General features: G+C 42.0%; 1 protein-coding gene across 15 annotated transcripts; it reads right to left on the reverse strand.

Moving 5' to 3' along the window:
* Nucleotides 1–23,897: 23,897 nt before the first annotated feature.
* Nucleotides 23,898–243,546, reverse strand: MAP7D2 (MAP7 domain containing 2). 15 transcript variants are annotated; one of them, XM_089683917.1, is made up of 18 exons: nucleotides 243,282–243,546; nucleotides 105,806–105,883; nucleotides 104,892–105,055; nucleotides 72,069–72,180; nucleotides 71,334–71,432; nucleotides 65,042–65,152; nucleotides 58,745–58,870; nucleotides 55,961–56,109; nucleotides 51,326–51,453; nucleotides 49,995–50,224; nucleotides 49,197–49,329; nucleotides 45,398–45,602; nucleotides 41,340–41,444; nucleotides 40,329–40,382; nucleotides 39,656–39,725; nucleotides 38,471–38,660; nucleotides 35,396–35,523; nucleotides 23,898–29,044 (listed from the first exon to the last, which is right to left on the reverse strand). In XM_089683917.1, the coding sequence occupies exons 1-18, from the start codon at nucleotides 243,340–243,342 to the stop codon at nucleotides 28,980–28,982; spliced, it is 2,208 nt and encodes a 735-aa protein (XP_089540043.1). In that variant the 5' UTR covers nucleotides 243,343–243,546; the 3' UTR covers nucleotides 23,898–28,979. The 15 variants fall into 15 exon arrangements, with proteins under 15 accessions (XP_089540043.1, XP_089540046.1, XP_089540042.1 ...); XM_089683920.1 differs by having other exon boundaries at nucleotides 23,898–29,048; nucleotides 243,282–243,545; XM_089683916.1 differs by having other exon boundaries at nucleotides 23,898–29,048; nucleotides 35,363–35,523; nucleotides 243,282–243,545.
* Nucleotides 243,547–274,496: the final 30,950 nt, after the last annotated feature.

Here is a 274,496-nt window from a genome sequence, read left to right on the forward strand (position 1 = left end):
AGGAATACCTTTCAGCATTGCTCCAGGATCTCTTCTGCACTTACCTTGTCTTGCGCTCCCGCGATGTCCCCCCTGCAGTGTCCCTGGCAATGTCCTCCGGTAGATGCCGGCATCTGTCTTCCGGGTTCCTATCCTGCGATGTCGGGACGGAACTGACGGGAAATTTGAAAATTGTAAAAGTGACATTCACTAAAATCACATAGTAAAACATTACTGTATCAAACCATTTCACATACATTTTGTCCCTACTGCTTTGTCCTGTGCCCTGCCTGCATTTTTACTGTTCTTTCTGCCTTGAAACTGAGAAGTGTCCATGGCGTCCAAAAAGTGTCCCTTTAGGTCAAAAGCGGTTTTAGACCAGCTAGTGAACAGCGATTAGTAAATTAGAACCACTTGCAGAATTGAGTGATGATTCGTGGGGAAATTCATCATCAGACACTGAAAACGATTTTGCAACTAAGCTCACTGATGTGCGAACTTGCGCTCTATTTCAAATTTCAGTGTTTTTGGTTTGATTATATTATTGAATTAAATTTATTATTATATTATTTGATTATTTATTAAATTATAATTTATAATTTCGTGTTTCAAATTTTAACATACCTGGGATGTTTACTAGACTCTTGTTTGGACAGATTTCAGTGAGTTATTCCTAAAAAATTACAGGCCTACAATAAAAAAATACATATTTCCATGCAAAAAAAGTACTGCTTTGAGCACAGAAATAGAGACATAATCACACCGCTAGGGCGGTTAAAATGCCTTCTATTTTAACACCACTCATCCCCAGTGAATTATGTCCAGTCCACAATTTGTGGCAATATCACCACAGTATAATAATTCTTAATATTGGGCAAATTTATCTTCCTTTTTCTTCTTACACAGAAGTTCATACCTAATTCTTGATTTCTTATTAGCCCATATATATTTAAGTATTAATTTTTTTATTATCGCAAAAAAGGATCTTGGGATATGGACTGGAAGCATATGGAATTTATATAAGATTTTTGGGACTATCACCTTCTTAACCAAATTTATACGCCCAATCCAAGAGACCCTTCCCCTTGAGTCTTCTCAGCTCTTCCTTTTATTTCATTTATTAATGGAATATAGTTTACCCAGTATCTATTTTTTATAGAAGGGGTCAACTTTACTCCTAGGTAACCTAATTCCTTCTGACTCCATGAGAATGAAAAGTCTTTTTGTTGAGTCTGCGTTTGTCTTTGAAATAATAATATTCAAGATCTCTGATTTTATTTTCAAGTTGGAAATCTCTCCATACTCTTTTAGTAATCCCATTAGGTTCGGAAACGTTAACTCAGGGTTCACAATATAAAACAGCATATCATCAGCATATGCCGCTACCTTATGTTCTGTCTCGCCTATCTTGATTCCTCTAATATCTACATTCTCTTACCATCGCCAACAAAGGTTCCAGGGATATAACAAATAATAACGGGGATAATGGACATCCCTGTCTTGTACCATTGTACATCTTAAAAAACCCTGAGAGAAACCCATTTACCTTAACCGCCGCTGTCGGGCCATTGTAGAGCTCCTTTATCCAACTCATCAGCTTAGTCCCTATTCCTAAGACCTCTAGGGTGAAAAAGCTTTTTCAGCGTCGATCGACAATACAATTGTTGATATCTTTTCTATCTTTGCCTTCTGTAAAAGAAGCAATGTTCTTAAACCGTTATCCATTCCTTCCCTTCCTGGGACAAAGCCCACTTGATCTAAATGTATCCATTCAGGCATCATCTCTTTTAACCTCGCACATTGTGAGCTATCCTTTCCTTCTTTTAGAATGATCGTTATACACTTACAGCAATTCTACTCATATTCCCATTCCCTCTCCTAAGGCATTCATATAAAAATTTAGGAACCAATAGTCCTTAAATTTCTTATAATACCCCACCGTATACCCATCGGGTCCTGGGCTCTTCCCTCCTGCTGTATTCTTAAGGGCCTTATTCATTTTTTCCTGAGAGATCGCTTGTTCTAAAGACACTTAATTTTTCTTTTGATATTTTTGGCAGGTCTGCTGTCTTTAGGTATGCCAGCCATTTCCCTCTCTTTTCTTCCTCTATAACTTTCGGGTTCTTAGATTTTAAGTCATACAGCTTACTATAGAATTTTTGGAACATTTCAGCAATATCAATGGTGGAGTAGACCAGTTCTCCTTTTTCATCAATTTTTTTCAATATAGTTTTTTTATTTCTTTTCCTTAAGTCTTTTCATCAGATATTTTCTTGGCTTATTCCCCCACTGATATCTTTCCTTTGAAACCCTATTGATAATACTTCTTGATTCCTGTTTCAGTAGGTCTTTTAAGTATGATCTTCAAATAAACCTCTGTGTCCTGTGCCTGTTCTAATGTATACAGTTCCTCCGTCGCCTCCTTTTTCTCTCACGAGCCTTCTTTTTTTGGCTCCTGCGGCTATCAGAATTTCCCTCACATACCCCTTATGTGTTTCCCAAATGGTGGCCACAGAGACTTCCTCAGTTTTGTTTAGCAGAAAAAATTGCTCTGTTTCCTCCATTAGCCTCCTCTATTTCAGGGTCTTGCTGTGCTTCTAATGTGTCCCTGCACCTTTAACAAGAAATCGGCTTCCTTCAGGCATACCTGCCTTTTAATTTGTCCATTGCTATTTATGCTCCAATATGGAGACTTTCAAATACAATGCCTGATACACACACTAAGTTTTTTCTTTGTTCTGAACAAAAAAAAAAAGAGCTGCCAAGGAGATCTCTGTACTAACTATGTGATGTTAATACAGTGATCTCCCCACTGAACTTGTGTTCTGACCGAGGGACTGCCCTCCCTGCCCTGCCACAACACATCGGCCAGCTCTCGCAGCCAATGGCTGAGAATGCGGATCGGCTGCTGGTTTTCCAGCATGGTCGCTTGACAGAAGCTGAGGGTGAGATAAACTTCTGTAGGGCAAGGACCTGTACACATGGGCCGAACGTCAGGTGCTTTGTTCTCGATAGTCGCCTGTGTGTATGGGGCGTACACGTTAAGAGGACTACACTTTACATAAAAGCCTTGACAAGGCAGTGCGCTTTCCACATCCACTATATTGCCTGAGGTATTAAGACACTCCTCCAAATGATTGGATTCAGGTGTTCCAATAACCTCCATGGCTACAGATGTATTACATCAAGCACCTAGGCATGCAGGCTGCCTCTACAAACATTTGTGAAATAATTAGTTGCTCTCAGGAGGAGTAGGAGTGTTTTTCAGGGGTTGGGCTTGGCCCCTTTTTAGTTGCAGTGAAGGGAACTCTTAAGGTGGCAGCATACCAAGACATTTTGGACAATTTCATACTCCCAACTTTGTGGAAACAGTTTGGGGATGGCCCATTCCTGTTTCAACATGACTGTGCACAAAGCAAGGTCTATGAAGACATGGATGAGCGAATTTGGGGAGGAGGAACTTGACTGGCCTGCAGAGTCCTGACCACAACCTGATAGAACACCTTTGGGATGAATTAGAGCAGAGAATGCAAGCCAGGCCTTCTTGCCTGACATCAGTGCGTGAACTCACTAATTTGTTTCTGGAACAATGGTCAAACATTCCCAGAAACGTACTCCTATACCTTGTAGACAGCCTTCCCAAAAGAGTTGAAGCTGTTATAGCTGCAAAGGGTGGACCAACTCAATATTGAACCCTACCGATTAAGACTGGAGTGCCATTAAAGTTCATGTGCGTGAAAAAGGCAGGCATCCCAATAAGTTTGGCAGTATAGTGTACATTTTCAAATGTGTGCATGAAGAACCTTTGCTTTTAGCACAAATTGTTAGACCGTGCTACTTTGTGTTACTGCATACGGGCTAGGTGTGCCTCTTTTGTTTGTGAGGAGCAGATTCCTCTATGGTGACCTGGGATATGGTCTCCAGGTGTTCAGTTGGACTGTTGGAGACCTGATCTGGAATCATGGAAAATATGCAGGGTCCCGCAAAGTAAACACTCTTGACCAGTTATGGGTCATTGCTATATACATGGGCAGGGATGGTGTACAAACCACCATAAACAAGAGGCAGATAGTATCATCTGCATGGGCTATGTCAGTGGTGGTCATCCTGAAATTGATAGAAGGCCTCAAGTGCAGCCCCTGACACCTCCAGAGGGAAGCATAATAGCAGCTCACTTTTATTCTTCAGAAAAAAATGTAGACTTCTGCATTTTTTTGAATTGTATAGTAATGCACACTGTTGGGAGTACAATAACCCCCGCCACTGAAATCCGTGACAATAGTCTGTGGACCGCATTGGTGAAGTGTTGGGCACCGGAGAACTACTGTATGTGCTGAGAAGTTGGGGCCTGTGATAGCCAGGTGTTGCAGCAGACCACCTAGAATACTGTATTTAGTACATGCATTCTTAATGTATCAGTATAACATTTTAAGGTATTTTTTGTCCCCCTTTCACAATACCTTCACTGTTTTGTTAACATAATGATGGCGCTTTCTTTTTTCAGGCATCAACGGTCAGTATCTACTTCCTGAACTGAGATGACAGAGCTGTCAATCAAAATTCTGGTGCCTGTGCACTTCTTGTCTGTTCTCATAAATATCTGGTGAATAAATTTTTTTTTTTTTTCAACCAAAACCGTATTTAATTAAGGGCCCATGTACACTGCAGCTGCGAAACTCACGTTTAGGAGCTGTTCAGCGTGTTTTTTTTTTTTTCAGCAGCCGCTGAACTCTCCCTAATGTTTTCCTATGTGTCCATGTTCACATCTTTGTTTACAGGCAGTTGAGTTTACAGTCATTTTTTAAAATGCAACAAACTTCAAATGACGATTTTATCAGCTTTGTAAACACGGCTAAATACGGCAAATCATGTTTATAAGTGTTTGAAATTTTTTTTTAACTCTTCCAGTTGTTCAATGCTGTCCAGTGCCTTTTTTTTCATCATGAAAAATGCATGCAAAGAGTTTTCAAGCTCCTCAGATGGACAAAACACTTAACACAGGATGTTCTTACCAAGCTTGTCACACATTGTAATGACCAATTCACACCACAGAGCTCTCCCACCCTTGGAAACAAAAGATATGTTAACCATTTCAATACTGGGCAATTTTACACCTTCCTGCCCAGGCCATTTTCCTGGTTTCAGCGCTCTCACACTTTGAATGACAATTGCGCGGTCATACAACATTGTACCCAAACTAAAACTTTATCATTTCCTTCACACAACTAGAGATTTCTTTTGGTGGTATTTAATCACTGCCGAGGATTTTATTTTTTGCTAAATTATCAAAAAAAGACCAAAAATTTTGAAAAAACACACGTTTTTCTTTGTTTCTGTTCTAAAAGTTTGCAAATAAATAATTGTTCTTCATAAATTTAGGCCGAGATGTATTCTGCTACATGTCTTTGGTGAAAATAACCCAAATTAGGAAGTATTTTTTAGTTTGTAGGAAAGTTATAGAGTTCACAAACTATGGGATAGATCTGAATATTGATCAATCCTGAAGTACTGACAGCCAATCTAATTTCTTGAGGTCCAAGAATGTCAGAACAGTACAGATATCCCCCAAATGACCCCTTTTTGCAGAGTAGACAGTCTGACGTACTTCATAAGAGGTATGGTGAGTTTTTTGAAGTTGTATTTTTTTGTCATAATTTTTCGGAAAATGAAAAAATGCAAAAAATTATTTTCACTATTTTTTTTTCTACATACTGTCATCAGTGCAGTACAGCGTCTTCATATAACTGGCATGGCGGTGATCAAGGACACTGACTGGTGACAGTATGAAATAAAAAAAATATCTATTTTTTTTATTATTTTTAATTGTTTATTACGGTTTTGGTTTTTTTTAAGATTTTTTTTTTCATATTTTACTATGACCATAGTAACATTGTACTACTTTGGGGAAGTGATCAGTATTTTTTTTTTTTTTAACACAATTTGCTTATAGCAAAGAATTACTTTGCTATAAGCAAGCATTTACCTGAATGACATCGATTCATTCAGTTTTTTTTTTTTTGTGCTTGGCTGTGATTTGGCCACAGTTAATCACATGACATGTGCATGTGATTAGCTGTGACCATTCACATCTAGGCAGTAGTATACAATGGATGGCATGAATGAAGCCATCCATTGTATTCAACTGTCATGTGACCTACTGTGATTGGTCACAGCAGGTCACATGGTACTGGTAACAGGGCCGATACTCAGATCTGTCATTGGCTGTGTCTGAGGTAGACGGCCGGTGACAGATCGCGCCGCTGCGTGGCTCTGCAAGCGCAAAAAGTGCGCATGTGCGGGAGGACGCCATTTGGCGTCCACCCGGAAATCCAATACATTTTTCTGGCCACCTTTTGGCTATTGGCCAGGCGTGTATTGGTTAATGACCATTCACACCTCAAATTCCTCATGAAGACCCCCTGCCAGGTGACCTTAATGACTCACTCCACCAGCCACCTTCCCACCCTTGGAAACAAAAGAAATGTTAATGAGCAACTCACGCCTATTATCTCAACACATACTGCTGTCTCTGCTTCTACTCTCTGTATTTCTCTAAAACACTCTGAAATAGTTAATAATTTACCACTTTTCAGTGCATTCTGGGCATTTGGGAAGTTCTCCTGTGCTTATCTCTAATAAACGCTTCTAAATGCAAACGCACATAAAGATGTTATGCAAATGCAACTAAAGACTTTTTTTTAACCTACATTTTCCAGCAGTCAGTTTTCATTGTTCAGAAACATCCCCTGTACTTGGCTCCTTGCAGTTGAAAAGAGCAACATGGGATGAAACCAACACAGTCAGGGCCAATTCACACTGATTTGCACTAAGTCCTCATGTGGCGGAACTGTTCCACCTGGGCTTGATCGTGCGGAGCGATGCATCTCAGCCAATGGTCCCCTTGTCCTGCAAGTCTTCCAGTGCTCGGCCAAGGCAGGTATTAGAGCTCAAAACCAATCCTTCCTAGCTATCCCAAACCACGAGTCGGAACTTCTTGTAGGGTGAAATTAATCAATATACAGCTTCACCCCCACCAGACAGCCTTGCACCGGGTTTTCCCAACCACATACATGGCCAGTCATGCTGTCCTTTTTTTATTATTTTTTTGTTTTAGGTTGGTTCTTTTTGTATTGTCCCATTGTGTAGTGATGACTAACTGTGGTCTTTACCTAAGTATGTGCAATGTTTGCAATAAAGCATAATTTTTGATGACTTCCTGGGTATCGCTTTCTGTCTGTAATGTAACCGCGTTCTTCTTGTGAATTCTTTTTTCACAGTTTTTTTGCTGTCTGGTTTTGGTTACTGCTGCGCAGATAACCACTTGCCGCCCTGCCACTATAGAAATACGGCGGCAGGGCGGCACTGGCAGGCAAAACCATGTTTTAAAATGCATATTTTGTCAACAGGGGGCGCGCGCGAGGCGCGCCGCCGCCCTATCTGTCCCACCGATCACCGCCGCAGATGTCAGTCGCTGGGTCACAGCCGGTCTTTACCGGCTGTTTCCCGGCGATCGGCAGCAAACAGTGACAGACAGCACAGCTGCAGTAGCTGTGCTGTCTGTCACTTCCCTGACAGCTCGAGGACGAGCTGATCGAGAAAGAAGAGTTTCTCTCTCTCGATCAGCCTTGTCCCGTCCAGCACACACCCCCGCCCCCTAGTAAAACACTCCCCTCACTCAGATAACCCTTCCCTGCAAAATAAAGTTAACCCCTTCCTCCCCAGTGCCATTAGTACAGTGTCAGTGTTTTTTTTTTTTTGCACTGATCACTGTATTGGTGTTTTTGGGGATGTCAGTGACCCCAAGTCAGTACCCCACAATGTCAGAATGTCCGCCACAGTCCTGCCATAAGTCACTGATCCCCGCCATTATTAGTATAAAAAAAAAACCTAAAAATCCCAGTATCTTTCCCGCCATTTGTAAACGCTATAACTTTCACGTAAACCAATAAATTTACACGTATTGGATTTTTTTTTTTAGCAAAGACATGTCGCAGAATGCATTTTGGCAGAAATTTATGACTAAATTTGATTTTTGCATTTTTTTTTACTGGACATGTTTTATAGCAAAAAGTCCAAAATATTGTTTTTTTTTCCTCAAAATAGTCAGCCTTTTTTTTTTATAGCGCGAAAAATAAAAACTGCACAGGCAATCAAATACCACCAAAAGAAAGCTCAATTTGTGGGGAATAAAAGGATGTAAATTTCATTTATGTACCATATTGCATGACCACGCAATTGTCCGTTAAACTAGCGCAGTGCTGTATAGCAGAAAAATGGCGTAAATTGCAGTATTTATACCATAGTTTGTAGACGCTATAACTTCCACACAAAGCAATCAATATACACACATTGGGATTTTTTTTACCAAAAACATGTAACAGAATACATTTTGGCCTAAATTTATAACCAACTTTGAGTTTACTATATATTTTTTATAGCTGAAAGTAAAAAATATTGTATTTCTTCAAAATTTTTGGCCTTTTTTTGTTTATAGCGTGAAAAATAAAAAGCGCACAGATGATCAAATACCACCAAAAGAAAGCTCTATTTGTGTGAAAAAAGGACATAAATTTCGTTTGGGTGCAGCATTGCATGACCGCGCAATTATCAGTTGAATTAGTGCAGTGCCGGGTAGCAAAAAGAGGCCTGGTCATTAAGGGGGGTAAATCCTCTGGAGTTCAAGTGGTTAAAGCATGTTTGACCTCAAAAGCAAAAATGTAATGTATTGCAGCATATTGGTCAATCCCTAGATGTAGTGGCTACATTGGTTTTCTTTTTTTAGTCTTTCTCCCCTTTATTTTCACCTTATAATGCTGTGAATAATCATGCATCATACACAATTCAAACTGCAGTGACCTCACAGAAGCTGGAAAGAATAAGGAGCACAGTAAGGGTAATGATCTACATATGAGTTTAAAGTACAACACAAAACATGGATATGTAAAAACGGTAATGAATCATTGGCATTGGTTGACAATAGCCTCTTGTGAAATCCATCTCTGCAGCACTGCCTTTGCCAGAAGTATTTTTAGAAGAGCCAAGCCAGTTAAAAATATTCCGACTCCTAGCCATCTGCCAAAGTCAAGCATTAGATTTAAAGCATGAATATGTAGTCATCCTAAATGCTTGCCTTGCAATACATAGAACATGCTCTAATTTTTTTTTTCTGCTTATTTTAGATGAATGATTTTATCACCTAATATAAACATTTTATAAACTTCCCCAAGTATCAATATTCTATCTTCAGTGCCAATATGTCGGTTGAACACTGAAACCAAGTGTCAGATTTAGCTGATGTTACAGCAATAAATGAAAAAACTCCAAGATCATAGAATGGCTGCACATTTTCTTTTTAACACTTTTACTGATACTGTATATTGTAAGCATAAACCATCAGTAAAATTGAAGAGGGTCTTCTCCTGCATCTACACTTTGTTTATAAAGCCAAAATAGGGCCCAGTAGTGTAACTCAATTCCAGATTCAATTGCCCTGTCCACATTTCTTTGTCATCAGTGGCTGGATTTTTCTTCCTGCTTCTCAAAGCTGGCCCACCAATGATGTCTGTGCAAAATCTTGCCCACGCACCTTGGAGGTAGCAGGAATCGGCTATTCAGGCACAACATTTTGTGAGATTTTAGCACCTGCGGCCTTCTGCGATATGTGTAACGGGTATCCTAAGTGTGTGAGGGAGAAAAAGGGACAATGTCAACCTTCCCTAGGCAAAAAATTAGGAGGTAAGAACATTCCCTTACTAAAAACAGGTTACAGGTCATAAAACAAAAGGACATTAATTACCTTCAGTGAATTGTGGTCTCCTTTCACTAAAATCTTCCTACTTTGATTACCAACCCTTGCCATCACCATAATCTTCCAGTGTATAGAACTAAAGGGCTCTGACAGACACTCTTTAATGAAACACAATCTATGAGTAGAGGAGGCAGACCTTTCAATCATCTGCCTATCCTCCATTCATAGATCCTGTTTTATTAAAGGAAGCTATGGTAACAGCTTATATACCGTGTTTCCCCGAAAATAAGACACTGTCTTATATTTTTTTTGGCTCAAAAAAACACACTAGGTCTTATTTTTTTAATATACAGGTGTGGAGAGGGGGTGCAGAGGTGAGCTGCAGGCAGTTGTGGATGAGGGTTACTATAGAGAGGGCCAGCTGATGACAGATGACAGTTGTGAGCTGCAGTCAGGTGTTGCAGAGGTGAAATGACAGGTGAGTTTCAGACAGGGTGCAGAGATGAGCCACAGGCAGGGTGCAGGGGTGAGTTGCAGACAGGGATGCAGAAGTGAGCTTCGGGTCCTATCTTCTCACATAGTGCACCAAGCGCATTCACCACTCCGCCTCTTCCTTATTGGCCAGTGATCACCCCTGGGGCATTGGCTTCCATGCATTAGGCTGCAGGATGAGATGCACTGCCCCACTCCTAAACACACTGCACCCTCAGATATCTGTTCCTTCCCTGTCCCACCGTAAGTACAGAGGTAGGGAGGTTCTGTGGGAGTGGATGGTGCTGCTACTTACAAGAGGGATTGTCAACTGGAAACACAAAAGCCGCGCTTCTGTGTTTATAGGAGACAGTAGATATTGGTGTGCAGGGGGCCAGTGCCAGAGGTGGTGGAACATCTGATCACAACTAGGTCTTATTTTCAGGGTAGGTCTTATACGTCAGAAATTCCCAAAAATAGTACTAGGTCTTATTTTTGGGGTAGGTCTTATTTTGGGGGAAACAGGGTAAATATAGCAGCTGGTTGGAAAGGTAGGGCATAGTTATACATGCTAGTGCTTGTCACAGCTCCTTAGAATCTGATCTGGCATGTATTCGTATGCATTGCACTATTATGCAAGGTTCACAGATAACCAGTTGTTGGCAATAGTCTAATGCACGCCTCACAATGCAAAGGATAGAAATGCTTTGCTGATTTTGGGGGACAATGAGGTATATCAGGGCATCAGCTAAATTGATGGGAATTTTTTTCACTTACCAAGGTAACTGAAGAGTAAAGATATAAGCTCAGAAAAAAATAAATGTACTTTATTACATCCAATCCAACCTGTGGTTCAGAGCTTTTGTTTGCACATCTTGTCATTCCTATGCAAGCCGCTGGGAATACAAAAGCAATTCAAGGCAGCTTGGTGCAGCTCAAGCCCATCTACACAATACTAAAAGGTTCCAAACAGGTGCAGCTCTTGGCCCTGGGTCTGAAACAAGAAGTTCTCAACCCACTACTGGACACAAGGCTGTATATAGAGGAGGCTGCACCTGTTAGAGTAAAAATAGTTTGTTTGGGACAATTAAAAAAGGACAGTAAACCTGGAATTCAACTTTAAATATCAACTGGGGCAAGTTATTTCTTGATAGCTGGAGAGGAGTTTGTGAGCCAACACATGGCTATAGTTTTACAAATATGAATGGTATTTCTGAGATTTCTGCAACAATTGGTCCTATACAATATTTAGGCTTTGTTCACACCATACATGCAAAAAAATTTATGGAAATTGACATGCAGATTTCACTTGCAGAGACATCAGTTTTCATGAGTTTTATACATGGTGCATATTCCTGCGCAGAAAAAAATCTGCACGTGATACTAGCGTTGTGGTGTGAACAAGGTACATAAAGAACAATTGATTTTCTTGTGCCCTTGCAGGATGTGTGCACAAAACCTGCTGTCTCTGTATCATGGAACGGGCCCTTACTGTAGTGTAAATTACAAGCTTTAATCACTGATGATTTAAATTCAATTATAGACTGGGCTGCACAGTTAGGGAGTTCAGGGTTTAACCACTGCATTTGCTTCTAGGGACATTTGGTTTATATAAATATAATGTTCCAAAAAACAGTCACTTATTTTTGGCATTCATAAATTATGAAAAAGAAAATAGACATATATATATATAAAAATATAATATATATTTCAAAGTTTAATAATTTACAGCCACCAATCTACTGTGAGGAGCATTATTTTCTAACATGGTTAATGCACCTCGCATGATGCCACGCTATTTCAGGACCAAGAACCAAGGCACATGCAATATTATCTTTCATCACCGATATTGTGGTGGTCTACTTCATTGGTATGGAGGCCACCTTACACAAAACAAACCACGCTTTCTGCATGGGAGTAAAAACACTTTTTGCAGTGTCTGCTTTTAGACTTAATAATTACGCTTCGTTTTTAGGATACTTGACCAGACAGATTGATTTGTTGTACTGTAGAGGTTAACCTTCTTCCTCATGTACTTCCTTTTGACTTTGTCTACTTGTATTGCTTTGCTTTAAAACCTAATAAAGTTTATTAAAAGAAAAAATAAAAGACATGAGTTTGGACTGATGAAAGGGGATCTACCCCAGAGACAGGTCTCTCTGTATCAGCATCTCCAACATATGATGTCACTCAAGAGGTATGTATCTGCACCGTCAGCGACCAGTCTCTCTTCACCCAGCACGGAGCCAGTGTTTGTTCCAGTGAGCTGCAACATTCCATCAAACCTGGCCAGGCTTCTCCTAACACCTTGATGTGGATCAAGAAACTGCTCCCGTTAAAAGATAAGATCACCTGGGTAGAACATGTGGTATATTCAGCTTCTGCCTCCTCTCCCCCCCCATCTCTGACAGCGGGTGAGGAATCCTCTACCCGCACCGTCACAATTTGAAAACAGTGCGGCTGTGTGGGGCTCTGCCCACACAGCAGCGTCATTTATTCAGAGTTCTGTGTATGAACTACGTTTGCTGGCGAGTACTCTTGTAGTTCATTGAATCTTCCTGCAATTCCAGAACCATGTGCCTGTACGGGAGGTATGGGCAGAGAGCTGAAAGAGTCTGCAGGATCCTGGCATTGCACCTGTGATATACTGATCAAATTGTTTTATCTGATCTACAATTATTATTTATTTTAATAAAAAGTCAACTTTGCCAAAAACCGTCTCCTCGGCCTCATGCGCTTCTCCCACACTGAAGACAGGACTGGCTGTTAAATTTTCAGAAGTAAAACCTGTCTACCTCACCGGTGTTCTTTTTTTCTGGGTTACAATATCAACACCACACAGCAATAGATTTTTCTTTCAGACAAAAATGCAGTGAGCCATGCAGCTAGTTCAGTGCAGTCATGTGCTGTCGATAAGGTCAGTCTTTTCAGCTCTGTCTCATTTGACTTCGTGAATGCCCAGAGTACAGTGGACAAAATTAAATCTGCCATCTCTAGCACTTTATACTTCAAATTTAGAATATGTCTATAAAGCTCCACAACCAGGCAAAAAGAGCCCCTTTGTAGTCAAATCAAAACAACCTGATAAAGGAGTTGCTATGGGCCTTTTCAGTTGACGCACAGTTCTGGGACTGGGGTGCATACCTGGACAGGAGGATAGTACAGGAAACCTGGTCAAGGAAAGATCCTCCAAACTAGACGGAAATGATGACGACAGTTCTACCTCTAATATCCGTTCATCAGGAGATTCAAGGTCTTCAAGTCCAGGTCTTTTTGGACAACATCTCAGTGGTTCCATACCAAAACAAAAAATCAAAATAGTTCTCTTGTTTTTAACAGAAGAAATTCTGAGGTAGTCAGAAGCAAAACCGGAATCCTGTTTAACAAATATTCAGTGGTGCTCCTAATTTCACACAAAAATAAACTTATTGGAGGATAATTAATAAAATCTTTGTTAATAATGTTACAACTAAAAAAAAAGTCTAGATGAAAAGGTCATGAACAGTTAAGCATTGTGCAGCTCATTATACAGGATCCAGCGGCCACAGCACACAAAGATGCTTTAATAAAATGTGCAGTATCTTTATTGTAAGAAAAAATTAAAGTGTTTACCTACATGTGACGTTTCACCATAAACTAGTGGGACCTTGGTACAGCCATCTACAGTCTGGAAAGGTCTGGGCAGAAGAAGTCTTCATGGGAGACTTGCATCTAAAAAGCCGTATCTCAACTCTGGACAATTTACCTTGCCAAAGCATGAAAAGATGAGAACTAATGTGCAGAAAAATGGCAGCATGTGCTCTGAACTAAGTCCAAATCTAATATTTAGCTGTAACAGAAGGCAGTGTGTTTGCTAAAGATCTGGACAGTACAGTACAAAAATGAGGTGCTGCAGGAAAGGGTGGTGGTTCGTGAGTGGCACTCTGGGTGTGAATGTACATGCAGAGCAGAGGATCAGAAGCAAGCCTGCTTGGGTACCCCCATAGCAGGCAGCTTGCTGTAAAGGCACTCGGCCGGAGGGAGGCACCAAGAGCGCCAGCAGTGGACCAGGGAAGAGGAGGATTGGGGCTGCTCTAAGCAAAACCACTGCACAGAGCTGGTAAGTATGAGATCTATCTTTCTTTTTTTTTTATTGCCTTTAATTTCACTTTAAATAACTATTTAACAGAAAGAAAAACAAAAGGAGTCCTGGAAGAGATGGTATGACGATCACAAAGTCCTGCTCTCAACATCAAGTCTGTTTGGAATTACACAAAAAGACAGAAGCAACTGAGTCAACCTAAATTTACATATCTATGGCTAGTTCTTCTAAATGTTTGAAACGGCCTACCTGCAAAGTTTTATATAATAAAGGTCTTCAAGTGTACATATGAAGAATTAATGCTGTTTTGACCGCTCTCCATCCATAGGACAGTCCTAAATAGCCTGGGATGGGAAGGATGAAATCTTGGTTACTGCAGCTTTGTAGGGCTGGTGATTCTGGGTCTTGTAAAAGTAATGAGTGGCTAAGAAGGCACTGGATTACTTTTACAGGCAATGGGAGGGAAGGGGGAGGGGGGGTGTTAGGTCAAGTATTGTACAGACACAAGGGGTCACTGTGCACCTGCTGGAGTGCAGTGCCCAGTATTCAGGACCTGGTGATATGTTCCCTATGCAATCACATGATCACAATGTCAACAAAGCTGTTATGAATCAATAAGCTTCATAACAGTTTTGCTTCCTTTACTAGTGAACTGTGATTGGCCCACAGCTATCACATGGTACCTGGGCCAATCACAACACCCTGTACCACGTGATTAGCTGTAGCCAATCACTGACCACTAGAATTCAAAGCTGTCATGAACTTAACCCATTCCCGACAGTTTAAAGCATTGCTGGTACAATGAAAATGTGAAAAAATTAAAACCCTGATCACCCTCCCAGAGTAGTAAAATGTTACTATGGTAACACTAAAATACTCTCATTAGTAAAAAAAAAAAAAAAAAAAAAAAAAAAAAAAAGTAAAATATTTTATATATTTTTGTTTTAAACATGTTGTCACCAGTCCTTGATCACTGCCACAGCAGTCATATCATGACGCTGTACTGCAGTGGTGATGGTTGTCACAATCATACACACGGAGAGGCGCGGTTCTCCATTTTGCTTCAAACTTCTGCATTTTGGCATTTCTCTTACATTCCAAATCAGTCTCCCTCCTCCGATTTTCCCCCTCCCTCAAGAATGCGTTCAGTCTACCTTGATAGTTCCCTGCCTTTATACAATCTTTTTACCAAATATGGCAATTGGCTTAGTGTTGTAAGAAGATACCAGTTGATTTTGTGTAGAAAAGAGTCTGTTATGTTTGGTGTATAGTCAGAGAAGTGAGGACCTTCTGCGTTTTAACATCTAGCAGACAAAGTGCAAAGGAGAATCTCGCTGTAACAACGCAACTGAGTACGAGACCAGAAATCCCTTTTTAGCTCAACAGACTTGAAATTGCTTAACCCCAGGCATCTATTTGGCAAGTACTTATTTTCTTCTATAAACTTCTGTTATCTGTGTGCTGTGCTGTTGTGCTCTGTATATTTATATATATTGGTTACATCTTGTTTCTGTAAATATTTCTACTGCACCCTTTTGACTTTTTAGTGATAAATCTTACTTTCTGAAAGTGTTGAACTGTTTCTATAGCTCTTGAATGTGACTTACGAATCCCTGCCGCTGAAGAGCGCTACTATGAGTGTTTAACCCTCTGTATAACCTGTCTCTGGAGATAGCGGTATACCGATGATTAATCAATCATCCTAGTGTATTGTTGAGTTTCCTCTTTCTCTGTACAAAAAGGAGGTGGTGGCAGTGTGAAGGGTTAATTGCGTAACTAACCTGACCCAGTAACAATCGCTTAGATTGTGGTCCAATTAGTTGGAAAATCGTTGTGCAGGGTGCAGCTGGGTGTGGCATTGTTACGCACGTGACATCGCGGTTTTAGATTGGTTACTCCTTCGGTCACGCGTTTGGTGAGAAGGGCTGGGGTCTGACACCGCGTCCATCACATATTGGTTGGCAGCGTACGTGGGATAGTTGCATTAGGAGCTTCAGTGCAGTGTTAGGAATTAGCTCTACACTGAAGGATTGTAACCTTTGTGGACACAGTCCTTAGACACAAGCGGTGCATATTTGAGTGAGATAGATAGATATATATATATATATATATATCTATCTATCTAACAAAGAGAGACATATAGTAACAGCTCCTTTTTCTACTTTCTATTCTATCTTTGCTTGCAATTATGCCTGGTGAAGCAGAATACGAGAAAATGAGCAAAGGTGATTTGAGGGCGGAATGTACCTCATGAGGAATGGACGTCGGTTGCAAAAATCATGAAGCTTTGATTTGGGACCTACTGGAGTATGATATCCGAGCAGATCAGAACTCGGGGGAACTTGACCATGACGGGGTTCCCGCTACATCCGATCACAGTGGCTCAGGCTGGCCTCTCAGGATGGGCATACAGAGACTGACACTGGAGCATCATCAAATGTTATCTTCACACCAGCGCCTGAGCAGGCCAGCACCGGAGTGCCTGTAACCAGCAGAGACTCTCCTCAGATGCAGGAAGCCCTGAAACGCATCAAGGAGACAGATCCTGAAGCATACCTGCAGTTCAGGGAACGCCAAGCAGCGGCTGACAGAGAAGCTGTGGAACGCCAGGCTGACAGAGAGGTGGGGGAATGCCAAGCAGCGGCTGACAGAGAAGCTGCAGAACGCCAGGCTGACAGAGAAGCTGTGGAACACTGGGCTGAGAGAGAGGCGGTGCAGAGGGAAGCTGATCGTCGGCACGAGCTGGAGATGGCTTGGCTCCAGCCACAGCAACAGGTGCAGAACCCCGGGTCCCTAGAGCACAGGGACGCCACTCTGGCCGTGGGGGCAGCCGCCAAGTTTCCAGTGATGGACAAAGATAGTGACATTGACACGTATTTACTGTCATTTGAAAAAACGTGCCGTCAGTACCATGTGCCCCCAACTCAATGGGCTCGGTACCTGACACCAGGGCTACAAGGCAAGCCCCTGGACATGTTTGTTGAATTGCCATAGGGGCAGGACGACGATTATGAAGCTTTAAAAGATGCTATCATCCGGAAGTACCAGATGACCCCGGACGTGTACCGCAAGCGGTTCAGGTCCATGCAAAAGGGACCTGGGGACTCTTACACGGATGTGGCGAGTCGCTTACGCACCACATTCCGACAGTGGACTAAAGGACTGAAAGCTGACTCCTACGAGTCTTTAGAAGATCTCATGATACGAGATCAACTCCTGCATATCTGCCCGTCAGACAGTTTGTCTTAAAAAGTGAACCAGCCTCTGCTAAAGCTGCAGCTGATTGGGCAGATACCTTTGTCCACACGTGGGTGTCTGACCCTCGCAAGTCTCCTCCAAATGGCTGGAAAGGAGGGAAATCGCCCATGGCAACCCCTCCTACGTTGATGAGTCAAGATCCCCCTCAACCAACACCTGCAGCACCTGGGGCCAAGCCATTCCTGACTGACAACCGCAAATGTTTCACCTGTGGGAAAGCTGGACATCTCAGGACACAGTGTCCTGAGCAGAAGCAGATGACATCACCTGGCCAGCAACTCTTCTTCCATGCTGTTTGTCTGCAGGAAAATGCGGGCAACCCCCGCCAACTTGCAGCCAGTCACTGTGGGCAACCGGTCTGTGACTGGTTTCCGGGACACCGGAGCAGAAGTCACCTTGATCCGGCCAGAGGTGATTAAGACAAGGAACCTCATCCCAGGAAAGTTCCTTACCCTCACAGGAGTTGGGGGGACACGTTCATGCATACCCTGTGCAAAGGTATTCATCGATTGGGGTGTGGGAAGGGGGATGAGGGAGGTGGGGGTCTCGGATGAAATTACCACACCTGTTTTGTTGGGTGCCGATTTGGGTACTCATTTGTCCTATTACTCCCCTGCCGAGAATACCCGGATGGCCCCCCTGGAACTCTGGACATGCCAAGGTACTGTGTGCAGATGCTGGGGTAATGTCTGGGCAACCTGTAGATGGACAGAGGGAGGGGGCTGGGAATAGAGTGGGGTGGCAAGATTCTGCACTAGCTGGAGAACGAGAAGAAATCCCCTTGCATGGGGAGATATCGAACTCATGTGTCATTCATATTATAAACGTAACTGTTGATAATGATGATGATAATGATGATGATAATGATGACGATGTTGCTGATATTGGTAATATCAATAACGATGAGGATAATGACGACGATGATGCGGATATTGATAACGTTGATGATGTTGATCATGATGATAAAAATGATGCAGTTTCATTGTTGGGGGTCACCCACAGTGCTGTGAAGGGGGCAGAGGTACAATCTCTGGGGGCTGAGCAAAAGGATGGTCTGGATAGGCCTGTTCCTTGCCCAGGCCCCGAGGTTTCTCCCTTGATAAGCGCTCAGCCATTGTCCGGGCATGGTACTGGACTGCCAGCTGGGACTTGTAGTTCCACGTGTAAGGCAGCACTGGAAAGCAATTCACACATGGACCTCAGCAGCCAGATAGCTTCCCAGCTGAGAAGGGTAAACAAAGGCCTGACAGAGAGACTGAAAGCATGTCATATGATCTGACTTGTGCTGGTGTGTCGCCAGGCAGAAAAACATGTGTCCTAGGCAGTGACAGTACACCTGGATTGGAAGTGCGAGGGGCCTCATTGGAGTTGATCAGCGGATCTCCGAGAGGGGGCTGCGGCCTTTAGCTCAAATCACCTCTCCTTTCCATTCAGGTACAGAAGCTGCTGGCAAGGCCTATGAGAGATGGCGTCAGAGTTCAGGAAAACCGAGGGAGAGCTCACCGTGCTGTTCATGAGTTGGACGGCAGGGTGTATTTTTCCCCTATGCCTTCAGCCAACCTCATCTCACAGGAGGTGCAGACTGAACGGGCCAAAGAGACAGAGGGAATGGCGCCGTCAGAAATTTGGGTCAGCTAGAGTCTGGGCATCCCCGCTAGTCTCGGTCCCCAAACAGGATCAGATGACCAAACTTCGTGAGGACCTTGGAAAACTGAGCGCCAGCCCTATGGTTGTGGCCTACCCCATGCCCAGGAGCCATGAGGTAATGAAGCATCCGGAAGGGGCCCGCTGTCTAACCATCATGGACCTGAGCAGGTCTGGGCCACCATCTCTAACCCAGGAGGCTCAGGATGAGTCAGCCTTCACCACCCCATGTGGCTTGCCTGAATTCCTGGGAAAGCTAATTGGGGTTGAGAATGCCCCAACCACCTCCCCAGGGGTCAGGAATGGCCTACAATGTGGAATGGGACTGGGTGCAGTTGCCCACTTTAGGGGCCTTGCGGTGTTTCGCCCTTTCTGGGAAGAGCAACTCAGGCCCCTGTCACTAGTCCAGGACAAGCTGCCCGTGCCTAGTCTGACAGTCGAGAATGGTAACTGTCAGAGGGGCATGTCAGTGGTTCAGTTTTGGGAACCACCGGTAGGAGGAGACCCCCAAAGGTCTGGGAATGGGGAGACTGAGGCAGTTATGGCCTGGCCGACTCCCCGGGCCAAGAAGCAGGTTTTGTCATGGGTGCAGCCGGCTACGGTAAGGCGCATTGGTGCAACTATCATGGCTCAGCTGGACCCGTGACTGACCTAGCAGACAGGAAACTGACGGAACTGGTGTCCTGGATGCTAGCAGGTAAAGAGGACTGTTCATCTTGGACGAAGGTACCTGTGGACCCATCCGGGCAGCGAGTTCCAGAATTCGCCTGTCCGGTTCTGGTGCACACAGGTGCCACTACCTTTGGGTCAGATGTAGTCCTAGGCATGAGGAAGAAGATGGGAGAGGGAAATCGCCTTCTCTACCTCGACAAGAAGCTACATCTCAATATGTTAGCAGATGACACCCGAGCCGAAGTGTTTTGTGAACAGGGGGGCAACCCGGTAGTCGCCACAATATCTGGATAGTCACAGCCGACAGGTGCTCCCCCATGACCACTCACTTGGTCGGCACAACAGAAGGAACCTGGTTCTCCCGCAGTGCAATGGCACCCTGTCAACCCAAGGTGAACCTCTGGGCAAAGGTCGGTTGCGTCAGGAGGGAAACTAGTTCCCTCACATGCAGCTACCTGAGGGGGGGAGGTGTCACACTCATGCACACAGGGAGAGGCGCGGTTCACCATTTTGCTCCAAACTTCTGTATTTTGGTATTTCTCTTACATTCCAAATCAGTCTCCCTCCTCCGATTTCCCCCCTCCCTCAGGAATGTGTTCAGTCTACCTTGCTAGTTCCCTGCCTTTATACAATCCTTTTACCAAATAAGGCAATTGGCTTACTGTTGTAAGAAGATACCAGTTTATTTTGTGTAGAAAAGAGGCTGTTATGTTTGGTGTGTAGACAGAGAAGTGAGGACCTTCTGTGTTTTAACATCTAGCAGACAAAGAGCAAAGGAGAATCTGGCTGTAACAACGAAACTGAGTGCGAGACCAGAAATCCCTATTTAGCTCATCAGACTTGAAACTGCTTAACCCCAGGCATCTATTTGGCAAGTACTTATTTACCTAAACTTCTTTCGGTTATCTGTTTGCTGTGCTCTGTTTGCTGTGTGGTTGTGTGTGTGTATTACATCTTGTTTCTGTAAATATTTCTACTGCACCTTTTTGTACTAAATCTTACTTTCTGAAAGTGTTGAACTGTTTCTATAGCTCTTGAATGTGACTTATGAATCTCTGCCGCTGAAGAGCGCTACTATGAGTGTTTAACCCTCTGTATAACCTGTCTGTGGAGATAGCAGTATACCGACAATTAATCAATCATCCTAGTGTATTGCTGAGTTTCCTCTCTTTCGCTGTACAAACCTGACCCAGTAACAATCGCTCAGGCTGCCGGTACATAGATTGTGGTCCAATTAGTTGGAAAATCGTTGTGCAGGGTGCAGCTGGGTGTGGCATTGTTACGCACATGACATTGCGGTTTTAGATTGGCTACTCCTTCGGTCACGAGTTTGGTGAGAAGGGCTGGGGTCTGACGCCGGGTCCGTCACAATGGTATGTAAATAGAAAATTGCTTTTTTTTGTCATTTTTTTTGGCAAATGAAAAAATGTAAAAACTTACAAAAACTCACCATGCCGTTTAACACATCAGACTGTCTACTTTCCAAAAAGGGGTAATTTGGGGGGTATTTGTACTGTCTTGCCATTTTAAGAGCCTCAAGAAATGAGATCAGCCGTCAGGATTGATCAATTTTCAAATATACACTCACTGGCCACTTTATTAGGTACACCTGTTGTTGGTGCCAGATTGGCTGGTCTGAGTATTTACAACAACTGCTCATCTACTGGGATTTTCAAGCACAACCAGCTCTAGGATTTACAGAGAATGGTCCGAAAAAGAGAAAATATCCAGTGAGTGGTACTTGTGTGGACAAAAATGCCTTGTTGATGTTGGAGGAGAATGGGCAGACTGGTTTGAGATGATAGAAAGGCAACAGTAACTCAAATAACCACTCATTACAACCAAGGTATGCAGAATATCATCTCTGAATGCACAACATGTCAAAACCTTGAAGCAGGTGGGCTATGGCAGCAGAAAACCACATCCGGGTGCCACTCCTGGCAGCCAAGAACAGGAAACTGAGGCTACAATTCGCACGGGCTCACTAAAATTGGACAACAGAAGATTGGAAAAACATTGTCTGGTCTGAGGAGTCTCACTTTCAGCTGCCACATTCAGATGGTAGGGTCAGAATTTGTCGTAAACATAAAAGCATGGTTCAGGCTGCTGCTGGTGGTGTAATGGTGTGGGGGATATTTTCTTGGCATGCCGAGTCCCTTAGTACCAACTAAGCATTGTTTAAACTCCACAGCCTACCCAAGTATTGTTGCTGACCATATCCATCCCTTCATGACTATACTGTACACATCTTCTGATGACTACTTCCAGCGGGATAATGCACCAAGTCACAAAGCTCAAATCATCTCAAACTGGTTTCCTGAACATGAAAATATGTTCACTGTACTCCAATGGCCTCCACAGTCACCAGATCTCAATCTAAGAGAGCACCTTTGGGATGTGGTAGAATGGGAGATTCGCATCATGGATGTGCAGTTGAAAAATCAGCAGCAACTGCGTGATGCAATCATGTCAATATAGACCAAAATCGCTGAGGAATGTTTCCAACACCTTGTTGAATCTATGCCACGAAGAATTCAGGCAGTTCTGAAGGGGGTCCAACCCAGTACTAGCAAAGTGTACCTAATAAAATGGTCAGTGAGTGTATATCCCATAGTGTGTGGATGGTATAACTTTGCAACAGACTAATATGCATTTATTTTGATTTTTTTTAGGAAAGACGTGTAGCAGAATACATTTTGGCTTATATTTGTGAAGAAATTAGTTTTTGATTTTTTTTTATTGGATATGTTTTTTTCCCCAGTTTTTTCATTTATATAATAAAAAATCACCACTGATCAAATACCACCAAAAGAAAGCTCTATTTGTGTGTAAATTTAATTTGTATACAGTGTTGCATGACTGCACCTATTGCCCATTAAAGTAGCGCAGTGCCAAATGGCAAAAAATGGCCTGGTCATGAAGGGGGTAAAAATCTTCCAGAGTTAAAATAATAAGTGTTTGGGGGTTCAAAGTAGTTTTCTAGCATGTTGGAGAGGAATGTCAGAACTGGCCCAGCCTGGAAGTGGTTAAACAGAGTGAACATACCAAATATTGGATTTAGTTTTTTTTTCCCGTTTTTATGTACCTAGCAGGACAAATGCGAAAAACTGTTTATGGCATTATGTTTAAAAAGCATCTTCACTGTTCTGCATTTCTTCACTAGTGCCTAAAACTTTTGCACTGCACTGTACTCGCATACTGTATCTACTCACAAGTACACATATGTAGGACAGTGAAGGGGCACAGAAAGGTCCTCCTGATAAACAATTCATGCATATTGTCTGAGTGTAGGGCCCGCTTTACACCACATTTAAAAGAAACTGCAGGCAGATAAAACACAAATAATTGCAGCCTCAAAATCATTAACACGGTTCAAATGTTTTTTTTTTTTTTTTTAAGCAAACAGTGCACCTACCTGAATTTGACATGACATCAGCCTCTTGCAGTTTCTATACAGCATTACTCAACTGGGGGAGCTAGTCAGTGAGCTGCAGCGCAAATGCCATGCTGACAGGAGGAGAGAGAGCAGAGTTACAGAGATGAGGTCATCAGTCTGCTGCTTCTCCTTTCACTGTCCCATCGCAGGGTGGCAAGGAGACTTGTAAGTAATACTAAAAATAGCAGCAGTAGAAAACCAGGCCCCCAGGATAGTGCTATGTTTGCAGAGCAGTGTAGCTATCAAGTCTAGATAAACATAAAACCTTTTACAGGTAAAACAGATCTCATATGTATTTCATTTGTGTTTTTCCTTGGAATGCATCTCTAATTCTCTTTTATTCAAATTTAGAAACAAACCTTGATTTTAGAGAGGCTCATTTATGCGACAACCTATACAACTTCTTGCCATTGGCAAGTTTAAATGAAATACTAGCCAAAAAGAATAAAACCCCAAACTCTACATATATACTGATTAAAAAAACAAACCAAAACACCTGAATTCCACACTTCCCTATACATGACTTATATACCATGGCAATTGTATTCAACAATGTATAATAAAGCAGCACACATCTGACAATTTGTAAAGTACAGTATAAACACAAATAAACATTGAGTGTTTTATTTTCAATATCAACTTACAGGAACATGCTTAAGCTTTACTGCACATTCAGCAAGATTGTTACCAACAGCATGAGTATATCAGGATGCTGGCTGTTTTACATAGAGATGTGGTACTCAGACAGAGCCATTGCTTACATTTGAATTTGCAGTTTCGCAATATTTACACTGCAGTAATTTACCATGACACAGTTTCAACTTCACTTATTAATATTATTACAGTTATTGTTGGTTTTTTAACAGTTGCCTTGTTTAACAGAGTGGTGACCGCCAAGGGCAAAAAAAAAAACACAAAAAGAAAAATATTCAAAGAAAAACTGATCTGACTGATTTTGATGGGTTACACTCCATTACTCATTAGATGGGATCATTATAATGCAGAATATAGTGCATTGCAATTTTTGCTTCCTTGTTTTTGTTTACCCTGGAAATCTTAATGCATGGCACCAATTTTAAGGGCTTATAGTAAGCCTATCAGGAAGAAAAAGAAAAAAAACAAAACAAACTGGATTTCAAGACATGCTACATGCTTACTCTTTTCTGGCACACACTACAAGTGGAACATCTAAAATTTCTGTTGTTCTGCCCTACTGCTGCCTCTTATAATTTCCACAATTCCCTGCTTCCATTCCATTGAGGTTGTCAACAATGGGGTATTCGCAGCCATATGCAGCATTTGCCCATTTTGCATTATGGAGCAGCACAAAGTTGGGAATAAGTTGTAAATCCTTCAAATCCACCAAGATTCATGATTTGTATACAATGCATAATAGAAGCTTCTGGTGTGTTCGCACACACAGTATTTCAGAGAACCAAAGGTGTGTATATCTATCTATATGTGACTCTGGGTGGCGAGTATCACAGTTCATAGTAAAACGACATTATGACAACTTGTTACAGGTTCAGCTAGTGGTAATTAGCCAAATTCAACTGGACTTGTTGTGTAATGTTGAAGTTCATTCATAGTTTATACACACACATGGTTAGTTCCAATGAGAGTTGGCAATATACCCAAGAATTCTTATCCACACAGGTATCAGACACCTTAATCCAATCATCATGAGAAGATAGAAGTTATTATCAAACGAGATGGTAAATGTAAAAGCTGTCAAGACGATTTTTACCTTCAGCCATGTTAATCAAAGATTTAAAGTCTTTGCAGACTTCGTGATGGGATTATGTAACAAGAACAGGGTGGTGCCACAACCAGGGCCGTGTATTAGGGGGTAACATCAGTCCTCCTGTATGGCAGCTCGGTGAATCAGATGTGGGCAGGGAGGGTGAGCGACACGGCGGGGGTGGGGTGGGGTGGAGAGTGGGTGCAATTACTGGAACTAGATGGCTCTCTGCAGCAGCTGAAAGCTGGCTTCTTCTGCTCTCCCTCCCACTGGATTTCAGCTGCTGCAGAGAACCATACAGGGGGTTCAGATCTGCACCCATCACCTTCCCTGTGCACCATATGTTTTCCCCAAAGGTCTACCTATGTGCCCCCACCCACGCAGGGCTGCCGGCTTCCCTACTCTCCTTCTTACCGGCAGCTGCACAGGCTACAAGAATATAATAGGATCCTCCAGGATGGAGAGTGGGGGAATATTCTAGTAAATATGCCATATTTATCAGCCCCTTCCTGAACGAACACAATGATTGGTACCATTCACTCACTGTGTTCATTCATAACTGAAGCATAATAAACAATTTTTTGTTTTTTGTCGGGGCCATGTCAGGTTGCCTGTATGGCGCCCATGGGTTCTAACAGCAGCTCTGTGCACAACCTTCACACCTCCCTTTCTGTTCTTGGACAATCAACATCTGTTTATCAATGATGACTGGATTAAGGAGTCAGTGCTACCTGTATTTTCAATGCTGGGGTATTTTCTTAAAACTCACCAGAACTGAAGAAGTGGCCTGGACAGGGTACAAAAAGTCTTCAACATTACAGAACAAATCCAGATGACTATGACTAAATTCTACTGGACATATGACCTGGATAAATGAGAACCTTCACAGACATTATTATAGGTTTATGTTCATGTTCATTAGAATGTAGCCCACTAAATTGTTATGGCCCAGGAACATTATGTGCCTTGGTGATGTCACTGCTTTTTTATGTGCTACATTTTACTGAACATTGATTACATCAATACAGTAGGTATATATGTACATTGTGTTTTTATTAAACACTCAAGAGGTTAAAACTAAAATCCATCACATGCTGGAGACCTGTTCTCCAATTACAGCCCTGTATGCAATGGCAAAGCCTTAGTCATATTGCTGTTTGCGATAAATGGCAACACAAAGCTCAACCTTTGCAATCATGGTCAGGTCTAAAACAGTGGTCCTGCTGCAATTAAAAAAACAAAACAAAAAGGGCAGTTAGTGGATACAGTGACCCTTTGTATTATTACATGGCCTGTTCTCTAGGTGCTGTGAATTTACCCTGTAAAGCCCATTTATGCTGCTTCTAAAAATTTGCACCATCTATCTAGAACAAGACTATCTTCATTGAGGTAAATATGCTGTGGCTTCGTCAAATGATATAAACAAATAATAATATAATATGTACAGCTTAATGAAGTAACCAACTTACAGAAACAAAATTACATTTACATCTTATGGCACTTCATCTTTATACAGTTTACATTCTTAATATATTGGAGCTACACATTAATGTAATAGGCAGTGACATCATTTACCGTCATGTGCTGCTGGTTAAACCCTTTTCCCAGGTGTACTTTTTCTGAAGTATTCATTTAAAATGTCATTGGAAAACTAGGATTGTCTATTTGCCAATGAATCATTTTTGAGATTTATTGTACTACAGTAGATTAGATCAATTTTTTTAATAGGAAGGATAGACTTGCACTTTAATATAAAACCTCAAGGAAAATGTTTTTGGTCTTTTGAAGTAGAGCAGTTTTTGTGGCATTACTTGCTAAAGTAAAACCTTTATTGTTTTAATTTTTAAATGCTTACTGGAAACATTACATCTTTCAGATTGCATGGAGAAAGATCTGCCTGATTTTTATTGTTGTGTCCCCAAGAGAGAGGTTTCACCTCACTTCCTGACCTGGTGGGAGTATTCGTGGGAGAAGAAGCAAAAGGAGATCTCCAACGAAATCACAAAATAGCAGTGAACATGTGACAGTGGTTCAAATCCTTTCCCACTATCCAAAAACTAAAAAGACTTTGGCTGGAGTTATAGGCCTTAAAGAGTACTTCAAAACAACATTTCTGATTTTGGTAGATTATGGAGGGTCAAATCAGCAAAGACTTAAAATGTATGTAAAACCATATATACCAGTATGTTTGATATCATGCACCACAGTATACATTTTTTAAGCAAATATATTTAGTGACACTATTGCAGAGTTTCTTAACTGGCGATCCTGCCAGTAACAGCACTCCCTGCTGCAGGCTGACAACGCTAAGACACTGCCTTGAAATTATCAGCATATTTAGCCTGCAGTATGTGCTTTTTGTTGACCATTGGGCTATCAAATAGCCAGCAACCCTAAAGCAGCTTGCACAGCAGGCCGACAACGCTGATGTAAACTTCGAGGCAGTGTCTTGGTACTGTCTGCTTGCACCAGAAGTGCTGTTACTGGCAGGATATCCAGTTGAGAAACTGGCAGGATATCCAGTTGAGAAACTGGCAGGATATCCAGTTGAGAAACAATGAAACATTTACGTAAAATGATTTTCTTAAAAGCAACTTCATACTGTTAGGCATGAAAGCATATTGAAAAAAGATTTGGGTTTACATACACCTAGTCTGTGAGGGAAATCTCTGTCTCACAATACCCAAGTGCCTCCCATCCAATGAAACTAGATGGTGTCACTTTTCTTTTTTACATCATCAAGAATGCATCAGGAGGACGAGACTCCATGGCAGTAAAAACCAATGCATAAACTCTAGGAGAATCCCAGTTGAGACTCACCAGCATATACCTATGACTGCCATAGCTGTATTTGACAGAATGTCCCTGTAAATGATTCCTGTGGAATCCCAATTTAGGAGCAGAACCTATAGTTACTGTTTAAAATATGACATTTGACTATTCTGTTACAATTAACATATATGCTTTAAAGCCTTATCTTGCATTTTGTCCATCCATCGCTATCATGGTTTTATTTTTTAAAAACCCGAACTGATTTAAATTAAAAATCGTGCCTGGGCTGCTCAGGAAAGCATTTTAATTAGCTTTTATTCTATATAATGACATATTTGGTTTGTGACCTGCCATCAAATATCCTATGGTGTTCTCAACTGTGCTACCATAAACCACTGCGACTGTGCCATCATAAACCCCTGCTACTGTCCTGCAGCAACTGAAACAAAGGTAAAAGTCTTATCAACCAGTGTGAAAACTTGCACTGATCTACATTTATAGCAAATGTCACAGTAGGATAGTAGCAGCATCCCCAATGTAGCACTCTCTAAAATATTAGACTGGAACTCTCAACAGAGCCATTAATATAAAAACATATTACTATCAGTAAGGTGTTATTAACTTTCGCACCACTTAAGGATCTGAACTGCACCAAAACACACAAATGAAAAGACTTCAAAACAGTCCATATTCTAAAAAGAACAATGCCATAGAACATAAAATGTATAGTAGACCTTCCACTTAAAAAAATCAACATTGGCCTTTCAGGGATTGTTGGACTGCAATGTATCCATCTTCTACTGGCTGGGTTATAGGGTAAAGAAACAAGCTTCTTTTGATTCAGTCCTGTTCAACCATAATGCTTACATTGGTTTCAAATATCATATGAATCTATATTTTCAATTTCTTTACGGAAGTCAGCAGTCTGCCCTGTATTAAAATTAATACACATGACTTTTCATCCACGGAACAAGTCAACCAAAAGTCCAATACAGGAGAAAATAGGTCTGGTGAAAGGTTATCCTCTAACATGATGAGCTGTGTTCACAATCCAATATCAACTGTAATACTCCAGATAACTGGTCAGCTTGGTCCTACACCGATGCAAACATTTGTTATGGTATAGATAAAGATTTGCAGGTTATAGTTGGCTCTGGAGTAAAATCCAGTTTCAGCTCTAGCTTGGTGTTTTACTGCCAGCAGCGTTTGTTGCCTCAAAGCTTGTTTGCTGAATTATTCTGCCTATCTGTCAAAGAGAGACAAAGAGGTTAAATTAATTTATATATCTCCCAGTTTGCCAGGATAAGTTTAATATACTAAAGCAAAGTGAAAGCTAAAGAACTCCAGTGTATTTAAAACCTAAAATGGGGAGATTTACTAAAAAACTGGAGCACTCAGAATCTGGTGTAGCTGTGCATGGTAGCCAATCAGCTTCTAACTTCAGCATGTTCAATTAAGCTTTGACAATAAAACCTGGAAGCTGACTGGTTTTTATGCTGCACTAGAATTTGCACTGCAGTCTTAGTAAATCTCCCCCAAAATGTCATTTTTGACAGCTTTTCATCCATTTGACACACGGTAGAGGCATGATCTAGAATACCTTTTTTTTTGTTGCCAAAAAGGCTTTAAAAAGTAGAATTCCAGGCTAAAAAAAAAACAAAAAAAAAACAAAAAAAAAAACTTAGGTCTTAAAAATGTTCCCCCCTTCCTCCTAACACCTAAGTTGACTTGCCTGTGTAAGAAAGATCTGTATTCTTACCCATTTTCAGCTCGCTCTGGTCTGTTTCTGTGATCCCCTTTCTCAGCCAGCAGCAGCTGCAGGGAAGAGGAGAGAGCACTCAACAATGGCTGGTAAAGCCTGGAGTGGAGAGTCCCTTAGACTCTCATCGCCCATCCATTTTCAGCAGTCCTTCCTCTCACCTGCAGCAGCTATTGACTGACACAGGAGAACTAGATCACGTGACCGGACCACAGCGGGCTGAAAATAGTTAATAGACTTCTTTCTTAAAGAGGTTATTCAATATAGGTGGTTGGGACAGGAGGGGGCATTTTTAAGAATGTTAGGTTTAGCCTGGGATTCTACTTTAAAAACTCCAAGCAAACGGCTAAACACACAGTTGAACTATATTTATGTTTATTTTTACATTTCTATTCTCTTTCAAAAACACCTTAATGGTTTAGTGTTTTGTACACAAGTACCAATATACCCCCTAAATTACATTTTCAAAATCCTCATTATACCTTTCAGAAAATACCTTGGGAGTGTTTGCTTTCCAAAATGAGGTATTTTGTGGGTGTTTCCACCATTTTGGTGCTCCAGGGCCTTCAAAAATCTGAAAAGTAGTCAGGAAATTAGCACATCCAAAGTGCACCTTGGATTTGGGCCCTTCTATGCATCTAGGCTGTGAAAAAGTCTCACACGTGAGTAAATCCACACATTTTCTTTAATTTCTTCATTTTCCAAAAAAAAAAGACAAAAAAAAAAAAAAACTCACCATGCCTCATACTAAATACCTTGGACTGTCTACTTTCCAAAAAGGAGTAATTTGGGGGGGGGGGGGGGTATTTGTACTGCCCTGCCCCTTTTAGGGCCTCAAGAAATGAGTTAAGCAGTCAGTACATCAGAACTGATAAATTTTCAAATCACACACACAAAAACACACACTTTGCAATCCATACCTTTCACAGACTAAATAATGAACACTGATTTGTGTTATTTTTTTACCAAAGAAATGTAGCAGAATATATTTTGGCCTAAATTTATGAAGAAAGATTACTTATTTGCAAAATTTTATACAAGAATTCTGTGATTCTTAAAAATAAGTTTCAATACTTTATATGGGAAAAATATTAAAAAACAAACAAAAAAAGGTGATTAAATGCTACCAAAAGAAAGCTCTATCTGCCTAAACAAAAAAAAAGGATTAACTCATATGGGTACATTGTTGCATAACTGAGTTATTGTCGTTCAAACTGTTCCTGGGCAGAAATGGGGTGAAAGTGGCCAGTACTGATGTGGTGCAGTAGTGTATGCACTACGTTTGTTGCAGTTCAGTGTGATTCAGCTCATTCAAAATGCACTGCACATTCCCATGTGATTTCTGTTGTTAAACAGCCCTTAGATAATATTTGTTGAGTAGGAATTGAGTTTTAAAGTGATATTAAAAATGGCAAATTTTTTTTTAAACAACAAGCATGTCATACTTGCCTGCTCTGTGCAGTTTTGCACAGAGCAGCCCCAATCCTCCTTTTCTTGGGTCCCCTACCAGCGCTCCTGGCCCCTTCCTACTGCAGCTTGCTATGGGGACATCCGAGCAGGCTCACTCCAGAGCCATTACCCTGTATGTCCATTCACACACACAGCTGTATCTTGGCCCCACCCCCTCTTTTTCGTCATTGGCTTACTGGCTGTGATTGATAGCAATCGGAGCCAATGTCTCCCACTGCTGTCTCAGCCAATGAGGGGGGAGAGTCCCCGGAGAGCCTAGGCTCTATTGTGTATTGCTGGATCGCGATGGGGCTCAAGTAAGTATTGGGGGGACTGGGAGCTGCACAGGGAAGGTTTTCTTTACCTTCATGCATAGAATGCATGAAAGTAAAAAACCTTGAGACTTTTTGTAGAGAACCAGTGTTAGAGACATTCGTAGAAGAGATGCCTTAAAATGGACACCAGAGTTGGCTCTGAAACTAGTCACTCCTTAAAGAGGATTTTCAGTCCCTCCCAAAAATGTTAAACCCTTCACGCCGAGCATACGCAAATATGCAGCCTCTCGGCGGCTTGGCCTTGACGCCGAGTGGCTGCATATTTGCGTACCATTTGTAAATAAACGTGCTGAGAGCGCGCATCCTGCACACTCCCAGCACATGTATCGGTCTCCCAAGGAAAGGTCCCGACCTTTTCCGATCATGTGACACCCATGACAGCCAATCACGGCAGTCACATGACCCTACACCCCACCTGGCTTCTCGGTGTCAAAAACCCTTTAAAAGGGTGCTGACTTTTACTAAAAGGACACTAACCTGTCCAGGAATCCAGCGCTGTTCTCAACCAAGCCTGTTTTTCACCATTCTTTGTGAATGGTCCCACAGCCTTATGGGACCTGTGGCAAGTTCCAGAAGGCTGTGAACAAAGAGGGGTGCCCAAACGTAGTAGAGGAAGGGGAAAAGGAGGTGTAAAAGTGGAATTTCTCATTTTAGGTGAAGTTCAGCTTTAAGGAAATCTGACATTTTTACAACAACTTGTGATAAACCAACTGATAGATAACAAGCTGCTTAAGGAAGACCTCATCGGCATTAATGCAAATATTTTTTCCTTATTCAGGTTCAGTTTTAATGACAGTTTATTTAAACTTTGTTTGCATTGGTCTATTCTATCATAAACGGAGGATCAGATGTGCCTACACAGAAACAACTCCAGCCCAAACTTTTATTTTGTTTTGCATTGTCCAGGGAATCCTTTCCTTTTTGTTGCTGTCCATGCCTTCCTGTTTCAGTTACAACCTTACCCCTGATTTATGTACAGGTGTAACAGACAGGAAGTAAGTGAAATCTCAGAAGAAAAAAAAATACCTGCCAAATATGTTCTCTTTCCCACTTTATCCAAAACTAAAATAAAAAATGGTCAGCTTTTACCAATCATAACATAAACCTTTAACTATGGCACATTGTTAGATTTGCATTCATTATTACCATGGATTTTGTCTTCAATTATCACATTGTCGAAGTTTTTTTCATTATAAATCAAGTATGGCATTACCAGGGATACTAAAAGGACAGTAACTGGGAAAAAAATGAGCCATGTTAGAGGAGGGATGCAAACTGACTGCTGCTGGCAAAAACAATCAGAAAAGAAAAAAGAAAAAAAAGGCTGATAGAAGGGACCTAGCCTTCAATCTCTTTAAAGTGGAAAGTAATTGAGAGTGAAGATTTGCTATGCTATAGGTAAAATTTTAGGAATGTTAGCCATGCCTAAGCAGCACTATGAAAAAAAAAAATAAAGTCATCTTTTTGTCTAGAATTGCCCCAAAAAAGAACAGTGTGCACTCCTGTGCCTACAACCTCATAGCTGTATATCTACAGAGTGAGATATAAGGCACTGCTGTTTTGACTGCTAGTCTCAGAAGATTAGGAGTGAGATTTAGGGATGCCACTGCTGTACTACGAAGTCCTCATACACACTGGATGTTTTTACAGCTGCTGTTTTTGGCTTTTGATGTTTTTTTCCACAGCTAGTAAACCCCTCAGCATGTTATCCTTTAGATTGTAAGCTCCACGAGCAGGGCCCTCATATTCCTTCTGTACTGAAATGTATTGTAATTGTATGGTCTCCCTTATATTGTAAAGCTCTGCGCAAACTGTTGGCACTATATAAATCCTGTATAATAATAATGTGTCCATGCACACATAGACTGTAATCAACGTTTTTTGCCTGGGATGGTTTTTTTTTTTTTTTTTTCTTCCCAAGCCAAAAAACACACAGGACTAGTGGGTTTCTAGGAGAGGTTTTTAGCTGTACAAACATGGCAAAACGCCACAAACCGGTGTTTTTGGACTTTTTTGGATAAAAAAAAACCCAAAGATAATTTTTTTTGTTAAAAAAAAAAAAAAAAAAAAAAAGCTAAAAAAAAAAAAGGCACAAGCATGGAAAAACATTAGCTAAATGCTAATGCAAAAAACGCTTAAAAAAAACCTGAAAAACTCAAGTTAACGTGACTTTACACAGCTAATGCTACCAGCTTTATCAAAACACCCCGTGTCCATGGAGCCTTAAAAGGCTCAGAGAAGGCAAAAACCCTGCCTCTACCAAGATGGCCACTGGTAAACACCGTGCAGAAAAAAAGCAAGGTAAGTCAGCAATGGGGAAAGAACAGCGGCAGGGAAGCCACAGGTAATGCTGGTGACAAGTCATTTGTCCTTTGTATGACTTTTTTTTTGGCCACGGCTTTCAGAGTTCAGTTCTCTGTAAAGCAGATATAAACCGAAGAACAAAAATGTAATACAACCAATTCCAAACCAGTTGGGATGCTGTGTAAAATCTACATAAAAACAGAATGCAATGATTTGCAAATCTCATTGACCATATTTTATTCACTACAGAAAACATATCAAATGTGTAAAGCACAACTCCAGGCAAAAACATTTTTACATGCTCTTATTGATGATTTCCAACCTTCACTTAATAGGGCATCCATCCTCTGGTTCACTTGGTCGTTGCCTTGAAATAGCCTATATTTTAATCTACTGGTAATTCCCAGTGGTTTCCTGTTTGTAAGACTGGTGGCTGCTCTGCCTTGTATTCCCGCAGTCTGGACTGCCCATGGAGGTGGTGTCCTAAGAATAATTGCATCCTTTCACTATGAATGACAGCAAAGCCGATATGCTGTCATTCACAGCTGTAGTAGTTGCTAGGGCTACAGATAAGTCCCCTTCTGCCACAACAGAAGATAAACTGATTGACTTTTTGTATCATTACCTAACTATAACACACATGCCCATGATTGTGCACTGTAGTTTGCTGTAATCAAATATTATATTTACTCATCCTCCAGCTTTGAGATTTTTAAATCAGCCAGTGCTTGTATAGTCCATTTGATGACATCCCTAGCCGCAACACAACAGAAACGAAGCACCCGGGACAACTGGATTACATTGCGAACTCTCGGCAATGTAATCTAGTTTACTTTTATTTTGAACTGGTGATCATGCCAACAACACTTCCTGTCAAAGGTTGACAATTCTCGCTCACCATACTGTACCTATGGAGAAGCAGCATTGTCACCATAGGACAGGATTACAAACACCTTCACTTCTACAGTGTTTCATAACACAGCGAAGATATTCAGCATCAGAAGTAGCTGGGATCAATGTAACTGATAACACTGCAGCAGAGGTGGTTATTAGTTGACAAGATTTCTAGCAGAATTAGCAATTTTTTTTGCAATCAAAAAGATGCAACTAAAAACTTTCAACTATATAGTTAACCTACCAAAAGGAACCAAAAGGGAAGTTCACTGCTAGGGTTCACATACCCTTTATAAAAGTATAATCCTGGTGCCATTTTGCATTTGTGTCTTTCCTGGACTTCTAGCTTCCATATGAACTATGCAAGCAGCTGCAACTACATCTAATAAGGCAGGCAGTGCTGTTCTAGTCAATGTATAAAGATTTTCCTTCCTCTTTTTTTATTTAAATATCATTTGTGATCATTTTAGGTCAGTTTTGCAATCCAGTTCTAACATGATGAACATCTTTCTTTGTTGCTAGTTTAGCATTACTAGTGATGCCATAGAGGTTATAGAAAATGTTAAAAATAACATTAAAAAAAGTAAGCAGTGAACAATAAATGTAACATTATGCCATACTTAGAAGACAACGGTCACACAATGAACTTGTGTTCCTAAGTGGATTTGGTCTTTTCTCTACATGCATAAATACACTAAATGAACATTACCCATGTTACAGTGTGCTGTGTAAATCAGCAGATTGTGTTAAGTTTGGGTTCTTGTCCTGGACTGTTAAATCCATCTATAAGGTTTCTATTACAGTCATCAATGTGTATACTTTCGCTGGAGATCTTGGAATAGGTGGCCTGACCAGTGAAATCCAGAAGATCTTCCAAGGCTCTGGAATTATTAGTCCCATTCTCCAAAGAAACACTTGGATTGAGGTCATTCAGCGGTGAAAATTCTGGGATGGATATGAGCTCTTCTTTAGATGCTGGACTGCGAGAAAATATTGACAATTACTTACAGAGATACCCAATGTGCAAACTAAAAGCCCATGTTATATACAAAAGGAAAAAGGAAGGCAAGGTAGGCAACTGCATTTATTAAAGTGGTTCTAAAGGCAGAGGGTTTTTTTTTACTTTAATGCATTCTATGCATTAAGGTAAAAAGCCTTCTGCGTACGGCTCTCCCCTCAGCCCCATCTCGATCCAGCGATGTGCATGAGCTGCGGCTCTTCTGGGTCTCTCTCTCATTGACTCATGCAGCAGTGGGAGTCTTTGGCTCCTGCTGCTGTCAATCACAGCCAGTGAGCCAATGAGGAGAGGTCAGTGGTGTGGCCAAGCCACGCTGTGTGTGTGTGAATGGATAATGTCTATTCACAAGAGCGTGGCTCAGGAGTGAGCATGCTCAAGTGCCCCCATAGCAAGAGGCTTGCTATTGTGGGCACTCAGCAGGGCTAAAGAGCCAGGACAGCAGGCGGGGAACCCAAAAAGAAGAGTTTTGCACAGAGCAGGCAAGTATAACATGTTTGTGTGTGTTTTTTTTTTTTTAATTACAACTTTTAGAATCCCTTTAATTACTGTATATAGGGGTTTTATGACATACTGGAAGGAAATTAAACCCTACACCCCATACATAAACCTGGCATTAAATAAATGAACAAAACTTCCATTTTCAGATGCTGCTTACCTGCTGGTTGTGCGGAGCCTTTAGCTTTAATGCTCCTTGAGTCACTGACGTGTACTAGGCATGCAGATAATCTATACCTGCATGCTTGTTCCAGGTCTGTAAATTCACTGGAGGGATGACAGGATCACGGGTATTTTTTTTTTTTTTTAATGTGTAGTGCAATTTTGTGGTTATATGTATGAATTTCCTGGGAATACATGGCATGTTTTTCTATTAGAGTATAGTTGTACCCACAAGTATGTACAGATTCTACAGTTTATGGAATAGTTGTACTTAAAACCCTACAGTATGTATATGGCTACTATATGGAGATTGTTGTAATTTAAAATAAAAATTATATACAGCAACTGCTGTAACCACTAAAGCTTACAAACAGCCTGCAGAAAGGGCTATATCAGACATTTCCAATAAGTTCTCTCAGCATGGGGTCTTTGAAAAGATGGGGACAGTTGATTTCAGGCAAGGTATATAATATTACTAAACATTTAGTAGAATTTTAAGGTAGATGAACAGTAACCACTTGTTTGAACCAACTGGAGCTGTCCTGGTCTCTTGGTCAAACATTTTCAGACACATTTTCATAACAAAATTACCTCTGTCTGATTCCACCCCATCCTAATGAAGTAAAGAAGTCTTAAGATTCTCAAGGGCATTTCCACAGGACTTTAAAACCATGCACATATACAATACATTCCCAACCTTTAATTCTGATCTCATGTGTAAATTCAATTAAAGTTACACAGAGAACTTCCACAAACCCTACTAGTTCCAAACTTGCAATGGAAAGAAAACATTTGAAAACTGTTTGAATGTTATAAGAAACAAAAATGTATTTCATGCTTTTTCCATACATGGCCTATTTTCAGGATTCTGCACTCACTTTCACCAACACAAAATAATTCACATTACATCATGAGATAAAAGAATTTCTCCATCCAGCCAATAATCATTTTAGGGCTTACTTTTAAAAAGCCAGTTACATTGGTCCAGCTTCGTGACTATATGGAGCCAGCTTGGACCAATGTAGACAAATATGTGCCATACTTGGCCAATCTCCATGGAGGCTGGAAATCACTGTAGTAGACACCACTATTATAGTGATCACTGATAACCTCTGGGTCTCATGCCAAGCACTGCCCTGCTGCTTAGTGAACACGGGTGGCTGCTTGCATGGCCCAAGCACCATTCACAGAACACTCTGCGTGTGTCCTCTGAATGGACAAGGCAAAGATCATGATAACAGTGCCTCAACTCTCCACCTCCACTCTTTACATTCATTGAGAAAATGCAAGCTCTCAAAATGTGTTCTTTGAATGGGGCATGTGCCCATGCAAAAGATGTCCTGTGTTCACAAAGCAGCAGGGCAGCCACTTGGCACAGGAACCAGAAGCTAGAGACGATCACTATAGTAGTGGTTCCTACTACAGTAGTTTAAAATTTCCAGCTTCCATTGGAGATCAGCTAGGTATGCCACATACATACTTATGGTAAAAAAATAAGGTGTAGGGAAGTTGCCAAAAACAAAATTATACATAAGGAAGATTAAGATTCCCCATGTTAAAAACCAGAAAAATACAATGTAAAATGCACATTTCCACATGTGAAAATAATCCAGTTATAAATGTATTATGTAAACTATGTTAACAAAGACATTACATTTATTTCACTTAGAACTTACACCACCCACAACAAAATCTAGTGTAATCCACCATTTTCCTTGGTGAGAGGCTGAAGTTGGAACTTTCTGTAGAGTAATGTCAATTTTGCTCCCCCCCCCCCCCCCCATCAATTACACCACAGTTCTCAAGTTTTCTGTTCTGTTTTTTTTGCCAATTTCTAATTTTGATCTTTATAAAGAGATTCCCTTCTATCTAGATATACTAGATATAGACTTTCACAAGGAACAGGGATCAAACAAAAGCCTCTGTTTTCCACCCTTACAGCATAATTCAACAAACTTTCTATGGGTCAAACCTTATTCTTCAGAACTCCATTCTTTTCTCTCCACCATACTGTACCTATCTTGACCTCTTTGCCTTCTAACCTAACCAATCTTTATTGTAAAACTCCCACTACCTTCTGTCACTACCATTTCCCATACCCAATTGGTCTATAGTGCTTCCCCTCTGCATCATCACTTTGATTATAAGCTTGTATAGGAAGGGCCCTCATCCATCATTGCTTGCAATCTAAATGAATGACACATGGTTGACATGCAGTATATGTTGCTGCTTTTTTTAAACTAATTAAGTACCTCACATCCATTGACTGAACTTCATCCGTGGAATCATCCAGACTGTTACATTTCACTTCAAATGCATCAAGTTGAATAAGGCTAACATTTGTTTTCAGGCCACTGGAGAACAATTCTTTAGGCTGTGTTTCAATGATTGCAACAGAAGGTTTCTTATTTTCTGTATGAGAGGATAACCCATTGACTTGCACTAAAATACCAGCATTCGGGAAAAAATAAAAGAGCAATCAGCACCCATATAAAAGTGTAGAATTGTATTTATTTACAACAGACCATGCTACTGAAGGTAATATCCCGTAAGTTATATTTGTATAGGTTATTGATGGTCAGTAGGGAGCATATGTGGACTTTCGATGAGACCGTACATAGGAGAATATTTATCATTACGCTGGAAGGTGTCTGTGTGACTGTTACTGGAAGCATAGTGAAGTACTTCAATAGGAATATAACTGTCTACCTTCACACAGCTCCAAGGCACAGACCTCCAATGTATTTGGGGAAACAGGTTGCAATATAACTCTACCCCTTGTAATTTGATATTAGAAGAAAGATCGTAAAATAATACAGTTTGCAAACGGCATTTTTTGCTTCTTGGTGGCTGTTAAGAGTTTGAAAATACTTGTCTTCTTGCCACATGGGTCTGTCCAGAGGCTCCTACATAGTTGTGGAATTCTATTTGTCTACAAATTCCCCTTAGGCACTTGGAGAAATCGTAAATGATTGTTGACCCAAAAATGAAATTCAATTGTACTCGAAATATGTGAGGCTGTATCCCCCATTTCTGGGGCAGTTCTCTGCCATCTTTACGTTTAGGGTGCTCCCAGTCATCCTAAAGCATTCTTCATATTATATAATAAATGGATAAAAATTTCAACAAGATGAGTGGGGCAACTACTTGTAACAGCAACAGTAAGTGTGAATCTCATGGACAGAGATCCTGCCACCCGAGTCACTAGCAGGTATAGGAAACCAATATCCAACGCAAATATAAATTGTTGGGTGGAATTTCCCACTGAACAAAAAGGAAAATCACAAAAGCCAATGAAAAAGTAAAAGGTAAATTACTGGCACTGCAGTAGCCTGTGTCCTCCCAAAACAGTTTTGTGTCACACATTTAATTTCTATTGGTACAATATACTAACCTAAAGTTAGACTTTTTTTTTTTTTTAAATCTGAATTACCCACCTGTTTTATTATCCCTTGTTATCCTTTCAGAAGTTAAAGATGACTGAACCTCAAGTTTTGATTCCTCTTTCTGGAAAAAAAAACAAAAAAACACACTATAACAAGGTTTTCATTTTTAAAATCCAATCATATGCAGAAATGGAACTGGAAAAACAAAGCTTGAACCATATGTAGTATACTGGTTATTTGTATTGTTATCTCAGGCAGTTACATATAATCCATCTCAGGTGAAAACAAAATGTACTTCCTGTACTTATTCAGCCATTCACATCCATCCCAGCCTAGCTTACAAATGAAAGCAATGACAACCTTACAAGTGCCTACACAATCTTTTTAGATCCAACTGGCTGATTTTAAAACTGAGCTAGCAAAAGTTTGCCTGCTTGGGCATAGGAAGGAGTGTGATGATTGCACTCTAGGGTTTGGAAAGTCACATCACGCAGCCTGCAATGGGAAGGGGGGTGGGGAATCAATGGCAGATCAGTTTAAATGTTTTACTTTAGTATTATTACTATTATTATACAGGATTTATATAGCGCCAATGGTTTGCATTATAGTGGGAGACAATACAGTAACAATACAGTTCAATACAAGAGGGAATTGAGGGCCCTGCTCCTTTATATACCAGTTCAATGTTCTAAAGAAAACACAGAAGCCATCGCAAGGAACATACCTTTGTTTCTTGAACTTCACTCCTCCTTGTCCTTTTCATGATCTCATCAATCCTCTATATAAAGTAAAAAAAGAACATCAGAAAATGGAGAGGTAGGTGGACGATGTCACAATCTCCATCTCACTCAGAGAAAACGCTGTACTCATAAAAATACAAAGCTCCCCATGAATGGCTAAGCAGCTGGCAGCCTTACTAGATATTGTACCGGGCGATGGGAAGTCGCTGTTATCACTGCCGAAAACACAGAGCTGTATACTATGTCGCTCATGTGACATACAGTTTATACAGTGCTAACAGCCACTGCATTGATTAGTAAAGAAAAAAATGTTTGGGACAGCTTGGTCCAAACAAAATATCTAAAGTCATAGCATACCTGGAATCAATCTGAAAAAGCAGTGAACAGTACTAAAATGCGGGTTCTATGTGGTCCAAGTATTTATGCTGGTCTTAAGGGATGAGCTAAATGAAGTTTTAATTTCTTCACTTTGGGTAAAATGTAGTCATTTTTGTGAAATACCATTTTTGCAAAATGTACTGAAGTCAATTTGAAAGGCGAAGGATCGCTTTAAAAATGTAATAGGCATTAAATGTCTCCTCTGGAGAATTTGAAAGTGATGGCATACAATTAAAGATCGAATACATATAACAAAAAAAAAAAAAGTGAAGAAAAAACAACAGTGAAAAAAACCCAGAAAAACACAAATACACTAAAATGAAATAAGCTAAACTAACTTGCATACACCTAAAAACCCCAACCCCTCTAAACAAAAGTTGAAAATCAAATTTTACCCAAGCAGCTCAATGAGCTAATGTGTGCTTCCACTTTGGTGAAATTTCACCAATGCTAAAGTCTGTAAATTTGCCAAATTTTCTCTATTCATCCCCATTAGTCATCACATTGATCACATGAACAGATAATCCTACACAGTAATCCTACACTGTGACAGAACATGATATGCTGATGCAAGCAATTTCTGCCAACACATATTCAGTAAACACCAGAAGGCTTACCTTCTTTCTTTCCAGTCGTTCTTGTTCAATCTGCTGTATGATCTGTTCTCGCTCTACTCTCATGGCTTCTGCTGCTTCTCGGGCCCTTATTTCAGCCTCTTCTTTCTAGAAGTATTGGTACAAATGTAGGTCTCAAATATAGCACTAGCATAAACAAGACCCAGGATGGTTATGTGATTTATGAAGACAACTATGTCATATTAAATTGAGGATGGCATTTAGGTAGAATAAGGAACAGAAGCTTCCAGAACACATGCCATCTCTGTTAAAGGTTTCAGGTTCATTTTATAGATTTCTTTTTTTAATGTTCATCACATAAAACATACATAAATACTCTGATTCACACACACAATTTGAAAATAAAAAACAACGAAAAGGCAATAAGCACAGAACATATGCTAGATTTTCATATGGTGTACTAAGCTTTCATGTGACATTAAAAGTGATTCTATGGGCTTAATAAAAAACAAAAAAAAAACAAAAAAAAACAACAAAAAAAAAACACAACACAGGTTGATACTTACCTGCTCTGTGCAGTGGTTTTGCATAGAGCAGCCCAGACCCTCCTCTTCTAGGGTCCCCCGATGGCGTTCCTGGCCCCTCCCTCCTGTCGGGTGCCCCCACAGAAAGCAGCTTGCTATGGTGGCACCTGAGCATGTGCACTCCTCAGCCAATGCTCCGAGTGTCCATTCACACACAGAGCCATGGCTCAGCCTGCCCCCTGTCTCTTCATTGGCTCACTGGCTGTGATTGACAGCGAGCGCCAATGACACCTGCTGCTGTCTCAGTCAATGAGGATAAAGAGTCTGGGGATAGCTGAGACTCCAGTGCACAATCACTGGATCGAGAGGGGGCTTAAGTGAGTATTTGGGGGAGGGGGGTGGGCTGTGGGAGAGGCTGCACAAAGAAAATGTTTTTACCTTGAGCCTTTACAGCCACTTTAAAGTTATCAGGTAATGAAAAGAATGCTTACAGAAAATGCTAATAGCCTGGCTATAATGCTGACCCATTATCTTGAAAAGCAAGATTTCCGAATATGGGAAAGAAATACTTTTTTTCTGGATTTATAATGGGAGCAAGACTAGGAGACACATTCAGTTTTTTGAAAAGTTCTGTGTGCTTTGCAATGGTTTAGTGGAGGTCTTTATGGCTGAATTTTTATTCTGTAATCAGAGACAAAACAGAAATATTTTATGACATGCACTGAATACATTATATTAAAATACTACCATATTGATCCTAAGCAGGTTTGATAACATTTTCAATAATTTAGGAAATGCATATAAACTAATCTTTGTTAGAAAAAAGAAAAAAAGAAAAAAAAAAAGAAAGAAAAGCAGGAAATGGCCACAAACTGACTGCTCTAAGATTTGGATTACAAACACAAAGGGAACTTTACTTACCTGGTCCGGCACACTGCTAGACTGGTTCCTGCAGCCTCTTCCCCCTTGCACAATGGTGGTCAAATACTTCTGACATAATAAAGACTGATGCAGGGACTAAAGCCCTGCATGGGGCGTGAGGACACTGAGGAACAATACACTGAATGAGCGCAGGGAAGCAATTTTTGCTGGGGAAGCGGAGGTAAGAAAGTCCTTTATCACCCCCTATACATAAATGAGCAGTGAACCCTTGGGCTTTAAACACAATGGGTAGCATAACATTATTTGCTGTTGATGCCATACCAGCATTCACTGGATTGGGACTGTTGTTGGAACTACCCAGCTACCCACTCTCCTTCCCCAGTAGTGAATAAAACAAACATTGCCCTACCTCTGCCTCCCCCAAATATTTGAGCAATTAACACTCGCAGAAGTCACTCACTGAAGGTTCTGCAGGTAGGAATGAGATGTCCATGCACTGGTACCGGCTTGCGGCAGGTTGGTATTATTGAGGAGGGGAGAGGGACCAAACTACAGAAGCAAGCCTGGTATGGAAGAAGGTGCAATGATCTCTGATGAGAAGAGACTGGTTAAAACTACTTTCCTCTTTAGGGCATGTGACTTAAGTGTTTGCTTCAGATTAGTTTGGCGCTAGAAGATTAGAAAAGAACTCTGCACAGTACTGGAACTTGCTGCAGTCATGGGTGGAGCATCATACTTAGCGTGCATTGCTGGGCTCATTCTTGCAGGGACTTCAAATACGACTATAGGCAAAACTTTGCCAATTTTTTTCCAATTTGGATAGAATAAGGGTGTTTTTTTTGCCATCCGTTTCCCATTGGGATGATTTACCTTCACTTCCTGTCCTATAGCCAAAACAGGGAGTGGCAGGAAATCCGTGCAAATTAAGGGAATCCCTTGGGGTCCCCCCAAGTCATAGAGAGGGTGTACCTCCCCAACAGAAACACAAACCGAAATTAAAACCTAATAGGTGTTCTAATCCAGCGTTTTTCAACCACTGTGCCGCGGCACACTAGTGTGCCATGAGATATTGTCTGGTGTGCCGTGGGAAAAATTGCCTCGGCTCACAAATAGACGGGCAAACTACGGCCCGCGGGCCGTATACGGCCCGGCGGACCTTTTAATCCGGCCCACGGAGCGTGATACTGTCAGGATGATCTGTCCCCCTCGACGTATCTGCGCATGTGCCGGAGATTGCCGATCGGCTGCTAATGCCTGAAACTGGCACATGCGCAGATACGTCGAGGGGGACAGATCCTCATAGGAGACCTACACCGGAACGGCGAGAGGAACGCGCGGCGCAAAGGTAAGTGAATTGACACAGGGGGGGCTTGGGGACTTAATATGGGGGATGAATTAATATGGGGAATGAATTACTATATGGGGGATGCATTACTATGGGGGATGAATTACTATGGGGGATGAATTACTATATGGGGGATGAATTACTATATGGGGGGTGAATTACTATATGGGGGGTGAATTACTATATGGGGGGTGAATTACTATGGGGGATGAATTACTATATGGGGGATGAATTACTATGGGGGATGAATTGCTATAGGGGGGATGAATTGCTATAGGGGGGATGAATTACTATGGGGGATGAATTACTATGGGGGATGAATTACTATATGGGGGATGAATTACTATATGGGGGGTGAATTACTATATGGGGGGTGAATTACTATATGGGGGATGAATTACTATGGGGGATGAATTACTATGGGGGATGAATTACTATATGGGGGATGTATTACTATGGGGGATGAATTACTATATGGGGGATGAATTACTATATGGGGGGATTAATTACTATGGGGGATGAATTACTATATGGGGGAGATGAATTACTATGGGGGATGAATTACTATGGGGGATGAATTACTATATGGGGGATGAATTACTATGGGGGATGAATTACTATGGGGGATGAATTACTATATGGGGGATGAATTACTATATGGGGGCTGAATTACTATATGGGGGCTGAATTACTATATGGGGGCTGAATTACTATATGGGGGATGAATTACTATGGGGGATGAATTACTATGGGGGATGAATTACTATGGTGGATGAATTACTATATGGGGGATTAATTACTATGCTTACTATGGGGGAATATTACTATACTTACTATGGATGACACATACACATCATTCATCTACTCTTGGTCCGGCCCCCGGGTCCAATTATAAAATACTTTATTATTTCATAATAAAGTAATTATAAAATAATTTCTTTGTGTTTGATTCCTATTCAAGAGAATTACTTTATATATAGTCAATATAGGCACAGAGGTAAATTTTTTTAACATTTTCTAATGGTGGTGTGCCTCGTGATTTTTTTCATGAAAAAAGTGTGCCTTTGCACAAAAAAGGTTGAAAAACACTGTTCTAATCTATCTCCACTTTGGCCAAACCTTAAAAAAGAAAAAAAAGAAAATGTTAGAAATGCCTTGCCTATCAGATGCAACTATGGGGGAAACATATCAGTGCTTGCTTTCAAGCCTCTCATGAAAATAATGGCATTATCTGAAGTGTTGTCTCTTTTTCAATGCCTACAAATGTGAATATTTTGTGTTTGCACACACAGTCACTTTTCCAGCAATAATCAAACTGTTACTAATGAAGATACCATTATGTCATTTACCTGCTTTTCCAGATAGGCCTGCAGTTCCTTTTCTTGTTTTTCCTTCAGAAGTCTTTCTTCCTCTGCTTTTCGGTTTGCTTCTTCTTCTGCTTTCCTTTTGGCTTCCTCCTCTTCTTGCTTTTTCTTCTCTGCCAGCAAAGCTGCTTCTGCTTGTAAACGTTGCCTCTCCTCCTCCGCCCTTCTCCTCTCCTCTTCCTTCTTCAGCCTGGAAGCACACAATACAGTAAGATTAGATTATTTTACAGGAGAGAAATGGGATGAAATTTCTTGTGAAACATCTGTAAAAATGAATTGGTTACCCTGTCACTAATATTACTGGATCGGCTCATTTCTAAACTACAAACTCGTCTCCTTAAGCTGGCCATAGACACAATGTGGAGCTTAAAGAAAACTTGTATGAGAAAAAAAAGAGCTGATTTTGCTTCTGTAAATGCTTGGCAATATGCTGATACTTTGTCTTAAATACTCTGAAGTCACTGATCTGGAACAAGTATTAAGGTATAGAGATCTATCTTATTTGACACATGCATGTTCCAGGTCAATGGCACAGAAGTATTGATAGCAAGACAGTAGAAGGAAATGGAATCTCAGTTCCCTCCCAACAGGAATAAAAAGTAAAAGACTAAAAATTGAGAGGATCAACACAACACATTAGTCCATAGACATATACTGTACGTGGCAATCTATATATTTTTGTAAGCAAGAAACTCCATTACTAGAATAGCCATAGTTTTTGAGTCAAATGTTTTATTCCAAGAGTTTTGAGACCCATATCAATTACAACCGTACAGTAAACATAACACTTGTAAAATGGTTATTGCATCTCTCTAAGCTGAACAAAAAAAGAAGCAGAGAGCCAAGGAGTAAGAATAGATATTAAGAACAAAATTGGACAGCTAAGAGGCTGTGCTCTATGAAATAACAGCTGAAAACCACGGTAAAGCTGGAGGAGAAAAGGGAAGGGGAGATCAGGAACAGAAAGAACAAAAAACTAAAAAGAGTAATAAAAGTAGTCAGCGTAATCCACCCTGTCACTGATAAATATTCAGGACAAATAGCAAGATGTCCAGGATCTGGAAACCTTAAAAAAAAAAATAAAAAATCAGAAAGGAAAATGTGCAAGAAACATGGTGCCCATTTACTGTGAGATTAAGGTATGGAATTTGTCTGAAGACTAGCCATAGTTTTTAACACTTGCTAATATTTAAACTACAGTTTTCGGTGTGGTAGAAAACATCTATGGCTCAAATAATATCATCAATAGCTCCCCATCCAAACTATTTATTGATATATGTAGCCTTATTCAATAAAGGATTAATGCTATAACCTATAAAAAAAAAAAAAAAAAAAAACTTTGGAAAAGGCTGGTTGTCCTTAAACATTGAATGTTTTAAAAATATAATCATATTCTTATCTTTTTAAATGCATTATGTACAGTACAGATATGGCAATATGATAAAATTAAACTTTAATTTATATAGAGCCATTAACGTTAGCTTCTCAAAGTGTTTTACAAATGCAAGAGAAACAAAAACCCAAGAAATCCACAAGATTAAACAAAAGAAAAAAAAAGGGATAATTAAGTGAAAGCTCATGTAAAGAAAAAGGTTTTTAGATTTGATTTGAATGAATTTCAGGAAGAGGACTCTGATATTCTTTGGAAGTGAATTCCAGAGTTTTGGGGCATAGCAGGAGAAGGCTCTGTCTCCCATCGCGTGCGTGCCACGCCACGAATGGGGTGCCAACCACAAAGTTCCTTATACTGTAGGTGAGCAGGAGAATTTTAAAATCTATGTGAAACCTTACGGGTAGCCAGTGCAAGGACTTCAGGATAGGGGTAATATGGTCATTTGTACCAGACCAAGTGACTATTATGGCTGCAGAATTTGTACATATTGTAGTCAATAGTGGATTTAGGCATACCAGCAAGTAGAGCACTGCAGTAGTTAAGTCAGGAAAACACAAATGTATGGATCAATTTTTCAGCTACAGTGCATGATAGCATAGGACGCAGGTGAGCTCAAGTGGGGAAAAAAAGATGCTCTAACAACATTTTGTACATGTAGCTCAAAGGTTAAACTAGCATCAAATATCACCCCTAGATTTTTCAGTTTAGACTGAAACTCAAGTAAAGTGTCATCGATAGACAGATTACCAAGACTGGCCTTACTAATTGATGGGGGATCCCAATATGCATGACTTCAGTCTTGTCACAGTTTAATTGAAGCAAATCGTGGGCCATCCAAGTTTTTATATCACAAATACAGTTAGATTGGAGAGAAGCCAAAGTAGAATCCGGTTTAGTGTGGATGTATATCTTAGTGTCATCAGAATAGAAGTGATAATTGAGCCCATGTGATCCAAGTAGTTGGCCAAGTGGAAACATGTAAATATTAAAAAGTAAGGGACCCAAGATTGAGCCCTGATGAACACCGAACTTGACTGCAACAAGTACAGATTGGAATCCACCAAGAGAAATAAAGTGATAGCAATCAGTGAGATATGACTTAAACCATTTTAAAACTAATTCTGAGACTTTAAATATGGTTTCAAAGTGAGAGAGTAAAAGATTATAATCTGCAGTATCAAAGGCAGAACGAAGATCCAGTAGGATAAGAATAGTTAGTGAGCCGTAATCGGAAGCGAACAGAAGGTCATTAGTGATTTTGACCAAGGCGATCAAATAGGTTATTTAAAGTCAGGTGGTTATGTAATTGAGGTGTCACAGCCTGCTTGAGGATCTTGGCAAGGAAGGGTAAAGTTAGGTATGGGGTGAAAGTTGTTTAAATTGTCCAGACCAATGGTTTTTTTTGGTACTGAGGTGATGGCTACAGTTTTAAAGATCATTGGTGCAAAACCAGTGCTAAGGGAGTCATTTATGATATTGAGAATAATGCATAGGGAACTAAAACAGGATATAAATAAATAAGATCAAGTATGCAGGTGGAAGATTTCATATTAGAGACCAATTTAATCAGAGATGCAGAGTCAAATAGAGAGAAGTGGGAAAGAGGAGAACCAGTAAAACTGGGTGGGTCAGGAAGTGATGTGGAAAAACGTGCTGTGTTAAGAATTTGATATCTTACTATGAGGCCTGTAATGTAAAGGGGCAAGGTTTTAATAATCTATCAATGATGCAGAAGAGTTGTCTAGGGTTTCTAAGACTTTTTTCAATGGCATGGGAAAAATAGATTGACCTAGCAGTCTCAATTTAACCCATATAGTCACACAAATAATCCTTCCAAATCTGATAATGAACAGTTAGGCCAGAACAGTGCCACCTACGCTCAAGGCTCCACAAGACTGCCTTCATTGATTGTAGGTGGTAATTATACCAGGGAGCTGGATGGAAAAATTAGATGGTTCTAAGAGTTTTAAATGGGGCAAAGGTGTCAAGGGAATTGGTATGAGGAGTGGCAGCCAAACGCTCCAGCTCTCCCTCCACAACCAGAAGAGCCATAATAAGTCATAGGTATGTTTGGTTACTCTAGGCAAGCTGTTCTGATACACATTGTAAAACTACTTAAGCTCAACTGTAAATAAAAATACACCAGGTCTGCATAAAAATATTGTAAATTTGTGTTTACACCTATTAATTTTAACTGTGCTGGGTGGGCTAGTGTAATAATACCTATGATGTAGACACAGTATTAGGAAGGTGGGTACTTCAACAACAGCAATCAGTCTGTGCCTATGCCCCCTACTGTTATCTAAATTATTACAATACAAAATACTCATCTGTATGTTTATATTATACTTCTTTATATACATTTTCCTTTTGATCATCAACCTGACCCACCTCTCAGCCTCCTCGCGCTCACGTCTTTCTTGCTCTTCTTGTTCCTTCTGGAATCGTGCCTGACGCCTCTTCTCTGCCAGTATCTTTGCAGCCTCATCAGCATCAGTTGTCCCTGCTGTGATTTTTCCAGAGCCTTGAACAGGAAAGGCATAATAAATTGCAGACAATGTATAAAGTCCCTTCAAACCCCTGTTGATTGGTGAAAGTACAGCAGCAGTTTTTGTAAGGCTGGCGCTGTCCATAGTGCTGAACCCCTTTCTTTTAAATTTTACAAAAAAATACTGTATGTAGTCACACAGGCAACTTGCCTATTAATGTTTACAGGTATGCAAATAGTAAAAAAATATTAAATTTTCTTAATTTAGCTTGAATATATCTGGCAATGTACAGAATATCTAGTGCTGGATCTCCCTCATCCATTAACCACCAGGAACCTTAACTGGAGAGCAAAGGCTCCCCTTGCACAAATCGCTGAGCACAATACCCAGTATGAAGAGTGATGTAACTATTACATGAAGTGAGTACATGTACTCACTTTACTGTGATATAACAAATAAGATGTTAATAGAGTATTGTTATCACAGGGAACTCCAGAGTCCCCTGCTTTCCTACCGTTACTTGGTAGCAATTTACCTCGCTTCTCTACTGGTGTCTGAGGTGTAGAAAAGGAAGCCTGTTTTCTACCAGCGATTTTGATAGGGAACACATTGTGTGCATCTTTATGTGTCTTGTGAAGAGATCCTAGAAGTGTGCTGCAACTCCACAGAGCATTATAATTCGTGAAATGATATTACTCACTTTCATTAGCATCTTTCTTCTCACTAGTAGAGAGACTTTTCTCTAGTTTGGAGGATTCTGTTTTCTGTTCCACGGGATGTTCCTCGGTTTCGGGACTCGTTTTGGATTTCTCTGGTCTCTTTTTAGGTGCATCTTGGCTGGTATTTGAGCTGGATCGAGTTTTCATAGGAGATGCTGGGAACTGCTTGTTGTTTTTCACTGGAGACTGTGCATATGACTTTGAGAGTGATCTGCAAATAAAAATATACATACAGGTATTGAGTTCTGCTAGGATCCAAACAACAAACATTCTAAAACTAGTGTAAAATAAATCTAAAAATGTGAGTTTACAGTGATGACCTAGAAATTTAACATGTCTTATATTAACCAACTTAGCTTTTCTTTCTTTTAGCATAAGTTAGAAACATAAAGCATATTTTTAAATTGTTGCAGGCTCTACCTACACCCTGGGCACAATTTACTTTAGTCAAAATCCAGTTTTAAGCATGATGCAGCCATCTTTTTCATGTCATGCACCTTTTACAGTCTCCAGCAGCAATTCTGGTAAAATTATTATTATACAGGATTTATATAGCGCCAACAGTTTGCTCAGCGCTTTACAATTATTAAATGTCTAGCACTATTTTCAGCTGTCATGTTAGGACATCCATTTTCCAATGTGAAAGAATAAGCCCCCTTTTCACTTTAGTCTGCTGCTTTTAATAATGAAGATTTCACTAAACTCCAAAGCAAAACTCATAACCACAATCTGTATTTTGCAACCCATTGATAAAACACAGGCAGCAGTATTGAACAGATGGTATCCTACAGAGTTTCCTCTGCTTTACCCTGCAGATAGAACTCTGATTGGAGGGAACAAAATTAGAGAAGAGCACAGTAACCATTTCTACTCCAAACTCCATTTTAATAGCACTTCGCCAGCTTGTCCTAAAGCTAGCAGAGCGATAAGCTCCTTTGTAAAGTACAATTGTGCCTTGTAAATGTGCATTTTATATTTTAATCAAATCAGCAGTATGGCCACATTGAGGCCACAACACAGCTTCATACATGTCCTCCATTAGATCTGTTTTTAACTGAAACAGGAAGTAAGGGCTCTCTCCAATGAAAACACAAATAGTAATGTTTATAGAGTTAGAAACTCTGACACCTTTTGTTTTATTGGTGAGAAAAATTAATGAAAGTACAAACTGGCCTATGTTCGAACGTCTCTGTTCAAATTGCCTAGAGTTGGCCTCGCAGTAGCATTTTTTCTGTTTATGACTCTAGAAAAGTTTATAGAAGGTTTAGAAGAAGAACATAACACATCCATAGTGCTCTATCCGAAATCATACTTTGGTGTTGCTGGAGAAGATGATCTTTTGGACAGGGTTGCAGGGGATTCAGATCTTCTGAGAGGAGAACCCAGGGTACTGGCTTGTACAGGAGTTGTAGCTCGTTTTTCTTTCTTTAGCTTTTCAGGCTATAAAATTAGAAAATCAAACTAAACCTGGAGTACTTGGGAAAAGAACAGTTAAAGTGTTACTAAACTTTTATTTATTTATTTTTAATTAAAATAAAACAGGTTATATTCACCTGCTCTGTGCAGTGGTATTACACAGAGCGGCCCCAATCCTCCTCTTCTCAGGCCCCCCCCTCTTTTATTTATGTCCCCATAGCAAGCCATTTGCTATGGGGGCATATGGTGTCTGCTTGCTTCTGAGCTGTGTCTATGGAGCAGTGCTCCATAAACACACACACACACACAACAGGACTTGGCCCCACCCCCACTTCCTCCTCACTGCATTTGACAGACAGTAGCAGGAACCATTTGGCTCCTGCTGCTGTTCAAGTCCCTGTGTGAAGAGGAAGAAAGGGGAGAAGAGATGAAGGGGATCTATTCTCCCCTCTCTTGCCCTTCACACAGGGAAGGTGGAGGACAGAGAAAAATAGAAAATTTTTTTACCTTAATGCAACGTATGCATTAAGGTAAAAAAATTTTTAGCTTTCGTATCAATTTAATATAAAACCACAAATCCTTTAAGAACTGGTCTAGGTTACAGCTGAAAACTAATCATGCAATAAATGTAAAATTACATTTTAGCACAATCACAAAGATCAAACACATTTTCACAATGCGTATAAGGTGATCCCTCACCCAGATATGAAGTAAAAATCCACAGGTGCAGCCTGATCTTTCCTGGATCAGGTGACAATTAACATGTTTGCTCAGATAAAAATCCATATGATCTTATAGGACATGGAGGAAGTCAAAGTGAACTAAAATATATAACTGTCTAAATTCCAATAAGGAAAGTATGGTAAAAAGGGCAAAAACAGACAGTGTCTTCTAATGAACGATTATTATGAAGTTAATCTACTTATATATTCTTTATTCTATGATAAGATAATCAGAAAGCCTTCAAGCGTTCCTAAACCCACAACAGTAAAAATCAGTCTGTATATGCAGTAAAGCATGCTGGTTATACTCACTGTGAAACCTAAGGGGTTAATCCTCTGCATTGTGTAAAGAGGCTGTTTGATCCGGTCTTCTCTGATCCTACCCTTCTTCCACTGTCCCCAATCCATCCGCTGATAGTACAAAGCCATAGGAGGCACTCTGCACATGCTCAGTTTGTTGTGTATTGCTAAAGATTTTTTTTTTTTTGGGGGGGGGGGGTGCATGTGATCGGCACAGGGCCAATCAGCACTGTTCAGATAGAGGGTCAGGGATCATGCAGCCTCATAGGACAGTCAGAGGAGAATGAAGACTCCTCCTACAAGCTTTGACCAGTGCTCGGCCCGACACTAATAGAAGTCACCAGACTGCTATATACTGCTGATGTGAAAAGGTATTTAGCAGTTTATATTTACTAAAATAATTGCATTTCCATATTCTGTGGGAGACCAGATATAGTGAATGCAGGGTCCTGGGTTTAGTTGGTAACACTTTAATGATTTACTTAATTAGCTAAAACATGTTCAAATCGAATAGAAGGTTCTGTTCTAATTGCCGAGGTATGAGAGACTATGAAAGATTTTTTCTGAAGTAGTAACCCATACTAAAGAATCAGAACTCACTCTTCTGAGAGGCGGAATCAGAAAAGATTAATTTTACTTACCGGTAGTTGCTGTAAGCTACTACACTGCATAATAAGTACTCCTGAAAGACTAGAAATGCTCATCCTAAAAAATCTATAACACTAGACGTGTCTAGAGTTGTTGGGGTCCTTGTCAAGTTGCTGGTCGGGCTCAGCTGTGCACAAGCTGCAAGGTGCAACAGTCTTCCTAGTCTGTATCAGCTGTGCAGTGTACAACAGCAAGGTGGTTCTCGAAAAATCCAGTATCACCCGACTTCCCAAAAGCTCCACTGAAGGAACCCCCAAAAGCTCCTCTGTCATCTGTTTTTCGCTTTTTACGTCACCAGCGACCACTACTGAGTCGGAAGTACTCAAGACAAAGCCTATGTCATCCAGTATCCAGAGGAGGGAGCCCTGTATGCAGGTTGAGCACCCATCCACCCTTAAGGGGACCTCTGGACCCAGCAATATCCCATACCTAACCCAGGCTGACTGACCAGATCTCAGAAGGATACCCACCACCTGCTGACTACAGATTACCATCTAGGATTAATATTCCTACATGCGCATTATCCATGCGCTTCTGGTGAGTGCGCACTTCTGTTATTTTAGTCACAAGTCCATTGGGATAACTGCTTCATAGGAAACTACAGCTGGTGCCTACTGTTGAACTCTATTGATAGACTTACCTCACAGGAGCCTTCTACCTCATCATCTATTGAGCGCTGCACTTTATTTACTTTATGAATTAACTGATTAACCACATTTTTTTTAGAACACCAAGTTAAATTTCACTTTTCACTTGCCACACCCAGACCTGATTACTGCCAAACCTGTTGAATCAAGAAATCACTTAAATAAAAGCTGTCCGACAAAGTAACGCACACTAAGAGACCTCAAAATGCAACACACCATGCCAAACAACTAAACAAATTCAAGAACAGATGAGAAAACGTAAATGAACATTCATCAGTCTAGAAAGAGTCACAAAGCCATTGCTAAGGCTTTGGGACTTCAGCAAACCACAGTGAGAGCAATTATCCACAAATGGAGAAAACGTGAAGCAGTGGTGAACCTTCCCAGGAGTAGCCAGCCTACCAAAATTACTCCAGGAGCACAACGACTCATCCAGGAGGTCATAAAAGAACCCAGAACATCTAAAGAACTGCAGGCCTCACTTGCCCCAGTTAAGCTCAGTGTTCATGATTCAACAATAAGAAAGACTGGGCAATCCATGGGAGAGTTCCAAGGCAAAAGCCACTGCTGTGGCTCGTCTCACATTTGCCAAAAAACATCTTCATTATCCCCAAATTTATGGTCAAATATTCTGTGGTCTGAGGAGACAAAAGTTGAACATTCTGTAAGGTGTGTGTCCCCTTACATCTGGTGTAAAACTAACACAGCATTTCACAATCAAACATGGTGGTGGTAGTGTGGTCTGGGGCTGCTTTGCAGCTTCAGGACCTGGATGACTTGCTATAAATCAATGGAACCATGAATTCTATGTGCCATCAGTTTGTGATCTCAAGCTCAAGTGCACTTGGGTTATGTATGAGAACAATGATCCGAAACACACCAGCTAGTCCACCTCTGAATGGCTAATAAAAACAAAATTAAGGTTCTGGAGTGGCCTAGTCAAAGTCCAGACTTAAATCCGATTGAGATGCTGTGGCATGACTTTAAACAGGCTGTTCACGTTTGAATGTGGCTGAATTAAAACAATTTTGTAAATAAAAAATGCACCAAAATTCCTCCACAGTGATGTGAAAGACTCAATTTCAGTTATCGCAAATGCCTGATAGCTGGTTGTGCCACCCTTGGTGCCAACAACTGCAATTAGATTTAGGGGGAAATTACTTTTTCACATAGGCCCAAGAAGGCTTGGACTGCTTTTTTTTCCCCTTAATAAATGAAATCATTTAAAAACTACATTTTGCATTTACTTGGGTTATCCTTGTGTAATAATAAAATCAGTTTGTATATTTGTCACACCTAAATGAATCAGATCAAACAAATTAAAAACCAGGAAGGGGCAAATATTTTTTCACGGCACTGTATATCCTGCCAAATTGTGATCAATTGATATAGCAAACAAAAATGTAAACCTAGGTAACTCAATATTACTCCAAATCCAACAACCTATAATTTTAAAACGTTATAAAACACAAGTATAGACGCAAAGCCACACTTTTAAAATGGACCCCATTTATGACCCCATTTATAAACCCAAAATAAAGCAAATAGTTACTTTTAGTTATGGGTTCTTGCTTTGTTTATATTTTATTAAAAGACAAGATGTGAGGAGAAAAGTCAGATGAGCTGAAAAAACTAATTAATTCTATACACGAGCTGATTAGGTGGGTCACAGTTCAACACATGGTCTTGACTGGTTGTCCACTCACTATGAAGGTTAGATGGTGGATACAGTGATAAACCTTGTGGTCATGCTCATGAAAACAAAAATAAGCATGTCTAACCACATAGCATAGACATCACTAAAGAACTATAGAAGACATCACACTGGCCACTTCAACTGTTCTGCCCAACTGAACATTTTACGGATATTGGCAGACAATTACAACTGGGCTTGAACTCAAGAAGTCATCTTTCGATTCCATATATATTAAACATTTAAGATGGGACCATGCCTGTTAATTTTCAATGGATAAAAATATTTCAAATCATTTCAAGTGTAATAGTTTTCTCTAGGTACTATTATGCCATAAAGCTTTAGGTGATGCATTTATTTTCACCAATGTGGAAAGCAGCTGGGATGTTCACGAGTATACGAAGCACTTCAGCTATGGCCCAAACAAGGCTAGTAGGTAATGTTTTAACTTGCAGTGTTCTAACATATATAAGTTAGATGTTTCATGGTAAAATGAAAGTAGTAAAGAATAAATTGTTCACCTGTGACTCTGGGGTAGTTGGTGTCTTTGCTCCATCAGATCCATTAGGGGATGGCAGGGTCTTCTTCCGCTCAGTACTCCGTGACGGGGAAGATTTGTAGGGAGATTTAAGAGGACTAGCAGGGGCTACACGAGGACACACATGATAGACTAAAGAGTTATAGTGCAAAGGCGAGGAACACAAGATGGTAAAGTAGGAAAATTACAGCAGAAGGAGGGGGAAATACAACAATACGTTAGATTAATATACCGTATAACATATGGTCAACATCCACCAGAAGAATGTCCTACAGACAAATCAATTATGGAGATATAACATGCATATTGCACATTTCATTAGTAAACCTGTGCTTACATTATATTGATTTTGGATGCAAATCAAGTGACCAAGCAGCTTTCACTAAATGCCAGAAGACAGAAAAAGGAAATAATGTACAGCGACTACAGACAATGTTAAAGTGTTTCTAAAGTCTCAAGGTTTTTTACCTTCATTCATTCTATGTATAAAGGTAAAAAACCTTCTGTGTGCAGCGGCACCATCAAACACTTAACTAAGCCTCCTCTTGATCCAACGATGTCCAGGAGAGTCTTGGTTCTCCGGGGACTAGCTTTGCTGTCAATCACAGCCAGTGAGTCCATCAGGAGAGGGAGGGGGTTGGGCCAAGCTGTGGCTCTGCGTGTGAATGGACATGCAGAGCAGCGGCTCTGGAGCACACATGCTTGGGTGCCACCATAGCAAGCTGTTTGCTATGGGGGCACCCGACAGGAGGGAAGTTCCAGGAGTGCCAACGGGAGACCCAAGAAGAGGAGGATCTGAGCTGCACTGTGCAAAACCACTGCACAGAGCAGGTAAGTAGAACAGGTTTGTTATTTTTAAGAAAAAAAAAAAAAAAAGACAAGACTTTAGTGTCACTAAGTATTTTTTTTTTTTAATTCATAAAATGCCCTTACCACCACATACTAATACAAATAAAAGTGAAAATAATATTACTCAAGTTGCTTTTTCCTGGACACTTAAAATTCCATTCATTTACATATCCTAAAGGGCCATTTCCAAGTACTTCTAAGTGCAATTTATTTTTGCATGGATTGCTTAATTATAGACACGGATTAGCTGAAGGGACAGTAAACCCAGCTTTCAGCGTGTTTAATAAAAAGATATCTGCCAACACCACAATAAATTTCTGCCATTCACCCCCTTTTGAGCCATACTTGGTAGGAAAGGGTGACCACGAGGCAATCAGAAAAAAATCTGCTAACTTGAGCGTATTAATTAAACTTTAACCAAAAAAAAGTAAGCTTACTGGCTTCTATGCAAAGTTGCACTAGATTTTGCACTCTTCGTTTTTAGTAAGTCAGCCTGTGATTGGTTGTTATGCAGTACTGCACTTCTTCCTTGACTAAACAAACCTGAATGTTCAACATCTTTCTGGTAAATTGGTATGTTTACAGACGGGCTACTTTATATTTTATGAAATTAAATTTTTATGCTAGGAAAGAAATGATTAGGTCTACTGGCCCTTTTAGAAAATGTTAAATAACAAAAAATATGATTAAATTACAACAAATAATGAAAATGATGGATTGAAAAATGAAATGAAAGCACTAAATAAAAAAAAGGGAATAAATCAACTGTACAGTATATGTAGCTAACTATTCACCTTAAAGTGGATCTGAGCTCAAAAAACAAAGATTTGCTATGTTATAGGGACCATTTGGAAACGTAATCGTGGATACAAAAGTCTGATGTACAAATATGGCACTCCCTTATGTTATGCTATCAAAATAAACACAAGCCCTTCTCCTTTCCCACTGATTTTCAGCTTCCTCGGACTGTGATAACAGGTAAACCTATGGAATCTATGGGAATTCTCTGTCACCCAGACAGGGAATCTAGAAGACAAGGTGGAGAAGCATGCTGTGTAAGGACTTGGGCACTGGAATACAGAAGGTGATTCATATTTACAAATCATCCTACCAATAAAAATGTCACTAAAATTATCAAACAAATGAATGTCAAGTTTAGTCTTAATAGACTTTATGTATATTATTCAGTTGTACATTGTAACCTAAAATAGGTCATACAAAACAGTATCTGACTTTGTGAAGGAATGCAGCTATGATTTATGAAACTTTGCAACTTTTCATATTACTGATATGTGCCTGCTGTACCACGTATTTGTGTGAAAGAATCCTGTTCTCTTTGTATTGCTTCCTTTGTGTGATATCCCTGGTGTTCCTGCCAATTCCCCTTGCTTTCTTAGTTAAAAAAAAAAACAAAAAAACTGACCACATTAGGCATGGGAGAACAGTGTGGTTTCTAGCTGTGTTGTGAGCTAATCCAACGATCAGGTTTGTGCTGATATGCCTGCTCCCTGTAAAACCCTTCACTGGGAAGATCAGTGTGCTGCTGTTCTCCCTGAGCTCCTTATCCAGAGAACAGAGGTTATATGATCACTTATAAAGAAGGGAAAAAAAGTATTTATGTTTTTTTTACAGGTTTACACAAATGTTTTGCCTTTCATTTCTATTTTAAGCTGAATGGGTTGTTATACAAGGTGAGGGTTTACATAATCTTTAAGTTGATCAATTTACATTGTTCAATTAGTGAACGCTGACTACATCAAAATCTGATATTTCACTGTTGTGTAGTTCTAAGTGAGTTGAAACACATTTTTGTTCCTTAAATTTCTCTAGCACTCATTCCTTAAAGAGTTTGGCCTAACTACTGTTGCCATTCAGATTTTAGCGACCCAATAACTTCGGTTTTCTTTTGGCACATTACCTGACATGGAATGACATGACTCATTTAGCGCAGCTACACTCCTGCTCCTGGTTAAGGAAGAGTGCGTTGGAGTCAGCAGTCGAGTAACAATGAAATTTTCCATGGGACTAAGATACAAACGATGGGCTGAAGGATGCAAGCAAATGAATGTTAGAACAAAAAAAAAAAATAAAAATATGAAATGAGATAATGCCAAACAAAATCAACTGATGAAAATAAGTATAAAGGAAGGATGATATATAAAAAAATGAAAAGGGCAATCAATTCCAGCTATGCTATTTGTTAGTTGGCTACATTTCCAAAATTCGATTTTACAAATACATTTACTTCATATATGAAGGACAGGTGCTCTAATATATCTAGGGAAACCTGTACATGCATTAGTTCAAGCACTTGGCCTTCACGGTTTATACCTGTCATACCACCGGAGAGAAACCATGGAGGCCCCCCATTGCTTTCTCATGCTGTAAAAGTTGGTGGTCTGGACATCACGATGGTCCTTGGCTTTAAATACTCACCAAACCATGATTGGTATACAGAAAAGGAGATCTAATGTAAGTCTGACTTTAATCACCCACGCACTTGCTGCAGGTCAGTGATTCAGAAAGAGTGCGAGTCAGTTGTTTGGACAATAGTCCTGCCACTAGTATTTTCAGAATCAAGTTACAATTTTTTTTTTTTCACATGAGGTTCAACATGAGGTAGATCCAACCAATCAACTATATTGTAAAGCCTGTTTTGACACACATATAGGGATCTAGGTGTAAATAATTATCTGTACAAAAGTGACAAAGAAGATTGCTGTATTTTGTGTAATATGATTATATCCTATGATCCTAAGTGTCATCTAGTGGCCATAATGTAGTAATTTTAAAAATCTCAATCAGGAAAAATCTCACATTAGGGCCATTATGGTACTTCTGATCAAAAGTAAGTAAAACATATTACACAAAATATGGTGATTTTTGTTGGGACTGTGCTACTATTGGCCATATTTGTACAGCAAATTGTTTATACATAGACCTATTAAAAGTGTAACAAGTTAGCATGGAGAAACTTAGGCCTTTTTTCACACAAACATTCCAATCGGGTCCACCTGCCTGTTTTTTCAGCGGACCAGATCGGAACCTCTATTCTCCTCTATGAAGCGGCAGTTGTAAACTGACTGTCCGTTTACACCCACCTACATCCAATCTGATCCGATCTGCTAAAAACAAACAGATGGGGATCCATTCCCCTTGTCTGGCCAGCTCGGACTAGATGGCAATCAGAGGTAAACAGAAAGGTGTTCTGTTAACATCCGACCGCCCATAGAGGAGAGCGGGCTGGGTCCCAATCCGCTCTGCATAAGCAGAGCAGACATGGAGACATCCGTCTGCTCAGTGGAGATCAGCAGACAGATCCCCTGATGAGCAAGCAGATCACAGGCAGAGTCCACCCCATGTGAAAGGGGCCTTAAGCTGGTCATACATCAGTAGAATTTTTGGTTTTGAAAAAATTTGGTTTTGGAACATTTCGTTTGATTTTCTAATAGTACATAGGGTCTAATGGATGATCATTTGCATTTGATCAAACGTAGTGAGAAAAATTGAAGGAAGAGGATAGAACATTTGTCTGAAACAAAATTCTAACTGTGGATGTGGTTTTCGTTTGGTAAAAATAGTAATAGTTCGTAGTGGTTCATAATGGTACTATCAAAAACACTGAATGATTAATCTGAACTTCTGTTCAAACGTAATTCTGCTGGTGTATGGTCAGCTTAAAGTGTAACCAAAAGGCACTTTTTTTCTTACTTTTAAGTGGAGAGGGATTAGAACACCTGTCAGGTTTTTATTCCTGTGTGTGCGTTTGTTCCGGAGATGCAGACTCTTTAATTGTCTTGTTCATCAACACCAAGAGTGAAAGTGAAAAATTTCCAAATTTTTGGTTGTCACCAGAACAGGAATAGAGGGGAAATCTTTGAAAGGGGACACTAGTTTTGGTGATAACCAGGTATTTTCCTCACTGTTCTTTATTCACATCATTGTGCTCAGTACGGAGCCATCTATTGGGCATTCACTGCAACTGCACTCTTTTGTACTTTGGTCAATAAAGAACAGGGAGTGTCTCATACTTGTTAAAAATAAAGATTTCCCCACCTACCACTGCAGCCATTTTAACTTTCTGAAGAACACCAGTGAAAGTCTCCTCCATTCTCCCTTTGATACACATACGATTTGTGATATGTGAATTGTAGTAGCGGTTTGTAAGAAATGTGTTCATTGTATGCATTTATAAGACACATACAGGCAAAATTGTAACTTCAGTTTATGTGATTGTATTGCAGAACTACTCACAGAAGTAAATTTAGTTTTGCAATTAAACACAATGCTGCTTCTGTCAGTTTTGTTAGCAAGCTGTCAGTTAACCGTTGGTAGGACAGCATACTTGCTTTGGAGGGATTTCTTCTCACTTTCTGTCATGGCTATGGGATCTTTCCAATGGGACACAGATGGCAAAAAAAAAAAAAAAAAAAAAAAAAAAAAAAAACATCGAACAGGGATTATAAACCTCACTCTATACGTAACAAAAAATGTTTTGCCTATATTTCTAAAAAAAAAAAAGGGTTTACATTCTATTTCTCAAGTACAGGGCACACTATGAGTAAGGATTCAGAATAAATAGATTTCTGTAATATACAATAATGGCTATACATGAGACCACCCTTTGTAGAGTGAAAAAATAAATGTCTGTAATTCATAGCACAGCAGGTCTTGATAATTGGTCTGGAAACATGCATTGCAGTTTTGGCTCCAATACAAGCTGTCTGAGTCCAACCTTCATTCCAGTCTGCTGCACAGCTCCAAACAAACAATAAGCACTTTGACACACCTAAGTAAGAGAGACGTGTCTTCTCTGTACTGCAAGGTCACCTATCTCATGCCAAAGATACTTGCTCTACAAAAACAGAAGTCCATTTAGAATTTCTCTGTATCCAGGTCTTATACACTACCTATTCCGAGCAAAGAGGAATGCCATTTAGCACAGAGAGAATGTAGATCATTTAATACATGGATATCTAAGGCAGAAAATCAATATGGAAAATATGGTGTTTGCTGTAAATATTTCATTTAAGCTTAATCATTGTAATTGCCCTGATAGCTGCATACACATTTTCTGACATTCCAGACACCTATCAGTATTTACAGAGCTGACCTTACAATTGTATGGTGCACTCTAAACCTGCCCATAGATTAAAAAGAACATAACTTGATTCCCCAAATCCACACACTTGAGAAGGATGGGGGAAATCCCTCCTTGCTCAGCTACTGTATTGACAGTAGTGAGCCCTTCCCACCATCAGAATACATGGATCAGAGCTGCCGGATATACTCTGCAGCGCTGATAGAGCGAGGAGAACCTGACAGGGTGGTTGTAGAGAAGTCGATGAATAGATCAACTGCTCTACAACCTCCCTGCCCATACATGGATTGAATGGCTATAAAATGAGCAGACTGTACTTACATGCCTGGTCCCCTCTCAAGTCTGTTGCTATCCTTATTAGCCAGTTCAATATGCACTTATGACATACAAAGCAACCAGACAGCATCCAGCACTTATGACATACAAAGCAACCAGACAGCATCCAGCACTTATGACATACAAAGCAACCAGACAGCATCCAGCACTTAAGATATACAAAGCAACCAGACAGCATCCAGCACTTAAGACATACAAAGCAACCAGACAGCATCCAGCACTTATGACATGCAAAGCAACCAGACAGCATCCAGCACTTATGACATACAAAGCAACCAGACAGCATCCAGCACTTAAGACATACAAAGCAACCAGACAGCATCCAGCACTTATGACATACAAAGCAACCAGACAGCATCCAGCACTTAAGACATACAAAGCAACCAGACAGCATCCAGCACTTAAGACATACAAAGCAACCAGACAGCATCCAGCACTTATGACATGCAAAGCAACCAGACAGCATCCAGCACTTATGACATACAAAGCAACCAGACAGCATCCAGCGGTATGTAGGCTTTTTATAATCAGATCCTTTAACTGCTGAACATCTGTGATAGGTTATCACACTTTGTACATCATCACTGTTTTTTATGCTGATAAGTATTAGAAGAGTCCATCCAAAAGGTAAAGTCCCGTACACACGGGCCGAATATCGGGCAGTATCAACCCGTGTGTACGGCAGCCAGTCCAGCTTCTGTCGAAGAGGCATGAGCAAAAAGGTCTGCTGAGACCGCGGACCAGTGTTTTCTGGCGAGGGTGGTTGGGGGCTGGGCATCCCCGTCAGAACAGAATAGCTCAGTGGGGATTTTTAGTACAGGATCTCCCCCCAAGCTCTTCAGTTTTTTTTTTCATTCAGTCCGCTGGGTTGAATGAAAAAAACCCCCAAAAAAACGGATAGTGTGTACTAGGCTTAAGAGTTCTATAACTAGAGTCTGGTAGACTGAATTTCTGCTGGTGTTTGGTATATCTTGGTGGTTTCCATTTTTTGCTGTTCTACTCCTTCAACAGGAGAGTTCCGATTCCTCTGCTAGCACCATCCATAAAATGAATTAAAAACCCAACAAGGTGTGTGAGATGCCTTCAACTGCAGTGGCACCTGCCCATACTGAGTATCTCATCACTGGAGTCTTAGAGAATTAAACTGTGATTTTACTTTAGAACATCCCTTAATGCCTGAAATATGTGATCACTTAGTGTATAAGCATTGTTATTAATTATTATTACTACTACTACATGGAAGGTTATTTCTTAAAGAGATGCCTCTGACTTTTTTTCTTTATAAACAGATCACAGCAGCCAAAAAAATCAATTTGGAGATTTGGAGGAGGCTGAGAACAGTAGAACATACTTTTCGGAGTTAAGAACACATACTTAAAAAGGATATTTTTCCTATTTAAACCAGAGTTTAGTGTCTCTTTAATGCGGTTAAGTTCTACAGTGTAGGGAATGGTTACACAAATGTTTTATATCTCTCATTTCTATTTTAAACTGAATAGTTTGTTTTACAAAGTGAGGGTTTACAATCACTATGTTTTTGGAGATTCCAACTGATGTCATGTTGTGTCCCCAGGGCAAGTTATTATATGAAATCACAAAAAAATAAAATTGCCAAAATGTTTTATCATCCATACCCTACTTCAAATCAAAATTCCCTATCTTGAACTGAAAAATACAAATACACTTTACTCTAGTAACATCAAATATCTAGGAACCTCTATGATGTTATATTCATACTCAGCCTACGACTCCTTAAAAAACAAATGAGGAAAGGAAAATGTCTTTTGTAATAGCCAACACACTTACTTTAAAAGAAAGTCATAGCTGCCCATTAGAAGCTGCCTAGCTAAGTCACTTCCAACTTAAACAAAAAACCCTTTGCCTATTGTGTACCATTATAATAAAGGTACACATATACGCCTTACCACGATCATTAACACCAACGTATTCAAGTATTACCACTTTAGGTTGATGCACATCCAGCTTAGTACTCAGGCATATTACAAAAAAAATAAAAATAAAAAAAAAACACAACACAGAAGATGGAACTCCAATGTTGATTTCAATAAAATGGAAAGCAAAGGAGATATCACAAAACCAGATTACATTTAACAATGGAGTAAGTAATTAGAGACAACATGAACACCACACCACCTGATGAGGACATTAATGTTAAATGATTTTCCCTTAAAACTTCTTGTTTTTAATATCTCTTTAAAAAAAAATAAAACACTTAGATGATTTCCCATAATATTCTTCAACTCCAAAATCCTGATTTTTAAGAAATCATTTCTTTTGATTCATAAAAAATAATTTATTAGTGCTTCTTTTTACCTACAGATGCTTGACCTAAAAGGATACCTTATATTGAAGACTACAAATAAAACATAAAAATACATTCAGACCAGAATAAAAACAAGTCAAGTCAATACTTAACTATTTAGGGTTGTAAGATGTATGTTCAGACTTTTGAAAATTACCTTTTTCAGGCTTATTTAATAAGCAAGTCATAGGGCATTGACCTAAAGCAACCAATCAGATTGTATCCTTCATTTCTACTGCTTGGTTGCTATGGGTTAATACAGATTGCACTTTTTCAATGATTTTTGCACTGTTTGTCTGGGAAAATACCGCAAACACACCAGAATTTTTATTGACAGCTATGGAGAAGGAATCCAGAAGCAATACAGGCATGACAGTTGAGAAAGCTGGAGAAATGTGGAAAAGAAACAGGCAGATGGAGAGGGAGAGGGAGGGAGGGGCAGCTGGTACACTTGCCTCGGTCAGGGGAATGTGTAATTGCTGCTGTGGAAGCGGAGAGCCTCTTACTGATTGGCGAGTCCACTGGCCTTTGCAGACTCATAGTAGAAGATGACATTTTGTCACAGGCTGCAGAGAAATGTATTAGACATTCAGGTAAGAGATTACACATGTATTGCAAACACTCCTTTTAAACAGCCTATATTACATTCCTGCTAAGAGTTACTGAGCAGCAATGCCACAGAGAATATTGTACGTTAAATAATATTACCACGCAGCAGTCATGCTGCAAAAATCTACTGCCTGAGATATAAATAGTTTGCTGTAGAAGACATAAATACCATCTAAGAAAGGGGTCTCCAAACCTTTCAGCTACTTCATATATTTTACTAATATTTGTGGGCCAAAAAAAAAGCAAAAACAAAACTAATTTTAATGAATTAATGATCCCCCCTCCTTACATCAAGGTCTCCATCAGAGTACATCCCTTACATCACTGTCTCTATCAAAGTCCCCTTTTACATTAGAGTATATCAGAGTCTATCAGAGTCCCCCTTTACATCAGGATTTCTATCAAGCCCCCTCCCCTTTACATCAGTGTCCCTATCCGAGTTCCCCTTACGAATGGAAGGCTTACAGTATGGCTGTAGGCAAGACAGGCCTGGACAAAAGGAAGCTCCATCCTCCTGTTAATTCTGGGGCAAGCATTGGTTGACGGTCCTAACAACCATGGACGGGAATGAGGACAGCGCAGGCAGAGCATAAACAGTCTCTGCTGACTTGAATCCTCAACCTGTGCATTTTGAGGATATGGCACTGATCTTGGCTGCAAGCCAGATAAAATCTTGTAGAGGGCCAAATGTGGTCCATGGGCTGCAGTTTGGAGATCCCGATCTAAGCTACCATATTAATCATGCCTTTTCTAACCAGTAGGAGGCGCTCATATAGGTTACTAAATTTGTACTCTGCAATTCATTATATTCATTGACTAAACACTGGAGGCGCTATATTCATAAGAATGCACAAGCTGACTCCAATGACAGCGGCACAAAAATAAAAGAATGCCTCTGTGTGAACTGACAGACTGAATTGCTTATGAAGATTGGACAAACTGACATGATGGCCACCTCCATGGTGTTCAGGCAACTTGAAGATGGAAGCTTGCTGCATAACTGAGTATAGGAGGACTTTAATGTTTGTTAAGCAGTGCAAAGCAGTAAGCAACATGGCACGTTATAGGCCAATTGATGAGCAGAAATATGGGAATTCAAACATATAAATAAGTCACAATATACTTAATTGATCGACTTCTGTCAAAGGGACATTTTAGAAAATTGTTCTCGATCAGCATAGTCTGATAGAGATGGGCACTGCTGTCAAAATACAATGTCCCAGAAGGGGCATTCCTGCATTCACCTGGTTTAAGTGGATGACTTAATCTATTATTAACTTTTTATTTTAGCCATCTGGAAGAATTGGAAAAACTAAAAACACTGTATGGCCAGCTTAAAGCAGAACTACACTGAGTACTACAAACCAAAAGCACTAATTAATTTATTTGTATTATTCAAAGCAATCTCACCCATCCATGTCTCCATGCTTTATTTTTATGAGAAATCACTTTGAAAAACACCCCCGTTTTCTGGCCGTGGCCATCTTGAGTAAGGGCATATCATTTGTGTAGGATTTACTTCCTGTAATCAATCTACCCTTAACTAAGCACACCTCCCTGCCTGCATGCACGAGCTGAGAAAACCCCTCCTTCCCTCCTGAAGACTCCTGGGGTGTAGGACAATTTGCCTAGGCCTGGAAACTAGGAAGTAACTAAAGAAATGCAAAAAACAAAACAAAAACAGGTTAAAACAAATGTAATATACTTTCCTATCTGTATACTAATGCTAGCAGCATAAGGATTCAAAATAGTTAATGTTGATTAAAAGTGAAGTTCCACTTTAAGATGAGATGGAAGTATTTTCATGGTACAACCAGTACCATGGACACAGTAGCCACTTCGAAAATTTATGGAGGCTCTAAATGCAATTATGTCATCCAGCTGCACCTATGATCATGTCATTATCCTCTGGGTACTCTGGTTTCCTCCCACATGCCTGGTATGTTAATTGGCCCTAGTATGTATATACAGTATGTAAAGTGTTGTAAAAATTCAACACTATGTAAATGCCTGTAATAAAAACTGCTGTAGCTATGATTGTGTCATCACTGTAATAAACAGCTGTAAAATAAATAGGATTTTTTAGCCGACATAGATTAGGTCTCCTGTATTATTCATCTAAATGACAGGCCTGTATTGCTATGCAGAATTTAAAACTTAATGTCAGCACAGAGAATACAATAAAAAGGAATGGAAGTAATCTGTGCAGTCCAAGCAAAAATCACTCCTACGACAGTATGCATTAATTGTTCTAAAAGCTCAGATGGAGATTTTTTTTTCTTTTTTGTATCAGTCTGACAATCAGGCAAACATATCTGTAAACGGATTGCTGGATTCCGTGTCACTGCCATAATATGGTGTGTTTTACATTATTCAACAGATAAAGTCATGGGGGATGGAGGAAGGGATTATGACTAGGCAGGAAATCCTGACAGGGAAAATTAATTAAACCAACAGTAGAGACTCAGATTTATGCACTGATATTAATACATACTGTATATACTACTGCTAAGTACAGTATTTGTGTCAAGGCAATCTACGATTCACTCACTAAATATAACAAGCAAAGCTTCTGTACAGTTAAATATGATCTATACTAACTAATACGTGGCAGGCCTAAACTGTCCTGAAATTCGTGGCTCATAAAGGACTATAAAAAACCCCACAAAAATGCCATATCCTGGGAGTGGTAATCCCACCAGTGCCTAACCCTTATAATGGGGCGATGCATTCAAAAAATGTATCATATACAAAAACACCACAAGGATAAAACACCTCACAGGTATCTAAAAAGGACACTCCATATACATGCTGGTAGGTTAATTGGCTCTTGTCTAAAATTGGCCCTAATATGTATGTATGAATGGGAGTTAAAAGACCTTTGACTGCACGCTCACTGAAGGTTAGGGACTGATGTGAATGTACAATATATGTGAAGGGCTGCCTGTAATAATATTGATGGCGCCTGTAATAATAATAATTCAATTGGACATAAAAATATCCCCCCAAAAACCCACTCCACCAAGACCCCTCCACACAGTACCCCCCTACCTAACCTCAAATGCGGACCCCCCACCCCCACCCCACTCCAGAGTCCCAGATGCCATACCCGCCCACACCTCCCTAATTACCCCTTGTTCCCCTCTTCTGGGATGAGTTGAAAAACAGCCCCCTAAAAAATCCAAGACTGGAGAAGACACTGGAAGTCCATGTACAGGTGATGGACAATTAGCTAAACAGAAAATGTATGAAAGCTCATGCAGCATGTGCATTCTAGGTTTATTTTGCTGAACTCAACGCCTATAATCCTTCAACTGGATCTCACCTGTGTAGCTCTCCAGAATAATGTGGCATAACGGCAGATATGACTATATAAGCAGAATAGGTGAGCACTGTGCCACTTCAGTATCACAAGAATGTAAAGTCCAACAGTCTCTCCACAATCAACACCCGAAATAGACCACCGGGTCCAGCCTATCATGTGATGTATCCTCCTTGGTATGATAGCTGACTGACCCACCGCGCGCAAACTACTCAATAAGTGTGGATATCACTGGGAGCTGCACAATGGCAATACAATAACAATTGAAGCTATCTCACCACTTGCTCAACGGTGCAATGAAGCTCCTCTTCCTTAGTGTGGCCAGCAGTTACAGTGTTCGTAATCTGTTTGGATGCGGTGTCTGTATCTTGCTGCTGGAAGGACACATTCACTTCAAATGGATCATGGAGGCCAGAATGCGCTCTGGCGTCCCCATGGGGCTGGATCCTGGAGAGAGAATGCAATCCCCAGCGCCTATATATTTCACCCGTTTCTGTACTGTGTGGAGGGGCCTTGGTGGGGTGGACAGGGTTGTGGGCATACATGGAGATGTTTGTCACATATTTTCACATCCAATTGAATAAATACTACCTTTTTGTAGCCTGTGAGGTGCTTTATCCTTGTGGCGTTTGTATATCCTAAAGCCCTATAAATTAATTTCTGGGTCCATCCATAGTGAAGAACCTACTTCTGAGAACTCTGAACAAGAGTAATAGGAATTGATGCTTCATCTAAAAAAAATATTAAGCACCACTGAAACAGTGTAACACTGAATTATATAATGAGTAACCAGATCATCAAAAATTCAAAATGACTAGAAAAGGGAATTTGGCCTAAACATTCCTGCACACAAAAATACTGCAGATTTGTGCCTCTGTGTGGCAGCATAATTATGGCTTTATACTTAATATAAAAATAAATAAAATCCATTGATTGACCTAAACCGAATCATCTGAGCCTTTGTGAACCATTATAATGCCCTACGACTCCTTGAAACAATGACCAGGTCTCAGGAAACCCCTGATACAATCAATTCATCGGGGGTCAGTGAGAAGAATGCCCCCTTAAAGTGGTGGCCTGAAAACAATGCCTCCTTTACAGTGGTAGTCAGTAGGAATGTCATTTCTCTTACAGTGGTAGTCAAAATGCCCCCTTGCAGCTGTGGTCAGTGGGAAGAATTTCCCCTTTACAGTGATGGCCAGTAGAAGAATTTGCTCCTTACAGTAGTGGCCAGAGGGAAGAATGCCCCCCCTTACAGTGGTGACCAGTAGGAAGAATGCCCCCCCCCCTTACAGTGGTGGCCAGTAGGAAGAATGCCCCCCCCCCTCACAGTTGTGGCCAGTGGGAAGAATTCCTTCCATACAGTGGGGGCCAGTGGGAAGAATACCTTCCATACAGTGGGGGCCAGTGGGAAGAATACCTTCCTTACAGTGGGGGCCAGTGGGAAGAATACCTTCCTTACAGTGGGGGCCAGTGCAAAGAATACCTCCTTCCTTACAGTGGTGTGGCCAGTGGAAAGAATACCTCCTTCCTTACAGTGGTGTGGCCAGTGGAAAGGATACCTCCTTCCTTACAGTGGTGTGGCCAGTGGAAAGGATACCTCCTTCCTTACAGTGGTGTGGCCAGTGGAAAGGATACCTCCTTCCTTACAGTGGTGTGGCCAGTGGGAAGAATGCCTTCCTTACAGTGGTTTGGCCAGTGGGAAGAATGCCTTCCTTACAGTGGTGTGGCTAGTGGGAAGAATGACTTCCTTACAGTGGTGTGGCCAGTGGGAAGAATGACTTCCTTACAGTGGTGTGGCCAGTGGGAAGAATGACGTCCTTACAGTGGTGTGGCCAGTGGGAAGAATGCCTTCCTTACACTGGTGTGGCCAGTGGAAAGAATGCCTTCCTTACACTGGTGTGGCTAGTGGGAAGAATGCCTTCCTTACAGTGGTGTGGCTAGTGGGAAGAATGCCTTCCTTACAGTGGTGTGGCCAGTGAGAAGAATGCCTTCCTTACAGTGGTGGCCAGTGGGAAAAATGCCTTCCTTACAGTGGTGTGGTCAGTGGGAAGAATGCCTTCCTTACAGTGGTGTGGCCAGTGAGAAGAATGCCTTCCTTACAGTGGTGTGGCCAGTGGGAAGTATGCCTTCCTTACAGTAATGGCCAGTGGGAAGAGTTCCCCCCTTGACAGATAGGTACAAAGCACCATCAGATGGGAGGTGAATCAGCTCAACAAAACCCCTAGCAAGCTCTGGAGGAAACCTGATTGAGAATGGCTGTTATAACATGTTACATTAAGGTTTATGTTCCAGGAGGTACATCTGTAAGGTGTCATGAATGTATATACATGGACAGCACCTGCTGCAGAGGTGGGCCTATTTCAGGAGATAAAATATTAAAATATCCTGACTAGGTTTAAACACACTTTCACAAAAGATGATCTTAATTTAGAAGATGTCTAGTGGTCAATTTTAACAATTTCAATTTCTGATACATAACAATAATAAATACTGTAGATACTACAGCCAAATGTGTGAAGTCAAAACTATGAAATAACCAATGTCACAAGCCATGTTTCCAATGATTTTTTTCATAAGCAGTGGAAACATAAGCACATGTTGGTGATGGCCAGCATGATATGAGATGCATCACAGGACAGCAATGTCATGCATGATGTTCTGGATTCATTTGAATCAGTAATGTACAATGTGGCACATAGTACACTTTGTGTGAACACTAGGCTATACATTGTTTAGGGTAGACAGCTGGGCTGATGAAGTTGATGTGATCAAACACTTAGACACACAATGGTTCTGGGGTTCTCATAAAATACCATTGGAAGACTCATCAGCGGCAGCAGAGGTCACAGGCTCTATGTCAGGGGTGTTGCTAGTTAAACCTAGCACAGGGGGTGGGGGGGTTTCTGAGTCACCTGCACAGTACAAAACCAGAGCGAGATAAGAATGGGATAGAATATGTGATTTTGCATTAAAACACAAATACATTATGCTATATGCAACTAAAAGCTTATAAATGTAATAAAAGATGATAAATACAAAGCCCAACATTAACAAAATGCACCCCCAGCTTTTAAAAAGTAGTGCAAAAAAGGAGGCTGAAAAGAGTAGCCTAGAAAATATATATAATTAAAATTATGTAAATAGTAATCATAGAATAACACGGTTCACATCAAAAGGATCAAGAACTGCGATTCCATTACATCACCTCTAGCTTTTTTTGCAGAGTCACAAGAGTTTAACCCTTCAACTGCAGGGCACTCCTGCTAACGGAGAATCAATGACTCTGCTGTAAGGGTTTCACTCCTTGATGACTAGTCTTACAAGGACTGCAAACATACAGAAAGTACTAGTCAGCACAGAACAGTAGTGAAACAAGTCTGTATGTTGTGCGAGTCTACTTTTCAGTATGAAATAGAGGAATATATCAGCCAACAATAATAACTAGTCCACTACAGAAAAGAGGTCACCTCAACACAAACTATATAGCTGTATGCTTTTGCAAGTGAAATGACATTTAAAGAACTGCAATGCAGGTTGGAAGCACTCACCATCTTTTCCAGATCCAGCTACCAGGGCACCACCCCAGGACCATCTTTTCTGCTTTTGTTCCAGCTGCTGGCTGCGTTCTTGGGACCGACGCATCATAGCCTCTAATCTCTCCTGAAAGGATACAGAAAAAAAATAAAGGAAAGTTGCTTTGGTATTCCCTGTATCTAGCTGTAGCTTCAAGCAAGGATTCTAAGTGTGCTTTGAAGGTGACAAGTGCTGCTGATAAATGACTTACAGTCTAAAATCTTAGGGGAATAAGCTCATACCCAGCAGAAAAAAAAAGGGAGGTGGCTACTTTTGTTTGTCATCACTAGCTGTCACTAGAGGGGCTATAGGAGGTAAATACAAGTTGCATCACTGGCTCTAGCATCTGCTCCCTGTGGCATTACAGCCAATGATCTTCACATTCTGATGATCGATGCTTTACAGCATTAACTCATTCCAGGCACACACAGCCTGCTATATAGCATAGGATTGTCACACTAAACTGCATTTTTTCAGTTGCACAGAATTGCAGCTTAAAGTGTTATTAAACCTTAGCGTACGAACAAAATATAGGATCATACCAGTTTCCTACAATGAAATGAAATGCAAAAAGTGATCCAAATACGTTCTGGAAAAGATCAAATATAATATAAAAATAAAAAAAAATTCTTTTGAAGTCTAAAAAATAACCTTTCCACTAAATTTCATTCAATGTCTGATGTTAAGTAAATGCTGGAGGTGGAGTTTTTGTGTACCGTGAAAGCCTATATTTCACTCTTCCTGCAACCATCCTTGCTAGACCCGCCCGACTAGAGGATGCTGTGATCAATTAGGCCTGGTTCACACCAGGTTGCAGTTGATGCAACTTTCTGGAACGTTTTGCATCCCCCCCAAGACACACATTTTGAATGCGTTTGAGAAATTTCTGTTGTCTTACGGTGAAAAACATAAAAAACAAAGTAAAAACTGCGTGGGCGTGTTTTGTTGCTCCTGTCTTCTTAAATTGTTTATAAATTAATGAAAACATTGAAATATAAAAACAAAGCAAAAATGCACCAAAAATGCAAGCACTGCGTTTTTAAAGCATTTCTGATGCGCTTCCATTGAAGTCTATGGAACCAAAAACGCAACCTGCTGCGGTAAAAATGGTCCCTGACCTATTCCAAAAAAAAAAAAACGCACCAGTGAAAAAACACACCGTGCACATGACCCATAGGAATCCATAGCACGTTTGTGCAAAACTGAATAAGCACTGAAAAATGCATAGGTGTGTACCAGACCTTAGAGAGGAGATGACATCCCAAAGTGCTGAAGGTGCCCCTAGTCAAGTGAGGCGGCTTGCAGAGGAAAAAAAGAGGAACAGCTAACTCCAAGTAGACTGGCGGAGTACGTGCAGGGAGGGTAGCAGCGGTACAGCCAGAGAATCGTGTTGCCGCCAACTAGTAGGAAGTGAGTAAACAAAAGAACTGACCAACCAGGTATTTACAGGCTCCTCCTTACACGTTACGTGCCCATGCACATCTTCAGAGGTAGGGGTTCTATACCTCTGAAGATGCACGTGCGCACGTAACGCGTAAGGAGGAGCCTGGCAGTCGAGACGCTACGCCGCTGGAGCCACGTGGAGGCCCGGCGGCCATCGTTCTAGCTGTTAGGGTTAGTGTTATCACATCTGGATGACACTTGCTGTTTGAATCTGGTATCACTGTCTTTAATAATGTTTATTTATTTTAAACATACTACACTATGGGCGTCCTTTCCTGACTCCCTTGGAGGAGTACCTCTTTGCAGAGTCCTTATTAGGAATTCAAGCATCCACCTAAGAGGAGGAAGAATTTTGCTCTGCACCCTTGAGGAAAGGAAAGGCCAATCCACAGTGACCAGACCTGTTTCTTCTTGACCGAGGATCCATGAGCTTTTGATATATACTGCTTATATATATCCGCCTTCTGGTGAGTGCGCATTTCTGCTACTTTCTCACGGATCACCATTGTGGATTTCCATTTGTCACCTGGCACGTTTATATGAACTGGACTTACAGTGGACAATTTTCAGATTTACTACTTAGCGCTGCACTTTTATTTATATTATTCTGTATAAGTATTTATTGGTTACTTAGAGTGCTTAGCTGCTTTCTAGGATCAGCGCTCACTTTTTTCATTATAGAGAGAGAGAGAGAGAGAGAGAGAGAGGGAGGGAAGGGGGGGGGGAGGGAGGGAGGGAGGGAGAGAGGGAGAGAGAGAGAGATGCGCTAGTATCTATACTTACCTACGACATGTGTTTGTCAAAGTGGGTCTGTTTCTGTCCATCCAGCTGGGCGACCTTATGAGTGCTTGATCACGTTTGAGTTCAATTGTATGTGTACCAGTAGATGTACATGTACTCAGTTACATTGTTATTTTTTTTTCTTTTTTATTCTTCACTCTTTTCTTTTTTTTTTTTTTGGGGGGGGGGGGGGGACTGGAGTAGAAAAGATCTATTATGCTGGATCACCAGATCTTGGTTATTGCGGTTAAAAGGGAAGTCCCAATGGTCAGGACTCTTTACTTGTTTGTGCCCTTCCACCTCCCACCCTAGGGACACTCTGCCCTGGTGGCAGTAGCTTTCCCTTAAAGGAACCTTTCTCTGTAGACAGTTCTCTCTTTTACTTCCCTCTTCTCTATCTCTAAAAGGCCCCCCCCTTTTTTCCACTCTTCCCCCCTACACTCTCCTGCCCCCACCCACTCATTTTCCCTCCCTAATATGGGGAGCTGGCGACCCCAGCTACTCTCCCTTTGCCACAATGGCCTACAATTCCTTTCCTGGAATGTTAAGGGGTTAAATTCCCAAGAAGCGTAACAGCTGTCTTACTGAACTCTGGAGATGTAGAGTGCATGTAGCCTTTCACCAAGAGACCCACTTTCGAGTTGACCAGGTCCCAAAACTTACCAATAAACATTTACCATCGGCTAACCATTGCCCATCCTCAACCTCTAAATCCAAAGGAACAAGCATTCTTATAGCAAAAACCCCTTTCCTGGCAGTTCCTTGATGAGCAACGAGATCCAGAGGGCAGGTTCCTGCTCCTGAAAGGGACGCTTAATTCTCAAACATTCACCCTCGTGAACATCTACCTTCCTAATACGAACCAATTATTGGTACTGGAATCTTTTTTAGCGCCTTCGACTTCTTTCTCGAAGGCACCCTTGTCTTGGGGGGGGATTTTAATCTCTCCTTTAGACCCTCATAGGGACTCCTCGGCTCGTCCTTGATGCCCCAGAGAGAACGACTTTGCCTCCGGGACCTTCTGCATACCTACCAACTGGTCGATATTTGGAGGATTATGCTCCCTCAAGAGCGTGATTACACATTTTTTTCTTATGTACATGGCTCATATTACAGGATTTACTTTTCCCTGATGCAACACCGGACGATTCCCATGATCTCCAAGACAGACATTGGCCAGATTGCAGATTCTGATCACGCACCAGTCTCCTTAGAACTAGCCCCGTCTGTCATGGCCCCTCGGTCATCCACATGGCGACTTAGCAATTTCAGGGTCCTTAAGAGTTTTGTTAAGGAGGTCCACAGAGAACTCACCTCTTACTTTGCCTCCAACGCAGACTCTGTGACCAACCCTCTCTGTGTGGGCTGCCCACAAATTCTACAGAAGAATTCTCATAAACCTTGGACATGCCTGCACACAGCACCGTGCCAAGACTATCTGACCTATTAGCAAAGCGTCATGCCCTGGAACGGTGTCACAAAGACAAACCAGACCGTGCCTCCGAGGCTGAATTAGTTTGGATAAGGTAAATAATCAGGGAATATTCTTTACATAATGCGAAACAGGTCTTGCTCAGTACCTGTTGCACGTTCTACCAGTATGGCGACAAGTGTTACTGGCTAATGTGTTACAGGACAAACGCAAATCGGTCTTATGTTCCGGCCCTGCTTGATTCAGCTGGTGCCAAACTCCACGTCTCTTCAGATCCGACAAAGGCTTTTCATGACTTTTATCTCAAACTCTACAACATATATCCGGGCCTCACCCTCTACCTCGACCTGCCCTTCCCTTGAACCCATTCAGTAATACCTATGGGAAGCTAATCTCCCTACCCTCACCCCAAAAGAAAAAGGAGACACTTTCTCAACCTGTTACGACGGAGGAATTTGCCACAGCCATTGCTTCTACCCAACCAGGGAAAGCTCCCAGGCCCAACAGATTCCCCCAGATTTGCTATAAAACATACCAGGACTACTTGGCACCTCATTTACTGCCCTCCTTCAACGCTATACTAGAGGGACATGCTATTCCACAGGACATGTTACGAGCTTCTATTGCTGTGATCCCAAAACCTGATAAAGACCCACTTGTTGTGCTCCAGTTATGGACCTATTTCCCTTTTGAACAGCGACATTAAACACTTTACAAAAATCTTGGCCATGTGCTTGAACGCTCTAATACACCTGACTAGGTGGGTTTTATACAGACAAGAGAATCCAGAGCCAACACTATCCGTTCTCTGAATGTCATTGAGAAAGCCAAGAGATCCTGTGTCCCTCTACTACTCGTCAATTGACGCTGAAAAGGCATTTGATCAAGTAGACTGGAGGTTTCTTCAGGAGACACTCTGCTCTGTCTGGATGGCAACACCCATTCTGCAATGGGTCTCAGCATTATACACTATCCCCACTGCCATTGTCCGAGTGAATGGCCTAGACGCCGACCCTTTCTCAATCTCATTTGGCACCAGACAGGGCTGCCCTCTATCACTCCTACTATTTGTCCTCACTCTTCAGCCTTTCCTTCGTCACATCAACTCCAACCCAAACATTAGTGGAGTACAGGCGGGTGCATTGCAACACAAAGTGGCAGCCTATGAGGATGACCTCTTGTTCTTTAATACTAATCCCCTGACCTCATTGCCCTCTTTGCTACATGAGCTGAAGCACTATGGGATTTTCTAAAACGTTAAAATTATCCTCCAAAAATCGGAAGCCTTGAATGTCTCCATACCGAAATCCACACTGGCGAGTCTTCATCCCGCCTTCACATTTAAATGGGCTAGTCGTTCCCTTCAATTCCCACCAATCTAAATTATGTTTTCCTCCTGAATTTCCAACCTTTCCTGACTACGTTGGCGGCAGACCTCCAGAAATGAGACAGCCTTGCGGTTTCCTGGTTTGACCATTGTAATGTACTTAAGATGAATTCAATGCCTAGACTTCTGTACCTGCTACAGACTTTGCCAATTAACATACCCCAGAGCTTCTTCCATGCTGTGCGTTCACACGTTTCACATGGCGAGGAAAGCATCCACGAATAGGTTGGACAATACTGTTGAGACCAAAGCTCAAAGGCTGCATTGGCTTCCCAGACCCTGCCCTGTATCACAGGGGTGTACATATGACACGAGTAGTAGACTGGTGCAGACATGGTGAACTGCAACTATGGGTTGGACTGGAACGGGAGATGGATCAAGCCCCACTCACGGGATTACCTTGGGTGGGCAAGCTGCACACTGCCTACTTGGCCTCCCACCCAGTCATTGGCCCTACCTTTGCGGAGATGTATAGATTCTTCCGCTTATCTTCCTTATCTGGCTTCCCTTCGCCAATGACACCAGTCATTGGACACCCAGGCTTTCCCCTGGGCCTTACAGACCCAAAGTTTGTAATGCAGACCTCAAAAAGGGCTACTTCATACCTCATTTTCTTCGACCACCTAACTGGATCCCAATACAGGCGTTATTAGAAAAACGCCTATAGCTCTGGACCATTGGAGAGCCCTCCACCTCTCACACTTTCTAGGCTCCATTCCTAGGCCGGAGCTCTTCTCTCAGCAGCTTCACTCCTTTAAGGAGCTCTGCCTGCAGGAGGGTCCGATCTGTGGCACCCTTTCATCTTACTACAAAACTCTGTTGGACCTCCATGCAACTGCAGATCCCCCTTTCTTAGCAAAATGGCAGGGATCTGCGGATGAGTTTTTCCAAACCACAGAAAGAACACATTCTTTTCTTTGCGCAGAAATCTTCCCTCTGCAGTAAATATCAAGAGTCCTCTTATAAAATTATTGCCGGCTGGTACAGAACCTCTTCGGTCCTGGCCAAACTTTTCCCCAATCAACGGACCATTGCTGGAGATGAGAACATCTGGGCACTATCCCCTATATCTTCTGGGAATGCCCTAAACTCCAGACCTTCTGCCAGCCAGTGCTCCAACTCGTACACAAATTTACAGACATATCACTGAATAATGACCCAGTAGCAGTCCTCCTTAACCTCACTCCTATGTCTAAGAAACGCTATCATAAATCTCTCCTCAAGCACCTTCTAAACGCAGGATGTGCATGCATACCAAGCCAATGGAAACGACAGCCCCTACTGTAGTTCGCCAGGGTGAATGACATTGAACAGATGGAGGATCTGACTTCTGCTATCCGAGACAAAATCAGAGGAACAAGATCAGGTGGTTTTATTGGGACCTCTTTCGCTTCTCAGACGAATACCTCCAATATACCCAATACTTGTTTTTCATGCTTGAACCAAGGGCCATAGCGTTCCCTGCTACCCAATGACCTAGAAAAATCTGGTATGCTCACACAGAGTTAGTTTCATAGTGGACTACCCTCTTTTTTTGACCACCTAGATTTGAATCCACAGACATTATGTGGGGGGACACGTATGTTGTTCTTTCTATGTATAGATAGCTCAGTATTTACTTTCTGAATGTACCACTTTTGTTCTGTTTATCTTATTTGGTGGTTTCATGTGATTTCATTGTTACTGTCGCATACCACTAAATAAAAATTCTAAGAAAAAAAACCAAATACTTGGTATTTTACACACTACACTATGGCGGGTTCCTTTGTTTTGCAATTTCCACCCAACAGACCATTGGTTACAGGAGCATGCTTACACCAGCGTGCAGTGGAGGCCAGAGAGTCCCATGACCCACAGAGATGCCCATACTCATCCCTCACAGATGGGGAGGAAGCACTTCTGACCAGTTTTTAATTAAATAGGTCTGTGTGTGGAGGTGAGAGTCCATTTCAGGCACACTATTTGGGTGGTGCACGTTTTGCATGGATTGCTGACAGCACCGGGCAGAAGGGTACAAACACCAGCAGGAGGATCAATTTCAAGATTGTGTACAGATTTATACCCATTTGCATGGGATATATGAGAGACTGTGCATTTGGATGTGGTTAAACGTATTATGCACACAATGCACTATAGGTTATAGTTTCTTTGGTATTTCACAGCAGTGCAACACTATTTTTTTGTTTAATATACAATATGACCAGTTGATGCCTGAACACCATCCTATTTAATCTTAGGTACACCAGTTAAGAAAGAAAAAAACATGGCATCCACTCAATTTAGCTCTAGCATGGACGGTGCTAAATGGGAGAGTAATTCACTATGTACGGAGTACAAGATTCCTCAGCACTAAGTCCTAGCTAGTAGAGAGGACCTATTAAAAATAGTCGCTCCAATTTTATTGAGAAAAACACAGTCCTTTCTGGGTGATCAATGTACACTGCAAGAATTTTAACAAACCTTGTTGCAGTTTCCTACCTGTTTCTGCTCTGAAACAAGAGCTGTTCGTTGTCTGCAAAGTGAATCATTAAACAGCTGATGCACTTGCAGAATTCTAATGAGGAAAATGCAGGGTCTGAATCCATTTAGAACTAATTAATACTTTGGGAGTATCTCACCAAAAAAAAAAAAAAAAAAAAAAAGGACATTTTTGTTGTAGGGGATGCCCGACATCTGACTTGCATCTTGGTGAGTCAGTGAGCCAATCACATAAGCAGGAAATTACATTTCTGGGGGTGTTCCGTATACCAATGGTGTACAAACGCCTCCAGGTTGCCATATTGCATTGGCTTTTACAGAAAAATACCACAGTGCGCATTAAAACAAAGGTAATTTTTAATAACATTCGATTACAATATGACTTGTGCAGCAATTGTATTGCTATATTAATTTTTATCTGCAATTTCCTTTCTCATTAAAGTTAAGTTATCCTTTAAGTGGGTTTTAATTTCGAACATGGATTTGTTTTCCTTTGCAAATAAACATGGAATCAGCTAAATCAATGCACCTACATCATGTAGTCCTAACTTTGAGTACACCAAGAGAGGGACTGGTGGTATATAGCAAGACTGCTCTTAATGTAGTATGTTTTACTTTTTTTTCAAATGGTCCACCACTCACCCTAAATCCTCTCCCACTGAAATACAGCCTTCCAAGATGGTCAATGGCATGGACACAGGGAAAACAGGGTCCTTGACACAAGCTTTGGATGCAGCGCCCACCCTGTCAGAGGGCCAGTATGGTAAGAACCATCACAGCTTCAGCAGATAGAGTGGTGGCGGTGGGCATCAATCAGCTCACGAAAGAGCTAATCGACCATGCTAAAAGAGTAACTGAGGCAGAGCATTGCCCTGCAGATCTAGAAGATGAGCTGCAGAGCACCCAGACGGGTGCACAACAAGCTACCCAAACAACAGTATATACTAGAAAAATTGAATGACCTTGGAACAGAACTGTGCGCCACGTGCATCCCTGAGGCACTCGGGATCACAGCACCATGCTTCGTAGAAAGGGCATACCAGCTGGGAGCTCCCAGAAAAGACCGTCTCTCTCCCCAGTCCATAATTGTCCGGTACCTCAACTACTCGGACAAGGTGGCCATCCTGAAATCCTTCCGAAATTCAGTCATTTCAATTGGAAGGCAATAAATTACTATTGTTCGCTGAATACTCACAAGAGGTCTCCCGCAAAAGGAAGGCATTTCAACCTATCTGCTCAGCATTACATCTAAAAGGGCATAAAAGTCACTTTGGTCCACCCCATCATACTTTGCCAACCAAACCAGGCAGGAGAATCCAGATCTTTCTCCCATCCCGAGGCAGCAGCAATCTATCTGCAAACATATATGAATATCTCTCAGGTGGTGGATTCACCCATACCCCACTGCCCCTCAGTTGGCCCCAGGGAACAACACAGTCTAAGGAAAGACCCACCGAAGAGGCCTCGCTACTCAAACAACTCGGGGTCATCCAAGGCTCCATAACTGGAAGCAGTGGAGCTATCTGAGCTCATATCCTTCACACAAATGAATCGCTATCTGCCTTATCCTTTCAAATGTCTTTAAGCTATCCAGTTGTTAAACAATAGATCACTTTTATGTATTAAGATGGTCATCTGTTCTACAACCCAGAGCCTTCCAGGGAGACAGCTACTACCACGATTGCTTGGCTACTGGGGAAATTCCTTACCCCCTCCCTCCCTGAGGAGGTTCCAGCACTTGGAATTCCTTGATACAGTCTCAAGGCTACAGTACCTGCGACTCCCCAGTAACGCTGTCTGACGATGGTGGGGATATATGTGTTAAAATGTGAAGTACTGGCTACATGAGGTTTGGTTTTATGTTTTTACATATTTGTGCCCCTGTTGGGCATACTATCCTGCCCTTTATCCGCCCCAGATTCTAGGCCTCCACTTCACCACATACAACCCACAGGCAGCATCAGATCTCAAATACATAACGGGCCTATCAACTTAATAGTAGCACTCATTTTCACTATTCAAGACCCCTCTACACCACAATTTAATAAGAATCACCTCATGAAACATGAAAGTGCTACAGTTGCCTAATAAGTGCATGGCAACCCTATGCCACCTTAAACGACTCAAAACAGATAATCGCTCTACTACAAGAAACCCACCTGACCACAGAAGATTTAAAACTTATGCAAAAACTCTGGGTTGGCCAGGTGTATGGTTCAGAGTTGGTAAAAGAAAAGGCAGGGGTGATTATTCCTATCCATAAAGAATTGCATTGTGAACCAGTAAATACGGTAGGAGGAGAGGAATGCAGACTCATAACCATTCACTTACGGATAGCTGCGAAGGACCTAGTTATCAGCAACATATATGCTCCCAACTCCTCCACCAAACTGTTCTTCCAAAAAATATCAGCTCATTTATCCTCCTATATCCACCTCCCACTTTTAGTGGCTGGAGACTTTTGCTGCCCATATTACAGGCCGTACACCATCTAAGGACCCCTTCACGCCACTTTTCAGATGCCTAACGGCTTCTTCACCAGATTTAAATCGGAACCACAGGTTGAGGTCCTTCAACGAAACAAGGCCTGGCTAACCACCTGCTTCATAGCAGCGAAATGAGCTACTCTCAAAAAAATAGACTTCCTCCTCTCTACCAACATTATTGGATGTCAAACAAGATTGTATGAGCCTGCTCCATAAGGAAAAACTAGATATGGACTTAACATACCGTAATACAACATCCTGTTTTCACAACAAATGTTCATCTTCAAGTTGCTACCACAATTAGAGAAAACCATCTATTTTCCAGTGCTTCAGAAGAGAACTCTGCCTTACCCCTCTCCCATTTTTCTTCTGGTCTAAAGAACACTTGAATGGTGACTTTATGCCACATTACCTTTGATCTACCATCATAGCTTAATTGTATATGCTAACATGCTTTCTGCCTGATAGTATCTATTTACACTACATAAGTGAGGCCATGATATGCCTCCCCTTCACAAATATTTTAGTTCTGTTTCCTGTTTTATAGATTTGTGTAGCTTTGATAGACGGGGGTTTTCTTTAATATATGTGATCTCTGCAACAATCAACACAGATACTAGGCCATGTCACCTTGGTGAACAGATCATACTAGGGGGCTCCCCCCCCCTTTCTCAAACATAACCAGGGATTCAGGTCTCCAACTTCAACAGGGTATCCAGCATCGATTTATTCAATCACACTTTGATAGCCTAACTCAAAGTCCCCTGGAACACCAACCGATATTTTACTATCACTTGGTATTGCTCTCCCCCTCCCAGCTGATCTGTTGGTGTGAGCTTCTCACTGCACATGAGGGAGAAGCATATATAATCTACTTGAAACTTACAGTCTGCAGGAGTATAATGCATATATTTGTATATAGATATAGGACTTATAATCTATAGACCATAAATCATAATTTACAATTTGTAAATTGTAACATATTACATACAGCATAAGTCATAACGTAGAAAACAATTCTAATACTAGATATTAGAGCTTGCCTCATCACCTTATATTATGGTCACTATTCTATGTTGGTAAGGTTTGATATATTTCTGTAAGCAATGGCTACTTGTCTAATGTCACTAGATTTGTTCCTTCTACTGGAACTCTGTATCATCTTTGTTTTTATATTGGAAAACCCAATAAAGCTTCTTAAATAAAAACAATTACAATAAAATACAATACAAGAGGGTCATTGTTATATTGTGTCCCCTGCAAGGGGACTAAAGTCATTAGGCTGAAGGCAATTACATTTTTTTTTAGATGTGGATAGAGTGCTGAGAGGTTAGAACCACTGTCTTGTTTTTATTGCCACCTGTGTCTCTGATTTACTCTAACTGTTCTGATCACCAATGTCACTGGGAATGACAGTGAGGGTAAATCCAAAATTATGAGTTGCTAACAGAACAGGAAGAGATAGGAAATGTAGCTGTCCAAAAGGGCATTTTTAGAAGGATGTCATTTTTAGTTAAGCATTCTCCAACTTCCTACGGAGTCTAAAGAACAGAAAGTAAAAGGGAAATCTTCCTAACAAGACACAGGGGCAAATAAAAAAAAAGTACAGTAAGGGGGTTGATTTACTAAAAAATGGAGTGCAAAATCTGGCGCAAGACCGCATAAAAACCAATTAGCTTCCATATTTTTTTGTCAAAGCTTAATTGAACAAGCTGAAGTTAGAAGCCAATTGGCTACTATGCACAGCTGCACCAGATTGTGCATTCTCCAGTTTTAGTAAATCAACCCCAGTGTTTTTATCCTTTCCCTATTCTACACAAAATGTAGAACAACATTTTGGCTTTAGATATATTTTAAGATAGAATATCACTTCAGCAGCCTGTAATGGGTGTAAACATCGGCTACACTGCAATGCTACCTTCTCAACAAAACTTTTTTTTTTTTCAAATAGATTTATTAAATTTTAACAAGGTAACGAAATACCAGGCATTTATGGCTGTCTAAGTTTCATCACAATGATGGTGATAAGTACGTATCCATGTGTAATATCTAGAAACCACAGAGAGATAGTCATACCAGAAGGTGACAGGCCTGATCCATTACATATATAAAAAAAAAAAACTAAATCAGGCATACACCAGATGTCCTAAACCCAGGACACAGAGTATACCTCATTCTAAGCTAGAGGCTTGGACTCATATCGCCATCGCTGAAAAAGAGCGGTGGTATCCTCACACCTCCATGACCAAGGTAGATCATTGAAGCCTGCTCTAGGAGGAAGGAGGAGTAACTCTCCACAACAGTATAAAAGTGATAACAAAACAAAAAACAAACAAACAAAAAAAACACACACACAAGTCACGCAAAAGTCAAATAAGCACTGGCAGCACTGAGGGAAAAATACATACAACAGCCAGTGAATTTTTAATTTGCCGAAGGAGTTGGAGAGGTCTGCTTTAAGATACCACTCAGTAAATTGGAAAGATGACATCAAAGTTGCTAGTTCAGGGTGGTGAAGTGGTGCGCTCGATGAAAACTCTCCAGCGCCTAAATTTCTTAGTGGTTGAATAATTTTTGAGCTCAACGTCTAACCTCTCCATCTATAACAAGTCAGGATCAAACAGCGTTTTTACACAATGCAGAAGATTAACTCCTTAAGTTCCACAGCGAGTATAACATTCATACTTTATTGCATATACAGACTGATTTTATTGTTGTAGTTTAGAACACTTTAAGCACTTGGTCCCAAAAAACGGATGTTGTTGGAAACAAAACGTTTTTAAAATAACGGACTTAGCCCAGATCTACACAGGCGGCCTATTCTCACCAATACAGTGCATTTCCATGAGTAATTTGAATGCATTTTTAGCAATGAACAGCAGTGCATGTTAGTATGTTGATGAGCATGTCTTTGCGAGTACAACCATTAGCAAGGCGAGTGAGTTGGGGTACAATTCAGGATTAATGGCACTGCATCACACCAACATGCACAACAATATAAATGGGCTCTGAAACTATTTGATTACAAAAAGGCTTTACTGATTGTTGAAAATATCCCATTAGAATTATATTGGTTGTAGTGTTCAGCAAACACAGTGAACAAAAGTTTTGCTAAACCTAGGCCCATTCAGACCATTTTGGAAAACAACTACTTCTGACTACATAAAACACATTTAGGTCTTTTAATAACTTTTACCATGCTAGATTACTTGAGAGCATAGTTGCACACCTTTCATATGATTTAGCATGCCTTGGGTGCCAGAATGAATTAACTCCATTGAACAGGAGTTATGCCATCACGTAGCAGTTCGTAAAGATGGATGAAGATGTTCTTGATGGCCAGTGGTGGCCAAAGTAAGAAGAAAGACCACATGACTATTCCATGGCTAGAAGGCAGCATTTTGGCAGGTAAATATGTCAATGTACAAATACGTGGTGCATAGCTACACATTATGGCTAAAGTCCTCAGGACTGGCAACAGATTTGCGTCGGAGTTGCACTGATTAGAAAAGTAGTTACTGCACTACTTTTGACAGTTTGAGGTGCAACTTGCATAGACATCTGTCACACACGTGTCTATCAAGTCACACTGCCATCAGACTTTGAAATCGTGCTACTTCAAGTGAAGTCGAATGATTTCAAAGTTGATCCAGTGTGAACCAGGGCTCAAACTGAATGGATTGTTTTACAAGGCGAGGGGTTTACACATACTTTAAGCTTTTACACCTTGCAACCTTAGTTATCGCTGTGATTATTTGTTTCTAATACAATCAATCATTTTCTGTTTTTTCTTTCTTGTAGAAGGTGGGCATCCTGGGAAATCTACAGTTTTTCACAGGTTACTTTGCACACCAAATCCATCACATATAAAAAGTTTCTTTTTCAACATGGAATTTCCCAGTTCTACCCAATCTGCTCTGTGACAATAGGACAGAGAAAGGTTAAATGGGATGTCTCCGAGGAGACCAAAAAAGCCTTAAGTTACCATGACAGCTTAACACACCATCAATGATTCTTTTAAAGGTTGGCCGTAAGAGCAAGGAAAGTCCCAGGAGAGTATAATGCTAGCATTACAGGGAATGGCTAGGCCTCTGGGAATATAGTGTTGCTTTTAGCTGAGGCTTCCCTGAAAAGCAGAATCATTTTGCATACTGATGAGAACTGAGAAACATTATGTACATCTACTGAATGACAATTTAAGCGGATACAGGAAAGTGGAAGTGGGAAGAATAGCCAAATCCTACTAGTGAAACCTATATTTTTATCTGATTCTACCCATATCCCTTACACAACATGGCTGTTTTAGTAGGAGAAGCAAGGCACCTATTCTTGGGAGATATTTCTATGGAGTCTCACTTCTGTATCCTCACATTTGTGTGAGCTCTGTCTGAACTAAAAAACAGTCGGAACACTAGCACATGTAATAAGACACTGCCAAAGCTACAGATAATCAAGACAGCTAACAGATACTGCAGATAAGATATTGCTACCACTCTGCCTCTTTCCATTTCTTCAACACAGCCACCATCAGCCTGATGTAAAAAGATAAAGATATAATACAGCATAAGAAGTCACAACATACAGTACAATCTAAAAAAAAAAAAAATTGGTTGTTCACAAAATAAACAAAGGCTCAGTGGACAATTTAAAGCTGAACTCCAGGAAAAAAAAATGTTGAACACTTGCTATGTAGAAATATATTTCTTCTGATGTGTGTCCTGTTGGTGGAAGTTGCTGCATTAGGTAGAATCACTAACTTTCATTCATTTTGGCCACCGCTGGCTCCATTTACACTTGTATGACTCCAAAATTGCGAGACTTTGGAGTGCAAGTTTGGCGCAACTTTGAATGGGTGCGACTTTGATGTGACTTGTTCCTCTGCAAAGTTGGACGTGCTGTTGCGCCACTGTTTCGTGTAAAACATTCAGGTACAACTTTCATCCAACTTTTGAAGGTTAACATTGATGTCTATGGCCCTCAAGTTGCATGAACGCCAGAGCAAAGTAGTGCATGAACTAGTCTGAAGTCACTGCTACTTTAAAGTCGCACATATACAAATGGTAATCATTGGAAAGCATAGGGTACTACTTGTCATGTGACTTTGATGTCCAAAGGCAAGTGTGAATGGGTAAGGGATGAACTTGCAGTTCTGGAAATAACATTCCTGGCTCTAGTACAGTGTATGCAGTGAAGTATAGAAGGATACGTGCCCCCCGCAGCCTCCATTCATAAAATGCCTTGTATTCTTTTCACTTGCTCTGTGATTGTAGGAGAGAAGATCATGCCATTAATCTGCCCCTCATCCAATTAAAAAAAATTGTTTTAGATGTACATTAAAAACTTCACCAAAAAGTATTTAAATTCTTATTCCTCAAGTACAAAACAAAATAGGAATTTTGACTTACCTGTTAATTCCTCATCTTGGAGTACAGTACAGAACATGGGATTTGTAGTCAGACCATGGGTTATATGCTGCTATCTTCAGGTTACTGGACACCGGCAAAAACTTTTGCTAGGGCAATCCCATATTACCCTGCCCACTCAATGAGGCTCCAGGGGTTTTTGTTTTTTTTAGCAAGTAATAAGGAGTGATCAAAGCCCAGAGTAAAAGGATCCGTATCCTGTACTGTACTCCAAGATAAGGAATTTACAGGTATGTCAAAATTCCTATTATGTTAACCTTACAGTACAGGCACTAGTATTTATAGACCATGGGACATACCCAAGCAACAAAATTGAGGGATGGGCAACAAAATAGCAACATAGTCCTGCCAACAGGGTCACAAGAAACACAAGGGTTTAAAGAACACAAACAAAATAATTTGATAACATAGGTTTTTGAAAGAAGATGGATAAGGCGGAGACCTGTCCTTGAAGGTACCCTGGGCCAGGTGCTTTCCAAGACGAGATTGAAGGCAGGCCAAAATATGGGTAAAAGTATTCCTTGGGGTTAAACCTTCTGTCCTCACACCGTGCAACGAAAGCCTTCCATGTGTGATGTTAAATCTTGCAGGAGTTGAATTAACTTACTCTGAGTAAGCTGAGAAAACCCTAATCAGTTACTTCCTCAAGTCTAGGCGTTGCCAGCTTAGGTAGTCCACCTGCCAATTATCCAGTCCAGGAATGTGGATGGCTAAGAGAGATGGAATGTAAGTATCTGCCTATAGGAGTACTATACTTTTTTTTTTTTTTTTTTCTTTAGGGCAGCTAAGCTTTTGATGATTTATGTAGGCCACTGCTGTTTCAACTCCTGCATGGACTTACAGCCTGTAAGACCCACATCTGTCGCACAGAGGCAATATTCTCCTGATTGAGGAAGTATCTGGCTCAGGCTGTGTCCAAGAATAGAACAGATGGTGAGGGAAAGTATGATTATCCAGCCAAAGGTTTGAAGAAACTGGATGGTCCTTTGGACATTGGCAGATGAGGTCCTGGCTGAGGAGTCCTTCAGCAAGGGATCATCCAGGTAACCAGTGATTTGAATGCCCTGCGTTTGTAGAAGAGTCATTAGTACGGCAAGAACTTTTATGAACATTTGTGGTGCAGAGGAGAGCACAAATGGCAGTGCCACAAACTGGAAGTGTAGGTCTCCTACAACAAAATGCAGAAAGCATTGCTGTAATAGGAAAATGGAGATATGGAGAAAGGGGTCTTGTAGGTCTACTGATGCTTAGAAATTCTACTTGTCTGAGAGAAGCAATGTCAGATCTCAGATTCTGTCTGGAATTTGGTACACAAATATCTGTTTAGAGATTATAAGTCTAGTATTGGGTGGATTTCCCCATCTGGTTTCGAGACTGTAAACAGGTATGAATAGAAACCTTGAAACCATTATTTTGAAGGAGCTGGTGCAACAATCTCCCACCACCCCATGCCTGAAGTTGGTGCAAGGTGGTAATTTAATCTGTCATCCTTTGTCTGAAGCTAGCAGACTGGAAGGTAAAAAGCAAGAAGGGGGTAGAGATGGAAACAGTTTTGTCCCCCTTTGAAATTACAGATTGGAACCGAAGGAAGGAATGTCCCTGATTAAGAGTGGTGCAAACACCAACAGATGTCCTCCCACTCTGAGGAGAGAGGGCTCCCCTTCATTGTGAAGAGGGCTTATGGGATATCTTGGTGGGCTTGGGCTTGCAACAAAAGGAAATTTTAATCCTTGGTTTTAAGGTTGATGCCTGGGGAAAACAAAGTTACTTTTCTTTGAGTAGAAGTCAGTAGGATCAGGTGACTTGAGCTTTTTCTTATGGGGTAGGAGTACCTTTCTCCCAGTTACTTCATTGATGAATGTGTCAAGAGATACTCCACAGAGGTGTTCTTACAACCATATACCAAGCTTTTAGTCACAATATCTTGTGTATTTGCACAAAGAGAAGAGATTCTTTAGACTTGGCTAATGACATTCTCAAGAGCATTAACACAAAACAATAGGACTGAAGACATCAACTATTTTTTTTTTTTTTTTTTTTTAAGAGGGCAGTATCTTCAAAGATAGGTTGATGGTCTTTCTTCATGTCCCTGTCCGGTTAACGGCAGTATGGCAAATAAACATGGCTGCAGAGCTGGAACTGCAAGAGCAAGTAAGGTCTTTAAAAGGGCTTCAAAGCACTTAAAGGATAAATTCACCTATGTAACGTGTTCCAGCTCCTACCCTCTCTTCACCGATTCCCCCCTCCCTGTGACAGTGGGCAGGGGATCTTCTCACTGCACCCGATGTCAAAATAAAACAAAAAAACAGATGTCAGATGTGGGAAGCAGTGTCATATTAGTACATTGTTCTGGGACAAGGGAACAGCAAACACCCTGAATTGAGGTCTGGGTTTCCTGTAGGCCATCAGCATAACATGTTTTGTAGTCACAGACCCCTTCCTTACACCTGTTATCTACCATTCTTAATGAGAGGATTTCCAGTAGGGTGCTCACAATTTAGGAATGCAGAGTTGATGGAGTTTTGTAGTTGTCTCTTTGGCCCATTTCAGAAAAAAAAAATCAAATCACTTAAAGAAAAAATACTTCACTGGAGCAGAACAGGCCCAAGGACACTAGCAAAAAACTGGAGCCTCACACAGTGGGTGGGGTTATATGGGTATAGGGACATCCCTAGCAAAAGTTTGTCAGTGTCCAATTACCTAAAGGAAGCAGCATACAACCTATAGTCCATGAAGGCATGTGTCCTCTGCTGTATAAGATAAAGGACTTCTACTCACTTTAAAATCCTTTTCTTGGAGTCTATTGAGGGACACAGGCAGTTAGCCCTCCTGTTGACAGCAGTATAACCTGCAGGTAATTACTTCCTGTGTCCCTCAATGAATGAAAAATAAAATAAGACACCCACAAAGAACTCCGATTGTACTAAAGACACTGTCTGAGCCCATTTACACTTCTGACTCATGGTAATACACATAATCTGTGTTCCTGCATTGCAGTGCCATTCATTTTAAATGACACCCCAGTGCAAGTAGGCCTCATTCACACTGGCATAGGACAATTTTCAATGCATACATTGATTTTCAATGGTAAAATTCACACTGTGCATTTACTTGCATTTAGGGGCATTTAAGCGTCATTTAGAGAAAATAGAATTATGTGGGTTCAAGGTCTGGTTAGATATTCTGAACACATATATTTATGTAAAAGCATATAAAATGTGACAAAGATAATTAACACAGGGCAACTCGATCTAGGATGAATAAAGTTAATTTTTTTTTAAACACAATTTCTGCTGCAATTAAATAATCTAAAACCAGGAGGCATAAATGTAGTTTAAGGCAATGCACCATGACATGCTAACGCAGCACAAAGAAGTAAATGGACCAGTCATATTTGTAATAGGTGCAGTATACATTGTATTTGCCATTAACTGCCCTAGTGCGTAGATAATACACTTATTAGATGTATATTGTATTATTGGATTGATTTATTCTCAGCCTCATTTTTAGGATTTCATTGTTTTGATTTCTTTTCATCACTCACACAATCCTAATCAGGCTCTGACAATCGCTTAGTTAGTAGAGAGCCTTATTGGGCTCATCACAGCTATTTAAAAACAACAGGTGGCATTTTGCTGGGGGTGAACCCAGTTTGTTACACAGGTTTTGCTGTGACACCATTCACTTTTTATTTTTTGCCCTCCTCTTCAGGAATTCCTTCATTTCTTGAGAGAAACCTGCCCAAATGAGAAAGAGCAATAAAAATCTTAAATCAGTCCAATCCATCCATTATGCTACCCTTTTTGATCCTTAAGGGGTGCATGGCCAACAGCGATAGCTCAAAATTACTTTTTTTCTTAGATTTTATTTTAAAGTGCGAAGAACGCAAAAACATGCTAGAAAGTGCAAAAAGAAATATCCACTGATGTTTTGGAGCCACAATTAACCCCTTTATTAATCAATTTTTATAGAATTTTTTAAAATAGTACATTCATTAAAACACATAAGTCTGAACATCAATAAAACATGAGAAAGGCATTCCTACCCACAGGGCATTAGAAAAAAATTAAAAATAATACACATTATGGACCCAATACCACTATATCAACAGGTACATATAAGCAATATTAATAGTTGGTGGAGTTTCTATGCAGTATTATTGAATCGGTAGAGTTTGAGTTTCTTCCACAGCAATGCTTGCTTTCCATTCTTTATCAAATGCGTTGCATTTTTCAGCTCTAACGGAGAGTGATCTTTTATACTTAACTAGGGTAATTACTTTCGTCACATTAAATAAAATGGCTTTCCCATGTCTAGCTATGATGTTCCTGGCTGCTAGAATCGGAAGAAAAAAACGTTCAAAAAGGGGAGGGGGGGTTATCTTGTCTATTTGTAAATTAAGGATTTTAGTGTGGTGTTACTAAATAGTGCTAAAAATACCTCCCTCCCTTATATGTGCATCACTAACATGCTCATATGTGCTTCCTTTTCAAATAAATCCATTAATTTGATATTTAGAAATTCCAGTATCAAATCCTAAAAGAATTTCCAATATATTTATTTAGGTACTACAATTCACCTCCCTCCCCAGAAACAAATATGCACCTCTTTGGGTTTATACAACAGTGGTTATTCGTGACAGCCTCAAAATAGAATATAGAAAATTCTTTAAAAAGTACTCCAACAGTGCAAGCAGTGTACAGCGTACTACAAGATACCTCCCCGCTCTGAAACACTGATGTGAAACACTCTGCAAGTCTATGCAATACCAAACATTTGTGACATCCACAATCTGCAAAATCTCCAACAAAGCGCTTGTGCAGTCCACTTTAAAGTGCTCTTGATTTCAATACAGTGATGCGCTCCTTTGTGTGACACTCTTTCTTCCCCCCCTGAATCCACACTCACAAAAACTTTAGACTCCCTTTTTACTGGCAAGTCATATGTGCTTGGTATATCTTCCACCTTCAATTTCTCCGCACCTTCTCTTATTGAACCTCTTGTATCCACAAATCTCCTTCTCCTCCACTCCACCAGTGATAGACCAAGAGAACCAAAGAACAGAACTCCAATAGTGGAATACGGTTTACTAAAAACTTCACATGTATACAAATTGCACTTACATAAAAGATGTACAAAAAAAAAAATGCTTGTCTCATGGTTCCGGGACACTCCTGCATTCCACAGACCGGCAGTAGGCAACTGGAAGTGCCGCAAAAGACTACGCCTAACTAGTTTCGCCGTTGTGATGTCATCAGGAGTGGACTTTAGGATTACCAATGGGTTAGGTTGTATTCATAAACCTGTGATATCAGTTAATCTAAATATTGACTTCCAAAAGCTTGTAAGGCCTTTGAAGGCCCAAAAAAATGTGATGTAGATCCCTGACCTGTCTGCATTCTCTCCTGAGAGATGAAGTCATTGTATAAAATGTGGTTAACTGGTATGGGGTAAGGTACCAGATGGGTTAGTAATTTCTGAGTTTGTTCCCAGTGGTTCATGCAGTGCGAAACCTTACATACTGATTGAAGAGCTTTAGGTCATTGATTTTTTTTATAGAGGTTGGCTTCTGTTGTAAATAGTGACAGAAAAGGGTATTCCCTTAATATTTTTCTACTGAAAACATGAATCTTACCAAATCCACAAGTTGACAGAAACCAAGGAAGGTGAGTATTTGCAAAGACATTTAGCAATACAAAGATACTTAAAAGCATCCACTTATATTGTAAAGCGCTGAGCAAACTGCTGGCGCTATATAAATCCTGTATAATAATAATAAACCACTTTAGAGAACCCATATGTGGCCTTTAGAGCACCTAAGCTCTTAATTGCCGTTGCATCGAAAAGATCATCTACCCATAGCACACCCCAGTCTATCCAGTTGCTAATATTCAAATATGATATAAGAAGGTCTAGCGTATCTAACGGAATACGCAGTTTATGACCCTGCACAGCCAAGATCTTTTGATCTAATAAAACTCTCCAAGCCAGCAGGAAAGAGTGTGTAGTTAGTGGGAGTGAACCTAGATAAAATGGTTTCCATATAAATCAGCCAGGAGTAATAGATAAAGTGAGGGAGATCCCACCAAGTGTGCCTCCATATCAACACACAAGGCTGCAGATGTACGACAGAACCAATGTTTTAAATTAGTTAATTGGCAGCACTGTAATGATCAACCAGACCCATACCTCCTGCATTTCTATGTCATAAGAGGAGCATAAGGGCATCTTGCTAGTTTGCCTTGCCAGATAAAGCATTTTAGAAGGATCATGAGGATCCTTATATGTGTAGGTTTAAATGGGGATCGGGAGAGTGCGGAAGATGAACAGAATCTTAGGAAGTACTATCATTTGAAAAGGATGCTATCCTGCCTGCCTATGGTCATTTTGGGAGATACGGTGAAGTTCCTGCCGAATATTATCTAACAGGAATTGGTAGTTTGTGTCTAGTAGAAGAGACATGGAGGATGTTAGCACTATGACCAAGTATGGGATACCTTGGTCCACCCAACACCAAGGCACTTGATTTACTAAATGGTGGTGGTGGGATTTGTGGACTCCTAGATCTAGGATCACAGACTACGTAATAGTGACTTTGTAATAGGATAGTGTACTGAATTGTGTTAAAACATGATGTGCAGCAGGCAGTCATATGATCAGATTTGTAAAAAGGATTACATCATGCACAAATAAATTTATTGCATGGGATGTGTGGCGAAACAAAATCTAGTAACAAGTAGGTTAGAGCGCATAGCCTCTGCAAGTGGCTCTATCATGAAATTAAATATTGAGGGGGATAATGGGCAACCCTGTCTCGTGTCATTGCATATCCTGAATGATTTAGAAAAGGAGGCCGGAGGTGTAGACCTGAGCAGATGGTCCAAATGAAAGGGCTAAAATGGTAGAGAGGATAGCACCATCAAATCCAAGTTTTTCTAGGACTATTATTATTATACAGTATTTATATAGCAACAAGACCGACGACTTGTGGAGGACTACATTTCTGAGTTCTGCAAATAGCAGATACCAGATGGAATGACGCGGCTCTGAAATATCAGTTCTGGCTGGGCTTGTCCGAAACCTTCGGGGGTGGGTTAAGCCAAGGATGAAGCTCCTGCATCTATGTAGAACCTCATTCAACTCTCCATCCAGCTGGATCACCGCCTGCAGGAACAGTATTTCGACTGAACTTATGCCTTCCGGCCCACATGGGTACTGCCAAAGGTTCTGGGGCTTGCTGTTCCTACCCCCGATTCTCAGCCCACCAGCACTTCTGAAGGGGAACCAATGCAAATCAGCCTTCTTCAACCTGCTCTGACCCCCTGAAGAAAGGGCTCGCCGATGACAGGGCGACCTATGCCTATATTGTGGGGCCATGGGCCACTTCCTGTGCAACTGCCCAGTTTGATTAGGCAAGTCAAGTCAGCAGTACCCTACGCACCTCCAGTTATCCTGGACTTTATTCACTCATGTCATTCTCCCCAACTCACTGCATGTGGCTGGAAAGGAGGTCTAGCTGCAGGCAATAGTTGATTATGCAGCCTGCAGCTGTTTTTTGAACATTACCCTTGCCAAGGACTTGCGTATTCCCCTTAACCTGAAAAAGAAAAAGAAAAAGAAAAAGAAAAAAAAAAAAAAAAAAAAAAAAAAAAAAAACACACTTGACATGCACCTTGCTGATGGCACTATTCCCAGTTCGGGACCCCTTACTCAGGAGACCATCCCTATTCTAGCAATCACTGACTTGGGTCACTTGGAGGAGACCTGATGACATCAAAATGAAACAACTATGTTCCCAGTCATCCTGGGGATACCCTGGCTGCAAGCACACAACCCGCAAATTGATTAGCCCAAAGGAGAGATCACTTTCTCATCTAGCTACCGTCTCCAGCACTGTGGCATCTGCATGTCCATCAATCCTCCTGCATGCCTCTATTCAACCAGTATCATATGCCAATCAGTCCATTCCTCCTGCTTACCATGACTTCCTTGATGTATTCGACAAAAGGGCAAAAATACTGCCACCTCATCGGTCCTACGACTGCCTAATCGAACTGCTTCCAGGGAGAAAGATATCCTTTGGACGAATCTTTACACTATCCGAACTTGAGCTGGAAGCCGTCTGGCAATACACAGACCAGAACCTTGCCAAGGGGATTATCCACCCCTTTTCTTCACCTGTCAGGGCGGGCATCATCTTTGTCGAGAAAAAAAGATCACTCCCTTAGACCCTCTGTTTTTTTTGATTGAAAAGATACTTTTATTACAGAAGCATCAAAAACAACATGTTACTTGTAATCGGGGAACATCTCACCCTGTACTGCGACGCAGCGCACCACATTGCAATACAGTTCCAAGCATACAATAAATACATTCAGAAATAAATACATTCGCTCAGCGGTATGATGCCTGACGTGATGTGCGTGGAGGACGAATCTCCAGACCACCACGTCATGCATAACGCCGCTTACCCCAAAAACTGTAGCATCCTAATATACATTACGTTTCCTAATAATACTAATGCATGCAAAAAACGAAAACCGGATATTACGATCAACAATAGGCATCGGGTGTGTGGGGGGGGGGGAAAGAACACAGGCCCGAAGCTTTATTGAAGAGACAAAGACACGCAAGGGGGAGTAGGGGGAAGGGGGAAATCTTCAGACGTCCTCTTCCTCCTTAAAGTCCATCAAGGAATAGTCCCTTAGACCCTCTGTTGACTACAGAGAACTTCATAAATTTACCATCAAAAATCGGTATCCCATTCCCCTTGTTCCTGAACTGTTCCAGAGATTCCTACAACCTAGCCGGGGTGGGCATCTTCTATGTTGACTATGTAGACCCTGTGTTGACTACAAAGAACTTAATAAAATTACCATCAAAAATCGGTATCCACTTCCCCTCGTTTCTGAACTGGACAGCCTGGGTGTTTACAAAAAATTGGACTTACGGGAGGCCTACAACCTAGTTTGCATCAGGGAATGCAATGACAGGAAAACCACATTCAGGACACATTTTGGACATTTTGAGTATCGCGTGATGCCATTCTGACCATGTAATGCCCCGCAACATTCCAATACTTTGGAAATTACATTTTCAAGGAATATCTTGATTTATTCCTAATTATCCATTTGAAAGACATCTTGATTTTCAGCCTCACTTGAACTCCATCGAGTCCATGTCAGAAAAGTGCTGACTACACCAAGAACGCACAGCCTCTAAGCAAAGGCAGAAAAATGCGAGTTTGAAAAGCAATATATTCAGTTCCTGGGCTCAATATCTACAGAGGAGATTGCAAAGGACCCACAGAAGGGCTCTGCAGTTCTGGACTGGCCCGCATCCTCTGACAGAAAAGGGGTCCAGAGATTTGTAGGGTTCAACAACATTTAGCAGAAATTTATGATAAACTTTTCAACCATCATTGCCCATATCACCCAGCTTATGAGCCAGCATACACGTTTCCTCTGGAGCCAGGAAGATCAAGCAGCATTTGAATAGCTGAATGCCTTATTCTCTTCTGCCCCTGTTCTACAACACTCAGACCCTGCACTACCCTACAACTTGGAGGTGGACGCATCTGAATGTGCAACGGGGGCTGCACTCCCTCAATGGAAGGGTATAAAGGCTCTGCTTCATCCAGTAGCTTTTTGCTCTAGGAAATTAAGCCAAGCCGAGAGGCACTATGATGTGGGCGATAGAGAACTCTTAGCAATTAAAGTAACCTTTGAAGATTAGAAGTACCTATCACCCGATTATGATCTTCATGGATCATGAGAATTTGGAATACCTGAGGTCTGCAAAGCGCCTAGGACCTTGGCAAGCTATATAGGCTCTGTTCTTTTCTATATTCAAGTTTTAAATAACCTACCGTCCGCAATCCAAGAATGGGAAGGCAGATGCATTATCCGGTATGTTTCCCAAATCAGCCAAGTCTGTGCCTCCAAGCACCATCTTGTCTTTCCAAAAATTTTTGCAGATCCAGCCCGGTCTTAAGGCATCCACTGAACAGGTCTCTACTTTATGCTCTGGACACGGACAGGACTCGTTAAGGACTCAGGAAGGAGTGTTGTGGCACCAAGATAGGATTTCGTATCTTAGGATTTGAGATCTCAAGTTCTAAGGACCTTCCATTACGACCAGCTGGCTGGACTCTTTTGGGCCCATAAGATGATTGAGCTAGTCCAGCGGTCCTTTTGGTGGTCCAGCTTGAGTCAGGATTGCAAAGACTATGTGAAATCTTGCACAGTGTCTGTGTAGCAAGGGCGATAAAACTAAGGCCTGGAAGTTGCGGAGGTCCTTGCCTAATCGTTCCTGGGAGATGATAGCCAGAAACTTTATTGTGGACTTATCTCCCTCTGAGGGGTTTACTACCATCCTGGTGGTGGTAGATCGGCTATCCTAAATAACCCACTTCTTACCAATGGTTGGTACTCCGTCTGATGCCAAAACTACTCATGCCTTCACCATGGAAATTGTCAGACTAAATGGGCTACCCAGTAACAGTTTCTATTCCTAATTTACTTCCAGGTTTTGGAAAGTGCTTTGCAATGCCCTTAAAGTGGAACTCAGCCTATCACCCCCAAAGTAATGGACAAGCAGAAAGTATGAACCTTACCCTGTAATACCTATGTGGTTTCTCGACCTTTGATCAAGATGACTGGGTGTCTCTTCCCCCACTTGCAAAATCTGCATATAATTCAGTCCATTCAGCCACAAACCAGTCTCCATTCTGGGCCAGTTATAGATTCCAACCTGTCTGCCATATACCTTGCTTGAATCAGCAGTGCCTGCAGTACAACACAGACTTACCTTTGTACAAAACAATTATCAGGCACTCCAGGAGTCCATATGGAAGGCACAAGCGGACTATAGGAAATACTTTGACAGGAAGCAGAGGGGAGATCCCTTCCTGAAGGATGGAGACAGTTTGGTTGTCATTGTCAATCTGAAACTTCCTTGTCCGGCACAATCAAGCAAGTAAATCCTGTAGCATATGAACTATTACTTTCCGATTCATACAGGATTCATCCGGTCTTCCATGTCTACCTGCGCAAACCAGCAGATCCGGATCTGTTTCCAGGAAGAGTGAAACCACCTCCCCCACCAATAACAGAGAAAACAGAATATGAGATGGAGGCAGTCTTGGACTGATGAAACAGGGGAGATAGATCCAGAGCCTAACCAAATGGAATGGATATCCGTCTGAAGAAAGTTCTTGGGAACCTGAGATCAATATACATGCCCCCAGACTTCTCCAAGAATTATTCTTCAAATATTAGGAGGCTGCCCATCGTGTGTGTGTGTGGGGGGGTATGGTAGTAAGCAGGGGGTGCACTGTCAGGGTACTGTCCAAAGCAGAGGAGCAAGAGCAAGAAGACCCAGCATTCCTGACAGGACTTTACATGACTGCAGAATTGCACACTGGCACACAACGAATGTGCAAAGACACACACAGATGCGCGCCTGAATATGGCTGTGCGCGCTCACAGCTCAGATTGGCAACGAAAAGGTCTTTATAGGGAAGCCAATCACCCTCTGTGATTGCTGGTTAGGCTTTGGCTCTCCAGTGCATTTGTTCCTGTGATACCTTTTGCATCTGTGGATACCAGTTACTGACTCGGCCTGCCTCTGCACCTGTCTTAGACCTTCTAACTGGTCCATTGCTGTTGCTATGAGAGAGGAGGAAGGGAGGCCAAACACAGTTTTGTCTTGTGCTTAAACTCTGAATTGATGACAGGAGGAGGGAGGGGGGGCAGAGACCCAGCTACACTCATCTCCTGCAGCCTGTTTGCAGTCACTTCCTCTCTACAAGCATACACTTACATGGCTAGAGTGTCATCTCATGGCAGTTTTCCTAATGGTGACAACAGTGGAATATACCTGTTATTTAATGTGGATCAGCATAGCCACGTGTAGCCTCTATTGGAAGAGAGTTCGACAGGGTGACAACACAGAACAACAATTGGGAGACAGAGAAATGTCAACTTATATAACATATTGTTATATTCACTGCACAGATGGAGGGTCCTTTTTCTCTAGCTGGGTGATGTGGGCACTTCCTATTATCTGTTCAGTGGCAGGGTCCTCTTGGTCTTCTGAAGACCATACAGTGTGAGGTCATGAAGATGCGAAGGGCAGGCACAGGCAAAGACTGCAGTACTGGATCACCCACTGTCACTCACTGAAGCAGCAATGGCAAAGGATAAGGATGGCAGACTTAGAGGAGAAAAATCCAGCTTCAAAAGTTAGTTATTAATCAATGGGTAGGAGGGAGAGAGCATTGCCCAGGGATGGGCTTTAAGCTTGCATGGCATAATGCAAGCTGAAAAAACGTAAAAAATGGTGAAGAAGCCCATTTCTACCTCTCGGATACATTTGCTATTGGAAGGCAAGCAAGGCTATAATCAACTTTTGAAAAAATAATAAACACTATTTTGCTCAAATATGTCAATAAAGGCATCTGAAGAACCCACATACCCCAGTCATTCAAACTTTGGATGAATGGCAGGAAAAGCTTTACATTTGTCTACATTACGTTTACAGACATTGTAATCAGTGAATCTGCAGTTTCCAGGCAACAAGAAAAATTTGAAATTTTTCCCACTAAGCCTCTAAGGTTCTATGTACACTATTTTTTTTAGAATAAAGTCAGCATCTATCCCTATAAGATTTACATGTGCATCTATATTGTACAGAAAAATAAAGAAATTGACCATGACAAAAAATTTACGCCAACTGTATATTTAAAAATATAATCTATTTTCATAAATCCAGGGAAACAAAGTTATTTTGTAAGTATAACTTATTTTTCACTGCCCCTTCCTTTCCTTTATCTCTCTGGTTTAATGGTTTTCATTAAAAGGATTTTTTCAGAAAACAGAGTGACAGATACAAGAACCATTCCAAAATACAAATCTCTGATGTCACATTAAGAACTACAATATGACAAAGTGATATATATAATACCGTATTTTTCGCTCCATAAGACGCACCTGACCATAAGACGCACCTAGGTTTTAGAGGCAGAAAACAGGAAAAAAAAATTCTGAACTAATGGACTGCAGACATAGTACAGAGACTGCGGACACAGTTCAGGGGATGACCAGAGACTGCGGACACAGTTCAGGAGATGACCAGAGACTGCAGTCACAGTATAGGAGATGACCAGAGACTGCGGACACAGTACAGGAGATGACCAGAGACTGCGGACACAGTACAGGAGATGACCAGAGACTGCGGACACAGTACAGGAGATGACCAGAGACTGCGGACACAGTACAGGAGATGACCAGAGACTGCGGACACAGTACAGGAGATGACCAGAGACTGCGGACACAGTACAGGAGATGACCAGAGACTGCGGACACAGTACAGGAGATGACCAGAGACTGCGGACACAGTACAGGAGATGACCAGAGACTGCGGACACAGTACAGGAGATGACCAGAGACTGCGGACACAGTACAGGAGATGACCAGAGACTGCGGACACAGTACAGGAGATGACCAGAGACTGCGGACACAGTACAGGAGATGACCAGAGACTGCGGACACAGTACAGGAGATGACCAGAGACTGCGGACACAGTACAGGAGATGACCAGAGACTGCGGACACAGTACAGGGATGACCAGAGACTGCGGACACAGTACAGGGATGACCAGAGACTGCGGACACAGTACAGGGATGACCAGAGACTGCGGACACAGTACAGGGATGACCAGAGACTGCGGACACAGTACAGGGATGACCAGAGACTGCGGACAGCACAGGGATGACCAGAGACTGTGGATAGTACAGGGGATGACTGCCGACCTTTGGGGAGGGGGGGGGAGCGGGTACCTGAATTTGACAGATACCCGCTCCCACTTCCGCAGAGTTGTTCTTTCATCTTACCTGTTCCTCTATCCAGCCGCGCGCTGTCTTCCCGGCTTCTGTAATGGCACTCGGCATGACAGCCGGGTGCCGGGTGCCCAGTGCGCATGAGCGAGAAGCACTTGCGCTTTGTGATTGGTCCGGCGGCTTCTGGGATCTGTCATGTGTCCCAGGTGCCGCCTTACCATTCACAAAAAGCACCGCTTCCTGCGCATGCGCACTTGGCACCCGGCTGTCATGCCCACACTACAGAAGCCGGGAAGACCGCGCCGCTGGATAGAGGAACGGGTAAGATGAAAGAACAACTCCACGGAAGTGGGAGCGGGTATCTGTCAAATTCAGGTACCCACTCCCCCCCTCCCCAAAGGTCAGCAGTCATCTCTATAAGGTCCCGCTGTAGAGCTGAGCGGCCGACCCGGTATTCTGACACGGCGGCAGTGGAAATACCGGACCGGCCGCTCCATATTCGCTCCATAATTTTTTTGGGGAAAAAAGTGCGTCTTATGGTGCGAAAAATACGGTATATATCTCAATAATAAGTGCATAAAACAGACATAGAACCGGAGCCATCCAACAAGTGCAGCCAAATTTACCACCGTAGTATTACTTTTGGAATATGGTCTCATTTATAGAAAAATAAACAAATGACCTACAGTGGGGCAAAAAAGTATTTAGTCAGCCACCAATTGTGCAAGTTCTCCCACTTAAAAAGATGAGAGAGGCCTGTAATTGGCATCATAGGTAGACCTCAACTATGAGAGACAAAATGAGAAAACAAATCCAGACAATCACATTGGCTGATTTGGAAAGAATTTATTTGCAAATTATGGTGGAAAATAAGTATTTGGTCAATATCAAAAGTTCATCTCAATACTTTGTTATATATCCTTTGTTGGCAATGACAGAGGTCAAACGTTTCCTGTAAGTCTTCACAAGGTTGGCACACACTGTTGCTGGTATGTTGGCCCATTCCTCCATGCAGATCTCCTCTAGAGCAGTGATGTTTTGGGGCTGTCGCTGGGCAACACGGACTTTCAACTCCCTCCAAAGGTTTTCTATGGGGTTGAGATCTTGAGACTGGCTAGGCCACTCCAGGACCTTGAAATGCTTCTTACGAAGCCACTCCTTCGTTGCCCGGGCGGTATTTTTGGGATCATTGTCATGTTGGAAGACCCAGCCACGTTTCATCTTCAATGCCCTTGCTGATGGAAGGAGGTTTGCACTCAAAATCTCATGATACATGGCCCCATTCATTCTGTCCTGTACATGGATCAGTCGTCCTGGTCCCTTTGCAGAGAAACAGCCCCAAAGCATGATGTTGCCACCCCCATTCTTCACAGTAGGTATGGTGTTCTTTGGATGCAACTCAGCATTCTCTCTCCTCCAAACACGACGAGTTGTGTTTCTACCAAACAGTTCTATTTTGGTTTCATCTGATCATATGACATTCTCCCAATCCTCTTCTGGATCATCCAAATGCTCTCTAGCATTCTGGATCATCCAAATGCTCTCTAGCAAACTTCAGACGGGTCCAGACATGTACTGGCTTAAGCAGGGGGACAAGTCTGGCACTGCAGGATCTGAGTCCCTGGTGGCGTAGTGTGTTACTGATGGTAGACTTTGTTACGTTGGTCCCAGCTCTCTGCAGGTCATTCACTAGGTCCCCCCGTGTGGTCCTGGGATTTTTGCTCACCGTTCTTGTTATCATTTTGACCCCACAGGGTGAGATCTTGCGTGGAGCCCCAGATCGAGGGAGATTATCAGTGGTCTTGTATGTCTTCCATTTTCTAATTATTGCTCCCACAGTTGATTTGTTCACACCAAGCTGCTTGCCTATTGCAGATTCAGTCTTCCCAGCCTGGTGCAGGTCTACAATTTTGTTTCTGGTGTCCTTCGACAGCTCTTTGGTCCTCATCATAGTGGAGTTTGGAGTGTGACTGTTTGAACTTGTTATTAGTATAAAAGACACCTGTCCACAACCTCAAACAGGTGCAATGAGTGCAGGACAGAGGAGCCTCTTAAAGAAGAAGGTACAGGTCTGTGAGAGCCAGAAATCTTGCTTGTTTGTAGGTGACCAAATACTTATTTTCCACCATAATTTGCAAATAAATTCTTTCCAAATCAGCCAATGTGATTGTCTGGATTTTGTTTCTCATTTTGTCTCTCATAGTTGAGGTCTACCTATGATGCCAATTACAGGCCTCTCTCATCTTTTTAAGTGGGAGAACTTGCACAATTGGTGGCTGACTACTTTTTTGCCCCACTGTATGTACTGAGCCCTCAAAATTAAAGGTAGGCGTACGCCAACCATAAGCCAACATACGCATCAATATAGGCCCACAGCCAGATCTAAGGCATGATGGGAGGTTTTTTTTGTTTTTTTTTAAGACACATAGAACCTGCTTTTAGTGATATTTTTTATTTTGTAGTACATGTGAGTGCCCCATGACTGTCAGTGGTGTTTTTGGCATCATATCATTGATGGTTAGTGTTTTCCCCTTATGGGCAATACGCCTCCTTGCTACTCTGTGTGGTCAGTGGGAACAATATTACTCACAGAGGAGAAAATAAGTGGCAGAGGCAGAAGAGGCAGTTTACATTTTTGTGTTGGCACCTATAATTGCTGGATATTTTTGTGTTGACATCTGTGACTGCTGTATGTTGTAATTGGTTCACAAGGATTACAAGGCACAGAGCCATTCTGATTGTCCTCTGTTCATTTTGCCATGATCTGCACTGTCTAACAGCAGCTCAATTACGGGAATTCAAAAGGTGCAATGGCCACTGAGTGTTTCCTGCAAAGCCGTTTACAAATTGCACTCCAGAAAATTGAGTGCACCTACGCAATTTTTTTTTCCTACAATGGCACAGTTTCAAGGTAGTTAAGAGTGGTCATCACAGGCTCAGGCCAGTGTAAAATATTGATTTGTTTACATTTAGCTGGAATTCAGTCTTCACAGTGAAGTGCATCAACATGGTTAACAGCAATATGTTTGTAGACCAGGACTGAAAACAAGGATACTCATAACTGTTTGGTTTAATATTTTGAATGCCAGAAGCCATAAATGGCATCACTCCTGTAATCACTGGAGACAGAGATTCACAAATATTTAAAATAAGGTAGCCAATGCATACATTTAGATAAATTTTGCCCATCGCATGTGATACCAGTCAGCCAGTTTTGTAGGACAAAAATACAGAGGAATCCTAGATGCTAGTTCTTAGTCCTGGTCTGCACTCTAAACAGTGTGGACTGTGGACAATATAAACAAATCAATGTATACAATGGGCTTGGGCCTGCAATAACCGCTCTTAAGGTAAACTGAAATTAAAAAGAAAAAACAAAACACAACACAGAGATGTTATATACTGTATGTATACAGCATTTTTTTGTCTATGGAAAGATTTTAAAAGAGCTTATAGGTATTAAAAATACAGTGAAGATTCCAATTCTGTTTGATTAGGGATTGCCAAATACAGTAAAAAGGATTCTTACCTCTTCCTCCCTAAACCTAAGCTTTCTCTTTTCTTCTACGGCAGCTCTTTTCTGCTCCTCCCTCAGCCTTTGTTCCTCCAGCTTCTTCCATCGTTCTTCCATCTGTTTCTCATACTGTAGTCTTGCTCTTCTTTCCTTTTCTAGTATCTGTTGTTCTCGGGCAGCTACAAAACAAACAGGTAGAAAAATATTAAAAAGATAATTTTTTTTTATGAAAGAATTTGCAAATGTGTGCTGTATGGAACAGTGAGGGTCACATCTTCCATGGAAGAGCTGTGCAGGGAATCCACTGATGGCCAGCTCAAAACATGATGATGCTTCCCCACATGTCCCCCCTGAGCTTGGTCAGCTGAGATCACTTGACCAGATGCAAGAGATACAAGGAGAACAGACACTGTGCAATCATTTAGTTCTGGGTAGACTGGGGAAGTTTTAAAATTTGTTATTTTTCTGCATCTGTCTGTGACCCAGCTAGGAAGATTTTCCCCAACTTTATGTCCTTGTGATGCCTGTACATGAAATAGAGGAGGGGTGACACCACTCTTGGTTATCACCAGAACATTTATTTTAACTGTATTATTCCCCCCCCCCAACTCTTGCTCCAGAGAGGACTCTACGATGTCGATTTCCCCTCACTTTGCATTAAGATGGCAATGGTCACCAGGATGAAGAGAGGTGAATCTCCGCAACAGGAATACAGAAAGCAGTAAATACCTGAATTCAGATGCAAATAAAGTGCACATCTACCAATAGTACTCAGTTATTCCATTTTACTTCAAAAACTGCAAATTAAAATAGCCAGAATCTGTACATGCTGCTATGGACAACACCTCTACTTTTCCTTTTCCAAGTTCTATATATCAAGCCCAGCAATGATGGTTTCAGAATGATCACCACATGGTTTCACAACTCACCAAGACATTTTTCTCTTTCTTCTCGTCTTTCTTTTGCCAACCTTTGTCTTTCATCTGTCTTGAAAAGGCTATCCATACCTTGAGAAAAAAAACAAAAAACAATCACCACACATTAATATACTTTAAGCTAAACAAAACAGATAAGTAGCACAATACCAAAGAAAGCAACTAATACAGACTAATACACAGCATCAAGTTTCAGTCATTTGGATCTTTTGCAGGACTATAGTGGATAATTATACATACAAATATACCCTGCTGGACTGCTGATATCCATCAAAACCTCTAAAAGTGAAACATTCACAACCTAAAGTGCTTATTTTTTTAAAAAATGGAACCTTTACAAACATGGTATACTTACCTGCTTTGTGCAGTGTTTTGCACAGAGCAGCCTCAATCCTCCTCTTCTTAGGTCCCCAGCTGACACTCCTGGCCCCTCCCCCTTGCTGAATGCCCCCATAAAAAGCAGTGTGCTCCTGTGCACTTTGCTAAATCACGATCGGGCTCAAATACGTATGGGGGGGGGGGGGGGGATAGCTGCACAAAGGTTTTGTTTTATCTTTATGAATAGAATGCAGTAAAGTACAAAACCATCAGCCTTATGAACCAGTTTAGCCACTTGCCCTCCAGAGGCTTTACTTCCCCTTCCTGATCAGGCCATTTTTTGCATTAAAGCACTGCGTTAATTTAACTGACAATTGCGCAGTCAAGCAACACTGCACCCAAATTAAATTTACGTCCTTTTTTTTTTCCAATGACTAGAGCTTTCTTTCGGTGGTATTTGACCGCCTGTGCATCTTATTTTTTTGCGATATATATATATATATATATATATATATATATATATATATATATATATATATATATTTATTTAAAAGACCAACAATTTGAGGGAAAAAAAAAAACAATTTTTAACTTTTTGCTAGCTTATTTTTACTAGTAATGGCAACGATCAGCGACTTATAGCGGGACTGAGGTGGGCATTCTGACACTGGGGGGAACTGACTTGGTGTCACGGACATCCCCAGTGACATCAATACAGTGATCAGTGCTAATAAAAAGCACTGGCACTGTAATAATGGCACTGGGCAGGAAAGGGTTAACATGTGGGGCAATCAAAGGGTTAACTGTGTGCTGTTTTACAGTGGACTGTGTCTGTGCTTTCAACTGTAAGCACACTGCTTTGCATGGCTCTGCTATGCAGAGCCATGCAAAGCAGTGTGCAGGAGCTGACGGGAGAAAACTTTATTGTTTATATACAGTTCTCTCTCTCTCCGTCGGTAATGCTTCTCGATCACCGGGTGCTGGCGAGTAATCACCGGTCGGGACCTTGTGATCGCCAGCTGAGGCCACGAATAGTAGCTTGGGTAGAGCTTGCACGCACCCCCTACCTGGAAGTGCAAAATCGCGTATACATACACATGATTTTTACATACCCCTGCCACCATGTAGAAGTATATCTGCAATAGGGTGGCAGGAAAGCGGTTAAAGACAACCTGAACTGTGGAAGTAGAGTGCAAAAGGCAAGTAGATGGTATAGGACCGGTACTGCTTGTGAGCTTATTGCAGCTCTCTATTCCCATTACGGTTTGGCCATGTCTTGTTTGAACAGTGTTTTTGTGTGGAAATTTATTTTCGTGGAGGAGAAGGCTTGGTTTCCTTGTAGAGCAGTAGAAACAGAAGCAAGCACAGATTCACAAAATTAATGAAGCAGGAGCAGGGAATTTTTTTTTTTTCTTTTTTTTAATTACAGGTCTTCAGGCACAGTAAGCAGCACAACACGAACATTACCAAATCTCGTGAGGCTAGCAATAGAAGCAGCAGTGCCTTATATGATCTCACACCATATATACAGTTATGAGGCTAAAGACAAGTCAAGAAAGAAAAGGAAGAGTTATGTTATTCTTTAGGAGGATTTCAAGATAAATTTTCCTGGGTACTGCTTAGGCACAATTAACATTTATTATGTTCAGGCAAACCTTAAAAGTTATAGTAATAGCATACTCAGCAACAAGGTATCTCTCTTTTTCTATCAGACCCAAAAGATTGAGATACCCCTTAAAAAGGTTGTAAACCCCCACTGAAGTGACTAGTCTCAGGTGATACACAGAGATTAAACAAATCTTCCAACATACGTTGTACCTGTTTAATCGGCTTCTCCCTTCTCTCTACATTCACCTAAAATACACAGACCAAAGGCTATTTCTCAGAGGTAGAAGGCAAGGGGCAGGGATCTGACATCACAGCACACACTGCACAGCTAGAGCACAGAGCGCAATGAAACCTAAGTGAGGGAATGGACACACCTCTTCTACATAGAATTATAGATAAATATAAACAGATGAGGCTGTCAGTCAGCTGCTGTGTGCTGGGGGTAGGCCATTCCCTGGGATGTCGGGAGTTTGCTTGGACTATTATTAGCAGAGAGGAATGTAACTCAGTGCTTTGGATTGAGGCAAGTACACGCTATAGAATGAAATGCTTTGTTAATTTTTCACAGAGGTTTACAACCACTTTAAGTGACAAGTTGTAAAGACATTACAGCAAAATTGCTTACTACTAAAATAATATTTTTTACTACTCCTTTTTGAATTTGCATAGCAAGCAAAATAAATTTGAAAGAGCGTAATGGGTATTGATTAAAGGCCAAGTTCACTTTTTTGGAGCATTTTACATCTTACACTCACATGGCGGGTGTAATGTAGCATGTTCTAGTTGTGTTTCTCCCCTGCCACCTCCCGCTTCCTGCAAAACATATATATATATCCAAAACAAAACCAAAAAAAAAAAAAAAAAGGTAGGACGGGCTGCATTTTTGCACTGCACAGCACGAGGCATTGTAACGCATTCCTACATGCCACCACACATTGTTCACAATTTAACATGCATTTGCTAGTGTGAATGACCCCTTATGCTGGAACACTTTCAGTAGTTTTCCAGCAAATTTCTGAATCAGTAAAGGGTGAAAAACCCTTTTATCACACAGATCATGTAATCTGCAGAATTAAATTTTCTTTTACATAAATTTGGTTGAAATTACAGAATTTAGTGCACAAAATAGGTGACTGAATGAAAAACAGAACACACATATGGTTAATCACAACTGTATTACCAAATTTACAGCAAATCTTTAGATTTTATAGAAATGATCTTTAGAGCTTTTAGCAGAAACCAGAGGCAAATTCAATGGTCAAAAGTAGAGATGAGCGAATTATTCAAAAATTCGGTTCGGCTGATTCGCCGAATTCGCGGAATAAATTCGCTTCAAGCCGAATATATTCGCTGCGAATTTAACTTATAAAAAGGGTGTTTCTAGGCTTCAGAGAGCCTTTATATTAGTGCAGAACACTGTACCTTTAATTTAAATGCCCTTGGAGTCTGCTGGGGAAGAGAAATAATACTGTCAGTCAGTATGACATGCAGATGAGTGCCGTCGATCTTAGAATCACCGCACACTTCACTCATTTGGGCAGTCACGGGGCCAAAACCAGAGTGTGGAGCCACAGTGTGGCGGTGGAGGCAGCAGCAATGGGAGGCCATAAGCACCCTATGACAAAATGGAACCCACCAGCAGTGTGAGGAGACATTGTGGGCCATTTGTGCCAAGGAATGCAAGGGACTCCCTGCCTCCATCTCCACAGCATACTGCCACGGTGCGTCTGGGTCCTCTGTCTCCTCCTCCTCCTCCTCTACCAGATGCTCCTGCTCCTCCACTCCTGTCCGCTGAGTGGAAAAACCACCCATTTCACTCAATAATTCCTGAGCACAAATGTCCTCCTCTACCTCCTCCTCTTCTTCCTGTCCTGCCCCCACAGGGGTCATGTGGCGTTGAGATCTGTGCGCCACGTCTACCGCACCCTGACCAGCCATTGTTAACAGCATTTGTTCCAGGACGTGCAACAGAGGAATGACGTCGTTCATCCCATAGTCCTGCCGACTCACGAATAGCGTGGCCTCCTCAAAGGGCCTGAGCAAGCGGCAGGTGTCACGCATGAGCTGCCAATGGCTGACATCTAAGTTACACAGGGGAGTACCTTTATCCGCTTGTAACATCAGCAAATCGGTGATGGCCTTTCGCTGTTCGTAAAGGCGGTCTAACATATGTAGGGTTGAATTCCACCTTGTTGCAACGTCGCAGATCAGGCGATGCTGTGGAATTCCGTTCTGCCGCTGCAGCTCAAGGAGGGTGTGCTTTGCGGTGTAAGAATGGCTGAAATGCTTGCAAAGTTTACGTGACATTTTAAGGATGTCTTGCAGTGGGATGGTGGATTTTAGGAACTGCTTGACAACCAGATTGAACACGTGAGCCATGCATGGCGCATGGCACAACCTTCCTTGACGCAGAGCAGACACCATGTTCTTTCCGTTGTCGGTCAACATGGTTCCGATTTTCAGTTTGCGCGGAGACAGCCATCTGTCGATTTCTCTGTTCATTACACTCAGAAGTTCCTCCCCTGTGTGACTACGTTCGCCAAGGCATACCAGGTGCAGCACAGCGTGACACCGTTGCGCCCTGCACATGTGATATGCCGGTCGGGTAATGGGACTTGGCACGGGGGTGGCGGCTGAGGACACGGCGGAAGAAGAGGTGGTAGAGGCGGACATCTTTGCTGGACCAAGGACGTGCAAACGTGGAGGCAAAAGCGGCGTGACCTGTCCAAGTTGCTGGTGCGGCTGTGACGGCACCACGTTCACCCAGTGGGCCGTAAATGACATGTACTGTCCCTGACCGTAGTTACAGCTCCACACGTCGGCGCTGCCGTGCACTTTGGCAGGGACCGACATGCTCAAAGACTGGCCCACCATCTCTTCTACATGTGAATGCAGGGCTGGCACTGCCTTTTTGGCGAAGAAATGCCGGCTTGGCACTCTCCACCGCGGCTCGGCACAAGCCATCATTTCTCGGAAAGGTGCTGAGTCCACCACTTGGAAAGGGAGGGACTGCAGCACCAGCAACTTGGACAGGAGGACGTTCAGCTTCTGCACCGTCGGGTGCGTGCTCGCAAACTGTTCTCTTGGAAACGGATTCCAAGAAAGACTGCTGACGGAATCCGTGAAGAGGAGTAGTAGGAGAAGGAGCATCTGAACGAGCGGAAGATGCCAACGAGCGACAACTCCCCTCAGCAGAGGTGTTGGAGCCTTGACTGGCTGATAGAGGGCGATTGACGTCGGGTGACGGAGCACGTAACAGAGCGGGTGATGGAGCGGGGGCTGGGGCAGGCAGAACCGCCGTATCTTTATCACGGTTTTCCCAGGCCACCGAATGGCGACGCTGCATATGCTGACGCAACGCTGTAGTCCCAACATTGGCCCCATGGCCACGCTTGACTTTCTGGCCACATAGTCGACATACGGCTACGTTTACTTCCTCGGGCGGCTTGACGAAAAATTGCCACACCGCCGAGTAGGAAACTTTGCCCCCGCTACTCCTCACTGGCTGACTGCTACTTCCTCCGTGCACACCGGCACCACTACTGGCCGTGGTGGTAGGCTGCAGTGGAGCTGGTGCTCTACTCCGTGGCCGTTTGGCTCCACTGACACTGCTGCGACCCTGCTGCCTCCTGGGCAACCCACCGACTGTTTTGCTCGCTGGCAAGCTGCCACCCTCTTCTCCTGATGATGCGGAAGCAATAGCCTGATGACGACGAGGCTGCCAAGTGCGATCAGCCTCATCATCATCAATTAGGGTCTCCGCGTCACTACTAGCCCCCTCGGCTGCGTGTGGGTCAGGAGACAGACCTGTCTCTAGACCGGCTACCGAGCCACTCTCCTCGCCAGTACTTCTTCGCCTGGCTGCTGAAGAGGCGGATGTCTCCCCCCGTTCCTGACCGCCCTCTGTTAGCTCTTCCTCACTGTACAGTGGGGCTGAGCCCACAGCATGCGATACTTCGCTTGGTGAGGGAACACCAAAGGACAGGGGCAGGTCGAGGACACGTGATTTCAGTGGGCTTGCTCCCGGGCCATGCCAACTAACGGTTGTGTCTGACGTACCCACCGACCGTTGGCTGTAGGTGTCAGAGGTGACCTGGGAAGAGGAAGACGACCGAGTCAACCAATCGATGACGGCAGGGTTGTCGGTGGAGACACGACCGCTGGATGACACCGGGAGCACTGGCCTCTGGCTGCGACTAGTGCTGCCTCGACCCCTTCCTCTGCTGCCACGTCTGCTCGCTCCTGAAACATTGCCTCCTCTGCCACTCCTCTGCGTGTTGTCTGACATACTCTAATTCAATAAGCACCCCAAAAATAAAACCGGATTTAACTCTTTGAACGTACAATAGTGGTTGTGAAGCAGAAAGTCAGTTTATTGTACACAATCGGTCAATTGCAGCTTGCCGTTGGCTGGAAACTGTACGTTTGTGTCACTGGAATGCACTAATCACCCAAAAAATATTACCGCCAGCCGGCGTGTAAATGGATTTAACTCTTTGAACGTACAATAGTGGTTGTGAAGCAGAAAGTCAGTTTATTTTGCACAATCGGCAAACTGCAGCACCAACTGTGCATGACAGCCACCAAAAAAAAAAAAGGGTGTATGTCACTTTAAATTTTCGATTCTTTGATAGCTGTGGCCCTAAGTAACGATTCTGTGTCCCTGAGTAACGATTCTGTGGCCCTGAGTAACGATTCTGTGGCCCCGAGTAACGATTCTGTGGCCCTAAAGTCTCTGTGGCCCTAACTCTGTCCCTTAATACACACAGGTCTGTCTCTCTTGAATGACCGGAGGCTAATGGAGAATTCTAAGATGGCCGCGATTTATAGCTCCACCATTACACAGTGCTGGCTGGCTGCTGATTGGCTAATGCGATCACGTCATGAATGCATTATGGGTCAGCGCGCCTTGTCTGCGCGCCTTCCCAGAGATCCCCGCCCCATCTTCTCTGTCCATTTTCTCCGTCGCCACACATGTCGCCGCCATTTTTGGGAAAATTCGATTCGTGCATCCGAATTTTGCTAATCTTCGGATTCGTCGCGAATAGAATTTTTCCAAATCTTCGGAACGAATTCCACTTCGTCATGTTCGATTCGCTCATCTCTAGTCAAAAGGTTATATAAAACCTCCAAAACAATGTGGCCATGGAGCATCCTCCAGTGGAAGCTCTTTATTATGGAGATTTCTGAAGTGATAGTGTTCGTATGAATCTGATGTGGGTTAAAGCAGGGGTAGGCAAACAGTGGTGAAGATCTACTGGAACAACATGAGAAAAGTCAAAAATCACCAGACACAGCATTGCCCAATATCACCTCCTGACTGCCTGATTTAATCCTACAATTGCTGTACGATTGCACTGCAACCGCGTGCATTGCACAGATAGTATACATTTTGCCTCCTCACCAACTGTCAAACACGCTTGGACAGCTTTTAATACAGGAGCAACAGTGCCTGTTGCACTTGTAAACGAACCCTTAGTTGCATTCGATGGCGGCACCCTTAGGGCATGTTCACACATGAGGTTGAGTGGTGGTAAAACCTTGCAATTGAACCTTGGTTTTACCTTCCTAGTTCCTACCTCCTTTAGCTGCAGAGCCAGCAGCCAAGGGTGTACACATGCCGCGGAAGGAATTATACCCTGTCACTTTGTGGCCCATTAAAGTGAATGATCCCGTTCTGCAAGCACTCCGCAACCTCGTCCAATGCATGGAGTTGCAGCATGCTAGTGCAGGGTCCAGGGAGTTAAAGCAGATGGTGGGAGGCAATGCAACACCTCATCACTACCTGCTTTAACCCCTTGGTTGCTGTACTGCACACTGTTGCAGGGCATTTACAGAGTGGCCTTATTCAATTGAAAAGGTCACACCTGACATGCACTATACCGGCCAAACATCAGAGGGCATTCAATTCCTGCTGCATAATAGTGGCTTGAAAAGGAGACGTCCACTCGGCTTAAGATTGCAGCTACAACTACAGAAGCTGTATCGGCTGATGCGGCCACCTGCTCTCTCTATGGCCGGCCTCACTCCAAGTGAAAAAAAAAAATCCCGCTGCTTCACATAAGGGCTCCACCGTATTTGAAGTCCTGCAGAGGGAAGGCTGACAAGCTGAAGCACAATCTACCAGTCACCTGCCCACGATCTACTAGTAGATCACGATTAATGGGTTGCTGACCCCCAGGTTAGAGGAGATGTTGAAATTCTGTTTCTAATGAGATGTAAAGAAGAAGGAAGAATGAAGGGAATGGGGGAATGATGGGAAGAGCTAGAAAAGAGGGAGATTACAGAATAGGTATTTGGAATAGGATAGAGTTGGGGACATGTTAGGGAGCAATAGGGTATTGGGTAAGGGCGTTATTGGGAACAAAGTGGAACATGGTACCCAACCAGAACACAGTATGCCATATAAAAGTTATACAGTGTGCTCAAAGCAAGAGTAATGTTGAGTTTATACCGATCTGAAAATTATACTCTAGTCAAGGTGAATACTATATATACCAAGAAATGCTGTATGCATGTAGTGTAGCTATAGTTTTTTTTTGTGAACCAAAGTCCCATTATTCTCTTTTTTCCTTCCATAAAGCTCTGTGTCTGTTGCTTTCAATGCTTTAGCTAGCATTTGTCTGGTGGCCAGATAAATAAAAGTTGCAAGTTTTCTCTCATATATTGGGAAGGTTAGAGATTTTTTTTTTAGTAAGGCCTCCCAAGGGTTTTGGGTTAGGTTGTCACTGAGCACATCATCATCACCTGCTAGGGAAAACATAACCGTATTAACCCATCAGTATGTTTGTGGACTATGGTATGTTTGTGGACTATGGTAGTGAACTAGAGCATTTGAAGAGAAACCATGCGAATATAGGAACAACTTGGGAAAATTCCAAACATACTTCCTGTAATAAAAAGGAACCCAGAATCCTCAAGCTGAGACTGTGCTAACCACGAACACACCATGGATCCTTAACAGATTATCATATCTTATTTCTATGTATCACAGGATGCCTCCAAATACATAAAAAACAAAACAAGATAAATAATCAAAAAATTTAGGAAGTTCTAATTAAAGAAAACAAAAAAAAAAAAAAAACACAACAGTTGCAAACAATAAACTGAAAGTAAAATGTCAGCCGATTACATTCTATCTCATATAGTTACAAGGGTGAAGGGTGTGTTTCTCGCCTAGCAAATCATTAACGTATTATTATCCAAGCACGCATACATTACAGCAAATATAATAAAACATTCTTACCTAAAAGCAGCACTAACAGCAAAAGCTTGTTAATAGGAATCCAGTTAACTACCCATGTGACAGAGTAAAGTCTACAAATAAATACCCAAGAGTGGTGTAACATGTAGGAGGCGAGTAGGAAGCTAAAGGTCAGTCTGCAGATCAAAGGTTTGCCCTGCTATTTAATGCCCTTTTCTGGGTGCAAAATTGCATGTAGGTTATACCTAGTCAAAGGGGTTTTAATGGGATAAGTTCACATTTTAGTAAAAAATAATAAATGCACTTTTTTTTGCAGGTAAAAAAAAAATGTCCATTTTTTTTTTGTTTGCATGAGTCTGTAAAGCATTGCAATAGTGATCAGCAGATCCCTGGTGCCATGCAGGTGTCCTGAAGATCTGTCAGAATATCTGCTTGCTCCTACGGGATGTACGAGCAAAAAGATATACTCACAGGAAAAAAAATCAATGAACTACCACAGCACTCTACAGTGTGGGGGTGTGCAGGGGGAGGAGAAGTCCCATCGCTAGCTGTCAAAGAGAGGATGGGGGGGGAGCGGACGCTGATCAGATCATAACATGTTACATAGTACACCCTGAATATGGGTATAACATGTAACATATTACTAAAGGAGAACTTATCCTTCAATGTCATTTAAAAAGCATGTAAATAGGGATAGCTTGATGTAAATAATTCTATAATGAAGAGAACTATAAAGAAAAAACATTTATACTTAGTTAGTCCATGGACTGTTCATGAAACAATTGCTCTGCTGTTGAACTACAGACAAGGCTGGCACTAGCACTATGCAAACTAGGAAGCCGCCTGGGACACAGCCACAGCTAGGGCTGTCGATCGGGCAATACAACTGGCCCTACTGTAACATTAAAGTATAAATTCACCTTTTAGACAAAAATAATAAATGCACATTTTTTTGCAGGTAAAAAAAAAGTGCATTTTTTCGTCTACAGGAGCCTGGAAAGTATTGCACCAGTGATCAGTAGATTGCTGATGCCATGCAGGTCTCCTGCAGACCTGTCAGAATATCTGCTTGCAGTATGGGATGTACGAGCAAGCAGATATACTGACAGGAAGCTTCAATGAACTACCACGGCGCTCCACGAACGAATGATGTGGCTCTGTGGGCGTAGCCCCGTACAGTCACACGGTTTTAAAATTTGACAGATAATACAGGGAGACTTCTCCCCGTAATACCTACCTCTGGCTCTAGGATATTGAGGTCTGGTGACTGCAGCATCCAGGGAAGGTGCAAGACTTCATCTGCATGCTTGCCAAACCACAATTTAACACCAGCTGTGTGAATCAAAGCATTATCGTCTTAGTAAATGATGCAGTCGTCAGGAAACCAGGTCTGCATCATGGGGTGCACATGGTCTTCTTCAGAGCATGAATAGTGGTTTGGCAACCGCACCTCACCCATCAATGTTTTGCTTATGACATTCCCTCCACACAGGTTTTTGTGGACACAGGCTTTGAGACTGATATTGAGCTCTGCAGTCACTTTTACAGCAGTTTTCTTATTCCGAGACACAATCCTGCTCAATGTCCTTTTTCTCTTTCGGTCATCTGACCATGATGATTGCACTTATGCTTCTAAGACGACGTTTTCCCATAAACTGCACATGCGGTCCTAACCTTTGATACCGTACCTCATTACACCGCAAATGACTTGAAAACTTCAGTCACAGAGGCACCAACAATTTGCCCTGTGTGAAACTCAGTAAGCTCTGACATGACTGGAGATAAAAAGGTCTGGGGAGGGGGGAGTTTTTTTTTTGGGGGGGGGGGGGGGGGATTTCCCCAGAAAAATTGGACAGAGAAAAAAAATGTGGAATATGTTTTTAAAATGATAAATATATCTATGACGACATGGTATTTAATCTATAGAACATGAAGACCTTAATGAAAGATTTCTGAGTCTTTATGTAATATTCTGTCATTTGAAGACCAGCAAATCCTGGAATACAATTCACATAACTACATCTCAATGAAGAACTCAAAATGAGAAATCTGCATTTCTGCACAGCAGTGGAAAGGCTCCAATTTAGTTTGCTTGTGGGCTCCATCGTGTACCTCCTACAGTTAGACAATTGTTGGGATACAGTAGACTATAGCTGCTTTCCTCCTCTCAGGCCTTGACAAGTAAGAGGGTAAATTTGACAAATCACTTTATAACCTTTAAAACATCCTATTAATGTTCTCCACCATCACAACTTAACATTTACCTATAGTCTGGCCAGTAAATATTTTTTTCCTTTTCCTCCTCTCCGTAAAATGGTGAGACCAACATCTAGAGCAGTGTTTCTCAACCAGGGTTCTGCCACAATCTGCCCATCCATCACAAGCAGAAGACGGGTAGATCACATCCCCACATAGCTGACAGTCCAGCTGCAAAGCTGCAGAGGGGAACAACTTGTGTCGCTGTCCTGCAGCCTCCCCTCCTGTCTGCCCCAGGGGCCTGTGTGTGACATCACTCGGGCCAGATATGATCCAGAACCTTTCCTGAGCTACTCTGCATGAGAAAGACAACTACAGACCCCAGTATTGTGGCCTCCAGTACGGTTTCCTCCTGGCCCCCCTATACCGTTTTCCCCTGCAGACTGCTCCCCCCCCCTTCCCCCTGTATTATTCCCTTCTGCCCCTCTATACTGCTCCCGCCTGGTCCACCCTATACTGTTCCCACCTGACTCCCCTATACTGTTCTGTGCTCTTTTGCTTCCCCTGCCATACTGTTCCCTCCTGGTCCCCCCTATACTGTTCCCTCCTGACTCCCCTATACTGTTCTGTGCTCTTTTGCTTCCCCTGCCATACTGTTCCCTCCTGGTCCCCCTTATACTGTTCCCTCCTGACTCCCCTATACTGTTCTGTGCTCTTTTGCTTCCCCTCCTATACTGTTCCCTCCTGCCCCCCCACCCCCCACAGTTCTCTTGCCCTGCATTGTTCCACCCTGGATCCCCTGTGCTCTGCCCTGTTGATCTCCTGTACACTGCTTATCTCAGGTTTGATCCAGAGTTGAGCACCTGTGCAGATAGAAAAGCAAGCACAAGTTTCACATTAAGGAGGCAAGTTTTAATATTTATTCCATTGTTTATTGCCCTAAGAATAATTGTTATAGCCACAGCTCAATGATCACATCAATGTTTCAAAAATCTCAGACTTTTTGCCAGTAGTTCTTCAAAAGGTAAAAAAAGGTTGAGAAACCCTGATCTAGAGTTTGGAAACATTTCCACACTGCAATTACTGATGAGAGCAAAGCTGCAATTGGCAGTGTAAACATTCTTTTTTCAATTTAGAAGACTATTCAAACACATTTTTTTCTTAATTTTCCAAGTTTCAATTTTTGCTGGAAAAAAAACAAAAACAAGGAAAAAACTTTTTCCCATCACTTAAAAAAAAACAAACAAACAAACCTTTTACATCTCTAGACATGACTCCATATTACTGGCAACGCACGCAGTGAATGACAAGTCAGGCTTCCCACCTGTTAACTAGGTGTCTCATCACACAGCGGAAGCAAAAAGACTGTTACTTCCCCTTTCAATGTGAAACGTCACTTTTACACCTGAAAATCCATATTTTTGTCTAACCCCTGTATGTTAGGAGTTACACTACTACCTTGTAGCTGTAGTCTATGAGCTTTGGTGGAGTATTAAGAGTACTCTCCAATCAAAATCTAAAATTATAGAAAAACTGGAAAGTCTCCCTAAAGTGAGGGGAAATGTTACTTTTGACAGTTGTTCCTGAATGGTGTCCTTGTCGAAAGCACCATAGAATTTTGGGTTTCTGCCTTTTTCACCCAGGGACAGTGGTCACCATGACTGTCATTGGTGGATCTCCCCAAAGGGGGCAGAGACAACAGAAACAATGTAAGAAAGGTTTTAATACTTCACTGTTTTATAGCCTAGAAAATTTAGCTTGAGTTCTATTTTAATGTGGAATTCAAACTTTGCTATGACTTCAATAGTTTGTTTGGGCCAGCTTAGCATTTTATGTTTCACAACTAGGCAGCCGCTGTGTGGGCTGTAACATGCTGTTGTAGCATTAGGTACAGTGTACGGCACTGAATTTGGGCGGCAGTACATGCGACTTCTTCACTGCTACCGGAATAAAACATGTCAACCTGATTGTGTTTCCATCATTCAGTTGAAGCCTTGTGTTTCCATCATTCAGGAGAAGCCATGTATTTTTGTATTTATGAATAGAAGACTCCTATGATTGGCTGAATTGCAGAGGCGGGTGGAGAACGCCCTAATTTTTCACCTTGGCAAACTATAGGAAGTCTTGTATTCATTGATAAAAATACAAGGCTATTCCAGAAAGGAGGAGACACATTTTGTGTTGACAACAGTTAAAAAAATCGCCCGTACTACTGCCAGGACACAGCGCCGCATATTATATGGCACTAATGTTGCAACAGTATGTTGCAGCACATATGTCTACATAGTTATGTAGATGAAATATGTCATCCTGGGCCAAGGTGGACTATGAAAGACTACTTTGTACAAGGTATTTTGTATGCAAGAGACAAGCAGTCTGCAGTTGATATAAGTATTGAAAAGACTGTCTGTCTTTCACACTCCACAAATAATTTCTCTTGGCAGTCTGAACTTGATTGGTCTACACGTAATTATAACAGAAAAAACGCCAAATAATGTCTCAAGAGTCCAAATAACTATTCTTTTCAATGTATTCAGGAGTCATGAAATCCTGATATTTACAGGAACGTTGCATTGTTTTAAGTCTATTTAGAACATTGCCAATTCCCTGATAAAGGGGTATTTCCTGATCCCTGAAATATGTGGGCTGTTGTTCGTTTTCCCATTACCATCTGTAGATTTAAAGTTATTTGGACTTTTGATACATTTGTTTGGTGCTTTTTCTGATACAACTACTTGTAGATGTCTGAAATCAGTTGTCCCTTATATTTTGGGGGTGCCCTTTTCTGTGGAGAATTGTCAAATGCAAGCCATCTGGCTCTAATGGGGATTTGGTCTTTCCAACTAAAGGAATGGTGTCTAGCTCATCTACCTTACTTCGAATTTAACTGGTGAAATAGAGAATGAGGAAGTTAAACAGCATAGGGATGTATATTCCCCAATGGTCATTTGAGGTGCTCACTGAATTCTATACCTGGATTAAAATTGTACCGACTGCCACAACCTATCCTTGCCCGATATCATTCACAAGGTCAGACGTCTTCCTGCCATCCCCTATGGCCTAATGGGGTACATTGCCTTTATTCTACTACAAAAATGGCCAATGACTATCAAACACCCCAGCGCTCTGTTAGGCATGTCCATTCCCCTCCCTTCTCCATAGAAAGACTTCTGGATCACAGAATCCATTGCTGGATAGAAATCCTCTCACAAAAATGTGATGTAAAAAATCTTCAAGGCTACTGAAAAGGTCAGCACTTTCCACATTGTTCTGCATTATTACACAAGTATTATCAAGCAAAGATGGACTCAATTACTCAAGTACCCGAAGGAAAATCAAATATATATATATATATATATATATATATATATATATATATTTATATTTATATTTATATAAGGAAATGAAAGAGAATCAGACTGATTGCTATGGACTGCAAAAGCAGTCAAACAACTCCAAAATTATGTGTGAATGGGTATTACAGGCAGCACATCCAAAACCCAAATTAGATTTAACAGTAACAAAAATAGAGAAGTACAGGACTTTTCAGGTGCTCACAACCTCAGGAGTAAATTACCACACACTAACATAAAAACTTCATATTTTTGCTTAAACTTTAAAAGCATTTAAAAGATTGCCGAAAATTGTTGCAGCTCAAAATGATGTACAAAGCATAGCACCTTACATATCCTGCCCATATGACACAGAGTAAAGAGGGGGCTCATGTACCCCAGCCAACCAACTAGGGTGTCACATCTTCACCACTGAGAAATGCAAGCCTCATGTCTCAAGTGGTTTCACAAAAGGAATAGGGATCAACACATGAACAAATGATTAATGTTCAACAGTGGCAGTAAAAAAGGCTCCCCCTCAGCGGCAACCATGGCCCACTATTATAGGATGCTTTAAAATCTACCTCCATACAGAAGGAGACATTTTACAGCTGAAATCACACATACACACACAGTATGTATGGTACAGAAAGGCAATTCACACTTGTTATTCTACACCTAAGCTGGCATTTAAAACACCAATGTAGCCAATTATAAAAAGTAAATGTTTGGTTTCAAATCAATAATAGACAAATTAGTCAATTACCCAAACCACATATCCACAGTAATAGGTCGTCTATACCCACAGGCTGAAATACATAGCCGCTGAATGATGTACAAGCAGTACTCATATTTAGGTTAATATGCGTCCGGCGCTGTATGCCCAGCAGCTGTAAAATTTCAGTCTGGCAGATTAGGACAGGCTGCTGACAGAGGGATGGACATAGCACCTATGCCTCCTGGTTGCCCAAAAATACCAGGACTTGACGGAGTCCATGAGACAAAGTGTTACTAAACCCATGACCCTGCATTCACTATATCTGGTCTCCCAGCGTACATGCAACATGGAAATGCAATTATTTTAGTAAATATTCACTGCTAAATACCTTTTCTCATCAGCAGCATATAGTATTCTTGTGACTTCTATCAGTGTCTAGCTGAGCACTGGTTAAAGCTTGTAAGAGGAGGTTTTTTTCTGTTCTGACTGTCCTATGAGGCTGCATAACCCCTGACCCTGCCCTCTGTCTGGAAACAGCCAATTGGCCCTGTGCGGATTACATGTACCCTGGCAAAAGAAAAAAAAAAAAACCTAAACAATACACACTGAACTGAGCATGTGCACAGCGACTCCTAGAGCTCTGTACCATCAACAGATAGATTGAGAACAGTAGAAGGGGAGGATCAGAGAAGACAGGATCAAACAACCTTTTTACACAATGTGGAGGATTATCCCCTTAGGTTCCACAGTAAGTATAACAAGCATGCTGTACTGCATATACTCCGCCTCTTTAAACGTCTTCTTTCGGCACCTCTGTAATTCAGAAGACAGGCTCTGTAAATTCTGTGACGCAGCAGTACATAGAAGTAAATGTGTGGGTATCTTCAAAAAGTACGCATTCAAACTTAAAGAGCGTTCCGATTAATAGCGTATGCTAGAAATAATTGCAATTCAATGAGGAAATTATTGGATTTTAAATTTTGAACATAGATGCGCTACGTTTTTAGGAGTCTTTAAACCTTTTTTTTTTTTTTTTTTTTTAATACAGATCTGCAGTGCCAGAGTGTGCCCTCAGCAGATCCGCTGGACAACTGCTGAGATAAAATCAATTGCAGTACTTCAACTGCTCTGACCAGGCTGACAGGCACAAAGTACAATCACTGTACAGCACTACTTTACAGCATTTATGTAACAGGCAAAAAAAAACAAAAAACAAAAAAAAAAAAAACAAAAAACACACAAACTCAGTTGAGACATTAAAAAAAGGATACCTGCACTGGAAAGAATATTTATATAAAGCTGATCACAGTCACCAATTTTAAACACCTTTCACAAAAAGACTTTATATTGACTCAACTATAGTGACTATCTATGCTACATTTTAGTAGACCACGCCGCCAGGGTGTTGGGTTTTCCCCATCACAGCATCCCTTCTGTGAAGCAAAAGACCTCTAACCATGCCCACTATAAATCCATCTGTTCTCCTTCCATGTATTGTTTACTTAATTACCAGCCACACATAAAACAGAGCTATAAAAAGCCAAGCTGCTGTGACCGAGCCTCACAAGATCATGGCTGGTATAAGATCTCAGTTACTGAGTAACCACATCAAACAGCTAAAATGACAAACAAGGCAGTGTAGGGATTAATCAAACAAAAACACATTACAATAAAGAAAACATATTTAATCACTCTAATGTGGAGCCCTATAGTTTCACATCCAACAAAAGGAGAGCACCTGTTCTATAAAACAGGATTCTTTACATGGCAATATGACTGAACCAAGAGGCCGTTGGCACTGTACTCAAGCCTCTAAGTTTTGCTTGAAAATCTGTGATTAATAAGGCATCTGTCCCTTTAAATGTCATAAGTCACAAAGTCTCACAATACATAAAACTACCCATTTCCTAAAATAAATGGTGGCCAAATTTCTTATAAGTTGGCTAGAGATCATTCTTATTAAAGCCACTTTACGCATCAATACTTTCATAGTTCTGCTCCCTATAACCCTTTAAAAAACAATTTTTCCCACAACTGAGGATTCTACCCACAAAAAAAAAAAAAAAAAAAAAAAAAAAGGGATGGATAGATCGAAAACAAAACACAATGTGGAAAAAAAGGTTTCCTTGGTATGACTAAGTACAGGGTTTGGACAAAATTATGGAAACGCCAGGAAAAAGAACGAAATCATTACCCAATATGGTGCTGGACCGCCTTTGGCATCTAAGTGGCCTGAATTCTCCTGGGAAATGACAAAACATACGTCTTGGATGGTTGATCACAGAACCCGATATCACTCTTCATACAAAAAATTGCATCAGTTCTTGCAGAGTTGCTGGGAGGTGAAAAAACAAGCGCACACCTTCTCCAAAATCGACTGTAGTAGCTCTATGGTATTGAGGTCCAGCGACTGCAATGTTCAAGGAAGGTATGACACTTTGTCTGATGCTCGTCAAACCATGATTTTACAATACCAGCTGTGTGAATTAGAGCATTACTATCTAGGTAAATGGCACAGTCTTCAGGAAACAATGTCTGCACCACAGGGTGCACATGGTTGGCCAACATTTTTACACAGTCCCTGGCAGTTACTCTACCCTTCAAGATGCTGATGGGGCCTGCAAAATACAAGATATGGCTGCTCAAACCATGAGTGTGCCGCCACCATGCTTTTCCATTGGCAAAAGACAGTCCTGGTCGTAAGCTTGGGACAGTGTTCGCCACATGTAAACAAGTCCGTTGGTTGGGAACAGTGTGAAGCAAGGTTCATTGGACCATATATACAGTATTCCATTGATCGAGAGTCCATGGTTTATGGGTGTTGTACCACTCTCTCCTCTTCTGAGCATTAATATTGGTCACAAGTGGTATGACACTTGCAGCTTGCCTGTGAATGTTTTGCTTATGGAATACCCTTTGCACAGTTTTTGTGGACATGGGCTTTGGAAAACGGAGATTGAGATCTGCAGTCCTTTTTGCAGCAGCTGTTTTCCTATTCCGGGTCACAATCCTGCACAATGTCCTTTTGTCTTTCAGTCAATTGACTAAATTGACCATGCCTATGCTTATCAGACAAAGTTTTCTCAGAAACTGTATATGCCGCCATAACCTTTGCTACTGTACCTCGCGACACGGCAAATTGGCAACTTCAGTCACAAAGGCACCAACAAATTGCCCTCTCTGAAGATCAGTAAGCTCTGACATGACTCTGTATTACTAGCAGCTTACGTAGTGAATAACAAGAGTGAGGCTTCCCATCTGTTAGCTAGGCATCTTATCACACAGCGGAAGCAAAAGAATGTTACATTACTTCCGCTTGCAACACAAAACATGTTGTCTCTTTCACACCTGTAAATCATGTAGTGTTTCCATATCCTTGTCCAACTCCTGTAACTAGGTATTCGAAACAGACTGTCTACAGGGTCCCGAAGGCTGCACAATAACTGCAAAAAGGCCACATGTGGCACTGTGGTTTCAGGTTGGGCACCAGAATTCTAAAGTTTAAAAGCAATAAAAATACAGGGTTTGGAAAAAAAGAAAAACACACAAACACACACTTGAAAAATTAACCTTCACCACCCACTCTAACTATAATTTCTGTAAATGTATTCTGGAGTAATGAATCAGCTACATGCCTCTGCTACCTACACTAACCACACACTGTGTAACAACATACCAATACAGAGAGGATATTCACTGCGCCTAACTGCACTCTACCCTAAGGACAGAAATCTGTCACTTCGTAAAAGGAATTTCAGGTCACCTCCTCTAGCTGAGGGCTATGTGCTAAAGATTCTGTGTTGCATAAATCGGTGCTGAATATTTCAGCTCAGATTCCATTTTAAAGACACCTAAAGAAAGGGAAAGTTGTATTAGCAGTGTCTCAGTTGGAAACAGAAAGAAAAGATCAGCTTAGGCCCCACTGAGTGGAGTTTCTTTGGTTTTTTTTTGGGCCTTTTTTTTTTTTTTTTTTAGCATTTATACAACCATATTTAGGTGTTTTTGCATGAGTCTCAGGCTTGATTTTTTTTTTATCTTCGCCATTGTAAAGCTAGTTACTAGTCAAGAAAATGCTCATAAAATGTGCATTACACATTTTTTAGGTGCTCCCAATAAAGTTTATTTGGGCCAGTCACATGACTCTGCCCAAAAACCAGCTCAAGTACTTTATTCAAGCAACATTACTACTCAAGTATCCATAGAACGCAAATTCTAGTGCCACGCTGATCCAAACAAACCGTTTCCATCACTAACAGATACAGCGCGGTGTTCCAGCAGTGGGATGGAAACTTCTGTTCCACTCCCGTGACAAAATCGAGTCATACTTTCACAGGGAGCTTTGTATCCTATGAATGAATACAAAGCTTCCTCTGATTGGCTGAGATGGGAGGAGGATATCATGATCTCTAACTCAGCCATTTAGAGGAAGCTTTGTGTTCATTCATAGAAAGCTCCCTGTGAAAGGCTGGACACCATTTTGTTCCAGGAATGGGACAGAAGTTCCCATCCTATTGCTGGAACAGTGTTGTGTAGCTGAGATTACATACATTTATGTGGTGAGAGTTGCTGCATCTCTTAATGAGGTAGTTTGTTTGAACCAGCTTGGTCCAAACTAACTATTTGAACTTCACTAAAAGCTGGAGATCAGCTTTAATAACTGTACTAGGTGATAAACAGTAACAAGTATCTGATCATGGGTTGCCCTACAGCAGCAGCGATTGTGCAAAGTGTCAATACTGCATACAACAAAAGCATCAAAGACTATGACGGCACATACAGTTTCCAAGAAAACAGTCTGATAAGCATAAGTGAAGTTGACATGGAAAACTGACCAAGAGAGACAAAAAAGGATATTGCACAGGATTGCAACCCGGTATAGGAAAACAACTGCTGCAAAAGTGACTGCAGAGCTCAATACCAGCCTTCCAAAGCCCATGCCCACAAATACTGTGCAGGGGGAACTCCATAAGCAAAGCCTTCACAGGTGAGCTGCAACTGCCAAACCACTAGTGACCGATATTAATTCTCAGAAGAGGAGAGAGTGGAGCAACACACATAAATCATGGACTATCGAAGACTGTAATATGGTCCGATGAATCGAGCTTCACGCTGTTCCCAACCACTAGACATGTTTACATGTGGAGGACACAAACCCAAGCGTATGACTAGGACTGTCTTGTGCCAACTGTAAAGCATGGTGGTGGTGCAAGCATGGTTTGGGCAGCCATATCTTGGAATTCTGCAGACCCCACCATCACCTTAGAAAACGTAGAGTCCCTGCCAGTGACTATGTACACATTTTGGCTAGCCATGTGCACCCCATGGTGCAAACATTGTTTCAAGAAGACAGCACCGTTTACCAAGACGATGATGCTCTGATTCACACAGCTGGTGTTGTCAAATCGTGGTTTGACAAGCATGCAGACGAAGTCTCACACCTACCCTGGATGCCGCAGTCACCAGACCTCAATATCATAGAGCCACTATGATCAACTTTGGAGAATAAGGTTTGGTCTCGTTTTCCACTTCTGGCATCTCTGACAACTGAATGATTTTTGCAGGAAAAGTGGTATCAGATTCCATTATCCACCATCCAAGACTTAAATTTGTCAATTCCCAGGAGGATTCAGGGCACTAAACCCAGGACCCTGCATTCACTATATCTGGTCTCCCACAGTACACAGAACATAGAAATGCAATTATTTTAGTAAATATAAACTGCTAAATACCTTTTCTCATCAGCAGTTAGAGCAGTCTTGTGACTTCAGAAGAGCACTGGTTAAAGCTTGTAGGAGGAGTTTTCTTTCTGCTCTACGGAGGATGTGAAAGTCCTGACGCTCTGTCTGGACACTGCTGATTGGCCCTGTGCTGATCACATGCACTCTCCCAAGAAATAAACAAAAAACCTATCTAGCAATACACACCAAACTGAGCATGTGCATATGACTAAGGATTCAGTCTGTATCAGGTGGTCATTTGAATAAGAGGAGGGGGGAGAGAAGAAATGATCAAACAGCCTTTTTACACAATGTAGAGGATTAACTCCTTAGGTTCCACAGTGAGTATAACAAGCATGCTTTACTGCATATACAGACTGATTTTACTGCTGTGGGTTTAGTAACGATTTCTCTCTTTTATTGGGTATTTTCAGAATTTTGTTCCAACCCCTGTATGTATGTATGTATGTATGTATGTATATATATATATATATATATATATATATATATATATATATATATATATATAGAGTTCTTTGCCTTAAAAAGCTGACCTAAATACTGTACAACAAACAAACGTCGTCCGTTTGTGTCCGCAAAAACTGGAAACAGACGCCATCCTTTTCCATTTCTCTCTGCAGACATAGGCGATTGTAAATGGGCATATAGTACATGTGGAAAAATTTGGCAACCTTTTTGGGGTTTTAAGCCCAGGACTACATATTTGCTGTTCTCTTGCTGCAAGAAAATGATGTATATGCTGCTAATTGATTACACAGTATTTGTCATTTTACATCTATAATCACTTGAAGACCAAGCCTTTTCTGGCCTCTGTTTACACATAACAATTAGTAATTTTTGCTAGAAAGTTTTAGAACCAGAGATTTTTTTTCTGGCGGAATTTGCCAGAACACAGTTTAGGCACCTTTTCCAGAGACAGTGTGGGAGGCACTGGGAGCAAAGCCCTGAGTCACTCTGTAAGCAGGGATGCCGAGCAGCGTTCATATGGCGGGTGATAAAACTCAAACCCGGCTGCAGCCTGAGTGAGCAGAAGGGGGAGTGATCTGCACTCCGCTCTGCCCTGCAGACTGGAAGCTCATTTTGGCAGCAGCTGCCAGTCAACTCGCTGTGGATCGATCGTGTGGGTAGCTAGCCGGTCCTCTGACTGCTGACTGTGTTTACTGCAATGCTAGTGTTCCCTGTGCTCTAACTTTGCGGGGACAAGTTTTTAGATTTTTTTTTGATAAATGACAGTGCTGCTGATTTGGACTGTGCTGTGCCTGTGACTGTCCTTTTGCTGGATATGGTGGATGTCTCTGATGCGAGTGAGGATTGAAGCAGAGAAGATACATATGAAAAGGATAATTAAATTATTTGGAAGTGCCTCTGAGCTTACTTTAGTAATCGCTGCATTTTTCTAATGTTTTGTCCATTTTACTGCATTGCTTTTTATGAACAAATTCCATACAATAGCCCACCCCCCAAATATCACTTGGATCCCTGTTCTCTAAAGGGGCAGTGCTAGGAGGGGGGAGAGTGAGTTCCCGCACCTTTTCTCTGAGAAAAAAGCCCTGCTAAGGACCCCCAAAGGAGTATAATTTTTTTTGCAGAGGCCCTAGAGAATAAAGAAGAGTTTTATGTCACACTGTATTTGCGCAGAGGTTTTTCAAAATGCAATTTTTTGGGGAAAAATAAACTTTAAATTTAATGCAAAAAAAAAATCCCACATAATAATCAAAGTTTTGGGTAAAATACAAAAAGGTGCTGTTACATTGAGGAAACAGATACCAAACATGTCATGCTTAAAATCTGTGCACAACTGTGCAACGGTGACATACAAAGTAAATGTTACTATTCATACGTGAAGCTTTAAAAGCCTTTACATGTTACCAATTTAGATGTACACAGGAGGTCTGGTGCTAGAATTACTGCCCATGATATGAGGGTGATACCTCACATGTGGGACCAACGGGTGCATTTGCCATTGCGTGTGAGCACAGGGGGGGGATGAGGCAATTTTTTTTTTTTTTTAATTCTTTCAATCCCTTTTATTGCTGTCACAAGGAATGTAAACATCCACTGTGACAGCAATACGCATGTGACAGGTACTCTTTATAGAGAGATCTGGGCTCTATAAGACCCTCCTCTGCCCTTATGCAATTGATCACACCGATCTTGGGTGATCAAATGCTTTTTTTTTTTTTTTTCTTTTTTTATTAAATATTGGCGCCGTTTACATCTGGTGGAACTGGAAGGCAAGGTCATTGTTTCCGGTTCTCAACATCAGAGACTAACAAAGCGGTTCCGGTCCTTGTTCGTCTCTATGATCAGCCGGTGGAAGCACATCAATACATAAATAATATAGTGCAGCGCTAAATATTACAAAAAAAAAAAATTATATTTATATATAGCTCTCATACCCTTGTTTTGTGTGAGGGGAGAGGTGTGTCACTTCTGATTAAATAATGCCACCTCTAGCTGCACCCGTTTTATGACTGTAGTCTGTGTCTGGTGTGTGGTGTTTGAGAAAAAATAAAAACACACCAGACACAGACTACAGTCATAAAACGGGTGCAGCTAGAGGTGGCATTATTTAATCAGAAGTGACACACCTCTCCCCTCACACAAAACAAGGGTATGCGAGCTATATATAAATATACATTTTTATTTTTTTTTGGTCACAATTTTGCACTTATCACTTTAAGTGTGGCATATATTTTGTGTAAGGGGTTGATAGATTTATATTATAATTTTTATTGCACATATTTGTATTTATTTGCAGAGTGAAATATATGTGTATATTTGATATATATACACACACTATTTGGTCACATTTTTGCACTTATCACTTTAATGTGTGGTTTATTTATGAATTTGTTGAGGGGTTTTTGTATCTATTTATAGTTCTGATAATTCAGCAGGACCTGAGATCACATAGGTTTGGCACCACATATTGGCGCACATTGTTGCACTTTAATTATATATAATTTTTTTTTTTAATATTATTTAGCACTGCATTATATTATTTATTAGTTATTTCACTGTTTAAGGTTCAGTTTTGAGTGTGAGCTGCTTTATAATAATATATACTATTCAATATACTCCATATAAGTGCAGGGGGATTTTTTATATACATCAATATATAAGGCATAGTATGTTATGCTATGACTATCAGAGTAAGTTTAATGAACACCACCATAACATCATATAATGGAAGAATTGTAGGCATATTTTATGATCTTTACTTTCCTGTGCCTATTGTATATATACTGCAGCAAAGCAGCCCCCCCGTGCCGGATCACGCACATGTAAGTGATCTGAATTTTTACATTTTTTTTTTAATTGGATATATTTTATAGCAGTAAGTGAATTTTGTTTTCCAAAATTTTCAATCTTTTTCATTTATATAATAAAAATTTAAAAACCCAGTGGTTTTCAAATAAAACCAAAAAGAAAAGATTTGTGTGAAAAAAAAATTATATAATATGTCATTTGGGTATAGCATTGCATGACCACGCAATTGCCAGCTATAGTAGCGCAGAGCCGAATAGCAAAAAAATGCCCTGGTAATGAAGAAGGTAAAACCTTCAGGAGCTCAGGTGGTTAATATTATTATCATACTTTCTTGGATCAATTCATCCCCACATAGTTCCTACCCTTTGTATCACTCCCTTGTCTCTTTAGATTAGGTTTCCCACTGACACTATTGATCTTTATAGCCATCTATAAGGGGGTCGTTTTTTTCCCACTGACCAATCGCACTAATGTATCATGAGATATAGGTATAGTATTGTTTAGCAGAGGTTCCTTGATAACAGAAAGTTATTTCAAGGGTTCCTCTGTGTTGAAAGGGTTGAGAAAGGCTGCTCTAGCTTGTAATATAGGGACCCTCTAACCTATGAACTGTATTGTAAAAGTAACATCACTCTTTATTTTGTAAAGTGCTGTGCAAACTGTTGGTGCTATATAAAACCTGCAAAATAATTATAAAACTATTTTGCTAAACATTCAATGACGTTAACCCATAGCAGATTATGTCTTGTTATGGACTTCATGACCTTAAAATTACACAGGAACAATTTTGGGGATACGCAACATATTATATTGTAACGCTACTGCAGTTTGTTGGGGCAGAATAAATGACAATTCTTACCCATCAACAAACTAAAAACCACCTTAAACTGTTCACCTTTTTCATTTTTTCTAAAAAGGTAAACACCTTACACCCTCTGTTTCCCGCTGTACTTACCCCTGTGGGTGATGAGCTGTCACTGCAAATACAGTTGGTGTCAGGGGCGGACTGACAACTCATGGGGTCCCCGGGCAATAGGGGATCATGGGGCCCCTGTGTTCTTGCCCAAACTCAAAAAAGCCTATGAAAAAAGGTACCAGGGGCATCTCATGGGGCCCCCTACTGACCCCGGGCCCTCAGGCAGTGCCCGAGTTTCCAAATGGTCAAGTCCGCCCCTGGTTGGTGTAGATCCAGGGATTTGAAATTCCTTCTCTTCTTTCTAAATCAGAGCGATTATGATTTATCAGAATCAGCATCGCTCTGATCTTCCCACAAGCACTGCAGAAAGAAGGAGAACAACAGATACTTCAAATCCCTGGACTGCTGCACTGGCTGTGTGGGCACTGACAGCTCATCATCAACACCTTTTGAAAAGGTGAACCCTTTAAAGCTGGAAATCGCTTTTTTGCACTATTACAGTAATAGTGTTGATCTTCCGGGTTCTATGCAAGCTATAGTCCCACTACACACTGCTGCTAGATCAGCACTGCCAGCATACATAAAATGCCTTCTATTTCAATACAAGCAGTTCTCTGAATGGATGTGGTGGAGAGGAAGTATTGTTACATCATGATCTTCACCTCATTCAAAGAACTCCTTGAATTCCTGGAGAAAACAAAATCCCAGAACTAGCAAATAAGTAGGATGCCATTGCTCTACTTCAGTGATGGCGAACCCGTGGCACGCGTGCCACAGCCGGCACGCCGAGCCTTATCTGTGGGCACGCCAGGAGAATCCAGCGGCGCGCTGTCTTCCCGGCTGTAGTGTGCGTGGCAGCCGGGTCCCAAGTGCGCATGCACAAGAAGCAGTGCTCTTTGTGAATGGTAAGGCGGTACCTGGGACACATGACAGATCCCAGAAGCCGCCGGACCAATCACAAAGCGCAGCGCTTCTCGCGCATGCGCACTGGGCATCCGGCAGTCCGACGAGCGCCCACACTACAGAAGCCGGAAAGACAGCGCGCGGCTGGATAAAGGAACAGGTAAGATAAAAAAAACTCTGCGGAAGTAAGATCGGGTACCTGTCAAATTCAGGTACCCGCTCCCCCTCCCTCCCCAAAGGTCAGCAGTCATCTCTGTACTGTCCGCAGTCTCTGGTCATCCCTGTGCTGTCCGCAGTCTCTGGTCATCCCTGTACTGTGTCCGCAGTCTCTGGTCATCCCTGTGCTGTCCGCAGTCTCTGGTCATCCCTGTACTGTGTCCGCAGTCTCTGGTCATCCCTGTACTGTGTCCGCAGTCTCTGGTCATCCCTGTGCTGTCCGCAGTCTCTGGTCATCCCTGTACTGTGTCCGCAGTCTCTGGTCATCTCCTGTACTGTGTCCGCAGTCTCTGGTCATCCCTGTACTGTGTCCGCAGTCTCTGGTCATCCCTGTACTGTGTCCGCAGTCTCTGGTCATCCCTGTACTGTGTCCGCAGTCTCTGGTCATCCCTGTACTGTGTCCGCAGTCTCTGGTCATCCCTGTACTGTGTCCGCAGTCTCTGGTCATCCCTGTACTGTCCGCAGTCTCTGGTCATCCCTGTACTATGTCCGCAGTCTCTGGTCATCCCTGTACTACAGTGGTTCTCAACCTGGGGGTCGAACGACCCTTTCACAGGGGTCCCCTAAGACCATCAGAAAACACATATTTCCGATGTGTAAAGAGCAGCTACTGTGTAGAAAGCAGCTGCTGTGTTGAAAGCAGCTACTCTGGTAAAAGCAGCTACTGTGTTGAAAGCAGTAGTATTGGAAGTAAAACGACACTCATGAATTATAATTACTGGGTAAATAATTTTATGGTTGGGGGTCACCACAACATGAGGAACTGTATTAAAGGGTCACGGCATTAGGAAGGTTGAGAACCACTGCTGTACTATGTCCGCAGTCTCTGGTCATCTCCTGTACTGTCCGCAGTCTCTGGTCATCCCTGTACTGTCCGCAGTCACTGGTCATCCCTGTACTGTCCGCAGTCTCTGGTCATCCCTGTACTGTGTCCGCAGTCTCTGGTCATCTCCTGTACTGTCCGCAGTCTCTGGTCATCTCCTGTACTGTCCGCAGTCTCTGGTCATCTCCTGTACTGTTCGCAGTCTCTGGTCATCTCCTGTACTGTGTCCGCAGTCTCTGGTCATCTCCTGTACTGTGTCCGCAGTCTCTGGTCATCTCCTGTACTGTCCGCAGTCTCTGGTCATCTCCTGTACTGTCCGCAGTCTCTGGTCATCTCCTGTACTGTCCGCAGTCTCTGGTCATCCCTGTACTGTCCGCAGTCTCTGGTCATCCCTGTACTGTGTCCGCAGTCTCTGGTCATCCCTGTACTGTGTCCGCAGTCTCTGGTCATCCCTGTACTGTGTCCGCAGTCTCTGGTCATCCCTGTACTGTGTCCGCAGTCTCTGGTCATCCCTGTACTGTGTCTGCAGTCTCTGGTCATCCCTGTACTGTGTCTGCAGTCTCTGGTCATCCCTGTACTGTGTCTGCAGTCTCTGGTCATCCCTGTACTGTGTCTGCAGTCTCTGGTCATCCCTGTACTGTGTCTGCAGTCTCTGGTCATCCCTGTACTGTGTCTGCAGTCTCTGGTCATCCCTGTACTGTGTCTGCAGTCTCTGGTCATCCCTGTACTGTGTCCGCAGTCTCTGGTCATCCCTGTACTGTGTCCGCAGTCTCTGGTCATCCCTGTACTGTCCGCAGTCTCTGGTCATCCCTGTACTGTCCGCAGTCTCTGGTCATCTCCTGTACTGTTTGCAGTCTCTGGTCATCTCCTGTACTGTGTCCGCAGTCTCTGGTCATCTCCTGTACTGTGTCCGCAGTCTCTGGTCATCTCCTGTACTGTGTCCGCAGTCTCTGGTCATCTCCTGTACTGTGTCCGCAGTCTCTGGTCATCTCCTGTACTGTGTCCGCAGTCTCTGGTCATCCCTGTACTGTGTCCGCAGTCTCTGGTCATCACTGTACTGTGTCCGCAGTCTCTGGTCATCACTGTACTGTGTCTGCAGTCTCTGGTCATCTCCTGTACTGTGTCCGCAGTCTCTGGTCATCTCCTGTACTGTGTCCGCAGTCTCTGGTCATCTCCTGTACTGTGTCCGCAGTCTCTGGTCATCTCCTGTACTGTGTCCGCAGTCTCTGGTCATCCCTGTACTGTGTCCGCAGTCTCTGGTCATCCCTGTACTGTCCGCAGTCTCTGGTCATCACTGTACTGTGTCTGCAGTCTCTGGTCATCCCTGTACTGTGTCTGCAGTCTCTGGTCATCACTGTACTGTGTCTGCAGTCTCTGGTCATCCCTGTACTGTGTCCGCAGTCTCTGGTCATCCCTGTACTGTCCGCAGTCTCTGGTCATCCCTGTACTGTCCGCAGTCTCTGGTCATCTCCTGTACTGTGTCCGCAGTCTCTGGTCATCCCTGTACTGTGTCCGCAGTCTCTGGGCATCCCTGTACTGTGTCCGCAGTCTCTGGTCATCCCTGTACTGTGTCCGCAGTCTCTGGTCATCCCTGTACTGTCCGCAGTCTCTGGTCATCCCTGTACTGTGTCCGCAGTCTCTGGTCATCCCTGTACTGTGTCCGCAGTCTCTGGTCATCCCTGTACTGTGTCCGCAGTCTCTGGTCATCCCTGTACTGTGTCCGCAGTCTCTGGTCATCCCTGTACTGTTAATTAGTTTGCACTACTGTACGAGTTGTTTTTTCTAAACCAAAAGCTCGATATTCAGGTTTCATTGCAGTGTTGGCACTTTGAAAGAAATAAGTTGGTTTTGGGTTGCAGTTTGGGCACTCTGGCTCAAAAAGGTTCGCCATCACTGCTCTACTTCTTATAAAAAATGTCTGTCACCCATCTATCTGTTACTACAGTACCTTGAGCCACTCACCAACATCAAATATAGAGCAAAGAAAGTCATAACTATAGATATTCACTCTTGTTTCAAAGTACCAAAGCCTGATTAGCGCAACAACTAGGGGCAATAAAAATCCACATATTTCATAGGTTTCCTTCAATCAATAGCCTTTGAAAATCTGGACACAATTTAATTTACTTTCAGAATTGATTGGCGAGATAAAAACAAGAAAAAAAAAAAAAGGGGGGGGGGGGACTGGCAATTACGAAGCAACCCATTTAAGTGATAGCCAATCTGTAATCTAGTAGGCGCTTTTACCACACAGCTGGATATGGAGGATTACATTACAAACTAGTCCACTTGTCTACAAATACATGCAGAAAACTGAAAAACATGTACCATCAGGGCCCTTGATGGCCATAATAGCCACATTTCTTTGTCACTCACCCTACAGCAGATTTTCCTTGGAAATGTATGGTTCTCAAATGGAGGATGCTGCCATACTGAGGGTTTGGGAAAATTGATCTGTGGAGGCCTCAAATAATGACGACATAGCAGTCTGGTTCTGTTCTCACCAAGCTGTGAAATGAGGGTTGGATTCATAGCCCTAAAGCTTGCCCCTTCAAATATAATCTGCCAAGCTCCCGTATTTCAATCTTGACAGATTCTTTCAAGGCCACCATGTACATTTCATGGAATACTGCTGTACTAAAACCACATTTACAAGAATTGCCATCAGGTCAGGGAAAGAACTCTCAAATGTGCACAGGGGTCTCTATTTCTTTCAACACTCTCTTCAATAACCATATTCTGTTATCAGAGCCATTCAGATTTATAGTGGACCTTTTAAAGTCGATTAAGCAGAACAAAAGAAAAAACCTATTCATGTCAGCAATTCAAAGAAACAAGTTCATCATGCCCTGGTATCCATCTGTGATCATGAGAGGTCAAGCAAACTAACAAGAGTCACTTACAAGCTCAGCTGTTACAGAAGGTATGAGAGTCTTGCTGCAAGTCTGAAAATTTAAGGATCAGTGGTTAACATACAAATGCTGTTAAATGTGGTACAAAAGTATCAATAGGAAAATAAAATGAAAAGCAACTAATTGCCAAGTGCCCCTTGTTTTTATATTTCATGTATGCAGGGGATTGTTGGGATAATGATTATTACCAGCATTATAGGATGGGAAAAAAGGTAAGTCTAGCCCAACATAAAATTCATAATACACAGTGCCTTGAAAAAGAATTCATACCCCTTGAAATTTTCCACACTTTGTCATGTTACAACCAAAAACGAAAATTTATTTTATTGGGATGTTATGTGATAGACCAACACAAAGTGGCACATAATTGTGAAGTGGAAGGAAAATGATAAATGGTTTTCAATTTTTTACAAATAACATATCTGAAAAGTGTGGCGTGCATTTGTATTCAGCCCCCCGAGTCAATACTTTGTAGAACCACCTTTACACATCTAGAGTGAAATTTTTGCCCATTCTTCTTTGGAAAATAGCTCAAGCTCTGTCAGATTGGATGGAGAGCGTCTGATCAGCTATTTTCAAGTCTTGCCATGGATTCTCAATTGGATTTAGGTCTGGACTAGCATGAATATGCTTTGATCTAAACACTTCCATTGCAGCTCTGGCTGTATGTTTAGGGTCGTTGTCCTGCTGGAAGGTGAACCTCCCCCCAGTCTCAAATCTTTTGCAGACTCTAACAGGTTTTCTAAGATTGCCCTGTATTTGGCTCCATCCATCTTCCCATCAACTCTGAACAGCTTCCCTGTCCCTACAGAAGAAAAGCATCACCACAACATGATGCTGCCACCACCATATTTCACGGTGGGGATGGTATGTTCAAGGTGATGTGTAGGATTCGTTTTCTGCCACACAGCGCTTTGCTTTTAGGCCAAAAAGTTCAATTTTGGTCTCATCTGACCAGAACACCTTCTTCCACATGTTTGCGGTGTCCACCACATGGCTTCCCGCAAATTGCAAAAGGAACTTTTTATGGCTCTCTTTCAACAATGGCTTTCTTCTTGCCACTCTTCCATAAAGGCCAGATTTCTGGAGTGCATGACTAATAGATGTCCTGTGGACAGATTTTCCTACCTGAGCTGTGGATCTCTGCAGCTCCTCCAGAGTTACCATGGGCCTCTTGGCTGCTTCTCTGATTAATGCTCTCCTTGCCCGGCCTTTCAGTTTAGGTTTGCACTTGTGCCATATGCTTTCCCATTTTCAGATGATGGATTGAACAGTGCTCTGCGAGATGTTCAAAGCTTAGGTTATAAAAAAAAAAAAAAATATCCCAACCCAGCTTTAAACTTCTCCACAGATTTATACCTCACCTGTCTGGTGTTTTCCTTGGGCTTCATGATGCCATTTGTTCACCAATGTTCTCTAACAAACATCTAAAGGCTCCAATAAAACAGCTGTATTTACATTGAAATTAAAATTACACACAGGTGGACTCAATTTACTAATTAGGTGACTTCTGAAGGCAATTGGTTCCACTAGATTTTAGTTAGGGGTATCAGAGTAAAGGAGGCTGAACACAAATGCATGCCACACTTTTCAGATATTTATTTGTAAAAAATTTTGAAAACCATTTATCATTTTCCTTTCATGTCACAATTATGTGTTATTTTGTGTTGGCCTACAACATAAAATCCCAATAAATTTACATTTTTGGTTGTAACATGAAAAAATTTGGAAAATTTCAAAGGGTTATGAATATTTTTTCAAGGCACTGTATATTTTCCCTTCTGTGGTACCAGATGATATAGTAGTCATTACTCAAGTTGCACTGGTGTGAACCAGGGCTGAATGTGGCAGACTCATGAGATCTGAGAGATCCAAATCACAAGACATGTTGCACCCTATTTGTACCTATGGAACCACTGAAAATTGGTGAGACTAACTTTGTGGTGTGGCACCGATTTTGAAAAAAAGGTTCCTGCAGTATTTTTGTCGATTTCATGTGAGATTTGCATAGACATCTGCGTATGAAGTTGCACAGATGTCAGCCAAGCTGCACATGACATCACACTGACCAGCGGATTTAAAATCGTGCTACTTCAAGTGACGTGCAATTTCAAAGCAGCATTCAGTGTGATCCAGATATTGTTGGATTAAAATAAAACATTTACATATAACCCTATTTTTATCTTACCAAATACTGTGCTTTTGACTTCATTTCTCCCATAGAAAAAAAAATTAAATTTCAAATAATTCTGCATATACCAATATTGAGCTTAAAAATATAAAAATAAAATGTTATACTGGGCTCATATTCGGTTTAATCATCCCTCTTTTTAAGCCACTCCCACTGTTAGCCGCAACCTGTTCCCCGGGTCTTTCATAATTCTAGTCATGCTCACATTTTTCATGCGGTTTTTGACTTTCTTCATTGTAAAGACAGGTTACTAGTTACAGGCATTGGTAATGTTTACATATACTTTAAACATCAATTCTCTCAGTTTCCAATAGAAGTTTATGCGTCACTTCAGGTTGTCAGTAAGGGAAAAAAAAAAAAATGTACTCTTATAGTAAATTTATCTTTTTTTAAAAAAAAAAAAACAAGCTGTGGAGGGTTGGCAACCTTGCTAAATAGAGTATATTGACTGAGCATTATTTTGCTAGATCTATAGCTCTACTTCTAGGTCTGTTCACACTCTGACAAGCCGTCCCTCCAGGTCCAATATAATCTGACAATAAAAGATGGGCTATTGGAGGATATCCCTAGCCTATCTCAGGCAGCTTTAACTGTACCCAAACTCTTTGCTGCTCTGAACCCCAGATATTCCCAACCCATAAGCATAATCAAAGCTAATACCTGAACTCTTAAAACAATAAATATTGCGCGCTTCTATGAACAAACCAAATTGTGATAAAAAAAAAAAAGTTCTCTTAATAATGCTCCTTTCCTTCTATAATCACCAAGTGTTTCAAACACAAAAGTGCATCCTTCCACCACCAGATGTCTGCTCACCTCCAGCAGTGTGACCTCCCCGTGACAGCGGCACACACCAAGACCTGCGGTGTTCTACCTAAGGAGTTGGCAATCCTCTCCCACTAATGTTCACTGGTGTCATGCATCAGAAAAGATTGTGCAAAAAGTCCAAAATTTCTTGCTTGCAAAGAGGCTTGAACTGAGCTTTAACTTATTACAGTAAATTGGTGGTGAGATCAACATCCCAAACGAGGTGGGAATTACAGCTGATAATTCATCAAGTTGATATTCAAAGTCCACTTTAGGACCAAAAGTGCAGTTAGACTAAAACATAGCATTATGTGAGGTCACACTTCTGGAGGTGAGCAGAATCTGGTGGTGGAAGGATGCACTTCTGTGTTTGAAGCATGTTTTTTATTTTTTTTAATCACATTTGGATTTAATACCTGAACTCTGAAATTCCCAACCCATTCGCATAATCATAACAAATAACTAAAACAGTTTCTCAACCATGGAGGAACCCTTGAACATTATCAGGTTTCACAGAAACCCTGCTAAAAATTATTTTATCTACAGCTCACTACACTTTAGTATGATCAAGAAGTTGTCGCTATAATAATTAAAGAAAACAAATTGTGCTGTACCTGGCAGATCTGAAATCCAGGGAGGTTGACCATGAAATAAATAACAATGGACAGAAAATAGATTTTTAAAAAAGCACTGATGGTCAGTGATAGATTACACCCTTATTGGTTGACAGCGTACTCCCTTACATAGGTGATCAGTGACAGGATTACCCCTTTACATTGGTATTCAAAAAGGATGGCTGCCCTGCTACATTGGGGGGCAACAAGAAGAATATTCCTGCATTGGTGATCACTAGAAAAAGATTCCTTGCACTGATGGTCAAGGGAAAGAATGCCCCCTTAAAGACAGCTAAAAAGATAACTGCTGCCAGTGATTAGTTACCTTAGAGAGTATCACTGTCACTGAGGAGTGCTGTTGGGTATGAAATCACCAGGCAGATAGCACTATCTGGAGGAACCCTGGTTGAGAAGGACTGAACTAAAGTATCCCTGTTATTTTATTTTGTTAAATAAATATTCTAGATAAAAATATATTTAATGAGAAAAATGGTGACATGTCCTACAATTATTTTACTAACTGAGCTATTGACATGAAATTGCCGCCATGTGTTTGTAACAACCCATGCAAACCATACATACAAAGAAACCAAAACAAATAAGTTCAAACACTTAGTTGTGTGTAATAAAATGGAACGACACAGGGAAAAAGTAATGAACAAAAGGGAGGTGCAAAAAGGCATGGAAAGCCCAGACACCAGCTGAAATCTATCAGTAATTAGAAAGCAATCCTGCCCCTTGTCATTGTAAATTAATATCAGCTGGTTCAGGCTCAACTGATGGCCTGTAAAAAGGTGTCACTACCAAGGCATCACACAAAAAACATCTCATGATGGGTAAAAGCAAAGCGCTCTCTCAAGACCTTTGCAACCTTATTGTTGCAAAACATACTAATGGCAGAAGATTATAGAAGGATTTCTACCTTTCTGAATGTTCCAGTGAGCACTGTTGGGGCCATAATCCAGAAGTGGAAAGAACATAATTTTACCATAAACCGGCCATGACCAGGTGCTCCTCACAAGATTTATGACAGGACGAGTGAAAATTATTATCAGAAGGTCCAAGAGCCAAGGACCACTCATGGAGAGCTTCAGAAAGACCTGGAATTAGCAGGTACAATTGTTTAAAAAAAAACAAGAAGTAATGAACTCAAGCGTCATGGCCTGTATGCACACTCACCACGCAAGACTCCATTGCTGAAGAAAAAGCATGCTGAAGCATTTAAAGTTTGCTGTACAACATTTTAGACAAGCCCAGGGGTGTGGAAATTTTTGAAAAAAAAACTACTTGTCCAGGGACTAAAATCGGTGTCCCAATCTGCTTGTCCCTCATGACAATCTACTTGTCCAGATAAAAAATTAATACATTTTAACCAAAACCATATTTAAAAATCGAAGGTGATTTGGGGACTGTCCGGGGCTTTTAAAAACAAAAAGGGCTTTATGGCGACTTAAACGTGTGCTGTTTACCTCCTCCTCCCCTCCCTGTCTCCAGCACCACACCCAGGAACTAGCAGGAAGGAGAGACCTTGCAGTGTAATGAGCACAGATTGGGTGCTCATCAGGGAAGGTGAGCATCAGGCTTACCCTTTATCCCTTTCGCTGACAGAGCCGCTTTTGCATTTAAAAAAATCATTTTAGGCCTGAAGATTACACAAAACCCCCAAACAGGATATATTTTCTGAAAGCAGATACCCTAGAGAATAAAATAGTGGTAGTTCCAATTTTTTATGTCACATGATATTACTGCAAAATTTCAGTAAAAAATACAAGTTAATTTTAGGTCACAAAAAAAAGCAATAAATTACCCTATTTTTTTGTAAAATATAAAAGATGAGGCTGCACCGAGTAAATAGATATCCAACTTGTCAAACTTTAAATTTGTGCGTGCTTGTGAAATGGAGATGAACTTCAGTACCCTGTATTTTTTATAGGCAACACTTTTAAAGCCCCTTTTAGGTCATCATTTTAGCATTACGGAGAAGGTCTGGTTCTAGAATTACTGCTCTCAATCTGGCGTGCACGGTGATATGCAACGTGTACTGCAAATCAACCTTTTCATGTGTAGGTGCTGCAGTGTGTGCTTTAACATGCTTATATATGGGGGTAGGGGGACCTGCAATTTTTTTTTCCAGGGGGGGTTATGTGCTTGGGTGTAACTTTCATTTTTTACAATACATTTTTTTTCTTTTACTTAAATTTTTTTTTTTTTCATCACATAGGGGGCAGTCTCATCTTTATTATGCACTGGGGTCTTGCAGAAGACACTGGGATTTAATACTTTTGCCAGTCCTGTCCCCTATAGGTGAAAGATCTCTCTGGTCATACCATCATGGTGACTTGGGGAAATCCTGTTAATGAGGAATGCAACTTGTAGTTTTTTGATGCAGCAAAACAACGCACAGCAGTGCGTTCACACATGTTACATGCTGCAAAGCATGTGCACCAGAGCTGCACTGCCTCAGTATGTAGGGGTGTCACTCATGTTTTCTGTGTCTGTTGGAAATTTTCCCCATCTTATGATCCCATAGGAGCAGAAAGCGGACTGAAATACCCTCAGGCGCAAACAAATAAAAGCCTGACAGATCAGATTAGAGCTGGAGTTCCACTATAAAAGCCTGAGTGTCACAATCCTAAAGGTATGGCTACTAAGTTGGATTCTTTGAAGCCCAGTTTAGTTTCAAACCTGCGTGAAACGTGTATAGTAACAATTATGCACTTTGCACAGAGTCTAGCTGCTGTGATTGGAGTCCAGCGTGGCAGGCTGAAATATGCTGTAGGGTTGACCGTTGTACTAAATGATACTCGTATTTGGGGTCCTAAGCATTCAGAAGCAAACGTATGAAATGCAAAATACCAGCATTCTAGTCACAGCAGTTAGATGACCTATGTACAACTGGCCAAACTTGCATCTACCCCGGAGCAGTGTGTATTCCTGGTGCTTTAGAAACATTTTTTTTCCACGTGTATTAGGAGTATTTTTGAGCGTGTATCAGGCTTCAAGAATTTGCATCCCGGGGTGGGCAAGAGGAGAGCAGTTCTAAAAAGGAGAAATTTGTCAAGCGTTAAAACACAAGTATAGTGAATTTATAAAAGATGCTCCAATTAAAGTTTATGGGGTCAAAACCGATTGTTACAAAAAAAAAAAAAAAGGATAGACAAGCAGACAAATTTTGTTGAGTGCAGGGCATAGAATTTAAGGCAACAAATGTGAAAAGTGACAATTACACAGAATGATATTGTTCATGTTGAATGTGATCAGGACCAGGAAAACTAGCAACAAGATGTTCAAGCGTGAATAGGGGCTTAGTTACATGTATTCTCTGCTCAAGCCCAAATCAGAAAAAACAAAAAAAAGGTTAAGCCAATAACAATGTAATTATTTCAGCTAGGTATAATTTGTAGTCTTGCCTAGCTACTGATCTCCCCTCCAGACAGCAAATAAAGCACTGACAGGTCTGCACTCGCTCTCTGCTGCAGCTGGGGGAAAATAAAAAAATGCGCTTTCCTTTCTACTGGCATGCAGGATCATTTACAAGTTTTCCTGCACACAGTGAACATGTGTAGAAAAAAAAAATATTCTGGTTAACCATATTTGCCTCCATAGAGCTGCTTGATGCTATGGTGTTCAACTAGCCACATGCAGCTTAAGTTTGACAATCCTTGCTGAAAGTCCTAACCATGGGTGGCCTTTTCGCACCACTCTGCTGCACAAATGTCGACTGAGAAGGTGGAAAAATTATTGGCTGAACAGCTCAAGTCGCTGTTTGGATATTCTGAAAGCCATGGGTGCAGCACTGTCTGAATATAATCACCAACAAAGCAGAATGTACTGATTTTCTCTTGTTCGGTTAGAACTGGTGGGCTTTGTGATGTGCATGCTACTATGGAGGTCACTACGGCCAACTACAGTTCTTGTAACTACTTTTCACCCATCATGTCCTGTGCAATAACAATGGGTCAGAGGGTTTAGTCCAGAAGTCGATGCTTCACTTCAAACTAAAAACCCATCAGAAAAGGCATTAAAGAGGGTTTTCTATACAAGTGAGGCAATAGTAGGCATCAATTTTAGTTCCAGAAATTCAGAATGGATGATAGATTCACTTTAAGGGGGAAATAGAGGACCCCCATTTATATTGTTATGTCATGCATTAACACACTCATTTTATATTAGCCAGCTAATGCACCACATTCACTTGAATTAGTTGGCTAACAAACCAAAATGCACAAAAAAGTTCTTAATTTTCAGCAACACAGCTCTCTACAACAGACGATAGTGTGTTACTGTATGTTGAGGTATGCTCACTGCACGTGCCTCAGAAAGGTGCGATGGGGTGCCATTCAGAATAAATGGCACAACAGCACACCAATGCGCGTAGCGTGCCACATGGTACTGCGATGCAGTGGTGTAAATTCAGCCGAACTGTTGAAATGAAGAACTGTAATGAGAGAACATGGATGCTGCTATTATCATCTGGTTTCTGGAAGTATTGGCATGGTATGCTACCTCAATACGGAGCCATTGATCAGAACAAACAAAGAGATGAGAACTCCTGAATAACATACCAGTTTGTGATCAGTGACTGATAAAGTAATGAAGCCACTATTCAGAAGAGAACAGCAATGACAGCTGCAACGCTGCCAATGTACAGACTTTGTTTAAAGAAGTATGGCCAAAGCTCTTTTGGCCATACTTCTCCTGTGGATCATAAGAGTGCACATAGTTCTGCATTTCTGTGATCCAGATTCAGCTGACAGAGGGATAAAGTACGCTGTTGGTCGATGTCATAGAGCTGGCCCAGGCTCTTCACGGATCCTGACAACAATGTCAGGATCCGCCCAGATGCCTAATACCTGCCATCAGCACGCCATTCAGATCCTTATTCAGCCGCTCCCACCACTTCCAAAGTGAGCACTGAAGGGGCAGAACGGTGACTGACAGTCACCACTTTCTGTCTAGAGCAGACCAAAGAACTGAGTAATTGCAGTCTTTGATCGCTCAATTCTCAGTGTAGAGTCACTGGGTGACAGCTGCAGCTTGGATCAGTACTGCAGTCATCTACGCGAATAGAAATGTTTGGGTTTTTTTTTTAGATCCCGCACTTCTCTTTTAAACACTACAGAGGGTACAAGATTTCTCTCAGTTTACTCATATTCAAATAAAACTAATTTCACAATTAAAATAATGGCATTTACAAGTTTTCACACAAGACGAATACATATTTTTCTAGTGTGCTTATATTTAGCAAATTTGATAATCTCTATGATGATCCTAGCCACCATTCATATCTTAGCATTTTGTTGCACGTTTCCCAAAACACCAATGATGAAAAATCTCATTCTCAATGAGCCCGTACACACATTGTTATACAGGATTTATATAGTGCCAGTTTGCTCAGCGCTTTACAATATAAAAGTTGTGCCACTTGTGTAAAGTTTAAAAAACGTACATGACCTTTACCCCCTGGTCACATCAAGTCCAACTTTGAAATTGTGCGACTTACAGTGAAGTAGCATGATTTCAAAAGTTGGGGAACATGCTGATTTCAGGTGCGATTTGTAAGACATTTGACACAGGTGTCTATGCAAATTGAACCAAAAAGTAGTACATGTACTACTTTAGAAATTGGTGAGGCTCCAACCAAGTCGGAACAGCACCGATTTGACCGCTATAATTGAGGACAATAGGGTGCGACTTGGCATAAGATTTGCAAGTCGCATGGCATGCAAATCACATGCCAAGTTGCACCCAATGTGACCGGGGTGTTAAGACAAAATCACAAATTTTTGGCCCTATAGACTTCACTGGAAGCCCATTTTTTTCAAATGCTCCCATTAAAAGACTGGGGGGTAATAAACATGTGTTTCTGCTCCTGTGCTTCAAGTTGCACAGCAAACCTCAAAATCATCTGGCTACGGACTTGCCCAAGTGTTGATGTGGCCAAGATATCAACACAGGACCACGGGATTGTACAATCCCCTATAGATTAGAACAAAGCGAACTCCCCAGCAATGTACTTTACATACTATAAAACCAAGCGATTTTATTTAGAACACAGCAAAACATTCCTCCTTTTGTTTCCATTCCTTTAGATTTAGGGTACATTTACACTTGCAACTTTGCCCAACAACGATTACATGCGAGGACCCCAGTGGGGGTTTCTGGCGATTGGTTGTAGGAGGCAGCCCCATTGAAAGCTATGAGAAGCTGCCATAGTTAAATCGCAGCAGCTCATATGTACTCATTCATGCAGTGATCACTTACGAATGATCGGCCCTGGGTGCAGACAGCATGTGTCCTGGGCTGATCACTGGCAGGCGATCACTGAATGAGTAATCACATGTGAGCGGCTATGATTAACTACGGGAGGGGGCAGCTTTCGATGGGGCTGCCTCCCGCAGATAACTGATGGGAACTGGGTTTCTTGCATGTGATTGTTGTTGGGTATACAAGTGTTACTATACCCCTACCTGAACTATGGAAGATATCCAATCTATTCAATTTGCAGCCAATCTGCCAAGCTATTGAACTACATAGCTGGAAGATCTGAAGGATACTGTACAGATTACACCCTGTTCCAAATTATTATGCAAATTCTATTTAAGTGTCACAAAGATTAAATATTTTGTTTTGCAGTTTAACTCATGGATGGCATTGTGTGTCAGGGCTCTTTTGATCACTGAAAACAATCTGGGACACCTGTGATATTTAGATTGGCCGGTGAGCCCAATTTAAGGAAAAACTACTAAAAAGGAGGGTTCCACATTATTAAGCAGAGCACCATTTTCAAGCAATATGGGGAAGAAAAAGGATCTCTCTGCTGCCAAAAAGAGTGAAATAGTTCAATGCCTTGGACGAGGTATGAAAATATTAGATATTTCATGAAAACATAAGCGTGATCATCTCACTATTAAGAGATTTGTGGCTGATTCAGAGGACAGATGGGTTCGTGCAGATAAAGGCACATTGAGGAAGATTTCTGCCAGATCCATGCATCGGATCAAGAGAGCAGCTGCTAAAATACCATTACATAGCAGCAAACAGATATTTGAAGCTGCTGGTGCCTCTGGAGTCCCACGGACATCAAGGTGTAGAGTCCTCCAGAGTCTTGCAACTGTGCATAAACTTTCTATTCGGCCACCACTAACCAATGCTCACAAGCAGAAACAGCTGCATTGGGCAGAAAAATACATGAAGACTAATTTTCAAACAGTCCTGTTCACTGATGAGTGCCGCGCAACCCTGGGTGGTCCAGATGGATGGAGTAGTGGATGGTTGGTGGACGGCCACCCTGTTCCAACAAGGCTGCAACGTCAGCAAGGCGGTGGTGGAGTCATGTTTTGGGCTGGAATCATGGGAACAGAGCTGGTCGGCCCCTTTAGGGTCCCCGAAGGTGTAAAGATAACCTCTGCAAAGTATGTGGGGTTTATGACTGACTACTTTCTTCCCTGGTACAATAAAATTTGAATTGTACTCTTAATAGTTGATAACATGAGAATTATGCTGCCTGTTATTTACATCAATTGTTTAAGTAAATGAGAAAAATATTATTTGCATAATAATTTGGAACAGAGTGTATAATGCCTATAGTGAGTTTAAAGCAGATTGTGCAGCACGAGGTAACAAACATGAGCACGGTAGAAATGAACTATAAATGTATGGCTACATCATACAGAGTAAAGCACATAAACAAGTAGATATTTCCCCTTTATGTTGGAGAGGTTGTGGGGAAAAGGGCACGATGGCACACATTTGGTGGGAATGCCCAAAGATACAAGAATACTGGGCGGGAGTATTACAACGTCTCCAGGAAATACGTGGGATTACCGTACAGAGATCTGTGGACTTGTTTATTTTATAAATGTTGAACCTTTGGTAAAACATCATAAGAAAAGAGTATTATACCATCTAGATAGTACAGCGAAGGGCCCGATTCCCAAATTTTGACTCGCCCCTGACCCACCAAGCTTGAATGACTGGATAAACAGGAGTAGAAAACATCTAAAAGGATGGAGGAGTTGTGTCATATTGAGGATAAAATTGAACAATTTAGGAAAATGTGGAGTGGTTGGTTTTTAAAGCAACTAAAAGATATTTGGAATTGGTCAGAATATAAGTGGAAGAGTAATGGGGGGAGTTTTAAAGGAGTGTCTGACAGAGAAAAGGGGATAGGAGAAAAATGAATACAGATATTAGGGATGCACCAAAATTTCGGTGGCCGAAACGTTTCGGCCAAAAACACCCCTTTCAGCTGTCAGCAGAAAAAAAAAGCATTAATACAGGTGCCAAAAAAAACCCGCCGCTCAGTATTTCTCAGCCTTACCTGAGAAAGCACTGAACGATCCCGGCACTGAGCATAGAAATTAGTGAAAAAAAGATGGCCTCCACTCATCTCTATGCCCTTGGACGGGAGCGATGCCACTTCCGGTCTCTTTTTTTTTTTTTTTTTTTTTTAAAGCAGTAGATCACAGGTGTCAAACTGACGGCCCTCCAACTGTTGCCAAACTACAAGTCCATGAGGCATTGCAAGATTGACAGTTACAAGAATGACTCCTAAAGGCTGAGGCATGATGGGACTTGTAGTTTCGCAACAGCTGGAGGGCCGCCACTTTGACACCCCTGTACTAGATCAATGCTTTTTTTGATCTAATGCTTTACATTGCAGAGGAGAGATGTGGGGTCTTATTGATGTGGGCTCTTATAAAGAGAACCTGTCACTAATTATTTCTATCACAAGGGATGCATGCATTCCTTGTAATAAGAATAAAAGTGATTAAAATTTTTTTTTTTTTTAAAAAAAGGGGACAGTCCACAAAAAAGAAACCCAAAACAAAAAACCACACACAAAAAAAAAAAAATTAAAAAAATGCCCCTGTGCTCGCACGTAGTAGTGAACGCATACGTAGGCCATGCCCACATATGTAGCGATGTTCAAACCACACGTGAGGTATAGCCACGAACGTCAGAGCAAGAACAATACTTCTCGCACTAGACCTCCTCTAACTTTACACTACTAACCTGTGGAAATGTTTAAAGCATCACCCATGGAGATTTTTAAAGTACCGCAGTTTCATGCCATTCCATGAGCGTGCGCAATTTTAAAGCGTGACATGTTGGGTATCTATTTACATCCTCTTTCATATTTTACAAAAAAGTTGGGGTATAGATTGTTTTTTTTGTTTTTTTTAATCAAAGTATTTTTTTCCCAAAAAAATATATATTCATTTTTAAGAACTGCGTATTTCGGTTTTTGGCCAAGTGCATTTTGAATTTTTGTTTTCGGCACCAGAATTTTCATTTCAGTGCACCACTAACAGACATAGATTGATAATTATGAGAAAGATCAGAGATTAGGATCGGGTGTGGATTAGGGAAGGGGGGGGGGTAGGGGATAATATGATATGATATGATGCAATTGGGATGTACGGGTGAAGTGTGTTTTTAGTTTTTCAGTCGTGTGTGTGTATTTGATGTTCTTATTGTATCCAAAATATGTAATAAAAGGCATAATAAAAGAAAGAAAAAAAAAAAGCAGAATGTGCAGTTGGATGGTGACGTGTATTAATTAGTTTTAAGGTGAATATTTTCAAGCACAGCAATGATTTTATAGCACAAAGTAATGCATAGTTCACACGCCAGTACAGCGTCCATTTACTTTCAGGTATGTAAACTTACTACACACACCTGGAGGAGGAATGAATAGTGTAGATCACTTGTACAGATTTTTGCCATTTTCAAACACTCATTAAATAAAGTGACATTTTAGGACAGTCATACAGTATACCATTAGACAAAGCTCACAAACAACAAATACCACCAGCCGTCTGAAGAGAACAGAGGAAATATGCGTTGCGGTCTGATAAAATTCTGCACATTCCAGTCTTCCCATGTAGGTTTCTAACATACATACCTGCATGTTGATCAAACAAACAGGAAAAAACACAGTTAAATATACAAGCAGAAGACTCACCTCATGGAGTAATGTTTTCCTACCTTCGGCACAAAAGGAATTTGAAAACGTAGACTAAAATGGGAGGCTTAACAATTCTGCTCTCCTCTGCTATTGGCGCTGCATGCCCTAACCCATCTTCTACAGTCACCTTGGAAACCAGTTGAGCAAATGCTAACCTCATTCAAACATGTCTGCTGCCTGCCAGACAGTTAAAGGGAAAGTATGACAAACGATGTACAGCTAGCCACCTTCTACACACGTTGCCAAATCTGTGGCTGCTTTTATATTGCCTTGCTACTGCTCAAGCATTTAACATTCGAATGGTAACAAAGCTATGGTAACAGTCTTGCTGTGATGAATAAATTAATGGCAATAGAAGAGCTGCTAGTCATATGGTGAAAAACCTAAGCCAGGGGTAGGCAACACCAGCACTGCCGACTTCATGGAACTACAAATCCCATTATGCCAATCAAGCCTATGGCTGTATGAGTCTTGCAATGCCTCATGGGACTTGTAGTTCCTCAACAGCTGGAGTACCAAGGTTTACTACTCAGACCCAAGCATTTGGTCATGACTTCTTTTGAGCAGTGGATCAACTAGATTCTGATCATTCCATTCAGCATGGATCATGTTACCAAATGTCCAGGCATTTTAATCACATGGCAAACACAAGACACTTTCACTGGACACGGTGATAAGTAGGCAACACTTTAAGGGCTTGTTCACACTTGACTTATTTCTAATTTTGCCAAATGCCCCTATAGCGTTTGACAGGCATTAGAGAATCGTTGTGGACGCTCCTCAAATGCCCTATGCGCGGTTTTGAGGCGATTGCCAAGCGTTTATACCGTACCACAAATGCCTATAATGAAGTTAAATGTTCTTAATGCCTCACAAATGCCTGCCAGGCATTTGAGGAGCGGCACCATAGACCTGAATGGGAGGCTTCAACTCCTGACTCGACATTAGGCGTCCATTTGCCGCGACGCAACGCTAACGCTTCAGTGTGAACAGCACTGTGTGCTGCCATGTGCAGAATTTGGGAAGCATTAAAAACGCCTGTCTGACGCCTGCTGAAAAACTAGTGTGAACGTAGCCTAAAAGTACCAGAGCCTTTCCTAAGAGTAGAAACTGTAAAGTAGATGTAAACCCTAACCAAATATTTAAGTTGCTTAAAGCTGAACTCTGAGCACAAAAATATTTTATTTAAATACTGTATACTCCTCAAGTACCACACAGGATATAAAATCCACTTTGTGTGCACCAAATGCCTTTGCAAACACAGATATTGCCCTGTAAAAGTAGCAGTGACATCATCGTTACACATAGCCTGCGCAGGAAGCAGCGCTGTGGGAGGGACCCAGCAGGGTGCACCCACTACAAGACCAGTCACCCTGCACAAGGAAAGAGAAGCAGTGACTGGTCTGTATTACAGGAAGCTCCAGCACAAAGATAAGTTTCACAATGGAATACTGCACATATTTGAAAGAAATAAAAAAAAAGCACATCAAGATAAAAGAAAATACACCTGCCTCCTCTATTTAGACAATATTTGCTGATCTGAGTACAGTTTTTTACAGAATATTTTTATTGAACTTTTCAGAGTAACACTAATATCAACCAATATAGTCGGGGCACTTGGCCCACATGGAAAAAAAAAAAAGACAACAGAGCACAGACTCATACAGACAGGAGAAACACCCTGATAGATTGCGGCTTTCATTGGCCTACTCAGTACAGCCTAATATGATTTGGAACAAAATAAGTCAAGAACAAATTAACAACAGTAACCCTGTCCGGTTCAATAAGCAAGTTTCAAGGGAAACATGGATGACCGGAATAATGCTGGACTTTAAGAAATGTGTTTGCCTGAGTATGTCAGGTAGGCAATAGAACAAAAAGATATATTCAGCCAAATGCTTCAGAACTCATTGGACGCCGCTTCACAGTGCAGATGGACAATGACCCAAAGCATACTGCAAAAGCAACCAAAGAGTTTAAGGGAAAGAAGTGGAATGTTATGCAATGGCCAAGTCAATCACCTGACCTGAATCCGATTGAGCATGCATTTCACTTGCTGAAGACAAAACTGGAGGGAAAATGCCCCAAGAACAAGCAGGAACTGAAGACAGTTGCAGTAGAGGCCTGGCAGAGCATCACCAGGGATGAAACCCAGCGTCTGGTGATGTCTATGCGTTCCAGACTTCAGGCTGTAATTGACTGCAAAGGATTTGCAACCAAGTATTAAAAAGTGAAAGTTTGATTTATGATTATTATTCTGTCCCATTACTTTTGGCCCCTTAACAAGTGGGAGGCACATATGCAAACTGTTCTAATTCCTACACTGTTCACCTGATTTGGATGTAAATACCCTCAAATTAAAGCTGACAGTCTGCAGTTAAAGCACATCTTGTTCGTTTCATTTCAAATCTATTGTGGTGGTGTATAGAGCCAAAAATGTTAGAATTGTGTCGATGTCCCAATATTTATGGCCCTGACTGTATATTCTTAAAGTGAGTTTCCCACCACTGTTCGTTGCTTATGATCTTACAAGTTGTCCAATATCTTGTGAAGTTTTGTTGTGTCCTCAGCCTGCAGAAGGGCTTTGGCCCATTCCTTCAGTAAAGAGCCACTGGTGCATGACATCACTTGCGGCAGGAGTTGAGAGTATAGAGTAGAGATGGAATAAGATCTTTGTTTTATGGTTTTGTCCACCACCAGGTATTGTAACGCTCCTCCTTTCGGACCTACAGTACCTTAGATTTAATATAGGCAGCTAGTTTAAGGTAGTAAAAGGTAGTAGATGCACCCACTACAAGACCAGTTGATCTGACAACTGCAATTGCGCTGCTGGTTTACAGCCAGTACCACAAGACTTCACTCTCCTGCACCATAGACTTCTATGGGGCCATTGCCAATCACTTCTTTAGTGGAAATACAGCCTTTGGATTGAGGTAAGTAGGCATTTGAGGAGGGGGCAGGTGGGTAAAGTTGGGTCAGGTTAGGGGAAGCAGACAAAGGATAGACGCACTTTGTTTTGAAGTCTGCTTCTCCTTAACCACTTCCAAACCGCACGCCGCTGCTTACTTCCGAGTTTCGAGTATGCGCGCCCCCTGATCTACATCCGCTGTGATTGTACACAACAGGAGCCTATCAGCAAGTCCTGGGTAATCATTCATGGCCAGGGCTTGCTGATCGGCTATGTACCATAACAGCCCGGAGCTCTGTACAAAGAGAACGATCTCCCGGTTTCTCATGTCTGCAAAGCAGGGATGAGAAAAGATCTAGTGGTATAAGCAGCACACTTTACACACATTATACATAGACAGGCACACATTTAACCCCTTGATCGCCCTAGATGTGAACCCCTTCTCAGCCAGTGTCATCAGTACAGTGGCAGTGTACAATATTATCACCGATCACTTTGTCAGTTCCGCCCAGCATCAGTTAGTGTCAGATTGCCAGGCACACTAGCACAGTCCCCCTATAAATAGCTGATCACCATTAGTAGTATAAAAAAAAAAAAAGTAAAAATTCCACACACACAAGTTTGTAGGCTCTGTAACTATTAGGCAAAAAGTAATCAATATACACTTATTGGGATTTATTTTTTAATCAACGACATGTAGCATAATACATTTTGGCCAAAATTTATGAAGAATGTTTTTTTTTTTTTTTTGGACATTACAACAGAAAATAGAACTTTTTTTTTTAATTTTCCGTCTCTTCATTTATACCGCAAAAAAACAAAAAAAAAAAAAAAAAAAAACCTAGTGGTGATCAAATACCACCAAAAGAAACCTCTATTTGCGTGAAAAAAGTTAAATTAATTTTGTTTGAGTAGAGAGTTGCATGACTGCACAATTACTAGTTAAATTAGCGCAGTGCTAAATAGCAAAAAAAAAAAAAAAGGCCTGGTCATGAAGGGGGTAAACTCTTCCAATGCTCAGCTGGTTAAGAACCAAAAAGGACTCCTGACAGATCAACAGGTATTTTGTCTTTAAAAGCACTTTGGTAGAGAAGCGGGTAACTGGTTATGATCCGAGTGGAAGTTCGCCCCCTCTCTTCCTGCTTGCAGCTGTCTGGGAAATGTCACAGGTCCCAGTAGGCTGCAGGGCCATTCACAAAGCACAGTGTAGATCACGCATGTACAGTGGGAAGCAGGCTGTGAAAGCTGCAAAAAGTCACAACTGGCTTCCCACACTAAAGATGCTGGCACCGGGAACCCGAAGGCTAGTAAAGAACCAGCTCGGGTGAGGGCAACGCTGGATCTTTGGACAGACAAGTGTCCTTTTATTAAAAAGGCAGCAGCTACAGTATTTGTAACTGCTGACGTTTTTTTTTTCAGACTGAGGTACGGCTTTTTTTTTTACCATGGTACAATTTCAAACGGGATTGGCATCAGATAACTTGCCAAGTGCTGTTTATAACTGGCTAAATTAACCAATTGGATAAACAACCATCAGGTGGCCGCTAAACCTACTAATCACTGTGGACCAAGCCAATCCAAACAACTTGGTACCATGTGATCTCTGATGACCTATCACAGAGATGACATGCTAGTGTTTACATGGTTAATCCCTCCCTTTCTTTTTACACTGGAGGAAGGAGAGGAGTCAGAGTAATTTGTGGATGGGGAATGAATAAATGAATTAATGAATACACCCGCAGCATGTATGTAGTGCATCATTACCAAACTTCATGTTTGGACCAGCATATAATCTCAGATTGGTACTAGAGGGGATGGAGGGCCCTGCTCGTTAGTTTACAAATTGTATTGTAACTGTAATGTCTACCTTCATTTTGTAAAGCGCTTCGCAAACTGTTGGCGCTATATAAATCCTGTATAATAATAATTTCTTAATTTCATAAAATTTGTGGCAAAGGAGATCACAGTAGCGTGTCTACTTTCCAAAAAAAGTGTCATTTCAAAAAAGGTGTTCATACTGTCCTGGCAAAAAAAAAAAAATTACTATCCTGGCATTTTTTTTTTTTTTTTATTTGATATGTTTTTTCTAAAGTAAAAAAAATAAATAAACTTTGTGGCTATTAAAGAGGAACCTAACTCCCTCATACATCTGCCCCTTTTTCTATGATGGGAAAAATTAAAAATAAACACTCACCTGTCCAAGGGATCAAGTATTGTCCTGCAGCAATCTGTTAATCTGGTGTCTATGTCCGCGTCACGCTTGGCCATCTCAGTCCAGTTTAACAGACTGTCTGTTCTGGGTTCAGGGTGCCAATGATGCAGCAGATCTACCCCCAGGCTGTTTTGTAAAAGGACTTCTACTGCCACCTGGGCTATAGAATGGGGTACCTAGGTCAGAATGGTGGCAGGGGGTGGGGCCACCAAAAAGAAAAAGCACCGTCTGAAAAGTATAAAAGTCATTTGGCTAGAAAGTTGCTTCAGAGTCATTGTCAGTCAAACTATCACAGCACAGAAAACTGGAAACGACCTGGTAACGTGCAAAAGGTGCAGCACATTGATTTTTTATTATTTTTGCCTTGGCATATGCCTTACAAGTAGAGTGCATTTCTAGGAGTTCGATAATTATTTTTCATACTTGCAGGGTTTTTAAAGGGATAAAAATCAAAGGGAAAGGTATATGGATTGCTGGGGTGTAGTGCAGGTTTTTTTTTGTTTTTTTTTGCCTTGACATATGCTTTAAGCTTCTACCATAGCAGCTTGCTTGGGTTTAAAGTGCCTCATCTCCAAATGCATAGTAGTGGCTGCTGGTCTGCTAGAAATTTACATACATATTAAAGGAGCCATGACATGGAGTACGCAGACCATATCATCTGTATGCAGATGGCATGCAAAGCCAAATGAGCTGATTACCCATGCTGGATACAGTACATGAAAAAAGATTAGAGGTCCTAAAATAAGCCTCAGGGACTTCTGATGGGTCTTGCCGGAGAAAGGCTTCATACACACAGACATACTGAACCAGAGCAGAAACGGATAAGATGATCTGTGGAACCTTATGCTTTAAATTGACTTATGCTATAAAGAGAAGAAGATAATCTGGGATGTTGAATGCTGCTAGAAGATCTAAGAGGGTGGAAATTAAATAGAAGCCATGGAACAGAGCAATTTGAAGACAGCTGTTAAGAGCCATTTCACATTAGTGAGCAGGAGTTATGACAGGTCCTCATAATTGCAAGGCCAAATCTGATACAAGACCACTGGTCTACAGTTTGTGGCAATATCCTCATAAGCAATTACAGTACCTGTAAAATTACACTTAGACTCGACTCCCCTATATACGATGTGGGAAATGCAGGCAATGCTGAAAGCTTCTCTCACCGCACTGAAAATCGCACTCTGTTCATGCGATCTGCCATTTCATGCAGGGTCAATGTTAAGTTGACGACATCCCAAAACAGATTGGTTTGAAAATGAATTGGTGTGAGAATGCAAGAATCGGATAGAACGGGTGAACACCCATGAAAATCGGATTCTGGTGCAGCCAAAAAAAAAGGTTCCTGCCTCAAATCGCACTGTAAATAAATCACATGATTTTTAATGCGGTGCAATTCCTGTCCGAATCACAAGATTTAATGCACTGCTATAATGAGAATCCATACTTCATCAAATATATAAAAAAAATAAAATGAAATAATAAAAAATATAATAAAATAACAAAAAAAAAAAAAAAGCTCAAATGTTTGTAAAAGCAGTGTGTGCATGAGGCCTGTCTCTAAACTCCCCTCCATGAAAACCTACGTGTCCATGCACACATAGGCATTTACAGGAGTTTAGGCTAAAAACAAAAACCAAACAAAAAAAAAACCCCTGTTATGCCTAAAAAAGTGGAAAAACACGTTTAGTGCTTGGTTGTTATTTCCCAGCCACTTTTCTAGTGCCACTGAAAGTTGTACACTGCACATGCTGGGGAGGTAAGAATTTTTTTTTAAATATTTTTTTTTTTTGGTCAATATGTTAAGCTAATACACAGGATTTATACTATAACCCCTTCCCGCCGACAGCATGCATATATGCAACCTCACTGAAATGGGCCTTTATCTATAAGGCCACATACAGTATATGCGCATCTATCTCTATGCTGGGAGTGCACCACACAGCATGTTCCCGACACAGACTGGGTTCTCACCAGGAGCCCAGAGTCCCTTAACAGTCGGGACACCAGATTGCTGTGTCAGCCTCTGATTTGCTATCACAGTGATCTGTCACTGTGAAGCCTTTCCCTGTGTTTTCCTTTCTATCTGAATGGAGGGAGAGACGCACTGTATCTCTCTCCCCTCGCAAGGAAAAAAACAAACAAAAAAAAAAAAGTTGGAAAAAAAACTAAAAAAAATAAAGAAAAAAAGCTAGAAAAAAAAAAAAAAAAGCTAGATCAAGGTCAGTGCCAGGGTTAGTGTTTTGTTCAACAGTCAATGTCGGTATATTTTGGCAGGATTTTTTTTCCTTTTTAATATAGTATTGGTGCCAGTATGTTTTAGGTAGGATAAAAAAAAAAAAAAAAAAAAGCAAAATGCACCCTATTCCTTTCTGGGCTGTACTATGTTATGATATTTGCCATATATTAAACACACTAGCTATTCTTAACAATGGTGATAAAATAGTTAGACAAAAGCAAATTTAATTCTGGGCTGTAATTCACAGGAAAAGAGAAAACAGAACCAGGGACGAGGATTACATGGTCAACTTTGAGTTGGCCATATACACTCCCCGGCCACTTTATTAGGTTCACTTTGCTAGTATCTGGTTGGTACCCTTTTGCCTTCAGAACTACCTGAATTCTTCATGACATACAGTCATGGCCGAAATTGTTGGCACCCTTGATATTTCTCCAGGAAATCATGTATTTCTCACGAAACGTATTGCATTAACACATGTTTTGCTATACACATGTTTATTCCCTTTGTGTGTATTGGGACAAAACAAAAAAAGGGAGGAAAGAAAGCAAATTCGACATAATGTCACACAAACCTCCAAAAATGGGCTGGACAAAAGTATTGGCACCCTTTCACAACTGCGGATAAATAAGAATGTTACAAGCATGTGATGCTCCTGTAAACTCACCTGGGGCAAGTAACAGGTGTGGGCAATATAGAAATCACACCTGAAAGCAGATAAAAAGGAGAGACGTTCACTTAACCTTTGCATTGTGTGTCTGTCTGTGCCACACTAAGCATGGACAACAGAAAGAGGAGACGAGAACTGTCTGAGGACCTGAGAACCAAAATTGTGGCAAAATATCAACAATCTCAAGGTTACAAGTCCATCTCCAGAGAACTAGATTTGCCTTTGTCCACAGTGCGCAACATTATCAAGAAGTTTGCAACCCATGGCACTGTAGCTAATCTCCCTGGTCGTGGACGGATGAGGAAAATTGATGAAAGATTGCAACGCAGAATAGTCCGGATGGTGGATAAGCAGCCCCAAACATGTTCCAAAGACATTCAAGCTGTCCTGCAGGCTCAGGGAGCATCAGTGTCAGCGCGAACTATCCGTCGACATTTAAATGAAATGAAACGCTATGGCAGGAGACCCAGGAGGACCCCACTGCTGACACAGAGACATAAAAAAGCAAGACTACAGTTTGCCAAAATGTACTTGAGTAAGCCAAAAGCCTTCTGGGAAAACGTCTTGTGGACAGATGAGACCAAGATGGAGCTTTTCGGTAAAGCACATCATTCTACTGTTTACCGAAAACGGAATGAGGCCTACAAAGAACAAAACACAGTACCTACGGTAAAATATGGTGGAGGTTCAATGATGTTTTGGGGTTGTTTTGCTGCCTCTGGCACTGGGTGCCTTGACTGTGTGCAAGGCATCATGAAATCTGAGGATTACCAAAGGATTTTGGGTCGCACTGTAGGGCCCAGTGTCAGAAAGCTGGGTTTGCGTCCAAGATCCTGGGTCTTCCAGCAGGACAATGACCCCAAACATACGTCAAAAAGCACTCAGAAATGGATGGCAAAGAAGCGCTGGAGAGTTCTGAAGTGGCCAGCAATGAGCCCAGATCTAAATCCCATTGAACACCTGTGGAGAGATCTTAAAATTGCTGTTGGGAAAAGGTGTCCTTCCAATAAGAGAGACCTGGAGCTGTTTGCAAAGGAAGAGTGGTCCAAAATTCCGGGTGAGAGGTGTCAGAAGCTTATTGATGGTTATAGGAAGCGACTGATTTCAGTTATGTTTTCCAAAGGGTGTGCAACCAAATATTAAGTTAAGGGTGCCAATACTTTTGTCCAGCCCATTTTTGGGGTTTTGTGTGACATTATGTCATATTTGCTTTTCTGCCTCTGTTTTATATTTGTTCCAATACATACAAAGGGAATAAACATGTGTATAGCAAAACATGTGTTAATGCAATACCTTTTTTGTGTGAAATACTTGATTTTCAGGAAAAATATCAAGGGTGCCAACAATTTCGGCCATGACTGTATATTCAACAAGGTGTTGGAAACATTTAGAGATTTTGGTCCATACTGACATGATAGCAGATAGTTGCTGCAGATTTGTCGGCTGCACATGAACCATTTATACAAGGCAGGATGTATCTATGCATTCATGTCGATTATGCCAAATTTTGACCCTACCATCTGAACGTTGAAGCTGAAAATCGAGACTCATCAGACCAGGCGACATTTTTACAGTCTTCTGTTATCCAATTTTGGTGAGCCTGTGTGAACTGTAGCCGCCGTTTCTTGTTCTTAGCGGACAGGAGTGGCACCCGGTATGGTCTTCTGCTGCTGTAGCCTATCTGCTTCAAGCTTTGATGTGTTGTAGGTTATGGTTACCTTTCTATCATCTTGAACCAGTCTGTCCATTCTCCTCGGACATAAACAATTCATTTTCATCGACATAACTGCCACTCGCTGGATATTTTCTTTTTCGGACCTTTCTCTGTAAACTCTAGAGATGGTTGTGCGTGATGCCAGTAGATCAGCAGTTTTTGAATACTCAGACCAGCCCGTCTAGCACAAACAACCATGCCACGTTCAAAGTCACTTAAATCAGCTCTTTCTTCCCCAATTTGATGCTGGGTTTGAACTTAAGCAAGTCGCCTTGACCACATCTAGATGCCTAAATGCATTGAGTTGTTGCCATGTGATTGGCTGATTAGCAATTTGTGTTACCAAGCAATTGACCAGGTGTATCTAATAAAGTGGCCAGTGAGTATGTGAATACTCTGGATGTACTATACAATTTTGAAGGCACAAAAGGCTGTATTAAAAAGGCCTCAGCACTATTTGAGAAGTTGGTGACTTGAAGGATTTCACCTAATCATGTGTTTTTATCAGTGGATACTGCACAAACAAGCCAGCACTGTACTGACTAGAGGGAAGTAGTGACAACGCATCACAAAATTACTAGATTCCTGAATAACTTTCTTAAAAAGGGGTCCTCAAACTTTCTAAAGAGGGCCAAGTTTACTGTCCTTCAGACTTTATGGGGCCCTGTCTGTCTACTCTTACTGATGCTGGGACATTTTGTACAATAATGTCTCAGGCTTGCTGGTCTGGAGGATTAAATCAATTACATAGCGCCTGCGGTTAGTGGGAGGAGGAATAGTGCCCAATCATTGGTGTCAGCAGGAGAAATAGTGCCCCACTATTGGTATTCGTAGGAGAGGTGCCCCACTGTTGGTGTCAGTGGAAAATAAAATGGTGCCTCATCTTTGGCATCAGCGAGAGGAAGAAACAGCGCCCCAAGGGCCAGTTAAAAGTAAGCAAAAGGGGTAATCCGAGCCACAGTTTGGAGACCACTGTTCTAAACTAGAGAACATCACACTGGCAAAGTTTCACAACATTTGTCTGTGGGAGTTTTACTCACGTAAATCTAAAATTTTCACTTCTACTTCCCCCTCCCCCCAACATATCTGTCCTTCAGAGATCTCATCACTGCACGATGCTTACTACATGAAATGAGACATTGGATCATTTGCTAAATCCTGCCAGTGTTTCCTTGATTTGTTACATTGTATCTGTTGTTACAAAGATGTATGTATTTTCTATGCTTCTCAGCTTCATCTAGCGATATTACGAGTTATTTTACCTTACCACAGACCATATTAACCATTTGAAGTCCACGCTCTAGCAGTTTTACAGATACAGGGCGGTCTCCCTGCACAAAATCACATACATTTGTGTATCATTGTGTCCCCGAGTTATGGACGCTTGCGTGTACCGGTGCTGTAGTTTGGTACAGCACCGATCACTCACCAGATCCAGGCCAATGATGTTTGGCCTTGACCTGCTGATCAGTAGTACTGAATCAGAGCTCAGCCTGTGCCTGGGTTTAAGGAACACAGGCCCAGGAGATGATGCAATCTTCTCTCTCTGGAGCCCATTCCGTTCCAGAGAAAGAAGAAAGCAGAACTACTGTGAGTAAAAGCACTACACTGATACTAAAACACAGTCACATTTTAACCCCCTCATCGCCCCCCAGTTAACCCTTTCACTGCCCCGTCGCCAGTGTCATTAGTGCAGTGTAGAGATTTTTTATTTTTTTTTTAACCGGTCACTGTAATAGTGTCACAGGCGACTTCAGATAGCGTTAGCATCAGTTACCATCCCTCCCAGATGGCGTCAGATTGCCCGACCCTACATTACCATCACATTTAATCCTTTGATTGCCAGGAACACGCTCACATACACACTATAAAACTTCCACTGCTAATATAGTGTCTGAACAGATAAGAACTATACTAGTGTCCACAATAGTATAGTGTTCCCAAAAATGCAGAGTTAGCATGATCAGCCCAATACCAGCCAGCACCTGCATTTAGCCCCTCTGCCTGCCCCCCCCCAGCAAGTGCAGTGTCAGTAAGTCACTGTCACTTGATACATTGCACACAAAACTGCAGGGTTAGAAAGAACAGGCCTGATCTCTGCTAGCTCTACGACTGCTAGTAAATGTTTTGCTGTTTATTCTAACAGCAACAGGGTGTGTTCTCAGAATATACATCAGTGCATGCAGCGCTGCTGGATGAGATTTATCATCCTCAGTTTAAAAAATAAAAATAAATTAATATACGGGGTGTTGAAATTTTTTAAAAAACTACTTGTCCAGGGACTAAAATCGGTTCCCCAATCTACTTGTCCCTCATGACAATCTACTTGTCTAGATAAAAAAAACGTATTTAAAATAGGAGGTGATTTTAGAAATGTCTGGGGCTTTTAAAAACAACAGAGGTTGTATGGCGACTTAAACGTGTAATGTTTTTAACATTGCGCTGTTTATCTCTTCTTCCTTGCAGTGTGATGAACAATGATTGGCTGCTTGTCAGGAAAGGGTGGGTCAGGGCTTATACTTTATCCATTTCGCTGCCAGAGGCGTTTTTGCACACTTTTAAAAAATCATTTTCGGCCTGAAGATTACATAAAACCCCCAAACATTATATATTTTCTGAAAGCAGACACCCTAGAGATTAAAATAGTGGTAGTTCCAATTTTTTATGTCGCATGATTTTATCGCAAAATTTTAGTAAAAAATACAAGTTAATTTTAGGGCACAAAAAAAAAAAAAAACCAATAAAGTTACCCTATTTTTCTTAAAATATAAAAGATGAGGTTGCACAGAGTAAATAGATATCCAACTTGTCAAACCTTAAATTTGTGCGCGCTCATGAAATGGCGACGAACTTCAGTACCCTATATTTTCTATAGGTCGACACTTTTAAAACTCCTTATAGGTCATCAGTTTAGCGTTACAGAGGAGGTCTGGTACTAGAATTATTGCTCTCATTCTGGCGTGCATGGTGATATGTGACAGATGTATTGCAATCGTCGGTTTCATGCGTAGGCGCCCCAGCGTGTGCGTTTACATTTGTACGTGCGTATATGTGAGGGTGGGGGCCTCAATATTTTTTTTTTTGGGGGGGGTGATGTGCTTAGGTGTAACACTCATTTTTTACACAAAAAAAAAACCACACTACACCTTTTATGCCCAAGAACAACCAGCAATGTACTGGTATATCACTGGACACAGTGGTTATACAAAGATGATACCTGCTGCTACAGGCATCATCCTGGTACAGTTTTTTCAGCCAGAGGTCAGCTTTCATGTAAAAGCAATCCTAGTAGCCAATTAGCCTCTGGATTGTTTTTACAAGCAGGAAGTGCGTAAATTCCAGTATCTATACCATAGTTTGTAGACGCTAGCACTTTCACCCAAACCAATTTGCATTATAGTACCTATTTTGCAAATATTTTTATGCACATTTTTGTTTATGCACATATTTTTCAGAACATTTATTGCACAGTTTACTTCTTCACAGGATTGGTATTTAGAGGCAGCACTACACCATTTATTTTAGTAATGGTTTCTGTACATCTTTAGAGTTGTGTTAGCAGCAGCCCACCCCTAGCTACCATTGAGCAGATCCATCTACCAATATACAGATTAGACTTTAAAGTAAATCTGTGCTTTGTCCAAGTAAGGCAAAGCAGCAGGCTCACTTGATTGGCACATAACCATTATTTTGTACCACCCCACCGCTGGGAATTTGAGGAGTGGGAGCTCCGTGTAAACTCCCAGCCACAACTTGGAACATAGACAGGGCAGAAGACCCTTTCCTTGCCCCCAAATGACAGCGCCTGAGCAGCCAATGGCTAAGCACTAGCGCTGTACCATGGGAAGAAGATTTCTCTTCACTTCCTATCCTGGAAACTGTGCAGGAAATGAGAGGAAAATGTCCCAAAGTGAGTGAAAATTAAATTCCATTAGAAAATTCTCATACAGGCATTTCCCTACAATGACAATTTCCCTTAAAATAAACCAAAAAAAAAACAAAAAACAAAAAAAAACACCAACAACAACCACATACAGCACTTTTCACTGCGCATTAGCATGGCAATGTATTTTATTAATAACCTGTGGATGCTTGCTCAAAAGCATGTGGGGAACGTTTAAATCAATATCCAAAAATCTCACTAAATTACCTTGTGTTGTTCTTAAGGGGAGAATTAAATTATCTTTATTGAGTACTGGATGCACTTTAGAATCTATTTCGTTAGACAGATGCACAAGATTGTTTTTCCATCCTAACTAAATATATTTACTCGATCCATTTTCTGAGGTGACCTTCATCTGTGCGCACATGGTGATAGACGAAACCACCAGTGACAGAAAAAGAACAGGCTTCTCACAACTGAAAGCCAGTACACACAATAAGGGGGGGGGGGGGGGGGGGTACCACACAAAAATTTCAGACTAACGAACGATTGGTCGATAATTTTTTCATCAGTAAAGTGCTTTCAACAGCCAATTCCAACTGGATGGAAAAAAAAAAAAAAAAAAAAAAAAAAAGAAGGTGCAAGCTAGAAAAGTTCTCATTCTTTAACAATGTCTGATTTACTTTCAATGTGTATAGTGATCATTCGGAAATAATCCAATAGAAAATACTACAGATGCTCGGAAACAAAGAACGACCTGTAACAACAGGGCGACGGCGAAAAGAAAAAAAAAAAAAAATCATACACAAGAAACTTTCGTATTCTGGATGAGGGATCTCAAAACTTTCTAAACAAGAAGGTCCTTTAGCTTTTCCCACTGTGTTTTTGCAGATAATCCTCCCCTGTAGGCTTTACACGAACCTCCAAGGCTACCATGCAGCAAAATCAGATTTATCTCCAGGACTTTGCAAAGCCCCCAGCTAGCTTCGGGCAGTCTGTCTTGGCCAGCTGGGAGCAGATGTGACTCTCTATGGTTTATCTGCAAATTACCATAGGATGACTTGAGAGGCTGAACTGTGACCACTGACATCAGTGGGGAAAAAAATAATGCCCCATTGTTTGCGTCACTGGGCCCCATTGTTGGTGTCATTGGGAGGAATAGTGCCCCATCGTTTGTTTCATTGGGAGGAGTGGTGTCCCTTCATTGGTGTCAGTGGGGGGAATTATGCCCCATTGTTTGTGTCAGTGGATGAAACACTGTACCAAGGGCCAGATGAAAGCAAGTGAATGGGGTCGCATCTGGCCCCAGGGCGACAGTTTGGAGGCACTGTTCTGGATCAATAAAGAGCTACAAAAAGTGAAGACTTTCTTGGACAATAATCACGCTATGTTAGTATGTAGCTACATTTGCCTCTGACAGTCAAGAATTGCCATACAAGGTAATATCACTCTCGGTACATAATGATACGCACCTTCGTGGAAAATCAGACGATCACTCATCCGATTTTCTCATGGTGTGTCAAACTCAATGTTTGAAAACCTAGCACAGTCGTCCAAACTAGGCAACAAAAAAGAGTGCAGCGTAAAGTAGATCTAAAGCCAAAATATTTCATTACATTTTTAGTAGAGTATGGAAGGGTTAAAATTGAAAGAGAATCTCTCCAAAGTGAAGGGAATGTCATTTTAGACAGCTGCTACCAGAAAAGGTGCCTTTAATGGATGTTTTTCCCTATTCTTGTTCAGGTGCAGGTGACAAGAGTGACAAACAGTAAAGCTGGCTTTACACATTAAAATTTCTCTTGTTCAGGATGGAGTTGTCTGTCATGCAAACTCTTATTTTGACAGCTAGTGCCCGTCGCTGTCAGAATACATGAACAATGGCTGCATCTGATTGGATGCAGGAGCTTGCGACTTAGAATATTGCGACCAGCTGCTTCGTAAAAAAGTCAACTGAAAATGTACTTCTCTCAAACTGTGTGGTGCAGACAGGTCAACCCACAGAACAAATTTTGCCCAAATCAGCAGAAATCCAATCCGTATATGGGTAGCTTTAATCTCCTGAATGAGCGACACAGGTAAAGATAAAAAAAAAAAAAAAAAAAAAAAAAAAAACACTAAGGCACAAAACCCTCATCACTTTATCCAAAGCGATTTTAGACACACTGACTACAGCAACACAACTGAATGCAACGCAACAGAAAACAAGCTTGCACATTTTGCTTACTGCTTGTATGAATTCAGCCATCCAACTCAATGCAAAGCTTCTACAGAGGATCAGGAAAGGTTTTGAATGATGAATTCCGTTTTAATATTAACTTGTATGAAGCCCAACTGTCTTTTATGTGACATAACAGTGTCCCCTCCTGTGCTGAATTCTCTGTTGGAATATATGGAGAAGACATCACAGCTCAACAAAAAAGTGGAATCAAATTTGTTATGGATGTGATTCGTAGTGGTTTGAGAGGATCTCTGTTGTTCGATTTATTGTAAGGCACACCAAATTTGGTTTGGCTGGGCTTAACTAGGCAGTAACACCGATTGGACATATGTGAAAATTCATGAGTATTGAACGGGCCAAAAAAGTCTAATTTTCTGGCACAAAAGAAGCTTATTTTGCTTTACCAAGTTAGCCCTGCATAAGGATCCTCACTTATTTTCTCCAGTTGATCGAGGCCAAAACACATGGACTCTCCTTGTTGTAGGACTATATCAACAGCTGAAGTACATTTGCATCCAATCAGCTTCGAGAAATAAAAGAAAAAATAGTCTTGGCTTTAAATTTTGGATATACTTTGTCATGTTTATCCCGTAGGTGTTTTATTTTAAAATTATGTACTCCACCCATGAAAGGAAATAGAACACGTGTTAAACACACAGTACTACAACTAAGAAGCTTGTCTATACATGTATGCTAAAGAAGCAAAAAAGTTTTATGTATAAAAAGGTACCATTTATGTGCTCTATTTACTTCTTCCATTTATTACATTATTGTAGAATCTTCAGAAGTGTTCCATAGGGACCTTTTGTATACAGAAAACTGCATAGTTTCCAACATACAAATTAGCAGGATACCTTCCTGCAAAAAGATAAATGGTCTTTCACCGTCTTCCACAGCAATTTGAAAGCTATCCCCTGGCTGGACTTTGCTAGGACTGACTGGCCTGCAAAGAAAGGGATACTTTACAAAAATTAAATTGGAAGTTGCCAGTGGGCCCCAACCATATCCTTAAAGCTCTTTCATAGGGTAAGGTTGGAACATCAGCGTTAACATTACTTATGGTTACTGCATCCAATTTTAGAGACCCTGTTGCTCATTTTAAAATAAATACTTAAAACAAGGCTTAAAACTCGCCTTTCCTGCTGCCTGCACCTCTAAATGTCGCTGCAATCCAGAGAAATCTTCTGCTAAAGTTCACACTGAAACCAACGATTCTGGGAATGTTAATATCTTTGATCCCTCACAGCTTTCATTGGGTACTCCCTCTGGACCTCCACGCATCAGGCTACAGTCACATCCAAGTGTCACATTTTTAAGCATTTTTCACGTGTTTTTGGAAGCAGAATTGCACTTTTTTTGCAGCTTTTATTAGGAGTTTTTGCAGGTGTTTTTCAACTAAAAAGATGTGAAGTGCTGCTTAAAAAGGGGCAGAGAGCTGCTATTTGAGAAAATGCGCAACAAAGCACTTGAAGAAAAAAAGAAAAAAAAGCTCAAGCTGCGCTTTGCGGGCGTTTCCGTTGAAGTCTACTGGGACAAAAACGATCAATTTTGCCTGTAAAGTAGCTCATGTACTTCTTTGAGCAACAGGCATTTGTTCAGAATGCTCAGATGTGAAGGGAGCCTGAAAAAATGTCTGACAAAAGCTGCAAAAACATATGGTTCTGCTTCAAAGAACTCTCAAAAACACATGAAAAAAGCTTGAAACGTTGACTCCTAGGTGTGAATGTAGTGGAGATGTAACCCAAAATATTTACTTTGGATCCAGATAATTAAAGTTGGCCTTTTAAAAACTGTGAAGTTAAGGCCTCCTCTCCAGATTCTTGTTCACCTTCAAATTCAGATTCTTAGTCACCTCCAAATAAAATATTTTATGCAATCTACTGCCCCAAACCTAACGTCTGCCCCCATACCCTTTGAGAAACTTTGCATTATGGGTACAAAATGCAAAGGTCTAGTGTCCAACATATCATAATCTTATGAGCACTTACTACATGACTGAATGGGAACACATTTTGAATGGGAACTTTACGATTGAGGAAAAAGGCAGTATCTAGGAAACTACAACTACACTCTGTACAGTTGACAAAGAAAACCAATTCAAGATCCTTTACCTCTAGTACCCAAACTCTGCCCCTCTATATTCCCTCAACCCCAAGATCTCAGACCAAAGCTTTGCCAATGTCTTCAACAATCAGGGACTTCACTCCATACTCTTTGGACTTGCCCTAAGATATCCTCATTCTGACAGGGCATTGAGCATCTCATTTATACTCTTCTGCAAATCCATATCAACCTTGACCCTGCCACTGCCTTATGTGTCCAGAAATGCCAGAAAGTTACTTTTGCAAAGTTTGACTGCTGCATGGTGCTCAATTGCTTTCCAGTGGCGGCGGGAACACAGGCAGTTGATTTTCAACCTATATTCTTGAGAAATAAGTAAGCTCTTACAGCCAGACTGAATAATGGTTGTACTAATTATGACCATATGTCGGACCCCTGGGTCCACTTTGATACCTGCACATAACTGTATGCTTTAAAAATACCTCCCTCTCCAGTTTTAGTTCCTACCCAATCACCTATACCCCCTCTTTTTAGGTTTATCATGGGTCAAAGTATCTTAAATGGTATGTAGGTTGGAATTGCAAGTAGCGTCATCTGTTGCTATGCACACAATATTCAACATTTTGATAGTCATGCAATGTACACTCACTGGCCACTTTATTAGTTACACCTTGTTAGTGCCGGGTTAGACCCCCGTTTGCCTTCAGAACTGCCTTACTTTTTCATTACATAGATTCAACAAGGAGTTGAAAACATTACTCAGAGATTTTGGTCTGACTGATGTGATAGCATGTCTATCATCTCGACCAGAACGCCCATTCTCCTCTCATATCAACAAGGCATTTTCGTCCACAAAACTGCTAATCACTGGATATTTTCTCTTTTTTGGACCATTCTCTGTAAACTCCAGATATGGTTGTGCGTGAAAATCCCAGTAGATCTACAGTTTTTTTTTTTTAAATACTCAGACCAGTCCATCTGGAACCAACAACCATGCCACATTCAAAAGTCACTTAAATCCCCTTTCTTCCCCATTCTGATGCTTGGTTTAAACTTCAAGCCATCTTCACCACATCTAGATGCTTAAAATGCATGGAGTTGCTGCCATGTGATTGTCTGATTAGCAATTTGCTACAATTGAACAGGTGTACTTAACACAGTGGCCAGTGAGTATGTATTCAGAGGCATCTAGGCTCAACGATCTACATATATTACTAGCCTGTACATGGTTAACTTTCCGCTATCTCTTGACATTGTATGTGGCTAAATCCTTTAGCCTTTGTTCCAATTACTAGCACTGCCTATTATTTCAAGGTACTGTACCCACAAACATAAAAATATGGCGTTTAAAAAAAACTGTGGTATAGTCCAGCAAAGTCAATGCATGTTACAATCTGATAGCACAATCTACTGTGCTAACAAGTTGTACAAAAATTTGTGTGGGCTCATGTAAGGACTGCATGCGTAAAATATAGACAAGGTTCTAAGAAGGTGATGGCCTGTACACACAATGAGAAAATCACACAAAAATTTTCGACAGCCATTTCCAATTTTTAGTACAAAAAAAAAAAAAAACAAGGGTGCACGCTAGAAAACACACATCAGATTTTCGTTTAATGTATACAGTAATTGTACAGAAATAGAAAAAAAATGGGCATGATTAGAAGCATAGAACAACCCTACACTTCCTCTTCTACTATGCTAGTACACAACTACGTTTGCCTTTATCTGCCAAGAATTTTTTTACAAGTCAATACCAGTCTGACCACTGAAGGATATGCACTTTCGTGCGAAATCGAACAGTCCGTTGTCCGATTTTCTCATGGTGTGTTCTAGGCTTCAGACTGGAAGAGCTGGTCCATTTTTGCTACGCCTAAACAGATTTTAAATCTGGTTATACAGGTTTTAATCCTATTTTGTGACAATGGTCAAACATCATACCTAATCACGCTGGATGCAATATGCAGGCAGAACCACCAAGAAGCTTGCAGTGAGAATTCAGAAACCTATGAGAAATATTAAGAAGGGATATTGGAGACGGTTTCCCTAGGCATTTTCCGTCCTTTCATAGAGACCCAAGTCTGCTTAACATTTATGGTTTAGATAGGGTTAACAAACATTAGGAGGGGGTCAAATTTAAGAAAGGATATATTTCACAAGCTGAAACAAGATAGATATTTGAACTTGACACCTTGATCCCTCATGGCATGAACATGGATATAGATCTAAAATTGTTTTAATCACAGGTTTTTGATACTTTAGCCATATAGTATAAAAAGGGGGGGGGGAGCAGAAGAAAGCCAGGAAGTCCACTAGAAATCAAAGAAAAAATTAGGTGCCTCCAGAGTCGTCTGGAAGGGTGCTACCTAAGGCATATGAAGAAAAAAAAACAAGAAAAATAGGCTACACACCTAAAAGGTTAACCTCAAAAACGTATTTATTTATAAAACATACAAAGTAAAAAACATTGCATCAGGAACGATCACTCTTAATCGTGAGAACCTCCCCCACCACAGGTATGGGGAAACCCTCCCACACTAGACAGTCACTGATGGTACCAAAGAGTGCCCCTTGTATGTACACAGCACTCGCACCTCCCCAAAAGGAACCCAACCCACCTCCCCCAAACACCACAACCACCCCTCAACAATCCTCCCAACCAACCCAAAACACTCCCCGGAAATACCTCCCAAGGTCCCCCAATACTCCTCTCACAATGGCAGCTATCTAGGTCGTATCAGATGTGCAGGCTTGACCTTGCTTCTGGGAGGGTCATTGTGGCAGGAGTATTGGTGATCTTGGGAGGTTTTTTGAGGGGTGGTTGTGTTGGGGGAGGTGGGTTGGGTCCCTTTTGGGAAGGTGCGAGTGTTGTGTGTACATACAGGGGACACTTTTTGGTACCATCGGTGACTGTCTAATTTGGGAGGGTTGGATGGGAGTTCCCACGATTAAGAGTGATCACCAGATTCCTGATGCAATGTTTATTTTACTTTGTATGCTTTATGAATAAATATGTTTAAGGTTAGCCTTGTAGGTGTGTAGCCCATTTTCTTTTTTCTAGTTTTTTTCTACTTTAGCCATATATCAAATTTTACTGATTTTTAGTTTTAATTTAAACATACACTATTGCCAAAAGTATTGGGACACCCCTCCAAATCATTGGACTCAGGTGTTTCAATCACCTCCATGGCCACAGGTGTATAAAATCAAGCACCTAGGCAAGGAGACTGCTTCTAAAAAAATTTGTGAAAGAATGGGTCGCTCTCAGGAGCTCAGTGAATTCAAGCGTGGTACCGTGATAGGTTGTCACCTGTCCAATAAAGTCTATCAGTGAAATTTCCATGCTACTAAATATTCCACCGTCAACGGTTAGTGGTATTATAGCACAGTGGAAGCAACTGGGAACAACAGCAACTCAGCCACTATGTGGTAGACCACATAAACTTGACAGAGCAGGGTCAGTGCATGCTGAAGCGCACAGAAATCTCCAACTGTCTGCAGAGTCAATAGCTAAAAGATCTCCAAACTTTGTGTGGCCTTCAGATTAGCACAACAGTGCGTAGAGAGCTAATGGAATGGGTTTCCATGGCCGAGCAGCTGCATCCAAGCCGTACATCACCAAGTGCAATTAAAGGTGTCGGATGCAGTGGTGTAAAGCACACTGCCAATGGACTCTAGAGCAGTGGAGACCTGTTCTCTGGAGTGACGAATCACACTTCTCTGTCTGGCAATCCGATGGACATGTTGGGATTTGGCAGTTGCCAGGAGAACGGTACTTGCCTGACTGCATTGTGCCAAGTGTAACGTTTGGTGGAGGGGGGATTATGGTGTGGGGTTGTTTTTCAGGGGTTGGGCTTGGCCCCTTCGTTCCAGTGAAAAGGAACTCTTAAGGCGCCAGCATACCAAGACATTTTGGACAATTGTATGTTCCCAACTTTGTGGGAAAGGTTTTGCAATGGCCCCCTCCTGTTCCAACATGACTGTGCACCAGTGCACAAAGCAAGGTCCATAAAGACATGAATGAGCGAGTTTGAGGTGGAGGAACTTGACTGGCCTGCACCTCAACCCGATAGAACACCTTTGGGATGATTTCAGCAGAGACTGCGAGCCAGGCCTTCTCATCCGACATCAGTGCCTGACCTCACTTCTAGAAGAATGAAGAAACATTCCTATAGACATTCCTAAACCATTTGGGCGGCCTTTCCAGAAGAGTTGAAGCCGCTATAGCTGCAAAAGGGTGGACAAACTCAATATTGAACCCTACAGACTAAGACTGGGATGCCATTAAAGTTAATTTACATGTAAAGGCAGGCGTCAATACTTTTGGCAATATAGTATATATTTTTCCTGATGTACTAGTATATTAATTTATATTATTAGGTAGTTTTATCTTGCCATATAAGTTTGCCCCACAAGATGGTGACAATATAGATATAGACATAATAGATAACATATGTAATTTTAGAAATAAACCACTAGATGGAGCCAAGAAATATTGCAGGTGGCGTTTTTAATGTTACTCGAATACTGAAGATTCTTCATATTTTGCAGATAAGATATATAATACATGCAAGAACCATCTGCCGAAAGCACCAGAATATTGTTATTTAATAATCTTAGAGATTCTAAAGGCTCGAGGTTTTTTACCTTTATGCATTAAGGGCACTCCTGATTATGCCGTTTGAGACGCACTCCAGCTCCAGGGCGCACAGAGCGGTGGAGATTCCACGGAGAGCTTTGGCACCGTAATATGCGAGTGTACCACTGTTTTTAGCTTTCAAAGTTTATTTAAATGGTAAAACCCTATAAAGTTTCTCTCTGGCTTCCTCTCTATACATGGGCTATGCAGAACTGTGTCAAAGCGTATACTGACCTTTCCTTGGTGTATACTTAGGGGGTCAACAACCTCTGGTGAATTTGGTCCCTGCAGGGGACATGGGTGACTGCACAAAGATTGGAGGAATGGAGTATATTTGCACAGAGCACAAATCACTATCTTTAGAAAAATCATGGCACATGTTTGCACTTTAATGTGGCACTTTGTATTTGCACTGGCACTATGGACTTATAGGGACACTTTTTTGATTCACTGCACAAATGAGGAGTATGTTGTTATAAAGGCTTGCACTATAATTATTTAAGAGTTGTATAGGGTGATCACACTATATTATAGAAGATCAATAATCCACCCATCAGTGGTCACACATCCATACCATAATCCTTTTAAGCCATCTTTGTAACCCTGCTAAATACGTTGGCACGTTTATGTACAATCTCTGTGACATGAAGCACTGCATGTAAGAGATGCTGGTGAGCAAGCAATGTGCACTAAAGTACAGATCACATCAGTGGTATGGGTACAGCGGAGCCACCTGTGTGTGCTGGAATGCAGATCTCATCAGTGGTATAGATATGGAGTCGCTCCTGTGTTTGCCGAGGTGCAGATCGTACAACCGGCATAGATATGGTGGAATAATTTATGTCTCCTAGAGAGTGGATCTCACTGGTAGCTTGGACACCTGGAAATAAGTTCTTTGTGAGGACTGCAGATTTCACTAGTGACATGGCTACAGGAATGTCACTTTGGGTACTGAGGTTCAGATCTCATCAGTGGTATAGAAACCAAGTCGCCACCATGAATGTTTGGGTGCAGATTTATCCAGTGGCATAGATGTAGAGGACTCAGCTGTTTTGCTTGGGTGCAGATCTCAGCGGTGGCACAAATACCAAAGACATACCCATGTGTGCTGGAGTGCATACCTCAGCAGTGCATGGATACTAAAGAGTGAGCTGGAGTGCAGATCTCATTGGTGGCATGGATACCAAGGAGTGAGCTGTGTGAGCTGGAGTGCAAATCTCATCGGTGGCATGGATACAAAGGAGTGAGCTGTGTGTGCTGGAGTGCAGATTTCACCGGTGGCATGGATACCAAGGAGTGAGCTGTGTGTGCTGGAGTGCAGATTTCATCGGTGGCATGGATACCAAGGAGTGAGCCGTGTGTGCTGGAGTGCAGATCTCATCGGTGGCATGGATACCAAGGAGTGAGCTGTGTGTGCTGGAGAGCAGATCTCATCGGTGGCATGGATACCAAGGAGTGAGCTGTGTGTGCTGGAGTGCAGATCTCACCAGTGGCATGGATACCAAGGAGTGAGCTGTGTGTGCTGGAGTGCAGATCTCAACAGTGGCATGGATACCAAGGAGTGAGCGGTGTGTGCTGGAGTGCAGATCTCATCAGTGGCATGGATACCAAGTTGTAATATAGTGCAGCGCTAAAATATATATAGACCAAAGAGAACAATAAAATACAATAACTGTATAAAATAGTTTGTATAGTAACTGGTGTCATAAAACGTGAGCCTTGGCTCAGGGAGCATATCAGCAACATTAAAAAAAGGCTACAAGGGGCACTCACTGTCAAACCATTACAGGTTGAAACACAATAAAGACCCAACATCATTGAAATTTACAGGGGTAGATATGGTCTGATCCCAATGGAGAGGTACCAATAGACTACGTGCGGTTTCTCAACTTGAGACCCGTTGGGTGCATGAATTGCGTACCTTACACCCCTATGGACTGAACATAGACAATGACATAAATTGTTTCATCAACAACAGTTAGTATTTTCATCTTTTATCGTGTATTTGTTCTATTGTTTACACCTCCATTTAATACTAGTACATTATATTTACTTATGGGATTTTAATTTTTTACTAGTTCATTATATTCATTATGCATTTTATTATATGGCTATATTGTATATTTTTATGTTAATTACAATTAGGTTTTTATAAGGGGTCCTTTTACCCCTCTTTTCTATAATGGACATTTGATCATTTTATTATGCAAATATGGTACTAGTTACAAGGAGACATTGACACATTTTTTTCCCCATGGAACATATTTATCATTTTATAATTATTTTTTATATTGGGATACGCACCCTAAAGCCTGATAATATATTTTAACCTCTATGCTTTATATTTTCTCAATCGTTTTACATATTAGGACAGTAATATTATTTTAGTCCGGATCTACAAGAAAATGGTGCACGCTTCAATGCACGTGCACACTAAAAATATTGCACTTAGAAAATGGCGCCTGCCGAATGCGCATGCACCATTATATTCTTCATGGTCCATGGAAAAATAGCACTTGTATAAACGCGCATGCGCAGTGTGATTTGTCTCCAGGAAAATGGCGCTTGCTGAATACGCATGCGCCATTGCCTATATAAACCATTGGCGCATGGTTTGGCGTTATTGACGATCCACCCAGACGACGTGCGTTCTGCACGAAACGCATAGGAGGAGTCAATAACGCTGTGACGTCACGCCGCCGGAGCAACATGGAGCTCCGGTGGCCTTCTTTTTGCCAGGACAGTTAGTCCAAGTTACACTGATATATACATTTTCACCTGGATACCTGCTGCTACCTTGTGGATGCTTTATACTCAATAAACTACCTTATTATACTACACTATGGAGTTTTCTCTGCTTTAAACTCCCCTGGGGAGGATTACTTTGCAGATTCCCAGGACCCGCAGTGCGATTTCTATACACCTGGTGAGCTGACCTGTCCATTCCTTAAAGGGACTTCTGTTATCCTTCCACCATACACCAGATGCTACAGGACCCAGGCACATTCAGTGGGGGATTCTACTCCATTCCTGTCTAGACCTGGATGACCTTCGGTGACATCAGGCTATTTACATACAAATGAGCATTTTATTATGTACTCTGGTGAGTGCGAATTCTTCTCATTTTTGACTGCACAAGCACCAAGTTCCAGTTGAATACAGGATTCATGTTTTATGACACCAGTTACTATACAAACTATTTTATACAGTTATTGTATTTTATTGTTCTCTTTGGTCTATATATATTTTAGCGCTGCACTATATTAGCATTTGTCTGTTTGAGGTTTTATTGGTTACCTGAGTGCTTAGCAGCTTTTGGTGCGCTCGCAATTATATACTATTTGTTTACATGGATACCAAGGCGTGAGCTGTGTGTGCTGGAGTGCAGATCTCATCGGTGGCAAAGATACCAAGAAGAGAGCTGTGTGTGCTGGAGTGCAGATCTCATCGGTGGCATGGATACCAAGGAGAGAGATGTGTGTGCTGGAGTGCAGATCTCATCGGTGGCATGGATACCAAGGAGAGAGATGTGTGTGCTGGAGTGCAGATCTCATCGGTGGCATGGATACCAAGGGGAGAGAGATGTGTGTGCTGGAGTGCAGAGCTCAGCAGTGGAATAGATACCAAGAAGTAAGCTGTATGTGCTGGAGAACAGATCTCAGCAGAGGCATTGATACCAAAGAGTGTGCTAAACATGCTGAAGAAGTGTGGATCTCAAATGGTGGCATTGATACCAAGGAGAGTGCTTTGCAGGGTGGATAAAACTCAAAAAAAAAAAAGTTTTTTTTTTTTATTTAACCACTTGTCTACTGGGCACTTATACCCCCTTGCTGCCCAGGCCAATTTGTAGCTTTCATCACTCTCACACTTTGAATGACAATTGTGCGGTCATGCAACACTGCACCCATGTGAAATTTTTATAACTTTTTTCACACAAATAGCTTTCTTTTGGTGGTATTTACTCTCCATTGAGGGTTTTATTTTTTGAACTATAAACAAAAAAAAGAGCAAAAAAAAATTTGAAAAAAATATTTTTCTTTGTATCTATTATAAAATTTTGCAAACAGGTAATTTTTCTCATTCACTGATGTGTGTTGATGAGGCTGCACTGATAGGCAGCACTGATGGGCACTGATGAGGTGACACGGATAGGCAGCACTGATAGGAGGCACTGATGATGCTGCACTGCTGGGCAGCACTGATGGGCGGCACTGATCATCAGTGCCGATCCCTTCGCTGACAATCACCGGTTCTCAGCAGTACTTTCCTCTGTGACAGCGTGAGGAAAGGGCAGACGATAACCGGCAACTGTATCTACCCAGAGATCGCTGTGTCATTGGACACAGCTGATCACGTGGTAAAAAGCCGCCGTGATTGGCCGTTTATCGTACCGGGAGGGCCAGGTGCGCGCAGCTGGGGGCGCACAGGGGGGAGTGTCCTGGAATGACATTAATGGAGGCTGTCCCAGGATTAAATAACCACGCTGTAGCCATCCTTCCGCTATAGCGCAGTTGGGAACCAGTTAAATCAGATTTTTTTTGATTTTCAATCAAATTTATTTTAATAAAATGCTTTTGGAGTAAAAAAATCTATCCAAATATAGTTTTCTATTTCGGATACATTAATAGTTTATTTTATTCAGCATGAAATGGAACTTAGTTATGTAGCATGAGGCTGTATATTCTGCAATATTTACATTTTTGGTAAACTCATTCAATGAATCCAATCTCTGCAAGCTGAGATAACATGCACAGCATTGACGCATTCACACAATTTCACAGTAACCATGAGAAAAAAAACAAAAAACAAAACATGAAATAAAAGAAAATTGAGTAGCGCTCCTAGATTGTAAGCTCCAAGGATCAGGCCCTCCTTCCCTCTTGTATTGAACTGTACTGTTGCTGTATTGTCTCCTGTTATATTGTAAAGTGCTGAGCAAACTGTTGGTGCTATATAAATCCTGTATAATAACAATAATAATAATAGATTAACCTAAAATCAGTTCTGATATTGCTGTTTTACTAACCTGACAGCTTATTATTCTAAAAAAGAAACCTTCATTTGGTTTGCAAATATTAACCACTTGCCGCCCTGCCACTGTATATATACATGTGCAGGGCGGCACTGGGGTGCAAAAGCACGTTTTAAAACAGGCTTCGTGCTCCCGACGTTTTCGCCGGCAGGGGGCGCGCGCGCTCCCGCCGACCCGTGGGTGACACCATTTGATTTCGGAGGGATCAATCATTCGATTTCAGCCAGTGATGTCTGGCTGAAATCAGATGATCGGTCCCTGTCCTATCCTGTCCTGTGTTGACATTTACACAGGACAGGATATGATGTCATTCTTCTCTGCCTGGACACATTCCGTTCCAGACAGAGAAGAAGACATAAACAGTGAGTAAAACAGCACATACCCACAGTTAGAACACTCTAGGACACATTAAACCCCCTGATCGCCCCCCCCAGTTAACCCCTTCACTGCCCTGTCACCAGTGTCACTGATCAGTGAACCGATTTTTACTGATCACTGTATCAGTGTCACTGGCAACTTCCGATAGTGTTAGCGCCCCTCCCAGATAGCGCCAGTTTGCCCGCCAGTACACCAGTAATCCCATTTAACCCCTTAATCCCCCCAAGTTAACCCCTTCACTGCCCTGTCACCAGTGTCACTGATCAGTGAACCGATTTTTACTGATCACTGTATCAGTGTCGCTGGCGACTTCCAATAGTGTTAGCGCCCCTCCCAGATAGCACCAGTTTGCCCGCTAATGCACGGGATTTTTTTTACCAAAAACATGTAGCAGAATACATTTTGGCTTAAATTTATGACTAACTTTGAGTTTACGGTATATTTTTTATAGCTGAAAGTAGAAAATATTGTTTTTAAACATTTTCGTGGTTTTTTTGTTTATAGTGCAAAAAATAAAAAGCGCATAGGTGATCAAATACCACCAAAAGAAAGCTCTATTTGTGTGAAAAAAAGGACGTAAATTTAGTTTGGGTACAGCATTGCATGACCGCGCAATTATCATTTGAATTAGTGCAGCATCAAACAGCAAAAAAAGGCCTGGTCATTAAGGGGGGCAATTCCTCAGGAGCTCAAGTGGTTAAAAGATTAACTACCAGCAAGAATGAGTCGGATTGCTTACATTTAAAGAGTACCTGTCATTTTAGATCAATCATGGCAGCACTGGTTAGCGCGCATCCACTCACCTGCTGCCGCCACGTCCCTCACCTTGTTGTGTCACTGCCGCATCACCAGGCGTCCCATTAAAGTGAATGAGACTGTCAGTGAGTCAACAGCGGGGGAGCCGCTGCGGGACAGAGATGACAGCTGCTCTTTAAAAATCATGATATGATTTAACAGCGAGCCTTTTCACTAGTGATTTAAGTTAAATCCACCCTGGTGGTGTGTGCGCCAAAGTGCAGATCTTAGCGGTGGCATGGGTAATGGATCGTTACCTATGTGCTACAGTGCAAAGCACACTTCTTTTCTCACATTTTACTTACATGTATGTAGGTTCGTATCACCATGGCAAGCTGGTAGCCAGCCCCTGCCATTATACTACATACTCTTCAACACCATGTGGGAGGTTTCTAAAAGAAGAATCACCTCCAAAGTACTTATACCAGATGTGGACAGGCATGAGCTCTGATACCAAAAATCAGTGAACTGACTTCTAAAATACGCAACAGTTTACAGAGAAAAAATTAAATAAAGTAAAGTTGAACATTTGCCATGCCAACAAGCTCATCTAAAACAAGACAAAGCCTTCGGCAAGAATACGGACAGGGAGAAAACTGAACATTAATGGAATGTAGCTAGTTCTCTGACAAGCCTTTACACTGACATGCCACCACACAGTAGAAGCAAATTTTAATAGGAATAACAAAAACACATACAGTATGGTCACAAAAGGGTCTGAACCGTAAAGCTGGCAATACACAGAACGAATTTCAACCGATTCCCAATAGTGGCTCTCTCAGCCAGCTTCCACCTGACATCCTTTGATTGAAAATACTGTCAGACCCCATATCTCTCAGTCAATGCCCATCTATCACAAGAGATGTTTATCCGTTGTGATAGCAATAACGGCCAGCTCTGCGAATGCACCACACAGGCGAGGTACCACCACAAACGCCAAAGTGGGAGCTATACTTCTAGTGCAACAACAGTAAAATCAGTCTGTATATGCAGTAAAGTATGCTTGTTATACTCACTGCGGAACCTAAGGGGTTGATCCTCTGCATTGTATAAAAAAGGCCCTTTGATCCCATCTTCTCTGATACTCCCCTTCTTCCAGTGCCCCCCTCTGATCTCCTAATATATTGTGTGGAGTCACTCCGCACATGCTCAGTTTGGTGTGTATTGCTAGGTTTTTTGTTTTTTTTTCTTGGGAGAGTGCATGTGATCAGCATGGGGCCAATCAGCACTGTCCAGACAGAAGTCAGGGATTCTGCATCCTCCTAGAGCAAAATGAAAACTCCTACAAGCTTTAACCAGTGCTCAGCTGGACACTGATAGAAGTCACAAGACTGCTCTAACTGTTGATAGGAAAGTATTTAGCAGTTTTAGATCTACTAAAAATAATTGTACTTCCATGCTCTGTGTACTGTAGGAGACCAGATATAGTGAATACAGGGTCCTGGATTTAAGTTTAAAAGCCTTTACAGGTTACAATTATTATTATTATTATTATTTATTTTTTTAAGCGTTGCTTATGGATAATTTAAATTTACTGTAGTTTGTCAGCATTCCACAGGTGTGTACAATTTTAAATCTTAGCATGTTGTTAGGTATTTATTCACTCAGCGTAACATCATATATTTTTTATTATACCAAAAAAACTGGGTATTATATAGTTTGTGTGCATCAAAATTAAAAAAAAAAAAAAAAAAAAAAAAAAAAAAGGGAAAAAATTAGGCCAGGTAGACAGTTAAGTTCCAAGTGTACAAACCAATTACACTAGCAAAAATACACAGATGGGGCATCAGTCTAACAATTTATTACACACAGAAATGTGTTACCAACAGTGACGTGTCATAATTGTGTGCCACCCCAGCCCATGGGTTATGTTAGCTATGCAGAAATCTAGCCTGTTCACATTACAAAGGTTTGGCAAATCAAAAAAAGAACATAATCTGCATTGTCAGATTTACAAAATAAGACCAGCAGTATAAGGAAACAAAGGTCAGTCTTCTTATTTTTGCAGCCTCTGTTGCATTTTGTAGGTGTAGATATACATATATACATTGAGCTCAGGCAGAGGGTTTAATAAGCCATTTTGTTTAAGTAACAAATCTTTAAAATGTAAAGAGTACCATTAAACTGCTGCAGATCTGTTTACACAGCATTACCCCAGGATGGTTTCCAATATAAAGTGGAGCGTTTACAAAATGACAAAGATTTCTGATGGCAGAACTGACATAAAAGCACTAGTGTCACTGTTACCCAGTTGTGGAATTTTCCTCCTCATAAAACAATTGTGCATCCAGGCAAAAAATCCATGCTTGACTACTCTGGGGAAAACTTGTATGTCACACACAAATGGCCTTTTTTTTTTGTTTAGTAAAACACACAACTACAATGGTCTATAGTAGGAAGATTCACCAAATATTCAAATAAATATGAATAGCCCAGGCCATGTTGGGACATGGGAGATATGTCTACTACAAGGTAAAAAAAGGTAAGCACAATGGGAAGAAAATATCCTCATCTAGGCAGAGAAAAAAAAAAAAAAAAAAAAAAAAAAGAAGAAGGGGGGGGGGGAACACTCCACCTTAGGAGCAGAAGAATCTATGGCAACGCATGACTTGGAGACAGGGGCCTCCAATTTGGAAACCCTCCAAACTGAAAACACAGCAACCAAAAAGGCAACCTTCTAGGAAAGGGATAACAAGAGACGTCCTGCAGAACCTGGCTTTCAAATGGTAAGGCCATTAAAACCAGAGACTGTAAAGCAGGATGAAAGATGGGTCCTTGAGACTACAAATCTGGATGAAGAGGAAGGCGTCTGGAACCAGACAAAACTATGGCCTCACACCAGCATGGACATTGCAGCACCAAATGTGAATAATCGGAATCCCTTCAGCTTTGACCCATGGGGAAGCCAAGGTTTCTACCTTTATCAAAAGGAAAAGCATAACAGAGTGCCACTGAAATATCAGTGTATTTGTCACCCTGGCCAGGGATCTGTCCACCTTATGGTTGAAGCAAGACACTATTAGGTCCACATTTGGCGTTACCCACCACAGGCACAACTGGATAAATGGTTTTAACGTTGCAAACCAACCATTCTCCCCAATTTAGATTCTTTCGACTTAGATAATCAGCTTGCCAACATTCACGTCAAGAACAAAAACACTGTGGAAAGAGCTGAAATGTGAATTTCTGCCCCATTGTAAGATGTAGGACACTGACGGCACTGCAGCCACCCTTTGTGTTCCTCCTTGGTGGTTGACGTGCACTACAGTCTTGCTGTTGTCAGACTGCACCCCCACTAAATGTCCTGGGTACTTGTTCAGAGCAGGAGTAACAGCCTGAGGGCCCGAAGTTCAAGCACATGATGAGAAGGCAAGCCTCCTGCTGGAACCAGAGACACAGAAATTCCCAACCCAGAGGATGGCATCCGTCTTAAAATTTCCAGCACTCAGCAGTGGTGAACAAAGCCACCAAAAACAGAGATGCCTCAACATGATCTCCCTTGTTAAGGAAGATCCACTTTGAGAATATTAGGCCTGCAACTAATGATTATTTTTATAAACTATTAGTTGGACGGTTATTGTTAATCGAATAAAAACCTCAAAAAAAAAAAAAAAAGAAGAAGTGGTATTTTTTTGCATGGAAATATGTAGTTTTTTATTGTAGGCTGTAATTTTTAGGCATAACTCACTGAAATCTGTCCAAACAAGAGTCTAATAAACATTCCGGATATGATAAAACTTGAAACACGAAATCATAAATTATAATTTAATAAATAATCAAAAAATAATAATAATAATATATTTAATTCAATAATATAATCAAACCAAAAACACTGAAATTTGAAATACAGAGGCAAATTCGCACATCGCTGAGCAAAGTCGCAAAATCGTTTTCAGTGTCTGATGACACTCAATTCTGCAAGTGGTTCTGATTTACTATCGCTGTTCTCTAGCTGGTCTACAACCGCTTTTGACATAAAGAGATGCTTTTTGGACGCCATGGACTTTTCCAAGTTTCCAGGCAGAAAGAACAGTCAAAATGCAGACAGGGCACAGGACAAAGCAGTAGGGACAAAATATATGTGAAATGCATTGAAACAGCAATGTTTTACTATATAATAATCAATTTTAAAAAAATGAAATTATTTAAAAATGTCAAATTTGCCGCCGGTTCCGGCGCCCGTACGTCCCGACGTCACAGGGACCGGAACACGGAAGCCGGATGCTGGCATCGGCCGGAGGAGATGGCCGGGGACGCTGCAGGGGACACATCACGGGAGCGAAGGACAAGGTAAGTGCTGCAGGGACTCCCTGAGCAACGCCGCATGGTAAGCCCGAGTGTAGCTCGGGGTTACCGCTCTTGGTACTGAAATTTTACCCCGAGCTACACTGGGGAATACCGCCAAGGAGGTTAATATGCAAAGTTTTGTTTTTGTTTTTTTAAAAAGGAAAAATGTATTCTTGAATATCTATATGCAGTGGTATACTATATACTGTTAAGTTAATTCAGTTGTTGGAAAGCTGGCTGGCAAGTTGACCAGGAATTTTTTCTTTTGTCTTTTGACTAGTATATATTATTAAGCATGACAGACTCCATTGTCATAGCTAGGTAGCTTGATACAAGCTACCTGTGCCTGCTGTAATTTATGCTGGCCATACATTCACTGTAAGTCGCACAATTTCAAAATCGGCTTTGATGTGACCGGGGCTTAAGATGGAAGACCTGTACCAGTCTCTGCACTGATGGGTAGTGCCGAGTGTTTCATCAGCAGAGTCAGAGTTCAAAACCTGAATGTGAGAAACATACTCACTGCTTTCTTCACAGGGAGGCACTAGTTGCAAAGATCCTTGCCAAAAGAACTGTCAGATGTACTGGATGGAGTGGTGTGAATTATATCAAGGTGGAACTATTAAATACACATCTGTTTTCAATTCTGTGTAAGGAAATGGGAGCAGAGCATCATAGCTTGTTGTTACACACCACGGTCCACTGGCTTTCACAGGGAAAAGTTTTGGACAGAGTATATGAGTTAAGAGAAGAAATCAGAATGGTTTCAAATAGGACAGAATTCTGCATATGCAGAATTAATGGAAGACATGCAATGGTGTGCGAAACTTGCATACCTGGCCGACATTTTTAGGCATCTCAATGAGCCGAGTGCTAAAATGCAAGGTAAAGAAGAGAATCTTCTCACCTCATCTGACAAAATACGTGGCTTCAGATCTAAGCTCACACTCTGGTGCACCTTTGTAGAACAGGGCAGTCTTGAGGTGTTTCCCCTGTGCAATGCGCAGTCAAACAGCAGTACAATTTCTGATCTCACAGCACCTAAAAATGCTCAACAAAAGATTTATTCACTATTTTTCAATGGAAGCTTTGCAGATTTTGACTGGGTCTATAACCCTTGGAGTTCATGCAGGGGCGGACTGACCATTCGCGCACTCGGGCACTGCCCGAGGGCCCAGGGTTAGTAGGGGGCCCGATGAAATGCCCCTGGTACCTTTTATAGGCTTTGAGTGTGGACAAGGACACAGGGGCCTCATGATCCCCTATTGCCCGGGGGCCCCATGAGTTGTCAGTCCACCCCTGAATTCACGTGCACTTGCCACTAGCGGCACAAGAGCAACTGGCAGAGATCAGGGAGGATCGCACATTAAAAATAAAATGTCACGGTATGGCTTTGGATCTCATTGGAGAGTGAGTACACAGCAGTTTCAAGCACCGCCACTGAAATTCTACTACCCTTCTCTAAGATGTACTTGTGTTAACTGAGCTTTTCGAGTTTAAACTACATCAAGAACAAGTACAGACGGAGGACTGTGGACCAGGAGCTCCATCTGTCTCTCATCCATTCCTGCCAGAATAGAGCGGTTGTCTGGGTCGTCCCAAGATCAAGTATCCCATTGATAAGTAACATTTCATTTTTTTAATTTTTGATTGATGTGCCCCAAGATTCTGCCAAATTTTAAAGGGTTGAAAAAAAAGGTTGAGAAACATTGCTCTATATAAAACAGGCCATGTACAGATGACAGTCATTTTTTAGTAAAAGATCTGACCACTTTCTTCTCTTACAAAAAACAGGGACTCGGTAATAACCAATGGTGCCCATAAAGGTCAAACCACGATTTGTCAACCAGACACGATCAGACTATATGCAGGCATTCCAGTCTGTTGGTAGGGTTACAAACAGAAAGGTTTCCTGTATCAGTGACTGAGAATGGAGGCAGAGACAAGCAGTGTTAGTGAAATCGTACAAGCGCTGCACCCCTGGGGAAGAACAATAGTAATAAGCACAAGTCAAGTCTTTAAAGAAGCCCAATGGATTGTCCTCCTAATAATGCCATCAGGAAGAATAAGATTATCAGTGGGAAATGGCTAGATCTGTGAACAATCAACATACACTGTGCGCACAATTATTAGGCAAGTGAGTATTTTGACCAAATCATTTTTATGCATATTGTCCAACTCCAAGATGTATAAACTTGAATGCTTATTGGATTTAAGCATAAATCGGGTGATGTGTATTTGTGTAATGAGAGAGGGTGTGGCCTAAGGAGATCAACACCCTATATCCAGGTGAGCAGAAATATTAGGCAGCTTCTTTTCCTCACGCAAAATGGGCCACAAGGAAGAAAAAAAAAAAAAAAAAAGATTTAACTGACTCTGAAAATTCAAAAATTGTACAAAGTCTTTCAGAAGGATGCAGCACTCAAGATATTGAGGCATGATCACAGAACCAAAATGTTTTGTTGCAAATCGTCAACAGGGTCACAAGAAACATGGTTAGAAAAAAAAAAAAAAAAAAAAAAAAAAAACGTAAATTAACTGCCAAACATTTGAGAAGAATCAAAAATGTGAAGCTACCAGGAACCCATTATCCTCCAGTGCTGTCATATTGCAGAACTGCAGCCTACCTGAAGTGTCCAGAAGTACAAGGTATTCAGTACTCAGAGACATGGCCAAGGTAAGGAAGGGTGAAACCCAACTAGCACTAAACAAGACAAGTTGAAATATTGGGACTGGGCCAAGAAATATCTGAAAACAGATTTTCCAAAGGTTTTATGGACTGAGGAGATGAGACTCTTTTTTTAACAAGTCTTTGTTTTAGTTTAAAAGGTTACAAAACAAAAGCCATCCAACAGGGCGATGGCATATGAGTCGGCTGCGCACAGCCCAGCATCCTATTAGCAAGCGACTGAAACTTAAGCCGCCCGTATAAAATGGTTCAGCTGTCAGCAGGGATGATTGAGAACAGTAGAGCCTCATATCAAAGTAATGCAGCCAACAGTAAAAGAAAAAACCACAGAGATCAGTCACCAAAATACAGTGCCTTGAAAAAAGTATTCATACCCCTTGAAATGTTTCACATTTTGTCATATTACAACTAAAAACGTAAAATGTATTTTATTGGGATTTTATGTGATAGACCAACACAAAGTGGTACAGAATTGTGAAGTGGAAGGAAAATGATCAATTGTTTTCAAACGTTTTTACAAATATCTGAAAGTGTGGTGTGCATTTGTATACAGCCCCCCTGAGTTAATACTCTGTACAACCTGTCGTGCAATTACAGCTGCAAGTCTTTTTGGGTATGTCTCTACCAGCTTTGCACATCTAGAGTGAAATTTTTGCCCATTCTTATTTGGAAAATACCTCAAGCTTGGTCAGATTGGATGGAAAGCATCTGTGAACAACAATTTTCAAGTCTTGTCACAGATTCCCAATTGGATTTAGGTCTGGACTAGCATTATTTTGCTTTGATCTAAACACTTCCATTGTAGCTCTGGCTGCAGGTTTAGGGTTGTGGAAAGTGAACCTCCGCTCCAGTCTCAAGTCTTCCTCTAAGATTGCCCAGTATTTGGCTCCATCCATCTTCCCATCAACTCTGTCCAGCTTCCCTGTCCCTGCTGAAGAAAAGCATCCCCACAACATGATGCTGTCACCACCATGTTTTGCGGTGAGGATGGGTGTGTTCAGGGTGATGTGCAGTGTTAGTTTTCTGCCACACATAGCATTTTGCTTTTAGGCCAAAAAATTCAATTTTGGTCTCATCTGACCAGAGGACCTTCTTCTACAGGTTTGCTGTGTCCCCCCACATGGCTTCTTGCAAACTGCACTTCTTATGGCTTTATTCTTGCCACTCTTCCATAAAATGCCAGATTTGTGGAGTGCACAACTAATAGTTGTCCTGTGGACAGATTCTCTCACCTGAACTGTGGATCTCTGCAGCTCCTCCAGAGTTACCCTGGGCCTCTTGGTCGCTTCTCTGATTAATGTTCTTCTTGCCAGGCCTGTCAGTTTATTTGGACGGCCATGTCTTGGGAGGTTTGCAGTTGTGCCATAATCTTTCCATTTTCAGATGATGGATTGAACAGTGCTCCGTGAGATGTTCAAAGCTTGGGATTTTTTTTTTTTTTTAATAACCTAACCCTGCTTTAAACATCTTCACAACTTTATCCCTGACCTGTCGAGTGAACAAACAGCATAATGAAGGCCAAGGAACACACCAATGTTCTGTAGCAAACCTCTGAGGGCTTCACAGAACAACTGTATTTATACTGAGATTAAATTACACCCAGGTGGACTATTTACTAATTGTGAAGGCAATTAGTTCCACTAGATTTTAGTTAGGGGTATCAGAGTAAAAGGGGTCTGAATACAAATGCATGCCACACCTTTCCAAATTTTTTACAAATAAATATCTGAAAACAATTTATCATTTTTCTTCCACTTCACAATTATGTGCCACTTTGTGATGGTCCATCATATAAAATCCCAATAAAATACATTTACGTTTTTGGTTGTAAAATGACAAAATGTGGAAAATTTCAAGGGGTATGAATACTTTTTCAAGGCACTGTACATTCACACACACACACTCACCAACACACCCATGCTCTCACCAGGCACAGGGCAAGGAGATACAAGTGACCCAATTTTAATCAGAAGATTGTGAAGGAACCAGATCCGCCATTGAAAAGCTAAAGTATCCAGCCAAGGTTGCCATATTCTGGTAAACATTTTTTTGGACAAGCACTGCCCTTGTAAATAAGTTTGTAGATAGACAATACCTGGTTGATCAAGCAGCAAACATATGACAATTCATGTGGAGATGGATCCTTCCAGCGTAACAAAAATCTCCTTCTTGGCATAGAAAATGATCAAATGAAACATAATACGGCTACAGGTTAAAAAGGGACATATTCCTTGAGAACACACAACAGGCCCACCTCTGGGGTCCTGGGAGCTCGCAAACCCAGATGATCTGCCGACATAACAATTCAGCCCAAAAAGGAGACAATCTTAGGCATGACCAAAACATATGTATAACATTAGCGGTTTCCCCACAACTAGTCTAGGACAGCAGAGGATGAGAGTTTTTTTTAAATCAGGATTACGCCACAGTGGCGCATGTGGGTCGATAAGGGCCTTGTCCCCAGACAGAAGCTTTTTAGATGCAGACCAGGCTAGGAAACATACATCTAGGAGGAGAAAATAGTTTACACAAAGAGGGGTCTGACAATGAACCTGGTCTCTGAGTCCCTCTAAAGTGCTCCGGAGAGCTGACAAGAGGTTGGTGGAGGGAATAGGAGTATCCAGGTGAACCCAGTTGTAAATAAAAAGGTCAGCTGGGAGGCCAAGAAATAGTTGTAAAAATTAGGACAGGACAGGCCGCCAAGCGAAGTAAATAGCTGAAGGGAGGCCCTAGCAAATAGTGGATGAGAGTTGCTCCAAATAAATGCAGACATAAGGGAATCAATGCATCTAAACAGGTGTTTCAGAGAAAGATGGGTGAGGCTCTAAGAACATAAAGAAGCTTGAGAAGAAAAATCATTTTTACTATATTTATGCCCCAATAAGATTGAGAGGTAGGGATGTCCATGCATGAAGTTTCACTTCCATATTGGTCAGTACTGATAAAATGTTAAGATTCATACTCTGAAGTTAGGGTTAACTATAATCCCTAAATATTTAAACTGAGTTGACACTGGCAATTTAGAGGATTGTACATACCGGTAATCGTAATAAATAAGTGGACCTAAGGCAGGGGCGGGCAACCTGCGGCTCTCCATCTGTTGCAGGACTACAAGTTCCATTATGCCCTGCAAGTCATAGCTGTAACTGTCAGTTTTGCAATGTCTCATGGGAAATTTAGTTCCACAACAGCTGGAGAGCTGCAGCTTGCCCACCCCTGGCCTAAGGGGAATACTCTCCAAAACCCTCCACCACCTGCATAAGCCCCTGAAAGGAGTCGTCGGTACCATTTAGATAAAGCATCATCTGCATCAAGTGAGATTTTCTCGGCATGCCCCAACAGATACCACCACCTGCCAGGGTCCCTCTAATGGAGAAAGCCAACATTTCAATGACCGAGGTGATAAGGGGCAACCCCATCAGGTACCACACTGGAAAGAGAAAATGAGAGAGATGTCCTGATTAGTACATACCCTAGAGCAAGGATTAGTGTAGAGGAGTTGAATCCACTTAATAAACTGAGGGCCAAAGCCAAATCCGGTCAATATTTCCCACAAAAATGACCACCTAATGGTGTCAAATGCCTTTTTTTTTTTAGGTCAAGGGCCAGCACCAGCCCACTGCGTTTATTATGTGAGGCTCCATAAACATACAGAAAAAGTCACCTGATATCGTCAAACGTACTTTTCCTAGGAATACAACCAGATTGGTCATGATGTACAAGTGAAAGAAAAAAAAAAAATGTAATTGAAGAGAAAGTAATTTGGCCAAAACCTTAACAGAGAAATTGGGCGATAGTAACTACAGTGCAATTTATTTTTATTGCGTTTTTGCAACACTACAATGTGCACCTCTAATGCTCCATTATAGAGTTTAAGCGATGGGGGGGGGGTGGGGCTGGGAAAAAGGTCGGTATAGGCCTAATAGCATTCGGCATGGAAGCTGTCCGGTTCCAGGGTTTTATTAGGAGGGAGAGAATGAATTGCATGAATTGAGGGAGAGAATGAATTGCAGTAGAGGTTTATCTAATAGTTGGTAATCTGTGCAAAAAAAAAAAAAAAAAAGAACTCTAGCAACTCCTGAAGAGGGGTAAACAAAGCAGTGTACAAACTTTTGATAAGATGTGAAAGATCCATTAATCTCTAAAGGGTCAGTAGATCCGTTCATCAGGGTGATGCTAGGAATAGTGGTGCCAGGGGAGTCCAGTTGAGACAGGTACGCAAGCAATTTTCAATTCTTTCCACTATGCTCCTGGAGGGGAGCAGACAGGTACAGCTGCTTCTTATGAGTGGTTTCCACCATATGTAATTGGAGGGCTCTATGGGCCGCCACCACCACAGCATTGTGAGAAGACAGAGAGGTATGCATAGTATAATTAGAGCAGGCCGAGTCCAGTCCACCTCCAGCGAGTGCAGATTAGAGCCACAGATAGGAATTAATATGATTAATATAAGAATCACGAGTTACGGCCTTAAAAAGGTATCCCAGGTAGTTACAGGAGTAGAGTCTGTGTTGTGTGTCCAGTAAATCAGTCAAATTGTGCTGTACCAAATTCATGTATTCAGTTTGGGCACCAATTTACAAAAAGAACATTGGGGAACTGGAGAAAAGTACAGAGAAAAGCAACCAAAACTGCTAAGAGGCATGGAGAAGCTCAGCTATGAGGAAAGATTAGAGGAACTGAATGTATTCTCTTGAGAAGAGGAGATTAAGGGGGGATATGATCAACATGTATAAATACATCAGTGGTTCATATAGTGAACTCGGTGTAGAGTTATTCACCTTGAGGTCATCACAGAGGACAAGGGGGCACTCTTTACGCCTGGAGGAAAAGAAATTTAATCTCCAAATATGGAAAGGTTTCTTCACAGTAAGAGCTGTGAAAATGTGGAATAGACTCCCTCAAGAGTTGGTTCTGCCGAGCTCAGTGGATTGCTTTAAAAAAAGGCCTGGATCTTTTCTTGGATACACAGAATATAACTGGTTACTAACATTTACAGGTAAAGTTGATCCAGGGAATATCCGACTGCCTCTCGGGGGATCAGGAAGGAATTCTTTCCCCTGCAGAAGCAAATTGGAACATGTTTGGCTGTTTTGTTTTTTTTTTGCCTTCCTCCGAATCAACTGTGGGTGTAGGATTATAACTTTTTTTTTTTTTTTTTAATGGTTGAACTGGATGGACTTTTTTCAGCCAGACTAACTATGTATCTTTTCAGAGGACACCCACAGGGGACTCAGCTGCCAGATCTTGAGGGCAGGTTTGTGTCTCAAGTCCACTTTTAGGGGGAATGGTCTGAAATGACATGGTTATATTTATATAGCGCCAACAGTTTGCTCAGTGCTTTACAATATAAAAAAAGGGAGAAACAATACAGCAACGATACAGTCCAATACAAGAGGGTTAGGAGAGCACTGCTCCTTGGAGCTTACAATCTAAGAGGGAAGGGATAGATAGACAGAAACAGACAATGATAGATAAGAGACAGATCTTACCCTGGGCAACACGTCAGAGAAGGCCAATGCATAGTCTATTCTAGACATGACACTGTATGTTTTAGATTGACAAGAGTAGGCTCAGATATCAAGAAACTTCCAAAGCCATATATCTACATACCGTATTTGCCGGCGTATAGGACGACTTTTTGACCCTTGAAAATCTTCTCAAAAGTCGGGGGTCGTCTTATACGCCGGTACACATGTTAGGGGGGCTGCGGCATTAAGTACAGGGGTTTGCAGGGGCTGATGTCTCTTACCTGGATCCAGTCCCACGACGATCCGGTCCAGGAAGCGCGGCGTCTCCTTCAGTTCGGCCACTGGATGTTCGTGCGGCTGCTCGGCTCCGCCTCCTCACCGGTGATTGGCCGCCAGAACTGTAGCTCAGGAAAGGCACACAGGCGGCCAATCACCGGCGAGGGGGCGGAGCCGAGCGGCCCCGCGAAAATTGAGTGCCGGAGCAGCAGGTAAGTGTTCTGTGTAGAGGTGCTGCTGCAACCACATATGCTGGCTGCAGCAGCACCATACGAGAACAGGGTCAGCAAGTCTCAGTGGGAGGAATAGTGCCCCATCATTGGTGTCACTGATACCAATGATGGGGCACTATTCCTCCCACTGACACCAACGATGGGGCACTATTCCTCCCCCCCCACTGACACCAACGATGGGGCACTATTCCTCCCCCCCCACTGACACCAACGATGGGGCACTATTCCCCCCCCCCACTGACACCAACGATGGGGCACTATTCCACCCCCCACTGACACCAATGATGGGACACCATTCCTCCCACTGACATCAATGATGGGGCACTATTCCTCCCACTGACACCAATGATGGGGCACTATTGCTGCCACTGATACCAATGATGGGGCACTATTGCTGCCACTGATACCAATGATGGGGCACTATTCCTGCCACTAATACCAATGATGGGGCACTATTCCTGCCACTGACATCAATGATGGGGCACTATTCCTCCCACTGACATCAATGATGGGGCACTATTCCTCCCACTGATACCAATGATGGGGCACTATTCCTTCCACTGATACCAATGATGGGGCACTATTCCTCCCACTGACACCAATGATGGGGCACTATTCCTCCCACTGACATCAATGATGGGGCACTATTCCTCCCACTGACACCAATGATGGGGCACTATTCCTCCCACTGGTGTGCATTGGAAGAGGGGTAGTCTTATACGGCGAGTATAGCCCAAACACTACATTTTAGCAGGAAAAGTAGGGGGGTCGTCTTATACGCCCAGTCGTCTTATACGCCGGCAAATACGGTAGTTATAAGCAGCATATCAATTAGCTAACAATTTACTGTCAGTGGAGAGTGGTTTCAGTCTATCTAGCATATCTAGTAAGTCTCCTAATAGGAGCGTAGGGCAATGCGAAAAAGTAGCTGAATGCACTGAAAACTCTGCAAGGAACGTGGCTACCCCTGTAGGAGGGGCACACATGATCACCAATATGAGCAGATTAGCATGGATAGTAACGAGGAGCATCACATACTTGCCCTGCGGGTAAGAGAGAATGTGAATACAGGCAAAGGGCACATACATTATATATATATACACATACATACATACATATACACACACACATACATATACACACACACATACATATACACACACACATACATATACACACACACATACATATACACACACACACACACACACACACAAAACACGACGAGACATATGGTCTCATTACCCTGTGGGAAGTTGGGTACCTTTGACCTTTTCATTCTGTGGTGTGGTTCAGTTTTAACTAGATTTTTGAACTACTATATAAATGCTTGTAATACAAAAGAGTATGGGACAAGGGCTTTCATCTCCAGGAACTAGAGGAAGAGTTGACAACTCCCCCTGGTGTAGAAAGATGCTGTATTTCTCCATTTTAATCATCTGTAATACCTCTTTAAACATAGGAACTTTAGGTAATAAGGCTAACCCCCCTATTACAGGCAGTCCCTTACGGACAAGTATAGACACCCCATGGGCAAAGTTGGAGTACATGGAATGTACCTGTAAAGAAAAAAAAAAAAAAGGAAAGGTGCCTCTAAGTGTAGACTTAAAACTCATTTCACATAATGAAGAGCAACTTACAAGAGGGTGGATAAAAGCAGGCACATCAATAATAATGGATATCACCAATCCATTTATATTGGGCACATGCTGTCTATATATTACATAAAATTTAACAATTTATCCATCACCGCTATGGCCCCAATTTTTGATAATTATGTTGTGGTTGTACAAACAATTTTTTTATCCACTGGTTATTTCATTTATAGAGAGATCATCTCAATATCATTCTATTTTTATCTATCATTTATTAATTTTATTACCACTTGCTAGTATGTTCATTATTTCCTTTTGTTTTAAAATCAGTCTAATTTTCTATGTACACGTACTAACATTTATGATGGCTTGATTTTACATAATATACCTGTCAATATACAGGGATATTGAATTTGTATATCCCGAGACATGTAGTTCCGAGCGTCGGGCAGTTAGCGTTTTTCAACCTTTAGCCCTGATGCAGGCAAGCAGCAGGGCTCCCTTCAGGAGAGCGAGCCTCCACCTCCACTTGCCCATCTGCGGGCCCGGGACTGGCTCAGTATTCGCCAGCATCTACAGGGGAGAGGAGAGGGAGGAGGAGAGCGAACATGATGTTTGACATCACTTCCAGGTCCCCATTCAGATTCCCGGAAAGAATGTAATGCAGGGGAGACATGCATGTCTCATTAAAGAGAATATGTCACCAAAAAACATCACATAGGGTACTTCGTGTCCCCTAGATCATGGGAAAAAAAAAAAAAAAAAAAAAAAAAAGTAGAAAAAGCAAAAAAATGTAATAGTAAGAAAAAAAAAAAAAAAAAAGTTACCCCCACGCACATAACATCCTCTCCAAAAATATTTGAGGGCCCCCCCACATATGCGCACGAACATTAAAGCACACGCCAAGGCGCCTACGCATGAAAACATCGATTGCAATACACGTTACATATCGCCGTGCACGCCAGAATGAGAGCAATAATTCTAGCACCAGACCTCCTCCGTAACGCTAAACTGATGACCTATAACAAAAAAAAAAAAAAAAAAAAGTGTATCTATATATATATATATATATATATATATATATACACATATACATATACATATACACACACACACACACACACATATATATACATATACATATACATACATATATACATACACACACACACACACACACTGTGGCAGTACGGTATCCTGCCACGGTGGAAATCATGATGAAGACCCAGGATTCTCAACTACACAGGTTGAGGGGCTCCAGGCAGATCTCATAATGCAGAGGAAACTGGTTTATCAGTTTCCTCTTTGGTTTGTAAAAGCCTGTTTTGGGACCTGTAGCCTGGAGATTTCTTAGAGATTTGGGAGGGATGAAATCTCCAATCCTGGGCCCATATTTTGGGAGCAGCCAGCGTGCTGATTGCACAGGTGTGTGCAGGCCTTTTTGTGGAGGCCAGGCCATGATTCTGGGCTCCACCCCGGCAGACGGAGTCAGGAGGGCTCCACCCAGGCAGACGGGAGGTCTCTGCCTAGGAGTCAGGAGGTCTCCACCCTGGCAGGCAGGAGGGCACTGCCTTGGAGTCAGGTGGGTTTCACCAAGGAGAGGTGGAAGCCAGACTAGCTGTGTGCTAGAAGTTTGCTGTGTGTGCAAAAAACCAACCTTTTGAAAGGAGTCTGCAGGAGACAGACAGAGTGGTATCCCTGAGAGAGCCAGAAGGCTGAGTATTATTTAATTTGTGTGATGGTGGAAACCCCTGCGCGGGAAACCTTTATGTTACAGGACTTTCATTTAAATAAAAGTGGGCAAAAAGGCCCTTAAAAATAAGCGAGTTGCCGTGTGCTTTGAAGAAGCTCTACCACTTGAAGCGAGTTCCCACATATGGTGGAGGATGCAGTGGGCAGAATTGGAGATCCCTGCAAAAGTAAGTTCATCAGTGATATGAACTGTGTTTATGTGCATTGGACAGCACAATTTGTGTGTGCAGGTGAGGAGAACCTGCCTTAAAGAGACAGTGCTTCATTTCTTGGTTGCTGGACTGTGCAAAAGTATTGTGAAGTGACTGTGAAGATGGGGCGGTCAAAGCAAAGAAAAGAAGCAAGATTTGCTGATATGAGAGACCGAGCCCTGTGGCTGGAGGGGTTGTTATCCCCAGAACGAGCCCCATACATGGATGAACAAAGTTTGCCAAAGTGGGAAGTGCATGTTGTTGCTGCTGGCAACACTGGTGAAAGGAGACCAGCTATGAATGTGCAGAGTCCTAAGCTGGAAAAAGGCTGTAATGTGGGGAGCCTGGACAAGACACGCTGGCAAGAGCGATGCTTGCGGTGCAGGGAGTGGGGGCACACTGTCTCTAAATGCCCTTTGTCTCAGCCTCCATTGCAGAGTTGCATATCAAAGCAAAGGACTGCATCTGTGTTAGGCAAGCCGGCTCTGAGTGCAAGGAAGGAGCGACAGCCTGACCACAAGTTTGAGAAGAATGTGGTTGCCCATAGCAACACATGTGACTTCAGGCCTGCGGACCCTGTGAGAGGAGTGTCGTCTGCAGAGGATTGTGGCAACGCAGAAATGAGAGTTCAGCGCATCTGGAGGAACCCACAAAGTTCAGCTGGGAGAATGCCATCTCCCATAGCAACAGGAGAAAGCCTGCCAACCAGGAGAAGTGGCTACAAGGGAGATGTGGTTCCGTGTCCCAAGAAGGTTATCTGTGGAACGATACCCTGCCTGGAATGTGGTCAGTTTGGGCATGGTATCTTTACCTGCCCCAGATTATGGAATACCACTGATGAGGGTGCTACTGAGCAAAAGTCTTCATCTGCAAGCCCAGATTAGTTTTTAAAAATGTTGGCAGCCACCTCTAGCAACAGTGAAAAAGTACCTGTTGTGCCTGCAGGGGGTGCCAAGGAGTCAGAAGTGCCTGCCACAGTATCATCCTATAGCTGCATGGATGAACTGGGTGGCCAAAGCCAAGCAGAGGAGAGACTACGCACTCAAGTGAAGGCTATGACACCTGCTTCAGGAAATGGTAAGACTGTTTCAGTTTGTGGGACTGATTCCAAGGAAGTGAGAGTGTGTCCTTCAGGGAGTTCCACAATACAGATGGACATGGACTGGCTGCTGTGTGCTACCCTGAGTAGTGGGGAGGCACAGGGAACAGCCCAACGATTAGCAGGACTAAATATGGAAAAGGACATGGGGAGTCTGCATGTGCCTGCTATAATCCAGCAGATGGCTGGTGAAGTTAGACTAGGGGTGACCAAACCTGTCATGGCACCGTGTTCCCTAGTGACAGGTGCTGCAGAGATGCCCAGGGAAACCTCCCAGGAGCCCGCAGTGACGGAGCAGAGGATTTCCCAGGTCAGCTATGGAGCTGCTAAAAGTGAATATAGTGTCCCTTTAAAGAGAGAGAGTGCTGTGAGGCATGGCTCACAGGCTGCTCAGCTGGGTAATAGCCAGGGACTACCTTCAAAAACCACAGTCATGTCTATATGCAATGAGAATGCTGATGGTCATGCCGACAAAAGTGTTACTGTTGGTAAATGTAATGTTATGGTTGGTGATGGGCTAGCACAGCTCACTAAGGATAACAGTGTTGATGTGAATATGAGTAAAAATATGTTGTTACCCTTGGCAACCGTATCCAAAGCTGCAAAGGTGTCCATGGAAACTTCCTGGGAGCTCTGTGTGTTGGAGCCAGAGGTTGCCTGGGACAACTATGGTGCTGCTCTGGACAAGAGAGTACTTGAACCAAATGATGATTTAAATGCTAAAACTGAAATATTTGAAAATGCTCATGGTGATAATGGGTTAACTGAGTTTGTCAGTACTGACAATAGGTATGGAAGTGTTCCTGAGTTGAATGAAGCGCCATCAGAGTACGGTGGTGAGGGTGTGGTATTGCAACCTGTTGAGGTTAAAAATTTAGTGCCACAGTTTTGTTTGAACAAAAGTGATGTGTCTGCTGAACCACTCTGTCCTGTATCTCCTTCTGCAGTTGGAGTACTGCTTAGTACCTCTGATTGGAGCGCAGAGAAAGTAGACTGGGACAGATGGGCTGAAAACCTGTTGGCTTTGTTGAAAGGGACCTCTGTTTCCAACAGTGGATTGGACACGACTTCTGCTGTGCTAAATGGAGGGGCTGCAGAGCAGCTTATAGACAAGGGCGCACTTGCTGTTGCTGCAGATGGTCTCCCTCCCAATATGGACGGGCCAAGTGAGATTGAGCACATAGCAGAGATCCTGCCCACAAACCACAAAGGATCCAATGGTGTAGTATTGAATAGTGTGATACCAAATGAGCTGCTGTTGGTGGAAGTGTCAGATGGCACAAGCCAAGTGATTGGGGTCAGTAAACCAAATGTAGAATTATGTTATGACGGTCAGGTGTCAGGACAGTTGCTGGAAGAGGTTCATGTGCCAGTGAAGCTGGTGGATAGCGACGTTGCCATGGGAGACAACCACTCCACGCTGTGCACTTGGTCTCCAGACACTGCCCTGCCAAACATTGAAATGAGTTCTGACAAAGGTGTGGATGTTTCTGACCATGAGGAAAAATGCAAGGCCCTTGTAAATGTTATTTATGATGATGAGGAAAAGTGCGATGCACTGGTAAATATGATGATTTGGAAAAGTGTGAGGCACTGGTAAATGTCGATCATTTAGTTTCTGTGGGTGACCATAAGCCTAATGATGGACCTGATGGTCATGTGGACATGCGTGATTATAACCCTGAAACATGTGATGTGGTGGGTAATGATGTGGTAGACACAGCTGAGCTAAAAGCTGCAGGTGAATTAGGCCCCCTACAGGTTCAGGAGGGTACTCTGGGAAGAGAAACTTTAAATGGCTTATCTGCCCAGAGGGAAAACTTTAAGGAAGTGGATTATTTAAAGAGGTCCTCTGACATAAAAACATCTGAAGGGCAAGGCAATTGGGCTGTCCCTCAGAAGGAGAGTAGGACATTGCTGTCATCTGAGAATGTCAGTGACCAAAGGAAGCATGCAGTGTACGTGGGGAAACCAACCGAGCTAGGTTTTGTCAGTAAGAGGATGCATGTACATAGAATGCAGAGAGGGTCTAAGGTAACCCCAATAAAAGAGCCCACACTTTTTGTGCTTAAAAGCGTGACCCCTTCAAAGGTAAAGGGAAACCGGCGGTTGAGAGTGCAGCATAGCTTTAATGTTGTCCGACACCTAAAACTCAGGCGTCATCCTCAGAAAGGTAACAAATTTTGGAAGTTCCTTAATGGGAAGGTGACTTGGGTGGCCCCAAGGAAAATAGAGAGGCAACGCTTTTGGAAGCGTACCCGAAAAAAGGCACAGTGTCTTTATAGGGCCCAAGTCCGTGTACTAGAACGCAGGGAAAGTCGCCTCATAAGACAGGAAGGAAAGTTTCCCTTTGAAAGCAAGGTCAGTCAGGAATGGGCTCATATGGGTGAAGGCTGGCACAGAGGTGCCAAATTAAAGAGTTTGGGCTTGTGTGTTCTGCCCCCTACGGGATCAAAACAAAGGGGGGGGATATGTGGCAGTACGGTATCCTGCCACGGTGGAAATCATGATGGAGACCCAGGATTCTCAACTATACAGGTTGAGGGGCTCCAGGCAGATCTCATAATGCAGAGGAAACTGGTTTATCAGTTTCCTCTTTGGTTTGTAAAGCCTGTTTTGGGACCTGTAGCCTGGAGATTTCTTAGAGATTTGGGAGGGATGAAATCTCCAATCCTGGGCCCATATTTTGGGAGCAGCCAGCGTGCTGATTGCACAGGTGTGTGCAGGCCTTTTTGTGGAGGCCAGGCCATGATTCTGGGCTCCACCCCGGCAGACGGAGTCAGGAGGGCTCCACCCAGGCAGACGGGAGGTCTGTGCCTAGGAGTCAGGAGGTCTCCACCCTGGCAGGCAGGAGGGCACTGCCTTGGAGTCAGGTGGGTTTCACCAAGGAGAGGTGGAAGCCAGACTAGCTGTGTGCTAGAAGTTTGCTGTGTGTGCAAAAAACCAACCTTTTGGAAGGAGTCTGCAGGAGACAGACAGAGTGGTATCCCTGAGAGAGCCAGAAGGCTATTATTTAATTTGTGTGATGGTGGAAACCCCTGCGCGGGAAACCTTTATGTTACAGGACTTTCATTTAAATAAAAGTGGGCAAAAAGGCCCTTAAAAATAAGCGAGTTGCCGTGTGCTTTGAAGAAGCTCTACCACTTGAAGCGAGTTCCCACAATACATATATATATATATATATATATATATATATATATACACACATACATACATACCATACACACACACACACACACACAGTACTAAAGTTTGTTGCCATTTCATGAGCGCACACAAATTTAGGGTTTGACATGTTGATATCCATTTACTCGGTAGATCCTCATCTTTTATAGTTTACAAAAAAAAATGGTAAAATTTATTGGGTTTCTTTGTGCCCTAAAATTAATTTTGTGTATTTGTTTACTGAAATTTTGCATTTCCTAGACCTTTGCGGTAATATCATGTGACATAAAAAATTGGAACTACCACTATTTTATTCTCTAGGGTCTCTGATTTCAGAAAATATATGTTTGGGGATTTTGTGTAATCTTCAGGCCTAAAATTATTTTTTAAAAATGTGTGCAAAAAAAAATGTAAAAATGGGTCTGGGAGCAAAAGAGGGATAAAGGATAAGCCAGGCACTCCCCTTTCCTGACAAGCACCCAATCGGTGCTCAATACACTGCAGGTCCTCTTTCCTCCCTGCTCATTCCCGGGTGTGTTGCTGGAGAGTCAGGGAGGGGAGGAGGAGATAAACGTTTTTTTTTTTTTTTTTTTTTTTTTAGCATTTTATAACATTATGTCACCATAAAGCCCCTTTTGATTTTAAAAGTCCCAGACATTCCTAACAGCACCTCAGATTTAAATACAGTTTTGGTTAAAAGTGTTTTTTGTTTTTTTAATCAGGACAAGTAGATTGTCATGAGAGATAAGTAGATTCGAACACAGATTTATTCCCTGGACAAGTAGGTTTTTTTTTAAATTTCCACACCCCTGATATACATACATGTAGCTTAGTCACAAATCGGGCTCTTTAAAAACTGATCAGTATCTGAAATCCTATATGAAGGCACAATCCCCTCCTATCTCATCAGCTTGACAAAGGAGTGTGCTTGGACTGTCATATCTCAGTGCATGCTGAGGAAACGCATCGCTACAATTCACGATGACGTCATCACGCATACGTTCACTCCAGACCTCGGTACCAGGCCCCCTCCACCTTGCTGGCTTACCTGGTGACAGATATATTGATTATCATCCACAAACTGCACATTATGTTCTTCACTGTGGCGGACTCCCATATGTCACATTATTGATGTGCCTGCTTTAATCCACCCTCTTGTAAGTTGCTCTTCATTATGTGAAATAAATGAGTTTTAGGTCTAAACTTAGAGGAGTCTTTCCTTTTTCTCTTTACATGTATCTCTCTGGAAAAGCTTCAATCCAGTGAAAGGCAGCCACAAGTGATAAGGACTTTTCCCATCTTGCGGTTTGAAGATACGTTATAAGCGGTGTTTTCAGTACAGCCATTATCTACATCCATCAGCTGTATCTTTACGTTTCTGCACAATTCATGGTATTGTTATATGCATGGTTTTATCTATACATGTCTTTTTTGCACCTTATCCACGGTTATAGTGCCACCATCAGATTGCAAATAGGTTGCGCCTATTCCCCTTGTGTATATGTGGAATGTACCGCCCATGCCACCCAGTGTTTTTAAGGCCAGTACCTTTGAGCCCATCAAATGTGTCTCCTGGAGACAGAGGACGAGCGGTTGGTGGGCTTTAAGAAATTTAAAAGAAAAAAGTTTTCCTTGTTTAAATTTGGAGTTCAGTCCCCGCACGTTCCATGAAAAGAAGGTAACTTTGGCCATTGGAAAAAACAGAAAAAAGCAGTGACAGGGCATGTGTCTAAATATCAGGGAACCACAATCCAAAAGGTAAATACTGTAAGGAACATCAAAAGAAGGCTGAGTAGGAGATACCTCCCAGCAGGGTAGCAACAAATATTCTTCACTGCCACAGGGATCAAGAAATTGAAGATCTATAGAAGGGTGCCTTACTAACAGCACAGAGAGTCAAACGAATTAAAAGGAAAAAAAACCAAACAAAAAAGGTGGGACTCCATCAGGTTGTAGGAGCTGCAGCAGAGAATCACAGGGTGCGATGTGCCGATTCCAACCATTCAAAAACACTCTTGGAAGTAGCAAAGAAGTGTGCCTGGCCTTGATGGGTCACCTGTAATTTAGCAGGAAACATTGCATAGGGTAGAGCAGCCTCTCAACCAGGGTGCCCAGGCACCCCAGGGTACCTTGAGGTTTCTTCAGGGATGCCTTGGCAAAATGTCTAAAAACCTGCCCAAAACTTGTATACAAGCCAAGGGATGGAACAAGCCTGCCATTTAGTTACAAAAAGCCACAGGTTTTCATTGTCCACCATAATAACCTTCTAGCCAACAGCGTCCTGACAACCAATGGCATCAGTTGATGAGGAGGATGTCAACTACCTGCACAGCATCCTAGTTTCACCCTCCCCTGCCCCTCTCCAACAGTGCTGGGGTCACATCAGTTCAGTGATGGAGAAAAACTGAGGGAGAAGAGAAACCCTTAACTATTAGTCAGTACCAATGTGTAAAAGTGTATTTGTGTTGGAAGAATAAATCGCCTTTAATGTTGGGTGTTCTACATGCGTGGCTGTTGCTGTGTTATAGAAAACTATTAGAATAGTTTCACATTTTAGAATAGGGTGCCCTTTTAAAATTATGGACAGTCTTGAGGCACCACATTCTAAAATGGGATGCTTTAAGACTGTCCATAATTTTAAAGGGTGCCTCGGGAGTGTCCATAATTTTATTTTGATTTGACTGGAAAAAAGTTGAGAAACACTGGGGTAGAGAATGTTCTCGCAGATTCTGCTTGGCAAAGTGAAATTGAGCCTGCAGCTTCCGAACGTAGGTGGAGTAGTCCGGGAACAGCCATACCACCGCATTGACACAAAGACTATCTTTAGCTCCAGCTGTACGAAGGGCCGCATCCCTGTTGTGGTAATTCAATAGATGGATGACCATTGGATGAGGAGGGTTACCAGGCCTGCCTGGGACCCTATGTACCACTGTTCGATGACAAAACAGGGAAAAGCATTCTCTGCCAAATTCCTATATCATCCAGCTCTCCTAGAAGGTCGAGGAATCAGAGCCCTTAGACAGACCCAGCAAGCGCAAATTATTGCAGTGAAACCCGTTTTCTAAATCATCTGCCTTATCCTCCAGAGATTGGAGCTTTGTGGTATAGGTCACCAGTTTAGGGATGAAAGGACTGTGTTTTCCAGCTCACTAATCCACTTTCCAGCGACAGTGACCCTCTTCCTAATTCTATGCATGTCCTGGTGTACGACAGAGATATCTAGCTTCAACTCCTCCACTTTCCCCATAAAAGGTCAGATTGATTTATCTTGATGGAGGCTAGCACATCAGAAAGTAGAGATTCCAGTGCCTCCTCCGACACTCCAGAGATGGAGATAGTCTGGGAAAGGAGTGACGGTGGTGCAGAGGTCAGCGGGGAGGCATCTTAAGCCTCACCAAAGAGCTCTGTAGTAGAAGCAGGAGCTGTGGAGTGGTGGACATCTTGCCAGGAGTGCGTGGTTATACTCATCCTGGCCGGAGCCTGCTTTTTATGACGTCTGATCCATTGAAACAGCTGCAGGGAGGGAGTTGGCTGCAGTGAGTCCCAGGGTAGTAATAGGGAACCTGTGTGCAGGATAGATAGGTCAGGATGGGTCAGAGGTTCTCCCACAGCCACAGCTGGGAACATCTGCTCATATTCTACTCCTAGCTACGTCCCTTGAGAGTGACTCTTGTCGAACCAGATGAATGGGCCTTTGGCTGAAACAGTAACAGGCACAGAGTTCTACTTCGACTTAGATGCCGGCAAGGCGGAGATGGGGTACTGGTATGGGCTGGTATTTGTAAAGATGAACTTGTTGGACCTTTTCGGGTTGAAAATGGACTCAAAATCAACTCCCAAACCTACTGCCAGCTTTTAGAAGACACTCAAGCAATGGTACAGGAAAAAAAAAAATCTGCATCCTTCAAGAAGACCATGATATTTGTGCAGGACAATGCTTCATTGCATGCATCGAAGTACTCCACTGCAAGGCTAGCCAGTAAAGGCCTTAAAAAGGTGAAAGAATAAATGGCATGGCCCCCTTCCTCACCTGAACTAAAACCATATTGAGAACTTGTGCATCCTTCTTAAAAGGGGAGATTTATGGTGAAGGAAAACAGTACACCTCTCTGAACAGTGTCTGGGAGGCAGTGGTTGCTGCTGCACAAAGAGTTGATCGTCAACAGATCAAGAAACAGACTCCATGAATGGAAGGATTATGACTGTTATTGAAAAGAAGGGTGGCTATATTGGTCACTATTTTTTTTTTTTTTTTAAATGTCAGAAATGTTTATTTGTAAATTTTAAAGTTGTTTGTTACTCACTTTAACAAATGAAAACAAAACAAGTGAGACGGGAAAATTTTCATTTTTCGTTTAGTTGCATAATTCTGTATACCAATAGTTGCCCTAATTGTGCACACATAGATATTCTCCGAAAGTCGAAACCTTTTATTTTCTTAAATATTCAGGTTCGAGGTCTATTAACATTTTGGATTGACCAGGAGCACTGTAGTTGTTCAATAATGAAATTAATGCTCAAAAATACAACTTTCCTAATAGTACACACAGTGTATGCCCTATGGGCAACATTGGTCAACCAGCCAACATTTTCTTAAACACTTGCAAAGGTTCTATTTAGGTAAATGGGTAAACTGAAGGGCAAATGTAGAGGAATTCTAATAATCATATTTAATAACATCAATCCTTATATGGCACTCTTCAATGTCCTCAGATCCCTATATTAGATCCTTGCCCTTGCCATATACATGAATTGGCAACATTTACCCAAACTAGCCATCCAAATTGTCTGTTAATCAAAAAATAAATAAATAAATTGAAAATTCGGTACATATCTGCAAAACACAGTGGCTAAATGGTTAGCACGTCCGCCTGGCAGTACTAGGGTTGTCGGTTTGAATCCCAACCACGACACCCCCTCCCTGGAGTTTGCATGGATCCATCCTGCAGGGATCGTCTGCTTTCTTTACAACTTACCTTTTCGTGGAGCAGGTCCGGTGTCACCCTGTATAGGTTGCATGCCGACCTTCCCCGAAGGATGGATCGGATCTGCGGATTGGGGAGCATAATGGATCGGACTCCATACACACACACACATTACAGCGTATATTGATAGCACTATATAAGTACCTGTAACAATAATAAACATGCGCAGATTTCCCATGTTTTATCCTATTAAAAGTATTGCAACTACAGGGAAAAAAAAAAAATTGTTTGACAGAAATCCATTGTGCTCCCCTTTGGACTGACAAAACAGTGCCTCTGCCGAACCATTGAACTAAAATTCCAACTAGCGCTACTTGATGGGCTACAGAACTCCACCTTTTCCCCAGTCCCACTCCATATACATGCTGTACATCAATTTCTTTCCCAGCAAAACAGTGCTGCTGCCTTGACTCCCAAGATTTTGTCCACACAGTATGTAGGCAAAAGGGCTCTTGGTAGATGTAAATTCTGGGGGGCGTGTCTATGCCAATACTAACTGAGCTCCAAGCAGCCATCCGACCAAGAATTTTACAAGTCTGCTGATGTCACGGGGTTTAATGATATTTCTAGGTAAAGGAGGAAGGGTAAAACAAAAATGAAATGGGAAGGCAAAGCCGGCATCCGTAGTGCATGGTTGTAGGAGAGGAAAGCTCCAAACAGTGGGTTACACACAGCAACCCACAGCGGCGGTATAAAGCCACAGATCAGCTCTCCAGTGAGAGGAGAGAGCGGAGAACCAGCTGGTGGTAATGGGAAAACGGGAAAGCAGAGAATGGCCGAGGAAACTGACAGATTTCTTCTCCCCAGCGACAGGTAGACTGAGCTAAGATGGCGCCAGCACCAGCCACTCATCAGGAAAAAGCAGCGCCAACCCAGTTCCCATCTCACTGGACAAAGGTAACAATAATGGATCTACTTCAGCAACTAACAGTCCTCTTAAGCAGGGGAAGAGATTGAGAGAGGAAGGAGAGAGTAAGAGATGTGAGGTAGAGAGAAGGAGGTTATGGAGGACAACACAGAAAATGAGGAACAACTTAATAAATTTCCCACCACAGGACAGCCAGTACTTGACACCACATTAAAAAGACATGCTCTTGTCCGATAGGGGTGCCTTACAACATGATATGGCTGCCTTTATGCGCGCCACACAAAAGGATCTTGAAGCTTTGGGTGACAGAGTGGACTATATGGGAGAATAAAATGGGGGAATTTACCCATGATCATAATAAGTTAATTGATGCCCAGTTTGTCAGCCACCTTGATATTGAGGGACTTGAGCTCCTCTTTACAGGTCAGAGGACAGCTCCTGGAAAAACAACAAAATTTAGGGTGATTCCTGAAACCATTAAAGCTACAGAGTTGCATCCCTACCTACAAAAGCTAAAATGATGGACGTCCTCCCCTCAACACCTAATGATGTCATTATTGACAGAGCACAAAGGCTACCCAAACCTCTGTTTCTACCAGAAAAAGTTCCTAGGGATGTTGTTGCAAGGATCCACTTCTATCACATCAAGGATTCGATAATGCGTACCACTAGGCCAGGCCTTGAAATTTCCACTCGCCTGCTTGCCAATGGCAAGTGGAAATTATGGTGGGGCGAGTGCGTCTCCCAGGGCCGTCTTGCTGAGCAGGCTCAGAGCTCAGGCCGGATCTGTCATTGGCACTGGGAGCCGTCAGACTGCTCAATAGCGGAGCGCAGTGAAAGCAAAGGAAGGAGTGTGTGCTGTGCTCTCTGCCTCCCCCTAGAGTGCAATACCCGGCTCAGTGAGTGAACAACGAAGTACTGCAATTTTATAGGGGTGTGTGTGTGTGTGTCTGCGTATGCATGTACATGTGTCTGTGTGTGTGCGCATGTACGTACATGTGTCTGTGTGTACATGTGTGTGTATGTACTGTATGTACATGTGTCTGTGCATGTGTATTTCTGTGTATGTATCTGTGTGTATGTGTGTCTGTACGTGCCTGTGTGTATACATGTGTCTGTGTGTGTACATGTTTCTGTGTATGTACAGGTGTCTCTGTTTGTGTGTGTTTGTTGGTGGTAATGCTTAAGGTCTGGCTAGTAGCTCAGGACTTGAAATTTTAAGCCCTGCACTAGGCAACTGCTCGCTCTTCCTGATCCATATACCGGCATCTCCCTGTTTGAAGACCTTTCACAGGTCACCATGGCGGTGTGGAACAACCTCGTTCCTATCACGAAATACTGCGCCAAATCATAAAATACTCTACAAGTGGGGATTCCCAGCCAAACTGCTAGCAGAGAAGTATAATGAGTCCTACCCTCCCTGGAAAAAGGTATGGACCTTCTCCGAAGTTGGGGTCTATACCTGAGGAAGAGGATAATATTGCCTTCAACAACCTGGAATTCCAGGCACCGAAAATACACCAGTAGCTGACCCCATGGATTCCATCTTGCACCTACACAGGCGCTGAAGTAATGAGGCTAAAACTTCAGTCTGTTCCCCTTCAGAGCGCCTTGTACTGCTTCCAATCAATATCTTTGGCCAAGATACATAATCCACTGTTTGGCTGAACATGCATTTTCTTTTCTTTTTTTTTTTGTTCTACACCCTCAATGAGTGTTTACAGGTCAATCCTATATCCAAAAAGATGATGACAGCGGTTTCAATTATTCTGCAGTTTAGCTAGTTTTTGTGATCCCTGTATTTTGGTTATCACAGTTGTTTGTTCATCCAGGTATCTGTTCATACAGTTTTCAGCAACTTATTTTTTCCTGCTCCAGAAGTTCCTGATTTAACATCCAAATGGCAACTCCGCACCTCGCACGATTACAACCCCTGGCAAAAAGTATGGAATCACTACTTTTCATATGTTCATATGTTCATAAAATTGTGTAGAAAAAAAAAAAAAAAAAAAACACGCCTCAAAACTAAATTTTCATTTAACATTCCAACCTTTGGGCTTTAAGAAACACTTAAAAAAAATTAAAAAAGAAAGAAAAAAAACTGTAGTCAATTGCAACTGTTTTTGCAGATCAAGCAAAGGAAAAATATGAAATCACTCAATTCTGAGGAAAATATAATGGAATCACCATGTAAGTTGCAGTTCTAAAACAAACATCTGCATCAGATTATATCTGCTAATTATTCTGCAGTTAAGAAAGAGTGCATGCACACCTTGGTGAGCTGTTGCACCAAGCGGACTGATATGAATCATGGCTCCAACACGAGAGATGTCAGTTGAAATAAAGGAGAGGATTCTAAAACTTCAAGAAGGTAAATCATCATGGAATGTTCAAAAATATGTTGGTTGTTCCCAGTCAGCTGTCTAAAATCTGGACCAAGTACAAAACAAATGGGAAGGTTGTAAAAAGGGAAGTGTACTGGTAGACCAAGGAAGACATCAAAGCATCAAGACAGAAAACATAAAAGCAATATGCATTGAAAACAGAAAATGCACAAGACAAATGAGCAACAAATTGGCAGAAACTGGAGTCAATGTCTGTGACCGAACTGTAAGACACGGGATTTACATACAAAAAAGCCAAACAAAAACCATCATTAACACCTAAACAGAAAAAAAACAAGGTTCCAGTGGGCTAAAGAAAATCAATCACCGACTGTGGATGACTAGGTGAAAGTGATATTCAGTGATGGATCACAAATCTGCATTTGGCAGGGTGATGATGATGGGACTTTTGTTTGGTGCTGTTCCAATGAAATGTGTAAAGACGACTGCCTGAAAAAAACATGCAAATTTCCACAATCACTGATGATATGGGTTCAGGTAAAAGGTACGGGGGAGAGGACAGTCATTAAATACAGAAGTTTATATTGAGAGTTTGGAAACTTTTATTTCATCATTTAAAAGGATGTTTTGTGACAATGACATTTTCCAGGATGATAATGCATCTTGCCATAGGGCAAAAGCCGTGAAAAACGTTAAGACATAAATGTCAATGACATGGCCTGCAAATAGTCCAGACCTCAATCCAAATGAAAATCTATGGTGCAAATTAAAGAAAATGGTTCATGACAAGGCTCTAAACTGCAAAGCTGATCTGGCAACTGTAATAAGAGAAAGTTGGAGCCGGATTGAGGAAGAATACGGTTTGTTGATAGTTAAGTCCATGCCTCAGAGAATTCAAGCCATTATAAGCGCCAAGAGGTGGTGCAACAAAGTACTAGTGGTGTACTGTAGTGGTTTTTTTCATAATTCCATAATATTTTCCTCAGAATTGAGCGATTCCATATTTTTTCTCATCTGCTTGATCTGCAAAAACAGTTGCAACTGATTACAGTTTGTTCTTTTTTAGGTGTTTCTTAAAGCCAGAAGGTTGGAATATTAAATGGAAAAAAATAGTTTTGAGGCATGTCTGTGATTAGATTTTTTTTTCTACAGAATTAAACAATTAAATGAACATTTTCCAATTGCATGCTTTTTCCCCAAGGGTTGCACCATGTCACTTAGACTGATGTCTTAACTTATGAGGTCTAAATAGCCTTTTAAAATGCAGACCTTTGTGAAAAGAAGCCATTACTCACCACTGTGAAGTTCTCTGTGTCCAGGAGACACACTTTGCCAATCTTAAAGCACCAAATTGTTCCCATAAAAAATATTTCCTTATCTACAGCGAACTCTCTCTCCAAAAAAGGATGGAGTATTGATAGCTACAAAGGACACGGTTGCATTTAATTTACTGGATAAGTATATTGATGATCAGGGTAGATATATTATCTTAGTAGCAGAATTCAACAATACTCCTTACTTTAATGAATATATATGCTTCTAAAAGAAGGCCTATTACATTTATCCGCAAAGTATTGAACCTGGCCAGAAGCAAAGAAACAGAAGCAGAAAGGCAATATGTATTTTGTGGTGATTTCAATATGGCAATTCATTTTTGTATGGATTTCTCTTCCAGTGCTATGAGGAAGCGACAGGATTTGGGACAACTATGCTTTGGAGTGGACCTCTATGATCCATGGTGCGGTCTTCATAACCCACAGAGAAGGACTTTACATACTTTTCTGCTTTACATAACAGTTACTCTACGATTGATTTCTTTCTCACAGATAAAACATTTATTTCGTCAAGTTGCTAAGGTGTGTATCCACAACATTACATGGTCTGACCATGCTCCAATAGCCATGGATGTTGGGGATTCTTGCACAAGCTCCCATGCTGCAGTCTAGTGCAATACCTACCTGCTGTCCTACCCTTAATGTAGACTTGAAATAGGAGGGTAAACTGAAGGAATTCTTTACATTTATTAATGAGAACACCAGCTCCTCCAATACTAGGACTCCCTGTATAACCTCATTGCAGGTTCAGAAACCCATCAACCATCAAACACTGACATTGCAGATTTCCTTATGCTGCTGAAGGTTCTCTCTGTCCAGAGGAAAGTTGTAAAAGTTTAACAGACCAATTGACACTACAGTGGTATTAAAATATAATAAAAGCCCTGCCACCCCTGCCCTCCCCAGGGCCAAACGGCTTTTCAGCCAAATATTATAAGGCCTCTGCAGAGTTTCTAGTACCACACCTTACTGACGTTATGAATGACGCTGCAGTTTTCAGATCCTTTCCCAAGGAAATGCTACAAGCCATTAGAGTAACCCTTCCAAAAGCTGGGCAGGAACCAAATACTCCCCAGAATTTTCAGCCCATATCTTTTCTTAATTCAAATATAAAATGTAAGCAAAAATATTATCCAATAAAATGATGAAGATTACACCACCACTCATAGGATTGGACCAGGTTGGCTTCGTCAATGGCTGCCAAGCACCTGATGGAACAAGGATGATCAACCTGATCCGATATGTGGAATTCGCCCATAAACCATGTATATTCCTGGCATTGGATGCTGAAAAGGCCTTTGACAGGGTACACTGAGTATTTATCCCAATCCCGTCTGAAATTTGGGTTTTCAGGCTTTAAACAATTCTGCAATTATGTCATTATAGACTTCCCTCCCTATGGCCCAAGTATTTACCTCAGGATTGCTTTCTAAATGCTTTTGGCTGATAAATGGGACCAGACAAGGTCTCCACCTCGCCCCCGATAATTTTTTCCTTGGCAATTGAACCTTTAGTGGAATATATCAGATCCAATGACATAGTACATGGTATTAAAATTGGCAAGCAGGAACAGAAGCTGGGATTGTTTGCGGACAATATTACTTTAACCTTATCCACACCAGAAATTTCCCTACCAGCTGTTCAAAAACATGTTATCATGGTTTGGGAATGCCTCATACTACAAAGTGAATACACCTAAATATTATGTCCCTGTGGGTATTTTAACAGCTAAACTCCATTTGCTTAAGTATATGTTTCCCTGTAACTGGGATTCTCCCTCTATCACTTACCTAGGCATACAATTGACATCTCCGATTTTCAATTTATACTCTGCTAACTTTATAAAATGTTTAGATCAGATCTCTAAAGAGATGTTGCAAATAGGTAAAACCCACCTTTCATGGATAGGGCGGATTGCAGCATACAAAATGCAAATATTGCCCAAATTGATATATTACTTCAGATCTCTTCCCATACCTGTCCCTCAACAAATTTTTTTCCTGTCTGGCTAACAGGTTACGGAAATTCATTTGGGCAGGAAAGAAACTCCGGGTTCCCTTAGAACTATTATACACGAATAGGGATGTAGGGGGCTTGGGACTTCCAAAACGCAAATGTTTAATACTAGGCTTCCATTTTGGATCAAATCTGCTATTGGTTCCAAGAAGATAAAGTCTGGGTAGATGTAGAGAGGGAGGTCACTCCTAGGCAAAACCTTGACGCTCTGGCCATGGTCGCTTGCCTACATTAAAAACCGTTGGCTCCAGATTACCCAACTATCCAAGCGTCTAATGTTTGGTCCTCATTAACCAAAAAATTATTCTACCAAGTGATAAAACTTTCAAACTACAGTTGTCATTAAGATCATACGAGAACCTAATTCCATTTTTCGCATTCCAGCAATGGGTGAAGAGAGATATTACCTTCCCTATGGACACTATAGGAGAGGCAGATGCTGCGGATATGAATAGAGTCAAGCAAATAAAACATTACCACTCCTCAAATCCTCCACACCCAAAAGAGGTACCTTCAAAAGATTTGGTATTTTCTTATGCATAATCATGCATCAAATCTCAAAGGCATCTCCTTTTATAGTTACTTTAATCACCACCCCTTGGACAAGAAGCTCACACGTATGCTAAAATGGGGAAAAAAAAAAAAAAAAAAGAGTTGCACCAAACCTCATCACATTGGAAGAAAGCTATAGGAATCAATAGTAGATCCTCAGCTTGTTTAGACCACTGGGATAATGCACAAAAGATACTTCACAGGTGGTATAGGACCCCTTTCATAGCTTTTATCCAGCTTCTTCTCCCTTATGTTGGGAGGTCGCATCAACAAATAGGAAATTTATTACATATCCTATGGGGCTGCAACATTATAAAGGGGTTCTGGAAAGAGGTTTCCTTTATTAGAACTGATATTTCAGGTACCTATATACCGCTCACGCCTGCCCTATACTAAGGATAGGGGTAGAGGATTTTCCTATATCATCAGTTAGAACTGTAGTTATACATATTTTATTTTCTGCTCGTATTACCATTGCCAAAGAGTGGAAATCTACAAATCCACCAAACAGAGGCAGTGGTGAACAGAGTCAATACTCAATGCCACTTTGAAAAACTGATGGCATATAAAAAACAAAGCACAGAGATACCATAGAAAGTGGGATGTATGGAGAGGCTATTCTTGGGCCTCAAATCATATTTGAGCAAACTATTGAAGACACAGAGAATAAAGGTGTCTGCCATAGCAATAACACAGAGGAAAGCTGGAATAACGTCTTTCTGTAGGGAATTTGTTCATGTGTTCTCTCTTTTTTTATGGTTTGAGTGTAGTTACTTTATACGATCTAGAAGAATATTGCTGTGTGATCTGTTATTTATTTTAAGTTTGGAGCCTGATCACAGAGTGAGCCCATACAGGGGTGACTGGCTCGACGCCAATACTGGCGTTTCATGCCAACACCTAAATCTGATTTTTGTTTAAAATACTACAGTTTTTTTTGTACCCTTTGATTCCCAAATATTTTCTACTGTACAAATTGTCTGTGTGCATTTTGTGTCACATTACCATCTTACAATGTTTAATAAAATTTAAAGTTTAAAAATAAATAAAATAATTGTGAACATACACTAGAAAAAGGGAGAAGAGGTTTAGGTATATATTTTAGTCATGGCTGGTCAAACATTTTAATAGTTTACTTACCCATTTAATTTACCTGACAATATAAGTTTACATAATATTCATTTTGAGCAATCATGAGCTAGACGCCATTATGTTCATAGCTGTGGCTTTCCTACATAAACACCTATAATTACTATGAAAAACATGTGTAAGATGTAGATTCCTGTGATGTTCTAAAACCAAGCAATTCACACCTACAGCTACAAAACACCACACGTATATACATTATTCAGCCTTTATAGGTTTACAACTGCATTGCCTATAACAGGTTTATTAGGAGGTTAGTGCAACTGACCCAGTGACCAGCTCCATAATTTCAAATACACATTGCAGAAATATGCAAGGATTCATTGGAAGCGGGATAAAGCATATGATACATCACATTTATAGGCACAATAACTCACCACCCAAGCAGTTTACAAACTCATTTTAGCAAATTAATATGTACAGCCATTGGTTTGCGTGCACATTCCATTGTGAAAAAATACTGAAGATATTCAAAGCATTTGGAAAATTGAAGGAAAAAAAAATGGATTTATGGGGAAGACATACTATTTTAGTGGAATGTTTAAACCAGATTAAACCAAATTAGTATATACATTTAGATTTAAAGAGTTATCAAACCCAAAATAAAAAAAATATTAATACTGTATATTGCAGCTTACCAATCATTAGATGTAGTGGCTGCATTAATTTTTTCTTAGGCTTTCCCCCCCTCGCTGATCTGGTCAGTAACACACCTGTAATAAAGTGCCCACACTGTGGATGAAGGAACTCCAGCTAACACGTTATAAGCAGTTACGGCAAACAGTTTTTTTCTTTGTGAGAGGTTTTACATATATAAAGGCTGATCATTGGAAACACTCCTGTTAGTGGTAAATTGTTTGTCTCATCCCTGTAACCAATACATTCTGCAGGAGAGCTTGGTCTGCTGAAAAACAGATTTACTGGCTAGATCACCAGATGAAAATAGAAGAAAGAAAGCCTAAAAAGGGAAAAATCAATGTAGCCATCACATCTAAGAATGGGTACGCTGCAATAAAATAAAATGTGTGCTTTTGGGTTTAATACTGATTTAATATTTAGATGGAAGTCACCATCTGCTGCTTAAAAGGATAAGTTCACCTTTCATAACATGTTACACCCATATTCAAGGTTATGACGTGACCGGTCCCCGAACCCCCTGCAGCCCCCCCGATCCCCTGCTAGATGTCAAAATTAAAGAAAAAAAAAAAGTCTGCCAAGCCACGTCACTCATTCACAGTATTCTGTGAATGAGAAACTATAAATACCAACAGCCTTAGCGAATGTCGGCTTGTAGCTCTCAACTACCATGGTGCTGACAGGTCTGCAAGAGTCCTGCATAGCATAGGATCTAGTGGATTTAATCTCTTCTGAATAACTGACCTTGACCAAGTACTGTATGTGGGTCAAGTATGGAGCTTCACTGTGACTTCACTTTCTGTATACTTTTCCTTGGTTGATGGAGTGACCAAGAAAATCAAAGACCAGGAAGCATTTTCATTAGTAGCAGTAATTTGAAAATAGTTGTAAAGGCTCAAAGTTTTTTACCTTCATGCATTCTATGCATGAAGGTTAAAAAAAAAAAAAAAAAAGTTCTGGGTGCAGCAGCCCCCGTAATACTTATCTGAGCTTCATTGCAATCCAGCGATGTGCATGAAAGCCTCGGCTGTCCGGGGTCTCTCCCTCCTTATTGGCTGAGACAGCATCGGGAGCCACTGGCTCCTGCTACTGTCAATCACAGCTAGTGAGCCAATGAGGAGAAATCAGGGGGCGGGGTAGAACCAAGCCACGTCTGTGTGTGAATGGACACAGAGACCAGCAGTTTGGGAGCAAGCTGCTTGCTGTGGGGGTACTTGGCAGGAAGGAGGTGCCAGGGGCACCAGCGGGGACCCTATAATAGGAGGATTGGGGCAGCTCTGTGCAAAACCAATGCACATTGCAGGTAAGTACAACAAGTTTGTTTGAAAAGAAATGATCTGCCTTTAGAGTCACTTTAAGGACACATTCATTCCTTTCAGTTTACTCATTCCATAGTACCACAGCCTGTAATTCTGTGTGCTGCCCATAAATAATGGCAAAAAGAGTAAGAAGAGAAATTAGAATTCCTTTTTTTTTTTTTTTTTTTTTAATTACTTAAAGAGGAGTTCCGTTTCCCCCCCCCCTCCCCAAACAAATAAAATTAACCATCAGCAGCACTATGTTTGGTTCCTCTCTGATCTCTCCTCTGATTCCTAGGAGAAGACCGCCTCATACAGCACACAGAAGGTGGCACATACCCTCAGCTCTGTTTCTCTGAGCCTGTGAATGGGGTGCAACTTTCCTCCAATCAGCTCCGTGCTCCAGCTCTACAACGAGTGTGACTTCAGATCCCAAACCCCTGCTGTCTGCTACCAATAAAAAGCTTTATATCTGTGTGTTGTAAAAGGCTTTACAGGGCAGAATGCTGCAGATAAACATGTACAACGTATGTAGAAGGATTTGTTTAATCTTTGTGTATCACCTAAAGTTAGTTACTTCACTGTGTATATGTAAGGGTTTACGACCACTTTAACTTTTACGTAGCCTGACCATGCTTAAACAGTTATTAGTGATGTAGTACAGACTTTTGTGGTACCTGCAAACCAATTTCTACATCATTGTTAGAGAGTCGCAATTATGCCCCACTTTCTGCCAGCACTAAGCCCAAACTCTGTTTTTCAGTTTTCAGATTCCACAATTTCTGTGGGAATTAGAGGCTCTAGTATTGGACATCAGAATAATAGTGGCAAATCTTAGCACTGGGAGGGAAGGGGCTCAGGCTTTACTTTATTTTCAGCCCTAGGTCTAGAATCCAAAGGGTTACGCAGAGAACAACATGAAAACAAAAAGGTACTTGTGAGCACCACCATGCTGTTGGCCTTATAAAAGTCTAATATAAAATATTTGGCAAACATGGTTTTGAAGAGAATGAACGCAGATTGTATCATTCACATTATGTACTCACTTTCACCAGCTTTATCAATCAGTGCTTGGTTCTACCTTAGGCCTAGTTCACACTGGCATTGAAAGCAGGCATTTGAGGGGCGTTTTTAGCGCTCCTCAAACACCTATTCAATTTATACTATGGACAGCACAGGGTGCTGTTCACGTTAGCATAACATGAAGAGTTAGTGTCACATCACTTCAAAATGGAAGCCTCACGTCGCGTCAGGAGGGGTTTGAAGCCTTTCAATGCCTCCCCTTTAAGTCTATCGTGTCGCTCCTCAAAACGCATTGGCAGGCATTTACAGTGCAGTTGCGGCTCGTTAATAACATTACAGCTTATTTAGTCTGTGGTGTGGTTTTAACGCTTGTCAAATGCTTATAAAAAGCTTCAAAACTGCACATTGGGCATTTGGCGAGTTTTTTTAACGCTTGCAAAAAAGCCAGTCTAACATTCATACCAATACCCTGGCCACACCAGGTGCGACTTGCAAATCGCATGGCAAGTTGCAATCTATTGTTCACAATGAAAGCAGTCAAAGCAGGTCCGAATCTACTTGATCGGAGCCACACCGATTTCTAAAGAAGTGCATGCACTACTTCAGTGCGACTTGCATAAACATCTGTGTCTTGCAAGTCGCACCTCAAGTCAGAATACCATCCAACTGAAATCATGCGACTTCACTGGAAGTCACATGTTTTTAAAGTCGGGTCGGTGTGTCCGAGATGTAAAGCTCATTAACCCTTTTCTAACAACTATACTAAAGCTATGAGTGTTTGGTAAGAGTTAGGGCTAGTTCACACCAGATGCAGTCCAGTGCATTTTTTTCTGCATCAAAAATGCATGCACTGTGTTTTCCATGTATTTCAATGGCCTAGTTCACACCAGTGCAGTCAGTTTCAGTGCAGAAAAAAAAAAATAATAGAACTTGCTCCATTTTTTTTCTGCACAGAAACATATTGGAACATGGCAAACTGCATCAGAACAGAGTATAGTGTGAACTGGAAGCAAAGAAGTATCTGAAATGCATTTTTGTGGTGTGAACTGGCCCTTAACGCGGAACTTTACTTTCTCAAACATAATTGAGTATTTTTAACACTTATGCTACTAGTAAATAAATAGGAAATTATATCATATTTTACTTCCTGGCTTCTAGGTGTAGGCAAATGATGTCAGAAATCCCAGGATTCTTCAGGAGAGGAGGAGGGGTTTTCTAAGCTAAGCACACCCTCCTGCCTGTATGTCTGAGCCAAGGGCAGATGGATTCCTGGAACAAAATGCTACACAAATCATCTGCCCTTAGGCTGCTTTCACACTGTTCCATTTTTCTTCTGCTTTTGCATTAAAAAACAAAAAAAACAAACAAAAAAAAACCCGACCATGTAATCTTATGGAGCTCTTTACACTGATCAGTTGTAAGTCTACCGTGTTTAGCTTGTGGCATTTTTGGTGCAGGGGAAAGGAAGGAAGGAGTGAAGAAAGGGAAGAGCGAAGAGCGAACAAAGGGAAGAGCGAAGAGCGAACAAAGGGAAGAGCGAAGAGCGAACAAAGGGAAGAGCGAAGAGCGAACAAAGGGAAGAGCGAAGAGCGAACAAAGGGAAGAGCGAAGAGCGAAGAAAGGGAAGAGCGAAGAGCGAAGAAAGGGAAGAGCGAAGAGAGAAGAAAGGGAAGAGCGAAGAGAGAAGAAAGGGAAGAGCGAAGAGAGAAGAGAGAAGAAAGGGAAGAGCGAAGAGAGAAGGAAGAAAGAAAGAAGAGAGAAGGAAGAAAGAAGGAAGAAAGAAAGAAGAGAGAAGGAAGAAAGAAAGAAAGAAGAGAGTGAGCCAGAGGGAGGAGCCTGAACATGGTGGCGCCGGAGAGCATGCGATAGGAGCTCTCCGACGGGACTCCTCCGTCCAGACCCTCCCCAGCTACCCCGTACGGAAAGAGGCATGAGCGGCCGAAGAGGTACCTGGAGAGCGGGGTAATTGATGGCAGAGTGGATCCCTGGTGCGGAGACAGAGAGGAGCTGTTGTTGCGGGCTAGGTCTACCCGGCAGCCCAGACAGCGGCAAGTGAGAGAGCCGGGAAGCCAGGTTGCCGAGGTGACAGGAGGACGGTGGGACCATGTGACCAGCCGCAAAGGAGTGTTGGGAAAGGAGAAAGCCGGCTGGCGTCTCACAAGAGGCAGGGAGAGACAAGGCGGCTTCTCAGAGTACCCCCCTTGCTGAGCCTGCACCGAAGGGGGGAAAGGAAAAAATAACTGCTGATCCAGGAACCAAAAATACCCCAAGAGGAGAAGAAATAAGAGGGGGAAAAGTAAAAGGAAAGGACCCTGTGGAATCCCCAAGCAATCTAAGTGGAACTACAGACAGCAAGCTGGAGCCAGACCGAGGAGAAGGAGGGGTGAGCTGGGTGAGTGGAAGCTGCTGAAAACTGAAAAATTGTCTCCTTCGTATTTACTTGTTGCATGTGACACAACAAAATAGAAAACAAAAGAGAAGAGAAAGGAGGGGATTCCCAGGGTATCTGGAAATAGAGACTAACTTAGTACTTAAAGCAGGAAAACTAGAGGACAAACTAACTGGCAAAAAGGGGACCCTATTATAGAAGTATACTATTTAATAGCATATGGAATAATAGAATCCTATAGAAGACATGAAGAATAAGAGCATTGAAGGAAGTGGTCTTAAAGGATCCCAATCAGGAACAATTAAAAAATATACATCGCAGGGAAATATAACCCCAGAAAGACCACAAAGTATAAACGGGAAAAGAGAAGGGGATACCAGTCTGGAAAAAAGCCCTAGATTATCATTGGGCTTGGATGTCACTAACCAGCAGATATCAGAAATAGTGGATGGGAGAGAAATGGAAAGTGACCTACAAGCGCCAAATAAAAAAGATGGCAGAAATGTTTGAGGCCTTAGAAAAGATAATAAAGAATGAAATGGCAACTATACGGAAGGATCTGGGACAGGTGCTGACAACAGTGGAGGAAATGGAAGGAAAAGTAAAACATCAGGCCCAGAATATATCTCAATTGGAGGAAAAAGTAAAAAATATGGAGAAAACGCAAATAAAGCTGCTGTATAAATTGGAAGTACAAGAAAATAGGGACAGGAAGAACAACCTAAGGCTGAGAGGAATCCCAGAGACTATAGAAGGGGAAATATTACAAAAAGAAATATGTAAAATTTTAAATTCCATATTGAATAGAGCTGCGTCAGAGGTGATTAAAACAGATGGTGTTTGGAGAAAAGGAAAGTTTCAAAGTGGCGGGAAGGAAAATCCAAGAGATGTTATAGTCCAATTACATAGATATGGAGATAGAGAAGAGATCTGGAGGAAGATTAAAGGAAAAAAAAAAAAATTAAATATGGAGAAATGGATATTCAGATCTTTGCAGACCTTGGACCAGAAACTTTGTGGAGAAAAAGAACTTTGAAACCACTGACAGAGCAGATGAGAAAAAAGAAGGTCCTTTTTAGATGGGGAACCCCAATTTGTCTGATTGGGTGGAAAAAAGGGATAACAGCCTACCTGAGATTCCCAGAAGATATGAGAGACTTTTGTGAAAAACTTGAGTTGCAGAGGATGGAGATCCTTGGATGGGAAGAAGAAAATAAAGGAGGAGAAGCAAGACAAAAGGAATGGCAGACTGTTAGAGGGAGAAAGTAGAATTAATTACTGTCCAAATAGAGATTTTCCTGAGATTTTCCCTAGAGGTGAAATAGTAGCTGGAGACCTAAATTTCTGTATGGACCCACAAAAGGATAATACCTCTTCTGTGCAAAGAGAGGGGAGTAGGTCTCTGAGAGCTCTGAAAAAAGTGATGCATGAATATCAACTAGTGGACACTTGGAGAATAAAGCATATGAAAGACAGAGACTATACCTTCTTCTCTAATGCACATGGGATATACTCGAGATTAGATTACATCTTAATAGACCATCAACTCATAGATCATCTGGTTAAAATTGATATAGAGACAAGGACGTTCTCGGACCATGCCCCGGTTGTAATGAAAATGGGATGGGGAAGAAGGTGGACGGGAGGAATGGGGTGGAGGTTAAACGAGGGTCTTCTTCTGGATGAGAATGTAGTTCAGAAAATTGAGAGAGATTAAGGTATACTTTAAGGAGAACGAAACAGAGGAAGTATCGATAGCTACAGTCTGGGAAAGCCATAAGGTATTTATAAGAGGAATCTTGATTGCGGCAGGAGCAAGGAAGAAAAAGGAAAGAAGAGAGAGGGTCAGTGGGCTCTTAAAAGAAATATTAGACTTGGAGCAGATCCATAAGAAGAAAATAACAAAAGATATGAGACAGAGGTTATCAGATAAAAAAAAGATGAGCTAGAGAGGTTGATGGATGAGGAGAAGAGAAGAGTATACAACAGGGTTTTGAACGAAAGATATAGATGGGGAGACAGACCAGGAAGATACTTAATGAGAGCTTTGAATAAAAAGAAAAATAGGAACTATATAGAAAAGATAAAAAGTTCAAAGGGGGAGTTGGTCCACTCAAATAAAGAGATTATTAAAGAGTTTACGGAGTATTACAAAAAGTTATATAATATTAGCCCCCAAGGCCCCCTAAAAGAAGCCCAAGAGGGAATTAATGAAAAAAAGATGACACACTTAAAAAATGCGGGATTACCAAAACTAAGTGAAGCACAGTTGAACTAACTAGATGCAGAAATCTCCCAGGAAGAAATTAAAATAGCATTAAGAAGCACAGGGGGAGGAAAAAGCCCAGGCCCGGATGGAGATACAGTTAAGTACTATAAGAAATTTAGTGAAGTACTTCTACCCAAGTTGGAGAAATATATGAATGCTCTGGGAGGGGGGATGGAAGTGAGGAGAGAATCCCTACAGGCCCATGTAGTACTTATTCACAAGGAGGGAAAAGATCCATCTCAGTGCTCCAGCTATAGACCTATCTCATTATTGAACGTAGACACTAAACTGTATGCAAAGGTGTTAGCAAACAGGTTGAGGGATTTGATGCCTGAATGGATCCATGGAGATCAGGTGGGCTTTGTACCGGGGAGAGAAGGTAGAGATAACGGCTTGAGAACCCTGATGCTTATTCAGAAAAGTAGAAAAGGGAAGCCCCGGTGGTGCTCTTGTCAATTGATGCTGAAAAGGCATTTGATAGAGTGGACTGGGGCTTTATGATGGACAACTTAAAAGTGCTGGGGATAGGTGATAGAATGCGAGAATGGATATGTAAATTATATAGGGAGCCCACTGCAGTTATCACGGTAAATGGGGAGAGATCAGAACCCATCGGAATGTCTAATGGTACAAGACAGGGCTGTCCACTGTCCCCTCTGCTATATGTATTGTCACTCGAACCTCTGTTGTCAATAATAAGAAATAGTGGATCGGTAAAGGGAATTCAGATAGAATCCATAGAACATAGAACAATAAGTCGTCCGCAAAGGCCGCTACTCTATGTGGGGAATCCCCGAATAACTCTCCCAAATATAATGAAGATTCTGAAGGAGTATGGTGAACTATCAAATTTAAAAATTAATCCAACGAAAACAGAGATCCTGAATATTAATATACCAAAGAATGAAAAAGAAAAACTACAAAAAGAATTCCCCTTTATATGGAGAGAAAAAGAGATAAAATACCTAGGAATAAAACTCACTGCCTCATCTAAGCATTTGTATAGATTAAACTATATCTCTTTGATAAATGAGATCAGGGAAGATTTAAAAAGACTAGAAGGAGGAAATCCATCCTGGATAGGACTTATAAACCTAGTCAAAATGGTAATTATGCCTAAAATACTGTATAGATTTCAAATGGTACCAATTAAAATTCCAGAAGCCTTCTTTAACATAATGAAAAAAATGTTAACAAGATATATTTGGAAGAATAAAAAACCTAGAATAGCATATGAAACGTTGAGTAGGACTAAAGAGAAAGGGGGATTGGGCCTACCAGATGTCAAGAGATACTATAAAGCAGTGGTTTTAGCAAGAATATATGACTGGACATTTAACTATAAGGGGAAAAGTTGGGCAACAATTGAAAATGATCTTAGTGGCAATAGATTGAGTCAGATGATATGGGTTCCACCACAGTTTAGGGGAATTAAAGAAAGCACAAGTATCTACACTTTAAATGTCTTTAGGGTATGGGATAATTTACACAAGAACATGAAATGGGAATTTAACTCTATATTAATGCCTCTCACAAATACTGAGTACTTCCCACCGGGAAAGAATAAGATATCAGGGAGATGGTTTAGAAAGGAGGATACCCAATTGAGAGATGTTTTGGTGGAGGGAGAATTGAGATCACTTAAAGAGTTAATAGAGAAGAAGGGAGATATTTTTATTAGAATAGATGAGTGGAAATATCAGCAATTGAAAAGTTTTATTGGAAATCTATCGAAACCCCTGAGAATAAAACAGGAGTGGAATATGTTTGAAAGGTTGTTAGAGACACGAAGGGATGGGAAGCACGGTATCTCAAAAGTGTATAGAATACTCACAGAATTAGACACAAACACAAAGTTAATTTTTATGACAAAATGGGAAAGGGATATGGGAGTTGGGTTTGATGAAGATAGACAGAGAAAGATGTTTAGATTGATACACGATAATGTTAGTATGAGAGAGGTAGAGGTTAATTATAAGTGTGTGACACGATGGCACATTACACCGAGTGTAGAGCACAAGATGAATGGGGAAAACTCAAACATGTGTTGGAGAGGATGTGGAGAGATAGGCACGGTGTTTCACATATGGTGGGAATGTCCAAAAATCCAGGCTTTTTGGAAGATAATAGTTAAATTAATTGAAGAAATAACTGAAATTGACATAGGATTAGACCAAACGACGTGCCTCCTACACAATGTGGAGACATCTGTAAATAAATATAAAGATTCAGGTATTTGGTACTTCTTGAATGCGGCGAAAGGGTTGATACCCAAGTTTTGGCGGAAAGTTGAGGTACCGAAGGAGGTAGACTGGATTAATAGAGTAAACCAGATAGGTAGAATGGAAAGATCATACCATATGCAAGAAGATAGGATGGGAGTTTATTCCAGGAGATGGGAAAAGTGGGAAAGAGCAGGATTGAAAGAGAAATATAGGAAGATATGAACTAGGATGTTAGCAAAAAAAAATTAATAAGCCTCAAGAGATTAGAAAGGGTTAGAGTCTGCAGAGGGGGAGGAGGGGGGAGGAGGGGGGAGGAGGGGTAGTGGGACGGGAAGGAAAAGAGTCTTTAGTAAGGGAAAGGTAGAAATGTTATATAATTGTTTACTTGTATGAGAATTATTTCCCTTTTTGGGTTTTTGTATTAATATGAAAAATGTAATATTTAAATTTAAAAAAAAAAAAAAAAGAAAGAAAGAAGAGAGAAGGAAGAAAGAAAGAAGAGAGAAGGAAGAAAGAAAGAAGAGAGAAGGAAGAAAGAAAGAAGAGAGAAGGAAGAAAGAAAGAAGAGAGAAGGAAGAAAGAAAGAAGAGAGAAGGAAGAAAGAAAGAAGAGAGAAGGAAGTAGAAGCAAAAACACACCAAAAACGAACTCGCATTGCATTCTTGAGTCACGTGTCCAGTGTAAAACACACTGCAAGCTTGGTAAAAACACGGCTAAACTGCATATATGTTTTTAGCGCATTTTTGGTACGGATGAGTGTGAACGTAGCCTTATTCAAGATGGCTGTAGCTAGAAATGCTAGAGGGTGTTTTCAAAGTGATTTCTCAACAAAAAAGCATGGAGTCATGGATGGATCAGTGAGTTTATGTTGCATATGAAACATAAATTAAATAGCGTTTTTAGTTTGTGGTGCTCAGATGCAGTGTACTTCTGCTTTAAAGGGTTTCCTATAGCAAGTCATTATAATGCAAAACATAACCTGGGTTCTCTCTCTGGCAGCAGACAGAGATGGTCAGCAGCTAATTCCAGTCAACTAGAAGGTTGAGAACGATTACATATTAAAGATAAATGATGTCTGCTGGATGGGAAAGTGGATATCGGTTTGTTATAGACCTAGTCAGGGTTTAAAAAGGAAAAAAACAACCATAACAATACTATACAATGGAGATGAAGATACAGGGAATTACTCAGTAGTGCAAATAGGCACACAATATATGAGATTACAGTCATGGAAGGGAGGTAGGGTATCTTTTTAATCAACTCTAATAGGCAAACAATGTAATTGTCAAATCTTCTCTAATCAAATTGAAGGTAGAAAAGTTCCACTGACACTGTGATGCACAATCCATTGTAACATCATGCAGATCCATGACACCACCTCCCCCCTGAATATATTGACAGAGGCTGCACAAAGCATTGACCTTGGTCTGTCACTATGATGTACATGCAATACATCAGTTTTCTCTGTGCTGCTAGTACTACGATATTTGATCTGTATACTTTAGTCAGCAAGAACACTCACTATGGATGGAGACTGCCCAAAAGGACAGTCCATGTAAAAAAGATATTGAAATCTATCATATAGTTTAATCATGCATGGATTTCAGATACATCTCAGGGCCTTCAATAGAGCAAGAGATTTCGGGGCTGAAAGTCAAAGATTTTGGTATACTTATTTCAAAAGTCCTACCCTTGTTGCCCCAATACCAAATTTACCAAAACTATTCAACATTCACTCCAGGCCTAATGTAGCTAAAGTTTGTCCCCACTCTGACTGCAGTTGGAAAGCTGTGCCGTACCACCACCACCACCACCACCACCACCTAGCCACACACACCTATGACCTTCAACTGTGGTGGGTGCTCCAAAAGCCTCAAACTAGATGGCTGCAGACACTAGAACACCAACGATCAGGTTAAAGAAAACATGTTTGCCACACAATACAAAATGGTGACATTTAACAAAGGATTATTTTTAAATAAAACAAAGATCAAGGTATAGAACATAACAAACATCTGCACGCAACTTACACGGATCGGGCTTCATACTGGTTATAGTTTAATATACACTAGACTTTTTATTGATAGAATCTGTGCAGCAGATATTTTTTTTTTTATGGTATAACAAAAAGGGACTACAGACTAATATCTAGTAGCCATAAAAGGGGATGGATACTCACGATAGTGTAAAAACTAACTTCACCAGAATATTTATTTAAAAAAAAAAAAAAAAAAAAAAAAGAAGGAGAAGGACCCCTCTAAGTCAATTTGAAATTACAAAAAAAAAAAATTATGAGTTTTAGCTTTTGAATGGAGCCTTTTGTTTCCTGCATTACTACCCCTGCTCTGATCGCCATTTGCAGCGAGAACAGAGGAATCTCTCTCTTTGCTTTGTTGCCTTTTTGCTTGATTCCCCAGTACAGTGTTTCTCAACCTCTTTTCAGGCAAGGCACCATCTACAATTATGGACAGTCACCCCATTCTAAAGATGTAAAAAACTAGTCTAATAATTTTACATTATGTGTCAATATTGACACACGTAGGACACCCACCATTAGAGGCGATTTATTCTTCCAAATCAAATATACTTTTGCACACTGGTACTGACTAGTATTCCAATGTTTCTCTTCTCCCAACGTTTCTCTCCATCACTCAGCTAATGTGACCCCAGCACTGACAGAAGGGCAGGGGAGGGTTAAACAAGGATGCTGTGCAGGTGACCAATATCCTCCTTACCAACTTATGAGGTCATTGTTTGTTGGGATGACCTGTGGCTTTGTGTAACTAAAAAGGCAGGCTTGATCCACCTCTGGCTTGTACACAATTTTTAAGCATTTTGGCAAGGCGCCCCTGAAGAACTCTCAAGGAACTCTGGTTGAAAATGGCTGCCCCAGTAAATGCGATGGCTGCGCTTGCTCTATATTGGCAGCACACATGCGCAGCCAGCATTCTTGGATCCCGAGATTCTCAAAACTTCTGGGATATAGGAGGTTCATATCCCAATAGCATGCAGGCAATGGGCAGTACAGGCCACACCATCCTCACCTAGGTGAAAAAAAAAAAAAAAAAAGAAAACTGGGCAAACATTAAAAGTGATTTTAAAAGGTTATTTTTTTAATTTTTTTGTAAAATAAAAACACATGTCTCTACTTATCTGCTGAGTGCAGTGGTTTTGCACAGAGCAGCCTGGATCCTCCACTTCTCTGGTTCCCCGAGCTCTCCTGGCTCCTCCTTTCTGTCAGGAGCCCCACAGCAAGCAGCTTGCTATGGGGGCACCCACTGCTCGTGTGTCCAATCAAACACGGAGTTGTGGCTTGGCCCCGCCCTCCATCTCCTCATTGGCTGACTGGCTGTGATTGACAGCAGTGGGAGCCAATGGTTCCTGCTTGCCTTCTAGCCAAATGAGGCAGCAGAGACCCGGGACAGCCAAGGCTGTGGTGCACATCGCTGGATCTTGATGGGGCTCAGGCAAGTATTGAGGGGGCTGGTGGCACTGCTGAACACAGAAGGGTTTTTTTACCTTCATGCATATAATGCATGAAGGTAAAGAAACCTTGAGCCTTTACAACGGCTTTAAGACAGAAAAAAAAAAAATGTATTATATATTAAAAAATGCAATTTTGTTAAAGAAGGGGGTAAAATAATGAGACTAAAGAATGTACAAAATAAGTGTGAACATCTGCTTTAACTGAAGGGCAACAAGCCTCACATGAATTTTGAAGGTGCAGGTTGCCACACAATCCTGTTGCATGACAATCGTGGAAGAATTGCATCGCTTTTCAGTTGCTACTGAAGGACAATAGCCCCCAAAAATACACATCGTGTGTTGTGCTGCGATCTCCACGCAAATATGGAATTGCAAAATGTGAAGTGTGAATGCAGCCTTTAAGTGCCCACGCAGTGGAAGATCTTGTTGTTCAACGGATATAGATTTGCTTCTAATTAAAAAGCCAAAATGTAAGACCAACAGCGGAACTCCAGACAAACCAATAAAACCATATATGGAAAGATTTTACTTGCCAAATGACTTGTACTTCTGTCCATTCAGTTATTAGCTTTAGAAAGCTTTTCCACACAGCCAGACCAGTCTGGTAGAGGGGGAGACCTATTTTTTTTCAATGCTGCAGTTCAGTAACACCTATAGGTCTTCACCATTTCCCCCATACTGTGACTGGACAGTGAACGGAGAAGCAGTACCCTACTGAGCTGATCTCTTTCCATCAGCTCTTTACTCCCAACTGCATGCTCCATCCACTACAACACGACTGTCTCCTTGTGCTGCTTCTCCCTCCTCCAGGTCAAGCTCGGCTGTACAGGAACGGCAAGAAGAAGGTGCAAAAGTCAAATTTAGGTACCTACACTTTTTTCATTAAAAAAAAAATAAGTTATGGGCATATCAAATCTATAACTGCATTTATTTGCATCATTTATATCTGATTTTGTCAGGTTTTTATTGCAACCTGTGTCACTGGGCAGAGTCCCAGTTTTCATCAGACCAAGAGGTAGAGAAATTCTCCAATGAGGACTTCGGTTCCTATGAAAACTTTTAAAGATTCTATTCCCTACATGTTGGAGAGATTTCATTGCCGTTGCGTTGCCAGGACAAGAAGTACTAGCATCCCCTGAAGACGTACATTCGCAAGAAACGCGTTGAGACAGGAGCCATATGCAGACGTCTCACTACCAGTTCCAAACATGGAACTTGGCTCCCTTTTGAGGAGAGGCAGTACTATGGGGTGTCCCCATTGTGAGAATGAAGCTGGTTGACCAAATGTGAAGGGTCCTGTTGACACAACCTCACATGCTGCTTCACTCTGGCAGCTTTAATGTCAGCAAGTGCATTTTAGCTCTGTTGCTCACATGTCGTGGAGAGGATTTCCATTAGCTGGAAGACATTTTATCTATGGTAATATTTTTCACATATTTTGGACTTTTTTTTTTGCATTGGACTTTATAGTTACACTGATCATTTGTATTGTTATTTTTTTAATATTGCGTATGCTTTTTGCACATTATGAATGTTGTGTTCATAGCACATGCTGTAAGATTGTAATATTCTATACTCGGAGGTGCTGCATTATTTTCTTTGTTGTTTTGTTTGGGTACTATATATTTACCTATTGCCAGCTGCCCATTTATTTTTTTTCCTTTTTATGTTTTCATAAAAACTAGCTTAGTTCACTCTGCTTCCCCCTCCCAGCAGTGACCCATCAGCCTTCCAGCCCTTTATTTCCTCAAAGTGGTCTGAGAGATCTTTGACAACTTCAGTGCTTCGGCTGTGAGCTTTGAGGAAGAATCGCTCTACAGTACTTGCAGATACAAAGGTGAGGCAGTTTTTAGATCATATCAGGATGGTTTGTTAAGAATCTGTAAATAAGCAAATGTGTGCCCAGGCTATATACATTTTAGTCTTACATTTTTTATATATGTAGAGCCGATATCAGTTGAACAGCCAGAACTTCTCCACTGAGGGTATTTTACACAGCAATGCAATCTGCAATATTGCAGTAAGGCCAACCTGTCATCTGTTAGAGGGGTAATCCCCACATCTGGGTTCAAAACATGAAAAAAAATAGCAATTTGTATTCCTATCAGCAAGCAATCATTTTTCTTGTGTATGACAGGGAGTATACAATTGGCAACCCAGACATTTGATATTTGTAGTCCACAGGAGGATGCTGCAGGGATTTGTCATAAATGATCTCAGCAGCGGATGGTAAGCAGTGCTTTAAGAAACAGGACAAATAGATTTACTGAAATATTCATTGGCCAAGACAAATATTGAGAATTAGGGAGAGAACCAGCAGTTAGCTAAGCAAACGGTATAAAATATGGGAAGCACACGGATATTAAATAATACATGCCTTTAATACACAAACCTTGATTCACGGATCCCCGATAACAATATGCTACTTACTGCAACAACAAATTCCTACTTCTGCAAGCTGGGCCAAAACATATGTTTAAAGTTTTACTAAACCCAGGACCCTGCATTCACTAGTACACACAACAGGGAAATACAATTATTGTAGTAAATATAAACTGCTAAGTACCTTTCCTCGTCAGCAGTATATAGCAGTCTTCTATCAGTGTCTGTCCAAGCACTAGTTAAAGCTTGTAGGAGGAGTTTTCCTTCTCTGACTGTCCTTTGAGGCTGCATGACCCCAGACTCTCTGTCTGGACAGTGCTGATCACATGCACCCTCTTTAGCAACACACACCAAACTGAGCATGCGCAGAGTGTCTTCTAGGGCTCTGTACTATCAGCTTATGGATTCAGGACAGTAGAAGGGGAGGATCAGAGAAGATAGGATCAAACAGCCTTTTTACACAATGTGGAGGATTAATCCCTTAGGATCCACCGTGAGTGTAACAAGCATGCTTTACTGCATCTACTACAGGCTGATTTTACTGTTGCGGGTTTAGTAACACTTTAAGTGTATGTAAGCCCTAGGCTCCATGCACATAGCCATACAACGGCTGAACAGTATGTAGAGCCTGCATAATCACTTTCCGGGCCGTAGCTGCAGCATACAGCCACCCACTGAGATGAATTAGAAGATCTAGCTGCTCAACTCGATTATGCGCTAGGGGTTTCATAAGTCACCCACATGGAAGTATGCTCCAAACGCACACTATCTGCATGTGGAGCATACATCAATGCACGTGCGTTACGCAATCAGGCAGCTGCAAAGGGTCCCAGGAAAGTGAATATTCAGGCTCTTCTAATATATTACCTTACCCTTCTCCTATTCTAGGACTGCATTCTCCTTCCTTTTGCCTTTTTTCCTCCCTTTGTGATCCTTCCTCCCTTAGTGATTCTAAAGGCTTTTTTTTTTTTTTTTTTTTTAAATAAGAAACGTGTATACTTACCTGCTGTGTGTAGTGGTTTTGCACAGAGCAGCCTGGATCCTCCTCTTCTCGGGTCCACTGCCTGCACTCCTGGCCCCTCCCTCCTGTTGGGTGCCCCACAGCAAGCAGCTTGCTATGGGGACACCCGCTGCTCCATGTATCCATTCACACATGGAGAAGCAGCTTGGCCCCACCACCTCTCCTCATTGGCTCATTGGCTATGATTGACAGCAGTGGGAGCCAATGGCTTCAGCTTCTGTCTCGGCCAATGAGGAGAGGGAGTCCCAGGATAGCCGATATCCAGTGCACATCGCTGGATTGAGAGGGGGCTTAGGCGAGTATTGGGGGGGGGGGGGAATGCTGCACAGAGAAGGTTTTTTACCTCCATTCATAGAATACATGCAGGTAAAAAACCTTGAGTCTTTACAACCATCCACTTTAACTTCCTGTCCTAGCATCACAACATTCCCCCAGATGCTCCCTAAGCAGGACCAGCCTTGTCACCATAATACAAGCTATGGACTACAAGTTCTATGTGCCAATGTACAGCCGGCACGTACAACTTGATTACTTCTTCAAGGTTTCAGTGTCGTCGCCCCCCCCCCCCCCCCCCAGCCCTGGCGATTGACAGCTGCTCCTAAGGCTCTACCGACTCTACACTGGCTGGCCATGTCATTAATGGGAGACATGTACATTACATATGATAACATACGTAGTCACCTGATTATTATTTAGGATTACAATTTTGGGTCATTAAACATAATGAAAGGTTTACTCCACTTCAGCAAGATAATTAACCAACATTATTATGCTTCATGCATACTAAGCACCTAAATCAATGCCAGAGCCTCTGACAGAGAAAAAAAAGCGGCACAAAAAACGCACACAATGGAGCGTTTTGCACATTTGCACCTATAAGGGTTTTTTTTCCCCAAAAACATTTCCCTCTGCTCATTTTTCACTAGAATTAATTTACACTTGAAAACTCTAAATGTACCTAAGCACCGCATTTATGTGCATCAAGCGTTTTTCTGCCCAAAAGCTCCTCTTAGAAATGCAATTTTTTTTTTTCAGCCTGTAAATGCACCTCTTCAAGTATACCTGTAAACGCCTAAATGTGCATGGACACAGAGGTCAGAAGAGTTGCTGCTATAGGCTGAAAGAAAAGAAAAATGGAAACCGCCTGTATAGGCAGCATCTTTTAGGCCCAGTGTGCATGAGGGCTTATTGTTCTTATTCAGGATCTATACAGCGCCAGTTTGCACAACACGACAATTACCATACAAGATTTGGACAAACCTGGGCAAATTGTAGCTGCAAGATTGCATTCAGGCCTTTGGCTGTCCCTATCTGGCCCTCGATGCCTCCATTGGCAGCATGCCTCTCTGAGCCGGTCAGCCTCCTCACTAAGAGCAGGACTGACCGCCGTGTGCTTTTTTGCAGACGCACGGTGTGACAGGAGTCACTTTGAGTGGGGGGCCCATGGAACACAGCCCCCTTTGAAGGGGTGGGGAGACCCGTCTCAGCTCCCCATATCCCTATTATGTGTAAGACATGGCCCAGCTTGGGAGCGAACCTGCAGTTGTGCCCCCATAGCAAGCAGCTTCCTATAGGTGGCACACTGGCAAGAGGAGGGCGTAGAGCACTGTCTAAGGACCCCCGAAGAGGAGGATCTAGGCTGCTCTGTGCAATACCATTGCACAGAGCCGGTAAGTAGAACATGTTTGTTATTTTAGAAAAGAAAATGTGGAGTTTTACAACTGCTTTAATGTCAGGTGCCAACTCCTTATAAAATGAATGCTTTCGCCAAGTAACAATCATTAGCCATTATCCTCACCAGCATAAGCAGCAGAAATGCACATTAACAATGCTAGTAAATGGTCCATTAGTACAGCAAACAGTAATTTGTAGCATCACTATTGGTATAAATGCAATGCTAATTGGCAATCTGCCAGCTCGCTCGAATAACAAAAGAAAATCCTAAACACTGCTTGCAGGGTTTTTCCCCCCCCCCAGTCAATGCTGGTCACAGAGAGCTCACACGGGGGTCCTCATTCAAATCTATGCGTTGTGGCAATTTACGGTGGTTTGAAAGGCAACCCAACACACAAAGCCTAGGTTCACACTAGTGCTGCTGCTCAACCATACTTTTAAGTGCATTTGTACCTTTGTTTTTCTTGTGTGAATGGGCTTTAAAGTGGTAGTAAATCCTACCTGCTTACTTGTACCTATAGGAAAGCCTAAAATAAAGCTTACCTGTAGGTACAGTAAATGGTGCACATTTAGGAGAGGTTTACTATAGTAACAGCTGGTGACATCACCACCGCATGCGCACTCAATGGACGGTGTGCTGTACATTTAGAGGGCTGTGACATGGCTATGACTCCCATGTGCATGCCCGTAAGGAAGACCGGATGTAGATGGAGGCACTTACAGCGGTGACCGCGCACCGCTGGAGAGATTCGTTCTTAGGCAAGTCTTTTATCATTTGCTAGTATACGATGCATACTAGCAAATTATGCTATTTTGCGGGGGAAACTTCGTTTCTAAACCCATGACCCTGCATTCACCATATCTGGTCTCCCACAATACACAAAACATGGAAATGCAATTATTTTAGTAAATATAAGCTGCTAAATATCTTTTCTCATCAGTATACAGCAGTCTCGTGACTTCTATCAGTGTCCAGCTGAGCACTGGTTAAAGCTTGTAGTAGGAGTGTTCATTCTCATTGGAACGCCCTTTGAGGCTGCATACCCCTGACCCTCTGTCTGGACAGTGCTGGGGAAAAAAAAAAAAAAATTCTGCACATGCTCAGTTTAGTGTGTATGGCTAGAGTGACTCCAAAGACTGTTATCAGGAGATGAATTGGGGACAACGGAAGAAGGGGAGGATCAGAGAAGACAGGATCAAACAGCCTTTTTACACAAAGCAGAGGATTAACCCCTTAGGTTACACAGTGAGTATTACAAGCATGTTTAACTGCATATACAGTCATGGCCGAAATTGTTGGCACCCTTGATATTTTTCCTGAAAATCAAGTATTTCACACAAAAAAGGTATTGCATTAACACATGTTTTGCTATACACATGTTTATTCCCTTTGTATGTATTGGAACAAATATAAAACAGAGGCAGAAAAGCAAATATGACATAATGTCACACAAAACCCCAAAAATGGGCTGGACAAAAGTATTGGCACCCTTAACTTAATATTTGGTTGCACACCCTTTGGAAAACATAACTGAAATCAGTCGCTTCCTATAACCATCAATAAGCTTCTGACACCTCTCACCCGGAATTTTGGACCACTCTTCCTTTGCAAACAGCTCCAGGTCTCTCTTATTGGAAGGACACCTTTTCCCAACAGCAATTTTAAGATCTCTCCACAGGTGTTCAATGGGATTTAGATCTGGGCTCATTGCTGGCCACTTCAGAACTCTCCAGCGCTTCTTTGCCATCCATTTCTGAGTGCTTTTTGACGTATGTTTGGGGTCATTGTCCTGCTGGAAGACCCAGGATCTTGGACGCAAACCCAGCTTTCTGACACTGGGCCCTACAGTGCGACCCAAAATCCTTTGGTAATCCTCAGATTTCATGATGCCTTGCACACAGTCAAGGCACCCAGTGCCAGAGGCAGCAAAACAACCCCAAAACATCATTGAACCTCCACCATATTTTACCGTAGGTACTGTGTTTTGTTCTTTGTAGGCCTCATTCCGTTTTCGGTAAACAGTAGAATGATGTGCTTTACCGAAAAGCTCTATCTTGGTCTCATCTGTCCACAAGACGTTTTCCCAGAAGGCTTTTGGCTTACTCAAGTACATTTTGGCAAACTGTAGTCTTGCTTTTTTATGTCTCTGTGTCAGCAGTGGGGTCCTCCTGGGTCTCCTGCCATAGCGTTTCATTTCATTTAAATGTCGACGGATAGTTCGCGCTGACACTGATGCTCCCTGAGCCTGCAGGACAGCTTGAATGTCTTTGGAACATGTTTGGGACTGCTTATCCACCATCCGGACTATTCTGCGTTGCAATCTTTCATCAATTTTCCTCATCCGTCCACGACCAGGGAGATTAGCTACAGTGCCATGGGTTGCAAACTTCTTGATAATGTTGCGCACTGTGGACAAAGGCAAATCTAGTTCTCTGGAGATGGACTTGTAACCTTGAGATTGTTGATATTTTGCCACAATTTTGGTTCTCAGGTCCTCAGACAGTTCTCGTCTCCTCTTTCTGTTGTCCATGCTTAGTGTGGCACAGACAGACACACAATGCAAAGGTTAAGTGAACGTCTCTCCTTTTTATCTGCTTTCAGGTGTGATTTCTATATTGCCCACACCTGTTACTTGCCCCAGGTGAGTTTACAGGAGCATCACATGCTTGTAACATTCTTATTTATCCGCAGTTGTGAAAGGGTGCCAATACTTTTGTCCAGCCCATTTTTGGAGGTTTGTGTGACATTATGTCGAATTTGCTTTCTTTCCTCCCTTTTTTTGTTTTGTCCCAATACACACAAAGGGAATAAACATGTGTATAGCAAAACATGTGTTAATGCAATACGTTTCGTGAGAAATACATGATTTCCTGGAGAAATATCAAGGGTGCCAACAATTTCGGCCATGACTGTATAGACAGATTTTTACTGTTGTGTGTTTAGTAACACTTTAAGCACTTGGTCCCATTTATTTTTATTTATTTATTTATTTATTTATTTTTTTAACAGCTCTGGGAGTTTAGGTCAAATACCACTCAGAAACGTGTATTCTTCAAAAGTTCACCTTTAGCAAGGAGTTATATATGACACCCATATTTAGGGTGTAACATATTGCTAATCACCAGTCCCCCCTAACCCCCTTGATAGAGAATGGGAGTTCCTCTCCTCTGCAGTACATTTAAAACGGAATGCTCTGCAGACTCCTGAGGAAAAAAAAATAAAACGCATTTTTGTTTACTTGCAAAAACGTACATTTTTACGCCAAGCTGAACTTGACTTTTAGGCAGTTTAAGACTTGACCATTTAGCACAGGGCCTCATCAGCAGTCCTTTGAAGACCCTACTAAGAAAGGTTTGGAATACTTCTGCATTTCTTCAAACTTCACTCTAACTCCCACCCGCTTTTTTTTCCCCTCCATGTAGTCTTCCTCTGTGACCTCATTGGGAGGAGGAGGTCTCTTCTCCCAAGGCCGTGCCACCATGCCCATACCCCTGCTTCTTTCAGGAAAAGCGATGTCTCCTAGGATGTGTGATGTTATAGGAGAGACGCGCACCCCCATGAACCTCTGCCTGTCAGAAGAGAGACGCGCACCCCCATGAACCTCTGCCTGTCAGAAGAGAGACGCGCACCCCCATGAACCTCTGCCTGTCAGAAGAGAGACGCGCACCCCCATGAACCTCTGCCTGTCAGAAGACAGACGCGCACCCCCATGAACCTCTGCCTGTCAGAAGACAGACGCGCACCCCCATGAACCTCTGCCTGTCAGAAGACAGACGCGCACCCCCATGAACCTCTGCCTGTCAGAAGACAGACGCGCACCCCCATGAACCTCTGCCTGTCAGAAGACAGACGCGCACCCCCATGAACCTCTGCCTGTCAGAAGACAGACGCGCACCCCCATGAACCTCTGCCTGTCAGAAGACAGACGCGCACCCCCATGAACCTCTGCCTGTCAGAAGACAGACGCGCACCCCCATGAACCTCTGCCTGTCAGAAGACAGACGCGCACCCCCATGAACCTCTGCCTGTCAGAAGACAGACGCGCACCCCCATGAACCTCTGCCTGTCAGAAGACAGACGCGCACCCCCATGAACCTCTGCCTGTCAGAAGACAGACGCGCACCCCCATGAACCTCTGCCTGTCAGAAGACAGACGCGCACCCCCATGACCCTCTGCCTGTCAGAAGAGAGACGCGCACTCCCATGAACCTCTGCCTGTCAGCAGAGAGAAACTGTCACTCATGAATCTCTGCTCATCAAAACAGAAATAAAGCAGCACTCACAAATTTCTGCCTGTCAGCTCAGAGGCAAGCAGTCACTCTCATAAATCTCTTCCTGTCAAAAGACAGACAAGGCAGCACTCAAGAATCTCTGTCAAAGGGAGAAAAGACAGGACTAACAAATCTCTGCCTGCCAGGAAAGAGACACAAACTGGCATTCATGAGTCTCTTCCCGTTAGAACAGAAAGAAACCAGCTCTCCCAAATCTCTGCCATGCAAAAGAGAAAAACACTCGGGAATCTCTGCCTACCAAGAGACAAGCCAGCACGCGGGAATCTCTGCCTACCAAGAGACAAGCCAGCACGCGGGAATCTCTGCCTACCAAGAGACAAGCCAGCACGCGGGAATCTCTGCCTACCAAGAGACAAGCCAGCACGCGGGAATCTCTGCCTACCAAGAGACAAGCCAGCACGCGGGAATCTCTGCCTACCAAGAGACAAGCCAGCACGCGGGAATCTCTGCCTACCAAGAGACAAGCCAGCACGCGGGAATCTCTGCCTACCAAGAGACAAGCCAGCACGCGGGAATCTCTGCCTACCAAGAGACAAGCCAGCACGCGGGAATCTCTGCCTACCAAGAGACAAGCCAGCACGCGGGAATCTCTGCCTACCAAGAGACAAGCCAGCACGCGGGAATCTCTGCCTACCAAGAGACAAGCCAGCACGCGGGAATCTCTGCCTACCAAGAGACAAGCCAGCACGCGGGAATCTCTGCCTACCAAGAGACAAGCCAGCACGCGGGAATCTCTGCCTACCAAGAGACAAGCCAGCACGCGGGAATCTCTGCCTACCAAGAGACAAGCCAGCACGCGGGAATCTCTGCCTACCAAGAGACAAGCCAGCACGCGGGAATCTCTGCCTACCAAGAGACAAGCCAGCACGCGGGAATCTCTGCCTACCAAGAGACAAGCCAGCACGCGGGAATCTCTGCCTACCAAGAGACAAGCCAGCACGCGGGAATCTCTGCCTACCAAGAGACAAGCCAGCACGCGGGAATCTCTGCCTACCAAGAGACAAGCCAGCACGCGGGAATCTCTGCCTACCAAGAGACAAGCCAGCACGCGGGAATCTCTGCCTACCAAGAGACAAGCCAGCACGCGGGAATCTCTGCCTACCAAGAGACAAGCCAGCACGCGGGAATCTCTGCCTACCAAGAGACAAGCCAGCACGCGGGAATCTCTGCCTACCAAGAGACAAGCCAGCACGCCGGAATCTCTGCCTACCAAGAGACAAGCCAGCACGCCGGAATCTCTGCCTACCAAGAGACAAGCCAGCACGCCGGAATCTCTGCCTACCAAGAGACAAGCCAGCACGCCGGAATCTCTGCCTACCAAGAGACAAGCCAGCACGCCGGAATCTCTGCCTACCAAGAGACAAGCCAGCACGCCGGAATCTCTGCCTACCAAGAGACAAGCCAGCACGCCGGAATCTCTGCCTACCAAGAGACAAGCCAGCACGCCGGAATCTCTGCCTACCAAGAGACAAGCCAGCACGCCGGAATCTCTGCCTACCAAGAGACAAGCCAGCACGCCGGAATCTCTGCCTACCAAGAGACAAGCCAGCACGCCGGAATCTCTGCCTACCAAGAGACAAGCCAGCACGCCGGAATCTCTGCCTACCAAGAGACAAGCCAGCACGCCGGAATCTCTGCCTACCAAGAGACAAGCCAGCACGCGGGAATCTCTGCCTACCAAGAGACAAGCCAGCACGCGGGAATCTCTGCCTACCAAGAGACAAGCCAGCACGCGGGAATCTCTGCCTACCAAGAGACAAGCCAGCACGCCGGAATCTCTGCCTACCAAGAGACAAGCCAGCACGCCGGAATCTCTGCCTACCAAGAGACAAGCCAGCACGCCGGAATCTCTGCCTACCAAGAGACAAGCCAGCACGCCGGAATCTCTGCCTACCAAGAGACAAGCCAGCACGCCGGAATCTCTGCCTACCAAGAGACAAGCCAGCACGCCGGAATCTCTGCCTACCAAGAGACAAGCCAGCACGCCGGAATCTCTGCCTACCAAGAGACAAGCCAGCACGCCGGAATCTCTGCCTACCAAGAGACAAGCCAGCACGCCGGAATCTCTGCCTACCAAGAGACAAGCCAGCACGCGGGAATCTCTGCCTACCAAGAGACAAGCCAGCACGCGGGAATCTCTGCCTACCAAGAGACAAGCCAGCACGCGGGAATCTCTGCCTACCAAGAGACAAGCCAGCACGCGGGAATCTCTGCCTACCAAGAGACAAGCCAGCACGCGGGAATCTCTGCCTACCAAGAGACAAGCCAGCACGCGGGAATCTCTGCCTACCAAGAGACAAGCCAGCACGCGGGAATCTCTGCCTACCAAGAGACAAGCCAGCACGCGGGAATCTCTGCCTACCAAGAGACAAGCCAGCACGCGGGAATCTCTGCCTACCAAGAGACAAGCCAGCACGCGGGAATCTCTGCCTACCAAGAGACAAGCCAGCACGCGGGAATCTCTGCCTACCAAGAGACAAGCCAGCACGCGGGAATCTCTGCCTACCAAGAGACAAGCCAGCACGCGGGAATCTCTGCCTACCAAGAGACAAGCCAGCACGCGGGAATCTCTGCCTACCAAGAGACAAGCCAGCACGCGGGAATCTCTGCCTACCAAGAGACAAGCCAGCACGCGGGAATCTCTGCCTACCAAGAGACAAGCCAGCACGCGGGAATCTCTGCCTACCAAGAGACAAGCCAGCACGCGGGAATCTCTGCCTACCAAGAGACAAGCCAGCACGCGGGAATCTCTGCCTACCAAGAGACAAGCCAGCACGCGGGAATCTCTGCCTACCAAGAGACAAGCCAGCACGCCGGAATCTCTGCCTACCAAGAGACAAGCCAGCACGCCGGAATCTCTGCCTACCAAGAGACAAGCCAGCACGCCGGAATCTCTGCCTACCAAGAGACAAGCCAGCACGCCGGAATCTCTGCCTACCAAGAGACAAGCCAGCACGCCGGAATCTCTGCCTACCAAGAGACAAGCCAGCACGCCGGAATCTCTGCCTACCAAGAGACAAGCCAGCACGCCGGAATCTCTGCCTACCAAGAGACAAGCCAGCACGCCGGAATCTCTGCCTACCAAGAGACAAGCCAGCACGCCGGAATCTCTGCCTACCAAGAGACAAGCCAGCACGCCGGAATCTCTGCCTACCAAGAGACAAGCCAGCACGCCGGAATCTCTGCCTACCAAGAGACAAGCCAGCACGCCGGAATCTCTGCCTACCAAGAGACAAGCCAGCACGCCGGAATCTCTGCCTACCAAGAGACAAGCCAGCACGCCGGAATCTCTGCCTACCAAGAGACAAGCCAGCACGCCGGAATCTCTGCCTACCAAGAGACAAGCCAGCACGCCGGAATCTCTGCCTACCAAGAGACAAGCCAGCACGCCGGAATCTCTGCCTACCAAGAGACAAGCCAGCACGCCGGAATCTCTGCCTACCAAGAGACAAGCCAGCACGCCGGAATCTCTGCCTACCAAGAGACAAGCCAGCACGCCGGAATCTCTGCCTACCAAGAGACAAGCCAGCACGCCGGAATCTCTGCCTACCAAGAGACAAGCCAGCACGCCGGAATCTCTGCCTACCAAGAGACAAGCCAGCACGCCGGAATCTCTGCCTACCAAGAGACAAGCCAGCACGCCGGAATCTCTGCCTACCAAGAGACAAGCCAGCACGCCGGAATCTCTGCCTACCAAGAGACAAGCCAGCACGCCGGAATCTCTGCCTACCAAGAGACAAGCCAGCACGCCGGAATCTCTGCCTACCAAGAGACAAGCCAGCACGCCGGAATCTCTGCCTACCAAGAGACAAGCCAGCACGCCGGAATCTCTGCCTACCAAGAGACAAGCCAGCACGCCGGAATCTCTGCCTACCAAGAGACAAGCCAGCACGCCGGAATCTCTGCCTACCAAGAGACAAGCCAGCACGCCGGAATCTCTGCCTACCAAGAGACAAGCCAGCACGCCGGAATCTCTGCCTACCAAGAGACAAGCCAGCACGCCGGAATCTCTGCCTACCAAGAGACAAGCCAGCACGCCGGAATCTCTGCCTACCAAGAGACAAGCCAGCACGCCGGAATCTCTGCCTACCAAGAGACAAGCCAGCACGCCGGAATCTCTGCCTACCAAGAGACAAGCCAGCACGCCGGAATCTCTGCCTACCAAGAGACAAGCCAGCACGCCGGAATCTCTGCCTACCAAGAGACAAGCCAGCACGCCGGAATCTCTGCCTACCAAGAGACAAGCCAGCACGCCGGAATCTCTGCCTACCAAGAGACAAGCCAGCACGCCGGAATCTCTGCCTACCAAGAGACAAGCCAGCACGCCGGAATCTCTGCCTACCAAGAGACAAGCCAGCACGCCGGAATCTCTGCCTACCAAGAGACAAGCCAGCACGCCGGAATCTCTGCCTACCAAGAGACAAGCCAGCACGCCGGAATCTCTGCCTACCAAGAGACAAGCCAGCACGCCGGAATCTCTGCCTACCAAGAGACAAGCCAGCACGCCGGAATCTCTGCCTACCAAGAGACAAGCCAGCACGCCGGAATCTCTGCCTACCAAGAGACAAGCCAGCACGCCGGAATCTCTGCCTACCAAGAGACAAGCCAGCACGCCGGAATCTCTGCCTACCAAGAGACAAGCCAGCACGCCGGAATCTCTGCCTACCAAGAGACAAGCCAGCACGCCGGAATCTCTGCCTACCAAGAGACAAGCCAGCACGCCGGAATCTCTGCCTACCAAGAGACAAGCCAGCACGCCGGAATCTCTGCCTACCAAGAGACAAGCCAGCACGCCGGAATCTCTGCCTACCAAGAGACAAGCCAGCACGCCGGAATCTCTGCCTACCAAGAGACAAGCCAGCACGCCGGAATCTCTGCCTACCAAGAGACAAGCCAGCACGCCGGAATCTCTGCCTACCAAGAGACAAGCCAGCACGCCGGAATCTCTGCCTACCAAGAGACAAGCCAGCACGCCGGAATCTCTGCCTACCAAGAGACAAGCCAGCACGCCGGAATCTCTGCCTACCAAGAGACAAGCCAGCACGCCGGAATCTCTGCCTACCAAGAGACAAGCCAGCACGCCGGAATCTCTGCCTACCAAGAGACAAGCCAGCACGCCGGAATCTCTGCCTACCAAGAGACAAGCCAGCACGCCGGAATCTCTGCCTACCAAGAGACAAGCCAGCACGCCGGAATCTCTGCCTACCAAGAGACAAGCCAGCACGCCGGAATCTCTGCCTACCAAGAGACAAGCCAGCACGCCGGAATCTCTGCCTACCAAGAGACAAGCCAGCACGCCGGAATCTCTGCCTACCAAGAGACAAGCCAGCACGCCGGAATCTCTGCCTACCAAGAGACAAGCCAGCACGCCGGAATCTCTGCCTACCAAGAGACAAGCCAGCACGCCGGAATATCGGCGTATTAAAAGAAACAAGCCAGCACTCTCACAAAGCTCTGCCTGTCAGAAGAGAGACAAGTTCATAAACCACTGCCCGTCAAAACAGAAAGAAACTAGCACTCATGACTCTGCACCTGTCAGAAGGGAAACAAGCAGACACACTCATGCTGTCATAACACCTACAAAGCTTCCCATACCACAGCTAGGAATTACAGTAGCAGCATTTAATCAACATGGGCCTTTTGCCATACCTTGGCTTTGCTGAACTGCTCTAGAGGAGAAGACAAGGACATTTCCTACCCACTATATAAAAAAGGAACCAGCACCATACATTACAATAGAAACAATCAAATGAAAATGATTAAAATGCTTCAAGGCAAATACCAAAGCAAGCTACAGGTGATGACACCGGGTAGATTACTAAACATGAAGCAGCAAGGACAGGTCTGTCTAGTCCAGCACATGTCATAGCCACGTCTAGTGCAAAGACAACAACTGGCAAGTCTAGGAGCAAATTAAGAAAGCAGTGAATCTGACATTCAGCACACATCCACTGCAGGAGAATCTTCCTGGTGTATAGGGATTGATTCCCCACAGGTGAATTTTCGGTGAAAGTCATGTTCACTGTTGTATAAATAGGCCCCTTGATGTAATGACAGGGATGGATGAAACTGCTTTCTAGACACAATCACGTAGAGTAGTATCTCCTGGTGTCCCCAGAGGCTACATTCAGGTGATTTGTAACAGTACAGTAGGGTACTTGTATGACCATCAGATAATTCCTGTATAGTGAGTGCCCATTCAGACCATGCCTGTACTAGAATCGCACTGCCCGCTCCTGTGCGATTCAACCCACTGCTTTTGCGATCTGAAGCGGGTGTCAATAAAATGTTAACACCACAAACGCAGTGCATTTGCCCACACTTGCCCGCACTTTTGTACCATGTGATCCTGTTACAGTGCTTTTTAGAAAGTAGTGCATGTACTACTTCTGGGGTGGTGTGGTGAGAAATAAATGGCCTGGAAATTGCACCACACAGAGCTGCATGTGAACTGCACAGAAATGCACAGCTTGTTCCTGTGCGATTCAGCTCCAGGCATGGCAGTGTGAACTGGCCCTAAATGTGTGTACCTGGAAATATTTGCGCACAGGTGCATAAAAATTCTTTTAGCTTTTCTTGGGATGTGTTCTACATGTGCATATAATACGATCCAACAAGGCAGATTTATGTATATATTTTTTCACTGATCAATAGGCAGCACACATTTATTTGCCTGTGTGTATAGGCCCAATAACAACAACGGGCTGCATTTAGACCGTTTAAAAAAAACAAAACAAAAAAAAACACCTGAATGCGTAAAAAAGTGGCATTTTTAGGGCTGGTTCAAACCATAGAAACGCAGTACAGATGCATTCTGGATGCGTTTCTGCATGCACATTTTTGATGCTGATTCCCCCCCCCCCTCTTTTTAGCTTCAATTTAAATAGAGACATGTCCATTCCAAATGCATTTTACTGCGTTTCAGTACAGTTCTGTGCAAGAAAAATGCAGCCTGTTCCAGTTGCTGAAAAAAAAAAAAAAAAAAATACAACGTACTGGAACTGCAAGCACTGATGTGAACTATGTCATTGACAAAGATATAACCTACTTTCTGTGCATTTTGGATGCAGAAAAAAAGCACATTGAAACGCATGCCATGTGAACTGTCCCTGAGGCATCTGTCTATACAAATCGCACCAAAAGTAGTGTATATACAACTTTAGAAATCGGTGCGGCTCCAACCAAGTCGGAACCGCACCGATGTGACCGCTGTAATTGCGGACAATAGAGTGTGACTTGGCATACGATTTGCAAGTTGCATGGCATGCACATCACATGCCAAAGTCGTGACTGGGGTGTAATGGGATTTTACAGGCTTTTTTTGGGCATGCGCATGTTTTGGAGGTGATGTGCCATACAGGTGCTTTTTTTTCTTTTTTGGAGCAGGATCAGGCGTTTTTCTTTGCCCTAGCAAGTTTTATGGGAACGCTTAGAATGCGTGCGTTTTTTTTCAGGTGCATGCTTTGAAGTCTATAGGGGACAAAAACGGCAAAATCTGCCTGAAGAGAAGCTCCTGTGCACTGCTCCTGACTATTTGGAAACTCGGGCACTGCCCGAGGAGCAGTAGGGGGCTCCATGAGATGGCCCTGGTACCTTTTTCATAGGCTATTTTGAGTAAGGACATAGAGGCACCATGATCCCCCATTGCCCGGGGGCCCCATGAGTTGTCAGTCTGCCCCTGCTCCCATGCTTTATCAAGTGACAGGCGTCTGTGAACAGACACCATTTCAAGCAATGGGATTTGTAATGTTTCGCGCTCAGGTGTGCACACCCCCAATCAGCCATGGGAATGAAGATCAGTGGGGGGGGGGGGGGAAATGAAGATCAGTGGGGGGGGGGGGGGAAATGAAGATCAGTGGGGGGGGGGGGGGGGAATGAAGATCAGTGGGGGGGGGGAATGAAGATCAGTGGGGGGGGGGAATGAAGATCAGTGGGGGGGGGGAATGAAGATCAGTGGGTATGATATCATCCAACATCCATCTGTCATTAGACATCAGTGGGAGCCCCGCGATTCCTCCATATACAGCAGTCAATCATCTATTTGTGGCCACAAATCAGTCCACATCAGCATTGAGGATGGCTGGATTATGATGGGAGGGGTTTAATGTCCTCTCTGGTTAGATTAGTCCAGGCTGGTGACAGCTGGCTCCTTCCTCCTCCTCTGTACTTTGATCACATCTGAGTACACCGTCATGGTATAGATCTGCGCCATACGCCGATCTCCCCCATACACGATGATGACAACATAGTGTGATCCCATCTCCTGTAGTCAGCCTTACCTGCAGGCACCGTCCCTGCTCTGGGGCTCTTAGGAGACGTCATGTCTGCCTCCTCCGCCATGGCCGCTGTCTCTGGTGCTAGATGTCAATGTATGTCCGGTCTGCTGTACGTTCCCCGGCACATGTGTGCTCCGCACTGCTGATCCCTCTACATATGTGTCGGCACTGCAATCTGCGGACCGGGAGGAGGGATGTCAGTCGGAGGAGGCGCAGTGCTGGGGGAGGGGGAGGGGGAGGATCGCCGAGCTCCTCTACCTTCTATTAGGTGCTTAAAGGGGACGGAGGTCAGGAGTGGAGGGTTCAGGTAGAGACTGGGGACAGCTGGACTGTGGAGGGCGTGGCCTCTGGCCAAGACAACAACACTGTTTAACCACTTCAGTACCAGCCTGTATGCTCCCTCATTACCATATCTGGGAGATTGGAGATTCCAAATATCTAAGAATGAGGATGGAACGGGGGCGGAATGGTAGGCGGGGCTGGTGGTGAATGGCATGGCAAGGTTGTACTAACAGTGGGAGGGGCTTCAAACTCGAGCCAATGTACAGAGTGCAGGAATCAGAAGTATGTAACGGATATAGGGGGGATGTACATAGAGCAAGGGTCAGGGGTGGCTAACGTACATAGTGAAGAGATTTAAGATGGGTAACATACATAGTGCAAGAGTCTGGAGTGGGGTGTCATGTACAGAGTGTGGGGGTCAGGTGTGTGTAATGTACATGGAGTGGGAGTGTGGTGTGTAATGTATATACAGTTGTGACCAAAATTATTCAACCCCCACTGAAATTGAGTGTTTTGGCCAGTTTGACATTGCTTTTGATCATTCAGTCATCTTGCTTACATTTACATTAAAGAGGCACTTGTAGGTCAGACAAATATAACATAACAGTTATAATGAAATAACCACAAATGTCTTTTCTGTGCTCACAGCATTATCAGTTTTATTCAACCCCCAAGTGACATTCAATCTTAGTACTTAGTACAGCATCCTTTTACAGTTATAACAGCTTTTAAACGTGAAGCATAGCTTGACACAAGTGTCTTGCAGCGATCTACGGGTATCTTCGCCCATTCTTCATGGGCAAAGGCCTCCAGTTCAGTCACATTCTTAGGCTTGCGCACTGCAACTGCTTTCTTTAAGTCCCACCAGAGGTTCTCAATCGGATTTAAGTCTGGTGACTGCGATGGCCACTCCAAAATGTTCCAGCCTTTCCTCTGCAACCATGCTCTAGTGGACTTGGAGGTATGCTTGGGATCATTGTCCTGTTGAAAGGTCCAACGTCTCCCAAGCCTCAGGTGTGTGACGGACTGCATCACGTTTCCATCCAATATCTCCTGGTACTGAAGAGAATTCATGGTACCTTGCACACGCTGAAGCTTCCCTGTACCTGCAGAAGCAAAACAGCCCCAAAGCATGATTGACCCTCCACCATGCTTCACAGTAGGCAAGGTGTTCTTTTCATCATAGGCCTTGTTCTTCCTCCTCCAAACATAGCGTTGATCCATGGGCCCAAACAGTTCTAATTTTGTTTCATCAGTCCACAGAACACTATCCCACAACTTTTGTGGTTTGTCCACATGGCTTTTGGCATACTGCAGTCGACTCTTCTTATTCTTTGGAGACAGCAAGGGGGTACGCCTGGGAGTTCTGGCACGGAGGCCTTCATTACGCAGTGTGCGTCTTATTGTCTGGGCTGAAACTTCTGTACCCACATCTGACAAATCTTTTCTCAGTTCCTCAGCAGTCACACGGGGACTTCTCTCCACTCTACGCTTCAGGTAGCGCACAGCAGTCGAAGTCAGCATCTTCTTTCTGCCACGACCAGGTAGCGTTTCAACAGTGCCCTTTGCCTTGAATTTGCGAATGATGCTTCCTAAGGTGTCTCTTGGTATGTTTAACATCTTTGCAATCTTCTTATAGCCATTGCCCTTCCTGTGAAGAGAAATCACCTCTTCTCTTGTCTTCCTGGACCATTCTCTTGCCTTCACCATGTTTGTAACCACACCAGTAAATGTCTAGAAGGAGCTGAGTATCACAGTCATTTTAAAGCTGCCTAATTGGTGCTTATTATGCTTGATTGCTGCTCGGTGACATCCACAGGTGTTTTCAATACCTGATGGAAAGCACCTGTATGAACCTCTGTTCTTCAGAGTGGTAGTCTTTAAGGGGTTGAATAATTGTGGCAATGAAGAAACCACATAAGAACCATTTACTACTGTATTACATAAACAATTGATGTCATTTTAGTTGCATTTGGGTAGTTACAACGTCCTTGTAGGATTTGATTCTGAATACAATTCCAAATGTACACTATAGTCCCTAAACCCCTTTACAGCATTGGGGGTTGAATAATTTTGGTCACAACTGTAGTGTGGGGGTCAGGTGTGTGTAATGTATATAGTGTGGGGGTCAGGTGTGTAATGTACAGAGTGTGGGGGTCAGGTGTGTGTGATGTACATAGAGTGGGAGTGTGGCGTGTAATGTATATAGTGTGGGGGTCAGGTGTGTAATGTACAGAGTGTGGGGGTCAGGTGTGTGTGATGTACATAGAGTGGGAGTGTGGTGTGTAATGTATATAGTGTGGGGGTCAGGTGTGTGTAATGTATATAGTGTGGGGTGTGTAATGTACATAGGGTAGGAGTGTGGTGTGTAATGTACAGAGTGTGGGGTCTGGTGTGTAATGTACATAGTGAAGGTGCCAGGTGTGTGTAATGTACATAGTGTGGGGGTCAGGTGTGTGTAATGTACATAGTGCAGTAGTGTGGTGTGTGTAATGTACATGGTGTGGGGGTCAGGTGTGTGTAATGTACATAGTGTGGGGGTCTGGTGTGTAATGTACATAGTGAAGGTGCCAGGTGTGTGTAATGTACATAGTGTGGGGGTAAGGTGTGTGTAATGTACATAGTGAAGGTGCCAGGTGTGTGTAATGTATATAGTGTGGGGGGTCAGTTGTCTGTAATGTACATAGTGTGGGGATTAGGTATGTGTATTGTACATAGTAACATACATGCTGGGGTCTAATGTGTGTAGTGAGGAGGTCAAAATTATATTCAACAGGAGCACCCCCTGTGGTTCTTTTTACCAGCACACTCTTATACATAACATAGCAGTACCACCTATGCACATACAAAAAGCCTACAATAAATAGTAGCAGTGTCTACATTTGTGATCACTGTGATTGGCCATCACCATAATCACATGTCACACATGGCCACTTTGGCTCTGTGCATTTTGCCTGTGATCTGCACTTTCTATTGACAGCGTAATTGCAGGCTTTTGCACGCACAGAGCATGAGCACAATTAGTAAAGAGAGCACAGTTTTACAATGGTGCTCCAAAATACCATGGCCACCAACTTGTAATGTTTTATAGCGTACAGCGGTAAGCAGCTGGCTAAAGCCCACACTGTCATCATTTAGGTTTTTTTAAAAGGTCCCCCTGACAGACTTCAAGAAAAATGCCACTCAAGCTACAATGCTCACCTTCAATCCAGAGATGTCAATTGCAATATGTCTTCTTTGCCATGAAATGTCCTCAGTCTTCCTGGTTGTATTACTGTGAAGACATACTGTGAATGCAAGGTGTTATAGACAAGCCTCCTGAGAGGTGTCACTACGGTGGCTTTCATTCAATCTGTACTGACAATGCCAGGGCTGATTTCCGCCTTAGTGGGCTCCCAGCCTGGTGAAGCAGAGGAGGACTGTCACCAGCCATTATAAGGCAAGTATAAAGGATTTAAAGCAACTCTGTAGCTGCCTGCACTGCCTTGTGAACGAAGCAGGTTTATACTTCCTTCCAGGGGCGGACTGACCATTTGGAAACTCGGAAACTGCCCGAGGGCCCGAGGTCAGTAGGGGGCCCCATGAGATGCCCCTGGTACCTTTTTCATAGGCTTTTTTGAGTTTGGGCAAGGACACAGGGGCCCCATGATCCCCTATTGCCCGAGGACCCCATGAGTTGTCAGTCAGCCCCTGCTTCCTTCTCCAGCAGCTGGTGTGTACGAGTTCTGGTCGGCGAATCCCATCATTTAAGGCAACTTTGTAGCTACCTGCACTACCCTGTGAACGAAGCAGGTTTATACATCCCTCTCCAGCAGCTGGTGTGTCCTAGTTCTGGCCGCGGAAACCCATCAGTGACAAACGTCACAACTCACAAGGCCCCATACCCACTCTTTTAGTCATGTGAAAATGTAATGCACTCCATTGAAATTGTTGACTTCAACATATTTGAACAGTCAAACATTAGATCGTGATTTAAACAGTGCTTGCTCAACCAAGTAACTGTATGTTTATTTTATTGATCATAAATTAACAAAAAAGCAAATGTATCATATGAAAAAGCAACACACCTCATTTACCACCATTTTAAATCCATAAAGTTAGAATCTTGTGTTCCATGTTAGGTGCCAAAAGATTAACAACCACCTCAGGGGGTATGCAGTTGGAACCGGTCCTATTTAAAGGATATGTTCACCTTTCGTAACATGTTACGTTACACCCATATTCAGGGTGTAACCTATTACGAACGGACCGGCCCCCGCTCCCCATTTTGACAGCTAGCAGGGGATCTTTCTTCCCCCCCCCCCCTCTCTAGCAGTCAAATTTTTAAAAAATGTGGCTGTGAGAGTCTCCGCCCACAGGCCGCGTCATTCATTCACAATATTCTGCAAATGTGAAAACTACAAGTCCCAGCAGCCTTTGTGACTGTTGGCTTGTAGTTTTCAATGAACTACCACGGCACTCCACAGCGTCATGGTAATTCATTGAGCCTTCCAGTCAGTAGTATCTGCTTGCTTGTACAGGATGTAAGATCAAGTAGATATACTGACAGGTCAGGGGGAGACCTGCATGGCACCAGCGATCTGCTTTAGGCGCTCCACAAACAAAAATAATAAATGCACATTTTGTTACCTGCAAAAAAAATGTGCATTTATTACTTTGTTAAATGGTGAACTTATCCTTTAAACATTAAAATGACCTAGGGTCTGATCTCTTTGCTATGGATATGTGATGTCTTCATGCCAAGATTAATAGATCTCTCTAAGGCTCCATGTACATGGGACACTTCTGAACGAGGGAAACTGACGTAGGTTAAAAAAGCATCTTTTTAGCCACATTTGCATACCGCGTTTATGAGCGTTTGTGTTTAGAAGCGTATTTAAAGATAACCTCAGGGACCTTCCAAAATGCCCAGAATGCACTGAAAAACAGTAAAAAATTAACAATTTCAGACATTTTGAGAGAGCAGAAGCAGAGAGAGCAGATTTGTTGAGATTATCTTTTTTTTTTGTTTTGGTGGTGTTTGGATGTGTTCCAGCTCATTTCTGTGCAGAAATAATTGCAGCAATTTCTAACATATTTGTTTTCATGCAAAACCTCAAAGTATGGTGTACCAGGTCCCTTTGAGTACCAGGAAAACACTTTGCATGCATTTTTCATGATGAAAAAAGGCTCTGGACAGCATCTGGAAATGGAAGAGTTAAAAAAAAAAATTTCTGCGTTTAAAAAACATGACTGTAAACTCAACTGCCTGTAAACAATTGTAAATGATGATGTGTACATGGACACATAGGAAAACATTAGGGTGAGTTCAGGGGCTGCTAAAAAAACGCTCAACAGCTCCTGAACGTGAGTTTATCAGCTGCAGTGTACATGAGCCCTAAGGCCCTCAAAAAGAAGATACTTAAAAATCTGGAAAGGGATTTAAAAAGATTGACCAGTGATTAAAATCAAATCACTCTACTGTAAGTAAAATAACCTACAAGTGGTGTAGATTTATAAAGAGTTGCTAATTTCTCTAGCATTGGCCATCCCAGCAAATTTAGCCAAAAGGCTGACCATTTGATGCTAAAAATCCTCCAAGAGCTCTAATATTTTTTTGTGAGGTATTTAGATAACTCTTGCAACAGTTGGAGTAAAAGGTTCCCGAGGTGCATGCATTTTCAATCAGAAAAACTGTACCAATGCAACCAAAAGGTACATCAAGAAAAAGTATTTGCTGTATAAAAGAACATTAGGGAAATATTACAGTTTGCAATTGAAGACAAAGATCAGGTCTTTTCAAATAATGTATCGAAGACGACCAATCAAAGATAGATTCGGCCACAATAGGCATGTTTGCTATAAACCAAAAGTCAGTATTTCAGAAGAGCCACATAACTGTAAGGCATGGTGGTAGAAATGTCACGGTTTGGGGTTGCTTTGATGATTTAGGGCATGGGCAGCTCACAGTCATTGAGCCAAATATACATTCTGTAGCATATGGAAGTGTGCTTGATGAAGATGTGACGCCATCTGTCCAAAAGTTGAAGCTGAACTGGAAATGTGTTTCAACGGCATTCTAATCCGAAGCACACTTGCAAATCTACCAAAGAATGCTTCAGAGGAAATGTAGGGTCTTGGACTGTCCTAGTCAAGGTCCTGATTTGATTCCTTTTGAAATTTTGTAAAGGGATTTTGAAATGGGTAGTTAATGCAAGGAAACCCACAAACATCTTGCAACTGAAGTCATTTTACACAGAGAAGTGGTCAACAACTTCATTGCGTCAAAGTCGAGGACTGTTGGACAATTATAGAAAATGCCTACAAAAAGTCATTTCTGCTACAGAGGCAATACCAGCTTACATATTCCATAGTAAACCATGACATCTATTGATATTTTTGTTGAATAAATAATGGAAACGGCAAATTGTTCTTGTGTTTTTATTCAAGAATATCCCCTTTATTTGTAGGTACTGTTTCAAAGATGTCTAATGTTTGCATGTTCAAATATGTTGAAAAAGTCATCAATTTCCATGGAGGGTACATAATTCTTCACACGACTGTATGTTATTGTACTATGGCAAATTACATATAGCTTGTCTGCTCTAACATTTTAATGAAGCTTAAGGCCCTTTCACACTTGTGAATTTCGCCACTTGCAATTACCCAGGGATACTCAGCAGGGGTTCCCTGCAATTACCTGCAAATGGTCAACCCTGGACGCTCAGTCTCCCACAGGGAATCACAAATCAAGATTTCAAGCACCGTAAGTGTAGCACTACCCCTCTATGAGTTGCTGAAGATTTGGGTCCCCCTATAGTCCTACACAACCAGACAACATGCATTTCCATCCAGACTTGCACTCCAGAAACCGTAAACAGCCCTTGAATTTTTTTTTCTATTAGGGGATTTGAACTTGGTTGGGGATGAGGATACATGGGATGCCCAAGGAACTGTAAATGGAGGACAACTTCTTGAAACTATGTACAAGTGCTCAGAAGGGTTTGTCTTCTTGGAGAGCTCTCCAGCCTCTCCTAGTCTACCACCCCAAACCCCAGTTAGTTCTCTTGTATCTAGCTGTCTAGAGGAATCCCTGGACAAGGGGACCCGGAATATGCCACTTTAATGCACAGTCCAGCTAGGGGCTAATCAGGTTTCCCACCCAAATTCCCTCTCCCCTGCTCCGGTCCAGGGGGTGTATAAGTAATCACTGTTCCTCTCCTGTAAGCTGTAGGTTGGCAGCTGCCCCAGGCCTTCTGCTGGGCTGGCTTCTCCCTTAGCTTCACAGGTGGTCCTCTCTCAGGGGGCCGGTGAGGTTCAGCTTTCCTCTTGTCCATATCCTTCCTGGAGGCAGGCCCCTTCCCCCTGGGTTTCCTCCCAGTCTCCACATACCAGCTCCTACTCTCACATCTTTCACTCAAACTCTCTCCCCTACTGAGCAGGCCCACCCATCCTTCATGTCTGTCCCAACCCCTTGCCAAGCCTCCTGCTTGGGGATTGGTTGGGGTCCCTTATAGATCAGCCACCCCTCACCCCTGCCAACTGAGTTCTAGAGACTTCTCCAAGTCTCTAGATCAGGGGGAGGTAACAGAGAGCTGATTTGCAGAGCCTCTCAGCCTTGACCTAAATTTGACCCCTCTCACTATTCTCCCTGGCTGCTGCTCAGCCTTCTTATTGCAAAATAATCATCCTAGCTCCCCCTGGCTATCTAGGAGGGTGCTACATAAGGTTCATACCAATGGCATTAACATGGGTGTTCATCTCTAATATAAATGTTCCACTTCACCCAAAGAAAAAAACCCATCCAACACCTGATTATCATTATTCTATTTATGGTAAGCTCTTTGTCTTGTACATTTTATTGAAAAAATATTTGATAAAAATGGATCTTGAAAAAAAAGTTCTACTTCAGATACAAGAATACAGCCAACAAAGTGTTAAACCTTGTCAGGTTAAATAGTTACTAGAATCTATTCCTGTTGGATTTAAGATTAGATCACCTAATACATTCTGATCCTGAGAGTGGCTATTCATTTTATTTGCAGTCTGGAAACATCCTTCTGTGTTAACAGTGGCCCTGCCCTACTCATTTAGTCTGCCACTGACAGCAACCTTCTTTGTACTACAGGTGATTGTATCTGAAAATGGCTGGGCCTCATTCTAACATCCTAGAAGAGAAAAAGTTGATATTTCCCTGATTATGACCCTAAAACCCATTATTTAGTTTATAACGAATTTAGTGAACCTTTGCAAGTATTACAAACATTGTAAACAGCTGGACCCCAAACCCTACAGTACATACACTGCTGTGTTATCTGATAAGAGGAGGTACAATGCTGTGATTGCTATCAGGTCAAAATCTAAGGCTGCCTTCACACTAATCCGTTTTTCTTCTGCTTTTGTGTAAAAAAAAAAAAAGCAGAAGAAAAACATGCAACCATGTATTCCTATAGAACTCTTCACACTGATCTGTTACGGCTCAGGTGTGTTTTTTTGTTATTAATATTATTACAATACAGGATTTATATAGTACCAACAGTTTGCGCAGCGCTTTACAAAATTAAGGTAGACATTACAGTTTCAATACAATTTAGCTCGTCAGAGCTATCCTGTTCACTGCAGGTAGGTCATTTTTGGTGCAGGTATGGTGCGGTATACAAAACAAAAACACCAAAAAACACACCTCACCATTGTAATCAATGGAAAATGTGGCAAAAAGGCACTCCTGTTGCATCTTTTATGCAGTTTTTGAGTCACATGTCCTGTAAAAAATGCCTTGCCCGTCAACAGACTAAAAAAGTGCACCTGACCCTCATTTTGTAATGCATGCGCATTGTGGTGTGCTGCAGTAGTGGTACGTTGCTTACTACTGTTTTAGGCAAGACTGTTATGTGGTAGCACCCAGATATGGCAGAGTTCCCCTTTAAACTCTAACACTTCTAGCAGCCTGTGTTTCTAAAAGCAAAGTTTTCAGCTAACTTCCCCCTCCCTTATTTCCCGTGAGTGATATGTAGCAGCTTTTAGCTAGTACGCTTATCTGCAGCTGCTTTTCCAAGTTTATATTTGCAGAGTTTAGAAAGCCTTTTGAGTGTATAGAAAGTGAAAGAAGAAATGTATGCATTGTGACGTAATCATTAGTATATGCGCTTGTAAGAAGTAGATACAAATTACTGCTTTGCAGGCATGAGCTCGGCTGGGTCAAAACAGCGCTGTTTTTAATAAATCACTTGTTTTCCTCAGAAGTCCGTGTCCGGAATTTCCTGGTTTCCAAAACTGCTACTATAGTTACACAGCATCACAGTTTATGCTTTAGTGTGGGTTGCATTAACATGCTGTAAAACACTGAACACCACAACACATAAGTTTGAAGGGGCCCTCAGTTTTTCAGAGCTGTATTCAAGTTTTCAAAGAAATAACCCCACGGTTTTCTCCTAGTTTTGACTCCCAAGCTTCACAAGCTTCATGAGAGCTCTCCTTAGATCTCATTTTGATTTTAAGGGTGCATCTACACCTCTACAATCTGATGTGATGTGTTATTACAGCACACCACAATGCAAGGTAGTGCATTATCATGCATAGTGCTGCACTGTGTTGCCTCAGTGTGTTGGGTGCCATTGAAAATGAATAGTAATTAAATGCGCTACCACATGTATGTTGCATTGAAGTAATGCACATGTTACCATAATGTACCATACTGGATAGCTGCAAATTCTCCCTTAAAACTTAGTTTTGCTAAGTTGCTTAATAAATGTTATTCCAGTTATTTTTTTCACCCCAAGAGTGCAGCATATCAGGTACTACTGAAATACACATGATGCTGGAATGAAAATAACATATGAATGTTGTATTTTATACAGCTAGTCATAGTTAATACACGTATTTAAGGTTTCGAAATAACAGGGATTCAAAGTTAGACGTTACTGCTTAACCACTGTGATTGGGGTTAAAGTTGAAAATGGTAATTTTCAATAATGTTAAACATACAGGGCTCCACCTTTATTGCTCAGCTATGACTTACTCAGCTGATGTTGACTAATTCCATCATGTCAAGGAAAAAAAAATTAATTCACTTTACAAATTAAGTGTGTAGGTGAGTTCTTACAAGATTCATTTTATTGTACATTTCTAAACATTTAAAATGTTACTAAATTCATGACCCTGCATTCACTGTATCTGGTCTCCCACTTTACACACTACATTGAAATGCAATTATTGTAGTAAATACAAACTGCTAAATACCTTTCTCTCATCAGCAGTATATAGCAGGCTTGTGACATTTATCAGTGTCCAGCTGAGCACTGGTTAAAGCTTGTAGGAGGTGTTTTCATTCTGCTCTGATCGTCCTATGAGGCTGAATAACCCGTGACCCTCTGTTTGGACAGTGATGATCACATGCACCCACCCAAAGAAAAAAAACCCTCTAGTAATAAACACTAAACTGAGCATGTGCAAAGTGACTCCTAGAGCTCTGTACTATCAGCAGATAGATTGGGGACAGTAGAAGAAGGGGAGGATCAGAGAAGACAGGATCAAGCAGCCTTTTTACACAATACAGAGGATTAACCCCTTAGGTTCCATAGTGAGTATAACAAGCATGCTTTACTGCATTTACAGACTGATTGTGGGTTTAGTGACACTCTAACAAATATTACTTAGAACCATATTCCTAACCAACTCTATATTGATTAAACGGAATGGATCGTTCTTTGCATACACAAACTGGCTTTTAGTGGCATACGATAGCATAAAGTAGCATTCAGCAAATGTCCCACCTTTAAAGTTGACCTGTAGTTTGGGAGAAAATGTTACCTTGTGTAGGTGGTCTTTACGAAAAGTAAGCTCAACATAAAAAACATGGAGGTGTTTGAGTTTGAAGAGACTAAGATGGACATCAAGACGTCACCCACCACCATGGCCATTAATGTGCTGTGCCTGAATAAGCAGGGCAGTTTGGGCTCTCAGAATGCTTGGGTACAGTGACCATTATAGGATATAACTCAATATTTTTCTCTGAAGTTCCATTAGCCTTCTTCCATCTCTTTTGATGCTTCTCTAAACATAATGGCCTGTACACATGATAAGAAAGTCGTACGAAAATTTCTGTATGAGGAATGATCGTCCAATTATCGGATTGTGTTTACATATGATAAAAATACTATGTCCAATTTTAATTTAATGTGTACAGTAATTGTATTGATCAGGAGTGTAGAAAAACCCTACATTTCCTTTTCTACTATGCTAGTACGTAGCTGTGTTTGCCTACATTTCCCTTTGTTGGACAAGAAATTTCTTACAAATCAATACCATTCCGACTACATCCGATATGCACTTTCGTGGAAAATCAAACAATCGGTCATCCTATTTTCTCATAGCTTGTACTATGCTTTAGGCCAGTGTTTCTCAACCTTTGCACAATTTCGAAGCACCCCTAATAGCTTTACATATTGCAGCAGCATCAACACACGTAAGACACCCAACTTTAGAGGTGATTTATTTTTGCAAAGCAAATACGCTTTTGCATACTGGTACCGAATAGTACTCCAGCAATTGTTCTCACTAATTTTATCTAGACCACACAACTAACGTGACTCCAGTGAGAGGGGTGGGTGCAAACAAGGATGCTGTGCAGGTGCCGACATCCTCCTTATTAACCGCTTCCCGTCCGCCCTATAGCAGTAATACTGATTGAGGGGGGGGGGGCGCTGAAAAAAAATGTCCAACGAAAGGTACTCTAGTGAAGAGGCCTACAGGATTCGGAGCATTTCAGATGAGAGCGAAAGGGAAGACTCACTGACACAGTCAGCCTCAGAATATGAACCTGTAGACAGCAGCAGCACCCTGACAGATAGCTCAGATGATGCAGAAGAGGTCCCTACTAAGGTTAGGCGTACCCGACCCCGTTCCCAGATTGCTGTGATGTTACAATTGCTTGATAATTCTCATATGCAGCAGAGAGCCAGTACTAGTGCCATTCTACCTTTTGGTGAGCTGGCGAGCACCAGCGGCCTAGTACATCCTGGTCTTTCACATACCAGCACTGCAGTATCACTTGGTGATGTGGTGAGTCCCATAAAAGTAAAAGCTGGTGCGGTGGTGAGCACAAGTAGTGTCTCATAGCCACCAAAAATTCGAACACAGGCCCGTAGAGCACCTAGGGCCCTTTTGGATGTTCTTGCAAATCCCGATTGGCAGCCCACAAATTCTACAGCACCCGTACTTCCCCCATTCACTATCCAACCCGGAATTCAGGTGGAAACAGCAAATTTAACTACTCCCCTTGATTTTTTTGGAGCATTTTTTCACAGAAGATCTGTATACATTGATTGTGGATCATAGAAATTTATATGCACGACAGTTTATCGCCACCAACCCAAATTCAAACCTTGCCAGACCATTTGCATTGAAACCTATTATGGTTTCCGAATTTAAATTTATTTTTTTTTGGGCCTAACCTTCAACATGGGCATTACTAAAAAAATGAATAGCCGTTGTATTGGTCCACAGACCCGATTCATCATATGCCCATGTTCTCTGCTGCCATGGCCAGGCATAGATATGAAAATATAATGCGTTTTGTGCATTTCAATGACAATACACTGTTGTCCTCGGGGTGACCCTGAATTTGACTGGATCTACAAAATTCACCCCCTCGTAAATCACCAAAAATTTGCAGATGTCTATGTTCCCCAGCAAAACATCTGTGTTGATGAGTCCCTCATTAGTTTTTCTGGCTGCCAGATATGGGGTCAAAATGTATAAAACCTGTGAGAGGGCAACAGGCTTTGCATATAAGTTTTGGATTTACTAGGGAAAGGATAGTCACGTGGAGCCTCCCGGATGCCCAAACTACATGGGGAGCAATGGCAAGATAGTTTGGGACTTGATGTCATCCTTTTTCCATATGGGGTACCACTTATACATGGACAATTTTTATTCAAGCATGCCAATATTTAGACATTTGTACAATCTTGGAATTGGCACATGTGGCACCGTGCTACCAAATCACCGGGGCTTCCCCCAACTTAGAAAGGGGGAAAAAGCCTGCTTGAGAAATGAGGAATTGCTCTCAGTGAAGTGGAAGGACAATGCACCTACCATTCGATTAACTGAACTGACATAACTGATAATTTCTCTGTGAGTGGGCAAACATTCAAAATCAGCAGGGGATCAAATACTTATTTCCTTCAGTTAATCGAATGGTAGGTGTATTGTGAGACAGAATAGCAACAAAAATTCAAAAGAAATTCATGTCTAACAAATTATGCACTGACTTGCATGTTTATGAGGGAAATACATATTTGATTCCCTATCATTCAGCAGGATTTCTGGCTACCAGGTGTCTTTCATACAGGTAACAAGCTGAGATAAGAAGCAGTCTCTTAAAGGGAGTGCTGTTAATCTAATTTTGTTACCTGTAAAAAAAGACACCTGTCCACAGGAGCAATCAAACAATCAGATTCCAAACTCTCCATCATGGCATGAATTTTTTGTTCTGCCTCTCAGTGTTACAATACACCTACCATTCGATTTTTAGACTGATCATTTCTTTGTGAGTGGGCAAACATTCAAAATCAGCATGGGATCAAATACTTATTTCCTTCACTGTATATCCAACAAGGACCAGTAACTTACTTGAACATCACTGGACTTTGAGTGGTTATACCAGCTGCAGGCATCATCCTAGTATGGTTTTTTACAGCCAGCTATCGGCTTTCATGTAATAGCAATCCTAGTGGCTAATTAGCTTCAGGAGTGCTTTTACAAGCATCGGGAGATGCCCCCCCTCCCCCACTGCCTTTCACGGCCTTCTCAGGCAGTTCAGTGCCATCGAGGGAACCTGAGAATGTAGCCGGTGTGTCTGCCAGCGGACCATAGAGCTGTTTGGAGACCGGAATGGTGTCAATCATCTCTATAGTCTAAGAAATCGGAAGCTACGAGCATTTTATAACTTCAGTTTCTCAGGATAAAAACAGCGCCATTTGTAAATTGGGAAAGCATCTGATCACACCGATCTTGGTGAGATTAGATGATGTAAGGGCAGTGGAGAGATCTAGAGTCTAATAGACCCCGGATTTCTCAAAAAAGAATATATGACAATGCCCATTGCAGTCACAGGAGATATTTACATTCCCTGTAATAGCAATAAAAGTGATTAAAAAAATGAAAAGGGACAATGTAAAAATAATAAAAAAAATCTAAATAATGAAAAAAAGAAAAAAAAAAAACACCCTTGCCCCACCTGCACCTGTGTTGACCCCCATGCTGGTATGTAAACAGCATTTGTACCTAGCATGTGAGGTATCGCCGCGAATGTGTCAGATCAAGGGCAGTAATTCTGACACTAAATCTCATCTGTAAATCTAAAATGGTAACGTATAAAGGCTTTTAAAATGCTGCCTATGGATATTAAAAATGTATGCAGTTTTTGCCATTGCACAGGAAGTGCGTAGTTTTAAAGCATGCCATGTTTGGTATCTATTTACTCGGCATACCATCATCTTTTATATGTTACCAAATAATTGGCCAATATATTGTGGTTTTGTGCATTAAAAGTAAAAAAGTGTATTTTTTTCAAAAAAATTTATGTTTGAAAAAAATCGCTGCACGAGCACTATATGATAAAACAAAATTGCAGCACCCACTATTTTATTCACTAGGGTATCTGTTTTCAAAAAATATATAAATATTTGGGGGTTCAAAGTAATTTCCTAGCAAAAAATACAGATTTTTTTTAACGTGAACAAAAAGTGTCAGAAAAGGTTTGGTCTTCAGGTGGTTAGAAGAGTGAGTGATGTGTGGCAAAAACTTCTACTGCTGGGCATAAAATGCCCCACCCCCCTAAATGACCCCTTTTTGGAGAGTAGACACCCCAAACTATTTGCCAAGAGGCATGTTGAGTCATATAGATGGGGGGCACAGTCTTAGACCTTGTCTTCTCCCGTCTTTGCAATCTGTACAACCTCACAAACACCTCCTTTCCTCTCTCAGATGAAAATCTCATCACCTTTACAGTCTCCTCATCTTCAAACACCTATCCCTCCAAGCAGCAAACAATTACCCGCAGAAACCTTCACAACTTTAACCCTTCTCTTTTCTACTTTGCAACTGACCACTTCTATGACAGAATCTATCCCCTGTCTTGCCCCGACCTGGCCACTGCTGTCTACAACAGTTCACTTTCATCCACATTAGACTCACTTGCTCCTCTAACCACACGAAGCATCAGGCCCCGACCATTACAACCGTGGCAGACTGACAACACCAGAAATCTTAAGAGACATAGTCGTGTACTGGAGTGAATGTGGCGTAAAACCAAATCACACCAAGCTTTCACCCTATATAAATCTGCTTTATTAACATACAATTCCTCCCTCCATGCAGCCAGACAAGACTACTTTGTGACTTTCATCAATAGCTTGTCATGCAGTCCTCGTCATCTCTTCTCTACATTTAACTCTACTTTCTCCACCTTCACCTCCACCCAGCACCTCACAATCTGCTTACGAGATTGCAAATCATTTCAAAAACAAGATTGATACAATTTGTAGGGGCATCTCCACTGCACAGACATCCAGCCCACTTAGCATACCTTATACTAAACCTCCCTCAACACTTTCCTCTTTTGACCTTGCTACTACTGAAGAGGTCACTAAGGTTTTCTCAGAAGCCCGTCTCACTACCTGCCCCCTGGATCCTGTCCCCTCACAACTACTATGGTCACCCTCTTCTTCCATCCTATGCTCCCTCACTCACATCTTCAATCTCTCCCTCTCTAACGGTGCCTTACCCTCGCCTCTAAAGCATGCACACATTACTCCCATACATAAAAAGCCCTTCATGGACCCCACCAACATGAACAACTTAAGACATATCTCCCTGCTCCCATTCATCTCTAAACTCTTAGAACACTTAGTCTACAATCGCCTGAGCTCCTACCTCACTGACAACAACCTTCTTGACTCTTTACAGTCTTGCTTTCCAGGACATCACTCCCATACTTAAAAAGCCCTCCACGGACCCCACCAACATGAACAACTTAAGACATATCTCCCTGCTCCCATTCATCTCTAAACTCTTAGAACACTTAGTCTACAATCGCCTGAGCTCCTACCTCACTGACAACAACCTTCTTGACTCTTTACAGTCTGGCTTTTGCTCACAACACTCCACTGAAACTGCCCTACAAAAACTCACTAATGATCTACTAACTGCTAAAACCAATGGCCACTACTCCGTACTCTTACTACTTGACCTCTCTACGGCCTTTGATACTGTAGACTATCCCCTCCTCCTCAAAAAACTCCACTCTCTTGGCCTGCGAGACTCTTCTCTCTCCTGGTTCTCCTACCTATCGCAGCGCTCCTTCAGCGTTACCTATAACTCTGTCTCCTCCACTCCACTCCCTCTTTCTGTAGGTTTCCCTCAAGGTTCTGTCCTTGGACCCCTTCTCTTCTCTATCTACACCTCCTCCCTTGGTCACTTGATAAACTCCCATGTCTTCATGTACCATCTCTATGCTGATGACAAACAAATCTATCTTTCTACTCCTCACTTCACCCCTTCAGTCTCCGTTCGCATTACTAACCTACTAAGTGACATATCGGCATGGATGTGCCCCCTCCACTTCCTCAAACTCAAACTCAATCTTTCCAAAACTGAGCTCTTAGCATTCCCTCCAGCCTGTGCCCCCTCCCCTGACTTCTCCATCAAGACCAATAATACAATCATCAGTCCCTCCCCTCATGCCAGGGTACTAGGTGTAATCCTAGACTCCAATCTGTCCTTTCAGCCCCAAATCCAATCGCTGTCCAAATCATGTAGACTTCACCTCCAAGATACTACCGTTCCTAACCCCGGAAACCACAAAGGAACGTATTCACTCCCTTGTCATATCACGCCTCGACTATTGTAACTCCCTCCTCATTGGCCTACCTCATCGCAGGCTATCCCTTCTTTAGTCTATCATGAATGCTGCTGCCAGACTCATCCACCTTACTAACCGTTCTGTATCTGCCACCCCTCTCTGCCAATCCCTCCACTGGCTTCCCATTGCCCAACGGATAAAATTCAAAACATTAACAATAACATATAAAGCCATGTATAACTCTGCCCCAAATTACATCTCTAATCTTGTCTCCAAATATCACCCAAACCGTACTCTCCACTCCTCTCACGACCTCCTGCTCTCTAGCTCCCTTGCTCATCTCCAGGACTTCTCCAGAGCTTCCCCATCCTCTGGAACTCTCTACCCCAATTTATCAGACTATCGCCTACTCTGCTCACTTTTAGGCGATCTCTGAAAACCTATCTCTTCAGGGAAGCCTATCCTGCTCTCAGCTAATTATGGAATCTTCTACTCCTCCTAACAGTCCATCCCCCACAGTTACTAACTTTTGTACCACTAGCCCCTCCCTCTTAGATTGTAAGCTCCAAGGAGCAGGGCCCTCCTAACCCTCTTGTATTGAACTGTATTGTTGCTGTATTGTCTCCCATTATATTGTAAAGCACTGAGCTTGGCGCTATATAAATCCTGTATAATAATAATATAATAATAATAGAAGAATTTCTTTTTTTACCACAAGTTTTTGAAAAATGACAAAAAAAGTTTTAATTTTAGTTTATGTTTTATTTTATATGTGTATATGTGGAATTACTCCCCCAGATACATTCTGCTACTTCTCCCGAGTGTGGGGATACCACATGTGAGAGACTTTTTGGCAGTCTAGCCGTGTACAGGACTCCAAAATCCAAAAAGCACCTTCAGGCTTTTAAAGAGCTTTATTTCTCATTACACTTCCTGACTACCTATCACAGTTTCAGAGGACCTGAAATTCCAGAATAGCACCAAACCCCCCAAATGACCCCTTTTTGGAAAGTAGACACCCCAAGGAATTTGATAAGAAGCATGGTAAATATTTTGCAGATCTCGTTTGGTGCCACAAGTTTTTGGAATATGAAGAAAGATAACAAAAGAAAACAAAAACATTTTATATATATATATTTCAAAACCTTGTGACAAAAATAAATATGCAAAATACTCATCATGCCTCTTTTTAAATTCCTTGGGGCGTCTACTTTCCAAAAAGGGGTCATTTAGGGGGGTTTGGTGCTATCCTGGCATTTCAGGGCCTTCGAAACTGTCACTGGTCACCAGGGACTTTTAATTAAACCTGGATGCAAGTCTTTTATGTTGGTGGAACCACTAGCCACCAGGGAACCTATGAATGACACCTGGATGTACTTTTCTATGCTGATGTGAGTTCCTTCCTTTTGTTTGATTTTTTTACTCTGAATAAACGTACTTCACCATTGATACCTTCTTGCCTCCTGGCTCGTTTATAATGAGCTTTGTAAGGTGGTGATCTGGAACAAGGAGCCACTGGATGCCTGGACAACGTTGGACCCACTGGCCTTGATGTCCTTACATGACCAGATGCTGCTCATGCTGCTGACCAGACCATGATGTCCTGTTGCTGGTTTACATACAATGCCCATATTGTATGTAACTGTGGTAAGCGCATAACCGCACTATATACATTTTCCGTTCTGTTAAGTTGGATTGGGGACACCATAGGATCTTATCCGTCTGCCCTCCGGATACACTTTATGGACAATATATGCTTGATACTTCTGTGATGATATATGATGACACTTTGTTTATTATTTTTTAGCGCTACATACCCCATTTTATACTTTGAACTGGATGTTTGTATGAAGGAGGCTAGCATAAACTGATATTCCTAACAATTACCAGAGGGGGTGTTCACTGGACTGATTGGTAAAAGAGAGTGACAATTCATACTCCATCCAACAGGCTAGTGATTACTGAGAAAACTGAGAACAAAAACCAAGCTTCCATTTCCCCTGGACCGTTAAACTTTGAAAGGAGGAGGAAAAAATATACTGAGGTAGTCCAGGGAAATATGCCAAATAGTTCCTCCAGAGTGACACCTGCTTCTCCATCAATCAGGAGGGGGAGCAGAGGTCACCCACTAACTATCCTGAAAGGAAACAAGACCCAAAGTTTAGTAATGACCACATGGAATACGCCCAATGACCCAGGGTTACCCAGGAGAGTGGAAACCCCCACTCTACTAGGTACCCTCAAAACCGGGAATCCCCACAAGTAAATAGGGATTCACCACCCCTAGAGTTCCCTAAAACCCCAGGGAAAACCGAGTACCAAAAAGGCCCAGACCACCATGTCAGAAGAGAAGCAGTGAATCTGATTGTGACGTGTCAAATAAATCTGAGCCAGAGGTTCACAGGACTCACAGAAATTTAAACCAACAACCGAATTCTGAAAGGTCCATGGGTCCAAACGAGGCTCAATTGTAGCAAATAGCCGAGCAATTAAACAGGTTTATTAATAGCCCAGGGATCTAATAATTCTTTATTTGGGTTCTATCCAGTGGTCAATCAAGAGCCCCAGATTCTCTAAATGTCCAAGTTGCCAGGGATCAGAGGGATACACTGAATGAAGGCACAGGAGACAGAGATTCTAACACCATTTTATCCCTAGGTCACAGTATTGAGGAACCTGAAGTCCCTGCCAGGGAATTTTGGTCATTAGATATTAACTGTTCTCTTATTTTTCAGTGTTTACTTCATTCCTTTGACAAATACTACTGGTGCTTTTGACATCCAGAGGCCTAAAAGTAAATGTATTATGGTAACAGATGAGGAGTCATCCACATAAGGTGGTTTGATTGCCTTAAATAAGCTGTAGAGATACCCATACCCACAGAGGGAGAGGTCATATTTCCATTCCTCACAGGTATTAAAAGGGTTAATGATAATATGACTTTTTTTTAAGTCACAATATTGAGAAGGTAAAATATGTCCAGTTAAAATGTGTAACATATATGGCCTAATTACTTAGTTCCCAGTGTCACTGCATTTCACACCTTAATAGTAACTAAACACATGTCCTCATGTTAATTAGCCCTAGAGCTAAATCTCTCATTGCAAAGGCCTCTTACATTGTCTTTCCACGCAGAGTGATCAGCTAAATGAATGCTCATACAGTAGATTGAAGGGAGCTCCGAGGAGTTCCAGGATGCCAGTCTGAAACATGACAATAAACCACAGGTTATGTTAATGAAACATGTACTTGCCATTTCTCTTGTAGTCATTTTACTTTATAGAGACCTAAGAGTCCATGAGCTGATTGGTAACCCAAGAGAATGATGTGTCCAAGATGTCCAGAGAAGGGACTGTGTGGACGATCCAGGGATACTCCTGATGGCCAGTGTGCAAAGACAGCTAGGATCAAAGGTGTTCAGAGCAATCCATTCCCCACTGATCAACGTAGGACCAACCTTGGATGCCAAGGTCAGCTGTAACCCGTTATTTTCTCAAAGAACCACTGAAACCTGCAGGTGTTCAAACCTCAAAGATCAAGGACTGATACACCAGCAGTTTGTGGAGAACACCACTCAAATTGAGGTCGCCCTGGTAACAGTCAAGAACCTGTCTGTCTTTTTTAAAGGAAGAGAATTTACAAAGCCCTGTTTCAACAAAATTTTGCTTCTGCGTTTCTTCAGAATGAGTCTAGCATTCAAAGAATCTCAGAGGGGGGATTCCTCAGAATTTTTATAAAAAATTTATTTATTATGCATTTATTTATTACAGATACTTATATAGCACCGTCAATTTATTCACATTTACATGTAGTATATTGTACAGTCATATTAGGTATATTTTATCTTTTTTTTTCGACTGTATTCAAACAAGTCAGAGAAATGCCTTCATTTTAGTTTGACTTTCCCATCAGAGACTCTCTGTTTTTCTCAACTGAAACTGCTGAGGGTCTGTAAACAAGCTTACTTACAGAACTAATTATGGGAACATTGGGTTTCTGGCATACTTGTTACACCTGGAACCAAAGCATAGGAAATAAACTATTTAGACTCAGAGAATATAAGAAGACACAGGGTCACTCAATGAAATTGGAGGAGAAGCGATTTAGCCTTAAACTGCGTAGGGGGCAGGGGTGGACTGACCATTAGAGCACTAGGGCACTGCCCGAGGGCCAGGGGTCAGTAGGGGGCCCCATTAAAAGCCCCTGGTACCGTTTATAGGATTTTATTGGGTGTGTTTTGAGTGTGAGCAAGGACACAGGGGCCCCATGATCCCCTATTGCCCGGGGGCCCCATGAGTTGTCAGTCTGCCCCTGGTAGGGGGTTCTTCATTGTCAGGGCAGTAAGGATGTGAAACTCACTTCCTCAATCGGTGGTGTCAGCAAGAAATATTGTTAGTTTCAAAATACACTTAGATGGGCACCTTGGTGAACACAATATACAGGGATATGGGATATGATCTTTGACACGAGCACACACACCCACATAGGTTGAACTGGATTGACTGGTGTCTTTATTTAACCGTACAAACGATGTAACTATTTAATATTTTTCTGTTCTCGGGCCATATTGGCATACAGTTTTGTGTAGTTTGATGTTTACTCCTTCTGCAGGGGAATAACAGTTAATTTTAAAAAATTGCAGACTATTGTCTCATAATTAGTTATCATTGGAGAAATGAATGATTGGATTTAAATCACTATATGTGGGCGCATTCTCATCGTGCATTACCGTGGTATAACACATAATTTATTAAATAGAAAGGATGTATACTCACAAACCAACGTGATAATGGGCAGTATAGGTGATCCACAAAAACAGTCACAATGCAACTGTGTCTAATGATGCGGATAAGCTGACGCGTTTCGGGAGTTAAATCCCCTTCCTCAGAGCTGAAAAACTGATACCTAAACAGTGTCAAAACATTAAACAAATAGTGCAGCGCTCATAAAAAAATTGATAACTCATATAAAGTGTAATTACAATAGTGCTAAGCAAATATAGTGTCAAACCCAAATTAATAACAGTATCTGTGCCTCTCACTTAAAAACTGTGCACACACAGTAAATTAATTACAGTATCTATAAATCATAAGAATGTGCCTCTCACTTACTCAAAAACCGTGCACACATACTTGATAAATTATAGTATATAGAAAACCTCTCAAATCAAAGGGGCTAAACAGAAAGTGCTAGAGTGCAATAAAGTGTCCACACTTCAAAAATGCTCAAATGATCAGAAAAATGTCCAAAGACAATCTATGAGTGATAAATAAATTAATGCAGTGTGCAATAGTGTTTAGCAATTCCATGATTGTGCCAACACACTTCTTCTGTTTGCGGCTAAATTGCCTCCTCACCTCCTCCAGGTGACCCCTAGGGGCCAAACCGCTTGCAGGATCACCCTGGATCCTTAATCATAAAAGCCAGCAACCTTCTTCCTCCAGTGGATCTTCATATGGGGCTCCTGTTGCCCCTGATCAGACCAGATGTCTCTAAAGGACAGTAGCTCACCAGCTTTGAAATTTAAGGTCATTGGTGCCCGCCATTCACCCAGTTTTGTGGTGTCAAATTTATGAGTAGAATCACGTCACCATTCAGCTCCTGTTGTTACATTGCCAAAGGTCAAAAGGACCTGTGATAAATATTACCAATGGATTCTGTCAAAGACCTTTGCTGCATCCAAAGTTACGAGCAGAGAAGGGTAGCCAGTGACTTCAATGTGTTTCATAAGATTTAAAATTTGTCAGGTTGCATCAGGTGCTTGACGTCGCAATATGAAACCTACTTGGTCTTGTTTAATTAAGGATGGTAACAGGTGTGCAATTCTAGTGGCTATGAGTTTGGCATATATTTCGAGGTCAACATTTAATGGAGAAATTGGACTAAGGCAGTGGTTCTCAACCTTCCTAATGCCGCGACCCATTAATACAGTTCCTCATGTTGTGGTGACCCCCAACCATAAAATTATTTTCGTTGCTACTTCATAATTTTACATTTACCCAGTAATTATAATTCATGAAGTGTCATTTTACCTCCAATACTGCTGCTTTCAACACAGCAGCTGCCTTCTACACAGTAGCTGCTCTTTACACATGTGTGACTGGTCCACATAAGTACATTATGGAGCCAACCCTGTCACATACACCTGTATTTGCACGCAGTGTATGTGATGGGTTTGGTGCGATGATGTCATCACGCCAGGTACTTGTATGTGGGCATGTCTGTATGTGGGCGGACCCGCCTGGAGGCGGATAGAGGAGCGGTGTCTGGGTCCCTAAGACCATCGGAAATATGTTTTCCGATGGTCTTAGGCGATCTCTCTGAAAGGGTCGTTCGACCCCCAAAGGGGTCGCAGCCCACAGGTTGAGAACCCCTGGTCTAAGGTTTTGTGGCATAACCAGTTCTTTCCCTGGTTTTGAAAATATCACTATTGTAGCAGTTAGCATTTCAGAAGAGAAGGAAGCAGAGGACATAACTGCATTATATATGTCCACTACGTGTGAAGTTAGTAAGTCGGAAAAGAGCTGGTAGTATTTAGAGCAATAGACATCCGGGCCTGGGAATTTATTATGGAGCATATTTTTAATTACTTTGATGATTTCAGATATTGTGAATGGTTGATTCAATTTATGTAGTTCCTCAGGTGTCTAGGCAAGATAGAGTCTAAAAATTCAGCAATGCCTTCAGAGGTAGGTTGAGGAGAAGAATCATCCTCACAAAGATATAAGGTATAATTTACCATAGTAATTACTGAAGGCATCTGCAATTTCTTGTGGATTCTGAATTTTATCTCCTGTTGTGGGATGCTTCAAGAAGGGTATTTTTTGTTTAAATAAGTTTTCTTTGAATTGATTTTTTAGAAATTTGCTAGTTCTATTGTCATAATAGCAATGGTTTGTTTTTAGGGCTCTCAAGTGCCGGTCATGTTGGGTAATTAATAATTGATGGAGGCCATGTCTAACTTGTGAGAGTTGGGAGCTATTAATAACAGAAGGTTGTTGTTTATTAATTTGTTCAAGTTTCTGTATTTTGAGAAAGAGTTTGTCTACCAGCTGTGTCCTCTGCATTTGAAACCAGGCGTAGTCCCTCTCATTAGAGTGTTGGGTCTGCCAAACATCAAAAACGTTGGGAGGAAGATATGACGTTAGATAAAGTTGCTCTATAAGAGCCAGTTCTGTTAGAAGTAGAAAGATCCAGATTTCGATCATGAATAGCAATAAAATTTCCACACATAATAAAGTGGTCTTGCCATAACTTAGATAGCTTTTTCCAAAATTTTCCAAGATAGGATAGCGGGCGTTCATTAGGTAGGTATAGATTGATTATTGTGTATATTACTCCATTAATCTCACAAGACAACAGGAGGTAGCGGCCCTGGTTGTCTTGGACTTTAGAGAGAAGTTTGAAGGGAACTGTATCTTGTATGGCAATAAGAACCCCTCTTTTCATAGATGGAGCATTGGAGTAATATATATGTGGAAATGTCTTATTTGTGAAATGTGGAGGCTTCTGGGAGCAGAAGTGTGTTTCTAGTAGGCAAAGGATGTCACATTGTAAGCTTCTGGCCTCTTTCCAGGTTGCGTTTCTTTTGGCTGGGCTTTTAAGGCCCCTGGCATTCATTGACAAAATTTTAAATAGCATTTTTCAAGGTATCAGAGGAACACACAACAGTGTGATGAGGTTGGAAAATATAAGGGATAGAGCAGAAATACTTGACCATGGATTTTAAAGACTCCTAGATATGATGAGAGGAAACGTGAAGAATTCCCTTGGTATAGCTATGGGTTATTTGCAGAGTTAAGGTGTATAACAGTCAATGTCCAGGTGCACACTTAGAAACAGGACAGATATTCAGTACATAAAAATGACACTAGGCAACAATATTGTGAAACGGCTGTATAAGGGTGTGTGTTGTCAGCACATAGAAAAAGAGGGTACATAGTAACGTTTCTACTGTCTTTCTTCTTTTCTTTTTAAGTATTTTGTGTAAAAATAAGTGCAATTCTTAACTTGGGGGTATATCAAAAACAAGTGGTTAACAATTTAAAGCAGTGGAGGGGTCCGCCAAAGCCTAACCATAAATATTGAAATTTGTAACTGAGCATCTCAGCTATCCTTGCCATGTAGAAGAATTTGGGTTTCCTTGCAAAATGCCATCAGATATCGAGGCACCAGGGGTGAGGATTTTTCAATCCTTTAATAGCTGAAGACCTTCGTCTAGTGTGGTGACCAAGAAAGTTTCCTCCTCACAGGTGATTTGAAGTCTAGCAGGATAGTTCCATCTGTAGGAAACATTATGATCTCTTAAAAATTTGGTGACGGTGGCTAGGTTTCTTCTTCGCTAAAGAGTGTACTGTGATAGATCAGCATAAAACGAGAGGCTATGGAGACTCTCTGGCCATTTGTCAGAGCCATCAGTTTCTCTTTCGTTCTGTAAAAGTGAATGCTTCCTATGGTATCTCTTGGGAGACGTTCTGATAAATGCTTTGGATTTGGAAGCCTATGGATCCGATCTCTGATTAGCCCTTCAAGTGGCAGATCTGGGAGGGCTTCCTGAAGCAGCTTTGTAAAAATACATGTGTAGCTCGTGGTGTTTTTTTTTTTTTTTTTTTAATTTAAATATTTATTAAATTTTTCATGTTAATACAAAAACCGATAAAGGGGAAAAAATTCTCATACACATAAACATTTATAACATTTCTACCTTTCCCTTACTAAAAACTCTTTTCTTTCCCATCCCACTTCCCCCCCTTTCCACCCCTTGTCTCCCCTCCTCCCCCTCTGCAGAGTCTAGCCCATTCTACTCTCTTGAGGCTTATTAATTTTTTTACTAACATCCTAGTTCATATTTTCCTATATTTTTCTTTCAATCCTGCTCTTTCCCACTTTTCCCATCTCCTAAAATAAACTCTCATCCTATCTTCCTGCATATGGTATGCTCTTTCCATTCTACCTATCTGGTTCACTCTGTTAATCCAGTCATCCTCCCTCGGCACCTCAGATCTCCGCCAAAACTTGGGTATCAACCCCTTCGCCGCATTCAGGAAGTACCATATACCTGAATCTTTATATTTATTTACAGATGTCTCCACATTGTGTAGGAGGCACATCATTGGGTCCAACCCTATGTCAATTTCAGTTATATCTTCAATCAATTTGACTATTATCTTCCAAAAAGCCTGGATTTTCGGACATTCCCACCACATGTGAAACACCGTGCCTATCCCTCCACATCCTCTCCAACACAAATTTGAATTTTCGCCACTCATCTTGTGCTCTACACTCGGTGTAATGTGCCAACGTGTCACACACTTATAATTAACCTCAACCTCTCTCATACTAACATTATCGTGTATCATTCTAAACATCTTTCTCTGTCTATCCTCATCAATCCCCACTCCCATATCTCTTTCCCATTTTGTTATAAAGATTAGCTTTGTGTTTGTGTCTAATTCTGTGAGTATTCTATACACTTTTGAAACACCGTGCTTCCCATCCCTTCGTGTCTCTAACAACCTTTCAAACATATTCCACTCCTCTTTTGATCTCAGGGGTTTCGGTAGATTTCCAATAAAACATTTCAATTGATGATATTTCCACTCATCTATTTTAATAAAAATATCTCCCTTCTTCTCTATTAAATCTTTTAGTGATCTCAGTTCCCCCTCCTCCAAAACGTCTCTCAGTTGGGTATCCTCCTTTCTAAACCATCTCCCTGATATCTTAATCTTTCCCGGGGGAAAGTACTCAGTGTTTGTGAGAGGCATTAATATAGAATTAAAATCCCATTTCATGCTTTTGTGTAAATTATCCCAAACCCTAAAGACATTTAAAGTGTAGATACTTGTGCTTTCTTTAATTCCCCTGAACTGTGGTGGGACCCATATCATCTGACTCAATCTAATGCCACTAAGATCATTTTCAATTGTTACCCAGCTTTTCCCCTTATAGTTAAATGTCCAGTCATATATTCTTGCTATAACCACTGCTTTATAATATCTCTTGACATCTGGTAGACCCAATCCCCCTTTCTCTTTAGTCCTACTCAATGTTTCATATGCTATTCTAGGTTTTTTATTCTTCCATATGTATCTTGTTAGTATTTTTTTCATTATCTTGAAGAAGGCTTCTGGAATTTTAATTGGTACCATTTGAAATCTATACAGTATTTTAGGCAGGATTACCATTTTAACTAGGTTTATACGTCCTATCCAGGATGGGTTTCCTCCTTCTAGTCTTTTTAAATCTTCTCTAATTTCATTTATCAAAGAGATATAATTTAATCTATACAAATGCTTAGATGAGGCCGTGAGTTTTATTCCTTGGTATTTTATCTCTTTTTCTCTCCATATAAAGGGGAATTCTTTTTGTAGTTTTTCTTTTTCATTCTTCGATATATTAATATTCAAGATCTCTGTTTTCGTTGGATTAATTTTTAAATTTGATAGTTCACCGTACTCCTTCAGAATCTTCATTATATTTGGGAGAGTTATTCGGGGATTCCCCACATAGAACAATAAGTCGTCCGCAAAGGCCGCAACTCTATGTTCTATAGATTCTATCTGAATTCCCTTTACCGATCCACTATTTCTAATTATTGACAGCAGAGGTTCGAGTGACAGTACATATAGCAAAGGGGACAGTGGACAGCCCTGTCTTGTACCTTTAGACATTCCAATGGGTTCTGATCTCTCCCCATTTACCGTAATGATTGCAGTGGGCTTCCTATATAATTTACTTATCCACTCTTGCATTCTATCACCTATCCCCAGCACTTTTAAGTTGTCCATCATAAAACCCCAGTCCACTCTATCAAATGCCTTCTCTGCATCAATTGACAAGAGCACCACCGGGGCTTTCCCTTTTCTACTTTTCTGAATAAGCATCAGGGTTCTCAGGCCGTTATCTCTACCTTCTCTCCCTGGAACAAAGCCCACCTGGTCTCCATGGATCCATTCAGGCATCAGATCTCTCAACCTGTTTGCTAACACCTTTGCATACAGTTTAGTGTCTGTGTTCAATAATGAGATAGGTCTATAGCTGGAGCACTGAGACGGATCTTTTCCCTCCTTGTGAATAAGTACTACATGGGCCTGTAGGGATTCCCTCCTCACTTCCATCCCACCTCCCAGGGCATTCATATATTTCTCCAACTTGGGTAACAGTACTTCACTAAATTTCTTATAGTATTTAACTGTATAGCCATCCGGACCTGGGCTTTTCCCCCCCACTGTGCCTTTTAATGCTATTTTGATTTCTTCCTGGGAAATTTCTGCATCTAGGGTGTTCAACTGTGCTTTACTTAATTTTGGTAATCCCGCATTTTTTAAGTATGTCATCTTTTTTTCATTAATTCCCTCTTGAGCTTCTTTTAGAGGGCCTTGGGGACTAATATTATATAACTGTTTGTAATACTCCGTAAACACTTTAATAATCTCTTTATTTGAATGGACCAACTCCCCCTTTGAACTTTTTATCTTTTCAATATAGTTCCTATTTTTCTTTTTGTTCAGGGCTCTCATTAGATATCTTCCTGTTCTGTCTCCCCATCTATATCTCTCGTTCAAAACCCTGTTGTATACTCTTCTCTTCTCCTCTTCCATCAACCTCTCTAGTTCATCTTTTTTATCCAATAACTTCTGTCTCGTATCTTTTGTTATTTTCTTCTTATGGATCTGCTCCAAGTCCAATATTTCTTTTAAAAGCCCACTGACCCTCTCTCTTCTTTCCTTTTTCTTCCTTGCTCCTGCCGCAATCAAGATTCCTCTTATAAATACCTTGTGGCTTTCCCAGACTGTAGCTATCGATACCTCCTCTGTTTCGTTCTCCTTAAAGTATACCTTTATCTCTTTCTCGATTTTCTGAACTAAATCCTCATCCAGAAGAAGAACCTCATTTAACCTCCACCCTAATCCTCCAGTCCACCTTCTTCCCCATCCCATTTTCATTACGACCGGAGCATGATCCGAGAACGTCCTTGTCTCTATGTCAATTTTAACCAGATGGTCTATAAGTTGATGATCTATTAAGATCTAATCTAATCTCGAGTATATTTCATGTGCATTAGAGAAGAAGGTATAGTCTCTGTCCTTCATATGCATTATTCTCCAGGTGTCCACTAGTTGGCATTCATGCATCACTTTTTTCAAAGATCTCAGAGACCTACTCCCCTCTCTTTGCACGGAAGAGGTATTATCCTTTTGTGGGTCCATACAGAAATTTAGGTCTCCAGCTACTATCAAGCACCCTTTTTTAAATTCCATTAATTTTTTCAACAAACCTTTCATATACATCTCCGGGTTTTTATTAGGGCAGTAGATGTTGGCTAAAGTACACTCAATCCCCTGAAGTTTACCTTTTAAAAATAAGAACCTCCCCTCCGGGTCGGTTCTTCTATCCTCCAGCTCAAATCTCATATTCTTTGCCAAACCTATTGCAACCCCTTTTGCTCTTTTAATTGGGGAATCTGCATAGTACCATGTTGGGTAGTATTTAGATTTCAATTTCACGTTTGCCTCTATCTCAAAATGCGTCTCCTGTAAAAATACCACGGACGTAGCCCTATGATGTAACTCATTAAACAACCTAAATCTCTTCCCTGGACAACTCAGTCCGTTCACATTATAGGTTATAAACTGTATTTCTTCCATCATTCCCAATTAACTCCATCTCTCTTCCAGATTGCCTCTTCCTCTTTATCCCATCTGTCATGCAGAGTATTAACCCAATACGTCCTCCCCTCCCTCCCTCCCACCCCACTCCTATCCCCTCCTCCCTCCCTTCCCTCCCTTCCACCCCACTCCTATCCCCTCCTCCCTCCCTCCCGTTCCCCCCTCCCCACCCTTACCTCCCCCCAACCCCCCCTCTCCCTCTCCCTCCCCCCCTGCCATCTCCTCCCCCCGCTCCCTCCCATCTCCCTACCCCCCCCAGGCCTCCTATGCCTTTGGATCATATTCCACTTTTGATCCCTCTATAGGGGTTCGACTCTACCCATGACCGCTTACCGTCCCCCCCTCCTCCCCGATATCCCCTTATCTATTGTTTCTCTATTTCCTCTTTTAACCAGCTGCCACTTTCCTGTCCCACAAATATCCAACTCTCCCTCCTCCCCTTCCCAGCCAGATATCACTTGTCTCTGCAGTCCAAATTTATCACAAAATTCTTCCATATCCTCCGAGAATCTTAAGATAGCTGTTATTCCATCCCTCCACCCAATTAAGCTTAAGTCACGGCCCCATCTGTATTTCACTCCTTGTTTTTTCATCGTTTCCAATAGGGGTTTCAGTGCTCTCTTCCTTCTCAGAGTTTCTGCTGTCAAATCTGCAAAAATTTGGATATTTTTCCCACCATATGTAATATTTGATCTTCCTTTGATCTTTTCCCCATATCTCTTCTCTATCTCCATAGTTATGAAATTTAACAATTATATCTCTTGGTTTTTCTACCCCATTTCCTTGTTGGTACTTCCCAATCCTGTATACTTCATCCAGTTTAAACATCTCCTCATCCGATTTATCCATTATAAAGTTCAAGATTTTACCAGATAGCTCTTTTAGGTCTTCCCCCTGTGTCAATTCCGGTACTCCTCTTACTCTGATATTATTTCTCCTTTCTCTATTTTCTTGTTCTTCCATCCTATAAAGCAATCTCTTATGTTCTTTTCTATCTTCAATTATCCATTTCTCTAGTTTTGGGATGGTCTGAGCTTGGGCTTGTACCTTCTCCTCAATTTCCTCTACCCTAGTTAGTAATTGTCCCAGATCTTCCCGAATCATCCCCATCTCTTGCTTTATTGAATTTTCCAAACCTTTAAACATCTCCGCCATTTCTTTTTTATTAGGTAATTGCATATCTCTTTCCAGCTCTCTTGTTTCCATACCTTCCATATGACTATTGTAAACTGGGCCCAGGGAAAGTCTTGGGCTGTTATCCAGACTTATTTCTGATTCACTTTTTTCGCTTATTCCCTGGGTTCTTTCTGGGGCAGCATTTCCTTGTGACACATACTTCTTAATCGTACCCGTTTGGGTGTTCTTAAACCCACTCCCTTTGATATTTTTACCTTTCATGCTGTAGTTTGGGAATTTTTAACT

The sequence above is a fragment of the Staurois parvus genome, unplaced genomic scaffold (genome assembly GCF_062004578.1).
Source record: "Staurois parvus isolate SC_StPar_1 unplaced genomic scaffold, SC_StPar_1.0 ptg000327l, whole genome shotgun sequence".
In the NCBI taxonomy this organism is placed as follows: domain Eukaryota; kingdom Metazoa; phylum Chordata; class Amphibia; order Anura; family Ranidae; genus Staurois; species Staurois parvus.

Excerpts from the sequence above, each read along its gene's own strand:
- MAP7D2 (XM_089683915.1), bottom strand. The coding sequence starts at position 243,342 with ATGGCGGAGGAGGCAGACATGACGTCTCCTAAGAGCCCCAGAGCAGGG. Across the intron at positions 45,603-49,196 it reads GAGCGCGAGGAGGCTGAGAG|GCTGAAGAAGGAAGAGGAGA; the intron begins GTGGGTCAGGTT and ends GTGTGCTTCCAG. Across the intron at positions 41,445-45,397 it reads AGGCCTATCTGGAAAAGCAG|AAAGAAGAGGCTGAAATAAG; the intron begins GTAAATGACATA and ends CAATACTTCTAG.